Source organism: Mesoplodon mirus (genome assembly GCF_964341445.2).
Source record: "Mesoplodon mirus genome assembly, chromosome: 3".
In the NCBI taxonomy this organism is placed as follows: domain Eukaryota; kingdom Metazoa; phylum Chordata; class Mammalia; order Artiodactyla; family Ziphiidae; genus Mesoplodon; species Mesoplodon mirus.
The window spans coordinates 87,275,751-87,530,902 of NC_138978.1; the positions used below are offsets into that span (position 1 = coordinate 87,275,751).

At 41.0% G+C, this 255,152-nt stretch overlaps 1 protein-coding gene across 7 annotated transcripts; it reads right to left on the bottom strand.

The window, feature by feature from the left end:
- Positions 1–11,240: 11,240 nt before the first annotated feature.
- On the bottom strand, positions 11,241–214,823 carry TGFBR3 (transforming growth factor beta receptor 3). Of its 7 annotated transcripts, none has more exons than XM_082613383.1 (18): positions 214,561–214,823; positions 190,139–190,318; positions 128,364–128,548; positions 91,270–91,407; positions 63,870–64,053; positions 59,296–59,464; positions 56,884–57,031; positions 51,082–51,271; positions 49,017–49,354; positions 48,437–48,589; positions 45,554–45,694; positions 45,226–45,384; positions 40,591–40,890; positions 40,006–40,041; positions 37,567–37,687; positions 28,335–28,370; positions 25,396–25,503; positions 11,241–14,961 (listed from the first exon to the last, which is right to left on the bottom strand). In XM_082613383.1, the coding sequence occupies exons 2-18, from the start codon at positions 190,224–190,226 to the stop codon at positions 14,843–14,845; spliced, it is 2,613 nt and encodes an 870-aa protein (XP_082469509.1). In that variant the 5' UTR covers positions 190,227–190,318; positions 214,561–214,823; the 3' UTR covers positions 11,241–14,842. The 7 variants fall into 7 exon arrangements, with proteins under 7 accessions (XP_082469509.1, XP_082469508.1, XP_082469507.1 ...); XM_082613382.1 differs by having other exon boundaries at positions 28,335–28,376; positions 49,017–49,351; positions 214,561–214,822; XM_082613381.1 differs by having other exon boundaries at positions 28,335–28,376; positions 214,561–214,822.
- Between the last annotated feature and the right edge of the window lie 40,329 nt (positions 214,824–255,152).

Consider the following 255,152-nt stretch of genomic DNA (forward strand, 5'->3'; position numbering starts at 1 on the left):
TAATGTACAACAGCCAATCAAAGATTATTAGACATCTGAAGAAGCAGGAAAACATGAACCATAATGAGAAGAAAAATCAGTCAATAGAAACTGACATTCCCAATATTTTCCTTGCAATATGGTACAATACTTGCTTTTAGGAATGATAATTTTAGTTAGATAAGAAGGTAAATGATGCTCTGTATATTTGTTTAAAAACTGAAAAGTATGATAACCTTTAGGATTCATGCCCATCCCAAATGGAAAAAAAATAGGAAAAGAGTTTGTACTGAGAGGGGTAAACTTCATCTCTTTGAGAATCACTTTTGAATCATATGAATAATTTACAGCTTCATAGAATTATCATACTGTAAGTGGCCACAGAATGTATCTATTTCCTTACTTGAAAGATGAGAAATCCAAAGCCCAGTGACTAGCTATGATGTACCAACTGGGTAATCACTGAGCCAGAATAGCTTCCTAGGCCTATGCTTTTTCCATGCTGCTTCTAGAGCCATCTTGTTAATTTTTAAATTTCACAGTATTTATTATAGTTCTGTTATTCTGGACACTGGACATACAGCCATGAACAAATTGGATAAGGCCCCTTTCTCATGGATCTCACATTCTAGTGTGAAAGGCATACAACAAGCAAGAAAACAAACAACTAAGAGTTCCAGATTGGGAGAAGTACTCAGAAGAATATAAAAGCAGAAAAACATGACAGAGGGTGATTGGGGTGAGAGAGGTGCCTAATTTGGTTTGTGTGATCAGAAAAGTCTTCTCTAAGGAGGTCATGTGCCCTGAGGCCTGAATGATGACAAAAGAGTTAGCCATGTGAAAATCTAGAAGGAAATAATTCCAGACAGAAGGAATAGCAAGTGCAAAGTCCTTGTGGTGGGAATGAGCTTGGCATAACCATGATAACAGGGAGTAGGGAGGAGGTTAGTGATTCAGGGGTTACAGATTTGCATCCTGGACCTACTGCTGATTTACTGTACCACTTAGTTAAGTCTAGGTGACCATTAAGACTCTATCAGGCTCTGACATATTATGATTCTATGATTTATTGAGAAAGTATGGCATGCCAGTAAAAAGTAGATGCCATGCCGAAATTTAAGGAGTAAGATAATGTCCTAGGTATGGTGTAATTAGAAGAGAACGGACTTTGAAACCAGCTCACCTCACGTGGACATGCATGTATATAAACCACATGTTCTTGGGCAACTTCTTTGGGGGCTTATTAGAGTCTCAGCTTTATTGATAAAAGTGAACATAATGCTAACTAGCTCAGAGTGACCAGAAGGATGAAATGACATGTATAATAAAACCTATCCCGGGGGCTTCCCTGGTGGCGCGGTGGTTGAGAGTCCGCCTGCCGATGCAGGGGACGCAGGTTCGTGCCCCGGTCCGGGAGGGTATGCCACGGAGCAGCTGGGCCCGTGAGCCATGGCTGCTGAGACTACGCGTCCGGAGCCTGTGCTCCGCAGCGGGAGAGGCCACAACAGTGAGAGGCCCGCATACCGCAAAAAACAAAACAAAACAAAAAAAACCTAGCCCAGTGTTTGGCACATATTATTGGTATCAAAACAAACAAACAAACAAACAAGAAAAAAAACATGTTATTTTCAATCTTCTTTCTAGGGAATATGTCTGGCAATGCACATTGTAAAGGCATGTGAAGATGCCTGGAGAGAGGATGAAAGGATTCATTCATCACACAATCTGTCTGACGTGCCTACTACGTGCCAGGTCCTATTTTAAGCTCTGGGGATAGTGTGATGGGCAAGACAGACCTGTTTCTCTTGGAGCTTCCATTCTGGATGGGGAGAGACTGACGATAAACAAACTAAAACAAACAAAAAATACTAGGGAGAAATAAGAGCTATGCGAAGAATTAAGCCTGAATGATGTGATGGAGCAGAATTGGGTGTCTACAGTAGACTGTGGTCCAGGAAAGACTTTCCCATCAATACTTCAGCAGAGCTCTGAGTAATAAGGAGAAGCCAACTGTGCAATGATCTGGGGAACAGCATTCCAGGCAGAGGGACGGCAAAATTAAAGGCCTTCAGGCAAGAAAGGGATCACAGAACATCGCAGTAACAGGTGGGAAGGAGATTTATATTAGCTGAGGTCAGAGGTGAGGTCAGATTCCTAGGGCTTTAAATACCAAGATAATCACAGATAAAGATCCAATCTCCCTAATGTATAAAGAATTCTTAGAAATTGAGAAGGTAAAGGACAACAACCCAATAGAAAAACAGGTAAAAAACAGAACAGACAGTTCACAGAAAGAGAAAAATAAATGATCCATGTACATATAAAAAAGTTCACAATTTCATTCATCATAAGAAAAATGCAAATTAAAATTACATTGAGATACCATTTTTTATCCACCAGATTGGCAAAAATACCAAAGTTGGATAATGCGCTCAACTTGTGCAGGTGTAAGAAAATAGGTATTGTTGATAGAAGTGTAAAATGGTGCAACTTCAAAAGAATACAATTTGGTAATATTTATTAGAAATATAAATGCATTTACTCTTTGGCCTGGTAATCCTACTTCTGGGACTTTATCCTTGAGATTTGCCTGCACACAAACCAAAAAACCTGCATATGAGGCTACTCAGTGCAGCTTGTTTGTAACAGCAAGAGATAGAAACAAACCAAGTGTGCACTGAAAGGGGCAGGTTAAATAGATCATGGTATATTCCCATTGTAGAACCCTATACAGCTATTTTTAAAAAAAGAAAAAGAAAGAATGAGGAACTCCCTTATGTTCTGATATGGAAACAAAATATATTAGGTGAGAAAAGCAAAATTCAGAGCATGTGTAGTGTGCTACCATTGTGTAATAAAGAAGAAAATAAGAAGCAATTCCTACTTGCTTTGCATTTCCTTTAAGAAACAGGACAAACTTGTAAAAGTTTGGTTACCTATGGGGAGAATAGAATGGGTAGAAACAGGAGTAGAAGCAAGACTTGCTAACATATACTGTTTTCTTATATCATTTAGATTTTCAAATTATATAAATTGTATTTTTATTCAAAAATGTAAAAATAAAAAAGTTAAAGACAAAAATGAGTAAGTAAGAAAACGTACCGATTGAGCTAAGAAAAAAAATAAAGGAATTTGGAACATTTTCTAAGTGTGATAGGAAAAATTTGGAATTTACTCTAAGTGTGATGGGAAGTCGTAGAGCTTTAAACAGGGGCATATTTTGAAGAGAGTACTCCAGCAGTCAAGTGGGGAACAAACTGTAGTGAGACAAGAAGGATGCAGAAGTCTAAGAGATGTGTTAGTTTATGTTCCAGGACAGGATGACTTAGACCAGGATGAGGTGGTGCAGATGGGGAGAAGCAGAATATGTTTTGGAAGTAAAGTCAACAAGACTTGCTGCTGATAGATAGGCTGTTGGTGGGGGGGAATAAGAGCTTTGTGCCTTGAGCACGGGTAGCATGGTGATGCTACTAGAGCTCGGAAAGTGATAAAATAACTCACAGATGGGGCAGCTCATAAGGTTCCATGGAGAAGGTTGAGTAACAGCAGAACTATGAAGGACGTTAGGATCAGAGGAGATGGTGAGAAGGCCATGCAGATGGATAGGAGGGAATGGAGCAGGCCAGGGGCACAGGACAGGGGGCAAGGGGCACAGGGCAGGGGGCAGGGGGAGGGAGAGGGGGTGGATCGCTCTCCTAACAGTTGCTTCTGGTTTTTCTCCATTGCAGCTCAGCTCAGACTCAAGGGCATTAAATGACTTGAAACCAAATCCTCCATTTCCATTACATGCTTCTTTTAACTGCTTCCTACTCTTCCTGTGACTGTTTCCTTGCAGTAACTGAAGAGTTCCTATCACACACATTGGCATTCTGAGAAATATACTAAAAGGGGAAAATCAGCCAGTCAAAATGAGGACTCTCTGGTTTGGTTAAAGACTTGTTGATTTTTCCTTTGCTGGCACAATAACTGAATTAACTTCTCTTGGAATGTAATTGTAAACTGTTAACTGTAATGAAATGGTGAAGAATGGTGGATTTCCCTGGAGTCCAGGTTAGACACTCCAACAGATGTTTCTACTTTTAAGCCTAATTGATAGGCTAAGAAGCTTTTTGTTTTCACCTCTCTATTCCATTTTAGAAAAAGATTTAATAACTAGATTCCTCAATGGAGAGACTCCTCTGCAGATTCTGTACTTATCTTGAAAGACTAGTGACCCCAGAAGTTTGTGTTTCTGAAGAAGATACTTGAAGCTCTGGTTTCCAATTTTGGGGGTTGATTGTTATTATCTGGGTTGGGTTTTAACACCAACAATCCAGTTTTCTCTCTTCCTACCCTACCCCTCCAACAAACAGAATCCATGTGTTTTTCCCCTTTTAAAGTTCAGTATTATTTCAACACTCTCGTCAAGTGCACTGTGTTCTTTGCAGGAACTATGTCATACGCAGTTTATGAACCGGGAGGAGCAACAGATCGGCAAAAACTGCTCCACCCAAGTTACTTATGAAGACTTTCAGCTCTGGATCTTGGGTTGGTCAAGTGGAAGGAACCCAGTTGGTTTTTAAAGCTGAGAAATTCTTGTTCTCCTTGCCCATCCTTCTTGTACAGATGGTGTGCTATGGTCTGTAAAAGAATGATCAGTTCTGGGGCTTCTGAGCAGAAAAAAATATTGAGAACATGTTAATTTTTTTAAAAATGAGGAAAATGTTTGAGATACAACCGTGTGTGTGTGTGTGTCTGTGTGCACAAGTGCATGCTCACGACACTCATCTCTCTTGAAGTCAAGGTAGAGTTAACTTCAGTCATGTAGTTCTACTTTTGAAAGTTTTTTTTTCTTTTTTAATGAAATCTCAGAGGCAATAAATGGAGAAGGTCATTAAAAATCAATTCAAGCTGTGATCTTCTGCAGAAGGGGAGGTGATGTCATATGACCTTTAAGGGTGAAATAAAATCTACATAAAGTGCAGTGTTCAGTTCCTCCAAAAGAGCTGAGATTGAAATTTAGACATGAAGGCAGAAAATAGGCAAAAACTCAAACTAAATTATTGATGACATCTATAAAGCTTAAAGCAGCCACTTGCCCATTTTCAAACATATTGTGTTAGGGAAGAGCAAGCTATAGGTTTGGCTTGCTTTGACACAAAAAAAGATGTGTGCATTTTCCTTGAAATTGGCATTTGGTAATATTTCTTCACTTTACAGAATTATTGTAACATTCACGGTGGCTGGAAGAAACCAACACTTTATAAATGATGTTTGATTAGCTAATATTAATTTTTCTATAAACATTTATGTGGAAGGACGAAGAGGAGGAGTAGCAGTAAATCATCATGCAAATCAACGATTTCTATCTTAGCTCAGGCTGCTACAACAACTACCATAGAATAAATGGCTTAAACAACACACATTTATTTCTCACAGTTCTGGAAGCTGGAAGCCCAAGATCAAGACACAGGTAGATCTGGTGTCTGGTGAGAGCCTGCTTCCTGGTTGGCAGATGGCTGTCTTCACATAAAATCTGTCCTCACAGGACAGAGAGAGGAAGCAAGCTCTCTCCTGTCTCTTCCTATATAGGCACTAATTCCAACGTGAGGGCTCCACCCTCATGACCTAATTATCTTCAAAGGCCCCTTTTCCAAATAGCATCACACTGGGGATTAGGACTTCAACATATGAATTGTGAGAAGGCACAACCATTCAGTCCCTGGCATTTCACTCAGCACCCCCGCACCCCATCATGTCCTTCTCACATGCCAAATACATTCTACCCATTCCAACAGCCCCCAAAGTCTCAACCTCATTCCAGCATCGCCTTTAACATCCAAAGTCTCATCTAAATATCACCTGATATCAGTAAGAATCGAGGTAGGTACAATTCATCCTCAGGCAACTTCCTCTCCAGCTGTGAACCTGTAAAGCCAAACAAGTTGTGTGCTTCCAAAATACAATAGTGGGACAGGCATAGGATAGACATTCTGAAGGGCAGCAGAACATGCCACCCTATGATATGACTGTAGGAGTTTAGGAGTCATACTACCCCAAAATATGCAGCTTTGGTATATTGACTATTCTGAGCTGTAGGCACTTGAAAAACAGCAAATATGGGAAAAAGCTTACTCTGCACTCCCCCTTATCTGCCTGAAGACAGATCCTCCAAAAGGACCTCAATTGTCATAAATCTTCTCCCCAGGAGTTTTACCAAGCAGGAGAGATTGATTGACTCATCACAGCAGAGGAGAATAGAATATCAAACGTAACCATTGTCACAAACTCATCTGTTCATCTATTTATCTTTCCTAAAACTTATTTAATTATTTTGCTCCCCTAAAAGGCTTACTTCCCCCTCTTCTTTCCCTAAGACGGTATCTAATTCTGAATTCTAAGGCCGCCTGCTTGCACTACTCATTTTTCCCTGGGTGTCTCCCATGTATATATAAGGCATACATGTTAATAAACTTCTGTTTATTTTTCTTTTGTTAATACATCTTTTATTAGAGGTCTCAGCTAAGAACTTAGAAGGGTAGAGGGAACATTTTTTTTCCTCCCCCACAATTCTCATTCCAAAGAGGAAAAATAAGAAAAAAGGAAGGCATGACAGGACCCAAGCAAGTCCAAAACCTAACAAAACAAGTTCCATGTCATCTTAAGGACCAACACAATCCTCTTTGGCTTGATGTTCTGTTCCAGACCCAGCGGGGTGGCGACATCAGGCCCACAGAAAGTTTAGGGTAGACCTAACATTAATTGACTTTTTCCTTTTCAGACAACTTTTTCTCTAAATGTTTTAAAGGATGGGGGAAAAAAAATCAGATCTGTTTTTTTACAATGAAAATGGGACAACCTATAGCTCTTATTTTTGGTCTTGGATTTATAACCATTTGGGGGTCATGGAATCCTTTAAGAATCAAGTGAAAACTGTGACTAGTTATCATATGTTAAGGTCTCAATGAATTAGATCTCTTTGTGAATGCTCTATCTGTTTGAGAAATCTATTTAACTATTCCTGTGCTAATATCATACTATTTTTATTATAAGATTTTGTGCTAAATTCTAGTATCTGCTAAGGCCAAATCACAGTCACCATTCTTTTTCAAAATCTTAATTCAGTGAGAAATAGATGAACTTTTAAATAAATGGTTCTGGTAGAATTGAATAATCATCTGGAAGAAAACAAAAATAGACCCCTAGCCTCATGCCATCACAAAAATATGGAATAAAGATCTAAATTTGAAAAACAAATTAATAAAACTATTAGTATATGCCTAGAGTTAGAGAGACACTAAGCAAGACGGGAAACCCAGAACCCAAGAGGGAAAGGTAGATATATTCAACTACATAAAAATTAAACATTTTATCTTGGCGATATCTGTTATAAACAGAATAAAGAAAAAACCATCGTGGATTAGAAAAAAAATATTTGTCATACATGACATGTGACATATAATGCCACTAATATGGAAAGTATTAAGAAAAATACAACTCAGTAGAAAAGCAGGCAAAGGAAATAGAAATGTACAGAAGAACCTGGAAAAAGCCAATAATTTATAACAACTTAAAACTCACTGGTTATGAGGATAATATGAAGTCAACTAAGGAGATACAATTTTTCATCCATCAGCCTGGTAAAATTTAAAACGTAATGCTGGTAACAATAATAGTAGATGATATTTATTAAGTGATTAGTATATGCTAAACACTTTATGTGGATTATCTCATTTAATGTTCATGACAATACTAAGAAGTAAATTTTTTTAAATTAAGGAAATAGTTCAGCTAGCAAATCACAGAGCCAAGATTCAAACCTAGACAGTCTGGGAGCCCAAGCTCTGTTTCGACATGCCCCGTTCTGATGGGGAGGCCTGTGGCATTGTGATTTGTTACAACCTTTAGAAAAAGTAATGTGGTAATAGATATTAATATTAAAAAACTCATTCCTTTTGACCTGCCACCCCCCCAAAATAAAAGAGGCACTGTGATCCTGGCACTATCCTTTATCAATTCTTTGACTACTTGGTAGAAGTTAGCTGTAAAACCATGGGGGCTTAGCAGCTTTTTTTTTTTTTTTTAAATTTTATGTTCTGTTTCATTGTAAGTAGATTTTAATCCCTGATTTTCTTAATAGTTGAAGATGTATTTTCAATTTCTGTTGCTTCTTGAATTGGTTTTGGAAAATTGTATTTTTCCAGGAAATCATCTGTGCCATTTACTAAGCTTTTGTCTCCCAGATCCCAATCTTCCCTTCTCTACCTGCCTGATGATGCTGGTGCTGGCACTCTGCAAACCACCCCCAATTACACCTGCTGACAATCACCAGTCCCAGGGATGCAATTCTTCCTACATTTATTAACTCTGTGTTACCTCAGTGTCCTCTCTTTACCTTTTCAGCCATCCAACACCTGCTTAACCAATTCCTGATATTGATTTCTCTCTGCTGAAATACCCAGTGTGACTTCTGTTCATCCAATAGGACCCTAACTTGTATATTATCCATGTTGTCTAAGTTTTCAAATTTATTAGAAAATTATTTATGGTGATTCCTTATTTATTAAAATCTCTGTAGTATCTGTTGATTTGTCCTTTTTCATTCCTAATGCATGCATTTATTTTTACTTAATTTTTGTCTATTTCTGGTAGTCTTTTAAAATAATAATTAATTTTTGTCCTAATTTGCTATATTGAATACTCTTTCACTTTCAACCTTTCATTGCTTCCCAATATAAGCATTTTACAGCTATAAATTTCTCATAAATTACTACTTTAGCTGCATGTACGAATTTAGTATTTTAATTCTTCAAGTCTATATATTTTCTGATTTCTATTATAAGTACTCCTTTGAACCAGGAATACGTGTTTTAAAATTTCCAAATATATTGAGTGTTTAAAAATTATTTTATTATTGATCTCTAAATTACTTGCATTATGGATAAAGAACTTGACCAGTCTGATTAAGTTCTATGATATTTGTTGAGAATTCCACTATGGTCTATTAATGGTCAATTTTTATAAATATTCTATATGTACAAAATTCTCAAATTTGGGGTCACAGATTCTATGTGTATGCCCAGTAGATCAAGCTTAATTTCATTGTTCAAATCTTCCATATCCAAATTTTTTTATTTATTCGCTTCTGAGAATGATATATTAGTCTTCTATGGTGATGATGAATTTGTCAGTTTCTCTTTGTGATTCTGTCACTTTTTTTTTTCTTTAAAATACTAGAATGCCAGGACATTCAAGGATGTTACAAGGATGTTAACTGCAGCAGAGTATCTTGGCAAAACCCTGAAAATAACACTTCTAAGTGTTCATCACTAGTGAATTGGCTGAATTCATTACATGAAATACTATATAGCCACTAAAAAGCATGAATTTGTTCTATATGTACTAACTAGAGGCAGGTCCATGTTAAGTGAAAAAGGCAAGTTTCAGAGTATGTATACAGTGTAAACCAAAAGAATTTCCTCTATTTGTGTACATGTATCAATATGTTTGCCTTAGAAAAAAGTCAGTTCCTCCAGGGAAGGGACTAGAGGGGGTAGGAAGAGCATTAACAAATAACTGTTTCATTTCACCTCCTTTAATGGCCACCTTTTACTTTGGCAATTTATGGAAAGTCTAGTGCAAAAGTGATGATCAGCGCTCCTGAAGCTTGATAGGAAGATATGCCACGAGAAAAAAGCAAGTCACAAATGTTGTAATGTGATCTTATTTATTGTAGTGACATTTACATGTTGATATGAACATTAAGGAAATGTCTGGGAACACATTCACTAAATCAGTATTATTATCTCTAAATTTGAGGACTGTGGAGGCTTTTTCATTGTTACGTGTCTATTGTTTGCATTCACTCTATACATATACATTAACTGTTTGCAAAAAAAATAATTTTTTTATTCAGTGTAACTACAAAAGGGCTATGGACACTTTCAACAAAGAAACTCAAAACTAGAAAAGAAGTCCAGACACATCAATGCAAAAATTTACATGCAATTTCAGGTAGTTAATAGACACTCTGAAGCTCATTTATGGATCAGCTAGGTTTCTGCTCCAGTAGATACAAAGAGAGTTTAACAGCAGAAAAATTGGTTGACCTGCCAATTTCTCCCTTTTTCCTCTGAGGGAGGAGCTGGCTCCAGGGCACAATCTGGGTACTGGACATTGGCTGGACTCTTATCTGTAACGAGGACTCCAACCTCGCTGGAGTGAGATGCTGCTTAAGCCCCTCACACTGCTCTTGCTGTGTGGACACCTGCCTGTGTGAGGTGTGAGCATGGCCCACTGGCCTTGATACATTTTTGGGTCTGTTTCTAACCATCTAGATCACTAATTCTCAAAAGGGGAGGAGAGGCAGGGATATGAGAGAGCAGTTTGTAAACACATATTCAATGTTATAATTTCATCTCTGATAGTAAAAGAAAGCTATTCTTTTCATAATATAAATGTGTCTGGTGGGAGATATGCCACATAGAACTTTAGTTCCAGAGAGGTGAGAGAAGTAGCTGGGAAAGTAAGCAGATTATTCTCTTTGAACCATGCTTAGGAGGGCTGAACTTTATTCTGAAGGCAAATGGAGGAATTACTTAAAGGCTTTGAGCTGGGAGGTGACATGACTTGAGGCTGTTCAGGACTCCTTTGGCTGCGTGGTGGAGAGACAGTTGGAGGGGAGCAGGCTGGAAAGTGGGCTTGTGCAGTGATTCAGTTTAAGAGATAACAGGCCTTGGATTCCGGGTAACAGCAGGAGGAGAAGAAATAAGTGCATGGTTTGGAGAAAGAGATATTCGAAAGATAGAATAAACTTGGATTTATTCATCTGGGGGTGTGGGAACCAAAAAGGAGTCGAGAGAGATTCCCAGTTTTCTGGCTTGAGCAGCTGGTAGATGGTGATGGCGTATTGATAGAGAATGCTAGAAGCAGCACTGAGGTGTTTAGAGGGATTGGAAATAGTAGGGCCAAAATACGTATTATTTCTCATTCCGTGCCTCTAGGAGATTGACAGAAAGCCCTTGAGCAGATTCCAGGGCTGACCCCCACTTCCAGGTCTCCTGCCATGTTTTTCTGAGAAGAGTAGCAGCTCCTGCACGCCCCCTCCGGTCTGTCTACCCCACCCCCCACCCCCGACCTCTGCTCTGTGAGCCTTCGCCCTTCCCCTCCCTCCTCCTCATCAGCACAGTCGTAGCGGAGGATAAATTTAGGAGAAAGGCACAATGAACAAGGGTTATATCAGCCTGAGGGTAGAATTTAATGATGACCAAACAAGACACGTATTAATAATTGATATATATCTTTTTATTATGCACAGATAAAGGACTTAAAACTGTGGTTATCAAAACTATACATCTAAGCATGTTCACAAGATTGACGACATACTGAACAGAGAAAAGAGTACAACAGGGGTGCTCAAACTGGCCACAGGGATTTTCAGGGTACTCTTTTTACCCTCATAGATGATGAAAAACAGCAACAAAATCAGGCTCATTCAGGAAAAACCAGAAGAGAGAAGTATTGTATTTGGAAACTGATAATAGTCCTTTTCAGAAAAACATCTGTCAGTTTCATGAACAACCCCCAGCGAAAACAAACAGGAAAAAAAAATCACACGCACGAGTCACCCAACAAAATGTGCTCTGTTAATACAATCAGCAGTACAACCATCACTCAAATCATGAGGTAGTTACAGTACAAAAAGACCTGCACGCAAGTGCACCCCCTCACACACTCACAAGCACGCCCACAACAGAACACACACAGGAAAACGGGTTTACAATCTCATTACAGACAAGGAAAAGACCTTTTGTTTTGTTTAGAAAATGCTATAGAAACAGCTTACTCAGAAGGAATCTGACTTTCCAACTTCAGAGCAACGGCTGGTACACACCACACGGTGAAAAGCTATAGGGTATTACACAATCTGCCTTCGAATTTAGAGCATTTCAACAATAGCTTTAGCATCAAATAAACAAAACAAAATGGCTCTGCAAATGAAGGGTGTAACCTGCAAAGTAACAAAAGACTTTGCAGATAGAGGAATTTAACTGGAATATAAAAACAGTTTTAAAGAAACTTGTAGGACATGTTATAAAGTAGAGCTTATACTTTGTATTAAAACTGTGAAGTATGAAGCAACTGGAAATGCTGTAACAGGAAACTAGGGAGAAAACACAAGTTTTAAAAAATGTTCACTTTTTAGAAACATTTCAGAAATACTTAATGATGTTCACTCTGCAATTAACACAGGATTGGGTTTCATAAAAACATGAATTTCTTGATCTGAATAATACTTCTGGATAGTAAGACCCAAACAAATAAAAGTTGATTTCTTCTTCTCTTTCTTTTAAAATCTTTTGGTTTGCACCCATACATTTGTAAATTAATTTTAAATTATTTATAAAATCATTGGCAATGTAGCATCTCTCTCAAAAACATACATTTAAATATATTACAAAAGGTTTTAACCCTGTCCATCTAAGAATTGGACCTTTTAATACCTCTTAATAGCTAATCATCTTTTTAACAGTATGGATACGGATTTTTAAAAAGCAAAGAACTGATCAAAAGAATTCACAGTAACTGAAATTAAACATTTCATATGGAGTAACTTAAATTTATCTAAAACACTTAAATATATCTTTATACACAGATTTTTGTAGTAAAATATAGCTATAAGTGACTTAAAGACTCTAGTCTTCTTTGAAGACATCTTTAAACTTTTTTATACATAGAATATGCTAAAACAATACATTCTGCTGAAGGTTAGGCAAAGCGCATTATTTTCAAACACAGGTAGCATAATCTAGGCCCTCCACTCTGATACCTTTATGTTAAAAAAAGTTAACTGAAGGCAAAATTTTTTCTAATCTCCTATCTTTATTTGTCTGTGAAAATCTGCAAAATTATCAATATAGATAGCCTGGAAATCTTAGCCCGCAATCTGTTTTGATTAAAATCATCCCGATTGAATGTCTATAACTATCAAATCAATCAGAGCATGACTCCATGATGGGTTAACGATTGTCAATCTCTACCTATTTGCCTTGTAGACACTGCCCTCAGGTCTCCGGTGACATCAACATTTCCTACTTAAGATTCCATTCACAGAGAACCAGGCACAACTTCCTTATTTTAAGAGCAGTTAGATTTGCTTATGAATAGTTTGGGGGTAGAATCTAGACTGTTCTATTTGTAGACTTCTGAGTTGTTTGGGAGAATTCTGGAAAAAGTAATATTTATTTGCAATGAAGTTACCTTCAGTAGTAAATGATTTGGCATGGACATTTTCCTCTGGCATCTTTTTTTTTTAGCATAGAGGTATCAGTTGAGCTTATTTTAGCTGCAAAGTGGCATCATATTATTCCATTTTAATAAAATTCACCTCAAATTCTTTTTGAGTTCTGGGGCTATATATATATATATATTTTTTAATTGTAGGTGATTGTTTTGCCTGTTTATTTTAGCTACGTTCTTCTTTTTTTTTTTTTTTTTTTTTTTCCGTACGCGGGCCTCTCACCGTTGCAGCCTCTCCCGCTGCGGAGCACAGGCTCCGGACGCACAGGCTCAGCGGCCATGGCTCACGGGCCCAGCCGCTCCGCGGCATATGGGATCCTCCCAGACCGGGGCACGAACCCGCATCCCCTGCATCGGCAGGCGGACTCTCAACCACTGCGCCACCAGGGAGGCCCATGGGGGGGCTATATTTAAGGCAAGAGAACTAAAGCAATCCAAATGAGTGTCTTTTTCCGTATCTCATCAGTTTCCTGGCAGAACTGGTGACACTGTTCAGATAACCAACAGGAATCCAAAAGGATCTGCCATACATTTGTATCTTACAAGAGCTTGGTGTTTACAGAAGGGTCTATTGAAAAGGTTGACATGTTTTGCATGGAAACACTAATTCTCTCAAATATATTTAAGAATAAGTTCCAACTCTGAAGGTGTAGGACATTTTTAAAATGGGAATGAATTTTCTCTTCTTAAACTGAAAAAAACGAATGTGCCAAATGACATATTACATACTTGTACTGGTACATATATCACTGTGCAAATTCCTCAACTTTACAACTGAATTTTGCCCCCATTTACACATTAATGTAATAGAACACACTGTCATAAATGGGCACAAATCTTCAGTCCCAGATTTTGGCCATTGTCAATTTCTAGATGCCTATAAAGAAATGCAAAATTTGCATTAAGACATTTTTGCAGTTGGTGTGTGAATGTGGGGAGAAGGAGGAAGCTGATAAGGAAATCAGCACTGGTTTTGGCCCAGGGCACAAGAAAGGAATGTTGCCTTGAGGTGTGTCAGGATGCAGTCCGTGAGGGCAGCACCCATCAAGCCGACACAGCAGTCCCCACAAGTGTGGCAGCAAGGTGAGAAGTGTGCATCCAGAAGGTGCAAATTAGAAATGGAGGAACACACTGAGAAAGCCTTGAAGCATTTCTGTTGTTTTACATCTTGGTTCAGTTATAAAAGAATCTTTGGCCACATCTACTCACTGGTTCTACTATCTGGCTATTATCCTTTTACCAACCCTTTGCGTCTGGGTAAAACGCAGGGCTCCAAATTACGGATGTTCTTACCTGGACAAAGCAGCATTTTAAAAACTGGCATGTGTTTCACATTGAAAACCCCCAAGCCTGTGAGGGGCTGGTGGAGAAGGCCACCACCTTAGCTTTCTCACATGAATCTAGTGTGTTACAGAAGCCCAGGGGTCACATTTATATTAGTCCTGGGTGGGGGGTGAACACAACAGGTGATCGCTATATTGAAATTCACTCTCTTTACCAGGGACCCACAGTCTAGCCTCCCGAGTCTGGAATCTGGACCCAGGCGTGGGCTCCCAGTCCTGCCCTTGGTGGTGGGTGGGGCAGGCTAGGCTGTGCTGCTGCTGGAGCAGGGCGTGCTCTGCGTGCTACCGATGCTGTGCGCGGCGCTGCTGTTTTCCGAGGCTGGTGGGGAGGTGGGGACCTGCTGCCTTCCTGCAGTCTCTCCTGCAGTGAATGAAGAAAAGGGGTGAGGAGAGATGCATGTTACACATGTGCACTTCTGAAAAGTCCTTTTTCTCAGTTTTTGTTTTATCTTATTTAGTTATTTTCTTAATATCTTGTTTGGAGTATAATTGCTTTACAATGGTGTCCTAGTTTCTGCTGTATAACAATGAAAAGCCCATTTCCTCTGATGTTCTTCTCATCCATGGGCAGGAGCAACTAGACCAAAAGGCCTTGTACCATAAGGCTGTTCTGCTTGTGGGTATTTTATTTTGCTTCTAAAGCCTCTTTTATGGGGGAAAGAGAACTGATTTCAAGTGGACTGACAGTTAATAAGGGCAAAGACCCCTGATAGTTGAGGATGAACACCCAGGATTTCAGTGCCTGCAACCTTTGAAGGCCACCATCATCTGTACTGTGTGATCCAACTGACTAGCACCTGTATTCAGGAAACACCTCCTCTCATAAAGGTATCATAGGGTTCGGAGAGTGAGACCTTTAAACTGTAATAAGAGAATCCTGGCAATTTGGAGGCCTTTTTCTGAATACCCCTGTTCGAAATAGGGGTGGTGACGGCTAGGTTTCGCCCTAGCTACAGCGGAGAGAACACTGTGCACAGAGCACGTGACCCGCCTGAGAAATGGAGGTATAGGAGGAGCCTGCTCCCAGAAACACCTTTTGAAGAAGAGGCTTAGCTGTTGCACAAGGGGACTGTGGTTGCCAGGCAACAGCCCCTCCATTCAGAGGTTTACTGCAGGGTGCAGCCTGAGTTATCTCCTCACACATCAAGCACCCCACTTTTCATCACACACCCCACTGCATTTCAGCAAAGCCCATACCTCACGCCAAGTGCGCAGGGCTGTGGGGAGTGGGGGGGAACCTTGGGTCACACAGATGGTCTGCATTTAGCGCTGCAAAAGGCTCTTGAGCTGTCTTTTCTTCAACAAAACTGGCCTCAGGGCAGCCCTCAAACAATGGCTCTAGGTAGGGAAAAGTGATCAGGGCTCTCTGATGACAAATACTGCATTTTCTTCGAAAAGTCAAAGCATCAACTTCGTACACTTCTGGTCAGCGATCTCCCCACTCCAATGTGGGAAGCCCCAGAGGGCCAGGTCTGTTTATGAATGAGCCTCCTCTTTCCTGTCAGGCAGAAATACACAGCACTCCACAGTTGATAAGCAACCCTCTGGCCTCTTCCTTAAAACAAAACACACCAGCAAAGGCTCTGCCCTCCAAGCACAGGAACTTGGTCCGTTACTTCCATTCCCCTTTTGGGGCCCCTCAAAAGCCTCTGCCAAAACAGCAGTTCTACAAAATGTAGAAGCAGCTCATGCCTCTGGGTCTGGTTACAGCTTTCCCTGTCACCCATTTATGAACCACACAGCTACAACACACATTCTGGCCTCAACCTCAGGGCCTGCATATGCTTGCTGCATATTTGGCCCTTGCTGTATTTCCTCTGATTATCTATTCTTCTGGGATTGGTGGGATGGAGAGGGGAGAGCAGGTCAATGTTCCTCAGAGGCAGAGAAACAATGTATTTTCCCTCTTCTTTTTTTGGCAATCTATATTTTGGACCCTTTCCAGCATTACCCTCTACCCTTCATGTGTGCATTTAGTTAAAGGTGGGGAAGGTTGCCTCAATGACAGTGACTTTCTGCCAGAAATCCACTTTCCCCAGAGTGGGAACTTTATTTCTAAAAGGAAATTAAATCTGTTAGCTATTCTGAATTATGTCTACCCTCTCCCACCCCCAAAAACCCCCAAATCCTCCAGAGACTAGAACAACTCATGATATACTTTAAAAATTCAGCCCCCTTACAACCCACATGTTGAAACATACCCAGCTGGATTCTCAGGTTATCAATTAGCAGGACTAAAGTGTCTGTATGTGAAGCACATTTTAAAAATATCTTTTCCCCATTTCAATAAAGGATCCATCAGAAAAGCAGGAGGTAAGTCAATACCCCACCTCCCCGTTTTGGCTCACCTGGGTTTCGTTCGTTCAGCCTGATAGCAGCTAAAGCAAGATGGCTTTGGCTGTTCTATCGACAGTGAACAGGTCTGTCTCATCCCAAATGTGACATGTGCTTGATTACTCACATTCAGGAAAAGTGCCAGTACTACTCCCTGCCCAGGAAGTCTGAATATTTGCTTTCCGATGTCTATTTGCCAAATATAATTTGTTGTCAGGTCAGTTTATTTTAATCATTGCCCATTAAAAAGGTCTTTCAACTTCTAGAGTTTTGGAAACTCTTGCGCTAATACAAAACACCATCCAAAATGAAACCCCAAGCAAAACAAAACAAAGAAGTCCCCTATACTCAAGACTACAGGATACATTTCACCAGGGTGGGCAAGTCAACTTAACCTAATAATCTGCTGGCTTTGAGAAAACAGTGTGCCAAGGAGTACCTTTGTTTGAGAATCTGCTTGGAAATGTTGAAAACAGCTTCTTTAGACTATCCCTTCTAGCTCTGTGTCTATTTTCACATGTAAGATGTGAGATTTCCCAGTATAACCAAGTTGTTAAAAACTTTTACCTTTGGAAAAACTTTCACCTTTGGAGAAATCAAGAAAAGTTTTCTCATTGTCAGACGCAAGTGGCACTACAGAAAAATTCACCATGAGAAAGGAAGTTTAATGTGCAGATGTTTCTGCTTAAAAAGCCAGCAGAGTCCCTTAGGTTTTCTAAGATGGGTTCTTTGGTTTTCTGCTCTCTATCACAGTGACCTCTGATTTCTTGGAGCACTGAGTTTCTCTAAAATATCCCTTGGGTGACAAGTACAACTGGCCTACTTCTGGAGAAGATGGATGGTCAGGGAGGACTGCAGGGCTATGCAGAGCAGGCGCACTTAGAGAATGCAAGTTCGAGGAAGGCTCCCTGCTCATAAATATCAAACTTGGCCATCAGAAGAAATGTGTTCAGTCTTCATGCTTTGCTCCTAAAATCTCAAACCACCGAGGAAGAGATATTTGGGAAGGAGAGTGAGTAGGGGAAAGAGGCATCTGGCACACGGGCTACTCAGGAGGAAGGTGTGTTAGGACAAGGATTCATTCCACCCGGCTCAGTGTGTGTTGGTGGTATAATGGTGAACATGGCTGCCTTCCATTCCACCCGGCTCACATATTAGCCTGTGGCTGAGCTTAGATATTGCCAGAGATGTTTTTAAGAAAAAAAAAACAAAAAAACCCACATCTTTTAAGGGATAACCTATTTCCTTTCTTGAGCTTGGCATGGAGCTGTCCAGATCCGATTTCCTGCCACCTCTTTGGCAGTCTACTTTACAACTGGATTCTTATCTCTTAAATCTTTCACCATGGCAGGTTCTGGGGAAGAAACTTAATCTAAAGATGTGAATAACATGGAGAAGCTCTACGGGGAAACAACAACAGAAGAATTTTAAAGAAAGGTGAGAGGAATCTCAATGATTTAGCCCAAAGCAGACAGTTTGCAAATATTGCCCACAGAGGATTATTACAAAGAGGAGCAGACAGGTGTACTGCTCCCTGGAGAGCAGTACATGAGGAAATGAGTTTAAATGGCAGTGACAGAGATTTAGGTCACATAGCAGGGAACTTGCTGATTATGAGGATTGGTTAGTTATAGTGGGAATTTATGGAATTTCTTTCTTGAGAGATATTTAAGCATTGGATTGAAAACCATATGCCTGGGGGTGACTTAGACCTAATATTACTTGATGCTGCAGAGTAAACAAAGATATTTTCCTCTAGGCCTATGTGTTGGTTGCAATTTTGTACCAATTATTGTCTCTTGATATCCTTATTATAATTATTTCACAAGCTCGCTCCAATAAGGAGAGTGAACTAGACCACCTTTAGTTTAGAGAAGCTTTCAATCACTATTCATCATTTTCAAAAATTGTCCCTCCTCACTTTTCAAGCTAAAGGACTTTCCTGTTGTAGGCAAAACTCTGCAGAAGGGGTGAATTAGATGTTGTTATAAGTTATGGAGAAAGGTTCCAAGGCAGGAAGTAAAATCTTTCAAAATGTTCTACCTCCCACTTTCTTTCTATATTCCCGCAATATGGCCAACCTGTTCGCACCTGCACTTTGGTTTTCTGTAGGCATCTTACTTTAACTTAACCTGAGCGCTTGGGTGAAAAGAGTGGATCCTGCCCTCTCTCCAGGCATACCAGGGTTCCCATCTGTCCCACCTGCATCTTTCTGATCCCTGGGAGTTAGTCTCTTGTCTCCTACTTAGTCCCACTTTAGCTGGTCTTCTTGCTTTTTCTTTCTTCACCTGGACTAACCTGGGGAGCTTGGAGAAATTTCAGATGCCTGAAAGCATTTGAAGCCTCCAGAGATGCTCCTAATTAAAAGGAGCATCCTAATTACCTGACTCAGGTGGACCTCGGTATGTGCTTGACTTCTGCTTTAAGACATACAGTGTGTTCAACTCAGGATTGTTGAACAGAAGCCCGAGGGATTGGGACAGGCACACCTAATTCAACACCTCAGCATTTTACTTTGTTCTGTGAAACACAGTGTTCCTTCCACACTTAGATTTTTTTCTGCCTGCACATATGAGCAACCTTACATTTTTTGGAGGACTTTGGAGTTCAGAAAACTTTTCACTTGCATTTCTTGTTTAAATACTCTCACCTTCATAACCCTGTGAAGTACAGATCATCTCTATGTTTACTAAAGAGAAACATGGTTCATATTCTTGGCTCAGGTAACAAGATTAGCAGTTGAACAAACTAGTGCTTCAAGTCCAATTTCTGACAATAGCCCACATTTAAGGTGGTACAGATACACATAAAAGGTGACCTCCCTCCCACTTTTCCCCTCTTCTTTCTCTTCTTCCTCTTCTTATTATCATCAGACTTTGAGTGCATCCTGTTCAGGGACCACAAAGGCAAGTTAAAGTAAAGATAAATTATAACAATATCTAACCCACCGCCTCCTACAGTTTTGCCCGCAAAAGGTAGGTCTTTTTTCTTGGAGAATGGGGAGGGATAATTTTTTGAAACTGATGAAAAGGGATTGAAAACTTCCCTAAACTAAAGGTAGTCTAGTTTACTCTTCTCACAGGAGGGAGCTTATGAAATTCAAATATCAAGAATCAAAATATTAATTGGTACAAAACTGCAAGTCATAGGCTTAGAGGAAAACCTTACCAAAATGACAATTTACAGATTTTTAAAAGGCATAAACCTATAAGAAGAAAGAAAACCTACAAGAAGAAGAAAGAAAACAGGAGTGGAGACAATAGCAATAAAATAGTGGAAGCTAATGAGGAAATGGGTGAGTAGTAACTGACTTAGCAGATTCAAGTCAAGGCTTAGGTGGAACCTAAGCCACCACTAGGAAAAGCTGAGAAACAGCCAAGTAGTAACACAGAACTCCTCAAAAACTCAGGAAATGGTGGCATCAGGTACCCCTAGACAAGAGGGTGAACATGGGGCTGTAAGAAGTTGGGTTGGCTAAACTTCTGTTTGAGAAGCAGTAACATTTCTCTAAATCCCCTTCTTTACTCCATGGTGCTGGGACCCTGCCCTTCCTCATCTAGGAGGAAGACAGCAAGTTTACTCTCTAAAGAGGATGAAACTAGGGTTCCGGGAATGACCAACACCAGCACAATTGAGGGTAGAGAACCACAGTTACAGAGGAGAATTAAATTAATGTCTACATGTTGAATGTTGTGACCCCCAGAATGCTGACAGCCAGAACTACAACCTCCAGGAAGGAAACAGGAAAACGTGTTTCACTGAAAACCTGATAAGCTCAAGAGGAAAGATCCAAAGATGAGATACAGGAGTTCCTCAGTAAAAGGCCTAGCCAGATCACCCTAAGGGAAGTTCAAAATCAATATGTTCTACCCACAAGCTCAGAACTTCCCTATTCTTAAATAACTCTATATTAATATTCTCAGAGAGATAAGACATTGCACCCATAAGATAAGAGTAGGATATATTTTTTTAATTCATAGGAAATACTTCTTGGAATTAACAAATGTGAAGGCAGTATTAAAAATGCAGTAAGAAACCGAAAGATAAAGATGAAGAAATCTCCTAGAAAATAAAGAAAGGAAAAAGATGGAAAACAGAAAAGGAAAATTAGAGCACGATTCAAGAAGTTCAACTTTCAAATAAAATTATTTCTAGAATGAGAGAACAAAAAAAACAGGGGCAAGAAAAAATAAATAATTCTAAAAAATCTCAACAATGAAGGACATAGTTTCTAGACTGAAAGGGCTCAATTAATGCCCAGCATAATGAATGAAAATATACCTAAATCAAGCACTATTATTGTAAAATTTCTTCCAGAGAAAAAACAGCTCAGGAATCTGAATGGCTTTGCATTTCCCCAAAGCAATCTTCAGAGGTAAAACTCGACGAGGAGCGCTTTCAAAATTCTGAAGAAAAACTAGTTGTAACCTAAAATTCTATACCTTGCCAAACTATCTACCAAGTGTTTGTATAAAATGAGGATATTTGCAGACATGCATGGTGCAAAAAACATTTACCTCTTATGTTCCCTTTAAACCAAGGAGGGGGAAGACAAGATCCATGACACAGGACATCCACAACTCGAAAGTACTGAGGAAAATGAATCAGTAGAATATCTGATGTCTGAATGTGTAAGTGTAAGAGGAAATTGAGACAACTGGCAGAGTCAACTCATGAATCAGTGATAATTAAATACAAAACCAAGGTAATGTGGGGGTGGAGAGAGAGACAATTATTAATTCTAGGGAGAAGTCATGCAGGAGAAGCAACACTATTATACTACATGGCTAAAGTGTGGTTAGTATTTAGGCTGTCATAATAACGCAAACATTAATTCTGACCTAACCAAAATGTCAGTATAATTCTATTTGGAGGATGGTGGGGACAAGGGGGACAAAAAGGGCATGAATATATAATTGGGACACAGGGTTGAAAGAGAACTAAATTTTCATTTTCCATAGTAAGAGGTCGACAGAAAAGACCTAAAATTTTTGTCAAGAAGTGGCAATATATTCATGTTATTTAGAGATATGGATTGATGTCCAAGAGAATCAGCTAAGAGTCAAAAATGGTGCTCTGAAGAGACAGAAAAGGGAGTGGGGCAGTAGGGAACTCATGTTTTTCATAACAAGTCTTACAGAACTACTTCAGCCTTTAAACTATGTGCACGTTGTGATAAAGCTTAAAAGTTTTACTAAAAATTAAAAATAAATGCTTTTGCTCCTCTCCTCAAAAAATTAATAGATATAATATTGCACATGACTTTTGGGACCTTCATGAGTCAGGTTAGGGACAATGACCTAGCTAGGCTCCCAGGATTATGAAGATTCTATGGCTCCATTCCAGCACCATTTCCACCCTGACTGCCCCTCCTCTCTGCACCATCTTAGTGGAGAATGTAAATATTAGAAATGGAGTTTTCCAAACAGAGTGAATATAGCCCTAAGGAAGTATCCCTTATTGTGCCCAAAGTTGTCATATGATAAAGCAGGGACCCAGCTTTTTTGGACTAACACACATTCCAGGTGTATAAGTAGATCAACACAATTGAAACCTGTGACTTGGTTCTGCATTCTGTGCTGCAGATGGAATGGACAGCACAACAGGAAGTTGTCTAAATTAAGGATCATTTTAGCCATAGAGGCAGATGCTGCCTGAACCCCCAAATATACCATATAAGGTCTGAGTTCCACAGCTTAGATTATTGTGGAAACTGAATGGACTGAGTCAGTGTTTATATAGACACCTCTTCCCATTGGCCACTGCATTATGACCTTCTCTTTTTATCTAAACTTGCTGCTAGCTGACCCAGGTAAGAAACCGAGGGGGTTCTGGATAGGAAACTACCATTTGGTCCTAAAGTGAGCCTTTTTCTTGCTTGCATGACACTGGTACTCCTTATGAGCAGTCTTTAAAATGAACCATAGGCTATAGCTTTTAATAAAAAGTCATTTGGGGACTCCCCTGGTGGTCCAGTGGGTAAGACTCCACGCTCCCAATGCAGGGGACCTGGGTTCGATCCCTGATCAGGGAGCTGGATCCCGCATGCGTGCCACAGCTGGGAGTCCACATGCTGCAACTAAAAAGATCCTGCATGCTGCAACTAAGACTTGGCACAGCCTAAATTAATTAATTAATTAATTTTTAAAAAGTCATTTGAAGTTGTATCATATGTGATGCTAACAGGTTTAGAGCCCAAATGACAGTGTCTATAAACATGTCAGCTTCCAAATCAGCATAATTTATTTTGCTGGAAATCATCACAGGAAGGCCTTTGTGTTTGTTTTTGTTTTTTTAATCTACTTACAAATCTACTTCTATATTAACAAAACTTAAAAACTCCTCCTTAAGTCTCTGGTTTGCGGGAAAAGGGAACAGTAACAACACACCTTAGAATTTAACAAGCAGCAATACGTGCCACAGAACCAGGCTTTGCTTTTTCCCGGTTGTAAGCATGGCCATGGACAAGATTCTGGATTACTAGAGGGAGTTCAGTGGGATCTGTTCCCATAGTTAGTGCCATCTGGTTGCCCTCTTCTGCCTTTACCTGGCTTCCTGGCCCTACTGGCCTGAGATTTGCTTTTGGGGTTTGGGGGTGTAGCTCTATGATCAAGGCCAGTCATGGCTCAGCAGGTACGTGGTAAGTGTCTGTGGGTGACTACCCCATAGAAATTCTCAGGGCTACAGAGTCTTCTCGGCGTACTTTCAAGTTCATTCCTAATATATACAGCATAAGCTGCCCAACAGCCCTAGAACCTTACAGCCATGCAGGAGATTAGGGAAAGTTGCAAAGAACTGTGAGTCTGAGATGTGAATGTGTCAGTACTCCTGTGACAAAATTATTAATTCTAAGATGCTCCTCTGCTAAACGCTGTGCCTTCCAGTGCTTGTATATGCTGTTCATGAAGAAGAACATTCCTAAACTGATTCACAGATGTTCATATATCCTCAGAGCCTTACGCTTAAGAGACTTATTTTCTTTCTCTCACGTGAAATATACACTTGACCCTTGAACAACGTGGAGGTTAATCTGTATGTAACTTATAGTCAGCCCTCCGCATCCGCAGTTCCTCTACATCCGTGGATTCAACCAACCGTGGACGGTGTAGTGCTGTAGTATTTATTATTGAAAAATATCCGCGTATAAGTGAACCCTCACAGTTCAAACCTGTGCTGTCTAAGGGTAACTGTCTTCACTCAAAGGTTGCTGATGAGGAATCTGTGGACTCAAAGCCTACTATTAAACTCCTAAACTTTTGTTTTGGACTGGGTGACTTTCCCATGCTAGGCACCATAGGGTTCATTCTTCTCCTTCTGCCATAATTTAAAGTAAGTCAGTCAGAGAATGCAGTATTTGAAGGGAAGATTCTGATGAAGATTAAGATATGACTTCTCAAAACGCCCTTCCATGCTTCTCTTCCCTATAAAGCAGTTTCAGCCTGGCTAGTTGGATGGCCCAAGGTAAGGCCAAAGATCGTGGCATGTGTTGGTTCAATGGAGAATTAATGAAATTCGAAACAGAAAGTCTGTGCCTGTCTTACCTGAATGATCAATCCAGCAGCTTACCTAGCTTCACAGTGTAAACAAGCATCTATAAACAGACAATACCAACTAGCTTCCTAGACACACCTCAAAATGCATGTCTTTCCTTTCCATATTCGCAAGGCACCTAAGAAAGAAGCAATAGAAGGGCAGTCCATTTGTTCCTTCCCCTTGCACGACAGACTCTCCGAGCCTGGCCTGCATTCTGTCTTGGAGTCAGAACAGGTTCTCTATTCAGGCCAGAATATTTCAACCTTGGGACTGGGGGTAAGGGGCAGGAAGAAAGGCACATGAGAATTTTTAGGGGTGGAAGAGCATAACTTGAAAACAAACTGCTTTGTTTCACCATTTTTATCTGTTTACAATTCATGAAAATATATTTTGAAAATTTAAATAATTTTCAAGCAAGACATGAGAATTCTATGTTTATCAAAGAAGACATGATATGGATTTAAAAAAGGTCGAGAAATTCTGGTTTATGCCATTGATTAGGGCCTCTGGTGGACAGTGCTCAGCACCTTGGCTTCCTTTTTTACTTCCTGCCCATTTATATGTTTATTCTGAAGTTTTTAGCTTGGGGGGAATGTTTTATGTTTCCAGTTTGTCTGCATTATCTTTCTTTAATTAAACCCTAACCACAAAATAGCTTTATTAGCAGCTAAGTTCAGCAACATCTCAAATGTAATTAACATAAATAGTTTAAACATTCCTTTTCTAAAAGGAATTTAGAGATTTGCTTAAAGCAAATTATATTTTTGCAAAACCCAATTCATGCCAATATGTAAATGTGAAAATGGTGGGAATGAACTTTCTCTCTCATTCATTATTTCATCCATTCATCCATGCAATGAAACACTGTGTCTATAGTGTGCCAGGCACATGGAATGTGCACCAACTGATATGCAACAGTCACACTAACCTGTGTGAGAATAGATGTACCATAAGGCCCCTGTCAGCAGTGCTCCAATCACAAATGCTGCGAACGCAATGCCCATCACGGTTAGGGTGTCCAGACCATGGAATATCGCTATAATGAAGAGAAACCAATGCATACTTTGAGTGACTGCATCACATGCTGCAATTTTATATTGTTTCACAAGTATTGGCAGAAAGGCTGAGCACCAGCTAATAAAATCTGAGGATAAAAAGCAGATTCCAGGGTTTCCCTGGTGGCGCAGTGGTTGAGATTCCTCCTGCCGATGCAGGAGACACAGGTTCGCGCTCCGGTCCGGGAGGATCCCACATGCCGCGGAGCGGCTGGGCCTGTGAGCCATGGCTGCTGAGCCTGCGCGTCCGGAGTCTGTGCTCCACAACGGAACAGGCCACAACAGTGAGAGGCCCGCGTACCACAAAAAAAAAAAAAAAAAAGCAGATTCCAACAAAATACACTGTATGTGTAACTTGCAAATATTTTCTCAAGAGAATAATGAAATTTTCAGATTTCCAAGATACCCTCAGTTTGCAACTTATTTTGAGCAACAAACTTACTAAAAAAATCAGATTTGTCAACTCTGTAAAACCTTAGGTCTATGGTTCATTGTCTCAATCTGAGGACCTACTATTTGAATGGTAAAGTGGCTTGAAAAGTCAAAGGTTAAGATGCTTGGGAAAATAAGGTGAACTTCTATCAAAATCTGACTCATGGCTTCTTATTCACTGAACACTGAGACACTACAAAAAAACAACAAGACACTACATAAAAAACACACTCCAAACACTTTATAAACATACCTTCATGAACATTTAAAAGTATGAAAGATAACAGGGAGAAAGGTGGTGAGAAGGAGAAAACATACAATAAGGATAAACTATTCCTATGGATTATAAAATTTCACTGACATCCTCACAGTAAACCCTCCATCTCAACAATTACCTATTGTGTCATTTAACACAACCTACTTTTTAACACTTTGCCAACCATGATCTTTCTATGAGGTGAACGGAAATACTCCTCAGTGGGGAGTGATGTCAATTTTATGGTCAGCAAAACATATAAATAGAACCAATTGTTCCTCCATTTGGCAAAGATTTTTATATTTGAAATTAACTCTAGGCCACAGAAATAGAACATTTCCTTTCATTTAAGAGAACTACCTTCTTTGAATCACTTACAAAAAGTAAAAATCAGTTTCCAAGGGAGAGAGGTTTTTGGTGGAATAAAATTTCTAAAGTCTCTCTCTCTTTTTTTTTTTTTTTACTATAAATTGAAGGTACAGGATCTCTCCGTTATTTCAATACTGTTTCTATGCTCCTCTCCAGTCAGAAGTGACTCCAGCTGATCCCTATGTAAATTCAACAACTTCAGTGTAGAAGACACAGGTGTAGACAAAGGTGACCCTTGAGCAGCCCCAGCATTTGAAAGGGCTCAGGAAAAGTATAATGTGGTAGAGAAGATTCTGAAGGATCCAAATTCCCAAGTCCTGGTCGCTACTCTTCTAGCCATGTGCTCTATGGTGTTCATTTAACTTCTAAAAAATGGGACAGCACTACCTCACTTGCTGAAGGCAGGGGGTAAACAAAAGGAGTTTGCAAAGGGGCTGGGGATCCCCTAGGAGGAGTAAGAAGTGGGAAGAACGCTATGGAGGTTAAGACGAACCAAGCCGCCATCAACCTAATTTAGTCCGTAGGACAGATATTAAAAGATGACTTGTCTTGGGCTTCCCTGGTGGCGCAGATGGTTGAGAGTCCGCCTGCCGATGCAGGGGACACGGGTTCGTGCCCCGGTCCGGGAAGACCCCATATGCCGCTGAGCGGCTGGGCCCGTGAGCCATGGCCGCTGAGCCTGTGCGTCCTGAGCCTGTGCTCCGCAACGGGAGAGGCCACAACAGTGAGAGGCCCGCGTACCGCAAAAAAAAAAAAAAAAAAAAAAAAGATGACTTGTCTTTTCATGCCTACAGATGCAAAAGTGGGGCATGAGTAAAAGTTTTTAATGAAAATATTCTAAAATTCTCAAGATGGAGGTGTCATTTATGAGAATCAGACTAGGTGAGTACCAGAGAACGTGTCCATATGCATCTCTTTCTGAGTTCATGATACTGTTCCATGATATTGTTAAAATAATACACTTAATAGAATGGTTTATAAAGTACTTAGCATAAAGGAACTCTCCAGACTTATTTTTACGTGTATGTGACGGGGTCAGCCATGGAGGCTAACCTGGAAAGTCTTAAAGAGGAAAAAAGTATAGACTCTCCTCACAAGGCAACATTATCTAGAAGAGCTCTGGGTGCACACCCAGAAAGCCCAGGCTCTTGTCCTGCCTCAGTGACAATTATAACCATGGGGAAGTCACTTAAATACTTCTGGGTCAGAGTTTTCTTCTGTATAAAGCAATGAAATTGGCCCAGATAATTTCCAATGCACCATTTTGCAGCAGTTGGGTCTCTCTCCCTTTTTGTCTTACAAGCCTTCTCAACACCCCTTGGACTAGTGATTGTCTTAATGGTATAGCAGCTAGTTCCTTTATCACTACTTCTCTGAGCAGGTAGATACTGTTGATGATACATAAAGCAAACCCCTCCAATAGCTGTATGTTAATGCTTTCAGATCACAATTGATATAAGTATGCAGAAGATGAACTTCTCTAAAACTAAGAAAGTTACTACATTCGCATTAAGGTGATACACACCAATGGGTTAACGAATTCTTATTTTAAAATGGCAAAGGTAGAGAGGAAAAAAGGAGAATGAAGGAATGACAGGGGAAGGGAAAAAAGAAAGTACGAGAAAAATGGGGTGAGGGAGAATGAGAGCAGAAGTCTTCTTATCAAAACTCAAAGTTTGGCAAATGTTCCATAACCAACTCATTCTTATAAAAGCCCAGGAGGCTTTATTTCGAAACAGTTGCATAAAGACTTACGTGGAGAAACTGGAATCGGTTTCTTAATGCTTGGACCTGTTTCTGAAACAAAAACATAAATCATGATGCGTTCTACAGAGAAACCAAGTTCTAAGCGAAAGGTCATCGAAATCTCAGCAGAGGCTGACACTTCTATTTGTTAATAGAGACTTCCTTTGTAAAAGCTTTGTCAATTATCCTCTTTAGATATCAAGACTATAACATGGATTACTCAGAAATTTTAAACACTGTACTTTGTTAATGATCAATTGTACAGTTTCTCCAATTTGAAGAAAAATTGAAGGCAAACACCTTCAAGGAATCTGAGTCTGATAATTCGTGTGTGTGTGTGTGTGTGTGTGTACCTTTCTTTTTATTTAAAAAAGGATCCAATATCTTTAAATCCTGTGTTTCCCCAGTGTATTCAGTATTATTCGACTTTCAAAAAAGTCTTTTAGGGTTTCCCTGGTGGCACAGTGGTTGAGAGTCTGCCTGCCGATGTAGGGGACACGGGTTCGTGCCCCGGTCCGGGAAGATCCCACATGCCGTGGAGCGGCTGGGCCGGTGAGCCATGGCCACTGAGCCTGCGCATCCGGAGCCTGTGCTCCACAACAGGAGAGGCCACAACAGTGAGAGGCCCGCGTACCGCAAAAAAAAAAAAAAAAAAAAGTCTTTTAATGTACACAAGGGTTGTAAAGGCATCTTCATTCTTCCATCCTAATACTATCAGTCATCCTATAGTTCAGCTCCTCATCACGCATCTGCATTATTACAGAGCTTTTCTAACTGGTCTCCTTGTCACCACTACTGCTCCCACCCCAAATGTTTCTCCCCCCATATGTGCCCCCAGAGTGACTTTTCCAGAGCTCAGAGCTGATTATGCTATTGCCCTGATTAAAACACTCAATGACTTCCCTTCGTTTATGGGGAAAAAAATCCAAACTCTCTAGCACAGCACAGAGAGGTCTGCCTCCCTCTATCCACCTCTCTCCAGCCTCCTTTCCTCATGAGCTCCTCACCTGTGCTGGGCTCCTTGTAGTGAAGTTCCCCCAATTCTCCATGTGGCTCCATGTCATCACAAGTTGCAAGCCATCCCCTCAAGTACTCCCCCTCTCCCAGACCTGCTTTCTGGCATTTTCACAGGGAGGTCTTCTCTGATTATCTCATAGTCCGTGCCCATCCCAGCATGGCAAGTCTCTCCCACCTTTGCCCATTCCCTCCCTCTTCTGTTATAAATGTGCCACATCACATTGGAATTCTCTCAATTTTTTTTACCCCCAGGGCAGAGTCTAGATCTTATTCATCTGTATATCCTCAGGGCTCAGCCTACCATAGAACGGCCTTACCAGAAATGCTTGGTGGAGGATGGTTAGAATGTTGATGCACTTTTTGAAAATAAAGGCAATAGAGGAAATTTGGAATAAGACTATAAGAAAATGCTTATATGCTTTGACATTTCTATACAATGCCTTTGCGTTCAGAAAGTGCTAGACAGCCTAATCTCATTTGAGGTTTCAACCAGCCCCGTAAGGGAGGCAGAAAAAGAATTCTTATCACTATTTTACCCATGAGCAGCCTGAGACTGTTATCATGTGACCAGCCCAAGGTCAGAGCTGGAAAGCATCAGGGTAGGGGCTGACCAAGGATTCCAGATTCTGCCCTGTAAGCTAAATGACTGGTGAAGGTTGCTCTGTCCTTAGCTGGGGAAGCACTGATTAAGAAGGCACTTGTGGGCTTCCCTGGTGGCACAGTGGTTGAGAGTCCGCCTGCTGATGCAGGGGACACGGGTTCGTGCCCTGGTCCGGGAAGATCCCACATGCTGTGGAGCGGCTGGGCCCATGAGCCATGGCCGCTGAGCCTGCGCATCCGGAGCCTGTGCTCCGCAACGGGAGAGGCCACAGCAGTGAGAGGCCCGCATACAGCAAAAAAAAAAAGAAGGTACTTGTGCATAGTGACATGCCATTCTCAACAGTGAGAATATCATAGACCAGGGGGTAGCATATAACAGCCAACCACTCTATTTTTGTTTAAGTGAACTAAAGATGAATTTTATATTTTTAAGTCATTGAAAAAAATGAAAATAATATTTTATGATGTGAAAATTATATGAAAGTCAAATCTCTTCCATAAATAAAGTTTTATTTGAACATAACGAGGCTCATTCATTTATATATTGTTGAGGCAGGGACTCCATAAGCCATAACCTGAAAATATTCACCCTTTGGCCCTTTATAGAAAAAATGTGTTAAGTCCTCACACAGACTCTGCCCCTGTTCTTGAGAGTTTAAAAGTGATGTGTTTAGTGATTCTCTTTATTTTCATTTTCATTCAATAAAGGAACACACACCTTGTGTTGGAATCCATAGGGAAGCAAAAAAAAAAAAAAAACGTGAAAAATTGACCAAAACAAGCAGCATTTGAGTTGATGTTTATAAAAATAAAAAAAGCTAGATAGGATTGTAAAGTCTCGGGATTAACCATCTTAGCTGGTTGATCACATTCTTGCAGCATGGGGTATCATGGTCCAGCTCTAAGGGAAGTAATGTTATGGGATGAATCAAAGCCACTACAACTGAACGATGCCCCCTGGAGTTGTGCAGCATAGTGGCCCTGGGATCAGGATATATGCGAAAGTTATACTTAAATAAAATTACTAAGAAAATTAAAATAATTGTGTGTTTTTAAGAAAATCTATCTCAGTGTGCAGAACACACACCAACTACACAATGCACATAAAAGACTGTCTCCTGGGAGTTTGGCTCCACCAGCCTTATTGGCAGCAATAAAGTAACAACAGTGATGCCTTACATTTGTACATTTGTACATTTGTATAGTGTTCTACAATTGACAAAAAACCTTCACTTACATTTTCTCATTTTAAACTCTCAAGAGTCCTATGAAGTAGGGGTATCTAACCACAAAATTCTTCAAGAAGTAGTGGTTTGATACGCTGAACTAAGTCCAAAGGCATTTAAAGGTCTCTATAGCGTTCATCATGCGAGAAATATACACACTTCTGGGAAGAGTTCCATTCAATCAACCACCCATAGTTAAACTCTGTCACTCAAAATCCCCAAGAGGTTTCAAATAATGATGCTCCCCTAAGGAAACATCAGATGTGAGAATGTAGGTTTTATAGTAAGGCCTGTGTGAGAGATGACATTGTTTTAAAATTCTTAATGGCTTTACGTTATGACCTAATCCTCTTACCCCACCCCAAATAGGGGCCTCCTCATAGAGCTAAGCAGAAACAGTTGTTGCTCATTTCCCCAGAGGCGAAGTTCCTCCATGCTTTCTGTGCATAAACAATAATAAGCACAAGCTGCAGATACAAGGTTAAAGGATTTGATCCTCTAACAGTCTGTTTCCAAAATTCCCAATAACCCCTGAGATTAACTAAAATAGTTTGATCTCCACCGGAACCCTATGATCGATTTGGCATGCTGAAAGGAAAAGAGTGGACAGGACAATATTTACTTTTGGTTTAAGGGTACGATTGCAAGAAAGGAATCCTAGCTATTACTGTAAAGAGAATTTTAACAGTAAAGATTTCTTTACAGACAGAACAAACTATAATCAACATTCAGAATTAATCTTTTCATATACTCTGAGCAAACTTCGGTCTGCCCCAGAACCAAAATTTCCCTCCTCAGACTGTTAGGCATGGTTTTCATAAAAGGGATATTTCTGGGCTTATGCATGAGTAACTGACCACAGCTTCTGGCCTCAGGCTTTCAATTCAGTTCTCCTAAACATGGCAGGACCAGGCAGGCCCACAGGGAAATGAGGTGTCTAACAGGCACCCACATCTATTAGTATTTGGCACAGAAGGATGGGGAGACAAAGAAGCTTGTGCAGGCCATTGAAGATATACTTTTTACTAACTTTATTGCACTCTTAACAAATTAATCTCTTCTCTGGGTTCTTTCAATATCACTGCAATTGCCTATTCACTTACCTGCATCCTTCTACTAGATCAGTGGTTCTCAACTGGGGGTGATTTTTGCCTACTTGGCTCCTCAGGGGACATTTGGAAATGTATAGACACATTTTGGGTTGTCACAACTGCTGGTGGAAGGGTTTGCTAAGGACATCTAGTAGGTAGAGGCCAGGGATGCTCCTCAACATCCTACAATTCGCAGGATAAACGCCCACAGCAAAGAGTTATCCAGCCCAAAACATCAGTAGTGCATTAGACTGTAAAGCCGTCATTCAAAGATAGGAAAATTTGTTTACTATATGCCAAGCATGTAGTAGGTCCTCAATAAACATTTCCATTATAAATAACCATAAATATCATATATATCTTATTATTGCATACATACCCTAGCAACTCAACTTCCATGCTGCTTTCAGAGTAGTCTTCCTAAATCATCTGACCATCGGTTCTCTACTTGAGATCTTTGATGGGTCTCAACTTTTAAAGGTGCATACTGGAATATTTGTGAATAAAATGAAATGTCTGGGTTTCCTTCAAAACAATCCAGGGACAGGAAGTGATAAAACAAAATTGGCTATGAATTGGTAATTGTTGAAACCAATTGAAGGGTTTTTGGGAGTTCATTCTACTATTACCTCTGTTTCTGTTTATATTTGAACTTTTCTAAAGTAAAAAGTTTTCAAAATGTGAAGCACATTGAATGAAAAAAAACCCTATGATATCTCTTGCTTACGGGATAGAGACTGAATGTCTTGGTCTGTTAATTACACATTCATACCATCTTTCTACTCAGCTTCCCCTCATCTCTACCTCAGCCTGAGGACAAAACCTGGCTGGTGCTTTAGACTATTTTTGTTCTGGAAAAATCAAATGTGTTCCAAAAAGTAACGCCTCTCTTGGATTAATTTCCAACTGACGTTCACAACTTTCCCTTCCACTCCCCTCTAATCCCCCACAAAAACCCTAGTTTGGCTGAGATGTTAAGAGGAAGGAAAGGAAATTAACATTTACTGAGTGCCCATGATATGCCAGGTACTGTCCTGAACACATTTTAATCTTTAAAAAGTTATGTGTAAAATAGATAGCTAGTGGGAAGCAGCCGCACAGCACAGGGAGATCAGCTCGGTGCTTTGTGACCACCTAGAGGGGTGGGATAGGGAGGGTGGGAGGGAGGGAGACGCAAGAGGGAAGAGATATGGGGACATATGTATATGTATAACTGATTCACTTTGTTATAAAGCAGAAACTAACACACCATTGTAAAGCAATTATACTCCAACAAAGATGTTTAAAAAAAAAAGTTATGTGGTAGAAATATGGAGAAAATTCAGTATTTTAAACACTTAACTTGCTAAGAATTACATATGAATTGTATATAAATAATGGCAAATTTGGGGATGTTCTTTTGTGCCCCCCATTTTTTATATATATATATGCCCTAAATTTCAGATGATTACTCTTCCCTTTCACGATTAAAAAATAAAATCATCACTGACGTGGTGTAATCATTTTTATTATGTAAGCCCAAGTGTTCTCAAATGCTGTAAAAGGTGGTCACAGCATCCAAAGCAAACAGCACTAACCTGCCTATACTTCAAAATATTTCAGAAAATACGGTAGGATGGCACCACCTCAACTATTTTAATTGTTTTGCCATAAACCATAATCTGCATAAACTATTCACGTTTCCTGGGCTTTTTTGTGAGTTACAATTCAAAGTCACAGAACTTGTCCTAAACTTTAATACTTTCTTAAACAGTTTACATGTTTCCCAACATCTTAACCCTTTGGGGGAACAGACTTTTTTCCTTAAATTCTTTTTTTTTCTGAAAATGAAAAGATTCTATTTATTTGTATACGGTTATATGAGCATAGAGAAAGGGATGGAAAGATATACACAGGATACAAAAACTGTTAACTTTGATTAACCAGGTGTGGGTTAAGGACTAGTTATTACCTATTTTATTATACATTTAATATTGCATCAACTGTTAGAATGAATAGGTATTAATTTTATAATTAAAAATCAATAAAAATTAAAATGAAAACTTAAAATAAGTAATAAAATATATTGCTGGAAAACAAATTTTCTCAAATTATTGCATTTCTCCTCTTCCTTTAAACCCATTTCTTTTTAAAAAATTTTTATTGAAGTATAGTTGCTTTACAATATTGTGCTAGTCTATACTGTACAGCAAAGTGAATCAGCTATACGTATACATATATCCCCTCTTTTTTGGATTTCCTTCTCATTTAGGTCACCATAGAGCACTGAGTAGAGTTCTCTGTACTATACAGTAGGTTCTCATTAGTTATCCATCTTACACATAGTATAAATAGTGTAAATTCTTCAACTTCTTTTCATTTCATAATTATTAGAGTACTTGGGTGCTAACTTGCATACCAGTGTGATGCGGCATGAACAGGGGAAGGGGCCAGGAAGACGGGTATGAAGAGATAGATGCCTATGTTGCTTGCAGGTTTTTTTTTTTTTTTTTTTGTGGTACGTAGGCCTCTCAGTGTCGTGGCCTCTCCCATTGTGGAGCACAGGTTCCAGACGCGCAGGCCCAGCGGCCATGGCTCACGGGCCTAGACGCTCCGCAGCATGTGGGATCTTCCCGGACCGGGGCACGAACCCGTGTCCCCTGCATCGGCAGGCAGACTCTCAACCACTGCACCACCAGGGAAGCCCTGCTTGCAGTTTTTATTAAAAACTAGAATCAACCTCCCCCTAGGACAAGGCATAGGGTTTAAGAGCACAGGCTCTGCAATCAAAGTTCCTTGATTTGAATCCCAGACCCACCATTTATTTATATGCCTTGGCCATCCTTGCTCTATACTATACTTGCGTCACAGAGGGGCTATGTGGATCATATACTATTATCCACATAAAGCATTTAGCACAGAGCCTTGTACTAAGTAAATGCTCAATAAATGTTAGATCATCATTATCATCATCTCCATCTCCATCATTGCCACTACCATTATCATCTATTATTGAAAATTTAAGAAGCAGAAGAATTCTAATCCAATGTTGGTTCCCAAGGGACTGAGAGATCAAAGGTAGCAAAGATGTGCTGCAAGGTTCAGGAAAGTCCCATTAAAAACAGTGCCCCAGAGGATGGACCCAGAATTATTTATTTAGTCTTGATGGCCTATTCTCCCTGTCCACAGAAGGAAGAAACACCACCTGAAATGTGTCCATGCTACTGGCAGTGGTAGCCACAGAGCAGCCCTGTGGCTGGCTGTGAAGTTGAAAACCTCTATCTGCTGCCCCAGAAAACCCAAGTGTTGAGAAATAAGATGGACCAAATGGCCAGGGAGAGCTAGAACTTTGGCCCAGTCTCCAAAGAGCACCCACATAGTAAAAAGACAGTAAATCGTCCCATTGGTTGGGAAATTTTTACCCCAAAAGTTATTCCCAACAAGAGATCTGCCCACTTCCAGAGATACTATAGTATGTTATCTTACTACAGTAACACATTAGTCTGTCTGGCAGGAAGAACATTCATGATCCTGCTATTTTTCAAAGAGACCAATGTTATCAGGCAAATGGCCACACTCCCCTTATAAATGATTATTCCAATTCACTGAGAGGTAGAAGGAAAGCACAGACCCCAATGGCCTGCACTGAGGAGAAATGCTTCTAGAGTCAAAGGAAAATAAACATAAAAGGTGAGAGGAGTCACTCATAAAGCTAAAAACTGCCAGAAAACCTACCCCATTCAGTGTAAAGTTAGAAACAGCATTTGCATATAGCCTCTGGGAAGCCAGCCTACAGTCTAAACTTCTCAATTTGTTTAACAAACCGAAGCAATAAACTTTCTTCACCGCATGCTTCTCCACTAAAATCTACTCTCAATTAGCATATCTCATGAAATTGCTTTGATATTTGGTAAAACTTTACTCTTGAACTTTTATGTAAAGAAAACATTGACCTTTCAGGATAATTACAAAGTTTAAATAAAAGAGGAATTACTTAGAAAAATACCACCAGACTTAAAAGAATGGATGAATGAATTACTGGAAGTTATACGGCTGCAATATTGATGCCTAATTATTGTCTGGCACAGGAAAAAGCAAGCTGCTGCCTTCAGTTACCAGCAGAATGACCTCTCTCAAAATAGGTAAGAGTAACAGATGGAGTACCAGGTAGCTGTTGCTGTTGTTAAACCACTTTCACAGCACAAAACAGAGCCAGCTGTCGCCCAATTGTCACATATACTTTGCAACACAGTTAATTTATTCTTATTTCTTTCCCTTGGACCCATTAAACAAGGAACTATTTGGGCAATCCACTTAGAAAGACTGAGGCTGTTATAGCTGTTTCAAACGACTCAAAACCAACTAATAACCTAATAACGTAAAACAGACAATAACAACAAAAACATTGATGAGGAACCAATAAACATCTCATATGTACATTTCACACAAACTTTAGGAGGGCTGGGAAATGAATGAAAAATGGTTTTGCTTCTTCAAACAGTACAGCTGAGTGTTACAGCTGAAAGGGCCTCTGGGGGTCATCTGGTCGAAACCACTTTTTTTCCAGATAAAGAAAATGAAACCCCAGAACCTAAGGGGAGAGCTCCAAAGTGCCACAGCCAGCTAGCAGGGAAAGCCAAGAGCTGTGCATAAGATTCTAAAAACTAAATTATAAAAATGCACTTGAACAGTTCTCAGCCTTCTTTCGGCTGTGACACCTAAGATGGATGGTGTTCACATAGACAGTGCCCTCCCCAAAGGCATCTGCGGTCCTGAAAAAGTACTCTAATAGCGTGCAGCCAGCACAACCTTTACCAGTAGGTCATGGAAAAATGGGCTATGGACTACATGCAATTCCAGCAGGAACTCTAACCCTCTCCTATGCTTCCTCAAGGAAGCATATTTGCACGCAAGGGAGAGTGACATCGTGATGTGATGGAGGCAACCTAGACTTTGATCTAATATTTAAAGAGGAAATCATTGGGACTTCCCTGGCAGTACAGTGGTTAAGACCACACTTCCACTGCAGGGGGCACGGGTTCAATCCCTGGTTGGGTAACTAAGATCCCATATGCCGTGCAGCACGGCCAAAAAGGGGAAAATAAATAAATAAATAAGGAAATCATTTGCAAATGTATCACTAACCGCATGCCAGCAGGAGAACCAACTAAATAAAATACTCCTTGGGCAAAGAATTCTATTCTAAAGTTACTAATTGGCTATTAATTTATCTTCTGAATACAAGTGGACTTTGATTTACAGTATTGCAGCTTCTTTATGAGCAGCCCTCAGGCCCCTCTTCTCTGACTGAGCCTCCTTGAAACACACCTTTAAATTGTACTTCATGGTGGATCACAGCGAGGGGCTTGGTGAACGTCTTCTTATTCTGCATCATGGCCCAGATCATCGAGGCATCCAGCGAAGTGCAGGCTTCATCAGGAAGCACACACTGCAGAGAGGCAGAGCAAAGCAGTTGGGAGGTCACGCCAAAGGGCCTGCACAGCTGACCTGTGGCCCCTTATCAGACAGCTCACAGCTGTTTACCCCAGAAAAACAGGACATTGGGATGGTTTCAAAGAACCACAAATAATCTGGGAGATGTGAGAGCAGGCCTAGTGTATTCTCAGCTGCACGTGAAGATGCAAACATGGCTGGACGGCTTCCCACAAAACAACTGGAGCTTTTAGTGTTATTTAGTCTGAAAAATAAAAAAAACTACATGACGAATGTTGGCCCTTCACCAAGCTGGCTTCACATAAATGGTTCATGTTTGTGATTTGTGATTGTGGGAAACTTCATGTATTGCATTATGAGGGTGACAGATTTTACATTTGTTGTCCAAAAAGATAATCATGTTGTCGAGTATGTTTGATTGTTTAACTCTGGTATAGGCTCATACAAAATGAAGCTTTCCAGGGTCATCTGCTTTTAATGTTCCAAAATGAAGTCCTGGGGAGTTGTGCCCAGGTGTGGAGGCCATGAGATCAGCTGTTTCTAGCTATTTTAAGGCTCCAAACTTAGAACCAGCATGCCCAAGCCTAGTGTATCTGTTTCCATTATCTTTTTCTTTAAAATAACTTTGGTTCTTTATCTATGCCCATCAGTGGGTAAAATGCTAATGTCAATGACATCCATTCCCTTTTGTTGGAAGAAGAAACATATCAATTATTTTAGAAGTCTATATACAGCAAGGTACCCAGAAAAGTTAATTAGCTTCCAGTTCTTCCAATCACAAGAAAGCAAAGACTTGTAGCTTTACTGTCATTGCTGCTCTAGGCAACATGAAAGTCAGATACATGTTATAAGACAACTCCCCCCCCACCTCCCCCAAACAAACAAACAAACAAACAAGAAAAACCTTTACAATAGCCCTCTTGTAAAGGGAAACAATGGATTTTCTGTGGAGAGGAATCATTACTGAAAAGATTTGCATTTTAGGAAAAGCCTTCTTACTTTCCTACTAGTTCTTTGGTTAAGCAAGAGTCTATGATTCTACAACGAACTCACTGCAAGACCCTGGGCAAGACACTGAACTCTCTGGCCTCAATTTCATCAGCAATGGGCAGGGTTGGACTCAACGATCTTTGAGAACTCTTCCTAGAAGATTCTTTGGCTCTGTCTATCGTCATAGAAAGCACTCACAGGAATGTGGAAATATTAACCACAGGCAGCAAACAGAGGGACAGTGGTAACACCTCTATAAATGGTCCTCTGCCATCATATCGACCGTCTCATTTGCTCCTCTACCCAGGAGGGAAGCCGGTACTATTACTTCAGTGGTACAGATGAGGACACGCAGGTTCTGAGAGGTCAGGGACTTGCTAATGTCCTGTTGGTAAGCAGCAGGCCTTCCTTCTCGGTCCTCCATGCTCTTTCCATTCTATCTTGCCTTGGATATAAATAGCGACTTCAGGCTTAGGGTCACATCCCATGTCATCCCCTGTGACTTAGAACTCTCCTTTGAATGTTCTGGAAGGAAATATTAGGACTAATTTTCACAGATTAACACACTATGAAGCTGGGCTGCCACAGGCCAGGCTCACTGAAAGGTAACAGCCACAGCCATCAGTAAAGACCCCTGGTAACTGCCAGGCCTCCCCTCCTAGATCCCTAATTCCTAAAAGTTATCCTCTGGGTCCCAGCCATGCACGAAGCTCCACATGGTTTTCTACCATGGTCCATTACACCCCAACCTTGATGGCCACTGGAAAGTGAAGGTCCACACAGCTAAGGCACCAATGTTTCCAAAGGCAACCTAAAGAACACAGCCTAAATCACCTTTTATATATATATATATATATATATATATATATATATATATATATGTACTCCCTGAGGACTATGAAATCAGATTTGCTATATTTTCAAATGTATTATAAAATTTCCTATGGTCTTATGGAGAAATGGATGACCAGGGGAATATAACAGTGCAAAGGATTCACATCAGTGGTAATCCATCCAATAATAATACTTTTTCCTTCTCCCTCTACACCCATCTCTTAAAACCTATGTATCAGGTGAGAAAATTCCATCCATACAATACATTATTAATGATATGACTTGACTATTAGACTTTTAGACATTAATTGATATGTGATTATAAAAGGAATAGAAGTCAGCTTACACTGTGTGAGATATCTAAAAAATAAATGCACATATGATATTATACATAATTATGGCAGATCATAGAAACAAAACTAAGCAGAAGATACCCTTTGTGCACAAGGCCAAAATGATGAGGTAATTACCCTTGCTGATCCCCCCTACCTTGGCCACGCCAGCAAGGTCAAAGGGTTCTGATTTCTGTTGTGGCAATAGAATGTACTGGTTCAATGTGGGGAGTGACATGAGGCGAACATGACGAACCGATGAGAAACCAAGAAAAATTAAAATATTTGTTAGTTTCCCTTAGAAGTCCTCATGAGACAAGTCAACCTTATAACTCACACAGAGAAGGTCAAAAAACAACTGCAATACAAATCTCAGCGGGACCTGGAAAAATTAATCCTCACACTGAACTTGTCCTTCGGCTCTCTGTACTCTTGGCACTGGATACTATCTGAATAGCAAAGATAAAGCCAGACCTCTCCTTCAGTGGAAAACAGTCTTGATTTATCATTCGTAAGATACTACTGAGTAGCACGCATGGAAAAAAAAAAATCATACTGTCAGGATTTATTCTCTAAGACTCCATAAAACTCACAGTTCCCTGCTAACATGAACTTTATGGCTTCAACTGGGCAGTTCCCTAACCCAAAACCTCATGTAACTTGTGATTAAACTTCTCTGGTAGGTCACTGCCTCACCTAAAAATGTCAAAATAACAGTACAAATGGATGAAGGCCCACTAACCTTAGGTAACTTCTGGGGGTCCTTTTCCTTTTTGGTACACAATGTGAGCTCACACTGTAGAAAGAGCAGGGAGGTGTTGAAGATGGGCTTAAAAACAAAGCTGAATCGTTTCTTATCTATCTCGGCTTGCGGGATAGGAAAGTGCACTCTCTTGGGATTGTAGAATTTCACAGATTCATCTTTAGGACAAATGTTCTCAATGATAGTATAATCAGACATCCTATCAGGGTTCGAATATGGAGAGATAAAGCATGTTTGGATGGCAAATCCCAGTTCTTGGTCAGCCTTGGTAACGGACACCTACAACAGAACAGAAAGATCAATTCAGAAATAAGTTAGCATGTCACTTTCACTCTAGGCACAAGGGTAACATACCAAAGCGGCCCTTCTGATGAGAGACATTGCTTTACTTTCTTAACATATCCCTATAGTCTTCCTTCTAATTACAAAAGTAACACACACTACTTGAAGAAACAGATGTTTTCCTTTAAACTTGGTATAGATGATACAGTGAATTATTTAGTTCAAGTCCCAGCCTGGAAGAGTCTATAATACAAGATATATAAGTCTCTTCAACCTCCCATAAGTCCTCTGGGAAATAAAAACAAAAGTACATCATGCACCTAAGTGGATTTTCCCAAATAAACAAAACACCAGTAGGCAAAGCCCCTAATGTCATTAATAGTGTATCACCTGTAAGGCAAGCTCTTTTAAAAAATTACTCAGGGGCTTCCCTGGTGGCGCAGTGGTTGAGAGTCCGCCTGCCGATGCAGGGGACACGGGTTCGTGCCCCGGTCCGGGAAGATCCCACATGCCGTGGAGCGGCTGGGCCCATGAGCCATGGCCGCTGAGCCTGCGCGTCCGGAGCCTGTGCTCCGCAACGGGAGAGGCCACAACAGTGAGAGGCCCGCGTAACGCACAAAAAAAAGAAAAAAAAATTACTCAAAAAATAAAGGACAGAGGTAGAATCTATTTCAACTAGGCACGGAAGACCAAACTTCTAAACTGCAGCAAGTCAGACTGAGCCTAAAACATTGCAGTAAAGCTATAGATTGGCCTGAAGTCCTGCTTCATGGTGAGCAGGCAAAGCTGGCCTCTGGGGCTGGATGTCGGGGAGGGTGCAATCTGGTGGCGATCACAGGCCTGGCGAAGTGTCCCAGCTTCTCAGAGGTCCAAACCAGACCTTGCCAAGTACTCTCCCTTCACTCTTTAAGCCCAAGGGTGTTTTAAGGGAAATCTAATCTGGAAATGTTTCCGACTCATTTACACTTCCCTCTTACAAAACATTTGTATGGGCTATGTCCAAACCTTGTTAAGGTTCTTTTCTTTAGAAACAGGAAGTAGTATTTGGCCAAGAGTAAACAGAATTCAATTCTCATCTCAACTACCAATTCAAATCTCAACTATCCTGAACTCAGCTAAACTCCTCAAACCAGACTGGATCCTCCATTTGGTGACACAGGGATCACTGTGTGAACTGCCTCTCCCCTCTATTGCCTCATTCCTTGACTAAACTCAGGATCAAAATAAACTTAAACACTTTAGAAATAAAGTTGGTCCTCAATCATAGGTCAATAGCCGCAGAATCCTTTCAAAGGCATGAAGATATAAACACACTTTCCATTCTGAAATACCCAGGGGAAATCCCTGACATTGCATGGGGCTTTTAGGCCACGGCACTATTTTGAAAGATCCCTATGTGGTTAACTGCAAGACGCTAAACAAAGAAGATGACTGTGATAATGACATTTTGTTGTACCTTAATCCCTGAGAATAGTCTTATGAGATAAATATTTTCATCTTCATTTTATAAATGGAGAAAAAACTGAACACACAGGATTGCTGACTTGTTCAAAATCATATCTAACAAACACTGGGTGAAACCAAGGCTTGAGCCCAGGTCTTCTGAGCCCGTCTATTTTCTCTTCACTATTTCACTACAGCTACAGGGTCAATTCAAGCCACCCATGATGTGGCCAGGGAGGGTGCTTGGTAAGAAGTCTTTCCAGGAGGTAGTATTTGGTAGTCTGAAAATATTCACACTTCATTATTTTTACAGTATTTCCAAAAATGAGATATTTAACCTTGGGAAAATGGCAAATTACATATAGGCTATTTTAAAAAGTGGCCTTTAACATGAACTCAGAACCCACAATGCAAAAATGTGTGACAGAAGAAATGCAAACCTCTTCTCTAATCTCAAAGAAAGTATGCAATGGCAGAATGTCTAAGGTATTCCAAAAAGATGTTTCGATGAGAGGAAAAAAATCGTCAACAAGTCTTTTTCTCTGAAATGGACGGAAGTGAGTAGTGGCAGGACTCTGCTGCTCACACGCTGTGAGCACTAAACCTTGGTTTCTCCCCCACAGAACGAGGGCACTAACACTGACTAGATACAGTGATTGTGACGACCTGTAAAGTCAAAATTACATGCACACAACACAGTTCCCTTCTAGTTAAGAAATGCCAGCTGTTATTAATAGTATTAGTCTAGATTTAAATTTGGGGGGTTATATATAGAAATATATTCTTTTAATTTCCCAAGACAAATGAACTAAAAGAAAAGCTGCCAACTCTGTGACCACCTATCACCCAAGGATGACCAAAGACCAGGTGGCAAAGCTGATAATGTCCTGGATTAAAGGAAGAGACTAGGATCTAGAGGAAATAGAAGATTCTGGGAGGGGATGTGATAAGGATGACCACGAGAAGAAACATGGAAATAGTTCTTTAGACCAAGCCAATGATTGGGTAAGTTTTATTTACTTTCCCCAAATAAAAATTTTATTATTAGCAGTGGAGTCCAAACTGGGAAACAAGGACTAGGCATGGCTGCTATCCTATTTAGCAAAATACTTACAGATTCTCTCTCATATTTCAGGTGGTTTAAAACAACTTTAAAATAAAGCAGTTTATACCATTTTCCCCCTCCCCAGATTCTCTTCAATGTATTATTATGATGTATAATGATATTTAAAATGGTATAGCAAAAAGATTTGGTTCACTTTTTTCCATCACTTGACCATGTCTTTGATTAAATTTAATTATGAACAATATAGATGATATATAAATGGGAAAATAAGAATGAAAAAGAAAATGAATTTCAAGCAAGCCAACACTGGGGGTGGCAGGGTTGGGGAGAAAACCCAAAACACCCAGGGTAGGATACATGAGGAAGATTTAAGGCAGCAACGCCATAACCTGGCAAAGCCGGGCACACATCTGGAAAAGAGCAAACTGCAATGAAGCAGCACCCCTAAAACCCATAGCATAACAGCGAACCACTGACCAACCACACATGTGGATTGTGCAGCCAGAAAAGCAAGAAGAAAACAACGCATCTTGGATTAGGAGAGAGCTCTGATTAGGGACAGCATGTAGAAAGCAGTATACTTTCCCCAGCAAAGAAAGAAGGTACACCCAACGAAAGACAAGATCTCTTAGAACAGGGAATCAAAAAGGAGACGATCCAGGAAAATGTCTAGGGCCAGTGGGCTCCATCCCAGAATCAGTACAAATGTGAGTTATTTGTCTTTCTTAACTAGAAATATGTGCACTGAAGTCACTTTTAATATATGGAAGTATCCCATTTTGGCCCCTTAAGCTTCTCCCTCCTCCCACAGTGAAGGAGAACACCAGCTTGCAGCTCAGCACCAAAACCAGCTCAACAGAGGACGACTTCCATGTAAGTCCAGCAGACATTCTGGGGCCATGAGGATATTGATCTTCTCTAGAATCCAATCTGTGAACTTGGATATTTGAACTGCTAAGAGGTTACATTTTCTCCCCCTTTCAAATGGTACTTTTAGGATAAACGATAACATCCAGTGGATAACAGTGTGGGCTCTGGAGCCAGATGGTCTGAGCATGAACTCTGACTCTGAACTCTAGTAGGTACTAACTGTGTGACCTTAGACAAGTTTGTGCCTCAATTGCCTCATCTACAAAATGGGGATATTAATAGTCCTGTCTCACAGAATTGCTTTCAAGAGTAAAATACTGCAATACTTATAACTGAGCTTGGCACAAAATAAATCTGCAATAAATGTTAGCTGTTGTTATTTCATTACCATCACTACCTAATATTTTTGTAGTCATTCCAAAGATTTATGTTATGTGTGGTTATTACTGTTATATATAGGAAATAGTTTTAATGAATTTATAGATACATTTAGATGATGACCTAGAAAAAGCAATTTTCACGAGATACAGTAACACATAGTATTTCACTCAAAAGTATCCACAGTTTAAAAGATAGTCTCTGAGGTGGTTTGAAATATTCCTTGGTTAATTCTGATACTGCAGCTACTGAACAGCTGTCCTTAGCAAAAGTGCTAAGGACAAAGTAAGGACAGGGCTTTATTAGAATTCACAGTGCTGATTTTTTTTTAAACATTTATCCATTCATCTACAAATTACTCTCTCCATTTAGAATGAACGTAGTGAATCCTGAAATTTCCTGCTTTGGTCAGAAATCGACGTGGGAGTGTTTTCTAAGCCACGCCCTCACGCAGAGCTGGTCAAAGTGGTGAGGAAGAGCAGGAAGAGGTCTGCCCCAGCTGCTTTCACTCATGCCCAAGAGCTACTACGAATCTGAGCTAACCTAACAGCCCAAGGCTAACATTTGGGTCTCACCTCAACAAAAACATGTCCGTTCTCTGCCACAGAGAAGACCCCTTGGGAGGGCACCAGAAAGAGGTCAGTGTTGTACAGCTCCATGTTGAAGGTGACATTTCTGTTGGGTGGGTCCTGGAAGCTACTGGGATTCCCCACCTGCCGCAGGCTACAATTAAACTGGAAAAAAAAAAAAAACACAGATGGAGATAAATCACAGTCAAATGAAGACTGTAGCTTTATGAGCTTTAGCCTTTAACATCTGATTTTATTTTCCAATAGTCCCTGACTAAAGCTGACCAAAAAGACACCGGTCTCTACAAACTACCTACTACAAATAAACACATACCACCACAATTTCAGGTCGGCTGAAGAAGGAAGTATCTCCTTCATCCGTATCTCCCGGAAATCCATTATCACCCGACTCCAAATCTTCATAACCATCTGGCCAGCCACTACTATCCCCAGGGGGTGGAACCTGTATTACAATCTAAAAGGCAAGGAAAGCACAGTTATAAAAACACCAAATCACATGCCTTTGGTTCTACCTCACACAAACACCCATGTAATAATTCTGAGGCAAACTGAAAATCTGACGTAAAAAAAAAAAACCAACTTCAAGTATTTTTAGGACTTCATCCTCAGTGATATGAAAAAAAGAAGCCCAATGCATGTTCAAATTAAGATTTACAGTAAAATACGTATTTTCCCCTGTGACAAAATATAAATTATTTCAAACAGTGGGAAAACACCAGACACTGAAATGGGATTGGATGGGATTGTCAATAGGCCCCCCTATACTGTGGGGGGTGGGAAGGGGTTCTCCTTAGGAACCTTTATATTGAAAACTCTAAGAAATACTGATTTGGTTAATCCAAGGAGTCCTGTACTTTGTATCTGTCAAGATTTGATCATGTTTGGTTTGAGTTAGAAGCAAAGGACCTGATGTTTACTATTGAGCCATTCTCTCCTTTTACTCCTGCACTCCTCCATCTCCCCAATATATCTTTTTAAAAAAAAATAAATTTATTTATTTATTTTTGGCTGCGTTGGGTCTTCGTTGCTGCATGCGGGCTTTCTCTAGTTGTGGCGAGTGAGGGCTCTATAGGCATGCGGGCTTCAGTAGTTGTGGCGCGTAGGCTCAGTAATTGTGGCTCATGGGCTCTAGAGCACAGGCTCAGTAGTTGTGGCGCACGGGCTTAGTTGTTCCGTGGCATGTGGTCTCTTCCCAGACCAGGGCTCGAACCCATGTCCCCTGCATTGGCAGGCAGATTCTTAACCACTGTGCCACAGGGAAGTCCCCCAATATATCTTTTGTATGGTGTATAGATGCAGGAAAGAACATCATGTCTTATGCCATGACAACCTATCTTAACACTGGTTGAAATGAGTATTCCTAGGTTAGCTCCAGATAAGATGAAAAAATTCACCCAAGGACCAGGACTCCATAAATTAACTCCTAATTTCTTTGCATATATAGGATAGTTATACTTTTTGTTTGATTTTTCACTCCACGTCCTTAGATTTTTAATATGTTGCAAAACAAAAATACATATTAAGTCTGAAAATTACTACAAACAATTATAACTGGAAGAAATAGTTGAAGTAGCCACTGAAGAGGTGGATGGGAAGGGAATGAAGGAAAACTGCCTCTCTATTCTTTACCAGGCCCTCAAAAGAAAGTACTGATGCAACTGAAGCAAGTTAGGTTATGACTTACCCTATCATAATTTAAAAAAAAAAAAAAAAGAAAGAAAGAATGAATATACCTTTCTCTCCTGAGGCAGATGGCACTTTTTTTTTTTTTTTACTTAACAGACTGATTACCATGGCCTCTTATTGGCATTAATTTAGATAAAAGTTTAAAATTCCAAAATCAAGTATACCAGTAATATATGACATTCATTACATCTGGAAAAACTGGATAACTGCAAGAAAATTAGTGTTGGAATTGGCAGAAGAGGGTTCATCATAGAAGTCAAAGGTTAATAAATGATTTCAGTAACAAAGGGAGAGTAACTGCCGCTACCTAGAGTTGGGGGAAGATTAGTGGTCCAGAAGCTGGATTCAGTCCTGGCTCTACTGTTAACTAGTCTCTCAAATCCAAGCAAGTCTCTTAACTCCCTGGAGTTCCATTTCCTCACCTGTGAAATGAGGACGTTGAATGAGATCAGCTTAGGGCTCTTTCCAGCTCAAACATTCTAAGATTGTCTGAGGAACAATATAACCTTGGCTCACAGGACAGTCAGTCTCCACATGAGCCACACTGACCAGAGAGCCAGTCTCTTCTCTGGCTAGGCTGAGCCTATCTGTTGACTGGCAGTGGAATAAATAGAGCAGTCGGGGTCTCCCCATGCCAAGCCAAAGGTGGGGTAGGTGCTGAGTGCAGACACACACACCATGTCAAAGCTGGACACAGGGATCTTTGAGCCCTATTTCTACCATCAAAAGTACAACTCAAGTTGCAAAATTATCATTTTAAAGTCCTTTTGAAATTTCATGTTCAAATTCTTTTAACATTCACTGTTAAGTGTCCATCTCTATCAGAACAGATTTAGATGAATCTGTTCTGACAAGATTCTGACAAGAATCATGTCTGGAAAGTGAAGGGTAGCTATTGCAATGGATTATCATTGGGGGAATCTGTGGAATCTCTCTCTGGGTAACTTCAAAAATAGAAGATTTTCTTCAATTTAGGGTCTTTCTTAGAGATGGAGAGAGATTTAACACTTTCTTGAATGACCTTTTCAGACTTCTCTCTTTTAGTTCTTTTGTTCATGAGGGAGGGAGAAGTTCTCCTACTTCTAGACAAGACTCAGATGAGGTCAGAGAGACCACGGTTCTGGTTAGCTCAGTTGTATAGAGGTGCTCGCTCATAGCCCAAGGGCTTGGATTTTATCCTTATGTAGACCAGGCCATCGGAGCCTGCAGCTTAGCCAGAAAAAGTCATAATCACCTTGCCAGTGAAACTCTGCCAAGAGGAGATGGAAGGAAGGGTGGGAAAGATCACCACAAATGCTCCAGCCGAGAAAACAGGGCCTCCCAACTCCCACAGACTCACCAACAAAACAAATAAAAGAGTTCAGGGTCATACTACATCCCATTTTGTTGAGAACTGACACTTGGCTTTGTTCAGACCCTCCTCACTTTCCTAGAAGCCTTAAGACTAATTTTAAGGTAACACCCAGCAAGGCTCTGGCAAAGGGAAAGCTTTGTCCTACAGAACACTCACGGAGTTGTAGTAAACCACACCATGAGGGGCTGATCGCCGGTGCCGAGTCCCACAGCCATTCAGGGGAGACTCCAGAACGAAGTGGGTGCCATTCATCTTGGCCTTGCATGTGGGATCCAACAGGGTGAGCTCCATCCCAGAGTAGCCTCTGGCCTGAAACAACAACGACTGAAGACATAAAGGGGGGCCCACAGGCCATTCTACAGCATGCAGTTAACACATTTTGCCTGGTCTTCCACGTTGCAAGTCCAGACCTTCCAAGTTGCTGGAGGCCTGCACTTCCCCTCCCCCCTTACCTTCTTTCAGCCTACCATCTCTCAACAGCCCCAGAATTGTGTTTGTTGGCCTTGGAAATTCAATAGCAAAATATTGACACACAAGGATCTGGAACCCCCCTCACTGAGAACAACAGGAACCGGGTGAGAATCACAGCCAAGGGGAAGTGAGCCCATCCAACTGAGAAAACAGTATCAAATCTCTGGAGTTCAAAAGTGAAAGAGCTGGAAATAACTAACACAGACTGAGGCAAGATGGGGAGGGAGGCAGCCTTCCCTTCTCTCCTTTAAGAAACTGCACCCACCTGAAACGAATCTTTTTCTATAGCCACAGTCATCTTTTCATTGTCACATTTGACTGACAGGGCAACATCCATGCTCCCCTGCATCTCTTCGGCCTCTCTGGGACCAGGAAACAGTTGTATGCTGGGAATGACAGGGTCCTTTGGCCGAGGGATCCCATCTTCTCCCCCTTCCTTCCAGCTTCTCCTGGAGATATCGGGGAAGAGAAAGGGGAAACCTCCATTTTGGCCTCCCCTTCCCCGGATGCGTGGGTTGTCCAGGGAAGGCAGGGTGCCAGGGTCCAGCAGGATCCGTAGCTCAGGAGGGATGGTATGGACTTCCTCATCTCTCATCTCCTCTGCTGGTAAGAGAAGAAGGCAAAACATCATCAGTGTTTGATGCCAGGCCACAATCATATCATAAGAGGCAAGAACAGGAGAAATTAGCAAAGAATGGGCATGTGTAAAATTACTCCTAACAAGCAATGTATAAAAGAGATGAGGAGTCTGGAAGCCTGAATTCTAGTGCTGATGTTCTTTCTAACTGGTTGAATGCCTTTGGGTAAGTGGCCTACCTCTCTGTGCCTCAGTTTCCCAATTTTTAAAATTAAGAGGTTGGATTAGATCAGTGGTTCTCAACTTTGGCTGCACATTAAAATCACTGTGGGAGCTTGAAAAAGAAAATCCCTATGCTCAGGCTGCATCCCAGGCCAATTAAAAACTGAACTCTCTTTAAATCATTATGTTTTAAAGCTCCCCATGTGATTCCAATGTGGAGCCAAGATTAAGAACCACTGGATTAGATGATTTCTAAGACCCTTCAAGCTATACAAATCTACTATTGAATAAGTTATGTGGGACAATATTATTCCATTCAAATGCCAATGAAATACTTTCCTTGAATCTAGAGATTCTTTAGAACAGTTTCTCTAAAGATTTCTTGAAACAGTATTGGTATTTTGAAATGATTTTGCTACCTCCTTTTTGAGTGCTAAATTCTAACACGTATCTGGGTACCCTGGCCTTTTAGAACCTAGTCCCAAAGGAAGAAAGAAAAAGCTGCTTACGCACAGTTATTCCTTCAAAGGGAGAGACATATTTCCATACAATCCATACTCATTATTCTGTCATATTTTCAACAATTTAAAGAAAAAAAATTTTTCCCAGTATTCTCTACATCCACTATCCAAAGCCAACTGACGTATGCTTGAGGTCAATCATCTCAGTGGGAGTTGGGAATAAGGATGACAGTGGATGTTGGCTCTCCTTCGATACTATTTTTTTGAAAAGGATGGCACAGTTGTATGGGTCCAAAAGAAGTCAGAGGTTTGGAGGTTTTTAATTTGTACTTTGATTAAAAAAAACCCTTCACAACCACCCTTCGAGGTGAGCCTATTGTTTCCCTCATATGACTGAGAAGGAATCTGAGGCTCAGAGGTTAAGCAACTTCCAAACAGTGAACAAATGGCAGGGCTGGGACTTGAACCTGTACTCCTAACCTTCATTCTACCGGCACTGCACTCAGTAGTGGTACTGTGTGGTGAGCAAGAGGTCTGGGGATCAGAAAACCTGGGTTTCAAGTCTTACTATCGATCAGATTCTGAAGAACCTTAAGAACTTGGTAAGCCTCTGCTTTCTCCTCCATCAAAGTGGGATAATAACTCCTGCATTCCCTCTGGATGAGTATGAGAAAGCACGAGTACTCATGACTATTTTCCTATAAGATCCAGCCTGAACTAAGACTTGTCTCCTGCAGGCCCAACCCCTCTGTATCTCAGCCAAAAGTGATCATTAGGCACCTCTGAGAAAAGAACCCAGGACAAGTTATCCTTAACATAAGCACAGTGAAAGTGATCTATAAGTTTTCCAACACGCAATCAACTCTGTTACAAAAAAATCTATATTAAAGATAATTTCCCCAATAATCTAGCACAATTCTATATAACTTTAAGCTTTATAGTGAAAAGTAGTGAATGAATCATTAAAATTTGCAACAGAAAAACAGCACCATATAAGCTGAAGTGAGAGTTCCTCATTGGAAAACTCATTTGGGGGATATTTTTTATACAAAAAAAAAAATCATACTTACCATTGTTTTCAAGCCGAAGATGAAATCTATTAGCCACAGGAGCCACTGTGTATGATGTTACTGGACTACAGCCATTGTCCAAAGCCCACTTGACCAGACTCTCTTGGGTTGAAGGAATGTCATCTCTTATTGATTTGGTCATTATCATGGATCTTTCACTTTCTTTCCCAAAGCCAATACTGTTAGGAGCCTGAAGATAATAGTAAAATTTCACTCATGAGTGTATGAAATTAAACAGTGCCTTAATATCTGAAACAAATAGATTCTCTATTGTATATGAAAGAACTATTTACCCTTTTGATCCCTACTCTCCTTGGGCTGAGAATACTGATGTGAAAATCTGTAACAGCAGATTAAGAAACTCAGGCTGACTGGTTATACCATTTGGGTTGCTTATGTTGATACAAATGGCATAATCATTTTTGTCATTGGTTGATAAACTAATTATCATAAGCATACCTAGTATGTCACTACAGAGTTAATGTTTAAATTATTAACACACACACCGAATATGATACCAAACTTTTCCTTATTTTTATTTAAAATTATATATAAAGTATACAGGTGTGCATGTTATATTTCCCCCAAATCCTATACCCTAGAGTTAAATGAAAGAAGGCACAACTTAGTTACTTCACTGTGGAGACTATCCCACCTTTGTAAACTACTGAATTCCACACAGTGAAACAGTCAATGTTCATACTTCATTTATAATTTATGATCAATTTAGGAATCCTGTAACTGTATACATTTGCCAATTCTATTAACAGAATATGCTTAGATTTTATGGTTTAAAATATTAATTAATTAACTTACCATCCCTCTAAGTACCAATATATATATACATATATATTTTAAACATCTTTATTGGAGTATAATTGCTTCACAATGGTGTGTTAGTTTCTGCTTTATAACAAAGTGAATCAGCTATACATATACATGTATCCCCATATCTCCTCCCTCTTGCATCTCTCTCCCACCTGCCCTATCCCACCCCTCTAGGTGGTCACAAAACACCAAGCTGATCTCCCTGTGCTATGCGGCTGCTTCCCACTAGCTATTTTACATTTGGTAGTGTATATATGTCCATGCCACTCTCTCACTTCATCCCAGCTTACCCTTCCCCCCACCCCGTGTCCTCAAGTCCATTCTTTACATCTGTGTCTTTATTCCTGTCCTGTCCCTAGGTTCTTCATAACCTTTTTTTTTTTTTTTAGATTCCATATATATGTGTTAGCATACGGTATTTGTTTTTCTCTTTCTGACTTACTTCACTCTGTATGACAGACTCTAGGTCCAACCATCTCATTATAAATAACTCAATTTCATTTCTTTTTATGGCTGAGTAATATTCCATGTATATAGTACCAATATTTTTATCCGGTAGTACAAGTAACTGTTAAAATTAACTTTCACTTGGTAATCAGTTACAAACTTAAAACTGAATGACAGAAATCTTTCCAGGAAAGGATATAAAAGGACTCTGAGTAACAAGGACATGGAAGGTAAATTTCACATCACCTTCTGATCCTACAGCAGTGATCTTCTCAGATGGTGAGGGAGCTGAATGCTGCAGGGGGCACCCCAAAGGGAAGTCACCACATTTTCAACAACTGCTCCAACAGGGCTGGAAGGCCCTTCCAGCAAGCAGATTATGCCATCTCATGCCATATAAAAATCACTTTAATTTCCATGCCCAATTATTTTCTTCTGCATACATGCAGCATTTTTCCTAAATTCCCCATTTGTTTCCCATTCTGTTTGCCCCTAACATGACTAAATATTAATCCTTTCCCACTGTAAAACCATAGAAGATTCACAGCCTCTAAGTTCTCTTGGCCTCTCTGGTTGTGAGATATTGGCTGAGGACACACATTTTCAATTCAAAGCTTAAAGGATCTCACCCAGTATATTTTTCTACTACCCAAAGTGCTTATCTGAGGAAAAACTGCCAGACTGGCCAGTCACAATGATGCATGCAAGTGACCAGAGAGAGAGCTTTAACCAAGTTCTGTAGCCATTTGCAAAAAAAAAACCTCAGTTTCACAGGTTTGGATTATTCTATTCTTACTGGGATTCACAGAAAACTCCTTCAGAGAAAATTCCTTAGGGAAAGGAAAAGAAGAAACGAAGGGAGAGAGGGAGGAAAGAAGGAAAGAAGGAAACTAAAATGAAGTAAAGAAGGATCCAATTTGTTCTTAGAACTTCTTATTCACTGAGTCAATAGGATTTTCTTCAGCACAGCTTCTTCCAGCCTTTCAAGGCAGCCTGTTGTTTTGACTGGCTGGAGTTGCAACACTGGCCTAAACAATACTGCTTGGCCTCATCTGCACTAGTCTTTCATGTTGTTGGACAGCTGAGAAAATACTGTATTTCCAGAATACTATCATCATAACTGCCACCTATCTTTTTTGTAACAATATGGAATGACTTGTTTACACCTTTCCACATTAACTCTAGGAGCTGTCAGTACAACTCATACTGATTACACCTCATGACTTACAAGGCTAGAAATCTATCTACGCATTTGTAAAGCAGCAAGGTTTGGGACAATGGCAGGCAAGTTGGTTCCAGGCAATGAGTGAATTCCTCATCCTGTATTTCTGGGAGTCCCCAGGCTTTTCCAAGGCCTCAGTATAGCTACTTCCTATGGGGGTGTTTAAGGAGGTCTCAAATACCACCGCCATTTCCCACTCGTATCTTCACAAAGGACGATGAGCTAAATAGAGTCTGAGTGGCTTCCCCTCTCCCCCACCACCCAACACACCTGCATCAGAACTGCTGATGTCTGGGAGGGGGCATCTGGGGGAAGGGTTAGGCAGAGAGTTGTGCATATTCCCACTGGGATTAAAAAATGTCTTTTCTAAGAATAAACTCACTATTTCCAAACTTGAAGCCCTGAGGCCATATGAAATAATACAGTGGGAAATTTCTAACAAGTTATCTCCATCTATTCTTTTATGTGTTGGAGGTTCTTCCAAAATGTGATTATGCATGGTCCATAAGGGCCCTGAATTAAAAGCCAGAGCTGGGCATGGCGATGTAATGCAGACACTTCTAGTAGTCCCATCTGGCCCCAGCACACAACCCTTTGTGTCTCTTTGGACCATCCTGTCTTTTGGAGGGTGCATTCTACCCAGGTCCATTCCTGACACACACATACACACACGCGTGCGCCTATGTTTTGTTTTGTTTTGGTTTTTTAATTGGGGTATAGTTGCTTTACGATGTTGTGTTAGCTTCTGCTGTACAACGAAGTGAATCAGCTACATGTATACATATATCCCCTCCCTCTTGGATCTCCCTCCCACCCTCCCATCCCACCCATCTAGGTCATCACAGAGCACCGAGATGAGCTCCCTGTGCTGTACACCAGGTTCCCACTAGCATCTGTTTTACACATGGCAGCGCACATACGTCAATCCCAATCTCCCAATTCACCCCACCCCACCCCCCGCCTGGTGTCCACACATCCGTTCTCTATGTCTGCGTGCTCTTCTTTAAATTTATCCCATCAAGTTCCATACAATTCTTTTAGTAGACATTTGTCTTTGTCTTCACTTTAATTGCTCCTACAGACAAACTTTTAAAGAGTTGCTAATAGAAGGAAGATGAACCCCCCTTTTTATGGCAGGCACTGTGCTAAGAGCTTTACATGTGTTATTTAATTCTCCTCCAAAATATAAGGACTAGGCATTACTATTCCTTTCTAGAGAAGGGGAACCTGAGGCTCACAGAAGTTAAGTAGTACATGTAGCTGAGAACTCACCATGTGCAGGCAGTATGCTGAGTGCTTTAGATGAAATACCCAGGACACACTTAACAAATATTTGTTGAATGAATGAATGGACTCTGCTAAACCTCACAAGAACTCTCAAGGTGAGTATTATCATTGTACCCATTTCACAGGAAAGGAAACAGACCCAGAATTTAATGAGATTGCCCAGTATCAACTGGGAGTAATGGCAATTGGAAATGGGATTTGAATCCAGCCCTTTCTGGCCCCAAAGCCAGGATTCTTTCCACTCCACCCTTTTATTAGCAGGTAACTATTCCTCCCAGCAGAGTCAGAATTCACATCTGAGACAGGAGTTAAGAAATCACAAAGCATGAAACTGATTGGGAGAATAAAAAAGAACATCATGAAACATTACCTAATTGTTTAGCAATGTTGTCATGCATTGTCCAAAATTGGCCTGGAACAGGAGTACGGCCAAGGAGAGCAATATAAACAGATCTTGCACTGGGATGAGCAATCTCATTTCTAGCCTTTCTGATTCATATGAGAAGTGGGGATGTTCAAAGTGAACTCCAGGACTGCCATGGACCAGGCACACATACTCAGGGAGAGAAAGAGCCATTGAAGGGTCAGGGCCAAAAGAACATTTACACAAGAACTCCAGCAGGGAATTAAAATGTACCGTATGTTTTTGCCTTTCAAAGCATGATTCCCTTTCCTGTTTTTGTTATTCTGAAATTAAAAACATTTGGTTGGTGTGCCAGGCAGCAAAGGCTGCAGACACCCCTGGTCACCAATACCCCTCATGCCACGCATGAGGCAATCAAAACAGCTCTGACTTCAGAAAATCACTGCTGGGCTTTGTGCTCAATACGAAATTAATGTATCACCATTACACATGATGGCTCATTGGGATCCTCTCAAAGTTAAAAAAAAAAACCAAAAAAAAAACCCACCACAGGAACCAGAAATGATTACTTTAAAATTACGATGTGTGTGCTCATGGCTTTGCCTGCTGCCCCTGGCAAATGCTTGTACATGACACTGCCCAGGGGACCGTTGGCTCTGTCACTGCATTATCACACAGAAGGTGCCATGAATGAATAATACCAACGCCAAAGGCATCCCTCTCCCAAAATAGTGAAAATGTAAAACCCACTCCAGTTGATTCAATGCAGGTACTGAAAGAGGAATTGGCCACGGTTTTTATAAAAGACAATGCACAAAAATTTGAGCCCACAAAAGAGATGCTAAAGAGGTAATTATCTTCTTAAAAATGAGGAGGGGCAATTCTTCTTTAACTTTCAATATAATTTGCTCCAATATTCTGTCAAATAGTTATCTCCCTAAATACTTGAAAAAGATTTATTTTACCAAATTTCAACATTCATCTTTTCAGGAAACTAGCTACTGTTTGCCTGTCATGCCACCCAGCTAAACTTCTTAAGTATATTTCCTTCATGAAATATAATGCTTAGGGAACAGGCTGAGGGATGCTTTTCCAGCATCATCTCACTAACCTCTCCATGGCTATAATTCTTTCATCAGTGTTTCACCCTTAGAAGCAAGCAAAAAGACATGCCAATACCAAGTATTTATCTCAAAAAGAAAAATGGGCTGGAGTCAGCTGATTTCCCACACCTTCCTTAAATACCCAACCCCAAAGTGAGAGCTGATATTTAGGACCATGACACTGAGGCCCCTACAGGGCTCTCAGCCATGAAAGGCTTGTGTTCATTATTTTATACTTACTAGGTCTGGAAAGCATGCTAATACATTTCAGGAATTTCACAAATGAGGCAACTGGGGTCCAGAGAGGTTAAGGGACTTGCCCAAGGTCAGAGTTTGTAAATGGCAGAGTCTGAACTTAAATCTGGGTCTGTACTGACCCCAAAGACCATGTTGTTAACTACCACCCCGCCCGCCCTTGTCAGGAGATGCCAAGGAGCAGCCTATTTTATATAGTGAAAAATAACAGAGAGAAACTTCACAAAAATAACACATACAAACACAGCTTAAATTATCACCATTCATCAAAACAAAGAAACGCTTAACTAACTTACGATAACTTTCAGGTTTCCCTTAATATCAAAAGATTTGATCACCCAGTTGACAGACTTTTTGCACTTCAAGATGAGGATGAGATCTTTGACCACCTCAGGATCCTTTCGAGAAGGTCTTATGTCAATTATGATATCCACCTGGAAAGCACTGTGAATGGAAAACAAAGGCAGAGTTAGGACCCAAATGCCAGAAAGTTGCAACTATCTTCCCCTCTTCCAAGTCTTCATGTTTCCAGCGTCTGGCCAGTTGATTAAAAAGCTGGAGTCGATCCCAGGCAAATGACATGTGCAAAACAGATTGTTAGTGCACACATAACAAAATGGTTTTACATAACAATAGAAAAATATGCCTGTGGATAATTAGCCACTAAACTTTTTCTCTTTGTTGAAAAAAGAAAAAAAAGGTGATTACTTAATGCAGCCACTTCTTTTGTTTGTTTTTAACATCTTCATTGGAGTATAATTGCTTTACAGTGGTGTGTTAGTTTCTGCTGTATAACAAAGTGAATCAGCTATACGTATACATAGATCCCCATATCTCCTCCCTCTTGCGTCTTCCTCCCACCCTCCCTATCCCACCCCTCCAGGTGGACACAAAGCACAGAGCTGATCTCCCTGTGATCTCCCTGTGTGATGCGGCAGCCACTGTTTGAAATGGACGTGAACAAACCCGGAGAGTTTACTTTTGAAGCAGAACCGCTGCTTTTTCAACCTCCAGCACCTTTGATGTGTAACATTCTAATCTGCTATATGCTCAAAATCCTTCAGAGCAGTAGTGGGCGGCAGTTTGGTGAGTGGGATGACAGGGTGGATGGAAGAGGGAGGCAGTAAAGCAGTGAGGAAGCTTCAGAATAAAATAAGAGGCAAAAGGCTAGAGAATTTCTTGACTTATATAAGGTGTGCTTAAGCCATTAACATTTGTCACAAAATCATATCTGCATTTACTTTCCCAAACTTCTGGATATACAGTTATTAAAATACAAAAACACATGGTCAACCAAGTGATTACTGGAAAATTAATGAACACAATCCAAACTTCTAAGAATCCAGTATAAAAGAGAATTTTTACCAAACAATAACATCTCTGTCATTCTGGATTTAGGGGAAAGTCTTTATTTCCATCTTGGTTTTACACACTTGTAAACCATAAAATGATGATATACAGTACTCAAATGAAGCCTTAGGCTTAATATCTAAGCACATTTGCCAGATTGCTTCTATTCCCATTCCCTTTTAATTTTCCACAAATTCTTCACATGGAACAGAATTCCATTTCCAATCCTACCAAAACCGACTGGTAGTTTAATCACTTTTGAAATCAAAGTTTCATTAGAATTTTAACTGTGAAATCCTTCCATAATATAAATTTACATTTTAACTCACTAGTCCCCATGAAATGCAGGTGAAAGTGGGAGAAAGGCCTACTTTCTCCCTTTTCTTTCTTTCTTAAATTCCATAATCATTCTTGATAGAGTTAAATTTTCAGTCCTGGGGCAGGACGCTGGGGGTGAGAGAGAGAGAGGTAAGTGGTATCTAATGGCTCTTTGGTGTGTCACCATGAAGGGCCACTCCTCTGACACACACACACACATTCACACACAGCTTTAAACAGTTATGAGTGCAAAAGTGCTCTGAGGACACTATAAACAGAAATCTGTTAACAAACATAATATTAAAAAAACACATAATATTGTTAAAATAATAATTATGTTAACAAGGCACATTTTGTAATTTTCTTATCAGGGATAACCTCAGTCAAAGGAGATAATAATGGAGTAAGAGTGACTGTTCTATAACTGGTACAGTCCACCCTCTGTATCTGCAGATTCCACATCTGACGATTCAACCAACCACGGATGGAAAATATTGGGAAAAAAAAAATTCCAGGAAGTTCCAGAAAGTAAAACTTGAATTTGCCACGTGCAGGCAACTATTTACATTGTATTTACAACTATTTACATATTGTATTAGGTATGATAAGTAATCTAGAGACGATTTAAAGTATACAGGAGAATGTGCGTAGGTTATATGCAAACACTATGCCATTTTATATAAAGGACTTGAGCATCTATGGACTTTGGTATCCAAGGGAGATCTGAAACCAACCTCCCACAGACACCAATGGACGACTATACCAAGAAGTTTAAATTAGGCTTCAGAACTCATCTGGGATATATGGGATCTAGAGACAGATGCAGAAAATAAAATATGACACTGGTACCTTTACTCCCTTCTTCAAAGCTTCTGTGAATCTTACCCAAAGCATCAGTGGCTTCTTCCCCTCACATGAGGGAGGGCTAAGCCTCTCCCTGTCTCAAGTCAGAATCATATCAAGTCATATCAGATCTTTGTTTTCATCTCTTAGTTCAGAAAACACACACAACACACACACACACTCACACTCACACTCACCTGTAGGGGTTAGAGTTGGGGGTGATTAACTCAATGATGTGTACTTCCTTATCTCGGGGCTGGCTGGATATCACACACCCTTCTGCAGCTTTGGGCTGAAGGTACCCGGCAAGGTAATTGAGGGAGAGAAAATTCTTCCCTATGTTGCACGTGGGAGGGAACACTTGATCTGAAAGTAAAAAAACACATTGAACTACGTGGTAACCAGACTCAAAGGAGAGAAGATAACAGTGACACTGGGCAAGTGCAGGACACAGGAAATCACAAGCTTGTGTCCCGAAATGCTTCCTCTATGGTCACCAGTGGCCTCCTACTGACCAACTTTAGTGGCCTCTTTTGGTCTAAATTCTCTCCTTTCCTGTTCTCTTTGATTCTGCTTTGTCCTCACCCATTTCCTCTGACCTATCTTTCAGCCTCTCACTAGTTCCTTGTCTGCTCATCCTTTAAACACCAGTGGTCCTCAATCTTTGGTGCATATCAGAATCCACCTGTTTGGACCCCACCCCAGAGAGTCTGATTCAGAAGATCTAGGTGGGACCTTGGAAGCTTTCTTTTTGAAAAGCTCCATAGTTAATCCTGATATAAACCAAGACTAAGAATCTCAGTTCCTTCCTCAACTCTCTTTTTATTTCGTTTTCTTCCTAGATGATCTCAATCACTCCCATGGCTTCAACTTATACCTAGATCATGACTCCTGAGCTGCAGACCTGCATTGTCATCTGCCTACCAAGCACCTTCCACCTAAAAATCCAATAGATATTTTAGTCAGCATACTCAACACTGAATCCAATGACCTATCCTATTCCCAAATATGCTCCTCTTGGGATATTTGCTATTTCAATTAATAGAAGAACCAGCAACCTAACTAATTCTCTGGCGCACGGTGTGGAATTAATCATTCCTTCATATTTATCCGTCAAAGCAATTTATACTCTAAAAGCTGAAGGTAGCAGTTTGAGGGAAACACTGAGGGCAGACCTCTACTCTTTCCCATAATCTTGACACAGACAGCGAATGTTTATATGGCACTTTACAATTTATAAGGTGCTTTCATAAACATTATCTCATTGTGCTGAGGGCTGTTCATCACCTCCACCAGGGAAAGTGATGCAATTACTAACAGTCTGAAGATACTCCCCCAACGGCACATGCTGCTTACACAGCATCATGGCTGATGGGATTTCCATTTAGTGGTTTAAATGTTTAAACAGAACTTGAAACTGCTGGCAGTGTGACAGCTGGGACCAATGTCAAGGAAGTTCTAGGTGTAGCAAGATTTTTTCAGAAGGGGTAATTAATCAGAGCCCTGGCACTTTAATGAAACAGACTTCTGCCTTTTTCATTTAATGGACAGCATGCCAGGGTTCAGATTCATATGCGAGTCTCACTTAGGAGTGAGGAATCAGCCTGGGAGTTCCCAAGATTGGGTTGACAGTGCCCTCCCCTGCCTGCCCAACTGTGCAACCTCCCCTCTACTGAAGCTCACAGCATACATTGTGGCATCCTGGCTCCGTGCACCATGGCACCCCCAGTGACACCCCTAGAACAGAGGGGACCAGAGGAGTTCACCAGGCCCCTGCTTGGAGGCTCGCTTCAAGAAAGTGTTGGTTCTGCATTCTGTATTCTTCCCTAAAGACCCCCTCGGAGAGAAGAGGCCAGGGCTCTGCCGACTCAGGCCGCTGGAGCAGCCTCCCCTCCACATCTGCTGAGGGTTTTGCCAGATGAGCAGATGAGGAACGCACACCCTGCAGCTGCAGCCCTGCGGATGCCTCCCCCAGATCACAGGACAGAAGACGATATTGGGGTGGCAAGGCTGAAACTTAATCAAGAATCAGAGGGTGGATGTATGGGCCAGGGACAGGTCAGTCTGGAACTCAAGAGACTAGGACCCTCCTGGGACTCTGGCCCGTATACCCAGTTCATAGGTGTGCCTGGGGTGCATCTGGCACATATAGAGTAGGCACATGGCACAGGTTTCCTGAATTAACAATGGTGTGAGATTTGAGACAAATAACAAAAAACTCACCCACATTGTGACCCTCCAAAGCCACCAGGAAAGGTTTAATTGTTTAAAAGTTGATGTTGTTAAGGGCTTAAGTCCCAGTTGCCACTGTCACTAAGCTGAATAAGCTGATCACTTTTTGTTGTTCGTGCATGCATGTGTGTGGTTCCCCCCCACCCCAAATGACCTTCCGCATGCCTGGCATCAAAACTTACACCAACTGCCAAGCAGAAAGGAAACCACAAAGGGGAATCCCCGGGTAGAAACCTGGCAAGTTTGGGGGAGGGGGGAAGTCACATGCTTATTTGTATTTTAGGAAAGGATTGACAAACCACTTTGAGAGCTAGAATAGTATACTCTAAGAACTTGGAAGGTAATGTAAACACCTCATGTTGCTGCTATGGAAACTGAGCCTCTGGTGGTAGGTAAATCAGAGTGTTGCTTGAAGCCTCACAGGTAATGAGACCAGATAGGATAAGAACTGAAAGCCCTCAGTTCTTCCACTCTAAGCATATAGGTTAGAGCAGTAGTTCTCAAACATTAGCAAGCAACAGAATCACCTAGAGTGCTTGCTAAAACACAGATGGCTGGACCCCAGGGTTTTCAATTCAGTTGGTCTGGGGTGGGCCCAAGAACCAGCATTTCTGTAAGTTCCCAGGTGATAAGGATGCTGCTGGGGTGGGGACCACACTTTGAGAACCACTGGGGAAAGAACAAGAGGAGGCTCATGGCCTAGGATTCCCGACTCAGTTGGGTAGAGACAGGTGAGGTTCTGGGAAACCAGTGGATGAGGTTTGTTCAGCAGAGTCCAATCCATGGTGATAGACAACATCGCCTGTGGTCCACCAGCCTAACCAAGGACCCTCACTCTCCCAGCTGCTCCTCTCCATGGTATGGGCCAGTGACTTATACCCAACTGGTGGCTGGAGTCAAGTTTCAGGGGCTCCAAAGGTGTTGCCAAGGAGTTAAACAGTTTTTACTGGATGGGACACCAGGTCCTTAAAGTTCTTCCCTGATCCAGTGTGCAGCCTTGGGGAAGTCATGGAACCCCTCACTCCTGTACACAGAAGCTCATGCACCGTCAAGAGAAAGGAGCCCAACATTCTACATGTTACCATAACACATATCCTTATTCTAACAAATTCCAGGGGGGTAATCAATATTCAATCAATATGCACCAGAATTCTGCTTCAGAAATAGAGACGATTGGTCAGGGCTTAGAACCTTTATTAAAAGAGACTTTTTGTTTTGTCCCAATAGGACTTGACCTCTATGCTTAGCTGCCTGAATACCATGAGAGTTTAGTTACAAACTTCAACTTTTTGAATCCAGTTCTCATCTAAAACTCTTCCTCCCTCTACTCAACTAAACAAGTCCTCCCATCCAGGTAGCCTACTTTCACGTTTAGGTTATGCTTATTTGGTTAAGACTTAAAATGCAGCATCAGGAAATAAGCATTAGACTCAAAGGTCAGGAAACCTGAGTTTGAGTTCTAGTTTTGTCACTTGCTAGTAATGTGGATAAGAGCAAGTTAGGTTAACCCTCCACCATCCCCTCAGCAAAATGGTGGAAATAACGGTTTTCTCCTAGGATTACTGGCAGGGTTAAGTGGGGTGCATGTGAAGGCACCTGATATGGCCTCTGCACAGAGCACACACTCAACTTCAGTGTCCACCTCTTCCTGCATCTATATCAAACATCCCAGATCCAAAAAAGGGCTGGGAACTAGCATTCAATAATTCACTTGCGCTGCCACGCTGCCTGTGGAAGAGGTGACAATTGCTGTAGGCTTCAAAAGAAAGCAGATGGACCCTGAGGATCTGAAATGCCATTTTCACACAATCACCTGACTGTAACAAGGACCCATTCACAAGAGTTGTTATTTCCAGTAACTTATTCAGGAGCTCCAAATATACTCGACTAAAAATAATGATAAAAAAGTTATTTAAGAAATAATGTGCTTCCAAAGTTGAGTCACCAGATATTTATATCCCTCTGCAAGGCAAGGAAATTAAAATGGGCAATTTCTTATCAAGGCTAAACAGTTCCTTTCTTCAATAATTTGTCCTTGTAACAGGCATTAGTATTAAAAATATTTTCAAACACTTTTCCTCTGCTATTGTCCAAAACTTAACTGATGTCTCGAGGCCATAAAGCTGACATTGGCTTCAAATGTCTACAGAATTATAAGTGGGAGGAAGCTCTAACTGTTGACCCATCCTGCTAACTCTTCCTGCATTCCATCAGGTATCCCCTCCTTTCCCACACCTCAGCTTCTCGGCCTCCACTCACTTCTTCTGACTTCTGTGCATGGGTGTCTTCTAAATTCAACAACCTTCTCCTCTCTCAACCAGGCTACTCCCCACTTGTCCCCCATTACCACGTCTGTTTCCTCAGAAGGAAAAAGGGAAGGAGGGGATGTGGTGGGGAGTAGGCCCCAGTGATGCCTCAGGTCCCTGCCAGCTCCAACAATCTGTAATTCTATAATTCCCTGCCCTAACCACCTGGTCTCAGAAAAGAAAAAAATTGACTGTCGTAAATCAGTCAGTAATTGACGCCACATAAAATTTACCTTCCCCCACTTTAATATAAATGTTTCTTGCTATCTTGAGTTCAGTGAATGAAGTAACTGCTCCATATTCCTTTCGGGCCCAGTTTAACAGATGCTCATTTCCATGTGGGAAGCTCCTTTCCTCTGTTTCTGCTGACAAGGAGAAGTTTCCTGATGAAAAATGGACCACAGAACCCTCAGACACCTAGAAGAAATAGAATTGCATATTTAATGTGGTGCAGTCACCCAGAGCTGAATCATAATTAGAGAAAGAACTAATCAGACAATTAATGGATATTTGTCAATCCAACCTCTTCCCTTTGTTATATAGGCACATCATCTTTTTTCAGCAGCTGATTCAAGAAACAATCACAAGCCTACCTTCTTCCAGGTAAAGACAAAACTACAAACAGGGGCTTCCCTGGTGGCGCAGTGGTTGAGCGTCCACCTGCCAAGGCAGGGGACACGGGTTCGTGCCCCGGTCCTGGAAGATCCCACATGCCACGGAGAGGCTGGGCCCATGAGCCACGGCCGCTGAGCCTGAGCGTCCGGAGTCTGTGCTCCGCAACGGGAGAGGCCACAACAGTGAGAGGCCCGTGTACTGCAAAAAAAACCAAAACCAAAAAAAAAAAAAAAAACCTACAAACAATGCAGGATGTCCTTTTGAATTTTTAAAGAACTTTGTGATGAGAGAGTGCATTGTGAGGAATCATGAGACTTATCACTATTTTCCAGATACCTAAATTGAAGGCCAACCTTTTAAGTAACGAGTTTCAAGTTAAACAGGAAGCCTTGGTGAGTGTTTTCATGGGCTTGTAATGGACTTCTGGATCAGTGCAAGTGATCCCAAAGGCCTGCTAGCACCTGAACTTGACGTCCGAGTCTTCCACAGTTGCAGCCTCTGCCATCAGAGTCACCACCACAGGAACACAGCAAGAGTCCCTCTGGTTTAATGTCTCCTGAGCACTGAGATAAAAAATGGCCAGAGCTGGCCTGTCTTCTACCACTTTATATACTACTTCCTCGCAGTGAGATGAATGTGTATTACAGTTTATTTTGTAAGACCCCCAAATTCCCATAGATAATGAAGTCAAGAGGCTGTTAGACTGATCCTCATAAAACTTTTGGGATGATTTATGCAAGTCCCACATTTTTGCTGGATGTATTTAGACCACTGCTGACCTAGCATATCATGGTATATATAATTAACACAAACAAAGGGGGAAAATTATCATCTTGTTGCTGTACTATAATTAAATTTAGCTGCTGGTGAAAATATGCATGTCATCTTTATTGGCTAGCATTTATAACTGATTTTATCAGTGTCAGGGTGGAACCTCAAAATGTGAGCAAAAAGGCTCAACAATTCCCAAGCCACAGCACTCTAAATGTTTTGTATTAAATTTCACATTAACAACAGAACCACCATACGATCCAGCAATTCCACTTCTGAGTATTTATCCGAAGAAAATGAAAACACTAACTTGAAAAGATATATGCACCCTGCAGCATTATTTACAACAGCCAAGATATGGAAACAACCTAAGTGCCCGTGGATGAATGAATAAAGATGTGGTATATATACACAATGGAATATTTTCAGCCATAAAAAAGAATAGAATCTTGCCATTTGCAACAACATGGATGGACCTCAAGGGCATTATGCTAAGTGAAGTAAGTCAGACAAAGCCAAATGCCATATGATCTCATTTATATATGGAGTCTAAAAACAAAACACAAAACGAAATTCACAGATACTGTGAACAGATTGGTGGTTGCCAGAGGTGGGAGGTAGGGGGTGAGTGAAATGGGTGAAGGGGTCAAAAGGTACAAACTTCAACTTATAAACTAAATAAGTCATGGGGATGTAATGTACAGCTTAGTGACTATAGTTAGTAACATTGTATCGCATATTTGAAAGTTGCTAAAGACAATAGATCTTAAAAGTTCTCACCACAAGAAAAAAATTCTGTACGTAGGGTGACAGATGTTAACTAGACTTATTGTGGTGATCGTTTTACAATATATACAAATATTGAAGACTACGTTGAACACCTGAAACTAATATAATGCTATATGTCAATTATACCTCAATAAAAAATGTTTTCACATTAACTATCATTAACAAAAAGCAAGCAGTTTCTGAAGTGGTTATAGCCAGACTAACAGCAGGTTGAGGGCAGGGATTTTGCTTAGGGCTCTACCCTTGCCAGCAGTGTTTTCAGCCTCCACACACAAACAAAATAGTACTTACCCTAACTATTACGCTAGGCATTAATATTTTCTCTTGAACTATATATACATACACTTTTTAAATGCTAGCAAAGAAGCACTTCACCAAATTGATTCCATCACCTACTCATGCTGTAGTCGCCCTCTTGGCTGAAAACTAGAAGCACCTGAAGAGTTTCTAAATATCCTGAGGCCCAGGCCATATCCCGGATTAGAACTTGGGGGTGGGAGCCAGGCATCAGGATTTTTTAAAGCTCCCTGGGGGGCTTCCCTAGTGGCGCAGCAGTTGAGAGTCCGCCTGCCGATGCAGGGGACACGGGTTCGTGCCCCGGTCCGGGAGGATCCCACATACGGCAGAGTGGCTGGGCCTGTGGGCCATGGCTGCTGGGCCTGCGCGTCCGGACCCTGTGCTCCGCAACGGGAGAGGCCACAACAGTGAGAGGCCCGCGTACCGCAAAAAAAAAAAAAAAAAAAAAAAAAAACCTCCCTGGGTGATTCCAATGTTCAGCCACAGTTGAGAAGCCTAGCTTTAATGGGTACTGCGTGATCCACAGTTTGAAAAGCCCGACGTGCATCTCACAGTTTCCTCTACACCAGTGGTTCTTAACCAGGGGTGATTCTGCCCCCCAGGAAACATCTGGCAATGCCTGGAAACATTTTTGATTGTCACAACTGGGAGGGAGGAGCTACTGGCATCTAGTGAATAGAGGCCAGGGATGCTGCTAAACATCCTACAGTGCACAGGACAGCCCCCATAACAAATAATTATCTTAAATGTCAATAGCGCCATGACAGAAATCCTGGTTTACGCTTTGGACTGACCAAATGTTCCTGCCACTCGAACATCTACTGGATCCCCAAATTGGATCCCCCAATTGACAGCTCTTTCTATCCTAGAAATTGGGCCGTTTAGTACTTAATAAAGAATAATAGAACCTTTCTGGTTTGCATTGGCTTGGGAAACCCGGAACTAATCATTAATAAGCTGAGCGTAAACTATGACCACTGACAACAGTCACCATTTACTGTACACTTACTATGTATCAGGCACCATGAAGTGCTACCAAGTGTAGTAAAGACACTTGCTACATGTCCCAATGCCAGTTATAAGCAAAACCAGTGGGGACCATTTAGCTTTGACCTTGTTTTGACATCACCTGCATAAGAAAAAGCTCCTGAACCAACTACCTGCCAACGATAACCATGCCAACCTATGCATAAATCCTCTGAAGCTTAGCTACTCATCAACACTGAACTTCAAACAATGTTTATCTGATTTTCTGACTTAAGCACTGTAGTAAAATCTTCTTTTCACTGAAAAGCACTTGTGCTAAAAAGTCGTTTTTATTAAGCCTGTCACCGAAAAAACCCACAACAGTCCAAAGGCCTTTGTCCCACTGCCAGCACCATTCTGAATGTTTAGGCAAGCTTCCCTGGATGTTCTGCTCTTTTTTTCTCTTTCATGTTACAGCCATAAAATAAAACACTTGGGCTTTAAATACGTTATGCAGAGAGTACATTTCTTCAGAGTGGAAGGTGGGATAGATCACCCTGGTGCATTCCAGAGGCAAGAATGTGAACCGTGTAAATAAGAGTAGAAATGGAGAGCAACTCGGGAACGTATCCTGAAGTAATTAAAAGCGACGCCACCGTGCAGCTGACTCCTCGAAAGGGGCAGCTCCCTCCATGCGCCGTCCACTTCGCGCGTCCGACTCCCCCAGGGCCAGCAGCAGCACGGATCATACACTCAGGGCTGAGGAATTTGGAAAAGGAGTCAACTGCCACTCCTCAGGCACATTCCAGTGAGAAGAAAGCAAAGCTGCCAGGGAAGCGCCCCTGACTGCGGGTCAGCGGGAATTTTCTGCCACGGCAAGGGGTTAGTTGGCGCCCCTTCTGACCACCAGTTCTCTCACTCTGACCCCAACCCCCAACGAGTTTTACAAGGTGGTGTTATTTCCACCTGATCCTCAGGATGACCTGTGAGGTAGGCTAGTCTGATTTCCACGGTAGAGAGGAGGAAACCTCCGAGAAGCTAAAGGCCTACCCAAGGTCAGAGGAGCAGCACCCAGGGCAGACCAGAACAGGACACTTCGGACTCCCGCTTACAGCTGGCCACCACCTGAACCCTTCCAGAAAGAAGACCTGGGTAGCTCCCAAGGCAGAAGAGTTCTCTTCCTACTTTCTACCTGTAAGATTTGCCCTCCGTCCACTTGTCTGAGGTAGGCCTTCCAGACCAAAGAATTCCTTCCTCTTTCTTCCATGAGATAAGCCTTCAAATGTTTGAAGTCATCACTCAACCCCAGTCACGACTTCACTTCTTCAGGGCAACAGTCCCAACTCCCCCCAACTCCTCCCCAGACACCAAGGCTGTCAGAGCTTCATCAGCATAGTCTCTGGTATGTGGTGCCTGGAACAAGACCTAGGGTTTTGGGTGTGGGCTGATGAGAGTACTGTGAAGGTTAGTTTTAGGTGTCAATGTGACTGGGCTACAGGGTATCAGATACTTGGTCAAACATTATTGTGAGTATTTCTGTGAGGGTGTTTTTGGATGAGATTAACATTTAGATCAGTTGACTAACTAAAACAGATTGCCCTTCCTAATGGGTATGGGCCTCACCCAATCAGTTGAAGGCCTAAATACAACAAAAGGCTGACCCTTCCCCTGAGTAAGAGAGAATTCTCCTGCTGATGGCCTTTGAACTGGGCATCAGCTCTTCCTGGTTCTACAGCAGCCTGCTGCCCTTCGGACTCAAACTGGGACATTGGCTCTACAGAATTTGAACTTGCTAAACTCCATAATCACGTGAGCCAATTCTTTACAATAAATATCTTTCTATATCTATGTGAACACTGCATGGGGCCCAAGATCATACCAGCTTTTATATCAGCTGGAACCTACTATTATCTCATATCCATTAAGTTATGCTTTAAACATACATCCAACAAATATTTATTGAGTGTCAGGCACCTTTCTAGGTGCTGGGGATATACTGGAGAGGGCAACAGACAAAATTTCCTGTTTTGTGAAGCTTACAGTCTAGTAAGGAAGTCAGAGGAACAAAATATAAACAATGAAAATATATGTTAATAAGTGTGAAGGAATGATATAAATTGAGAGAAGAAGAGGGGGCACTATAAAGTGTTGTGATGGGACAAGTCTAACTGAGAAAGTCACTGAGCAGGCGAAGACCTGAAGGAGATGAAAGAGCCGGGCACGTGGACGTCAGGGGAAGAGTTCTTGGGTGGAGACGGCAGCGAGGGTACAGGTCTGGCATGAGGAAGGGACAGCAAGGAGTCCGGTGTGGCTGGAGCACAGGGGTGAGGAGCAGATGAGGAGGAGGAGAGGTCAGAGATCACAGAGGAGACCAGTAGGTGCAATAGGACCTTACAGACTGTTGCTAAGGACTGTGGTGTTTAGTCTGGGTGAGATGGGCCACCACTGGGAGTTCATGAAAACATCTAACAGATGTTTTAACAGGATCACTCTGGCTAATAGGGCCAATCTAGACTGAAGGGAGACAAGGAACGGGAGACCAGTAGTGAACTTCTGGAATAATCCAGAGGAGAAAGAACAGCAGCTCACAACAGGGAGGTGGAGGTGGAGGTGGGCACGATGATACCTAAAGTCCCAGAACTTTATTTTATCAGCTTGAGACTCCTTCCCTTACACCTTCCCTTACACCTTCCCTTACATCCTTCCCTTGCATCCTTCCCTTGCATCCTTCCCTTACACCTTCCCTTACATCCTTCCCTTACACCTTCCCTTACACCTTCCCTTACATCCTTCCCTTACACCTTCCATTACATCCTTCCCTTACACCTTCCCTTGCATCGTTCCCTTACACCTTCCCTTACATCCTTCCCTTAAACCATCCCTTATATCCTTCCCTTACACCTTCCCTTACACCTTCCCTTACACCTTCCCTTAAATCCTTCCCTAACACCTTCCCTTGCATCCTTCCCTTGCATCCTTCCTTTACACCTTCCCTTACACCTTCCCTTACATCCTTCCCTTACACCTTCCCTTACACCTTCCCTTACACCTTCCCTTACATCCTTCCCTTACACCTTCCCTTGCATCGTTCCCTTACACCTTCCCTTACATCCTTCCCTTAAACCATCCCTTATATCCTTCCCTTACACCTTCCCTTACACCTTCCCTTACATCCTTCCCTTACACCTTCCCTTACACCTTCCCTTACACCTTCCCTTACATCCTTCCCTTACACCTTCCCTTACACCTTCCCTTACATCCTTCCCTTACACCTTCCCTTACATCCTTCCCTTACATCCTTCCCTTACACCTTCCCTTACACCTTCCCTTACACCTTCCCTTACATCCTTGCCTTACACCTTCCCTTACACCTTCCCTTACATCCTTCCCTTACACCTTCCCTTACATCCTTCCCTTACATCCTTCCCTTACACCTTCCCTTATATCCTTCCCTAACATCCTTCCCTTACATCCTTCCCTTACACCTTCCCTTACATCCTTCCCTAACACCTTCCCTTACATCCTTCCGTTACACCTTCCCTTACACCTTCCCTTACATCCTTCCCTTACACCTTCCCTTACATCCTTCCCTTACATCCTTCCCTTAAACCATCCCTTATATCCTTCCCTTACACCTTCCCTTACATCCTTCCCTTACACCTTCCCTTACACCTTCCCTTACATCCTTCCCTAACACCGTCCCTTGCATCCTTCCCTTGCATCCTTCCCTTACACCTTCCCTTACACCTTCCCTTACATCCTTCCCTTACACCTTCCCTTACACCTTCCCTTACATCCTTCCCTTACACCTTCCCTTACATCCTTCCCTTACACCTTCCCTTACATCCTTCCCTTACATCCTTCCCTTAAACCATCCCTTATATCCTTCCCTTACACCTTCCCTTACACCTTCCCTTACACCTTCCCTTACATCCTTCCCTAACACCTTCCCTTGCATCCTTCCCTTGCATCCTTCCCTTACACCTTCCCTTACACCTTCCCTTACATCCTTCCCTTACACCTTCCCTTACACCTTCCCTTACATCCTTCCCTTACACCTTCCCTTACATCCTTCCCTTACACCTTCCCTTGCATCGTTCCCTTACAACTTCCCTTACATCCTTCCCTTACATCCTTCCCTTAAACCATCCCTTATATCCTTCCCTTACACCTTCCCTTACACCTTCTCTTACATCCTTCCCTTACACCTTCCCTTACACCTTCCCTTACACCTTCTCTTACATCCTTCCCTTACATCCTTCCCTTACACCTTCCCTTACACCTTCCCTTACTCCTTCCCTTACACCTTCCCTTACATCCTTCCCTTACACCTTCCCTTACACCTTCCCTTACATCCTTCCCTTACACCTTCCCTTACACCTTCCCTTACATCCTTCCCTTACACCTTCCCTTACACCTTCCCTTACACCTTCCCTTACATCCTTCCCTTACACCTTCCCTTACACCTTCCCTTACACCTTCCCTTACATCCTTCCCTTACACCTTCCCTTACACCTTCCCTTACATCCTTCCCTTACACCTTCCCTTACATCCTTCCCTTACACCTTCCCTTACACCTTCCCTTGCATCCTTCCCTTACACCTTCCCTTGCATCCTTCCCTTACACCTTCCCTTGCATCCTTCCCTTGCATCCTTCCCTTACACCTTCCCTTGCATCCTTCCCTTACACCTTCCCTTGCATCCTTCCCTTACATCCTTCCCTTAAACCTTCCCTTACATCCTTCCCTTAAACCCTCCCTTACATCCTTCCCTTAAACCTTCCCTTGCATCCTTCCCTTACACCTTCCCTTGCATCCTTCCCTTACACCTTCCCTTACATCCTTCCCTTACACCTTCCCTTACATCCTTCCCTTACACCTTCCCTTACACCTTCCCTTGCATCCTTCCCTTACACCTTCCCTTGCATCCTTCCCTTACACCTTCCCTTGCATCCTTCCCTTGCATCCTTCCCTTACACCTTCCCTTGCATCCTTCCCTTACACCTTCCCTTACACCTTCCCTTACATCCTTCCCTTACACCTTCCCTTACATCCTTCCCTTACACCTTCCCTTGCATCGTTCCCTTACACCTTCCCTTACATCCTTCCCTTACATCCTTCCCTTAAACCATCCCTTATATCCTTCCCTTACACCTTCCCTTACACCTTCTCTTACATCCTTCCCTTACACCTTCCCTTACACCTTCCCTTACACCTTCCCTTACATCCTTCCCTTACATCCTTCCCTTACACCTTCCCTTACACCTTCCCTTACTCCTTCCCTTACACCTTCCCTTACATCCTTCCCTTACACCTTCCCTTACACCTTCCCTTACATCCTTCCCTTACACCTTCCCTTACACCTTCCCTTACATCCTTCCCTTACACCTTCCCTTACACCTTCCCTTACACCTTCCCTTACATCCTTCCCTTACATCCTTCCCTTACACCTTCCCTTACACCTTCCCTTACATCCTTCCCTTACACCTTCCCTTACACCTTCCCTTACATCCTTCCCTTACACCTTCCCTTACATCCTTCCCTTACACCTTCCCTTACACCTTCCCTTGCATCCTTCCCTTACACCTTCCCTTGCATCCTTCCCTTACACCTTCCCTTGCATCCTTCCCTTGCATCCTTCCCTTACACCTTCCCTTGCATCCTTCCCTTACACCTTCCCTTGCATCCTTCCCTTACATCCTTCCCTTAAACCTTCCCTTACATCCTTCCCTTAAACCCTCCCTTACATCCTTCCCTTAAACCTTCCCTTGCATCCTTCCCTTACACCTTCCCTTGCATCCTTCCCTTACACCTTCCCTTACATCCTTCCCTTACACCTTCCCTTACATCCTTCCCTTACACTTTCCCTTACACCTTCCCTTGCATCCTTCCCTTACACCTTCCCTTGCATCCTTCCCTTACGCCTTCCCTTGCATCCTTCCCTTGCATCCTTCCCTTACACCTTCCCTTACATCCTTCCCTTACACCTTCCCTTACATCCTTCCCTTACACCTTCCCTTACATCCTTCCCTTACACCTTCCTTTGCATCGTTCTCTTACACCTTCCCTTACATCCTTCCCTTACACCTTCCCTTACATCCTTCCCTTACACCTTCCCTTACACCTTCCCTTGCATCCTTCCCTTACACCTTCCCTTGCATCCTTCCCTTACACCTTCCCTTGCATCCTTCCCTTGCATCCTTCCCTTACACCTTCCCTTACACCTTCCCTTACATCCTTCCCTTAAACCTTCCCTTACATCCTTCCCTTAAACCTTCCCTTACATCCTTCCCTTAAACCTTCCCTTGCATCCTTCCCTTACACCTTCCCTTGCATCCTTCCCTTACACCTTCCCTTACATCCTTCCCTTGCATCCTTCCCTTACACCTTCCCTTACACCAGCGCTTCTGTAATATAAATCAAACTCTTTAGACCCGTATTTCAACTCTGTAGAGACCACATAAAAATCCTCATTCTGTTAGCTGTCAAAAATCTCTAAATTTCATGTGTGCGCCATCTACACATTCATCTAAATCCCTGAGAAGCTGAACCAGACAAGGCTGAGGTCTGTGACTTACAGGCACACTCCCATGCTGACCCAAGCACATTAAACAGCACTTGCCCAGGTTGTTCGCCAACTACAAAGTAACCCAACGGAATTATCCTCATCTTGTCTGTAAGGACGTCATGCTAGAACCTGTTAAGAGCCCTCTGGAAATAAAGACATGACACATCAGTATCACCACTCCTATACCAGTCAGCACTCCAGTCCCTGCCTTATCTTCCTGGTGTGGTGTCTGTCCTTACTGGAGTCCGGCTTGGGTTAAAGTCTGTGGAAGAACAGAGATATAAAGAGAATAACAAAAAACAAGAAATAGAAGGGAAAATAGTATTTTTCTAATAGGAGAAGTGGTTACAATCACTATTGCAAGGATACTAACTACATGACTGAATATGGAATTGTTTTAAAAAAGTGTTAAAGAGCAAGGGATTTTTTTTTTTTAAAACATCTTTATTGGAGTATAATTGCTTTACAGTGGTGTGTTAGTTTCTGCTGTATAACAAAGTGAATCAGCTATGCATATACATATATCCCCATATCCCCTCCCTCTTGCGTCTCCCTCCCACCCTCCCTATCCCACCCCTCTAGGTGGTCACAAAGCACCGAGCTGATCTCCCTGAAGAGCAAGGGTTTTATATTTGGATGAAGTGGCAGACACTTTCCAAGGCAATTCATTCCCTCCCCGCCCCCCATCTTCCTCCTTATTTGTAGGTCCTTGTGCTGCTACCATCACACTTCCGGCCCTTATGTCTCAACCAACCTAGTATCTCAACCATTGCAGTAACCTCCTGCTGTCCAAGCTGCCAATCCTGTCTCTCTCCATCCCTCACCCATACTGTCACCAAGGAGATCTTTCTACAAAGTAAACACATGATGAGGCAGGATAGCATCTAAGAATCTGAACAGTCCCGGGACCAGAGAGGGCCCCTGCCTGCCGCACTTCCCACCACTCCTCTAAGTACTTGCCATATGGAACCACTCACAGTGGCAGAACACATCATGCTGCTTCACATCTCCTGGGTCTTCTTACATCCTGTTCCCCACCTGGCTTGCTCACCTGGTAACTGCTCCTGTCCTCCACAGGTTTTCACTTTCACTGTAAAACCTCCCGACTCCCTTTCTTTCCTGGGGATGGAGCTACCCTCTGTGCCTCGTGCACCCCACTAGCCCAGCCCTTCTCTCGCATGAACTGCTACTATCTACCAGCAAACCTGCCACCCCACGTCACAAGCACATGAAGGCCAAGAGAGTGCCTAGTTCGTTCTGAATCTCCTGGCCTGGCAAGGTGCTGGGCACAAAGCAGGGACTCAGTAATTGCTTGTTGAATGAAAGTTCAATGGTGTTACTTACAGGAAAGGCTATGCCATCATTTCTTCATTCTCACAACACGTACTTCCCTCACTGCCCAGAAATGACCTTTCGGCCATGCTTTAAAGCTAGTATTTGATTTGTCACCTAATAGCTCCACCTAAAAACCAATTATTAAATCATTTAGTAGTTCCATGTCTCCCCGCAGAATCCACTCAACTTTCCTCCTGCTTGCTAATTAAAACCCAGTCCTCTGACATTCCCTGACATGACAAACATCTTCCTGTGGGAACAAACAGAGCCCTGAGCTCGGAGAATCCTGAATCTTACTTAGCAGGCATCCATCGAAGGGGCAAACGTGAAGCACCTGACTGTCCAACAAGCCCCAGGCTTCAAAATGCACACTGAGCCACCCCTTCTCCCGACTGCTCTTCCCTACTGAAACCACGCACAGCATTTGTATTTCACATTCTGGTTATGCTACCAGACTTTTAAAAAAAGCAGAACATTACTCTCTCTGCCAGTGCTGGGAGTTTTATTACAAGAACTTACGGCTAGGCAACAAGAGCCAAGTTTATTATTTTTTCTGGATCAGATTCAACAACCTTGTCCAAAAGAGCAAGAAACAAGCACAAGAGGCAACCAGCCCTTTTGTTTCCACACCTGCGTTTAAGCTTTAACTCTTAAAGTCCTAAGCAGACCCACTGAAGCCTCAAGATTGATCTCCCAAGCCTCAGGGAAGGGAACCAAATGCCGGCTAATGGGTGCAGACACCATTTTCCTGGAACTGAGGCTCTTCATCTTAGCACTTATCTCAGCACATCAGCTGACTCAGAGGCCTGGCGGTTGCCTCACAGTCACTCTGCAGCCTCCCCCAAGCTGGTGTGGTCTTTAGTGAGGAGGGAGAGAGAATCTTTGCTGAGGATAATGCCATATTGTAAGGCCTCACCTAGTCCTACCCACCTCCTCCCGCCTCGTCCACGGTCCCAGATGAAAATGCAGGCCGCACGTAATTGCACAGGTGGCAATTGAGTTTCCTCTGAAGTTTCCCCTCATCTCCTTCATGTCTACTCACATGTTACCTTCTCCATGGAGCCTATTTAAAATTACAATCCAACCACCCGGCAGCCCCCACTCTAGCACTCTGACTCCCTCACACCTGCTTTACATGTTCTTATTTCTAGATTAGAGTGTAATATAGCCAGCTTCTAAACTACCATGTAATTTACTTATATATTGTGCTTATAGCCCATCTCCTCCCACTAGAATGTAAGCTCCTTCAGAGGCTGGGATTTTAGCCTGCTTTGTTTATGGGCATATCCCAAGCGCAGTGTTGGGTATAGAAAAGACACTCAATAAGTATTAAATGAATGAATGAATCCTGAGGTCCCATGAATTGGCCGTGGCTACCTAAAGTTCTGTGCTGGGAAGAATTCTGAGGTCATATTCAGGAGCAGTGGAGAAAGGGGAATGAGTGCCATGGTCACTCATGTGTCTGCCAGGGGCTCAGGGCAGGCCCTCCTGGCTCTACGGCTGTCCAGTACAGTAGCCACTGGCCATTGAGAGCTTGAAATGTTGCTAGTTAAATTGACCTGTGTCGTGACTGTAAAATACATACCAGATTTTGAAGGCGTAGTAAAACCAGTATTAAGAAGAAATCTCACTGCTTCCCCAAGTGTGATCCTCATATCAGTGTATCACAGACAAAAGTATGTTAAAATGCAGGTTCCAGGGTGGGGTGCGAATGTAGGGTCAGGCAACTGCATTATAATCCTCTGCCCACTACCCCATGATTCCCAGGCATACTTGAGGATCACTGCTCTGTGCCATAGATTAAAGTATTATGTAAACTCCAATCTTTGTAAAGCGTGAATAGGATTGCTTGGAGAACAAGCAAGAATTTTCTCCCCTGCACTGGTTTAAAAAAAAGCTAAGAGGGTGAGAGTAAAGCCAAGTCATTTTTGGAGTCATCTTCTTCTATATCTAAAAAGATAGAAATGGGCCCTGTGAAATGAGGAGCCATAGCTCCCCAATGATAAAGAAATACTTGCTGAAATCTCAGAGGAAAATCTGTTCCAGGAATCAAGCTCTTTCTCTCTCTCTCCCTCTCTCTCTCTCTCTCACACACACACACACATACACACACACACACACGCATGCACACATGCACACCCAATAGCTGGGCTGTGGTCCATTTGGAGCCTGAGTTATCGCTTGGGTGAGCGCCTGCTATTCAGGTTACAGCTCCGTGAGGCTGCTTTAACGCACACACGCAATTTCGCACATTTACATGACTTTGGCATTGCTGAAAGTTCAACACTTGCACAATCAGGATCAGCTCCTCTCCCTCTTCTGTCCTGCCCTACCCCCAACCTTTACTATTCCTATTCCTTTTTCTTGACTCTTGCACTGACACACCTCTTTCTGGAGATGCCTGCTTAGGAGAACAGGAAGAGCAAAACAAGGAAAACAAATAAAGCAAAGAAAAACACATGGCCATTTCAGAAACACCTGCCATGCCAAGAATTTGCTAGTTCAATTCTAGGGGAAAAAAAGACTTATGGTAAAGCAGAATAGGCATTTCTCTAGAGTTTAGGTTTATGTATAAGTAGGATCTATGCAGATTGGCCTGAGAACTCGTAACAGTGCCCACACAGAAAGGCATTGAGGAGATTATGCTTTGATGTATTTTGTGCACCAAGTCCATCAAAAACAAACTTACATAAAGTGCTGGAAGAGTCTTGAAATATTTACCTCCCAAATGAGGATGGAACCCTACATTCTGAAAGAGGAGAATCACACGTTCTCCCTACCCCAATTCCTGGGAGGACTGTGCTTGCCTAGCTCCTCCAAAGTCTCGTGATATGAAATGTGATCTGAAACATGTTTTTCTACTAACCATATATCATGACTCAATGTTTTGTCCAAAGTTTGTTTTAAAGAAATAATAACTTCCATGCCCATGAACCTACAGTCATAATTTGCAAAGCTACATATTCATGAGCCATGTGATTGTGGTCTCTGCCAGCAGTGTACTCAAGAAACACAAATCCATGCAACCATTTAAAAATTCTTGGATGAAAAAAAATTTCTTTGATGTTTTAATTTAGTATCCACAACCCTATTACTCTGTCCAATAAAATGAATTAAAATATATTCAACAATTTTTCTCAAAACATTCATGATGATCATCCTCTGCTTTTAATTTTTATTCCTGTTGAAATATAAAGAATAAAGGATTGAAAGTGCCTTCTGTTCTTTTTTTTTTTTTTTTTTGCGGTATGCGGGCCTCTCACTGTTGTGGCCTCTCCCGTTGCGGAGCACAGGCTCCGGATGCGCAGGCCCAGCGGCCATGGCTCACGGGCCCAGCCGCTCCGCGGCATATGGGATCCTCCCAGACCGGGGCACGAACCCGTATCCCCTGCATCGGCAGGCGGACTCTCAACCACTGCGCCACCAGGGAGGCCCTGCCTTCTGTTCTTAATGCCCTACATGTATACACATGTCCAAGAGGAAAAGCTCTGAGATGCTACCCTCCAAATAGAAACACGCACAAACTTGAACGTGAGCCAGTACAAAAGCAATACTCTAATCTCCCATGGAAATGTTACAAAAACGATAGTATATGTGAATACGTATATACACAAAGACAAGCAAAATAACTCACTGCATCTGAAAGATGAACTCAGTCCCCACAGGTTACCAAATTAATGAAGCATAAGCTGCTTTATGATATAGAGTTTTCCAAAGTAGAGCCCCAGGCCACACAGGGATCCTCAATGACCTTACAAAAACATCTCTTGAGACTCTTAAATTTATCCTTTCCCATCTTCCAATGCAGCATGATGTTAGAAGGAGCTTGACCCAAAATTTAAAGTGTATTTATCATCTAAAGGGTGTTTTTTCAGGAAAAAACAATAAAATGTTGGCATCATTACCAGTACTTGCCGTGATCCTCAATCTATTGTGGCCCTCCAAGTGTGCTTCTGGGAAATCCCTCACCAAGAAGGATTCTTTCTTCTATTTTTCTTTTAAGTTACATCCAATCTGCCCACCCAGGTTCAAGGGCACAAACTGAATTTTACAAACAGTTGGCTCCAAATAGGTACCTAGAATTCTCTTTACAGAGTTCCTCTTCATGAAGACTGACAATCTAAGTTCAATTTTGCAGACAAGGAAATTGAGGCTCAAAGAAGCTAAAGAATCTGCCTGAGGCACAGAGTTTGTAAAAAGCAGGATTGACAACAGAACCAAACACCTCGTTTCTCACTCGAGAGCTCTTTCTACTCCACCTCCATGAAGTAGTTGCTACTAAGCTCAAGAAATCAGTAGAGTAGGGCAGACAGGAGCCCCCTGGACCCTGGATTAATAGAACACTGGGAGAGAAAGTCACACAGGTGCTTACTGATTATTTAGTGCATGTTTCATAGATTCTGAATCCTCACATCTGACAACTGAAGAAACTGTTGTCAGAGTTTCTTCTGAGAGGTTAGGTAAAGCCCCAGATTACATAATCTTAGCAAGGAATGAATGCACATTCAAACTGCGTCTGCAGGACTCCAAAAAGTATGCATTACAAACCCAGGCTTTTACAAGAGTGACAGGGGAAAGCAGTAAGGCAGAGCAGGGGGTTGTGCCTTCTCTACCTCTTGCACAGTCTCCCCGTCAGGTTGTTTCCTTCTCTCTCTCCCTGCCACCTTCCCCAGAAGCTGGAGAAGCTATGCTGGTGAAAGTGGAGGAGAAAGGGAATGGAAGGGGCAGACAGAAAATCGTAGTGACTGTTATGGAAGCAAAAAATTGTTTGGCTGGAAGAAGAGAGATCTGCTAAACAACAACAGCAAGAAAAACTGCCAAAGAATCTGAAAATGATCGAATAGAGACTATAGTAGATATAGCATGACGAGAACATCAGGCTGTAAAAATTTTAAATATAAATGCTTCTGTGATGTTCAGTTTTATATGTCAATTTGGCTTGGCTATAGTCTCCAATTATCCAATCAAACACTAATCTAGTTGTTGCTGTGAAAGTATTTTGTAGATATAATTAAAGTCCACAATCAGGTGGCTCTAAGTAAGGGAGATTATCTTAGATAATCTGTGTGGGCCTGATCAATCGGCTGAAAGGCCTTACGAGCAGAGCTGAGGCTTCCCCGAGGAAGAAGAAATCCCACCTGTAGACAGCAGCTTTGGCTCCTGCCGGAGAGTTCTGGCTGCCCTCCCTGACTACTGGCCCTACAGGTTTCTGACTTACCTTGCCTGTCCCAACAGTGTCATAAACTGATTTCCTGCAATAAACCTCTCCCCATATATACCCACAGCTGGTCCCCTTTTTCTGGATAACCCCTGACTGACAGCTTCTGTGAATGGCTGATATAGGCCCCAAGAGAAATGGAGCTGCATATTCTGGCCCAGAAACCACAGATCTAAGAACACTTTGGGGGGAAAGGGTTCTAAAGGACATTTCCTTGGGGGGCAAGATGAAGGTGGGGCCTCCAACCCAAAACAACTGTTTGGAGCCCTCTTGAACTTTCCTAAGCTTAGCTTTCAACCAAAGGCAGGCCGTGTATTTGTGCCCACCCCCATTTTCCAGTCTACATTTCACAGTCTCTGAAGACAACTACGGTGATCTCCTATGCCAAAGCCAGAAGGCTGAACTGAACACGTTTAACAGCAATGAAGAAATGATTCCCAGAGGGCTAAAAACAGATGCAGATATTAAAGCAGGGCATCCTGGTGGAGCTGATCCAGAGACAGGACAACCAGAGGAGCCCAGGGACACAATATTGCTGGGAAAGCAGCCGAGAAGCAGTTTTTAAATCCTTACCCGAATGACGTCCCTCAGAAGGGTCACCCAACTACCTTCCTTGTGCTATCTGTGACTGAGGGATAATGGCAAGGGCTCCAAGCAAAGGGGGAAAAGAAACAGGGAAAGAGGGGCTCAAAACACTTGGGGGGTTTAATCACTTTTAGAATGCTTTGCTACTTTTAAGGCAGCAGCCACTATAGCCCACTTCCGGCTATTGGTAAAGCAACTGTAGCACTATTTCAGAAGCTTCACATGGTGTCTAGGAATATCGTTGTTATGTACAGTCCACCTCCCACATCTAGGTCTTGGGGAAAATCATTTATCCTAGGTATCTTCCTCTGCAAAGGAGAGCCCTGGACCAGATGACAGTGGGCAATTAAAATCTAATATCCTGGACTTCCCTGGTGGCACAGTGGTTAAGAATCCACCTGCCAATGCAGGGGACACGGCTTAGATCCCTGGTCTGGGAAGATCCCACATGACGCAGAGCAACTAAGCCTGTGCGCCACAAGTACTGAGCCTGCGCCCTAGAGCCCGTGAGCCACAACTACTGAGCCCGCATGCTGCAACTGCTGAAGCCCGCACGTCTAGAGCCTGTGCTCTGCAAGAAGAGAAGCCACTGCAATGAGAAGCCAGTGCACCACAACGGAGAGTAGCCCCCACTTGCCGCAACTAGAGAAAGCCCGCACGCAGCAATGAAGACCCAATGTAGCCAAAAATAAATAATAAATCTATTAAAAAATATCTAATATCCCTGCCTCACCTATTACTCCCATTCAAAGTATAACTTCATTCAATCCCAGTGTCAAAATCTGGGATATGTGATGTAAAGGGAGAAAGTAGGGGGAGTCTAGCCCAAACTACTAATCCCCATCATTAAAAAAAAAAAGGATTTTTTATTATTTTTTTTGCTAATATTTATTGAGCACTTACTTTGTGCCAGGCACTATTCTAAGCACTTTACACAGGTTACAGCCACCCCTCACTGTGTGACCATCCACAAGTTAACTCAACCTTTCATTGTGTCAGTTTCCTCATCTTAAAATGAGGATAATAAGAGTACTTACTTCATAGGCTTGTTACGAAAATTAGAGATCAAATGGGCAGTGCCCACTGTGGGCTTTTGCCAGAGATGGCAGATGAATAAGCCTCTGACTTCCAGATACAACCTGCTTCCTAGTATCGCAGCTATGTCATTCACCACCCAAAAAGGACAAGGCAGAAGGAGGCAAACCAGTGATGACTCCTTGGCCCAGGGGCATTAAAAGTTTGCAACAAAGATCCTAGGCCATCTGGGGACAGGGTATAAGGATCAAGGGCAAAGGCAGAACCTGAGATATAAATTCCACTCTGGACAAAGAAATAAGGAAGACTAAAGGGGCTTCTTCCTCCCCTGAAGAAATCTGCTTCCAAGCCAGAGAGCTGGATGACGGAGGCCTGAAATGCCAGAACTGGATTGCCTCAAATAAACCCAACGACTCTCCCTAGGAAGGAGTCAGGTCATCCTGCAGTCCTTTCCAGAGACAGGGAATGTCAACTACCTGTGGGGGATGCTTACCAAGGGCCTCACTGTCTTCAATTTATGAGAAAACCAAGGCAACACCAATAAGCTTGCAAGTCAGCCTCACTAGAATTTTCCAGGAGACAGATTTCCCCCATCCCATGACATGAAAAAAATATTCTGCAATTTCCCTTAACAAAACATTTGCTTTTTCTACCAAACAGCTCTCTGGAGGCTGTCCACCACATTAATCAAGGGCACTAGAGACGTAACATTTGATACAATTGCCCAACGCTTGGGAAGGGCAGATTCATCAGATTACCAGATCAGCCTTTAACAGTAAAGCCTTAAAGGGCAGCATGGGACTCTACACAAAAAAACATCAACCTTCCGCCACAGAGCCATGACAAAGCGAGTCCAGCAGAGGCAGGAAAAGTCCATGCTTGCGTGAAACCTTCAGGACAGGATGTCTTGATCAGGAAGAATACACCCAGGCAAACCTCCTAAGGCCAAGGGGACACTCACTGACAACATTCATCAGCTTTAATATAACGAGTTAGGATAAATCCTAGGAAGTCTTTCAAAAACTCTTTCTGGACCAGGATTACCAGCCCAAACTGGACTCTTTCCAACGCTCTAATTACCTCAGTGACATTTAGGAAGAGCTCTCTCACCACAAAAGGGCCAGAAAATCACTCCTAGGAAATATGGTAGTTGACCGACCCTAGTTCATGAGAGGATCAAGCCCCTTATAATTAAGGCTCTTATGGACAAGCCACAAAACCAAGAGATAAGCAGCCTCTGGGACAAAAATGCCTGGTACACAACCACTTGGAATATCCCACAGGACACAGTGAGTCATTCCACAAGAGATATTTTTAAAAAAGAAAAAGGAAGAACCAATCTTGAAACATTTAGTTATTTAATCTGCCTTTAAGAGAGAATTTGTTTGGGGAAAGACCTCACTGGAAAATCCAAAATGGTATATTCAGACTCCTATATATAGGGGTGACACTTCTGGTTGAGCAAAAGGCCGTGCTTGGGTCTGCAACCCCGAGCCCTCTACCACATGTTGCTCCCCGGTCAGCCTCACAGAAGGAGCTGCCTTAATTGCACTTGGAATAAGAGGATTCTTGTTTGCTCCAGTTTTCAGGATCCAATGGTGGTACTTCCCAGTCTCCTAACCATCCCTCCCACACCACAGGAAGCTCCTTGAGGGCAGGGCAATCCACCCCATTTCCCTCTGGAGCCTCCACACTTAGCACAGTTCCCAGCAGGCACTGAAAACTGGGTGTTGGATGAATGAACAAGCAGATACAGAAACCGTCATACCAGGTATACTGATGTCATGTTTTTCTAAACATGGGGAGAACTGCCAAACAAGAGAAAGGAGGAAGTTCGAAAAGAAAAAAAAAAAATCATTTCCAGGTTTTTAAATGCAACACAGTAGAAAATACAGAAATTTTTCAAAAGTTCCCTCCTCCACAAGCAAACTTGAATGTCTGAGTTATTCAGAGGGCATTTTTGGATGCTCAGTGTCCAGTTACACATCACTTGGATTCAGAAAAGGAATTTCTGGACATGCGCTGTGGTACAGGCTGTGCATGTCCCTTCCTAGAGCAGCGCTAAGCACACATCTGGGGCTATTTAACAACTGATTGGAAATTTCGCCTTCTGATTTCCAGTTAAATACTGGGCACAGGAAAACAAATAGCACTTGTTTTTCACTGAGCCTTGTTAGTCATCCAAACTGCAGTGCAGACCAGAGAACTGCCTGTGGTTTGGTGGCAGAGCCCCAACATATTTGGACCTTTCCCCCCCAAGTTTAAGTGAAAGGAATAAACCGATTTTGGCAACCTCAGCTTCTTCACCCACCCACCCCACTCAAAAACACAAAATAAGGTTTTAAATATTAAGCATGTTCCTGGTATTAATTTACATTTTTCATTAGGGTTAAATTTTTATTTGTTTTTAATCCAAAGCCAAGAGCATAGAGTTTGGTTTCTCTCATTTATTTCAATTGCCCTGCTCTGATATTTACTTGGATTTGCTGAAGAGGCAATGTTCAGATTACCATTTTCTGTTTCCAGTTAAACTGGGATGTAATATGTAGCAGTTGTACTATCAAAGAATGAGAGTTTGAAAGCTGGGAGGAACTTCAGAGACTGACTAGTACCACCTCCTCACTTTAGAGATGAGGAAACTGAGGCTTGGGTAGTTAAGTGATTTTGTCCGGTGATTGATGTATATAACTGGTTAGTGGCAGAACCAAAGACTAATAATTGGGCCTCCTGACACCCAGGCCAGAGTGTTAACTAGAAACAAAAATCTGAGTTACCTCTAGGTAGAACTGCCAGATAAAATCAGGACACCCAGTTAAATCTGAGTTTCAGATAAACAATGAATAACTTTTTAGTATAAATATGCCTCAAATATTGGAAACTCTACCTCGAAGACCAATATCCCCTTCAACTCCCCACCTTCATTCAAACACACACACATTTACATGCATTTCTTTCCTGATTTTACTGATAAATGGCTGGGAAAAATAAATCATAGTACTGTAATCCTAACAGTGAATGAGATTGGAAAAATTTGCTGCTTATTTCTTGAGACTTTCCTTACCTTAAAATACATTTTTCCCCTCACGAGCATGCAAAGCAACAAGCCTGATGTCAAAGGGCTGCAAAGGCCCCTGGATTAGACATTTCATGTTATTAGAAGCCAGGCATTAGGGTCTCATCTAGAGAATTTCTGCTTGTCCCAGGGTTCTAAGTCTGTAGACCTTTTAGGAGAGAGTGCTTAGGTTTGTAATACAAATAAAGCAAGATTTTTTTTAAATAAAAATCAAGGAATAAAGTAAAATGATTTGTTTTGTTTTGTTTTGTTTTGTTTGCGATACGCGGGCCTCTCACTGTTGTGGCCTCTCCCGTTGTGCAGCACAGGCTCCAGACGCGCAGGCCCAGTGGCCATGGCTCACGGGCCCAGCCACTCTGCGGCTTGTGGGATCCTCCCGGACCGGGGCACGAACCCGTGTCCCCTGCATCGGCAGGCGGACTCTCAACCACTGCGCCACCAGGGAAGCCCAAGTAAAATAATTTTAAAGTTTGGTTCACTGATTTTACAACATCACTTTTGAAAAGAATGCTGCAGCAAGTTTTTTTTCTAACAGCTTTATTGAGATATAATTCAACCTTATTATAATTCTATTATATAAACTACATAAACATGATTATATGTTATAATTCATCCTTATAATTCACTTTATTGAGACATCATAATATTCCTCCTTTTAAACTGTACAATTCAGTGTTTTTAGTGTATTCACAATTGTGGCAATAATCACCACTACCTAATTTCACAAAATTTTTATCACGCCCCCCGCCCCGACCCAAAGAAAATTCATACCGTTAGTAGTCATTCCCCATCTTCCCCTCCCACTATCCTTTGCCAACCACTGATCTACTTTCCATCTCTATGGATTTGCCTGTTTTGGATATTTCATACAAATGGAATCATACACTATGTAGCCTTTTGCATCTGGCTTCTTTTATTTATGTTTTCAAGGTCCGTCCATGTTCAGTATGTATCAGTACTTCATTCCTTTTAATGGCCAAATAATACTCTATTGTATGGATATACCACTTTTTTATCCATTCATCAGTTGATGGACATTTAGGTTGTTTGCACGTTTTTATTATTATGAATAATGCTGTTATGAACATTTGTGGATGAGTTTTTCTATGGACATATGTTTTCCAAAGCACCATTTTACCTTCCCACCAGCAATGTATGAGAGTTCCAATTCCCCCATATCCCCAACACCACTTGTTCTTATCTGCCTTTTTTTTTTTTTTTTTTCCTTTTTGCGGTATGCGGGCCTCTCACTGTTGTGGCCTCTCCCGTTGCGGAGCACAGGCTCCGGACGCGCAGGCCCAGCGGCCATGGCTCACGGGCCCAGCCGCTCCGCGGCATATGGGATCCTCCCAGACCGGGGCACGAACCCGTATCCCCTGCACCGGCAGGCGGACTCTCAACCACTGCGCCACCAGGGAGGCCCTGCCTTTTTTATTATAGCCATCTAATGGGTGTGAAGTGGATTCTCACTGTGGTTTTAAATTTGCATTTTCCTAATGACTAATGATTTTGAGCATCTTTTCATGTGTTTATTGGCCATTTGTGTTTTCTCTTTGGAGAAATGTCTATTCAAATTGTAGCATGTTTTTAAAGACAATCTGGTACTGTGGCTCTTCCCAATCTTTTTTTAGCAACCTCAAGTTAAAAGTTCAGACATCTATTACACAGTTGAGCTACCATACTTCTTCTTTGATGCAGAAATAATTGCATAAATAAAAATAAGCTTAGATGATCCTTCTAAGAGAGTTTTACTTGTAGTTTCAACATGACAGACTGAGAGAGTAGGATTATTTTTATTTCTGATTGCTCTGAAGCATAACTCTAACCTACCCAGTTTTCTCTGGGCTATCCCTACACCCTGCAAAAGAAAACCTATGAGGCTGTGAGAACTCCATTGCGCATGCATGCGCCTGTGTATATGTGTGTGTGTGTGACATACTCAAAGATCTACTACTTCACACTCAGCCTGAGATAACCACTCTCATCCATTCCCATTTCCTGGGTAACCAGAACAACCAGATAAAGAACTGCACTTGCAGAGGAAGCTCAATCCCACTTTCTCCCTACATGACACACTCCCTCTTGCCTGCACTGTGGAATCAAGAGAAGGACTAAAAAGATTTGACAGTAGAAAACAGATACCTTTTTTAGACGGTATTAAAATATGTTTTCAGTCACCCTCATGAGTGGCTGAGACATTTTGAGTAACATAAGGTCCTGCTAACTAATTATGAAAGGTTTCCTTTTTTAAATTGGGCAGTTATAATAATGCAGACATGACAACTTAAAAGGTTCACCATGATAGATGAGTAGATGCCATTACTTGAACTTTTCTCACAACCCTACTTAAAAATAATTATAATAACTGATGGGAATTCCCTGGCGGTCCAGTGGTTAAGACTCCGTGCTTTCACTGCTGAGGGTGTGGGTTCAATCCCTGGTTGGGGAACTAAGATCCCATAAGCTGCGTGGCACAGCCAAAAATTTTTTTTTAATTTTTTAAATAACTGTTAAAGTATTGTAACTCTACACAGAAAGTAAAGACAGCTTTACGACAGTAATGCAAATCCTTCAGCGATATATAAAGGAGTAAGCAAGGACATACACATCTTCGACTGAGAGTCAAGGGACCCACCCTCTCTCCTCAGCTCCCTTAAGCTCTCCAGGTAACGTTGGAAAAGACACTGATGGAAATGGCTAAGCCTCAGTTTCCAAAGATTCCATGGGCCTTCCAAAGTGTTTGGATGAAACACTTTATGTAAAATAATTTAGTTATCTTATCCCTAACCTTCAACTCTTAACTACAATAAATGGATAAATGAAATACACCACTGATTTTCTATCCAGATCCCTCTGCTGCGATGGCTGTCAAGTCATTAATTTCAGGTTACAGAGAGCAAGGGAAGAGCTTGCCTTGCCTTCTTTCTTTCAGCACAGTCTCTGTTAGGGAGAGCTGCCCAGCTTCTGAGAGAACTTGTATCACTCGTCGTCTAACTATCTGAGAACCTGAATGAACAACAGATGCTCCACCATCTCTTCCAGGCCATGAGGAAATGCGCAGATAGAGAAAACCATGTTTCCTAAAGAAGGCCTGCTGGACAGCAAGGCAGAGTTCATATGTCCCACAATTTAAATCCTTGACTTCTCCCAGTGCTGCCTCCCTTGTGTTGGTAATTTGGGATTTATCACTTGATCTACAATCTCCTTACATGGGATAAACTCCAAGTAGGGTCGATGTTCAACTGTTTACTAAAACCGTCTCCTGTGGTTCATTATTAGTACATCTTAAGCTGATGGCCAAGAAGCAGTTCTTACAGATATTAAACAAAATTAAAGCAAATAAATAATAACTAGGAGTAAGATACTTTCCCTTAAAAGTCACAGAGAGGCAGTTTGAAGAAAGAATCCAGAAAGTGATCAGTACAACTATGATATATGCGGTCCACACTTTTCCTCTGGACCTACAGCCCAGAGAAATGGGAACTCCTTTCAATCTGGGGCCGGCCAAGCTAGACATTTCATAATTAGAAATGTAAATTCAACATCCTTCCCAAGTGTTCTTTACTATGACTAATAATAAATAGCAACAAAAACTGGTAGGTAATGTTTATGAAATTATCAGTGCCAGGTTCCATACTAAACGTTTTACATGTAATCTCACTTAATCAAGAAAACAACCTCATGATGTAGAGACTATTATCATTCCCATATTACAACTGAGGAAAGTCAGGCTTAGAGAAATTAAATACTTTTCCCACGTTCTGCCTGGATTCAAACCAGGGTAGGCAAAGCCTTTGCTCATAACCTCTCTATAACCTGCCCAATGTGGTAGCCACTAGCCTCTCATAGCTATCGAGCTCCTGAAATGGCTAGTGTGCTTAAGAAATTGTATTTCTGATTTTAGTTAATTAAAAAAATTTTTTAATATTTATTTATTTAGGCTGCGCTGGGTCTCAGTTGCGGCACACGAGATCTTCGTTGCAGCATGTTTAGTGGCAGCACGCAGGATCTTTAGTTGCAGCATGGGGACTCTTAGTTGTGGCATGCATGTGGGATCTAGTACCCCGACCAGGAATGTAACCCGGGCCCCCTGTATTGGGAGTGTGGAGTCTTACCCACTGGACCACCAGGGAAGTCCTCTGATTTTAGTTAATTTAAATTTAAATAGCTACACACAGGTAGTGCCTACAGTATTGGACGGTGCAGCTCTGCACAATAAGGGCTAAATGAGCATATGACTTTATAATCATAGCCCTTAGTCTTACTATCACAAATACCTTTAATTACAGGAGACTGACAATGCTTATAAGTATGAAGGGAGCCAGTTTAGCATAAGAGCTTGTAGAGTTAAGTCCTATATGGGTTTGAGTCTCAACTCTGCCAGTAATTAGCCAAGTGATTTGGGTCACTACTTAACCTCTCTAAATCTTAGTTCCTCATCTGTGAATGCATCTGTAAAATGTAGTAAATCATCACAGAGTTATTATGAGAATTAAATAAGATAAAGTATTAGAGCAATTATGCAAAACCTGGAATGTACTAAGTGCTAAATAAATGTGCTGATAATAGTAATAACTAATTCTGACTTTTAGACTTTCAAATTTAGAAGTAATGAGAGTTTCAATTCTCAGAAAAGGCTATAATTTAAGTTATTAGTAACTCTTATCTTGTAAATGTACTTTTGAGTTTAAAAAAGTTTTATTTTGAAAATAATTCACATTTACAAAGTTGCAAATATAGTACAAAGATTCATGTACACTCTTTAACTAGATTCCCCAGTTTTCAACACCTTGTCATATTTGCTTTATTATTCTATCTACACATTAATCTTTTTTCTGAATTATTTGGCCCTTTAACCCTTAATGCTTAAGTGTATTATGTTTCCTAAGAAGGATATTCTCTTATACAAGAAAAGTACAATTATTAAATCTATGAAATATAACATTGATATAATACTTTAATCTATAGGCTCAATTCCAATTTCTCCTATTGTCCCTATAATGTCCTTTATAGCAAGGGTGCCACTCCCTACCCAGGGATCACATGTGTCTTTTTAGCCTCCTTCAATCTGGAATGGCTCCCCAGTCTTTCTTTGTCTTTCATGACTAACATTTTTGCAGAGTACGGGCCAAGTTATTTTATTGAATGTCACCCAATTTAGTTTTCTCCAGTGTTTCCTTATGATTAGACTCAGATTATATGCATTTTTGGCTAGAATAATAACTAATTTAAGACCATGTAAATATACTGTTCCTCAAACTCCCTCCACCACCACTAGATCTAGTATCTGTTGATGACTCTTGCCTAATCAACTTTTACTGTGATGGTTACCAATTGATGATTTTCTAACTCCATCATTCCTTCTGTATCAATTGATTGGTATTCTTCTATAAAGAGGAGCTTTCCCTTCTCTCCTTTTTACTCATTTATTTATCTACTTTTTAACTGTATTGACTATGGATTCTTACCTTATTCAATGGGGACCTCTGAGGTAAAAGTACTCTTCAAATACAAGTGACAAGAAACTACAGAACTGAATTAAGAATCATTAATTAGGCAAAATGTATTCATTGTGCAAGATGAAGACTATTAACTGAGGCCTCTTCTTGTTTTGATTGCTTGTAGGCAAGAGAGGTTTAAGAGTCCAAGGCTCTGCAGTTTAGGACATCAGCACATAGCTCTAGCAATAGACAATGTGAGTTATCACTGTGAAGTGCAGTGTTGCTCATCATCAGACATGATATCATACCCCAAATATTCTATCCAAACAACCCATCAATTTCTCCACAACTAGCAAACTTGAATGTTCTGGCAAACTCAAAAGGACATGATTTACAAATAGTAGGTAATATTTGGATCCTTCCACAAGAGCTGGGTTCCAGCTCTTTTATAAAATACAAATGTTTTCATTTTGGAGCTCACTGTGTTACTTTCTCAACAAACAGATCCTCATATCAGAAATTAGGCCTGTGTTACACACAAATAAAATGGGTTTGTGCATATTTATTTTGCGGTCAGAGACCACACACCTAATGGCTACTTACGATATTTACATTGCTCCTGGTACTATGGGGAGGTGGGGGAGGCTGTCTCAGAGCTGAGACCAAAGCTCAGGCCACACAAAATATGACTGCAGATCCTGCTCTATCGTGCAAGAGAGACTGGACTCTCCATCCACAGAAGAGGGCATGTGAATGGTATTTGTTTACTGTGAATGCTTATCGATGCCATCCAAATATCACTAACAGCAAAATCCAAATTTAATACACTGTGGACTCTGGTATTATTTCGATGAAATAAGCCTTTTAAAAAGCCTTGCAAAATCTTAGGGTCATTATATCCTTATGCTAAGGATCACTTTGGGAGGGTTTCAAACACTTACCAAGAAAAGTCTGGAGACGCCAACTGCAAGTCTCTCTGTCTTCAGATGCCAAACCAGGGGCTGTGGGGAGTTGAGCAGGAACACGACAGGCTTGTGGTGAATGTAGACTGAGGAGATGGGATTCAGGTGCAGAGTGACCTAGGAAGAAACAAAGAGAAGTCTTAGCACTGGCTTTCCATTAAAATCACTTAGCACAGAATCTGGAATTCTTTTTCACAGCTCACCATTAACAGAAACAAGCTATAAGCTAGTTCATATTCTGTGGATTAGATATATTAGGTTGAACTAGATGATACTGCCAATATTTGATCATTTTTTAACTACAAAAAATAGCTATATCGTGTGGTTCAACCCACACTAATCTCAACCAAAACATGAATCAGCTCCTAGTAATGGCAGAATACAAATAAACAGAACACTTTTTTTTTTCAAAGTTGGCAAAGGCAAAATAAAGGTTACCTTCCCTCAGGACTACCTTATCCTTCAAGTCAAATGACCAAGTTCAAAATTGGAGTACAGAATCAATCACCTGGGGGCATGTCATCCCTCTGGATCACCAAAGAAATGACTTTGTTCTCTTCCAGGTAAACTCCAACCTCTCTCTATAAAGTTAAGTGAGTTCTGCCAAAGAAAAGTGCCGAAAGCTAAGGGAAAGGGGCTGCCAAGGGGAGCTGCCAGTGCTTTCATCATCCCAGCTATTAGCTCGAAGGGATTTTCCAAAGAAATGAAGCATAGAGAACACACAGAATAAAAACTGATTGTACACAGTCCCAATCCAAAAAAAGAAAAAACAGGGAAGAAAACCATGAGTCTGGATAGGAAAACTGTGGCCAGTTTTGATAGCAGATCAAGGACTACTGTAGGTTACACTGTCATCATTAGCATCATCCAAAAGCACCTGTGAGGATATCTGGAAACAGTGGGTTCAGCAACATCCTCCCAGAGCACATCACCCAAGGTCAGTCAACACAAACATATAAAAGCAATAGGATGAATAAAGAAATACTGAACAGATGCTTTCATATAAGCATGTCTCACACTGGCTTTCTGTACAGAGGGGTGAGGCAACCCAAGAATCACGTATTTAAACAAACTGAACTCACCAAAGAGCACCATAGAGTGATAAGAGAGGGAAAGAACAAAAAAGGACTTTAGCTAAAAAGACACAGACTGAGTGATACACTGGGAATAATCGTACATCTCAGCCATAATCCTTATGAGGATTAAATGGTCTAGATCTATGATCTGAATCTATACAATCATCAGGGGTAGAGCATTCAAAGCTGGATTACTTTACTTGATATCTTCCCAGTGGCTGTTGACTCACTCTGATCACAATGTATCTCTGCCTTTCATTGTAGAGACTGCTTATGACACCAGTGTCACTTACTACAGTGTACTCTCAAGTCACTGATAATAAGGCACTAAACTTAACTTTTTATATCCATGCCTTAGCACACGATAGGCACTCAGTAAATGCCAACTGGATGTTTGTCTCTACTTTTCAAGGCCACAAAAGTACTTTATTCTATGAATAATTAGCACTATGGTATATCATACTATCTCATTCACTTGCTACTGAGTGTATGTGTCTTAATTTTCAAAATAGACTGCAAATACTCAGTAGGCAAAGATATGTCTTACGTTTAATACTCTGCTTGATATAGAGTAGATAATTTTTTAATGATGGATTTATCACAACAAATTCATAAATTTATGTTACCTAAAAAGTTTTTTTAAGATCTGATTAATAGGCTCAAAGGAATTTAGTTAGCTAATTTACCAAAAAGTGAAAAAACACATGAGCAGGACTCCAACTGTCGTGAGCTAGGAGCCATTTTAATACTGGCATAAGCATAGGATCATTTTAATACTGGCATAAGCATAGTACTAAAAGCAGAGTACTAATGAACAATGATGTCAAGTACAGCTACAGCAAATTAACATGTTCTTTTATTGTACAGAATCTACAGCATTTTGGAGACGCTGTCCACATCTAGAAATAATCAGACTGATCACCACTATAAACAGGAGAGGCTGTAGAAACAGAGTAGGGGCAGAGATCCATACTGCAGCATTAACTAAACAGAGAGAGGCACACTTCAGAAAGCACAAACTATGGAGAGTGAAGAAAGGAGAGATGAAATCATTACTTGTCCAAGAGTACTTGAAAATTGCAAAGAAACACTCTGTCACTTATAGTATGTGAAAAGTTTCCAGATTTATTCATTCCAAAACTGTTTATTGAGCACAAAGAAGAGCAATGTATACCCACAGAGGGCACATCAACTCTTTTTTGGATGATTTTCTTTGCAGCCCTCAGGCATATGATTCTTCTTGGAGCTCACAGATAAAATAGTAATAAATATATATCTCAAATGAACAAGAATTTTTAAAAAACCTTAAGAAATGAAAAGAAAAATATGTATGAGACACATATCGGTGCTCAAGTCCAAAATTTTCCAGATGGTCAAAAGTGTTGAGGCCTGGCTCATACCATCAAGGAAAGATTTCTAGGAGCCATGGCTCTCTGAGCTTTCCTGGAATCGGCTCCCTCTTCAATATGTGGCAGTGTCTGGCCAAGATGAATCCCCGACTCTGGCACATGGGGCCCAGGCAAAGCCCCAAAAACCATTTGGCAAAGAAGAATTGACACGACGATTGGGAAATTAAAAGAAAAATACTCAATACTTTTTTAAAAAGATCATTTGGCAGGAACAGAGAGTCCTCCAAGCACCTGCTCACCTAATCCCTCAGCAACCTTCCTCCACTTGAATAAATCTTGCTGAAGGGAAACTAGAGGACAACCAAAAACAACCAACAAAAGAACGAAGGTAGAAAAGCTCCGGGAAATGTGGGGAGAACATACCCGTAATAGCTCTTAAAGAATTCCTGGCTAAGGTGCCTAATTTCCCTCAGGCTGAAAAAAAGAAGAAGGTGGGGGGGGAAAGAAGGGAAGAAGAAGAAAAAAAAGAAGGAAAAAATACAGAAAATCCTCTTTAGAGCCAATTACAGATCAGGATAGACTATAGTTACAAAGGTAAGAGCGTTCTGCTAATGCTTTTTTCCCCTGGGTAAACTGTCCAGTGATCGTGGTCTGAAGACCAGAGGTGAGACAGACTGTAGCAAAGAAATAGTCCGTGGAGAAGTGATACAAATAGTATTCAGTAATTTCCAACTTGGAAATCCAAACAACAGTTTAAAGAGTTGACTCTCAACCCTATGTCAAATTTACACATAAAAATAAGGGTCATCATTTAGTCCACGGACAAAAATGAACCCACATAGCTGTGAAGCTAATGGAGCGAAAGGGATTGCATCTCAAATGAGGGAACAGTGACTAGTCTCTAAATTAGTGGCTTCTTTCTTAAACTTTGGGAGTCACAGAGCACTTGAGAATTTGAGGCAAGTTATGAACGCCACACCCCAAACACACCAAAAAACCCCATATGCACATAAAACTTTCTGACCATGTCAGGGAAATACATCCATTGCAGGGGCCATAAACCCCAGGTTAAGTAACCATTAACCCAGGTTAAAGAATCCATTATAGAAGAGTAGGCAAATTCTAATGACAGAATCAGAAACAAAATTACTCCCTGTAATTAAACTAGAAATTACACCTCTAGTCTTAAGATATCATCCCCTCAGGGAAAGAACGTAATAGATGATAACTCAGAACTAAAAAATTTTCACATGCAGTTTCTGGGGTTTCAGTGACTTCTTGAAACCATACTTTGACCATATAGTGGTCCATAAAGTCCTGTCCAAGAATTCCAGCTTTGATCATGTTTGTCTCAAACAGTGCTGAATGTTCAGTCTTCCTAATGTCGTGAGAAAATACAAGTAAATGTGATCTGTCACATCCCAGATGTGGACACTGTTCCTCATGCACTGCTGACCCCTCCCCCAAATAAAGAAAAGCTAATTGGTCTAATCTGTTCCATGACATCTATTTATATTAGGTCTTCTGAGGCTATCTGTGCACTTCAATAAAGTACTAGATCCAATTAATGTAGTTCTCCTATTTTACAAAGAAATTCAAAGTAACTCTTTTTTGAGTACTCTTCTGGGGAATCTGAACACAGTTGTAACGAAAGTCAAGGCCAACTCTCAGGTGCATAAAGCCTCTGAGTGGAAAGACAACCTTCCTATCTTCCATTTAGGAAGCATGTCCCTGCCCACATTATCACCAGAAAACAACAGGGAGAGTTTTCTCTGGACCCTTGTTTGGGTGAAGACTCTCAGCTCTCCAAAGATTATCTTTGATAAGCAGAAACTATACATTGTAGCAAACTCGGTAAATCACCTTATCTAAATGAATTATGTACTTTCTTACAGAAAAGAAAAGAAAAAAAAACACCCTACTCTCTTGATGGAAAGATGCCATATGAAAATTGTTTTGAATTTCCCAGGATTCATGGTAGAGATGCAAGATATTTCTACCACAGTGACTTCAAAATTTTCTTATTAGTTAGATCCCCTACTCCTGGGGTTTGTTAAAACAAGCAAAATAAAAGCGAGCGAAACAACTGATACGAGAGCCTAACAGTTGTCTAATTTTGCTAACATGTCAGTGAAGTTCCAGCTCAACATTTCTGATTCTTGTAAGAGCCCCTATGGACCCATGAAACGGTGAAGTCATCCAAAACACTACCAGAGGGACTCCTGTTCTCTAAAACCAGACCAAATATTGCTCTGAAATGGATGATCCAATAATCAGTTTACATGAAGACAGATAAGAGAAGCACTCTAGCACTGTGTCTATAAACAAGACCCATAAACTCCCACCCTGGTGTGTGTATAGTCATATCTATGCCCTCTTCAGAGGTAAGCAGACATCCATTTAGCAACAGTAACTGAAAACATCCTAAATCTGGGTCCCGTAGCACTCATAATTTACACAGCCGAACAGTGAGACATGAACCTACTTCAGGACACTAGGGTAACCACAGCAGAACTCAAATTTCACTTACATTTGGGCAAAAGGACTTTTAGGAACTCAAATCTGGCCCAGATGCATCTGAAATACACAACCAATTGCTGGGAGTGGGGAACAGTAGTTAGTTGCTTTGCAGTGTTTTAAAGTGTATTCCAGTCTGAGGAACCCCTACAGCTGACATTTTATTTACCACTGCTTGTCTTTTGCCATCTGGGAATTGGTATAAAAAGATTCCCTTAAAATATTCTTAGAGGGGTGGATTCGGAACTTTAAAAAATTTCCTTATGATTTTATTTTTACATTTCTCTGAATTTCTAGAACATCAGTTAGCATCAAATTCAAGGAATCTCAGCCCCCCTAAGTGTCTCTATGCTAACCGGGAAGTCAGCTGACCATTCACCCTGGTCTCAGCAGCATTAAGGTCAAAGACTTCACTGCTATGACAAATGATATCAAGTTCCTGCCCAACGGTTTTTTCTTGAAACACTTAACATGATGAGAGCGACGAAGCCGGTCAATTCCAAAACTAATTCCTCCTCCCCTCAACAAGGACAGGATTCAGGATTCCCTGGGAACCTCTGAAAATAATCTAATAAAACCATAAAATAGGGGGGGAAAGCCCTAAAATGAAAGACTGAAATATAATGCAGAAATAAGTCTGCCCTCTCTGCTCTATATTTTGAATGCCCTGGAAAAATACTCGGAACTAAATTTGGGTTGGGGGTTGAGGGACAAGAGCTCATGTAAACAGAAGAGTATTTCTGAAACTACAGGTCATGACCCTCTAAAGGAGTCCTGGGAGAGTTGCAAGGGGATTCCAGGGACCCTGGCCCTGCCTTCCAGAGTAGCCCACTGCTCAGTCACTATGGGGAAGGGAGGCTGAGGAAGGGGAGACCCCAGGTGTGGGTATGTTCTGAGATGCTGCTAATGGCAAGTCTGGGAACACCGACAAGCACTTTCCCATTGTCCTGGAGCATTAAGCATCTGCCATCTGAAAACGGGACTGTCTGTGTCAGTAACACACCACAGCCCTTCAGGACGGTAGCCTGCAGCACCCTCCCGCCAGCCGCTGGACTGACATGTGTGTCCAGCTCCAAATGCAGCCTCCAGGGAAATCTTTCCTGTCCTGCAGGCAGACTTGGGTCCAGCGCCGCTCCCACAGACCACACTCCTGTTTCTACCTTCACATGGCACGGCAATGATCTGATCAGATGTTTGCCATTGACTCCCCACCTTACATTGTGAAATCCTCAGGGCATTCTTCAAGGGCAGAAACTAAGTCACACTCATTTCTGCATCCTTGGGCCTAGCACAGGGCTAGACATCTAGTAAGCAGGCAACAAGTTTTCTGAAAGATGAATAAAAGGAAGCACCAATAACAGTTATTCATGAAATGTGACTCAAGTAATGGTTACAGAGTCATATGGTTGCACTTTCCTGGCCATAAAGTGATGGGGGGATGCATCTAGTAAAGAGAACATTAACTTCACTATCCAGTTCTACTTGAACTTTAAAACACAGTTAAGAAAAGCCAACAGATTCCAACTCGTGCTTCCAAAACAAATGGTAGGGGCTGCCTGGAACGTGTGTCGGACAGAATTCTGAGGCCACGCCCAGGCTTTGTGAGAATAACCGCCTTGATTATCATCCTCTGTTGTGTGTATAGGCCAGGGCAGGGCGCCACCTATGCCATTTAGGGGAATCACACTAGGCAAACAAAGAAAACAGAATGTTTTTATTTATTATCTTTTACAGTTATGCAAATACAAATATGTGAAACGTGAAGAAAACTTTGGAGCATGTTTACCTTCTCAGGGGTAGATACCAAAGATAAAATTTTGACCAAATATTCTACTACCTTTTACAGGCAAAGAATTTTAAATGCTTTTCATTCAGGCAATGAAGTGTGTTAGAAACTGAACTTCTAGACAAATTGAAGGAACTCAATAATGGCAAATTGACCAATGTGAAAGAAAAGTTTGCTTTTATTTTTTCATATTCCTTTGTCACACTTAATAAACAGATCGATTCCAAACACTTTATTATTGTTTCAAACACTAACAGATAATCAAAGCTCCATATAATATGTACCGTGTCAATTTATTTCCTCTCAATGTCTACTTTTTACAATGGGCTTGAAATTATTTTTGCTACCTGTTTAGTGAGCCAGTCCTTTGACATGTATACGTCTATAATAATAGGATGTCAGGATGGCCTGCTTGTCAGTACTACGGTAAACAGAACTGTGTAATAAAGAGAATCATGGGGTGACCAGTAGAAGCTAATTTAAAAGGTAGGCATAGTAAGAACCCAATTCCCACATGATCTGAGTACTGGATTAATCATTTCCATCTGCCAGTTGTAGTTACGGATCTCAATAAAGATTGCTGCCTATGCACCATCTTAAAGTTAGCAAATGCACCAGTGTTCAGGTAGTGATTAAATTTAATTTGATGCTCTAAGCGTCAAAAGATGGCATTTGGATTCCCCTGGGCTAGTACCTTAACCTTTAGCTGGTAAGGAATTCTGAATGGGCACACAGTGTTAGCTTTCTAGAACAAAAGAGAAATCTAGAGAGGAGTAATTACTGAGATATGGATGTTCAAAAACACTACACTTGGAATTGTTGTTCTTAGTAGGAATAGTGGTGCTAACAGTAGTGACAGCCATCATCTCCCAAAGAAAGACAATAAGCAGACCCATGGGTCCATCTACTGGATTAAGACTCGATACTCTCATCGAGACGCTTTGCATAATTATCTAGTTATTCCCATTTTAAAGATGAAGAAATTGGTGCTTAGAGGTAAATAATTTATCCAAAGGTATATGGCTAGAAAGTGGCAATGCTAAGAATAGAATGAACATCTCTCATTCATAAGAATATTCATATTCTATTCATAAGAACAGAATGAATGTCTGACTCTTCCTTTCTCCCTACCTTCCCACCCCACTCTTAATCTTGGGTGTTGGCCATAGGGCATAGGGGTTGATGGGGAGCTGCTCTACAGAAGTAAGAGGCAGGAACTATTTTGCTTGTGGAAAAGAGGGAAAGACAAAGAAGAACGGAAGGGGACTGAGTTGTAAGCAAGACGACAGGAGGCCAGCACAAGCCGAGAGGTCAGTGAAACTCCACAGGGATGGGTCAACAAGTATTTTTATGAATAGTGATGTCTACAGGGCAGCTAAAGTTGTCTGAATTGCTTTGATGTGAGTTCCCCTCTATCTCCTCTACAAAAGCTCTAATAATGCTTACTGTTCTCATGAACGAAGGCACTATGGAACTCAAGATAGTGTTGGTTGCATTTCAAATCCAAGTGAATCAAGTGTATCTCAGCCATGTAACATCTAGAGTTATAAACCCAGGAAGTGGAGAGGGCCACAAGAATGCTAAGGCTCTGGCAATCTGCAGAAATATACCCTCCTCTGGATTTCTTCATGCCACAGAATTAGCAGAGGTGTGAGCCAATCGTTCCTTGAGCTCCAGGGCCTCCCAGTTGACATGTGGATTAGACCAAATCACTCTCTAAGGAAACTAAATTCTGATCACAGTAGAATTGGGAATAATGTGAAGTCTGGTTTCCTTTGAAAGCTCTAACAAAAACAACTCCTGAAATTCACAGTACCAGTCCCCTAAGAGTATTCTGGTCTCATCCAGCCAGGTTATAATTTTAAGTGGAAATGTTTTTAGAGGAACTATAGTTTCAACATTACATGGCCTATCTGGAGAAAGGGAGAACAAATAAGCCAGAGGTCAAAGGTGGGAGAACATGTTACCTGTCTGTGTTTTGGGAACATTTTTCCTGAAAAAGCATTATTTTCTTCGATCAAATGTTCTATTATCTCTTAGAGGCATAGAATTTTAAATGCTTTTAATTCAGGCAATGAACTGTGTCAGAACAGCCTAATGCACAATAGAGCAAATGCATTTTGCAGTGTTTACATTAGAGTTCAGTACTGTTGCCTGTTTTCCTCCTCAGAATCAGTTCTCCCTAAGCCCTGCAATGAGTTTTCAGGGTAAGAGCTATGATCACAGAAAGCAGAGGGAAAGTTGCCAAAATATGCATACAGAACTTGGCATGCTGTAGCTGATAAGTGTCTAAGATGGGATCATATCTTCCTAAAGCCAGTACTGAAGGGTTTAAATTTCCTATTTTCTTCAGGCAGCATTAAAAGTAGTTCAATACATTTGTTCCAACTGGAAAGGGACAAAGCTACAGTAAAGAGGTGGACACCTGGTAACAAATTCATTATAGTTACATTATACCCTTAAAAACCTTTCAGCACTTAATTAATAACCTGAAGGAAAAAGGAAAATAAAAAGTAAAGAAAAAGAAAGAAGCAAAAGACTAAGTTGTAAGAAGTCTGAACAACGTTCCTATTTAGATCAAGAATGAACCTCTTGACATTTATTTACAAGTAAATCAGAATTGAGTGTCATAGCAGGGACGAGGAATAGATTTCACCTCAGAATGAAACAAGTGCAAATTCTAACACAAACCAGGACTTCCCTGGTGGTACAGTGGTTAAGAATCCGCCTGCCAACGCAGGGGACATGTGTTTGAGCCCTGGTCCGGGAAGATCCCACATGCCGTGGAGCAACTAAGCCTGTGCACCACAACTCCTGAGCCTGTGCTCTAGAGCCCACAAGCCACAACTACTGAGCCCACGTGCCACAACTACTGAAGCCCGCGCACCTAGAGCCCGTGCTCTGCAACAAGAGAAGCCACCGCAATGAGAAGCTTGCACACCACAACGAAGAGTAGCCCCCACTCGCCACAACTAGAGAAAGCCCGCGCACAGCAACGAAGACCCAATGCAGGCAATCAATCAATCAATCAATCAATAAAATTCAAACACAAACCATTTGATTTTCAAGTCATATAACTTATACACAGTCATTCGTTTCCCAATAATGAAGATACTGTAATTCTGTCAACACCATACACATGGTCAGCAAATTTAAACCCTGGTGAATCAAGTCATAATACTGGGAATTAGTGAATGTGCAGAGCAACGGAAAGGGGAACGATATCAGTCCATTTCTAAGTGAATAATTAAAACTGCTTTCCCTATTTGACATTAGGAAATATGAGGTTCTGCCTTAATATTAGTAAATATTAATTGTCTTAACTTTTTATACAGTCTCATTTTTTTATACGTAAAATGACTTATAAAAAAGCTTATAATCTCCGAATTTTACTCAGTATGTTAAACATGCAAGGCAGAGCTGGAGTGCTTGTACTTAAACAGTTTGAAAGTACTACAAAGGCTTAGTTTCCCATGCAAATAGAGAAAAGTACAAGCTACTCTTCCATAATACATCTCTAAAGAAATGTTCTAATCCTGACCAAAGTCTGGAAGGTCCTAAAAGATATCAAAATCAGAAAGCTTAAGCTCTATTTCATAATTCAGGGAAGACCCAAATGCCTATTAAGTTAACAGCTACTAGTCTTCTACTTCTCAACTGCAGCAAAACTACTATAGTCTACCATTCTGTCTTTGACTCGTCCTTTGAAAATACCATTAATAAGCAGTAAATTGAGCCAAAATGGGAAAAGCAGAAGGGGTGGGGGTGTTGCATTACAAAATTCAGGCTTAGATTATAAATTTAAATATTCCAAAATTACCAGAATCTTGTAGATAATAATGAAGATTCTCTGCCATTCATGATATTTGGCCAGAAGTAAGAAATCTGACTCACAATGACAAATCTCTCTATAAAAATATGATCTGAAATAAGCAAAATGTGGTATATCCATACAATGGAATATTATTCAACAATAAAAAGAGTACAGCACTGACACATACTACAACATAGGTGAACCTTGAAAACGTTATGTGAAGTGAAAAAAGCCAGACACAAAATGCCACATGTTGTATGATTACATGTATATGAAATGTCCAGAGCAGGCAAATCCACAGAGACAGAAAGTAGTTTCCAGGGCTGGGACTGACTGCTATTTGGTATGGAGTTTGTTTTTGGAGTGACGAAAATGTTCTGGAACAAAACAGTGGTGATGGTTGCACTACATTGTGAATCTACAAATGTCACTGAACTGTACGCTTTAAAATGGCTAAAATGGTAAATATTATGTTTTTTACCACACACCAAAAAAATGTGATTTGAACTTTTATACAGGATGAACCTGACCAAGTCTTGAGTTTCAAATCTTATCTAGAAAGAGCTTCATGTGACAGTACAAGGAACTCAGAGTATCTTAGAAGTCTGAAGGGTCACATCAATCCTCAGGCTTTCAGATCTAAGGTGATCAAAGCTAAGGCACACATTAAGCTAGCTTAGGACAGTAACTATGTTTCCTGTGCATGTTTTTCATTTATTCAAACAACATAAATTAAGCCCTATGATGCGCCAGGCACCATGCCAATTACTGGCAACAGAAACATGAGTAAGATGCAGCCTATCTTTCCCCAGTGTGCTCACCACAGTCCAGAGGAAGACAGACAGGTGAAGAGATCGTGAGAATACAACACCAAGACTGAGATATATCCAGGGTATGTGGGGAGAGAAGATGTCAAGGATCGGGAGAGGCAATAGCAGCTTGGCTGGGCAGGGCTCCCAAGCAGGGCAAATCAGACCTAAACTTCTCTGAAAGAAACAGGCAAAATCTGTCAACGTGATCAATTTTCTTGTTTCTTCCAATCCTTCCCAATTTTCTGAATGGCTTGGATTGGCTGGATGAGCACTTGCCAGAGATATTTTAGAAGCAAAATTCAAAAACAAGGAATAAATAAAATAAATAAATAAACTGAACTGGATGACCACAAAGACCCCTTCTGATCCTAGAATCTAGGGATTCCATGACTTCATTACTGAATACTCTTCTTAAGACTTTCAGGGCTTCCCTGGTGGTGCAGTGGTTGAGTCTGCCTGCCGATGCAGGGGACACGGATTCGTGCCCCGGTCCGAGAAGATCCCACATGCTGCGGAGCAGCTAGGCCCGTGAGCCATGGCCGCTGAGCCTGCGCATCCGGAGCCTGTGCTCCGCAACGGGAGAGGCCACAACAGTGAGAGGCCCGCGTACCGCAAAAAAAAAAAAAAAAAAAAAAAAAAGACTTTCAGAATCACTTTACCCACTTCCTATTTCATTTACTCTCTATAGAAGTTTGCTAAATTTGTTTTTTAAAGTCCATATATTTAGTAAGCTATACAGTAAAATACTTGAGAGTACTTCTCAACAGTAATTATTTCAAAAGAAAATGATACTAGGATAAAGCAAACCTATTAGGGAAGTGATGACAGTTCTTTAGTATCTCATAAAGAGTTCAGAATACTTTCCTGGTAGGTTCAGGTCACATCTGTCCATGTCTTGGTATATTTGAGTCTGTGGGAGCTTGTTCTCTCTTGCTTTTAAGCCCAGATTCTAAAATTAGAACTAGCTTTGAACAAGTCATTATTCTTCATAAGATATTAAATTAAATCTCCTCTAACCTTAAAAGAGATTAAGAGCAATCACATAGGATAGCTGAGAAGGTTAAATAATTTACATTATGACAAATATAATTCTTTGTGAACTCTAACGTGCGAAGGAAATGTTATTCTCTGAAAGATGATGAAAAGTTAAATTTTTCAGACCCATTTTTGAGGGATAATATTCTAAAATAACTGTTTTTAAAATAGAGAAACCTGATAAAGTCACCATCAGATTCCACATTCTTAAACAAACAAACTTTTCAACCGAGTTAACGAGTAGCTAAACTCTACGATTTTTGTTTCTTTTTTCTATTAATTATCCACTTACTATGGAAGGTTCCCAGTCAGCCCTGAGAAATAAAGCATGATGTGCAAAGTAGGTTATCGTCCCTTTTAGAACAGTGGATGACCAGAAGTTTCATGGGGAGGGGGTGTCTGACATTAGCCTCAAGCTAAACTTAAGAATGCCCTTGCATCTAACAGACTACCTTTATGGCTTAAAATGAGACCCATAAAGTAAAATATGACTAATCAGCAATGCATAATGATTGAGAGCATTGACACTTGCACCAAACTCCCTGTGTTCAATTCCAGCTCCATTAATTCCTTAGCTGTATGACCTTGGGCAAATTGTTTGACCTCTCCGTGCTATTTCTTCACCTAAAAAACAGAATAGTACCTACTTTAGAGTTATTACGAGGAATAAATAAGTTAATACTTGTAAAGCACTAGCAACATGCTTGCCCCATAGTTAAAAATCATGTATTAGTTACAGACAGGCCCTCAACATATCTCAGGAACTTCGCACAGTCATCACCTGAGGCATCATGGGAACTTCTTCCTATAAAGATGGATCTCCCAGGCTTTCTCAAACCCTTTCCTTCTTGTAAAGTGCTCTCCATTGTTACCCTGGAACCCACTCCTGCCAGTGCTCTTTACAAATTGGACATCCTGCTCTTCTGTGGTTTGGAAATCTTCAAGAGCAAACTATATGCAACTATATGTAAACTCATCAAATGAGACCTCTCAATTCTGTTTAGAAAGAGGGAGAGGTATGTACTAACATACTGAATTTAACTACAGTTTCATATTTTCACCTGGGATCAATTTTATTCGCCTCACAGAAAAATACCACACTCTTTAAGAAGGCTTCGAGTCATCAGTGCCCTAGAAGGCAGAAGGAAGCTCTTCCCAGTGGATGCTCCTGACCTATGTCCAGTTGACCTTCTTATAGCATCTAGCAACTGCTGCCTTGTATTAAATTAACATGAACATTATCTGAGGGGAGGGAGTGGGACTTGTCTTCTTACCATCTGAGAGCCTAGTCTAACACCTGGCACTTAGAAGGCACTACATAATATTTAATGATAAATGAATGAACGAATGAATCAATAAACACATTTTAGAGCATAATTTAATTTCTTCCAAGATCTACATTTTCTTCCAAGCTGGCCAGTGTCTCCTGTAATCCAATCCTTTGGGTCATTCTGCCTTCTTTCCTAAATTACAGACAGTTTGACCTACTGGTTAAGAGCTCTGACCTACTGGTCAGAGCCAGTTGGACTCTCAGCTCTCCACTTACCAGCCTTAGGGCCTTGAGCACGTTAAGACTCTACGGGCATCAGTTTCATCCATTGTAACATGGGGATAATACTTGTGCTTATTCCATCAAATGTCAAAGGATTAAACATGCCATATGCGTAAAACACTTAGAACAGTGACTGGCACATACAGTAAGTGCTCTTTCTTTTTTTTTAATCTATTATTTATTTACTTATTTTTGGCTGCGTTGGGTCATTATTGCTGTGGGCTTTCTCTAGTTGCGGCGCACAGGCTTCTCATTGTGGTGGCTTCTCTTGCTGCGGAGCACGGGCTCTAGGTGCGCGGGCTCAGTAGTTGTGGCTTGTGGGCTCCAGAACACAGGCTCAGTAGTTGGGGCGCACAGACTTAGTTGCTCCGCGGGATGTGGGATCTTCCTGGACCAGGGCTCGAACCCGTGTCCCCTGCATTGGCAGGCGGATTCTTAACCACGCCGCCACCAGGGAAGTGCCAGTAAGTGCTCTTTAAGTGTTCACTATTATTACTTCTACCCTCTAAAACCATGGCAATTTTTCTCCATTCCCTTGGTTCCTATGGAGGGAAGGTTTTGTCTTTATTGCTCTCCACTGAAGTTTAAAGTCAAAACATTTTTTCTCACTGTTGCCTAACCATCAAACTGCTGGCATCCTTAGACTCAGCCCACCTCTCTTCCTAAACCAGATTCTCCTGTCTGGGCACACACAAGCCCCATTGAGCTTCTCCTTTGCCACCACTTTCTTCCCCACCTGGCAACTCTACAAACTTCATCAGTCATTCTCCCAAAGCTCTTACTCGTATCATTATCGTGACCAACAACATCTCGATGGCTCACTAAACTCTGGCTTCAGCCGGACTTGGAGATACTTCAAAGTCCCCATATGATTTGGGAGAAGGATAGGGGAGCTATTTGTTTTGAAATACAACATGTACTGAATGAGATGTCCTGTTTCCACATATTTGTTTACGCTGACACAAATCAACCACTCTCAGGCTTGCTACGGAGCTTGGTGAAGACCTCCACCGGATACAATACCAAAAAGGTTGAGACAGCTGCAAAGGTTTCTGTTTCCCTGGAGATGGAGTTTCATGGAAGACTAAGAATCACCACAGCAACCAGACTACAAAAACAGTCCGTGGGCTTCAGCCCCATAACTCTGGTAAAGCAATTAGTACTCCGTGAAAGGCTGGGGCACAGAAGTTGAAAAATGATCAAAGTAAACACTGCTCTTCGAGCACCATTTTGTTGTGCTGATTTCAAGGCATCAAGTCACAGCATCAAAGGTCTGTTATGAAAGATGCACATCAAGTGCCAAGGTTTTGCTAGGCTGAACTAACTGCTCTGGTGCGAAGGTCTAGAGATAAATTCATAGCACATTTTCCAAAACAACCATTTCAAATTTGCTCTAAGAGCAGACCAGGGTAAAAATGTATGCCATTATATCAAGTTACCCTGCCCATGCTAGAACAGCTGTTGATCTCAACCCTGGATTTAAAAAGAGAGAGAGAGAGAGAGAGAGAGAGAGAGAAAGAGAGAAGGTGATTTTTCTGATAAAATCTTAAACAGACTTTATTCCATACTGACCTTACCTGGACTAATTCCTATAAATTTAAGGAAAAATTATCTAAACCTTATTTAACACTAAGGGAGAAAATGACCTGTTCTAGGGTCTCTGATCTACTACCATCAATCTATGCTGTAATTTAAATAGCAAATAAGAAACTATATAAGAATAAGAATATAGTATATTATATCTGTACCACATAGAAGCAGCAACTACAGAGTATTTCTTCATGGATTTATAAAAGCCTTCAATTTTTATTAACATGATTAAAGTTAATTATTAACTATGTTTATGATAGCTTTAATATACAGAACACTTTTATATTAAGGAACTCAAAGTGATACACCTGTGTAGCCTTACAGCATCCTCAAAAGTTAGGTAAGAAAAATATACCATTATTCCCATTAGCAATAATTTATGGAAGAAATTCTCAGAACCTCAAATATATTGGTAGTACACAATGCATTAATAAAAAAAAATTTATTGGTAGGGAGAAATCTGTAACTCGAATTACCCTGAATAGAACATTTAGAAATTTGATTAGAACAATGTGATGTGTACACACACATCACATTCCTCTTCTCTAGATGCATCCTACGTATAGTGCTGCTTCCCGAATCTATCGTGAAGAGGAGGTCCACTTGCACAAGTTCTGGGGTTTGAGCAAGATGCTCAGATGGGGAGCAGAAAGGGGGCGCTGTTGCTAGGCCCTGAGAGTGAACAGGGCAGAACAGGCAGAACTAAGGGGAGAGGGCAGGAAGGAGGGCAGGGAGAGCCTCAAGAGAAATGTCAAGACAGGCAAGGCAGTGTGGGTAGGTCTGGGGAACATTTCATTCAGATAGAGCTGAGGAAATATACAAAAGAATATAGAGAAATAAGGTTGGAAAGGTAGACTGGGTCCAGATCTCAGTGGGCCGTGAAACCCAAGCTTAACTAATCAGTGAAGGCAATTGAAAGAATAGCATGTAATATATATAATTCACTGAGATGTGACCATGGCTTGCCTCCTGATAAATAATGGGTACGTCAACTTCTGGCATATCAAGTATGACTTAGATAATCACATTAGTACATTAATTTATTAAATCCCCTTCAATCACTTCACTTTTTTGCCCAACAGAATATATGTCAGTAATAGAAATTTTTTTAAATCCCATTTTGTATAGGATCCCATTCCAAGTCTTATACAGTATCATTATTAAGGAATTACCAAGGAGTATCTCGCAAGAGGAGAAAATTAAATCTTAATCCTCAACCCCAAGTCTCCCAGACCTGAGGAGTTTGTTCCCTGGCTTTGTCCCCAGCTCACAGGCCCTCAATAAACACTTGTTGAGTTTGGGATATGTTTTAACCACAAAAAATGAATAAACCAGGCAACTACTATGAGTTACTAGCCTTGAGCATTTTTACAAGGAATAACTCACGGGCCTGGTAATTCAGTCCTGATTATAATATTCTATGCAAAAACCTTTAAATCTCACCCTTAGTTCTCTACTGTCTAAGAAATGAACCAGCTCATTTGCTCCCTCTACTTTACTACCCCTAAAGTGAAAACAAGTCTCCATTCTCCACCCTTGGAATGTCTTCCTGAGATGCCCTCCTAAATCCTGGCAAGACGTAACAATAAATTTCCAATATTTCCAGTACACACCTGAAACAAATTTGGGTCATAATCTCTCATACAGTATTCTTTTCACAAGAGAAAGCAAGTAAACGGTTGGTAAGCAATTTTGGAATGAAGATGAGATTGTCTGATTTACAGAAGACGATTTATCGTCTGCCCTTGGGGGGAAGTTAATTACCCTTGCCTGAGAAACAGAGAAAAGTAACTTTCATTATAAACCACAAACACTGGTGCTTCCCAAATTTGTCTTCTTCCTAGTGTAAGATTCTGGACATATCACTCATTTAAGGAAAAAAAGTTCTGCCTAAGAACTTTTGGAATCCTACTTTGGGATTCAGTTTCCCCATAAATGAAGGGGCTAAACCAAAGCCTAACGTTCTTTGAGCAACTGGTGGAGTCAGTAACAGTCTTCAAGGCAGATCCCTAGGAATAGACGTAGCTGATGAAAAAGAATGGGCTGATGTGACTGAGTCATCAACTCACAAATGCCAGGTCACACTAAATGATTTGTGTACTCAATTAAAAGGAAAGATTGACAAAAGTTTAGTTGAACCTGCCAAAGTGAATGCAAGAGATTAAAATAGAAGGTTTTTCTTCTTTTAAGAACTGAAAATATTCCAAAATGAATTTATCAAACTTTTCAGACCAATGTGAGCATTTTTAGAGAATTTCGTTCTTTTTTTTTTTTTTTTTCACTTTAACTCTGGGTCAGTGTATGCCCTATAGTCTTTTATCCTTGGCAGAAGCAAAATAAATCATAAAATAATCAAGGCTAATCCTAAAGGTAGATCAAGATTTACAGGGTCTTTTAAAATAGGTAGCGTTGACAAGATTATAGTCCTAAAACACGTTAATTTATTTGGTTTTGCTGATTTCTTTTAGATATACTTTTGAATAAGAGACCTGCATGATGTATACTGAATTTCAGGAAGACTGCAGATTTTTCTATTTTCTATCTTTCCAATAAATCAAAATATGATTTAAAAATAAAGGAGTCAACACAAACATTATTACATTGTCAGGTTCTAAAAACACTATTTTGATGGGATAATCCCCCTTAATAAGGACAATGGTTGCTCTTGGTTAACCATAAATCAATAGGCTGAGATCAAGCCTTAGTCACTATAATTGACTCATTCAATGACTGTGGCCAGCTCTGAATCCAAGATGTGAAGTTATGAAGTTCTCTCATTTTCCCCCCACTCTTTACTTCTTCCTGCCACTTTTTGAACCAACAAGAGTTGGTTACTGTAAGCAGCGCTGATAAAAAATCTGAAAGAAGAGGATAAAACACAAAATGAAATTTGTGTATAATAAAATCATTGACTTTCAGTGATACAGGAGATTTTAGATATAGTCTATTCCAAATATTTATTGTAAAGGAAATTGAAGCCCAAAGACGTAATGGCATGCCCAAATTCCACAGCTGGTTATGGCATCATTGGGACTAGAACCCAAATATCCATTCCAGTGTTCCAGCTTCTACTTATCCTGCTAGTGGAACTTTCCATGTCTCTCCTTACAGAACCAATTCTCTGATACTGGAGAAGAAGGTCTCCCTGAACCTTTAGAGTTCAGGGCCAGCCTTTTTAACCACTGGATAAGAACACAGAAACATAAGGAACGCCAAGAAACAACTTCTCCCCCTGCAAAGTACCATATGATCTGACCCTTGACTAACTAATCCAATCTCCCATGCTTTCCTCCTTGCTCACTAGATTGGCCTTCTGATTCACCTCCAACAAGTCACTTCCAAGCTTTGGGCCTTGACATAAGCAGATCTTTTATCTGCCCTATTCTTCCCTTGGATCTGTGCATGGTTCACTCCTTTTCAACATTAATGTCTCTGCTCAAGTGTACCTCCTCAAGGAAGCCTTTCCTAACCACCCGAATGACCACACCTTCGTGTCACTTAAATACCTGGGTACCTCATGTTCAAATCAATGCAAGCATTACAAACGCTGAAACTCTGCCTGCTTTACCACTGTATCTCCAGTCCTAGAACAATGCCCATACATGGTAAACACTCACGCATTTTTAGAATGAATAAATGAATGAATGTATGAAAGACAAAGGAAAGATGAACCAACATATGGGGTGACTCCATGACATGGTGCTGGGCAATCCTTCCATTTATGTTTTTATAAAATGAAGGGAAAAGAAGGTGGATGTAGATATAGAAAGTTACCAGAAACCCTGTTGGCATCTATCTAAACCATATCTCACAGGCATTTCTTACAAAAGGTCATTGCCAAGAAAACAAAAATAACCAACTTTCAGCCTACTCCAGATATGAAAGAATTCAAGATCAAGCCATAATATATCTCAAAGTTCACCTTATTCTGCCAGCAGGAGCCCTGCAGTGCTGAATTTTTGGGCATGTGAATGATACATTGTTTTACTGAAATATTTTCCAAGATTCCTTTCCAAATTCAACTCCATGGTCTTTTTTTTTTTTTTTCCCTAAAGGGTAAAACACCAACCTGTTTCCAAGCTATTTGGTAATATTTTGGCACAGATAATCTAGTAAAGAAAGTTGTTTGTATAGAACAGAGCTATCGGGAGTAACAGGACACCCCAACCTGCCCCTCTTTCTAAGCGCTTAACCTATAGATAACAACCCAGCTAGTCACATGTAATTCTTACCAGATGCCTATTTTATTGCAGCTCAAAGACCTCCAATATGATTAAAGTTAACAAACAACACTGGGAGCAATACTTAAGCCCACTGTCAAGAAGAGCAAGGAGGCTGAGATCATCTAAACGGGAGCAGGAACAGGGGAGAACTTGCTACCCACTCTATCTTTGCTACCTTTGGCAAATTCTCAAGGCGTGTCAGGACTGCCTAGTAACAAGTGCTTAATAAACACTGATTTAATGATCAAACAAACGTCTAAACCTCGGGAGAGCCCACCTTGCCCACAGCCACTCACTGCACATCGACCCCATCTATAGGAGATGTATGCTGCACATCCAAGCTTGGGCTCTACCAACTACTTCCTAGCTCATGACCTTGGGGAGAATATTTAACTTCTCTCAGCCTCAATTCCTATCTCTGTAAACTAGTGTGAATGACTCCCTTGCAAGGGTGTTGATGAGATTGAGCAGAATGCCAGTTTTCTTAGTCCTCGGAGGAAGCAGTTTACCAATGTTTGTGGCTCCGATCAACGTGGTACTGTTACCTCCTGCCTACAGGTCCCTGGATTTTGAAGCTGGATGACAAACTGATTACAGCCGCACACACGACCCTTAGATTCCCAATAAATAACTAGCGGCTCTTCTGCCATTCCCCAGCTTTCCCCTCAACCTTTGGGATTCGGGTCTCATCGAAGACCAGGTCCGAATGACAGCGCCCAAGCAGCACAAATGCGATCGATCATCTTCAGTTATTCCTGTTCGGGTAAGGCTAAGCTGGGCAGGCTCAAGTCTTGCTCTCCAAATTTCATTGCAATTTGGGGGAATTATGTTCAGAATCTAACAAGAAACAGTCCTGAGAATACCACATTCATTCCACGCTTGACCCCAACACCACATCTTCTCTAAGGAGACCCCAAATTTCTGAACAGAAACTCAATCGCCTGCCTTTCCATCCTGGAGTATGCCTTCCAGAGAAACAAGAACACAGGAAGTGCTAAAGCCATGAACTCCTTCCAAGGCAGCTGAAGTCACTGGATGAGGTAAAGCTAGAGGTTTCTCTCAATCTGTGGCTGGGAAGTTTTATCTTTAGAGGTCTACCTAAATTGCCCCTTCCAGCGTTAAAGATTGAACCAATTCATCTGGCTTTGAAGACCTGCATCAGTACAGCTGGGCACCCATTCTCCCACCATAAACACCAACCCGCAAGGCCATCAGACACAAGCTTTCACAGCTGCCAAGGTACTTGCTGTCCTAAGTTGGTTCCTACTCCTCAATTCGGCTGTTTTATTTACCAGCCTCCTCCCCTAGTCTTGGAAAACATTGCCTCTAGCCCTCAGCCAAACCACATCCCTATTTCAAACCTCTCCAAATTCTCACCTCCAAGTAGCACACCCGGCTCCAATTACTCCAGCAACGCGCCTCCCCAGTCCCAGCCCCTTCCAACACGCCTGATTCCTTAGCACTTGTGTTTATCTCCACCCAGCTGCAGTTGATTAAATCTACTTGGTTCCGTTTCTGTCATGTATGTTTAGGGCAATAATATGTTTCTATGTCTCTGTCCTCTCTGTTCACAGGTGGTGCTCTTTGCCGGGGTCCACACTGCGGAGCCCGAGCTCCGCGGGCTGCGGCCTTCCTCCCTCCCACCATGCTTCGCGCTGGGGGACAGTGCGCGGAGTCGGCGGCCCACGGCTGTGCAGCTGCCTGGTTCTAATTACGCGGGGAGGGGCCTTCGCTGGAGCAAACTGAAATGATTCGTTCCTCTAATCTTCTGTATTTCAATAAATGAAAGAGAGAGGGAGAAAGATTCTTTGCGTGTACTCTGTCCTGATGAAACAGTGAGCTGTTTAGGAAATCATGAAATTTCTACTGTGCAAGGCCGTAAAATCTAAGCAGTGAAACTGAAGAGCATTTTCCCAAGTATTTGGAGGCCAGATTGGCCCCCGGATCTGGAAATCCTACTTAATACAGGTTTTTTTAAAAACACGTAAGAAAACATATCATTCGTTTTTAGGTGGTTCCTAACCCACTGTATGCTGAGGGTTTCTCTGAGGATATTTTCTAGTTTAACAATTCCAGAAACACTTTCAATTCTACTTTTCAATGGGTATTTTTCACTAAATGCAAGTTATGCTGTTTTTTATTTGGAGGCCTGGACTAATGTATTAAAAAAAAATATGCCTTAAACTCTCAATGTAGACTCAAAACAACAATAATACTGAAAGAAATATTAGATCTCAATCTTCCCAACCTCTTCATATCAACAAATAAAGAAACTGACTCACATAGGTCTACAGATTTGCTCAGGTTTAAATAGAATCTTGATAAATGAAGAACCAATCATTTATTAAGATGCACAATCCAGTGATCTATTTTCTACTCCTTGAAACCTGTATTAAGAAACATTACTTTAGGGAGTTCCCTCGTGGCCCAGTGGTTAGGACTCAGTGCTTTCACTGAGGTGGCCCAGGTTCAATCCCTGGTTGGGGAAGTAAGATCCCACAAGCCGAGCAGTGATCCCCCAAAACACAAAAAACATTATGACTGAACCATACATACCAATATCAATAACCAAACATTCCAGAAAATATAAGGAATTTAAAAAAAAAAATTCTAACTCAGTCCATTGAATAAAGCTAAACTGCTACAATCAACATATTCACTTGTTCATTCAAGTATTTATTTCACATATATTTATTGAATGCTTACTATGTGCTGGGTATGTTCTAATTACTGGAGATAGTGCACAAAGTAAAACATCTCATGGATATTCTAATGCAAGGGAGAGACAATAAACACATCTAAATATAAATATCAGGTGGTGATATGAGTTATTTTTAAAAAGTAAAACGGTTTGGAGACAGTGGGAGCAAGGGGATATGGTTATTTTAAATGGGGTGGTCTGTGAAGGCCTCTCTGTAGAGGTAATGGCTGGGCAGGGACCAGAGGAAGGGAAGGAACAGGGCCTGTGAATAAATGGGGGAAGTGCTCCAGGCAAAGGATGAGAGGCAGGAACGTGCTCTGCAAAGCACGTTTGAAAGACATCTGGGCCAACAACTGCAGTACTGTGAAAACGGTGAGTGATGGGAGAGGGGGTGAGAGTTACACTGGGGATTGGGGATTTTACTCTAAATGTAGTGGGAAGCCACCACAGGATGTTTGAGCTGGTGAATTTTGTGATTAGACTTAAGTTTTTAAAGGATTATTCAAGTTGCTATGTGGAGAATAGATTTTTACTAGCTAATAATGATAGTAGCTGACATTTATTTATTCCAAGCACTGTTCTAAGCACTTGTCCCATTTTAACTATTTAATTGTCAGAATAACTTCTGAAGTAGATACTATTCTTATCCCCACAGAGGGAAAATGAGGCATAGAGAAGTTAAATAACTTGCCCAAATTCAGCTCATAAACAGTGGAACCAGGCTTCCAACACAGGCAGTCTACCTCCAGACCCTGCCCTCTTCAGGGACCTGGGTTAGGGGTCCACTGCGCCTCAAGTAAAGATGTGATGGTGGCTCAGACCAAAGATGGTGGGGGGGGGTGTAGCAAGGGTGGGAGAGTGGGGGGCCAAAGGTGGGCAGATTCAGAATATATTTCTATGGTAAAATAGATAGGATTGGGCGTGACATCTGAGAAAACATAGGAAGTCATGGATGATGCCAAGGATTCTGGCCTTGGCAACCAGGTAGTAGAGTCCTTTACAGAGATGGAGAACACAAGTTGTGAACAAAATGGGGACAGGAGGGCTGCATGGAACTCAAGATAATCCCCCAAACTAAGGTGAGATGGGGAGTGAGTGTATTCATTTCCTGTGGCTGCTGTAACACATTACTAAAAACCTGGTGGCTTAAAACGACAGGAAATTATTCTCCTATAGTTTTGAAGGCCAGACGTCCAAAATCAGTGTTACTGAGCCAAAATCAAGGTGTCAGCAGAGACGTCAGAGTCTCCAGAGGCTCTAAGAGAGAATCCGTTCCTTGCTTCTTCCAGTTTCTCGAGGCTGTTGGCACTCCTTGGCTTGTGGCCCCATCACTCCAATCTCCGCCTCCATGGTCACGTGGCCTTCTCCTCTTCTGTCTACATCAAATCTCTGTCTTATAAGGACACATGATTGCATTCAGAGGCCACCCAGATAATCCAGGAGAATCTTCTCACCTCAAAATCCTTCAATTAATCACATCTATAAAGACTTTTTCCACTGAATATTCATATAGTAACATTCACAGGTTTCAGGGATTAGGATGTGAGCATATCTTTGGGAGCCATTATTTAGCCTACCAGAGTCAGGAATACATATAATAAGAAAACTAATAAAATCCACAATGGACAAAGAGTTGGCAAAGTTTATCCCTTTTTCACGTGAGAATTTGATCTTCTGTTAACTCTCTTATCTCTATAACCCTGTTAATCTAAAACAATATGTCAACTATAATAAAAGGCCACTTGCTTATAATAAAAATTACCCCTGGGATTGGTAAATTGTATGGGGATTGGAAAAATTTTAAATATCTGATAAGAAGAGATATTTGGAGGCTTCCCTGAGAGCAGAGACTCTTGTAAACCGGCATGTCTTTCATGGACATCATGGAAACTATTCCTATAAGCATAGTTGCCTATTCCTGGGAAGTATGAGTCTTTTAAACCAGAACACACACACACACACACACACACACACACACCCATGTAGATCTAGCATTTGAGCCATCAGTTGGAGCACTCCAGATGGCTGTATGAACTCATGTGTATATAGCCGCAAGCATCAAAAAAAAAGAGGAAGGCCATGATGCCCTGCTCCAAGCTGCAGCCCCTACCCTATATCCTTTAATAGTCTGAAGCCACCTGTGGCCTGTGCTAACCTCTTGGGTCTAAGTGTTTATCTGAACCCAAGAAGGCCCCCCCGGATGTTTGTTGCCACATGTAATACAGATATCATTTCAGTTTAATGATTTCCATTTCTTCCACCACCAAACTCTTTAACATAGTTACCAGCAGGGAAAAGGAGTAGCACATTTGTTCCATCTAGTCACCCTCCGGTGGTCTCGCTCATAAGCAGTAAAATGGCTAAGAGGTGCAAAGGGAAAAGAAAACGTGGAAAACACAAATTAATAAATTCACAAAAACTGAGTTGACTGTTTCCTCAGGCAGGAGAAATGAGTAGAACCTTAGATGAATATGTCATGCTTCCTGCACTATGCCTTCAAGAGGCCTATCCTACAGGATTAAATGCAAAAGTCCCAACTCACATTTCTGCTGGAAATGTGCAAGTGTGCTCATTACTCAGAGCCAAGATAAAGGATAAATCTTTATGAGTACCGTAAGTATGAGTCATCAAAAATAGGAAACACATGTAGGACATATACACAGTAATAGTACCAAGCCAGGGAAAGTGTTTAGGAAATGCGTACAAGAACACATGGCAAAAAGAGGACTAAAAATTACCCTTGTACACTGCTCCAAAAACATCAAAAAAACTCACAGCAAATCAGGGGTCCATATCATTCTGGTCTCTAATAAACATAAGTCATTTCCCTACTTGGAAATAGGTTTTTTTTTTAATGCAAAAAGGGGGAGAACTGAATCAAGAAAAAGTAACTTGGAGTAGGCTTTGAAAGATTTTATGAATTGGGAAATTTGAACAGCTTCCAACTAAAACACTGGGAATTAGATATTAACGGCATTAAAACTGAACCAAAAAGATCTTTTCAGAGAAATACTTGTGCACAATGGTAAGATTACCATTTCACTGAGATTCTCACTATCTTAACAACCAGGGGTGATAAGGGAAAAGAGGGTGGAATCTTCAACCCATATGAAAGTAGGAAACCAAAGAAACAGCAGCACATGCACTAACAACATACACAGAGCAATGAAGCGCCAGCGGCAAAGCCTCTAAAGGCCGCTGGCTCAGCAGAAAGAGTTCACACTGGGGAACAGGCACCCTCTGGTCAGCTGCACCAGATGACAATCTGGGCGGTGTTCAGAGTAGAAGGCAGGGTAACGGGTCCCCAAAAGTCCTCTGGGGCAGATGACGGGGGCAAAATGCCCACCCATGACTCCACTGGAAATTAAGCTCTTCAGTCGCCTTGGATTTTGGAAGACCTCCAAATCTGAGACTCAGCATGGCAAGCAAAGGAGACATATGTCTCACACCAAAGCATGCATGTCCGTGTCCAGATGGACCCTGGGCTCCCTTAGACTTCAGCTTTCTCCTTTATCTTCAGAAACTCCTCTCTCCCAAGGAGAGCCTTACCTACATGTCTATCTACTTGAGGCTGAGAGGAGTAAGAGAGAAATGTGTAAAGTATTGTTTTTAACTTCATTAAGGTTTAAATTTACCAGAGACTTCAAGAAAAGTTAAGGTTCTTTAGGAGCTATTCTGAGGTAGGAATCTCATATAACTTCCACCTCACAAAACGTCCAACCGTAGACCAGAAAAGACAACAGGAGCATGACTAGAGCTGAGAAGTGCGACACCTCATTTTCCTCTGCCTCTCATTTCTCAGTCCTCTCAGCAGCTGCCATATCTCTTTATTCCTTTCTCCCAAGGCACCTGCATATGAGGCCTTGTGGGGGGGGTCACCTCTTAAGATATGAACGCAGCTTTCCTTTAAATCAGTGCATAGGTGCTAGGCACATGAAACCTACAGCCACATCACCAACTCGCTGTGCAAATTCAAAAAGAATCAGATGCGTGTACACTTGTATCAACAAATAAAAATTAAACTTTAATGTGCACAGTGTGGTATTTGGGCTCTAGGCAAGAATTAGGCTATTACAGTGATCCTGAATCCTATAGCTGGCTCTCCTTGGCTTACTGTTAGACCCAGTAACACCTAATCTAGTCTCTCTATCTTCAAAAGAAGCCAAATCTTACCTGCAATTTGCCTCTCTTCCACCAAGGGATGTAAAAATTCTAGATCTAGTCAAAGGACTCTGTAGTTCAGGTGGAAAATGCCATAAATATAAAGTACTATTGTATATCCAGTGATAAACCATAATGGAAAAGAATATGAAAAAGAATGTATGTATAGGGCTTCCCTGGTGGCACAGTGGTTAAGAATCTGCCTGCCAATGCAAGGGACACAGGTTCGAGCCCTGGCCGGGGAAGATCCCACATGCCGTGGAGCAACTAAGCTCGCGCTCCACAACTACTGAGCCTGAGCTCTAGAGCCCGCAAGCCACAACTACTGAGCCCACGTGCCACAACTACTGAGCCCATGTGCCACAGCTACTGAAGCCCACACGCCTAGAGCCTGTGTTCCTCAACAAGAGAAGCCACCACAATGAGAAGCCTGCGCACTGCAACGAAGAGTAGCCCCCACTCACTGCAACTAGAGAAAGCCTGCGCACAGCAACAAAGACCCAACACAGCCAAAAATAAATAAATAAATAAATAAATTTTAAAAAATGTATGTATATGTATAAACTGAATCACTTTACTGTACAGTAGAAATTATCACAACATTGTAAGTCAACTATACTTCAATAAAATAAATCTTAAAAAAGATAAATAAATAAAGCACTATTGTAGGGTGTCTTGGACTAGAACCCAGATAATACCTGACGATTGTGGGCAAAGAACAGTACCCAGAAGTCAAAAGTATAGCCATTTCACCTTATTTTTAGCATTCTAACTCAGGAGTGCACTCAGAGCAAAATCCCATCAGAATACTAGCAAATAGCACTAAACTAATAAAAGACAATTTATTTTTAAAAAATTAACCTCATTCTTATGAGTTTAAAAGGGCTATCTAGTACCTGGGTGTTGATGTTTTAGTATTTCAGACAAGGCCAAGGAGATTCAGGGAAAGGGCTATTTCAATTAACCACCCGTCTAGCTGAGGTGCCTGGGCAGCCTGGAAAGGAAAGCACAGAGCACACAACTGCAATGGAAGCCAAAGCAGCAGGTCTTCCAAACAGATTCAGATTCCTGTATCTTTAAGACCAGACCTTCATAAATGGATTGCTTCTGCTGGACACCATGCTTTAAATAAACAGACTCTTCTGGCCGACACACAACTTCCTGTAGGGTTCTGGTGGGTAAAGCTTGAAAAGGCTGCCAAATCCAATGACCAGCAACTTTAGAGCTGACTTAGAAAACAAGCTACAAAGACTTGAGTCCAGAGTAAACAAAGGAAAAAGCCACATTAAACAGGGAACAAATTACTATACAGGCAGGGATATTTTAAGTGCTCACTGAGCAAAAAATCAAAATAAAAAATCAAGTTATTAAGTATTTAATGATACAGGGTAGAGTAAAATGTCCTCTTTCAATTGGAGGAATCAGTTTAATTAATTCCAGCAACATTAAGAATTGGCCAGAATCACCGCCTACATCATGAGGACAGATTGTTCTCAATGGCCCAACTTCAAACCAGGCTGAGCTCAAATGAGCTACCCAAGGGAGTAGCATGGAGTCAAAAGCCATTTATAGCTTTTACCCATCTGAGGGAAAGGACTAACTAGTGTACTAGCAGAGGACTAAAATCCATAAGAGTAAAGAAAAATGTGGGACTTCCCTGGTGGGCCAGTGGCTAAGACTCCACGCTCCCAATGCAGGGGGCCCGGGTTCAATCTCTGGGCAGGGAACTAGTTTCCACATGCTGCAACTAAGTGTTCGCATGTCGCAACTAAAGTTCCCACGTGCGGCAACTAAGACCCTACACAGACAAATAAATAAATAAATATTTAAAATAAAGAAAAATGTAACAAAAACTCAGGAACAGGCTGATACAGAGATCTGGAGAATATACAGTAAATTGCAGTAGCATGAGATTTAATTAGAAAAAATAAATCAAAGTCATAATGCAAAGTGGAGGACACCTGCTCAGCTATAGCAGTCAAGGGGGACTGGGGACAAAACACCAAGTCCACTGGTATAATGAAATCAAATAAAAGTACACTGTGGAAAAGGGGAGGAGCTTAAGAAGATTTACAGTGATACTTTAACGTCCTCGGCACTATGCAAAAACCCAATATCACAATGCAAAAGAGTCCAACTTGGCTCCTGGCCTTAAGAAGTCCACTCACCAGCTGACTGTGCAAGATTAACACAGGTGATTCAGCAGCGAATAATACAAGAAAACATATAATCCCATACTCTGCGGAAGTTCACACTGGAAGGGGCCGGGTGAGGAATTCAGAGCAACATTTAGAAAAGAGGGAAATGGAGGCGGATAAAGGAATCAGGAATGGGTTTGCTGAAGAGTTAAGACTTAACGCATGGGCTTCAAACATGGCCAGGATTGAGAGAGTTAAGGAAGAAGTTCAGGTGGAATTAAGAAAAAGCTGTGGGGCAGTAGATTCAGCTGAAAGGTCAGGGGTGAGGCTCAGGAATCTGCACTTAAGCATTTCCAAGGGATTCAGATGCAGGGGGTTCACATCCCACACACACTTGGGGAAACACTGATCCACAGGATTAAGTCCAAATTCTTACCTGTTCGGCCTTACCAGCCTCATCTTCCACTCCCAGGCCCCAGCTCGCCCCCATCACTGTTCCCATCACTGCCCCATCCTCTATTCCGGGGGTTGGCAAGCTTTATCTGCAAGTAGCCAGACTGTAAATATTTTGGGCTTTGTTAGTCTTGTTACCCTACTCAAGTCTTCTACTGTCATGAGGAAGGGGCCGCAGACAATACATAAACAAATGGGCATGGCTATGTGCCAATGAAACTTTATTTACCGCCACCCCCCAAAAAAAACCCTTTATTTACAAAAACAGGCATCAAATTGATGAATGGATAAGCAAGATGTGGTATAGCCATACAACAGAATACTGTTCAGGAATAAAAAGGAATGAAATAACTAATACACGCTACAGCATGGATGAATCTCAAATGCATTACGTTAAGTGAGAAAGCCAGTCATAAAAGTCACCCATATTGTGTGGTTCCATTTATTAAAAAAATCTCCAGAATTTCAGATCTATGAAGAAAGTAGATTAATGGTTGCCTAGGGCAGAGGTGGGAGCATGGGGAATGCGGAATGACTGCTAATGGGCACCAAGTTTGGGAGTGCTAAAAGTGTTCTAAGTTAGATTGTGGTGGTGGTTGCACAACTCTATAAAATACACTGAAAACCACTGACTTGTACGCTTTAAACAGGTGAACTTTATGGTATGTAAATTACATAGATACAAAAACGGGCAACAGGCAGGATTTGGCCCAAAGGCCATAGTTTGCCACTCCCTGATCTGTACATCAGCCACACCATGTACAAGGAATAACTTTCCTCCACACATGGTTTTGCTCTTCCCTCTGCGCATGTTGAAGCCTCCCTTCCCTTCTGCCCAGTAACTCCTACTTGACTGTCAAGCCCTTCATCAAATGCTCTCTTCTGGATCCTTCCCTCCCCTGCAGATAGAGTTACCACTCCCTCTGTTGGGCTCCTGCAAACTTCTGTTAATTTTATAACAAATAATGGTCATATTATTTGTCACACTGTATTAAATTTATTCTCCCTCAACCCCCAGTAAGTGCTGAAGACATAAAGATGAGTAGAAAGTCACATTTTCAAATGTGGAGGGTGCTCCTAGAAAATGTTAGAAACATTTTCTAAGGACAGTTTTGGGAAATTATACAATCTTTTAAAAGTCAAGAGAAGTTACCATGGCAACAACAGTATGGATCAGGGTTGTAACCCTAACCTCCATAAAGACAAACACCACACTGGTTGGAAAATGCTGCTGCTGGACAAATTTTAGAAGGGGTCAAGGCAGCCTCTCCTCCAGACTGGGGAAGAGGCAATAACGAGAGAGGCTCTTTCAGTCTGTCAGCTCCCAGCCAGCAAAGAACATAACTGGCATTACCTCATGCTAAAATGGCAGAGTCCAACCAGGCTCAGTCCTTCTGTGGGGCAGGGGGCATGCTTTCCCAGGGCAATGTTACTGTGATACATGGCAAAGTTTAAGCCACATGGCTAACCAGAGTGTTGGTAGGAACGTTATAACTTCTTCACTTCTTCTTGTGTCCTAATTTGTTTGCTATATCTCGATGTTTATTATTATTGCTCTGATTTCTGCTTTCACTTTTTTCTAAGATTCCAAGACTGGGTTTTTGGAGAGTTCTCACTGAAAGTTAGCTGTAGTTTCAGATTGAACATCTTGCCCCAATGTGTTAGAAACCATCAATGACTAGCGTGGCCAGTTCTACCTGGCCTGCATTGCCTTCTGTGGAAACAGCAGCCGGAGGTCTAGCGGCCTGGCTAGCCCCACCCCACGGCCTGACTGCTCCTCTGTCCAGTCCAGGCCTGGCACCTTCACACTGTGCAGCAGGGTGTCATCATTTAACCTGCAAGGAGTATCTTCAAGTGAAGTGGCAACTCGTTTTAAATCATGTGACTGTCCTATTCATTTAGGGCCTCCAATCCTATGTAAGAGCCAGGTTCAGTGGCCTTTCAAGTTAATGAAATAATTTCCAGAACAACAGTCAAATGAATGGGGGAAGGGAGGAGGAGGGGAGAGAGGGAAAGAGGAAGGGAGAGAGGAGAGAAGAAAGGGAGAGGGAGAGGGAGAGGGAAGAGGAGAGAAAGAAAAAGGGAAAGAGAGAGAAAGAGAGATGAATGCCTTTAGAGAAATGTGACCCTCGTTGTCAGTGTAACTTTCTCATAAATCTCCTGTAGGTCTGTGACAAAATGGCCAGTTCAAAGATAACCTTACCTGTCAGCCTGGGGTGATTTCCAAAACAACTTCCATTTAAACAAACACCAGGCAGTGTTTACACATGGAAGGTGTTTGTTTAATAACTGAATTTCATCAGTATATAGTGTCTGTGTGTGAGGAGTTTACTGTGACGCTTGCTTATTAGCACACACTACACACAAGATCTCTGAAATATAAATAGCCTTGAGTTTGTTTGAGGTTTTTTCCCCAGCATATACACAGGACTAGCACTGGGAAGTCATTCATGAATAACAGCAGAGGGGAAAATGTCCCAGATAAGAGAAGGAAGGTAACTAGCGTGCTAGTGTTCATTTGATATTTCTCTTCTCATGTGTATACTCTCCAAAAAACAAGTCTTGAAATTTTTTATCAGTTCTTTTAGTTGTGATGGGTAAAGGTAAGACACACACCCATTCCCCCTACCCCTGCACCATTCCATTATATTTTTAATAACTGAGGGGGAGGTGAACAAAAAGAGAGAAGTTGTCAACCTACTAATATTGTGGAAACGGGAAAGACGACAGATAAGATAGATAGGTAAGTAGGTAGGTAGTAGGGCTCTCCAAAATGCTTAATCCCTGAACTGTAAGATTCCTCAAAGTAAGCAAAAAAGATGTCAAATCAGATGGCGAAGTCCACACACTGAAGGTCCTGCGTTTCACGCATAGCAGGAAGAGTCCCTTAATGTGTTTGTTCTCCCTTGTCACACAGTTCAAGCAAGTTTGGTTACAAGTCATGGATTACTAGCAGAAGACAGGTGAGTTACTTTTTGTGGAGGCAGTTGAAAGCTTTATTTGGGGTGGCGGTCGGGGGAGGAAAATGATCACCTGTGAAAAACAGATGGGAGGTGACATTTAATGTAGGATTAACAGCCACATAGAATGCAAGGGCTCCTGAGCTTAGTCCTGCATTTTATAATTACTGACACTTGACGTGATAATCTTCTAAGTCAGAAAGGAAAAAAGAGACAATGCCATACAAAAAACCACCCTCACTACTGCCCCAAAGCCACAGGGAAGGGAACGAAAAGGAACTCTGAGCATCAGAAAGAGCTACCACAAGCCTGTGCAGGAAACCCAAACCTTCGGTGAGAGATCTGCTGCCTCGTGGAACAGGTAGAGCCAAGTGAGACAGGGTGGCAGGTTTCATAGCTGGGAGCAAGGTCAGAGCTAAAGGTGAAAGGGAAGTGGACTGACGTGTGGGAAAACCTTGGACTGTAGAGTCACACACGGGCTCAGAGGTGGGCTGCATGCCCCAGGGTCTGCCGTGAACCTCCCGAGGCCTCCCTCCCTTTCCAGCCCACAGTGAGGATGAGCGGAGACGGCACAGGTGCCGGGCAGGTGGCTGGCCCACAGCTGGCACTTCACCACCACTGTGGTCACCATTACTGTTATTTGGGGCCTATGGGACCTGTTAAGAGGCAAGCAGAACTGTTAGCATTTAGATGTGTTTTCTTCCTTCTCTTTCTCCCAACTGTGGTCTCTCCCACCCTCAAACAGAACCAGGAAAGGAACAATTGTATGCCACAGTCCTCAGAGAAGGCACCAAGGAAAAGTAACTTGGAGCCACATGTGTGATTAACCACATATCCCATTTGGCCCTGCCTGCCAAGAAGCCTGGAGCCAAATTTCAAACTCAGTCGTACCCACCACATAACCCATATGGCTAACAAACTGCACTTCTCTTTTGTCCTCATTTTGGTTTTCTGCTTACACTCTTGGTATGTCTATTGTTGTAAGCCCATCCCAAATCCCTTTTTGGAATGAAGCAGAGAATAAGTAAATACATACAAGAATGGAGGGTTCTGAGCTTTCTGAAGGGTGAGGATAAAGTTATTAAACCTGGCCCCTTTCCCATGACAATGGATCCTCCCAGATCCTCACTCCACCCCTACAGCCAGTCGCTGGCTTGGCATGCCCATTAACAGTCGCTTCTTCAATGTCAAAACAAACACATAAATTTAAACGTCCATATCTGTTATACACATATGTACTGCTAACTAAGGGCTTTTCATAATAAGTGAGCAGTTAGATAGATGGGAAATAGAAAAGAAGCATGGCCCAGAAAAAGCAGGTCACAATAAAAATTAAGAGGATCGGAAACAAAATTGTTGCCCTTCCAGCAACTAATGAACGTATGTTACTGTAAACAAGCCTCTAGTGGTGATACCACCCTTCTCAGGAATCAGGAAACACCCAGAGGGACGGAACTCAGGGGTAGGGGCAGGGGATGGAGCGGTGGTCAGAAAAGAGTAGGGGCAGGAAGTGAGGGAGGGGCGGGACATTTTACCTTGAAGTTAAAGGGCACGGCAGCTGGTTTTCATAGGGTGAAACCGATGACATCTCCCCACTTATTCTAAAAGACAAAGTTGGTCTCTCAGGGCTGTTTACCCTCTTCTGCCCTCCTCTGTCGCCAAAGAGTCTTTTTCCAGTTTCTGGTTCACTTCCAGGACTGTTGCTCCCAAAACCAGTGATTACAAATGAGAGGTGTGGTCTCAGATGAAAAATACAACTACAGGTCTGTGCTGTCCTCATGAGAATCCAGCAGGGAAGTCAGTGGCAAAACCATGCTTTACCAGAGGGGGCTTTGTATACATTATTGTAGCAAGTATGTTTCTGATACAAATTCTCTGCCGGCCTATAAAATTGTTTGTCTAATTAAGTATAATTGTTTCCCCAAATCTTGTCAACCTGCTGCGGTTATTACTTCCAGGTGTAGGCTCTGTCACCTCCTCCACACAGGAAAAGCAGCAGCCTCTCCTCAGCTGAGGAAGCTTAAGGCGCCCGGGAGGTAGGAATTTAGTAAAATGTTAGAGAAGGGATGATTTATAATAGATCTTAATGCTAATCCTGCACCAAAACAAGCCGGTTGGGGCGGGGAGTGGGGATAGGGTTGCTTTAGTAATTCCCTCACATTTAAGGAGGACATCATGAAAAACAACGACTTCGGTCATAAGAGTCAAAGTGAGTATGGCTTGGAGCCAGTAGGGCATTCTTTTCTAATTTATAAGCAACAACATTCATCATTTCATCTTGAAAAATATTTGCCCTTAATATTTCGTAGAGACATGCACAAAGGCTGCCTCTGGTCCTCCCACTATTACCTCCAGAACTGACTGGCTGTGATTTTTAGCACAGACCATATCTAGTAGCATATCTATAAAAATCAAGTTATCCATTGAGAATATCAGAAAGAGCTGAATGGGTTTAGGTTGGAAGAGGAAGCAATCCTAGTTAAAAAAAAAAAAGTGGATATAGTTAAGGTAAATTTTATGGGTCATTAATATACTGACAGGTTGAATTAGTTTTTTAACAGCTTTACTGAGATAAAATCCACATGCCATAAAATTCACCTATTGAAAGTACAACTCAATGGTTTTTGGTTAGTCACATTTATTGACATTTATCAATGGTATTTACTATATTCACATTCAATTGTGGAACCATCATTATAATTTAATTTTAGAACATTTCTGTCCCCCCAAAAGAAACTCTGTACTCATAAAGTCAGCCCCCATGTCTCTCTTTTGCTCTTTAGCCCTGAACAACCACCAGTTTACTTTCTATCTCTATAAATTTGTCTACTCCGGACAGCACGTGTCTTTTGTGTCTGACTTCTTTCACTCAGTGTAACGTTTTCAAGGTTCATCCACGTTGCAGCATGTATCGGTATTTCATTCCTTTTTATTGCTGAATAACATTCCATCGTATGGATATATGTACCACATTTCATTTATCCATCATCAGCTGATGGGCATTCAGGTTGTTCCCACTTTTTAGCTATTATGAATAATGTTGCTGTGAACAATCGTGGACAAGTTTTTATGTGGACTATGTTTTCCTTTCTCTTGCGTATACACTTAGGTGTGGAACTGCTGGGTCATATAGTTCAAATGATTTTAAAAAGCTGTTGGCACGGCTGCAGTCCTGTATCTCCGGAGTCACACATGAGGAACATGAGGGATACTTAATTGTTCAGGGTTTTAAACAAGGTTTAGAGACTATCCCCCGTAGGCCCACTTTCTTTACTTCTTCACTGAACGTACGACGTCCCTTGATGCCAGCTAATTTTCCGTATCTTCAGTACAGCCACGTCTATTTTGACCTAACACAGTCAGTATAAGTGTGGGAGAGCTCTGCTGTCATTCCTTGAGGTATTCTTCTTTTGCTTCAGTAGTCTTATGTGAATCTATTTTCAGAATCAACAACAGTACCGCACAATTTAGCACGCAGAATTTCTGCCGCTTCTGTAATCGCTCGGACTTGCTTTTCTTTCTTGGTTCTTCTGAGAGAGCATATATAATATGAGTAATTATTGCTGCTAAAGAATTGCTGGAGTCAGCAAGGCTTCATAGGAACTGCACTTCCTCCTCCCTTCCTTTCCCTCCCACCCAAATTCTCTCCCATAAGTTAAGAATTAAAGACGCATTACTGGGATAAAGAAATCCGACCTGAAATATGTGTTGCAGCAACAATGGCAAGCAACCAAGAGTATTAACGATAATTTCCAATGTAGCTGGAAAGGTTAGATGATATGTCTTTGAAATGAGCCAACTCTGCACACTTTCACAAGATTAAAATCAGTTTGCTTTTCCTTCTGGACACCTCGCCTCTCCTATTCCTACCCGCCCCCCCTACCCACAAAAAGAAGAGTGGTTGAGGCACATAAACAAACAGTTATGGAAATTAACTTTCCTGACCAGAAGAAAGCTCAAAGATAAATTCTGCTCTGTATTAGTTTTTCTGCACTTCACTGTGATCATGGTTTATTGTGGTTTCTCTCTTCCTGAAGAGATAATACCTGAGTGATAACATTTCTGACACAGAAGCTTAGAAATAGAAAGAATGACAACTGTGTGTTATCTTAAAAGAAGCAGGGGGACCATTATCCACAACCCAGGTCATTTCTGAGTCACAAGAAAGAGGAGGCCATTTCTCTCTTATGGCAATGACCTTGGGCAAGTGAGTTACCATTGCACCTGTCACCTGTAAATTGAGGGCAGTAATAGGACTTCATGGAATAAGTGTATGAGTGCTTCAAACAGGGCTGAGGATAGAGGAAATACTGAGTCACTATGAGCTTGGGTCATCATCACCACCACCAAGACCACCACAGTCTTCAAGAAGCTGCCTGGATAACATAAGGAGCTACCCACCCCCAGCGCTTTCATGCACATACAAGGTACTGCCATCCTTATTCCAGAGTGTTTCTGTTTCCTCTGACTCATCCTGCAGGAGCAATAGGTCCACAAGACAAAACAAAGAAAGATGAAAGACAGGGCACAGGAGAAGATGAGAAAGACATTTTACAGTAACAGAGAAATGGCACCTTATTTTGTTTTTTCACAACCATGTTTTAAAAATGAAATTCTTAAGAACATTCTTTCCACTATGAGGCAGGGAAGGGGACCAGGAAAGTTGAAAAGCTGAAAAATCTCTCTAGAGAGAAGTCTTAGAGTTGCCCAGTCCAGAGAGCAATCCTTCTGGATTAACTGAAATCCTCCTCTGTCTCTTGAGTGTACTTTGTGTCCTCCTCCCCACTTATGTTCATACATGAGCATCCTCGTTAAACCAAGAAAGGAAGAAAAGGACTCTTCATCCAGAAAAATGTCTTTACAAATTCCTAGGGGCAGTGGGTAGAAAGCTGGCACCTGCGCCTACCTCTCTCTGTGGCTGGCCGGGCCCCTGGTCGGCAGTGCGGAGGTTCAGGACGTGCACCTCCTGGGGCAGCCCCACCGTCCCCCTGCTGGCACATCCCGACAAGACGGTGAAGCTCTCCATCAAGGCCTGGACTGGATGGGAGGCATTGACAGGCGACAGTTCACACTGGGCGCTGGGCTCTGGACCTGCAGAGGGAATCACAAACATGAACCCCTCAGAATCCACAATTAATTGTGCCATGATTAAATTAATTGTTCTGAATATACAAGCCATTGCCAACCCACCAGAGGTGCCTTTCCAGGTAAGTTGTTTCCAGAACTAAATGGCAAAAAAGTTAGTCTATTCTTGTAAAATCCCAATCTCTTAAATTCCTTTTGGATGCTTTTGATGTGTATTTGATGAAATTCCCTTTTAGACAAACAAGCCACAAATGTATTCCTCTGGATGGAGGAAAGTTCCCATTTGACATCTGTGTTCAATTCTTCCTTCCCCTCTTAGAAGAAAACCAGAGATAAATAGAATAAGTTGTGGAAAGCCCCAATGATATTATGCATAAATATTAGACACCTAAAATTGCACCCAAAAAGGTATAAGATGAAGATTCTACCTTTCTAAGTGCTTCCCCTTCTTAGGGAAAGCAAAACAATCTTAAGAACATACAAAAGCAAGATGCAATGAGCAGAGGCAACTGGGGCCAGAGTTGTACAGCAAAGTTTGAGAGAGGTCAGAAAGATCCTCCCGAGAGAGGTAGGATATGAGCAGAGCCTCAGATAGAAAAAGTAGAACCCTGGGCATGCTTGGTTCCTGCTTCCTCATTCTCCCTTCCTCTAAGCAATCAGAACTTAAATCTGAAATCCATCCTTTCCTCCCCATCTCTACTTCCTGCAGCCCTCACTGTCTCCGTCCCTAGACAACTGCAGATCTTCCTGAAAGGAGCCTCTGGTCTCAAGCTCTCCAAGCTGCCTTCCATACAGACATGGTTCACCTAACCCAGGGTGGTCCTCAACTGAATGGTTATTCCAGATGCAAAGATCTGCCCCGCCCAGCCCTGCAGTTATGTCCCGTCCCTTGAGAACTGCTGGTCTGTGCTCCTTCACCTGGCACACGAAGGCCTTTCTTGATCTAGCCCCTTCCTAGCTCTCCAGCCTAAGCCCTCCGCCTCCAGGAACCCCACGTGGCTTAAATGTCTCGAAACATACCATGATGTCTCTCACTCTATGTCTTTATTCAAGCTTGTTTCCTTTTCCCAAATTCCTCGTCCACTCTACCTCCACCCCCAAAACGAACATCCCAAGCTGAGGAAGGTGCACTTCCTCTGTGCTCCCATAATTCCTCTGCCTGTCTCAGCTGTTTCATTTTCTACAGTGTAACCACCAGTGTATATGTCCGTCTTTGCCAGTCCAGTGGGACCTCCCTGACAGCTGTGGGTTACTCTCTTTGTATCCTCAGCACCCATCACAGTGCCTCACATGTAGGAAATGCCCAAAAAATATTTATTAAATGAATCATTGAGCTTAAAGAAAACACTGTACCCTCTCTGATCAGTGATTAGGGCCCCATTCTGGGGACTTGGATTTGGTTGTATGCAGCTAATACGGGAAACAGATTGCTACAGTGGTGTGACATACATCAGCTGAACTGATAGGGAAGGACATCCAGAAATCAAAAGGACTCAGCGATACTTAAACCTCACATACCTCTGTAAGCTTGGTGTTGTCCTCAATTAGCTGAGGAGACTGGGACTTGGAACATACAGCATCCTAAACCCCGACCTTCCAAATGGAACCCAATAAAAGACCTGAATGCACTCCAACTAGTCTTCCTGACTTCTACATAATAAAAATACTCTTCAGGATTAGCCCCGGTCTAAAATGCAAATACAGTTCAAACCAGACAATCCTGTATCCCCACTGCTGTGCTATATGCAGATACCCCACCTGGTGTGCAAGTCTATTTCAGAACTCATGGAAATTATCTAGGTTGATAACAGTTATCAACCGTTATCTGATATGAAGTATGTACCTTCTCAAATAATCACTGCCACCCTCTGTATTGCTCTCCTGTGCCCAGCTGCTTTCTGAGAAACAGAGGTGGTAAAGGAAGATGTCACGGCAGCAAAGTCAGGAGGTACTGGACGCATGATTCCCTGAATTCCCCAAGCACGGCAAACAGTATGAGCAGGTGCCCCCACCCCCTCCTCCTGCCCGCACCAGTCACAGTGAGATATTTCACAGCCCAGAGCTCCAGAAGAAGTCTCCTACTCCTAATCGACCCTGGCGACTTGCTGCGGCTATTGCTACCAACACTGGGAAACCCTTCTGAATTGGTTTCACAGCCTCCTGCCATGAATTTCCCATTATCACAAATTAAGCATAAATAAAAATACTTTTCAGTTCCATTTTTGTATGTATGTACAAAGCTCTGACTAGACTATAGTTCCACCTAAAACACATCTGCAAAAGGCTTGCAATCTGCTTGACTTGCCCACCTCCTTACATACCGCCATCACCCATTAGGGTCTTAAGTCACCACACTGCTCATCTCCACACTGGGCAAGAGCAAAACTCACTGGCAACAAACCAGAGGATAAGGTCTTACCCAAAGGTGGAGGGAATCAGAGAGGGGATGCCCCCAGCACTGAAAATGGGCACTCTTCGCCTTAAGAGTGTCTGTTCTCTGTCCTACCAGAGCCTAAGACAGGGCAAACCCCCACTTTATGGGCTCCAGCTCCAGCCATGTGTTATACAAGTCAGTCCAAGGTCAAATAAAAAAGAGAAAGCAATGTACAAGGCTCACTCTGATCAAGTGACGGAAGAGCTGCACTTTACAGAGACCCACTGGGGTCAATGTTTAAATATGCTCGGTATAGAGTGTCCCTGACCATCAGACACACTAGAGTAGTGTTGGTTGTTGAGGTGCCTTGATGAATTTTTTGTCCTCCAAGTTTAAAAAAGAAAAAAGTTCAACATATGATTAATACATCCTGAAGCCAAAAAGACCCAGAAAGGAAGGAAGGAAGGAAGGAAGGAAGGGAGGACGGGAGAGAGGGAGGGAAGGAGGGAGGGAGGGAAGAAAGAAAGAGAGAGAGAGAGAGAGAGAGAGAGATAAAGAGAAAGAGAGAAAGAAAGAAAGAAAGAAAGAAAGAAAGAAAGAAAGAAGGAAAGAAAGAAAGAAAGAAAGAAAGAAAGAAAGAAAGAAAGAAAGAAAGAAAGAAAAAGAAAGAAAGAAAGAAAATGGAAAGAAGGAAGGAAGGAAGGGAGGAAGGGAGGGAGGGAGGGGAAAGGAAGGAAAGGAATGAAAGGAAAAGGAAAAAAACAGGAACTATCTACCCCATCTTCCAAGGGTATATAAGACATGGTGCCTTCAACAGTTCAACACACAATGTCAGTCTGGTCTAGTAAGTAAGTAAAGAAAGTAAGCAAGTAAGTAATAAGTAAGTAAGTAAATAAATAGCTCCCATTAAGTGCTCACTAGAGGCTGGGCAGTGGTAGGTGCTATATATCTTTTCAATACCACCATAAGGAGGTCGTATTATCCTCATTGTAAAGAACAGGAAAGTGAGTTCAATGAACTTAAGTAACCCTTCTAAGCTTGCCCCAGTCACTCAAGGCCTCAAACTCAGACCTGCCTCCAGGGCTAGTATCTCTGTAAAGTGAAAGTTTTCATTAAAAAATGTTGGGCCCAGAACAAAATAATGCCATTTGCAGCAACATGGATGGACCCAGAGATTGTCATACTGAGTGAAGTAAGTCAGACAGAGAAAGACAAATATCATATGATATCACTTATATATGGAATCTAAAAAAAAAAAAAGGCACAAATAAACTTATTTGCAAAACAGAAATAAAGTCACAGATGTAGAAAACAAAATTATGGTTACCGGGGGGAAGGGGGGATAAATTGGGAAATTAGGATTGACATATACACACTACTATATATAAAATAGATAACTAATAAGGACCTACTATAAAGCACAGAGAACTCTACTCAATATTCTGTAATGACTTATATGGGGAAAGAATCTAAAAAAGAGTGGATATATGTATATGTATATGAATAAATGATTCACTTTGCTGTATAGCAGAAACTAACACAACACTGTAAAGCAACTATACTCCAATAAAAAAAAAAAAAAATGTTAGTCCCAGATGGGCTCACTGGTGAATTCTACTGAACATTTCAGGAAGAAATTATACCAGTTCTCTACAATCTCTTTCAGAAGATAACAGCGGAACAAATACTTCCTAACTCATTCTAACTCATGACCCTAATACCAGAGCTAGACATTGCAAGAAAACTACAGACCAATATCTCTTGTGAACATAGGTGCAAAAATTCTCAACAAAATATTAGCAAATCGAATCCAACAATGTATACAAGGAATTATACAACACAATCAAGTGGGGTTTATCCTAGGTATGCAACATTTGAAAATCAATATAATCTATCTCACTAACGGGCTAAAGAAGAAAAATCACATGATCGTATCAATAGAAGCAGAAAAAGCGTTTTACAAAATCTAACAGTCATTCATGATTTAAAAAACTCAGCAAATCAGAAACAGATGGGAACTTGTAAAGAACGTGTACAAAAAATCTCACAGCTAATGTTGTACTTAATGGTGAGAAACTAAAAGCTTTCTCACTAAGATCAACAAGACAAGGACATCCCCTCTCATAACTCCTTTTCAACATTGTACTGGAAGTTCTAGCTAATGCTTGCAGCTAGGTATGGCCATATGATGAAATTCTGGCTAATAAGATGTAACCAGAGGTGATACATGCAATTTCTAAGAAGTTTCTTAAGAAAGGAAGGAGTTGTGTTCTTTTGCCCTTTCCTCCTTCCTGCTGGTTAGAATACAGATGTGATGAACAGAGCTAAAGCAGCCATTTTAGGCCATAAGATGGAAGCAACATGCTGAGTCAGGCAAAGCAATAAGACAGAAGTTGCCTGGGTCATGATGAACATGGAGCTGTTGAATTAGCTCCAGACTGTTTTTTGTTTTTCTTTTTTTTAATATGAAACACATGTAACTTTTCTCTTATTCAAGCCAATATTATTTTGAGTTTTCTGACACTTACAGCTTGACCTGCCTTAATTAATATACAGGCTTTATTTTACTTCAACCTTCTTCCCACCAGGACCTGCACATACAAGGTTTCTTTCAGCAACACTTTCCCTACCATTCCTATCCCTTTCCTCTGCCTTGGTGTGATGAACTCCTACTCAGATCTCTCAAGGAAGCTTCTCTTACCTCTTTTACAACATTAGATATACATTTTTCATACTCTCTATTTCTCTTCACTGCACTTCATGTGGTTATACTTATATAATTATTTGTGCAATTATTTGTTTAACGTCTGCATACACCCAAAGACTACAAATACCACAAAAGAAAGGAACCCAATCATTCTGTCTTTTGCTGTATCCCTTAGCCCAGCATAATGTCTGGCACACAGTATGCACTCAAATATTAATGACGGAAGGGAGTAAGAGAGGAAAAGGGAAAGAACAATGAGGTGATCCATGTGCAAAGGATTTCAAACCAATAGGAGACTCGATCTTAGAGTTCTTCCTTCGACTCTTTACCTAGTAGCCAAAGCTTCGATCTTATGGTAAAGCGAAAAAAATCGATCATGAGCTGAAGGAGGTGACGTTTTTGGTTGCTAAGAATCAAGTCTTCATCAGGGCTTCCCCACCCTCAAATGTCACAGAAGGCAGGAAATGCAAACCTGTTTTTGTCCTCTCATGCCAAACATGGTCTGGCAATATCCTTCTCTCCAGGTGGCATAACAATCCTCCCTCTCCCATAGCACAGCACACCCCCGGCCTCATCCTGCCACCCCCTGGGTCAGCCCCCAGGCCCTCCTGCCCCTCTCCTGCAGCCACGGCCTGCCTCCAGAAACTGGTCTCCCATCCTTCCCTACTGGCCTCACAGTGGTGTCCACAATGGGCTGCCCACACAATGCCAGATCCAACTCCAGTTAGAAGAGCTTCCACCTGGGAAGAGTTGATCCCCTCCCCAGGCTCTACCACACAAGCCTGAAGTAGGCAGGTGGCCGTGATTCTCACATGACCACCACAGGCCCCAAGTACAGTACCTCACAGTCACAAAGGCTCAGAAACCAGGAAAACATGCTCCGAAACCCTAACTGATTCATGTCCTCCTCACTTCTGTGACATGTGAGCTCTGCTAGTGTAGGCTCTCACTGACAGCCTCAGAGGGCTGGGAGTTTCTCTTGTGGCCACTGTTAGAAACCCACAGCCCTTCCTCCCCTAAGCAATCTCTCCCCCACACTCCAGAGGCAAGTGAGCACATGCTCTGGTGATGATGCTGAGTGGCACAGCAAAAGCTACTTTACCACAGTAAGAATCAACAGGGCACAGATGATGGCGGAAAGAAATGTCGGTTGAGGGACTTCCCTGGTGGCGCAGTGGTTAAGAATCCGCCTGCCAATACATGGGACACGGGTGTGAGCCCTGGTCCGGGAAGATCTCACGTGCCGCAGAGCAACTAAGCCCGTGTGTCACAACTACTGAGCCTGCGCTCTAGAGCCCGTGCTCCGCAACAAGAGAAGCCACCGCAGTGAGAAGCCCGCGCACCGCAATGAAGAGTGGCCCCCGCTCGCCGCAACTAGAGAAAAGCCCACGCGCAGCAACGAAGACCCAACGCAGCCAAAAAAAAAAGAAAGCTGGCTGAAAGCAACAATATTCATAAGCAACACTCCTGTTAACATCGCACTGTACTTTATAATTAAAAAGCATTTTATAGAAATTCTGTAAAGTGGGTAGAACAGATATTATTCCCACTATAAGTAAATTGCTGCAAGCCACAGAGCTGGGTGAATATTTCAGTAAAGTGCTTCCTGACAGTAACACACCTCCAGAGATGTTCCTCACTGTTGCCTCCCAATCTGGATATTTCTGTTTATTCCTGACATATTCTGTTTATTTCTGACATCTAGTACATGGCCTGTCCAGAATTCTTTGGGGGTAATTCCCAAAAGAACCCAACTTAAGTCAGACTCTGTTTTTCCTGCTCAGTACACCCTCCTTGGCCACCAGGACAGACACACAGCCCCTATTCATCTATAAGATGCTACTTCTATTGAGTTAAAACATTTACTGCCCTGAAGGCAGCACAAATTTAAGTAAACCCTGTGGTAAGAAACTCACAAGGTGGCCCTGACCAAGTGGCCTCCTTCACCAAGCAGGGCCCTCTGTTCAGCAGCTGGGCCACCTGGAGGCACACTGTGAAGCATATGGTGGGACCCCTGTGACAAGCGAGGGTTTAATTCTTCATGAAGACAGTAATCGTGCACCTTCTCTGAGCCACATGCTGTGTACATATTGTTTCTAATCCTCATAACACCACTGTAAAGATTGTGCTAAAACTCCGACTTTACAGTGGTGGAAACTGGGCCTCAGAGAGGTTAAGCAACTTACCAAAGGTCACATACCATCAGTAAGTGGCAGGGTGGGATTCGAATCTGGGGTCTCTCAGACTCCAGATCCAAGTTCTTCCCATGACAAGGCACTGCCTGCTTCTACCCTGCATTCTCCAGTCCTTCACCTCAGGACTTGATGAACAGGCCAATGCCTTAGCCAAACACAGACATTAATTCATGTCTAATAAAATAAAATATAATAAAATAAACTGCTTGGTTCACACTTGCAACCTTTTGGTTGACTTAAAAGACTTCATAAATTTAATGAGAAAGCACAAGCTCATTTCTCATTTTACCAACTGTCTTCCTCTTTCTCACTAATGCTTGCTTATCTGCACACATGGGAAATGTTCCTAAGGTCTGGCTATAACATGAATGTCTAACTTCCCAGTTCCACTTAAAGAAAAAAATGTAAACGGACTCACCCTTTCATTATATCCTTTAGCTGCAACACAGCATTCCAGTCTCAGTTACAGAACCCCACATCCCCACTGGCTGCAGGCCAGCCCTCAGACTTGACAAAATGCAGACAAAGCATTTGGGAACAGATGCATTTGCTGCACACACATTGAATTTAATCTGTCCCCAAAGAAATTAATATCACACCTCATGCAACACAGAGAAAAATATTGTGGGTTGGGGAGGGGGAGAGTTATTGTTTACGGGAAGGTATAGTAAGTAATTTTCACATTTAATAAATAGGATCCTTAAGCATTCTAAACACCAATGCATACCAAGTTGACACAAACATCTGGTACCTATTCCACATAATTTCCAGCACACTGATTCCCCATATCACCCAGAGTACTAATGAGGAGCGTGTGTTCAGCTGTAATAAAAGTGGTAAAGATGCAGAGGGAATCAAGGGGTAACATTATAGCCTGGGACCAAGACACTTCAGTGGGGAGATTTTATTCCAACAACACGATTGGCTAATAAGGGTTTCTGTTATTATCCCACAGGGACTTCCGCAATGCTGTCAGCTGCGAAGAGGGACGAACTCCCACAGACTGTGGGACTGGCACCGCAGGATCTACTCCGCCCCTGAGCTGAAAATCCCTTCTACCTCCACAGGATGCAAGAATCTGTAAGAAAGGACACCCAAGGTGATTTCTCGGCCAATAGCACAGCCTGGCTCTAATTGAGATTTATGAGAGGGAATGTGACAAGAATCAGGATATGATGCAAAAACAAAGCTCCAGGAAAAAGCACCTGGAAGGCCCCAAGCTCATGCAGTGTACACAACATATGTTCGTGTTTATACCATCTTACATTACAACTCACTGGAGCTACAGCTCCTTGGGGATGGAGTTGTGGAATGCACCATCACTAAAATCCAAAGGGGGACCTTCTACCACAGCTCCCACCTGGGTTTTTCAACAATAAAACCTGGCTTCCGGCTGAAGCTTATCCTTGATAAGAAAAAGATAGGCAGAAGAGCGTATAACGTTCTAAAACCTGTACTGTGGATTTCTCAGGAAAAACAGCCAGATTTTTTTTTAAACAGAACAATTCTTTAAGCATATCTTATCATAGTATCATTCATTCTCCAAATGAATATCTAAATTCAAACCTTTCTCTTGACAAACCAACCCTCTTCCAAGAAGTCAACTGCCAACTTCTTGGGCCAAAAGCCAGTGCATAGCTGCATATTGTGTTGAAATCATGGTGCAACCATGTTGAAGAACTTCCTGTGTTCAAGTTGTGTCTTTAAATGTTCAAAGGGAAACAGTGGGCAGAGCTTCTTTAAGAATCTAAATTCGGGGCTTCCCTGGTGGCGCAGTGGTTGAGAGTCTGCCTGCTGATGCAGGGGACACGGGTTCGTGCCCTGGTCCAGGAGGATCCCACATGCCGCGGAGCGGCTGGGCCCGTGAGCCATGGCCGCTGCGCCTGTGCATCCAGAGCCTGTGCTCCGCAACGGGAGAGGCCACAACAGTGAGAGGCCCACGTACCGCAAAAAAAAAAAAAAAAAAAAAAGAATCTAAATTCTCCAAGTGTTGGGAAGTACCAAGCTATAAAGGCACTCTACTCTTTCATCTAAGCAAGATACCACTATACAACGGAGAAGTATTAGAGGGGATTTATGCAACTCTGTGAGGATGTGAGGTTGTTTTGTTTCATATTTTTTTATAACCTGAAGAGAAAAGGTAGCAGAAGGAGCACGTCCCAGAAGTCACCACTGGGCATTGCAAGAGAAGAGTCCTTGTATTAGAGACATAGTGGTACAGGAGGAGCACTGGACCAGGAGATCCAAGAACTGCATTCTAAATCCAGGTCTGCCAACTATTAGTTGTTTGACCTTGTCTTTAAGATTCCCATAATCTCTCTTTCTCTTACTTTATGACAGGCTCGACTCATAGATCAAATGAAACCCTATACATGCAAATACTTTCCAAATTTCACTTACTATTAGAGACATAAAGCCCCCTGGGGGGGGGAGAAATAAATGAATGAAAATATTTTCTCCAATTGAAAAAATGTTTTCTTTATGAGCTTTTAGAATGATTAATAAAATATCTAAGATAAGATGTTCTCATACTACTCCCTAGCCATTACTCCCCAAAAATTATTTCTAAGAATTGCTCTGGGAAGGATTAAAATAAAACTATGTTCAGTATTAGGGTAAAAATTCCTATTCTCTGAGCACAATCTGGAAGTACAACTCCCAAAGGTGAGAACAGGCCATGTTTCTGCCTCCAGGGAATTCCCACAATCCAGAAAGACAGTAATCTGGCACCATCTTGGCCAACTTTCTCATCATTTACTTTCCATCGATAAGATGGTGCACTTGTTCCTGTTTTTTTGACAAGTCTAAAGGAAGCTGGGAATGAAGGGAAAACAGGCTACAGGATTCATTTATGAGGAGATTAGAACTTATGGAATGTTATTGCCTAAATGGTTCAGCACAGGGACCAAGAACAAATCTGAAGATTTGGAGGATGGAAGAAAATGAAATCTGTTTTCTCCTACTGTGTTTTTGAGATACACAAAATAGGTTTTTTTAAGTATACTTCTTTATTAAAAGGAAAATAATTGATCTGGAGTCAAAATATTAAATTCAGTTTAGGTACATAACCAATAAAAATTATAATTTAATTCCTACTAATGCAACATTTTATGGTAAAGTGAAACTTGCAGGGCTGGAAAGCCACTCCTCATTAATCCTGAGGGATAACGTCACCAAATTTGTTTGTCTCTCAGACCTCGACTTGTACTTAAGATAGATAGTCGCTAAACTAATTTTCTTTCCTTTTCTTTTCTTTTTTCTTTTTTACCTCTAGTAAACTGGTGTCTGATAAGAAAGAAAAAAATGGGAGAAAACAGAGGTAAGGACATGCACAGAAACACAGAGGTATAACACGCTGCAACAAGCATTCTCGGGACTGGTGAGCCCTCGGTTAGGGCTGGGGTGCAGTGTCTGGGTAAGTGGCAAGACAAGAAGCTGTTAAGTGGGGGAGTGGTCAGAAAAGATGGAAGGGGGAAACCTCAACTGTTCGGGAGTTGAATCAAAGGCTGTAACCACTGGTCCTGATTATAAATAGGAGGCAAGAGATTAAAAAAGGAAAATCTACCAACTTTTGGTTTGGCCATGCAAAATATTACTAATTACAGCCATATGTACAAACTGGACCATGAACTAAAATACATTTACTTTAAGGATTTTATATATAGTCAGGGCACTCAACAACTGGTTGTTAAAGAAATGCAGGAATGCTTAACAGGAATGCCAAATCACCAAGCATCAGTGATACGTCAAATCCAATTACAATACAAAACCATAGTCCTTCCTCAAGCAAGCTAGCTCGCTGCTCAGGTGCTTCTGTTAAGAAAGAAACAGCTGATAGTTTGTAGAGAAATCTATGAAGAACTAATGTGCTCTTGCTCCTTTCACAGTGAAGCTAAAAGGCTCAGGAGTATTGATGGAGCTGAGATTTCCAAGGTTCACAGTAGTTATGGGCCAATCAAACAGCACCATTGATAGGACTTCTCAGTGTAGACTGAGGGACAACAGACCTTCGAACGACAGAAGGATTGTGCCCAGCTAACCAGCCCTGGCCCAGAACCACATTTTCATACCTGATTAAATTTAGCGACTCCATGAGCCTGTCATACCTATTACACTTTTCCTTTACACCCAATATCAGCTTTTAGTTATAAACATATTGTTTCATTTATTCTGGCATATGTTTGTGTGTCTTCTACTTAGCTGGGAACCCCATGAAGGCAGGGACCATGTTCCTTTTGCTAACTCTCTATCCACCCAGGTGCTTGGCATAAGGCAGGTGTTCACAAGGACTTGTTGAGTAATGAATTCTTCAATCAAACAAAACCTGTTCTTAGGATTAACTCATTTTTATTATCATATAACTATAATTATTACTACCATCTCTCCAACTATGGAATATGTTCTGAAAAAAATACTTCTTAACTTATCTCAACCTCCTTTTGCATTAGGAAGCATAGAATATTAGAGTTTAAAGGAACTTTGGTACCATGTAGTTCGATGCCCTCACTGTCACCCTGAGAGTTTGAGGCCTCTATAAAATCTTTGGTAAAAAGACCTTTGCTTCCAATTCCTCCTAATTTTTAGGTAAGTTCTGCCCCAGCTTCTGGTCCCAGAGATGCAAAATTAATGTACCAAGACAGGTCTGACCAGAGTCCCCAGTTTTAATGGGCTCTATTCCAAGAAAATTACTGATCCAACCAAAATGTCATGCTATATATTCCTTTATTATTTATATACTCAACTACTTCTAGAAAGGAAATTGAGGGGCTGGTAATAAAAAATTTAAAAAAGAAAAAAAAAAAAAAAAGCAGGCCCAGAAAACTTCAGCTGCCAATCAATTAAAAAGTGGATATGAAAAAACCCAAAACAAAACAAAACCTTATTGAAGAACTTAGGAAACAACCTCATTTGAGCACCAGACCTAGCTCTGAGTTTCCTAGCAGTCAAGATAGAAAAGAAAATGCAATGTTCCCAAGATCTCATAAAAAGGAAACAAATCAGTTCTTTGGATAAAAAGGTATTCTTCCTAAGTCTGAATTTAAGAGGCCTATTATAAAGCAAGGGTCAGTGATTTCAAGAGTTATTTTACAAAAAGCATAGGTGCATAACTTTTCTTATACAGCCTCATTAAAAATGGAGGAAACACACTCTATAGTGAATTTCAATCAGGGATCTAGGCAATTATCTCCAGTATGCACAAAAACTCCTTTCTAGAACTGGAAGATTTTTTTTTTTTTTTTTTACTTTTTAAACCAATAATTTACATTACTGTAGGTACGAAGGCAAAAAAACAAAGTGGCATTGGTTTGCTAAAGGTATTTAGGGAAATCTGTGATCTCAATTTTTTAAAACATGCCGTGCAATAAATCAAAAGCTTTGGATATTCCTGGGTCAACAAGCAACTTCTGAAAGGATAAAATCTAAACAGAGCTATCAGTTTAATAAAAGGCTAAAAGAGAGGGGTTTGATTCAATCACACTGCATTTAACCTAAAGATAAATATAAAATAATGTACTGTTGTTTAATAAACTCTGGAATAAATGAGATACCTGTTCAGAAAGATATCTACTGAGCATGCTCATGATAAAACTTCACACACAATAAAGTACTGTAAAACACACAGCTGTATCTGACAAAGCAACCTTTCAAAACAGATGTGTCATATGATGTTTCAAAGCTCAACTTTTTTTTTTTTAGTTTGTCACATTCAATCAAAGCAATTTTTGTTTTCCTGAAATCTGTGTGTTATTTTGGGGAAAACTTTTCTTCGGTGTTTTTCCACTCTGGATCAACTAGCTCCTCTCTTTTCCTCTCAAGTGAACCTTCGGAAACCACTCTGCCAGAAGGAATTCACCTTTTCTCATGTGGAGACAAGTTCTAATACTTTCAAATGGTCAGTTTGAAAATAAAATCCTTTGCATGCCAGTTCCTAAAACAAAAAGGGCTTTGTTTCAAGATCTGCACAGAAAAATATATCAAAACTACACTAATCCATTATTTACAGTAATAATTAATTCCTTCTCTCAGTATTTTATATCATTCTCCCTCCCTTCTTCCCACCTACTGCAACTGGCCCAAAAAGCCATCTGACCGCCACACAATCAATGCCTCATTGATTAGCACTGACTAGCAATGAGATAGCCCACATAAGCAAATCTTCCAAACAACTAAGGCTTCACTCCTTTTCAAGAAAGTGACTTCTGGGCTTCCCTGGTGGCGCAGTGGTTGAGAGTCCACCTGCTGATGCAGGGGACACAGGTTCATGCCCCTGTCCGGGAGGATCCCACATGCCGCGGAGTGGCTGGGCCCGTGAGCCATGGCTGCTGAGCCTGCACGTCTGGAGCCTGTGCTCCGCAACGGGAGAGGCCACAACAGTGAGAAGCCCGCGTACCGCAAAAAAGAGAAAAAAACCAAAAAAAAAGAAAGTGACTTCTGTCATTTCTAAGGTAAGTCTACCTAAAACATACTACATACATATATAATTACTTCATAGCCATCGTATATATTTTGAGCATCCTAAATATCACTTATTCTTTTTTTTTGAGGACATAGGGTCATCATTATGAATACTAATTACAGTTTATTAAACTTGGTATGGTATTTTAGTTTTTACCTCTACATCAAATGGTCCCATATTTCTCTGTTTTATAGTTCTGCTTATACTTTCTATAATTCTATTTTTCTCAACTCTGGCTGCAAGCCTGTGTCTCTGCCTCAAGCCCATGACATGCCATCTTTTATACTCAACTGTAAGTCAACAAGCTCTGGATGAGGGCCATCCCACCTCCAGAGTAACTTATATGGGCTTTTGACATCTATCTTCCTTGTAACTCACCAAACATTCTGGCTTCCTTCATGTGCTCCAGATACACAAACCTGGTGTAAAATTGACCATGTATAATAACGTGAGTGACAATATTAGCAACAATATTAGAGACACTGTCCACACTAATCTAATTTGAATGGCAAGCATCAAAGAAAGCGAAGCTTACACACTAAGGGTGAACTGTTGGGAATTTAGTTCACACAACCACTCTGCTAAAAGCCCTATTCTCCTAGTGCTCTAGGGCTTCAAGCATTTTTGAAATTTTATCTTTTCAAGAAGAGGCGAAAGCAAATATATGATTAGGTCTCGTGTATATATGTAAAGTTTTCATGATATCTCCTCCTCTTTTTAGTTTTCAGGATGAAGAGATATTTAACCTGCACATCCCCAGTTAATTACAATTTTAGCATCATTTTCACATTCACCGTTCTCAATGGAACGTGTAACTACCATTCCTTCCATCTACACTCTCCCCTCAATGCTAGCAGACACCATCAGGGAGATCAGACACTCCCACCAGTGGTCCCTATTCCCAGTCAGTACAAATGATCCACGGTATAAATACAGCGCAGGGCAGGCTATGTGCTGGACTGTGCCATTTCACAAAGAAAACACACAACAAAGCCACTCAAAAAGCCCTTGTACAGGACAGTGATACCATCCTGCGGCTTTCTAAAATCAAGTCATGACATGACTCTTCCCTGTCTTCTCATGTTAGTTTGCGTTACGGATCAGAATGAACTCCTTGAAAACCATGATTATGTATGGAAAGGCATATAAAGAGGACTACTGCAGTTTCAGACTCAGGGAGGCTCACTTTTTTAAGCTTTTTCCTGAAATGAAATAGAGTTTCTTTGCTCCCAGAGATAACTCATAATTTATCCTCAATTTCAACCTTTTTTACTGTGAAAAGTATAGGAAGTTGCAGGGAAACAATGAATGGAAGTGGCCTTTTTATCAAACAAGAACAGGAAACTTTCAGTAGTTTATGGTAAAACCACATATTTGAGCCAAAGAGAAAAATTAAGCTAAGCTCTTTTAGCATAACTTTTCATCCTCTCCCATCCAAAACATATAGGAACATGCAAAACTGATACCCATGACACAAATCTCGACACCAAGCAAAAATTAACATTTACAGACTTCAAAAACATATTTCCCCAAAATTACTTAATGAGCCTCTTCAAACAGGCCTACACCTACTTCTTCTATTATTGGATGGCCAAAATGAGTCATAGTAAAACTTTGGAATATTAAAGACAATAAGTGAGGAAATTCCAGAAAATATAAAAACTATTCCAGGGAGCCAAAACAGAACTGTATTTATTTTTCTAACCTAATGCATAGAAATGAATAAACCAGCAAATAAAACGGGCACTCACAAAAGTAAACATATATCTGGCTGCAGTTCTATAACATAATGTCTTCCAAATTTACCCCCTCCTCCATACTAGAGAAATGATTTCCTTAAACAAAAGTAATCCCCATCACTACCCCACAAACTCTAAAAACCTCTGACATACTGTGACAAATTTTAAAACAGTTTTTTTTTTTAATTTTTTTAAGTTGAAGTATAGTTGATTTACAATGTTGTATTAGTTTCAGGTGTATAGCAAAGTTATTCAGTTATATGTATATTCATTCATTCTTTTTCAGATTCTTTTCCCCTTATAGGTTATTACAAAATACTGAGGTTAGTTCCCTGTGCTATACAGTAGGTCCTTGTTGGTTATCTGTTTTATATATAGTGGTGTGTATATTGTTACTCCCAAACTCCTAAAAACAGGTATTTTTAAATCCACGACATCTAACATGGCAACTGACACACTATAGAGGCTCCATGTATGTTACAGAAAGGAAAGGTTCACATTTAATTCTCATTCACTTTAGTCTTAGTCCAAACCGGTCTGGGCTATGGCTCCAATTCAACTAATAACATTTCACTTCACTGAGCCTCAGTGTTCTCATCTTTAAAATAAGGATAGGGGACTTCTCTGGTGGTCCAGTGGTTAAGACTTCGCCTTCCAATGCAGGGGTTGTGGGCTCGATCCCTGATCAGGGAGCTAAGATCCCACATGCCTCGTGGCCAAAAGACCAAAACATAAAAAAAAAAAAAAAAAAAAAGCAATATTGTAACAAATTCAATAAAGATTTAAAAAAAAAACCTTAAAAAAAATAAGATAAAATAAGGATAACACTTGTCCTAGCTAATCCCGAGGGTTGTTAGGGAAACAACGAAAAGGTTTTGCGGGGGTTTTTTTGTTTTTTTTTTTTGGCGGTACACGGGCCTTTCACTGCTGTGGCCTCTCCCGTTGCGGAGCACAGGCTCCGGACGTGCAGGCTCAGCGGCCATGGCTCACGGGCCCAGCCACTCCGCGGCATGTAGGATCCTCCCGGACAGGGGCACGAACCCGTGTCCTCTGCAATGGCAGGCGGACTCGCAACCACTGCGCCACCACGGAAGCCCCTTTTTTTGTTTTTTTTAATTAAATCAGGAAATGCTATACAAATATAAAAAAATTACTAATAAACATAAGAAAAATTAATAGGAATGAACCACTTTTCTCCCTACCATCCTACCTTCTCCCATCAAAAAAGAAGCTCATAACATACCACATGGACCATAGAAACACAGAAGAAGGTCCAACTTGGATTTAGAAGACTTGGGTTCTACACTAAGCTCTGCCATTAACGAATTTCTTGACCTGGGCCACCTCACTTAGTTTCCTCCCCGTAAACTGGGGCTAATACTACCTGTCTTTCCAAAATGAACTAACATAATGTGTAGCAAAGAATTCTATAATCTTATAATTCTTTAAGAATTCTATAATTCTTATAAAGTGAGATATCTATATAATAGATTAATGAATTGAATTTGCTTAACAAAGAGTTTGGACTTTCATAGCTTTGTTATAAAATCCATTGACAAGCAAAGAAGCTGGCTGTGATACGACCCCTCCTAAACACCTGAAGACAGAAGGCTAAGCAAAGACAGAGGAGTGGAGAAGCCTAAACAGTGGTAACTCATGTACTTATTACATAAAGAAATGGGGGCTTTAGAAATTGGAGCTTAGACCAAAGAACTGGATTAGTACCCCGTTGAGTCACTTCAACTTGTGAATTAAAGTATTGGGTCAGATTTTCTCCATTCCTGGTTAAGACAGATGCAGGCAAACCCTAATTCTACATATGGATGCCCAGCATTCCAGAATAAACAGCAGTGCCTGCAGAAAGCAATAGAAAGAGAGTAAGAGGAGAAAATAGATCAACAAACTACAAAAGGTTGGTCGCTTGGTAATTAAAAAGAAAAGAAAAGAACGTATCTCAAAGTTCAACTCAAGGCTGAATTCCTATCAAAAAACTACTGGAGGGGCTTCCCTGGTGGCGCAGTGGTTGAGAATCTTCCTGCCAATGCAGGGGACACAGGTTTGAGCCCTGGTCCGGGAAGATGCCATATGTCACGGAGCAACTAGGCCCGTGTGCCACAACTACTGAGCCTGCTGAGCCTGCACTCTAGAGCCCGCGAGCCACAACTACTGAGCCCACGTGCCTAGAGCCCGTGCTCTGCCACAAGAGAAGCCACCATGATGAGAAGCCCGCGCACTGCAATGAGGAGTAGCCCCCGCTCACCACAACTAGAGAAAGCCCGTGCGCTGCAAGGAAGACCCAACACAGCCAAAAATAAAATAAATAAATAAATACATTTATTTAAACAAACAAAAATAACTACTGGAGGCCAAAGTCTACATGTACATAATACTTTAAATCTGAGGCTGGTCTTTGAGAACATATTTAACAAAGATTATCAAACATCAATTTTTCTTTCCTTCTACTCATTTTTCTCAATTATTTTTCATACCTAACCCTTGAGCTTCACTTACCAATCCTGCTTTCTCAACTGCAAGAAGAAAATACATATATATGTGCACTTAACCGTGTATGACATATTCTTTTATATCCTTTTTTGGGGGGGCGCTATTTTGCTTTTGTCATTGAGTGAACAGCAAACATCCATACAACTAACGGCCAACAACATGGGCTGGTGCACAGCGGTGGTGTTGGAATCACTTCTGACAGTGATGAGACAGTGTCGGATTCTTTCTGGACTCCCAAATGTTCACTTAAACTGAGCACACCACCTGTTTCAGTTGTGGGGTCTCTTCATCTTTATGGGATTGTATTTTGAAAATCACTAGAAACCATGGTTCCCATCTATTGGCTGCAACTGAAACTTTAGACTCACGCTATGAGTGTTAACATTCAAGTACAACTTCACCTGGTGCAAGCACATCAAAAGCAAAATGAAGCATTAAGAAATTTAATTACATGCATTCTTTTATATCCCTTTATATGAGCAGAAAAAAAGTAATTATTTTACTTTTTTCCCCTAAATTTATACAGGATTTCAACTAAATTATGATTATTTTCAATTATGCCCATACAATGGCTATTCTTATTAAAGATAATATCTTCATGTTGCCACATATGAATCCATCTAAACCTTGATTACCTTATCATTTATCATCTTTGCAACAACACATCTGACAATCAAACTGGCCCTAAGTAGTAGGCATTACTGACCTAAGTACTCAAAAACCCAGTATACAACAATAACTCTAGTTATGTATTTGCTTTAAAATAAGAATAATAAGAGGGGTGGTAGGAGGGGAAACTGGATTAAGACAAAAGGTACAAACTTCCAGTTATAAGATAAATAAGAACTAGGATGTAACGTATAACGATTAATATATTGGGTTGGCCAAAATTTCGTTCAGTTCTAAGTAAAAATAAAACATATATTTTTCATTTTCACCAAGAACTTTATTGAACATATTCATTAACTGAATGAACTTTTTTTTTTTTTTTTTTTTTTCAGTACATGGGCCTCTCACTGTTGTGGTCTCTCCCGTTGCGGAGCACAGGCTCCGGATGCACAGGTTCAGTGGCCATGGCTCACGGGCCCAGCCGCTCCATGGCATGTGGGATCTTCCCAGACCAGGGAACGAACCCACGTCCCCTGCATCGGCAGGCAGACTCTCAACCATTGCGCCACCAGGGAAGCCCCTGAATGAACTTTTTGACCAACCAACCCAATAATTAACACTGTTGTATGTTATATGTGAAAGTTGTTAAGAGGGTATACACTAAGAGTTCTCAACTCAAGGAGAAAAATTCTTTTTCTTTTTCTTTTATTTTGTATCTTAGATGATGGATGTTCACTAAACTTATTGTGGTAATCATTTCATGATATATGTAAGTCAAATTATTATGCTGTACACCTTATACTTACACAGTGCCGTATGTCAATTATATCTCAATAAAATTGGACGGGAAGAAAAAGTACCATCTATTAAAGTGAAAAAGTAAACAGAACAATAACTTTTAACTCTTAGGCTTTGGACTCTGCCTCTGGCCTAAGCAAAAAAAGCTACCATGAGGCCTAATTCCAGTTAATATTAGTATGCTCAGGCAAATCCTAACCATCTGACAATATTTTTACAAACAAAGCATCACGAAGAACACATTATTCAAAAGGCATGGAAATTGTGCTCTTTCCATGGTCCATATTTGACAGTCAGAAGAGGATTGCAGATACTAATTAGCACAGTGTAATAAATGAGATACAATCCCCTCTTCATGACAAGGTCATTTGCAAAAGAACACTCTGACCTTGAGAGAGTTCTCAGAGGTTTAGACAAATAGGAACTGCAAGAAGTTTTTTGTTTGTTTGTTTTCAAATACTGCCTGTTTTAAATCACCCCCTTGATTTTTTAGTCGGAAAGGATGCAAATGTCTGAGTTACTATCGTCACCTTCCTCCCACTGCTTTTAATGGCCTATAAAGCAATCCCTGAAGACACCAAACTTAAACTGCCCTGGCCTTGCCAGGACAAATGTTGGCCCATATATTCCAGCAAGGCTATGAGTATTCTGAAGGTCAAACAAAATATGGATTATTTCCAACCATAAAGGAAGTCTGTGCTTTCTGGAAGGTGGCCCCCAGCTTAGCCTTGACTTAGTGTGCTATGAAGCAAGTAAACCAAGAATTGGAAACGGCCTTCACTTTTAATCAGTACTTTCTGAAGGATGCTACTGATAATAGGGAAAAAATGTGAATGTACTTGATGTTCACATCTTCTTCTGTCTTGGCTTTTCTCCTTTTACAGATGCATACACAGATGTTTGAAATAATACTTCACTAACAAATCTTTCAACTTAAACTACAGTATGGGGCTTCCCTGATGGCGCAGCGGTTGAGAGTCCTCCTGCCGATGCAGGGAACACAGGTTCGTGCCCTGGTCCGGGAAGATCCCACATGCCGCAGAGCAGCTGGGCCCGTGAGCCATGGCCGCTGAGCCTGCACGTCCGGAGCCTGTGCTCCACAACGGGAGAGGCCACAACAGTGAGAGGCCCGTGTATCGCAAAAAAAACACAAAAAACAAAAAAAACACTACAGTATGTAAATTTGGATTTCTGCGCCATTCGTGAAAAGGGCTTGACACATCACTTAGGTTTTTTCCCCTCTTTACCAAATAAGTTTCCACAAGACCGTCCTATAGTAAATAGTATCCTAGTGATAAAGATGCTAAAATAAGAAAATAATAAAAAGGGGGTGAAAATAATTTTTAAAAAAAGAAAGAAAGAGGTGGGGTGGGGAGAAAGTCTTTTGACGTCTACTTTTTATAAAGGGCTAAAATCCTATTTATTTTCAAGCACTAAGGCCTAAGACCAGTGGCAGTTGGCATGCCTGGGCACAAACATAATCCTCTCTTTCTTTCTTTGGCACACTGAAACAAAAAGAAATTTCAACCGTCTTTTTTGCAGAGAAGGAAACTGAGGACTAGAGAAATTAAGACACAGTTTAACTTGATGGTCAGCACATACCAAAACAGAGCCCCACTTTCTTATGCAGCCTGGTCATCCAAAAGGCCTCATGGCTTCCCCAGCTCTGGCAATTAATCTTCACTCCCCATCTCTAAAAGCCCACCCAGCCTTTAAAGCCCACCTCAATGGTATTCACTGCCTCTAAGAAGCCTCTTTCAGCTAGACATAACCATGCCATTTCCTCTGGATTCCTGCAGCAGGCTGGTTCTTCCCTCATGGGCACGCACCATAGCAGCAAGCTGCAACGCTGAGCGTTTCTTCATGATTCCCCCAGCATCTAAGCATATTAAAGTCACACAACATGTTTTCTGACTGATCTAACCCTCCACAGCACCTAGATAGGGCCTTGAACATAATCAGCATTCAATAAATATTTGTTAAATGGAATTATTTGGGGCTTCCCTGGTGGCGCAGTGGTTGAGAATCCGCCTGCCAATGTAGGGGACACGGGTTCGAGCCCTGGTCCGGGAAGATCCCACGTGCCGTGGAGCAACTAAGCCCGTGCACCACAACTACTGAGCCTGCGCTCTAGAGCCTGTGGGCCACAACTACTGAGCCCGCATGCCACAACTACTGAAGCTCATGCACCTAGAGCCTGTGCTCCACAACAAGAGAAGCCACCAAAATGAGAAGCCCGCATACCACAACAAAGAGTAGCCCCGCTCGCTGCAACTAGAGAAAGCCCATGTGCAGCAACGAAGACTGAACACGGCCAAAAATAAAATAAATAAATAAATAAATAAAAATTTTTAATGGAATTATTTGATTAATGAATAAAAGTGACATTTACAAGATTCCACAGCAAGTGGTCAGCAGAAATAAAACTAGTACTTCATGATAATCAAATACAGCTTGTACCACACCACCATGAAAATCCATGACTGCGTGTGTACTTACGTGTGCAGTGAGGTGTTTACTATGTGGTGTGCACACATACATGAGTCTTGACAACCAAGCAAAGAACAGTGAGATTTTTCACCATTGGTTCAGTTTTGATTTTTTTTTGTAAGTGTCCCCACAGTCCTGGCTGCTACCTGATATTTTCACTCTTCACTATTAGGATTTTTAAAACCAGATCATTTCCTCTTTTTCCTTGGTTTTTTTTTTTTTTTTTTAAGGAAAGTTTAGGACAGCGGGAAAACTGCTGAGCTGAGACACAAAGTAAAGCTGACTCTGCACATGCCTCATTGTTTTCTATTTTCATTCCAGCAGAGTTGTGGCTGGAAACCAGCGTTCAGGATTCCCGGTGGACCCACGTCCTTGGTGTTTCAAAACATTACACTTTATACACTACTCAGAGAGGTGTTTCCTCATATATATCATGTCTCTTTAGGGAAGTAACCAAAATATGTGTTTGAGGAAAGGAGGGGGAGAAGTGGACCAAGGGAGTATTCAGAGATGTAATTCCACATACACAAGGGGGAGCTTTTGTGAGTGTGTTTTGGAGGTGGGAGGCTAAATGTAAACATTGACTACATTTGTGCTTTTGACTTGTATACACATACTGCATCACCACACGCTTGAGTACACTTCTGTTAAAAATGCTGACACATTCATTATAAGAATGTTATTTATATTTACTCTGTTATGAGTTTGTGTTCTGTTGTGTTGTGTTTTGTTTTCAGATTTTCTAAGCTTTCTTCCTCAAACACATTTGACGACTTATTCTCAAATTTTTTTTTACTGCCAACAGGATCGATGGATGCAAATCATTTTGCCAGAGAGCAGAACTGATTCCCCTTATCCAAACTGCTCAAATTCTGCCTCTAGGAGAAAAGGCTGCTCACATGTACTTCAGGGGACTTAACAGCGTCCAGGAAGAGCCTGAAACAACCCTTAAATCCCGACCATCACCCCACTCCACGGCGCCTGTAAAAGGGGCCACTTCTCAAAGGGCCAAGCCATCCCACGGGTTGAAAATAACCCTTTGATCTATATAGAAATTAAAACTCAAAGGAAGCTGAGACAATTCATCCACTGAGGGCCGTTCTCCTGTTGGGAGAGGGCCTCCAGGAGCCAGATGCATCTAAGCACGCAGCCTTTCCTGGTGGTGATTTATTTTTCTCAGCATGATATTAAATCCACAGCTTACAATAGCAGGACATTGCTGTCAGGGCACCAAGGCCTCTCACTGTCGCCACCACCACAACCTCCTGAAGTCATGAATCTCACTTCCAAGCCTGAGGACAGGAGCAGAGGCTTCCAGACCACCCTGACCCCCAACCTAGAGGATACCCTCTCTTCCTTTCTCTCCTCATGCTACAACTCCATTATTTCAAAGACGTTTTACCTTCTACAGTTTTTCTTTTTAAAGGCTCGTAAAAGGAAATGGACCAGCTTCAGAACAATGGGGAAAGAGACACTGAATTGGTAATCAGAAGATGAGGTTCAAATCTTGAACCAGCTTCTTAGAAGCATGTCACATTACACAAGTCACAATCTTTCCAAGTCTTAGTTTCAGAAAATGGTAAATAGTAGCACATTTTTCTTGGGATTATTAAAAGATTTAAATGAGATAATACATAAGAAAGTACCTACCACATATTACGTACTTACTAACCTTTTACCTATAAAACAATGATAATGCTCAATTAACACTTTTCAAAGGGTGTGATCATTCAATAATAAAGGCCAATAGGAACATTTTGAACCTGTTATAATCTTCTCAGATAGGATTGGTTAGTGCCCAACATCCCTGTAAAGCTATTACACCATAACTGTAATTACACCTTACCAATTACAATTGGTATCACTGTAAATACACCAACTGTATTATTACACCATAACTTTACAGCGTTAACCGTAAAGGTACTACAGTGTTACATGCATAGGTGTTAACTGCCATAGTATTTACAATAGAGAAATACTAGAAATGATGTAAACGTTCACGCGGGTACATCTGTACCATGAAATACACTTGCTGCAGTTAAAATAGTCTATTAGTACTGACAAAAATATCTTAATGGCATGTTGTTAAGCTTCTATAAAAATTGTAAAAAAATATGTAAAGAATGATACAACTTATTAACTTCCTAAAACAATGTATATGTCTACTTGTGTACAGAAAAAAGATTAAGCACATAATTCCAACTAAAATAGTTCTTACCTAAGGTGGGGATGGTGCTAGAGTGGGGTCGGGGAGATGAATGGGAACTGTGACTTTGCTCTCTGTCTTTCCACATTATTTAACCCCTTTACCACGCAAATGTATTTTAAGCATTACTTGTATAATGGAGATAAACAATTGTATTTGTATAATTAAAAACTAAGAACATATACCATACTTTATCATAAAAATAACTCTGATTAAAGCCAATGCCGGTTGTTTACTTTTCTGCTCTTGAGGTCTCTATTTTGTGACAGCATCGTAAGTGGCTCAAAAAAACCACCACCCAATGTCCAAGCAGCAGAGAACCCTGGTCTCCTCCACCTGTGTGACAACAGCCTCTCCTCTACTTGAGGACTTTGGCCCAATTTTCTCCTTCTCTGCGGTCAGTGACCCTGCAGACCTAGGGTCTTGCCTGGGCTCAGAAGGATGCTATACTGAAAAGGTCTGGCTTTGACTCCTAGCTCTGCTGTGTACCATCTGAGACTTTGCCTGAGTTTTCTCATGTGTAAAATGGGGACATATCTACACTTTGTAGGGCTGTCACAGGGATTATATGACACACGCTAAGTGCTCAACGAATGGCAGCTTTTATCATGACTATTATTAACCAGGTAACTCTATGGGTCTCAAGATCAATCCTCATCTGTTAAAGAGCCTGATATCTGATTATTTTGAAAGTTCTAATATTATATGAACATGTGCTAAAAAAGAAAAGTGGACAAGTACATGCTAAAAAGTGCAGCCAGGTGGCTGGGACCAAAGAGATCAGACAACCTCCCAGGCAGAGCCTTGGCAGTGGTGGGACTTGTGTGACCATTACCGCACAGGGTAAGAGGAAAAGAGGATACAAGAAGCCTTTTTTCTCCAGTCTAGAAGACTTAGAATTTGGAAAGGTAATAGACAGACAGACACATTCATATTCTTCTATTGCCAAATGAAAAATATCCCCTAGTGTCTGCGGTAGACTGGGAATAGCAAAGCATTACAAAATAGAGGATCTTAGTGTGACCTTCCCAAACACAGCCTTCATTTTCCAGCCTCTCAATCTTTTGAACAGAAGTTCAAGTCAAATCACTTTAGAACCAATGTATAATAATACCTCTGTACATCTAAACCTATCTTTTGATTCTTAGCGGAAATTCCACCTCCCTTATTAACCTTCCCAAATTCTCCCCATTAAAAGCCATCTCTCAAAAAAAAAAAAGTCATCTGTCTCTTTGAATTCACATAGACTTTGTTCTATCTCTATCAGTTTCCACTATACATTGCAGTTCTTTGCATGCCTGTTTCGACTCCTATACAGGGCTGTAAACTCCCTTATAAGCCAAATAATGTTTAATTCAGTCACCCATTCACAAACATTTACTGAGCACCTAGCTAGATGATAAGTATCCCCCATCTTGGGGATACAGAAATAATAACACATTCTCCATTTTCAAGGAGCTCACAGTCTAATGAGAAAGATGGACAAGTGAACAATTTCAATAACCAAGGTGCAAGAGGAGCACAAAGGAGCAGCCTCCCCAATCCATCTCAAGGAAGGGGAAATGAAAGGGTCAAAAAAAGACTTCCTAGCAGGTGATGTCTCAGTTAATTCTTGGGCTCTTTTTTTTTTTTTTTTTTTTTTTTTTAATGCAGGATCTTAGTTCCCTGACCAGGGATCAAACCTGTGCCCCCTGCAATGGAAGCATGAAGTCTTAACCACTGGACCGCCAGGGAGGTCCCTCAGTTAATTCTTAAGAATTAGTTGAAGTTACCTAAACAAAAAGGATAGGAAAGGAACAATCTGTATTAAAATCAATATAAGTACATCTACTTGGAGAACTAGGTGGTAGTTTCTTATAAAGTTAAGCATACAGTTACCATGCGACCAAGCAATTGCACTCATAGGTATATATCCAAGAAAAATGAGAACATATGTGCACCAAAAAGACATGTTTGCAAATGTCCATAACCACTTTTTTCATAATATTCAAAGGGACCAACACAAATGTCCGTCAACAGGTGAATGAATAAACAAATTGGGGTATACCCATTCAATGGATATGCTCAGCATCAAAAAAGAACAAACGACTGATATACACAATAACCTGGTTGTTAACTCTCAAAAACATTCTGCTGAGCAGAAGGAGCCAGACTCTTAAAAGAGTACATGAAATTCTGGAACAGGCAAAAGTAATCCATAATGACAGAATGCAGATCAGTCAGAGCCTGGGACTGGGGATACTGACTACAAAGGGGCATAAGAGAATTGGGATGGTGGGGGACAGGGGATAGGACAATATCTACATCTTTTATATCTTGATTGCAGTGGTAGTTACAAAGATACACATTATCAAAATTCATCAAACTGTACCCTTAAAATGTGTGCCTTTTAATTTATGTAAATATACTTCCATAACACTGATTTTAAATATATATTTATATATTTAAGAATACAAACTCTAAAAAAATAAAATCAAATTAAAAAGAACACAGACTTGGAGCCAGACTGCTAGCTCTATGACTTACTGGCTGTGTAAGAATTACCCAGTATCATTACTAGTATTAGCATTAGCATTAGTATTCCTATTCCAGGCTCAAGGAAGAGACAAGCAAAGGCCTAAAGGTAAGAAACAACACAGTAGTGTGGGGACTACAAAATAATTTAGTGTGCTTGGAATATGAATTAAGAGAAAAATACATGGACCACCTAGAGGGGTAGGATAGGGAGGGGGGGAGGGAGGGAGACGCAAGAGGGAAGAGATATGGGAACATATGTATAACTGATTCACTTTGTTATAAAGCAGAAACTAACGCACCATTGTAAAGCAATTATACTCCAATAAAAATGTTAAAAAAAAAAAGAGAAAAATACATGAAAGAGATGAGGCCAGAAAGATGGAAAGGGTCAAGAGTTACTCAATGTCTTTTTACCTAACAGAGAGCTTCTGCCACATCCAATTGTTTATTTTTTTTTTAATCCATGAACATGTAATGAGATACCATTTGACACCCACTGGGATGGTTATAATCAAAAAGCAGATAATAACAACGGTTGGCAAGGATGTGGAGAAACTGGAACCCTCAAATGTTGCTGCTGGGAATGTAAAATAGCACAACACTTTGGAAAACAGTTCGGCAGTTCCTCAAAAGCTTAAACATAGAGTTACAATATGATCCAGCTATTCCTAAGTATATATATACCCAAGAGAAATAAAAACATATGTCCACACAACTTGTACACGAATGTCCACAGCAGCATTATTCATAATAGCCAAAAGCTAGAAACAACACAAATGTCCATCATCTGAAAATGGATTAATAAAATGTGGTATATACATACAACAGATTATTTGGCCATAAAAAGGAAAAGCTCTGATGGAAGGTGAGAATGGGGAGTGACTGTCAGTGAGTATGGAGTTTCTTTTTGGGGTGATGAAAACGTTCTAAAATTGACTGTGTTGGTGATTGCACAACTCTGTCAACATACTAAAAACCACTGAAATGTACACTTTAAATGAATGAATTGTATGGTATGTGAATTATATCTTAATAAAACTGTTATAAAATAAATTAATGAACAACAGGATATCAGTGGTCCACTTATTTCAACTTTGATAAAAGTTAAACACAAAGGAATTCAAAGCATCCCTTTTCAATCAATTTGTTTAAACCCCATGTTAAGTCCCTATGATGTGCCAGGTATGCCCACAAATACCGAATTAAGACAGAGTGCCTTAGTCTTAAGAAGCTATACTCTAAGAGTGGCGAGACAGGTAGGTCCACAGTGCAGTGCCACATTAGAGGGCTCCATAGAAGGATGTCTAGGGAACAGAGGGAACACAAACAAGGGCCAGGACCTTCCCTCCATTACTTCTTGACCTCTTATCCCTACGTCAGGGTCCTACTGGATTCACATTTCTTCTATTGTAAGGTACACCCGCATTTACTTTGGTAGGAGACCCCTGTGGCCAGCAATGCAATTGAGTCTCCAGCTGATCAGTCTAAGCCAATCACAGCAACTCCATTACTCTTCACCAGTGACTGTTCCTGGATGGGCGGGGCTAAGTCAATTGCCAGTGAATGCAAAGAGAGGCATGCTTGGAGTTTGGGGGAAAAAGCTGTCACATTCTTAAGAAAGCCAAAGGCAGCATCACACTTTCTTGAACTATAAACAAGCCCACAGCCCAGATACCTACTGCCAGCCATTCCTACAATCACCAGCAGATCCGTCTCCAGTTACAATAATGTTACGGCCAGGAAAGTGGAGACAAAACAACCTAAGAACTGAATGAAATTAGTCAAGTTTCCATTTTCTCCTGTCCACCTTAAGTTTAAGAAGCTCCTGACAACGCCATCTGATGTTTTTTCTTCCCTCACTGGTCAGGAAGCACCTACAGAGCAGAGACTAGCGGTTACATCTCTTGTTTCATTTCCTCCCTCAGAGTTTAGCACGTAGTCAACCATTGCAAGTCACATATTCTGAAAGAACAGAAAACAGTGAACAGAGGTGTTATTCTGTTCTTGTTACACCCAACCCTAGACTTTTTAAAAAGCAGAATTTAACAGAAAAAAATTTTACCTCAGGAAAAGCCTTCCCTATTAAAACAGACGAACACAGTTCCCTTTATTGACTCAAGCAAGGACCACATTTCACCAAGGGAAGGTTCCTGTCCCTTCCCCTCAATCACTTCCTGTGGTGCCAATGTGGAAAAAGCCCTGGGCTTCTAGGGAAGGTAAACTGCCTGGAATAGGGACCATGCAGGTGTGATGTAAAGCGAGCTAAGGGCTGGCACTTGATGTGAAGCATCATAGCGACAATGGCAACAACGGAACCAGTGGGGCATGAATGGACTAGCGATTACAACATGGAATGGCACGAAGTGTCTATTCTCAGCATGTGTCACTGACTTACTGACAAGACAGTTAAACACAAAAAAGGTCCATTATCACTGCTAACTGGGACAGAGTTCCTGGGCTGGGCTAGAAGGAATAAGAGCACTCCAGCAGTAATCCCCAAACCTCCTGTTTCTCAACAGTTTCAATTTCCTTCTCCAAACCTTTGCTAAAACTGCTATTACCAAAGTAAACTAATTTAAGTCAACTTCCACTTCCTTTCCCTCGTGTGAAGGCACCAAAGGATGGGCAGGAAGAGACACACAAGATCCCAATTATCCTCCTCTTCTTAAGGCTTCTTTGTATGCTTGCTGCATGAGATCATTCATTAACTAATAATAAGTTACTCGTTGTGATAACACAGCCCCTGGCTCACAGTAGGCATTTGATAAATGTTTACTGACTAACTAGGAAACCAGGAGGACACATCTGAGTGTTGGAAAAAGAGGAACAAAGCTTTGACTCTTCCAGGTTCTTTTTAGCCAACCTGTTAACAACAATAATAATACATGTCATCAAAAAGCTGAAAAGAGCTGGTTCTGCAGCTAAGGCCACTGTTACTCACTGCTCACTGAATGAATAAATCTATTCAGTTTCTCTGACCCCCATCCAGAATACAGGTGAGTTATGACCAGTGCAGGCGTTGACTGCCAGCTAACTTGTTATTAACCTCACCGGCTAACTGTGAATAGATAATAGAGAAACTTGTTCAGCTTCAGACTGTCCAGAACATCATTTTAGTTCATGGCTTCGTCCAGTCCAGGGTACTGGCTTTTCAGCTCACCCTGAGGTCTGCTTTTCAAAGCCTGACAGCACCAGCACAGGACATCCTCTAATAAACCCCCTCCTTATCCTTTCCCCAAGGAACAGGAATGTCATGATAGTTACAGAACAAACCTGGAAAAGTTTCCTTCTTCCCCGGATTACAATTACTCAGAGTGAAACACAGGATTGACCTGTACCAATATTCACGCCCATGAAAACCTCTCAAAAATAACCAATCAACCCGTCTATTTTAGCTTCACTGACCAGCCAGAGGAAACTCACATTTCACACAGGTATCTCAGCCGAGACAGCTCAGAAACATCAACTCCACAGCCCAGTGTACAAATGTTTAGCACTGACACGCATGAAAACTAACAGGATACTTGTGGTTATACTTTAACTTAAATCCTCAGTTAAAGGAAAACTACCACTGACTTGGTTTGATTTATCAACAGGAGAGTCCATAAGGAATTACCATCTGCAAACAGCGGCAGCCATTCAGTAACTGCACGGGCCTGACTGGTGAAGGAGCAAGGGCTTAGCTTTATTCCCTTCCCTGCAGGCAAGGGTCCCTCTCGATGGGTCGCCTTCATGAGGGGTAGGAGCTGTTCAAACCCCAGGACATGCGGCCGAAGTTAGGGGTAAAGGGCTGCTGGGGCAGAGGCGGACCTGAATTCTTCTGGGAAGGAGCTCTGGTTCAAGCTCATGTTCTTCTCACTGCAGTCAAAACCTGTAGCACCCCCTCTGCGGGTCCCTCTCCCCCTTTATCCCCAACTCCTTGACATCTGATCAGATCAAGAAGAGCAGGTATGTCCGACCTCAAGGCCTCCTCAATGCAGCAAACAGGTGTTTCAAAATTTAAAGCTAAAACTGACTTATATGGATGTGGAGGAATCCCTCTTTCTTTGAACATACATCATGTTTCTAAGCATCTCTGCTCTGATGGCGAACCATCAGTGCCAGCCCTCTCAAGCTCCCCAACTCTCCCTCCTCCACCTCGGCCACGGCCCAAGCAGACCCTCACGGTGACGAAGCACGGTGTGGGGAAGGGAGCTCTGCCACGGCATCAGAAGACCCACGCACTGGCTCTGGCTTTGCCAAACTAGCCATGTGAACTTTAGCCTTGGCTTACATATCTTTAAAATAAGGGAGTGTGGTTGGATGATTTCTACGGGCCCTCTAGCTCCATATCTATCTATACTTCAGTGAAGTACCCCAGTGAACACCTAAGTGAGGCCAAAGGACACATATGCTGGACAGGTCCAGCCATGGAATCATAAAACCTAAGAATGCTAGAAGCACCCAGAACATAGCAGTCCTCTCAAAAGAAGCTCCAGTTTCAGAGTTCTCAAAGACATCCATGGTTCACCATTTCCCAAGGAGAGTTATAACTACTAAGGGTGCTTTGGACACTGTGAAAGCAAGGACTCAAAGATGACAAACTCCAACCTCAGTTGATCCAGACAAGGGTCCATTCCAAAGGTGCAGACCCAAAAATAGCTTTACAGTTTACGTAAAGGCAGGATCTAAAATAAGCTTTTCGAAAAGTCAGATCCTTGGTACTAAGCACTGCTTCCTTCTAAACCCACAGCTAGAGGCCTGGCCAGTGCAATGCGAGGATGAACTCAGAAAACTGCCCAGACCAGTTCCAGGGTCTTAGCCTCAGTCTTCCTCTAGCATAACTGAGATAAGCTCACTCTGGCATGGTTCTGCTTCGTAAGGGAGGATAATTAGGCAGTTAAGCTATGGCTCAAGTCTCTCCAGGGCAGAACACTTCCCTGGCTACTTTTGTTTGGTTCATCTTTGTTTTGGTTTAGCCCTGGCAATCTGGCAGGCAATGTATTTCCAGGGGGAGCTCTGTCCATGGTGTGGATGCCCCGGGCTTGAGGTCCTCATTCATTTTCATAAACAGAGCCCAGTTGCCACAGTGACTGGTGCTAGGAGCAGCTGCTAAATAAGAGAGGTCACCCAGAGCTTTCTTTGGGTTCTACAGTCTGGGGCTATCTGTTCCTATGCCTCTGTGAACAGAGGGTCAACGGGAGCTGCAGTCACACCAGCCAGTATTTCAGACAGGAGTCCAGGCCCTGAGCTGGAACGGCCAAGCAGGCTGCTAAATACAAATGTGATTTTGGGTGAGGCCCAGACCCACCTGACAGATCTCAGTGCGGAGGCACACACAGAGTAAAGGGCATGACGAATGGCGACTTCCTCCCTGCTGCTCCCACAGTCCCCAGAGCTGTGAAAGGGGGCAGGGCAGACCTCAGGGCAAAGGGAAGGATCTTGGAAAAGTGAATGTGGAGTTGCGAAGTGATGCTTCTGAATCACACATGCCAATCAGATGCTTTCTCCCTTCCCCACGAGGGTGGGACACCGCTCCCCCCACCCCCGACCCTCACAGCAGGACACACACCCTACTTCCTACCTGGCACACACAGGTCAAAAAACTTGTGGACTGGAGTCCCAGAGGTCTTTCTAAGTTGGAAACCAACACTATTGTGTTTCCACCTTCCCAAGGCAACCCTGTCCAAAGGCCAGAAGATCTGCTTGACCAGTAACACAAGCAGAGCAGGTGTGAGGCACACCTGTGTCTAGAAACACGTGTGCCCTTGCCCACCTCTCTGGTGGTTGTCCATTTGCTAAGATCAGTCAATAGTTGTCTTTTACTCTGCAAAGTAGAGCTCTGTCCTCGAGGTAGGTATTTTCAGATTAAAAACAGATATAAAAAAAGAGTCTACTCTTTAAGCAAGGCCTTCTTGGCCCTTACAAAACCAAGTCACCTTGGCTGGGGCCCAAGGAAGCTATAGAATAGAAATGGACATAAACCTCACTTAACATCTTTCAGATCCATTCCCATGTTAACAACATGGAAGTAATAAACATTCTTTGGTCCCTGTGCCAGTTCCAGAGGCAAGAGATCATTTTAAAACTTAAACAAATGAAGGCTTACCTTTCCCAGAAACACATGCTTCTGTCTTTAACAACCATGAGCCAATTAGACCACTACAAGGAGAGGAAAATGGAATGAAAGTTCCCTAATTCGTCAGTGTAACTCAAAGGGAAACCTGAAAATTTGGATCAAACATTCTTTGCAAACAGACCCCAAATGTTTTACGCATAGAATATTTTTGTGTTATTCCCACCCCTGTAGTTTACTACAGGTCAGAGGAAACCTAAACAGTTAAGAAGTTTGTCCTTAGGCAAACAGTTCAATAATTTAGACTTCAAAGACTCTATATTAACCTCTGTTTACACAAAGTAATGTGTTTCCTTTGCCTGCTGAACATCAAAATACTTCACAACTAATTACCTCTATTTTTTTAAAAACCTAGATCCTGTTAAATATAATGCCAATATATTTTAAGGAAAAAAAAAGGCATGTTCAAAATCTGCTCCATTCTCTGCATAAACAATGTAATAATTAAGATACAAGATCTATGGAATTTGATTAATGTAGACAATTATTTTTTAAAACTTTTCCCTTCAAAACTTTTTTCCTTCGGGACTTCCCTGGCAGTCCAGTGGTTAGGACTCCACACTTTCACTGCCGAGGGTGCAGGTTCAATCCCTGGTTGGGGAACTAAGATCCCACAGGCTGTGTGACGTGGCCAAAAAAAACCTTTCTCCTTGAATCGTCTATTTTTTTTTCCATTTTGCCTATGAACACTGTGACTCTAAGAATGGAATAGAGTCTTTTTTTTATTCCCTTACTTAGAAATTCTACAAAGTTAAAATTCCAAGTAAAGGTATAGCTTAGAAAATTCAAAGTTATTTCATTTTCTAACTAGTCAGTACTTAAACTTCTTTTCCTCAGAGCATTCCTGGCTCATGATTAACGAAGCACCCTAGGAACTAACTCCACACCCCGCAGAGAAACGTGTAAATGGAAGCACAGTGAGTGGCCCTAAGTGCAAAGTAACTTTGCAAATACTAAGGTCACCATGGAAACAAATAATCAATACTCCTTTGAATTTGTATAGAGATTTTAAATCTCCAAAGCTCTTTTATCTATTTTCCACTGAATTACCTTCAAAATATCCACCTTTGACAACAATGATATTACTATCTATGGGTTGTTTACAATGTCCCACGCTCTCTTCTAAGCACTTTATATGTGTTTATGTATTTATTCCTTACAACAACCTTGAGATACAGTTCTATTATCTCCATTTTACAGATGAAAAATCTGAGGTAGAATGATGTTAAGTAACTCACTCAAAGTCACAAAAGTTACTGACTTCATAAGTTATAGACTTAGTCAAATAACTAAGCCAAGACCAGCATACGGGGGAGGGTGGGACCTGGGCTAGAACACAGGAACCAGCCAGAGGGGTTGTTTCTTCCCAGAGAAGATGCCAAATCAAGATATCCCAAGGAATATGCCAATGAGTTTTGACCTAAATATATACCTTCAAGCTACAGAAAACTCAGCTACTAGCACGTTAAAGAGAGATACACCAAAAAAAAAGAGGCTCAGATTTCAACTGTCATTTTAATTTTACATATATTTTCTACAACCTCAGATAGTCTTTGCAAATTACCTAAGAAAAATCTTTAAAGCCTTCAGAAAAAAGGAACCATTTAGACATTATATGTTGGAATTTTCACTACATTTTTCTTCTACATTGTAATGTTTTGATGGCTTTTTACCATTCATATGTCTGGCAAACTTGTTTCATTAGCACTCAGAGTAGAGCTAAGTTCATATGACATTGCCCAGGCTACAGTCTGAAGCTGCTATCCAGCTGGGCTGATTTAAAAACCCAGTTCTCATAGCATGGTATACCTCTGGCTTTGATAATATCAGAAACCTCTATTTTCTTTCTAGAAAATCCTCACATATCAAAACAGAAAAGATACTTTTTTCTGAACATATTTGAAAGTTGCAAATAATAATAACAGATACTTTTCTCAATCTTATCCTCTGACAGGTTCTCCTTCAGCTCAAGACCCAAAGAATGGGCCATGACATAAAAGTGAACGTGACATTTATTTATTTAAATTGAAAATATATTCACATTTAAGTGTTCAATCTTTGCTTCCATCATTTGAATATTGAGCACCTACTATATTCCAAGTTCTTGTAGCTGCTAGAGATACAGCAGTGAACAAAGTAAGCAGTTTCTCTTCTGCTTTTGTGAAGCTTCCATTCTACGTAAAAGAAATAGACAGAAAAATTTTAAATATGGAAGATCAGGTTTTTAAAACACAAAGAAGCTCCACCTCCAGGAAAGGACATGCACAACAATGCATGGGGGTGTTTTGTACAAGGGGGGCCCAGAGATCCAGGCACTGCCTTTCCCCTCTCTGGTTTATAGCCCCACCACAGGCTCAATGATACAAATTTCTATGCCAAATGTGTTCCCAACTAGCTCAGGGCAACTCCATCTACAAATAGGAGCCTTACTTCTTTTACCAACAGGGAGCAAAGTCCATTGAGCCCTCAACTTTGAATTATACTATCTGGTCACTTCTAGACAACCCTGAATTATCCAGAATCCATTTGTGTCACGGTCACTATTCAGATAGGTTATTTGTTAGCCAAATTCTATGCAGCTCTACCGCACAAAACTTGATGCTGAGAGTGGAGGTTACAGCCAGGTGGATTGCACAACACAAGGAAGAATTTCCCAAGAGTCAGAGATATTTTAAATTCAAGCAAAGGCTGGGGGCTCAGTCAACAGGATATTAGAAAGGTGATTTATGTATCAAGCTGAGCTGGACCAGGTAATCTCTAAGGATCCTTAAAATACCAGCAACATACCACAAATCTAGAGCTGTACTGTGCCCTATGAATGTAAAATCTTTCCAGATGTAACTTTTCCTAAAACATTACTTGAGGATAATGTCACTAATGAGTTAAAAAATCAGATGTCATGAAGAAATAAGGAACCAAAAATATACCATGTATTAACTAAGCAATAATTTTAAAAGCACACAAATACTAAAAGCTACAGCCAGCCTTCTTATCGGTGCTTAATAAATGCCAGCCAGTGTTTTGAGCACTTGAAGCGTATTATCTCATTAAATCTTCAAAACAACCCAGTGAGATGGATACATTATTAGCTCCATTTTACAGATGAACACTGAAGCAAACAAGGCTACACAGCTGCTTAATGGCAGACCTGGGATTTGCACCCAGGCAGCTGGTTCTCAAGTCTGTGCTGTGAAGCACCGTGCTCTGCTAAACTGTCTTGTTGGGAGCTGGGGAGCATTTTTCTCTTAGACTGAGTGACGAGACTATCCTAAAATAGATAACTACTTAAAGGAACCTTTCAAATTTGATAAGTGAAACTTTTTTGATATAAGATAACCAAAAATTTCGGTTCTACATATAATATATACTAAATTTACCTTATCATAATAAGGTAAATTATTATTATTATTACTACTAAATTGTAGAAGTGCTCAGAAAGTTAGTTCAGGTTCCAAGTCTTATTTCCAAGTAGTAGCTTAAACACTAGAAAAATCTGGCTCAAAATCAGTTACAAAATTTTCCTATGACAGTGTAACAAACACACTCTGCATTGAATATTTATATTTCTGTTAAACATCAGAGATGCCCAAATTGGTGATTATGACAGAGCTGGCCCTCAATTGTGGCAGTTTCCATTACAAAATTCACTTTACAGGAATGCAGGATCCTGTTTAAAAACTGATTTAGACTTATTCTTAATATGACAATTTACTATTGGCTTTTCTTTCCCATTTGTTTCCTTGTCTTAAAAAACTATGTCATCAAGTCTCCTTCCATTTAAAATAAAAAAGGAAAAGTGTTAGCTCCAAAGCTTGGGATTCTTTTTTTTTTTTTTTTTTGGCTGCATTGGGTCCTTGTTGCTGAACGGGGTCTCTCTCCAGCTGCAGCAAGCGAAGGCCACTACCAGCTGCGGTGCACGGGCCTCTCACTGTGGCTGCCTCCCCCGCTGGAGAACACGGGCTCTAGGTGAGCGCGCTTCAGGAGTTGTGGCATGCGGGCTCAGCAGCCGAGGCTCACGGGCTCCAGGACGCAGGCTCAGCAGTGGGACGCACGGGCCTGGTTGCTCCTCGGCATGTGGGATCCTCTTGGACCAGGGCTCGAACCTGTGTCCTTTGCATTGGCAGACAGATTCCTAACCACTGTGCCACCAGGGAAGCCCAACTTGGGATTATTAATACATTCCACCTGGATTTTTCTAAGTCTATATTTGTAAATATCAATGATGTCCAAAGAGTCTTAATCATATTTTTTAAAAACCAAAGTACCAAAGTAACTAATTAATTTCATGAAGATGATCAGTAAGTATAAAAGGGATACACAACTTGAGCCTGCTTCAATATAGATATCAGTGGTAAATTAAGAACCCTAAACAAATAAAAATGATTTATGCAAATACTTATAAATATTCACACAAAATAAGCTTACACATACATGGAGAAAGAATATTATAGCAAAAATATTCTAGGAAATCATGCACTTCTTAATTTGTGATATACATAAACTGACAAAAATATTCAGCAATAACTTAAATCTTTCCTCATTATAGTAAAATTTAGTATAATTAAAACTATAATTTTTTGAAGGTGACGATGAAAAAAATAATTTTACAGGCCTAAAAAGTCAGAACAAGGTCCTCACAAATATTACTGTGTCACATCCTCCACGAGATCTTCATCTCTAACCTTGTGAATATCTAGAAATTACCTGTGTAGCTGCATAATGTCCATGCTGCCAGAATGGCTTCTTTGACAGCCACAGTGATTTGGAGTCATAGTTTGGGAGTTGAAAGAAACCTGGAGATCCCTAGGCCAATCTCCCTCATCTGACAGGTGAGGGAACTGATTACAGAGATGCTAAGTAAGTGACTTCCCTCAGGGTCATGTCTCCTTTGAATCTTCATTTGGGCCAGAAGACAAGATCCGCTAGGGACTCTCCACCCCTACCCCAAGATAGCTCCTCTTTAGTATTCAGTAAATAGCAATTTTGAAACTTTTTGGTCTTAGGATTCATTTATGCTTTATAATTACTGAGCACTCCAAAGAGACTTTATTGATATGAGTTCTATCTATCAAGATTTACCAAAACAGAAATTTTAAAAATATTTATTAATTCATTTAAAACCAATAATAATAAACCCATTGCATGTGAACATAAATAGTATACTTATGAAAAAACAACTACTTTCCAAAATAAAACATAATTTAGAGCAGAAGCAAGAAGAACTACAATCCTGCAGCCTGTGGAACAAAACCCACATTCAGAGAAAGATAGACAAGATGAAAAGGCAGAGGGCTATGTACCAGATGAAGGAACAAGATAAAACCCCAGAAAAACAACTAAATGAAGTGGAGATAGGAAAACTTCCACAAAGAGAATTCAGAATAATGATAGTGAAGATGATCGAGGACCTCAAAAAAAAATGGAGGCAAGGATCGAGAAGATGCAAGAAATGTTTAAAAAAGATCTAGAAGAATTAAAGAACAAACAACAGAGATGAGCAACACAATAATTGAAATGAAAAATACACTAGAAGGAATCAATAGCAGAATAACTGAGGCAGAAGAACAGATAAGTGACGTGGAAGACAGAATGGTGGAATTCACTGCTGCGGAACAGAATAAAGAAAAAAGAATGAAAAGAAATGGAGACAGCCTAAGAGACCTCTGGGACAACATTAAACGCAACAACATTTGCATTATAGGGGTCCCAGAAGGATAAGAGAGAGAGAAAGGACCCAAGAAAATATTTGAAGAGATTAGAGTCGAAAACTTCCCTAACGGGGGAAAAGGAAATAGCCACCCAAGTCCAGGAAGTGCAGAGAGCCCCATACAGGATAAACCCAAGGAGAAACACGCCAAGACACAGTAATCTAACTGGCAAAAATTAAAGACAAAGAAAAATTATTGAAAGCAGCAAGGGAAAAATGACAAATAACATACAAGGGAACTCCCATAAGGTTAACAGCTGATTTCTCAGCAGAAACTCTACAAGCCAGAAGGGAGAGGCATGATATACTTAAAGTGATGAAAGGGAAGAACTTACAACCAAGATTACTCTACCAAGCAAAGATCACAACCAAGATTACTCTACCAAGCAAAGATCTCATTCAGATTTTATGGAGAAATCAAAAGCTTTACAGACAAGCAAAAGCTAAGAGAACTTAGCACCACCAAACCAGTTCCACAACAAATGCTAAAGGAACTTCTTTAAGTGGGAAACACAAGACAAGAAAAGGACCTACAAAAACAACCCCAAAACAATTAAGAAAATGGTAATAAGAACATACATATCAATAATTACCTTAAACGTGAATGGATTAAATGCTCCAACCAAAACACACAGGCTTGCTGAATGGATACAAAAACAAGACCCATATATATGCTATCTACAAGAGACCCACTTCAGACCTAGGGACACATTCAGACTGAAAGTGAGGGGATGGAAAAAGACATTCCATGCAAATGGAAATCAAAAGAAAGCTGGAGTAGCAATACTCATATCAGATAAAATAGACTTTAAAATAAAGAATGTTACAAGAGACAAGGAAGAACACTACATAATGATCAAGGGATCAATCCAAGAAGAAGATATAACAATTATAAATATATATGCACCCAACATAGGAGCACCTCAATACATAAGGCAACTGCTATCAGTTATAAAAGAGGAAATTGACAGTAACACAATAATAGTGGGGGACTTTAACACCTCACTTCCACCAATGGACAGATCTTCCAAACAGCAAATTAATAAGGAAACAGAAGCTTTAAATGACACAATAGACCAGATAGATTTAATTGATATTTATAGGACATTCCATCCAAAAACAGCAGATAACACTTTCTTCTCAAGTGCGTATGGAACATTCTCCAGGATAGACTACATCTTGCATCACAAATCAAGCCTCAGTAAATTTAAGAAAATTGAAATCATATCAAGCATCTTTTCTGACCACAATGCTATGAGATTAGAAATCATTTACAGGGAAAAAAACGTAAAAAACACAAACACATGGAGGCTAAACAGTACATTACTAAATAACCAAGAGAACACTGAAGAAATCAAACAGGAAATCAAAAAATACCTAGAGACAAATGGCAATGAAAACACGATGATCCAAAACTATGGGATGAAGGAAAAGCAGTTCTAAGAGGGAGGTTTATAGCTATACAAGCCTACCTCAAGAAAGAAAAAAAATCTCAAATAAACAATCTAACTTACACCTAAAGGAACTAGAGAAAGAAGAACAAACAAAACCCAAAGTTAGCAGAAGGAAAGAAATCAAATATCAGAGCAGAAATAAATGAAGTAGAAACAAAGAAAACAATAGCAAAGATCAATAAAACTAAATGCTGGTTCTTTGAGAAGATAAACAAAATTGACAAACCATTAGCCAGACTCAACAAGAAAAAGAGGGAGAGGACTCAAATCAATGAAATTAGAAATGAAAAAGGAGAAGTTGCAACAGACACTGCAGAAATACAAAGCATCCTAAGAGACTACTAAGCAACTCTATGCCAATAAAATGGACAACCTGGAAGAAATGGACAAATTCACAGAAAGGTATAACCTTCCAAGATTGAACCAGGAAGAAATAGAAAATATGAACAGACCAATCACAAGTAATGAAATTGAAACTGTGATTAAAAATCTTCCAACAAACAAAAGTCCAGGACCAGATGGCTTCACAGGTGAATTCTATCAAACATTTAGAGAAGAGCTAACACCCATCCTTCTCAAACTCTTCCAAAAAATTGTGGAGGAAGGAACGCTCGCAAACTCATTCTATGAGGCCACCATCACCCTGATACCAAAACCAGACAAAGATACTACAAACAAAGAAAATGACAGACCAATATCACTTATGAATATAGATGCAAAAATCCTCAACAAAATACTAGCAAACAGAATCCAGCAACACATTAAAGGATCATACACCATGATCAAGTGGGATTTATCCCACGGATGCAAGGATTCTTCAATATATGCAAATCAACCATTGTGATACACCATATTGATAAATCGAAGAATAAAAACCATATGATCATCTCAACAGAAGCAGAAAAAGCTTTTGACAAAATTCAACACCCATTTATGATAAAAACTCTCCAGAAAATAGGCATAGAGGGAAACTACCTCAACATAATAAAGGCCATATACGACAAACCCACAGCAAACATCATTCTCAATGGAGAAAAACTGAAAGCATTTCCTCTAAGATCAGGAATAAGACAAGGATGTCCACTCTCGCCACTATTATTCAACATAGTTTTGGAAGCCCTAGCCACAGCAATCAGAGAAGTAAAAGAAATAAAAGGAATACAAATTGGAAAAGAAGAAGTAAAACTGTCTCTGTTTGCAGATGACATGATACTATACATAGAGAATCCAAAAGATGCCACCAGAAAACTACTAGAGCTAATCAATGAATTTGGTAAAGTTGCAGGATACAAAATTAATGCACAAAAATCTCTTGCATTCTTATACACTAATGATGAAAAATCTGAAAAAGAAATTAAGGAAACACTCCCATTTACCACTGCAACAAAAAGAATAAAATACCTAGGAATAAACCTACCTAGGGAGATGAAAGACCTGTATGCAGAAAACTATAAGACACTGTTGAAAGAAATTAAAGATGAAACCAACAGATGGAGAGATATACCATGTTCTTGGATTGGAAGAATCAATATTGTGAAAATGACTATACTACCCAAAGCAATCTACTGACTCAATGCAATCCCTATCAAATTACCAATGGCATTTTTTACAGAACTAGAACAAAAAATCTTAAAATTTGTATGGAGACACAGAAGATGCTGAATAATCAAAGCAGTTCTGAGGGAAAAAGATGGAGCTGAAGGAATCAAACTCCCTGACTTCAGACTATATTACAAAGCTACAGTAATCAAGACAATATGGTACTGGCACAGAAACAGAAATACAGATCAATGGAACAGGATAGAAAGCCCAGAGATAAACCCACGCACCTATGGTCAACTAATCTATGAAAAAGGACACAAGGATATACAATGGAGAAAAGACAGTCTCTTCAATAAGTGGTGCTGGGAAATCTGGACAGCTACATGTAAAAGAATGAAATTAGAACACTCCCTAACACCATACACAAAAATAAACTCAAAATGGATTAGAGACCTAAATGTAAGACCAGACACTATAAAACTCTTATAGGAAAACATAGGAAGAACACCCTTTGACATAAATCACAGCAAGATCTTTTTTGATCCACCTCCTAGAGTAATGGAAATAAAAATGAAAATAAACAAATGGGACCTAATGAAACTTCAAAGCTTTTGCAAAGCAAAGGAAACCACAAACAAGACCAAATGACAACCCTTAGAATGGGAAAAAATATTTGCAAATGAATCAACAGACAAAGGATTAATCTCCAAAATATATAAACAGCTCATGCAGCTCAATATTAAAAAAACAAACAACCCAATCCAAAAATGGGCAGAAGACCTAAATAGACATTTCTCCAAAGAGGACATACAGGTGGCCAAGAAGCACATGAAAAGCTGCTCAACATCACTAATTATTAGAGAAATGCAAATCAAAACTACAGTGAGGTATCAGCTCACACCAGTTAGAATGGGCATCATCAGAAAATCTACAAACAACAAATGCTGGAGAGGGTGTGGAGAAAAGGGAACCCTCTTGCACTGTTGGTGGGAACGTAAATTGATACAGCCACTATGGAGAACAGTATGGAGGTTCCTTAAAAAACTAAAAATAGAATTACCATATGACCCAGCAATCCCACTACTGGGCATATACCCAGAGAAAACCATAATTCAAAAAGACACATGCACCCCAATGTTCACTGCAGCACTATTTACAACAGCCAGGTCATGGAAACAACCTAAATGCCCATCAACAGATGAATGGATAAAGAAGATCTGGTATATATATACACAATGGAATACTACTCAGCCATAAAAAGGAACGAAATTGGGTCATTTGTAGAGACGTGGATGAATCTAGAGACTATCATACGGAGTGAAGTCAGTCAAAAAGAGAAAAACAAATATTGCATATTAATGCATATATGTGGAACCTAGAAAAATGGTACAGATGAACCAGTTTGCAGGGCAGAAATTGAGACACAGATGTAGGGAACAAATGTAAGGACACCAAGGGGGGAAAGCAGCGGTCGGTGGGGGTGGGGGTGTGATGAATTGGGAGATTGGGATTGACATGTATACACTGATGTGTATAAAACGGATGACTATTAAGAACTTGCTGTATAAGAAAATAAAAGTAAAATTTAAAAATTAAAAAAAAGCATAATTTAGTGAGAATAGCAGCATTGTTTTATATTTTTGCAAATCTCTTTAATGTCTGCTTAATAGAAGACAGCTGGGTTTTCAGATCTACTTCTGCATTCAATTTGTTGTGATACATTGCTCTGGTTGAAGGATATGAAGACACCTGGCCTCACACAGATATGTAGTTGGAAAGGAGAGGCAAATCTTGTCAGTGTTTTCATATACTTGTGGCCTCCTCATCTTGTATATTATACCTAAACTCAACAAATAAACAGTCATTTCTTAAAGATTTGTTGCAAAGTGTAATCTGAATCACATAATGAGCTTTTCATAACTTGTTACATTAAATTCCATTGTTCTCCCCAAAATACTGAGTAATTACAAAGGGAAAAATAGTAACTTTATAGCAGAGAATTCTGACAGTCACCACTTTAGCCAAGTGGTCAAGATTAATATCACCAGTAATAAGACACACTAACATAATGTAACCCTGATTTGACACCCTGAGAGGGGACCATTACCTCTGTGGCATCCTTGTCAAGAAAACATAACCTCAATGCAATCATGATCAGATAAACCCCAATTGAGGGACATTTTCCAAAACTGACCGGTACTCTTGAAAAAGTGTCAAGGTCACTGAAAGACAGAGAACTGTCACAGATTGGAGGGGACTAAGAAGACATGACAGGGACTTCTCTGGTGGCACAGTGGTTAGAAAGCCACCTGCCAAAGCAGGGCACACGAGTTCGATCCCTGGTCTGGGAGGATCCCACATGCTGTGGAGCAACTGGGCCTGTACGCCACAACTACTGAAGCCTGTGCACCCTAGAGCCTGCGCACCACGACTACTGAGCCCACGCGCCTCAACTACTGAAGCCCACATGCCTAGAGCCCGTGCTCTGCAACAAGAGAAGCCACTGTAATGAGAAGCCCGCTCACCACAACGAAGAGTAGCCCCTGCTCGCCACAACTAGAGAAAGCCCGCTCACAGCAACAAGGACCCAACGCAGCCAAAAATAAAATAAAATTTAAAAAAAGAAGAAGACCTGACAATTAAATGAAATGTGAGATTTTGACTTGGGTCCTGAAACAGAAAAAGAACATTAGTGGGAAAATTGGTGAAATTCAAATAAATTCTATACTTCAGTTAATAATATTATATCAAATTAATTTCTTAGTTTTGATAATAGCTCTATGGGTATATAAGATGTTATAAGGTGAAGCTGGGTGAAGGGATTATGGGAACTCTCTGTAGTATATATGCAACTTTACTGTAAGTTTAAAATTATCTTGGGAATTCCCTGGCAGTCCAGCGGTTAGGACTCTGTGCTTTCACTGCCGAGGGCCCGGGTTCAATCCCTGGTTGGGGAACTAAGATCCCACAAGCTGCACAGCATGGCCAAAATAATAAATAAAATAATCTCAAAATATGAAGTTTTTAAAAAAATCAATTGCTCTATCTTGTACTATCAAGATGTGGGATCTTTTATCCACACATGATTTTATAACATCAGGTATTGGTCATCTGGAAAATAATGGTTCACTGAGTTATACAAATATGCCAAAAGTCGAGGTATTTCTTATATGATATCAAAAAATCACATTTGTTAATATCTCCATTGACCTCATCAGAAAAGCATTTAACTACTGAGAAACTGCCATGGTCATGGTGATGGATATAAATTTTCCAAAATTTTAATTTTTACTTGAAAAATAAAATTGTATCATTAGCAACAAATACAGTCAGTTGTTTTCCTTGAAATAATATGCTCCCTCTGTTTATTTTTGAATAATACCTGCCAAATAGCAAAGTCTAGATAACCATCATTTGCCTGTCACTCGTTTTTTCAAGCAAAATGGTATTCGATGATAAACAGACTAGTTCAGCTCACAATTCAAGCAACTGCACAAGTGCTTTTCCTCAAGACAACCATTGTACTTGGAAGTATCAAAGTGCTACCTGCATACTTCCCATTTCATCATACAGAATATGAACAAGACATGTATTTGAGGGGTTTTACTGCTTCGACAAGAATATTCTTAAATGAAGCTGGTGTGTGGCAGTGAAGCACTGCCTCAATTCCGGATAAAGCACCAGCAGTATTATCCAGTATTGCTTTTATATATCATCATTGCAATACTAACCCAGGGAAAAAGACATCTTAGAACTATTATAAAAATAGTTCTGACTTCACAGACATCCTGAAAAGGTCTCACATCCACAGTTCACACTTTGAGAACCAATGGTTTAAAGAGTTAACCTTCAGCTCCTGAATGAAATATAGCACCACTACGTTAGCCAACATGTAGAGTACTGTCTTATGCTGGGTTTTTTTTAAGTCTTTATTGAATTTGTTGCAATATTCCTTCTGTTTTATGTTTTGGTTTTTTGGCCACGAGGCATGTGGGATTTTAGCTCCCCGACCAGGGATTGAACCCATACCCCCTGCACTGGAAGGCGAAGTCTTAACCACTGGACTGCCAGGGAAGTCCCTATGCTAAGTTTCATAGAATGTTTACCAAGAAACAACAGCATCTTGGGGCTTCCCTGGTGGTGCAGTGGTTAAGAATACTTCTGCCAATGCAGGGGACACAGGCTCGAGCCCTTTTCCGGGAAGATCCCACATGACGCAGAGCAACTAAGCCCACGTGCCACAACTACTGAGCCTGTGCTCTAGAGCCCACGAGCCACAACTACTGAAGCCTGCATGCCTAGAGCCCATGCTCTGCAACAAGAGAAGCCACCGCAATGAGAAGCCTGCGCACTGCAACTAAGAGTAGCCCCAGCTCGCCGCAACTAGAGAAAGCCCACGCACAGCAATGATGACCCAACGCGGCCAAAAATAAATATGTAAAACAAATAAATTTATATAAGAAAAAAGAAACAACAGCTTCTTGCCGCCAAAGACTCATAACAATCTAGTGACAGATCGAGTATCTGTCTTTAAATAGATGCCCACACGTCACTCAGACACTGTTTTATCTGAAAAGACAGTGACCCCTCACCCCAGTCTTCATGGAGTAGCCTTGAGATTTATTATTTTAGCAAAGTTGTTTCTCTTTATTGTACTTTATGAACAAGAGTTATAATTATTGATTTATTCAATAAATATTAAGCACCCACTATGTGCTGGGGACCAGGGATTTATCAGTGAACTGTCCCCATGCTCTACCTCGATGGTCACATTCAAGCAGGGTCAAACAAAAACATAGAAACTCCTCTACTTGTGAATTTTCATATAGATGGAAGAGCTATACCAGAGCAAAAGCAAACCAACCTGACTTTCGTGGAGCTTACACTTTTGTGGAGGAAGACAAGTAATAAACAAAATAAATCATAAACTTGTTTTAAGGTGATAAGTGCTATGAGGGAAAAAATAAAACAAGATTATAAGAATGGGAATACCAGGGGTTGAGAAGGATTACAATTTTAAATAAGGTAGTTAGGGTGGGACTGAGCCCAGGGGTACCACCACAGATGAGGAAAATTGCTGATAGGTGGTCTCACTCCATTGTTTCCAAGTTCTCCTGTCCTCAGCCAGGCATAATCCTCAGTGCCACTACTACCTTTCTTGAAGTTTCAGGCTTACCCTCCAACTTCCAGCTAAAGGCCAAGCTACTTCCTCAAGAGGAATAATGTCTTTTCCATCCAGGCCCCAGATTTAGTTCTTCTCATTTCAAAGCCATTTCAGCCAACAGCAAATCAGCCATCTCCCAGAAAAATACCCTGACCTGCCTTTTCTCTGCTGGGAGCACAGAGCTAAACAGCAAACTCATTCTGCCCTTGCTACGTTTGTTCTAGCTCTCTTTCTTTTTCTAAACACACAGATTCTCTAAATAAGGAATAACTTTTTGAAGACCTTCTATGTGCCATAAACTGCTGGCCACTTTACATGTTATTTAATTCTCATAAAAATCAACAGAATAAGTATAATTAGCAGTAATCTATAGATAAGGCAACAGAAGCTCTGAAAGTCATAAATTTGGGACTCAAATTCAAATCTTCAATACAGAAAAAAAAAGAAGAAAGCTTTTTATTCACAACTTCCTCCCAACTTCATCAGTCCCACTGTACTACTTTGAGCAGAACATATGGAAAATAAAGAAACTGGGCATTGATAGAGTCTGTCTTATCTGCAACACTGGATTTCAGGATCAGGTCTGCTTTTCGCACTAAAAATATGCCTAAGCAATAGACTTCCAACTTAAAAGACTGGGTAAATATGCTCAACATGCTCATATTTTTCAAAGAACACCATTTTCAATAGTTTTGTTCAAATAAACATGACCCTCTGATTTACATGCATTATCTCATTTATAATCCTCACAAGAACACAGTGCAGTGGATATAATCAATATCTCTATTTTATATATGAGGATACTGAGGCTATGGTCATGCAGCCTGCAAATAGCAAAGCCTGGGCCTGAACCTGTGTCTGAATCCAAAGCCCATGGTCACAACTACAGTAAGATCCTGACGCTCTGACTTTAATACATCTCTGTTAAGACTAGACACTGTGGTAGAGAATTACTTTTCCTACATAAAAGTGTAACAGGAATCCTTAGGCATTGCTCATATTTGGAGGGTAAAATCTCTACAAAATCCTTTAGTTACAAGTCCCAAATAAAGCTTCACTGGTGACTATGCTCCAGCAAAAATCTACTGGGAAAACCCAAGGGCCTGGCAAAATGGCACAATTTTCAATCTTTGGGTTCTGAGACATTCCAAAGGAATAAGAGTGCTCACTTTACCATACTGAAGAGATGTGATGGCTTCCCCTGCTCAGCAACACCAGTTTAAGCCTCAGCTAAAGGACATATTTCTTATAGTACACACTGAGCTCTGAGTTCCTACAACTTAGAGCAAAGCCACCAGGCCAATAACTCACTTTAGCAGACAGCCTTAGTTATCTGTGACTCAGCTCACTCTCCAGATGGCCAGAGGGAGTGTTTATTTTTATCACTGTTAATCAAGGGTAGTTTAAAGAAGATAGAATTATTATCTCTAAAACAGAGGTTCTCAAATCTAATTCTAATGAAACAGACATGCATAATGAACACTGTTCACATTTGGACACACTACAGTCTTGAAAATAAATTCCTGAAAACTCCAAGGAGTACTGAAAGAAATTAAAGAAAACTTAAATTGAGGGGTGTACCATGTTCATGGATGGCAAAACAGATATGACATGCTACAGATTCTGTGTTCTTTTCATTCTTTTTTTTGAATTTTTGAATTTTATTTATTTTTTATACAGCAGGTTCTTATTAGTTACCTATTTTATACATACTAGTGTATATATGTCAATCCCAATCTCCCAATTCATCCCACTACCACCACCACCCCTGCCACTTTCCCCTCTTGGTGTCCATACGTTTGTTCTCTACATCTGTGTCTCTGCCCTGCAAACTGGTTCATCTGCACCATTTTTCTAGGTTCCACATATATGCGTTAATATGCAATATTTGTTTTTCTCCTTCTGACTTACTTCACTCTGTATGACAGTCTCTAGATCCATCCATGTCTCTACAAATGACCCAATTTCGTTCCTTTTTATGGCTGAGTACTATTCCATTGTATATATGTACCACTCTTTTCATTCTATCAACGGCAATCCTAACCCCTCTCTCTCTCACTCAGATATATTTAAATGCAAATAACCATGGTTAGGGTAAACCTGAATCTTGTCTTTTTGAAGAAAAATCACTCTTTAAAGTCAGCACTTTAACTATTAGTAGTAACATTACTCATGGTATCTTACAACTTAACTGGGATATACCAGCAAGTCTTGACATTGTGGCACAGAATTACTTTCTAAAATAAAAGTGTAATGAAATGGAAAAACATAATGCAGCAAAGAAAAATCACAGTCATGTATTCATTCAAAGGCTTTATTCCCAACTTTAAAAATATCTTTCATGATTCCTCACAGCTCTGAGATCAACTCCATCAGGTTGCCTGGGGACCACCTGCAGAAAGGGTTAAAAGTCAAGTTGCTACTCCATGCTTGCTGGCTGAGGAGGAAGCAGGTTTCCTGGAACCTCAGGATGGCCAGCCTCACACAGAGTAAACAGAGCCGCTGTGCACTCAGGAATAAATTCCTCAACCAACACATACTCTCCTGAGGTTTGCATGTAAGTTTTTTCCAATAGATTCCAAGTTGAGGAATAAACAGAAATAATAGATTTTCTTGGGCCTTCTTGAGTTCAGGAAGATCTGACATTATCATGAAATAGCTCAGCACAGTCCTCTGAAATTTTTCATTAGAATTCTTTTCTCCTGAATCATGTTAATAAAGTACAATTTGGCCTCGGATTCATACGTAACTACTTACTCACAAGCAGCTCAAGCCCAGAAGGATGGGAAAAGACACTGAGGCCTGTCAGTAGGAGGCAGGGCCAGGCCCAGGCCCAGGAATTGTCAGATTGCTGGATAAATGTTTTCCAACGAAGCTATATATTGCTTAGAAAAGAGATCCCTTACAGAACACTTGACTGGCTCGGAGATAAGTCTGAAATACTCTTCTCTGCTTTCATTTTCAACTGCCTACACTGCTCTCAGAGTCACCAGAACTGGCACTTGGCTCAACAAGCCTCAAATATCTCTCATCTTTAAGGGGCAGGGACTTCCATTATTTTTCTATAATTCATCAGGTTGAACTAATTCTAGGTATTATTATTGTATAACATATGTCAAATGTAACAAATTAATGTAAGTCTATTTTTCTCCTCCATACGTACAGTATACTCTGAACTTACATTGTGTGCACTTGATTTCAAACTGAGATTTCTGAGCACCATTTTCCAAATGCAGTAGCAGTTTGCTGCCCTGGGCCGGCCAAACAGAGGAAATGAGGAATCTGATTTGTTTTATTTTAAGAGGAAAAAAAAAAAAACCTACTTAAGGCCTGATCCTGGTACCTTTTGAACAGTTAACATTTGGAACCTAAACTGTTTCATAATAAACTAGAGCTCCCTTTCCTCCCTCCAAGAAGAGACCCTTGGGAAGTATTTATTTAGTTAATGAATGTTAAGTAATTGTGTTTTACTCACAAAACAAACCAAAAAAAAACTTCTAGAAGATGCTCTTTGGGCTCCCTAGCTCTGCAAGGTCCATATGAGCTCCATCAGCCACGAGCCTGGAGCAGTAAACTGGGAATTTAGGGAACAATGTGACCACAAGCACTTCTCCAAAAAGAAAAACAACTCCCCTCTTGGCCCAACTCCAAAAGGCAATTGAGCAGGGTAAGGTCCAGGCTAATCTCTGAACAGCCTCTCTGCCAACTTTCTCCTACAGTCATTAGGTTTTTCAGCATGGGCTTTGCAAATGATCTAAAACAATTAATTAGTGCTTTTGAATTCACCCCATACCATTAATGAAACATTGCCAGACAGCCTTTGATAACATATTTCCAGAGCTCATTAAACGTGGCAAACCAGAGGACACAGACTCCCCAGGCACCCAAGAGGGCCAGGCTGAGACCTGGTTGTTGACAGTGAAGCCATACTGGAAACGATCCTGGGGTGACAAAGTGAGGGGCTGCTGGGGTCAGGCCCTTAGGGTCCTCCACAATATGCCAGACCCTGCTCTCAAATTATATCATTATCAGGCTCTTAAAGTTCAAATTATTCTTTCACCCTAAAGACATTTTTTTCTTCTAATGAGTGGAAATTCTTAATTTGATACTTAAAAGTTTTATACTGCTTCTAATCCACACCTCCACACCTCCATACCTCCATCCCCCAAAAGACTGGTTTTAATTTTTCAAAAGAGGGGGGGATGAATAATAGTTTTGAAAACTAAATATTAGAATAAATCTTGTCCCAAAATTCCCTTCTTTCAATCAAAGAGTCCTGCATAATCCAAGATTTCCCACTCCCATAACCTCAGTCATGTGAGAAATCTTTCGATTTTTTTTACTATCTAATGCCACACAGAATTCCAGGCTGCTCTACATGCATGGCCAGCAAGATAAACACATTTTTGGGAGGCCTAGAAAAAAGCTAGCAGGGGGGCAAGAAGTAAAAATGTTGCTGCATTCCTCTGGGCTTTTCTGTTCCAGTTTCAAAAACAGAACGACCACCACCTGGGGCTTGTGGCAAGCTCCAGAGCCAGACTTAAGCTGCTTATCGCTGCCCACCCACCCCAAAACCCACCCCCTACCACCCCGCCGATGACAGTGATGAGATCTGAGAAAGCAAATCAGAAAATTTTACAAACTACGCAGTGGCAAAATAAATAAACAAGTTATTTTAAAAGACAACTTTTCAGGCACAGAGGTTAAATCTTCGCAGTGTCTTATCCCAATTTTTAATAAATACAATGTTGATGCTTAATAAATATCAAGAACAACTTTGGGGAGTTTTTTCCCTTCTGTAAATGGTTAATTTTTTTAAAGTTCTAGCCTAGAATCTGATTACAGGAATAAAATAGGAATCAGTGAGGAAGCCAGAGCTAAAACCTAGAACAGCGGGGCTTCCCTGGTGGCGCAGTGGTTGAGAATCTGCCTGCCAATGCAGCGAAAACGGGTTCGAGCCCTGGTCTGGGAGTATCCCACATGCCACAGAGCAACTGGGCCCGTGAGCCACAATTACTGAGCCTGCGCATTTGGAGCCTGTGCTCCGCAACAAGAGAGGGCGCAATAGTGAGAGGCCCGCGCACCACGACGAAGAGTGGCCCCCACTTGCCACAACTAGAGAAAGCCCTCGCAGAGAAACGGAGACCCAACACAGCCATAAATAAATAAATAAATAAATAAATAAATAAATAAATAAATAACTAGAACGGCTCCAGCAGAAACGGGGTGTGCCCCACCTAACATTCCGGGGTTTTTTTTGTTGTTGTTGTTGTTTTTGCGGTACGCGGGCCTCTCACTGTTGTGGCCTCTCCCGTTGCGGAGCACAGGCTCCGGACGTGCAGGCTCAGCGGCCATGGCTCACGGGCCTAGCCGCTCCGCAGCATGTGGTATCTTCCCGGACCGGGGCACGAACCCGTGTCCCCTGCATCGGCAGGCGGACTCTCAACCACTGCGCCACCAGGGAAGCCCCCCGGGTTTTTCTTAACACCCTTGTTAACCTACCTCAACTCCCCCTGTTATCCAGTCAGCTGGTACCATCCCGCATTACCTAGAGTCTCCTCAGCCACAGCTGCCTGCACCAGTGTCCCCATGCTCTACTAAGTCACGAGGCAAGAAATGGGAAAAGGCAAAAGAGGCACATGAAAGGAAGAACTGAGGGAAAATTCCTTCTTCTTATAGCTACAGCCATTATTTCAAGGTGTGGCCCCAGCCAATAAAGATGCACCTGGTGTTTGCAGGTGCACCACACCTACAGCTGGAGAGCTAAATGTGTCTGTGGAACTCACTCCCTCAAACCAATCTCCCTTCCAGCACATGGATCCCTCTGACCTAAATGAGTTCACTGAAAGGTTTTCAAGGTAGCTGTTTCAAAGGCATGCTAAAACCAAGCTCCCTTTATGACAGTAAGACTTTTTCTAGAAGGTGTTTGCAGCTTCTGTGTTATAATTTGTGCATAGAAAAAACAGATGATCTATGCTGTCAGATGTGGTCCTCAGACCAGCAGCATCAACATCGTATGGGTCTGTTAAAAAAAATATGCATTGAGTAATTAAGTTAAAAAAATAACACATACAATTCAATGGTAAAAAATATATATATGCAGTTTGTTACCCTATGAGAACTGAATCTGCATGTTAACAAGACCCCCAGGTGATTCGTACACACATTAAAGTTTAGAAAGCACTGGTCTAATGTCTGTCTGTTTATAACTTCCAACTCCAAAAGCGAAATGGGTATACCACTCTCAGGCAAAGTAATATGAATACCCATACTATAAAACATATTTTAAAGTAATTATTTGCTCTACAGAATAAAGTTTACTGTAAGTATCCAGCTCCTTGCTCACACCTAATATGTAATTTAATTTATAAAAATGAGTTTACACACAACACGCTTATTTACTATGTAAAGCTGGATGCAACTGTATTTCTCTGAAACACTAGTTTTGCTGTAAGAAGCAATTCTGCAAAAGGTGGTAAAACCCTCAAAATCCATAATCCTGAAAAACAGACCACATGTGGAATGAAAAGGATGAGACTTGGAAATCAGGACAGTAGGTAAATTAGGAAGAGAGGGTCCAGGCTTTTAAGACAGTGATTTTTCGAGGACAGTCATTCACAGTGCAAAGAGATTTTCTTTAGACAGTTTGGGGGGTTGTTCTGTGTTTTAAGATACAGTTTTTACTGTTACATAGAAGTAATTATCTTTACTATTAAGTTATGGCATAGTATTCCACTGATAAATCAGTCTTATAATCTCCTCCTCAAAAGGAACAAATTGAAAGAAAACCATAAAATCATTCTTAATTTCATAAGCATTTCACTCCCAAGGGTCTTGCCTTCTAAAATCTGATTCTGGCCACCATCATCTCTTGCCTCAATTATTACAATAGCCACCAGCCAGTATCCCCAAATGCACCATTACCCAACAGTCTATTCTCAACACTGCAGCCAGAGTAATCTTGTTACAATATCCTTCAGATCACACCATTCTGCTGCTCAAACTCTCCAACGGCTCTTTCTCACTCAGAGTAAAAATTTAACAATGGCCTACAAGGCTATATGCAGCCCTACACCTGTCCCCCAGGTAACCCTCTGACTCTTCACTCCAGCAGCCACCTGGCCTGTTTACTTGGACTTGGGTACTTCAGACAAGCTCCCACCTCAGGACCTTTGCACATGCTTTTCCTTCTGCCTGGAGTCCTCGTTTCCCCAGATATCCACTTAGCTCACCTCCTTCAAATCTTTGTTCAAATGTCATCTTCCCAGTGAGGCCCTCCCTGATCACCTTACTTTAAATTGTACTTCCCCAGGAGTAATTCCTAGCCCTGTTGCTTTTTCTCCACTGAACCTGCTAAAATATGCATAATTTTTTGTTTCTGGTCTCTCTCTCTCTCTTCACTAGAATGTAAGCTTCAGGTGCACAAGAATTTTTGTCTGTTTTGTTGATTGCTGTATCTCCAACACCTGGAAGAGTGTCTAGAGTGCTCAGTAGATGCTTGCTGAATAAATCAATCAACACTTTAGGAAACAACCATGTTAGAAGGTGGGAAAAACTCATTATTTGCACTAACTCCAAAGTATCCCCTTTCTGTGCCACAGAAGCTACTAGCAAAGTATCTGAGACCTGGTATGCACTCAAAGCTAATTCACCAGACTACAACCTCCCACCTAAACATAGCAGTTTAAAAATTGAAAGAAACGGTGAAATGATAAATGGTTCCTTCGTCTAAAAAAAGAAAGGGGCAGGTGGGAGCTATGTGGCATTTTGTTTCACCAAGCAGCAACGAAATGCCAAAGTGGGCCACACAGATGCGTCCCGCTGGAACAGCTCATCGCAGGAGCCGCTCTAGCACCACTGGAAGCAACAGAGCAGGAACTGACTCCAGAAGCAGCTGCTCTGCTCTCTCCTGAGGCCTTTGCCACCTGAGCATCTTTCCGGATGGGGCAGGAGGGTAGGGAGGTGTTACTACTAATGGCTCATCTATCGTCCAGACCAGGACTAAGTTATTCAGGCACGTGAGGACAAAGGGAAGCAACACAAAGAACTCAGAGCAGTCTTACTGGAACTTTTTCCTTTTGCCATAACTATACCACTTATCACTATATGGTTCCCTTCATTGCCCACAGAGAGAATAACTTTTTTTTTAATCAGTATTTTCCTTTGAAGGCAGTAAGATTTTCCACATTCTACTCTAGAATAGAGTAGAATGTTTTTGTTTGTTTTTTTTTTCCTTAGGATTTCTCAGAGTTGGCAGGATAGGACAGGAGAATAGCTGGGCCTCAGTCCCCAGAGCACCTGCTGCCTAGTCCTTGGAAGAAACATTCTGAGAGCAAGTGCATTTTTAAGCCTTCTAGAATTCTGCCTGATTTACAGTGTCCTCTCAGAGAACAAAAATATGATTATATGGGACTTGAGGATAAATCTATTTTAGGCCACTCTGGCAGAGAATGTTTTAAAGAGAATGAAAGTCAGCGGTTCACGTGGATGCAGTGCCGGCCAGGCCAATCTTCCAAGACAGGCAAACTGTTCCATGCCTTGAGGCCCCCATGTGCAGGGCAGGTCCTGAGGGAAGGCACCACAGTGAAACACTTCCTGGAACCCGCCTTGTTCCTACAACACTTCCAAAACCAGCACTTGGAGCTCAGAGCTCTAGCAATGATTCAAGGTGGTCCCAGAGTAGGAAGGTTTAGTTATCAAAGCAAACAAGCTGAGAAAGCCTAATTTCCCAAATCCACAGTGTGTGAGAGTATAAACCCTGAGCAATTAAACAGCTATGTGGTCACATACAGATAGCTCTGTCCTGATGGAAAAGTTGATCAGTGTTTACAAAAATACCCCATCATTGGTACCCTAAAATAACCCAGATAAATCAACAATTCAGAAAGCTGGGTGGCAATTATACAGTCTAGGATAAGGATGCAAAGGAGAGAGAAACCTGGGTTCTGTGGACCTGTCTGACATCAAATCTATGTATAATCTTACACTCTTGATAAATATCTTTCTCATACTATATGAACATCTGCTTACCCAACTATCTATTTTCCTTGCAAATGAAAAAGAAAAATGCCTTTTATTTGATATCATATCATATTCCACTTCTGTGGGTGGAATATGCAGGGGAAGGTAATCTTTGAGAAATGAACTCATATTTTTCTTGACTACAGCTAACGGCCCCAACTCTGTGTGTGTGTGTGTGCGTGTGTGTGTGTGTGTGTGTGTGTGTGTGTTGTTTCTGTGCAAAACTAAAGAAAGGGAGGCAGGGGCCTCATCGTGCTAGGTGTGCATGGTCCCCCCAAAGAGATCACTACCTAAAATGCAGGCCACGGTACTCACTCTGGGACATTTAATAACATTTCTTTGCCTTTAAAATAAATAGAAAGTTGGCACCCTGGTGAAAGCTGGCATCACAACTGACAATATCTTTTGCCTATGAATCCAAAAGTGGAATTAAACACAAAAGTGGTTATAATAACCACCTATAAACAATAATAATCACAGACCAAATCAACTAGCTGTGTCCAAAGACTTAGGGGTTAGCAAGAGAAGATCCTTTTGAATTTGCCTTGAACCTTCAAGTCTATTCCTCCTCTACCCTTTACATTCCCTGGTGGCAGCTCCCACCGGCACCCTCCCTCCCCTTCTGCCATTATGACTTACAGCCTCTGACCCCTCAGTTGGCAGAGCAGGGAAACTATGGCAGAACCACCTCTGTGGTCCTCAGGCCATTGATCTCAAGTCCAAGAGAGAGAGTGCCAGCTCCCTTTGGGCAGCACAACGGAAAGAACATGAACTCTGGGTCTGCGGCCATGCTGCCACTTACTCATCGTATGACTATTATTACCTAAAGGACCGTTTTAACTTTTGTAAAAATTTGTCTCTCACTATATATGACATTTTTCTTCTCTAAGCCTCAGTTTCATCATTTGTAACATTAGTATAATAATAATGGTAGGGGTGGTGGTAGTAGTAATAATTACAAAAACGGTGATAATGATGAATACCTACCTTACTGGGTTTCTGTAAGGATTAAATGAACTGATTGGTGCAAAGTACCCAGCAGAGCACATGGCTGCATTGTTTCAAGAGGTGCTGAGGGGCGCACCAAGACTCAACAGTGCAGTTCATCTGCAGAAGTGTGCTGGGTTCGGGTTCGATCAAGAGGCAGACCAGCTTTCTAAATTGCTTACTTTCTCTAAAGCCCCTTAGTGCCATTCCATACATGAAGAAAACAACCCTGCCCACACAGGGACTGCTAGGAGAATCAAATGAAACACTAGACATGAAAGCATTTTGGAAACAATAAAAATAAAATGATATTATTATGTTTAGCCTCCCCTCAAGGCTGCCAGCTTGTTCCATTCCAAACCAAGTATTAACCAGCTAGTGTCTCTGCTTGCTGTCCTACGGACCCAAAGAGTTCAGAGCTTTCTTAGCAGGAAAATAGCTCCAACTAAAAATATCTCTATTTTCCTGTGGACTGTACCTGGAATTCCAGGTACATCCTGGAATAAAGATAAAAAGAAATGAGTTTTTTCAATAGAAATAAATGTGTGTGCGGGTCATAGGCAAGCATCCAAAAGGATGCACCTAGGCACCAAACGGAAACCACGGAATGAGGGAAAGAGCCAGGCCATCAACACTGGCCAGCACAGAGGCCAGCAGCGTTTCTGCAGAGTTCCCCTCAGCAGCACCCCTTTGGCCTGACACAAGGGACCAGTAGGGCACAGACAAGTCCATCCCCTCCTACCAAATTGTTTTCCCTGAATTCTCCACATGCGCCTCTTTTTCTCATTATTAAGGCTCCTGGGAACACAGCCCTACCTAACACTGGCAAGCCTCAGAGGCAGCAGTTAATATGTTTTAAAGATGTGTAGCAGAACAGTTTTTAAAGTGAAAACTTAGTGCGCCTTAAGCCCACAGGAGCAAGCATTTACCTTTATAACTTCCCACTTTTCTTAGGTACATTACAGGACCTAAGATAAGGCACCAAAAACCTAAGGTAATTTCTAATCAGAAGGCATTATGGTGCTTACACAGTTCTTGTTCACCAAGAGCATGGCCCTCTCTCCCCACGTGCTGTACAATAACCAAGGAACAAGGGAGGGAAGGAAAAGTATGAGTTTTGTCAAAGCAACCACTAACCCTGGGCTGTGGCTTCTGCCTCCGCCTCCTTCACCCTCAGCCACAAGCAGGGAAGGAAGGCTTTCACTGAAGGCGCACACACGGGCACCTACTGTTCCAGCTCAGGCTCATTTTAGGTGCTGTGCTGTGTTCTTCTCCTCCCTGGCCGCATGTCTAAAGGAGGCCTTCACCCCTTCTGCTGCCAAGAACTCTACAGTAGAGCTCCACAGCCCCGTCAGTGAAAGAAGAACGTGAATAAAGAAGGCCCATTACTTGAGGGTCTTTCCATTCTGATGACTTACATACGTCTCTTCTGAGGCCAAAGGGGTTTCATCCAGAATGTCTCACTGGTGGCTACTCATCTGGTATTGAATCAATCAAGGGAAGAGGCTCAATCATTCCCCACAGAGTGTCTCCTACGTAGAGGCTCTACTGGAGTGGTGGATGGGCTGGAGTCTAGAGCCACATTGCCTGGGTTCAAGTCCCTGCTCTGCCACTTATTAGATATTTTTTTTATAAAATGTATTTTTTAAAGATTTATTATTTATTTATTTATTATTGCCTGTGTCGGACCTTAGTTGGGCACGCGGGATCTTCATTGAGGCATGCGGGATCTTTCGTTGCAGGGCGCAGCCTCTTCGTTGTGGTGTGCAGGCTTCTCTCTAGTTGTGGCATTCGGGTTTTCTCTTCTCTAGTTGCAGTGCACAGGCTCCAGGGCACGTGGGCTCAGTAGTTGTGGCACGCAGGCCTAGTTGCCCCACGGCATGTGGGATCTTAGTTCCCTGACCAGGGATCAAACCCGCACCCACTGCATTGTAAGACGGATTCTTTACCACTGGACCACCAGGGAAGGCCCACTTATTAGTTACTGAGTCCCAGTTTCCTTGTGAGTAAAATGCAGATGATGATAGTAATACTAATACCACCTCACAGGGTTTTCTTATAAAAACAAAATAAATTAGCTGGCAGAGAGCAAGTCCTAGCTGAATGTCAGCCTATGTGCCAGGCACTGTTGCCTTTGTAGCCAAGAAGGCCATATTCTCAGTCTAACTTTGTGAGGCTGCAGTTTGAATTCTAAGATTAAACAGTGCATGCTTTTGGCTACAGAGGGATGGAAGAAGAGAGAATCCAAACCTCAGAATGAAATCCACAGCCTTGTTCTCACATTTAAGGTCCTCCACAATCTACCCCCATCCTTCCTTCCAAACAGACCCCCTCTACATTCCCAAGCAGTTCTCTGGGTCATCCGTTCTTTAAAACAACATCAAGCACCTAACTGCCATGTCCTGTGCTAAGCACTGTTCTCCCCTCTGCTCACCCCAATGGCTTTCCCTTTCTAGATTCTGCCTGGTCTTCAAAACAGAGCTCAACACCTAGGCTTCCACAAAGCCCTCCCCAGCTGCTCTAATCCACTCTCCTGACCCCTCTGAGGTCTTCTGGCTTTTCCTCACCATGCATTGATTATTTTGTTATATGGTTATATTTTATATGCCAAACTAAAGTATAAGCAACTCAAAAGAAGGATGAATCTTACATTTCTTTCTATATCCCTAAGTGACTAGTACTGTGCTTTGCACTCAGCGGAGACTCAGTGAATAAGTGATTTACTTGACGCTTCAAGAGGGCACAGACGACACACAGCAAACCCATTATCATTTTTTTAAAACACCTTTCTGATCAAGACTCCCTCATAGTGTAGAGATTAAAGGCTCAATCTGTAGACCTAGACTCAGTAGGTTTATGGTTAAATCTGCCACTTAGTAGTTGTATGACCTTGAGGAAGTTACTTAACCTGTCTATGCTTCAGTTTCCCTATCTATAAACTGAGAATAAACAAAGAACCTACATTTATTAGGGAAGTTATGAGGATAGAATGAGATAATACATTTAAAGCACTTTGAACAGGGCCTGATACACAATAATTAATTAATTATTATAAATATTCATTATTATATTATCTTCTACTATCTTCTTGAAATTCAGCTCATGCAGAATGCCCCAAAAAAGTATTTGGCAAAGTATGCTGAGCCTATACAGAAAGCTACTGGATGTCAGTATTATATACAAAACATTTCTCCCTTCTTCTTCATTCATTTGGCCCATCAGTTTGTTCAAAAAAGCATCTCTACCTCTGTACTATTGATAAGTTGCCTCAGTTTGTTATAAAATCTGTAATTCTACTGTACCTTCAATCTTACTGTACACTTCAGCAAAGCTTTCAGTGTGTACACAACTCAAAAAAAAGATTTTACCAGTGGCTTGAAAGAGGAAGGAAGGTCTCAAGCAAAACTGATTCACTATCAAATACATCAAGGCTATACGGAACCACCAAACTCACCACATTCCCATGAAGTACCTTCTTAAGTTATGTTTTTCATCAATGAAAGCAGAAAATTCTGCCTCAAACCCACCAGGTATAATTATACATCTTGTCATCAAAACAGCACATTTTTCCATCAAGCCATTTCTCTCTCTCTTTTTTTTCTACTACTTTTCAGTGAGATTTTAATTAAGATCAGTTTTAATACACAGGCTAAAAGGCAAATAACTTTTCAATCATGAGACAAAATGAAACTGCTGACAGAGAGAATGGGCAGTTCAAATTCACACACCAGCCTTCAAAAAAAACAAAAACAAAAACAAAACTAGCAACTTTCTCTCAAGGTATTTGCAACAAGGGGGACATTCTGCTTTCCAGTCTCATAAACCAGTTTCTGCAAACTGGCTTCCACTCAGTCTGTGCCTGCATATGACTCCTGGTCTGAGTCAACTGGAGCATTAATGGTGATCCTGCTTCTTCAGTATAACGCAGAGGTGAAGAGCAGAGTTGTGACTAAGTGAGCTCATGAACTAAGAATATCCTTGCTCATTGTTAGAGGCTATAATTGTTTAGCACAGTACCTGGCTGCAGTGCACACTCAATACATGGTTATTATTATCACTCTCATGTCATCTGTATGTGCAATTCAACAGCTAAAACCAAGAGGCTAATCATTTTTTAAGTCAATGTATTTCTTCTTGAGGCCAGCCAGTTTCCAGAACTGGCCCAACAAATTAGTTCTATGTAGCTCATTATAGAAGAGACACAGAGCAAATTATAACAAAATAGAGCAAATTAAGTTTCCAAATTTGTTAAGTAACCCTGACTGCCACACTAAGACCTTGCCTAGGGGATCTGACACTCTTATTTAAGTTACAATGTTCCAACCAAATCATTTGCTTCTTCTTATCTCTGACCTCCTATTCTGATGGCCTCTAGGAAGCACAGTGTATTTCTTTACATTTTTAATTTTTTTATTTTGTTTTGTTTTGTTTTGTTTTTGGTCACACCACATGGCTTGTGGGATCCCAGTCCCCCAACCCGGGCCCTCGGCAATGAAAGCAGAGTCCTAACCACTGGAACTCCAGAGAATTCCCTCTGTACTTTTTAAAAAATTACTTTTTAAAAAATTACCTGAAATAGGCAAAATTAAATATTTCCTAAGTAGCCTATGCTAGGAGTGTCACCTCTATGTAAAAGATCTATTTATTTTGTAATAAAGAAAAGGCTTTCTTGAAATTCTTATTTATGACAAGAAAGTAAATGTAATCTATGCATGTAACAAAATTAAGTGGTATTAAACCACATATTCTCTAGTCACCTCAACACTGAAGGTGAGTTAGGTATCTGTGTTACTGACATTAGAATGTCTAGCACTTGTCTAGTAAAATATAACATGGGCAAACGTACTATGTATCTGTAGAGTAGTCAAATATTTTATTTCCTTGAAGAACATAAATACTCAAGTTTTGTATAAATATCCCATGTCCTAAATGTTTCTAAACTGAAGAGACTGAAGAAAAATATATCCAAAAGAATATAATGAACATGCAATTTATATTATGCAACTTACCTGCAGTTGCTAAATAGGAACTCATCAGGGCAAACATGGCAATCACACAATGAGAAGCCATTTTTATTTCTCCAAAAGTGTGTCCCATTCAGTCACCTCAGCCTGCAGTTCTTCAGATTATAAATAATCTTTGCAGATTGGAAGTGGCCTTAAAATCTTTCTTTCCAATTTTCAAATTGCCTATAAAAATAAACATTTTAAGAAGAAAACTTAATGCAGGTATTTCTTTCGATAAATACACATCAAAGTGAAATGAAGAATTTCTAAAAAGTATAAGATAAATTTATCTTGTGTGCCTAGACAGCACTCAAGCAAATGTTGGGGGTGCAGGGGAGGTAATTACCTAATAAAGAATTTTATAGCAAATACTTCTGCAAATACATGCTCTTTTGACATTTTAAATCTTTGGTTTTATATAAAATTTTCAAGAATACAGAAGAAAATCAAGGTACACTATAATATAACATCATCAGTTATAAAATAATCAGTGACACTTGATACATGAACTCCCTAGTGCCAGCAAAAAAAACATAAACAACTCTGATTAGAACTCAATCTAAGATGCAAACTATCATATATAGGATGGATAAACAACAAGGTTCTACTGTATAGCGCAAGGAGCTATATTCAATATCCTGTGATAAACCATGATGGAAAAGAATGTGAGAAAGAATATATATGTGTATAACCAAACCACTTTGCTGTATAGCAGAAATTAACACATCATTGTAAATCAGCTATATTTCAATAAATTTTTTTTAAAAAAGAACTCAATCTAATGTTATAGTGACAGAGTTACCACAGGGATCAAATTGAAACACATTTAGAGTCAACCTGAAAAAATAAAGAACCATTCAAAGGCAAGATTCTTATTTCAACTGTTTGCCAACATTTTAATAAGCAAAAATGTCTCTCCCTGTCTCTCAACCCCATCTGAGACTATCTGGTTGCATGACTAGAGGATCCAGAAGGTCTTTTCTAAACTTTTCCTATCCAGAGCCTTGAATGGTGAGTTTTGTGAAGGTGTGCTGAATTGGAATATCCTCCTATGGCCCTAAAGATCACCTCATTTAGACACTCCAAAGTATTTCCAGCCTTATCTCGTTGAGCCTGGCACAACCCATAGAAGTTGCAATTCAACAAATGTTTACTGAGCACCTACTATGTTCCAGGTATTGTGTGAGGACATGATTCCTGTTAACAGGAAAAAAAATTATCCAACAACTGAAAAAAGTATAAAGACCCTGCCTGATCTAAGCCCTGGGCAAGGCAAGATCACAGAGTTTCTAGGACCCACCTCAAACAGCTAGAGATTGCAGCCTTGTTACTCTCATCCAGAAAATTGCATCCCCAGAACCAGTTTGCTACCTTTAGAGACAAAGCCAGTTTGGGCACTTGTAGATACAGTAGAAAAATATAAAAACAATGGAAAAATGAGTTTCTAAGCAAATGGTCTTAGTTCACTGCATCAATTGTTAAGAGAAAGATATTTAAAATGGTTCCCTGCAGCAGTAACACTAATGGCCCCTGAGAAGGAGAAAAACAGGGTGATTGCGGAACAGTGGTGGGAGGGGGCAGGAACCTTTTCACTGAACTCGCATTTGGGTTTTACAAGTATTACCTACCCAGAAATAACAATAAAATCCTAATTTCAAAAATAATTTTTAGATATGCTTTAAAACTAAACTATTACATATGCAGGAGGCACTGCAGTTCAATCTTGGTATGACAGTGATTTTAAAAGCCTAGTATGAGTAAATATAGATTATGATGGCAGTTAAAAGGTCTGCCTAAGTGTGGATCCACTCTGCCACGTACCAAATGGGTGATGCTGACCAGAATACTCTTCATGCATGAAACTATCCTATGGACTGTTGTGAGGATTAAAGGAGTTAATATATATACATTGCTTACAACAGTGCCTAGCACATAATAGACAATGAATAAATGTTAGCTATTATTATCATGCTTGTCCATTCCCTTTGAGGTATATTTATACCAAGAAAGTGGAGAAATTAGGGTGTGATTATTGACATAATTCTTAGCTACTGGAAAACCAGTTTAGTCTTTTGTTTGCTGCTAAATAAATACTATAATGGACACAAAAAGGAGATAAGCTAAAGAGTGGAAATTGCCAGTCAAATTGAGGCACAATCCATTGGTGGCACAATGGTCTTATCTCAAAAACTGACTAAATTATAGACACAATTTTGGACACCATAAAATTGACTTCAATCATCCCTTTAAGTCCAACATTTCTGTCACCATAATTCCATATCACCTCAGATGTAATGGAAGTCTCCTCTGTTAACCTAAAAGTCAATGACAGCAAAGAGAATTTGTCCCTGTTTTTTTCCCTTCAAAGAATTAGATTTCCTGGGCTTCCCTGGTGGCGCAGTGGTTAAGAATCTGCCTGCCAATGCAGGGGACACGGTTTCGAATCTTGGTCCGGGAAGATCCCACATGCGCGGAGCAACGAAGCCCGTGCGCCACAACTACTGAGCCTGCGCGCCTAGAGCCCATGCTCCGCACCAAGAGAAGCCACCACAATGAGAAGCCCGCACACCGCAACGAAGAGTAGCCCCCGCTTGCCGCAACTAGAGAAAGCCCGCGCACAGTAATGAAGACCCAACACAGCCAAAAATAAATTAATTAATTTAATTAAATTTTTTTTAAAAATTGGATTTCCTGAATGGATCAATAAGAAAAACTCTAAAAGAATATGCTATTTCAACAAATGCTAAGGGCAACTTTTTTTTTTTTTTTTTGCGGTATGCGGGCCTCTCACTGTTGTGGCCTCCCCCGTTGCGGAGCACAGGCTCCGGATGCGCAGGCCCAGCGGCCATGGCTCACGGGCCCAGCCGCTCCGCGGCATATGGGATCCTCCCAGACCGGGGCACGAACCCGTATCCCCTGCATCGGCAGGCGGACTCTCAACCACTGCGCCACCAGGGAGGCCCTAAGGGCAACTTTTATAAAGCAAAAAACCCTGTAAGGAGATTTCAGAAGAAGATGACTTCCCAGAGGATTTTTATGGTGCATACAAACTATATAACCAGCACGAGGCTTGTGGGAATATTTAGTGAGCTTGTGTCACCCCCTGCCCGCAGCTGCAGAGGCTCTGTGGAGCTGTGCACGTTAATCTGGGGCTTAAACCAGGTCTGAATGAACCTGTGGAAAAGAAAGGCAAACGGTTCTATTAAAAATATAGACTGCAAATTGCTGACAAGAATATTGGGTAATTATTAAAATGCAGCAATTACAGATACAATAAAGCCAAGCTAAACAGTTTGATGCCCAAAGGCAAACCACAGCAAGTTTACACCGGATCTTAAAACATCTCCAAGGAAGTCCAAGACAAGTTGAAACTTACACACTCCTGCTTCAAACAAAGAGGGAGCTTTTCTTCTTTTAGCTTAAAAGTCCCTCCATAATGTAACTTGTTCAAAAAGAAAATAAACTGCGCAGAATTTTTGTCTAATCTTCCCAATGTGGTGACAGGACCCTAAGGCGGAGGAGAATAAAAAAAGGAAGCATGTCTTTCCATTCAGTGGAACTCCAGTTTGGGCCAAGACTTGCATACATCAGCGCCTTAACACATGACTTAGGGATCAGTTCCCCAACTAGAAGAATGCAGGATGATCAAAGGCTTTGGAAAAGTCACAGATCTTGAATAAAACTAGGGAAATACAAACTCTTCTCCTTCTCTGAGGTTATATCACACTCAGTCTGCAAAGACCAGGGACTCGCCACTCTGGTTTTCTGACCTCACTGTATCTCTTTGGACTTTAAGAACTAAACGCTTCCTTTAGAATATAGGGTACTCAAATCCTGAAAGAATAATTTGGGGTCTACTGTGTAGTAGTCATTTCGCCCACATTTCAAAGTAATGTATTCCATTCAAAGTGTACCAGAACTTATAGTATCTGCAAATGAACAGAATACAATTCTGAGTGGGACTTTAACGGATTTTTTTTAAAAAAAGAATGTGATACTAATTCTTCTAATTTCCTCTGTATCTATTTCTAAGGCCATTAAACTGTGTGCTGCCCCACATTCTCTAGTGATCCAACAGAATTCACAGGGAAAGACCATGATAAGCTGAAAACCCCTACCCAAACAAGTCCCCCAAACCATCCCGGGGTTAAACTAATGTTCAAGAGGAATTGATTGGGAACAGTATTCCCTGGGTTGACCAGGATGTCTTTTAAAGAGAAAATCTTGCTCTATCTTAGTGGAAAAATGTGGTGAAATGATGTCTGGCAATAGGCTAAAAGCCAGCAAGAAAAATTGCTAACTTCCCCTTAGATGGCTAACACAGTGGCTATGAACATGAGATTATTCAAAATCAGAACTTAAATTAGCTTCCAGCCAATCAATTTCTCAATTAAAAGAATTAGCATGCTAAAGATAACATGAACAGCTTTTAAAGTTAGAAGAAGTCAACAGGATTCATGGATGAAGAGGAGCCCAATCTCCAAGCCCAGCACTTGCCCCAAATAATAAGGCAGAGTCAAGACTAGAAACCAGGTCTTTCCATGACCAGCACCCTACCTTGCAGTTCCAGGTCTGTTGCCACAAACTAGGAACCATTTTCTCTCCCTCCATACTCAATCTCTGGAAACAGAATTTTTTTTCGAAGAGAGGGGGAAGCCTACCATGGCTGCCACCAGACATTGGTACTTCCATGTTGACATATGTACTCTGCACAAATCATTACTGATCACAAACTGTGACTTGACTTCAGGACTGTGGGTGGCGGCTATAATAAATAAACAATCCTTGGTGATGTTGTATGACTCAAGTTCTGTGAAGATGAAGCACAAATCTTTGCATAATCATATCTTAACACTAAGACTGTTTAGCCCCCAACAAGGAAAATATTCAACAAATGTGAAGATCTTAAAGACAGAGATATATTGAGTGGAATAAAAAATGGCCATTCCCTAAACTCAAATAGTAAATAACACCTGATTTTCTGGTACCTTCAATATGAAAAGGTTTTCTATCAGATCATTAAATTGTTTCTAGTCTGGTCATTTAAGTGAATTTTTTTGAGAAAGGCATACTGTTAAGTCTGCAAATGGTTAAATAAAAGCTGGTAGAAGAATTGTTCTGATGGATATTCAACATGTAATTCAGGGGATTTAGAAAAGAGGCAGGATGGAGGACATCAATATCTAGCTTGGCAGCCTGTACAAAGGGGTGTGCAACATGTAGAACAGATACTGTTGTTTGTCCGATGACATTTGGATGCCCTTTAAGACTTGTACATGGAGAGAGCAAAGCCACCTTACTGAGTTGCAACTCTCAGATTTCTCTACTACACAGAGAAACTAGCTACTTCCAAATCCCCATTTTCAGACAGATTTGGCACAAAGAGGAGAAAAATCCTGGATTTGGATAGGAAATCTTTGGAATTGCATCTAAGTACAATCAATATTCAATAAATATTTACTACTAGGAGCCAAGCACTGTTGAAGATACCAAGGAGATAGCAGTAAAAAAAAAAAAAAAAGGAGCCAAAAATCCTGCCCTCATGGTGCTTATATTCTAGTAAAAGTAACACCATTTAGTACATTAGGCAAGATATTTAATTTCCTGAGCTTCATTCCTCCCTTCAGTAAATCTTTATTTATTGCTCACTCCATGCCAGGCAATGGGAATATAATGGCCATGAAAAGAGATATGTTCTTTTACCCTCATGGGCTTAAAGTGTGGTGGGATAAACACAAATATGTAATTATACACTATGATAAGGGCCCTAAAGAAAAGGTATCCACAACCTGAAGGATAAGTAGAGATTTAAAAGCTCTGGTGAAGGATGACATTACAGTAGAGGAAACATTACAGGTCACTGATGCTGAAGGGAGCAGCATGGCTGCAAAGTCAAAGGGAAAAGAGAGGAACAGGTTCAAGAAAGAGTTTAACCAGAAAAGTGGAATGATCCGATTACGTTTTTAAAGTTTCCCTGGTATAGGCACTATGGAAAACAGTATGGAGGTTCCTCAAAAAATTAAAAGTAGAACTACCATATCATCCAGCAATTCCACGTCTGTGTATATATCTAAAGGAAGTTAAATCACTGTGCTAAAGAGATATCTGCAAACCCATGTTCACTGCAGCATTGTTTACCATAGCCAAGACATGGAAACAACCTAAATGTCCACTGATGAATGAATGGATAAAGTAAATGTGGTATGTACACAATGGAATATTACTCAGCCATAAAAAAGAAGGAAATCCTGCCATTTGCGACAACATAGATGGACCTTGTGGGCATTATACTAAGAGAAATAAGTCAGTCAGAGAAAGGCAAATACTGTAGGACACATATGTAGAATCTAAAAAACTGAACTCTTAGAAACAGAGAACAGATTGGTGTTGCCAGAGGTGGGGGTGAGGGGTGGGAAAAATAGGTGAAGGTGGTCAAAAGGTACAAACTTCCAGTTATAAGATAAATAAGTTCTGGGGATGTAATGTACAACATGATGACTATAGTTAACAATACTGTATTGTATATTCTAAAGTCGCTAAGAGAATGAATCTTAAAAGTTAACACAAGTAGGGAATTCCCTGGTGGTCCAGTGGTTAGGACTCCATACTTCCACTGCAGTGGGCACGGGTTCAATCTCTGGTCAGGGAACTAAGATCCCACATGCCACATGATGCAGCCAAAAAAAAAAAAAAAAAAAAAAAAAAAAAAAAATGTTCAGGGCCTCCCTGGTGGCGCAGTGGTTGAGAGTCCGCCTGCCGATGCAGGGGATACGGGTTCGTGCCCCGGTCTGGGAGGATCCCATATGCCGCGGAGCGGCTGGGCCCGTGAGCCATGGCCGCTGGGCCTGCGCATCCGGAGCCTGTGCTCCGCAACGGGGGAGGCCGCAACAGTGAGAGGCCCGCATACCGCAAAAAAAAAAAAAAAAAAAAAAAAATGTTTACATGAGTAAAAAAAAATTAACTATGTGAGGTAATGGATGTTAACTAAACTTACTGTGGTGATCATTTTTCAATATATACATACATCAAATCACTATGTTGTATTTTATGCAATGTTATGTGTGAATTATATCTCAATAAAACTGAAAAAAAATTAATTAAAAATAAATAACAATTTCCCTGGGTACCATGTGGAGAAGAGACTGAAGAGAGCCCAGAGTGCTTGGATGTTCAGTTAACACTCTGACAGCAGGTCAGATAAGAAAGATGGTTTGGATCAGAATGCAGCCTCAGTTTCTTCATTTGTAAGAAAATAAACTAACCTTACCTACATCACAGGGCCGTTACAAGAATCAAATGAAATTGTACACATAACAGCATAAAAGCTATCATTACTTATCCTTAGCAGGTCATCTCTACCAAAGAGAATTATTATCCTGAAGCCTAAGAAAGTCCCAATATTCTATGGCTGCCAGTGGAAGGAATAAAAAAAGGAGGATTACTCTTGAACTACCTATACTTGTGGATAGGAATTCCACATGAAGATCCAGTAAAGGAAGACAGGAAGCACAGACGGTACAAGATGTGCAGAGAAGCTGGGCTCTGCTCTCCCCTGCCCTTCTAGGGCCTGGCCCACCCTCACTGCTGTTGGTTACAGAGAGTATAACCAACACATCTCTGGCCCCAGCATCCTTAGTTTTCTTGGGGCTGACCTTCAGTCAGTCCTTAAAAGCCCTCTGTCTATCCCAAGCACAGCAGACCTCACTGCCCAAGGAAAATACAGCAAAGAGGGGAGGGTGGGCATGTACACATCTCACAAGGTTGTGAAGACCAGGTTTTGTTCAAGTTCACAAACTAGGACAGATTTTACGTATGTATGTATGTATGTATGTATGTATGTATGTATGTATGTATGTATTTGTGAGTTAGGTCTTCACTGCTGCGCCCAGGCTTTCTCTAGTTGCGGCGAGTGGGGGCTACTCTTCTTTGCAGTGCAAGGGCTTCTCATTGCAGTAGCTTCTCTTGTTGCAGAGCATGGGCTCTAGGCGTGTGGGCTTCAGTAGCTGTAGCACACGGGCTCAGTAGTTGCAGCTCGTGGGCTCTAGAGTGCTGGATCAGTAGTTGTGGCACACGGGCTTAGTTGCTCCGCGGCATGTGGGATCTTCCCGTACCAGGGCTCGAACCCGTGTCCCCTGCGTTGGCAGGTGGATTCTTAACCACTGCGCCACCAGGGAAGTAGGACAGATTTTTTTACCCACCCATGCAGTATTCCAGGAACTACCTTTCACATTTAATATTTCTGCATCCAAAGATTTCTGTTGCTTATAATTTTAAGCTAGAATTAATAGAGAACTATTCTTGGGGTTCCAAACCTGGCTTACCCAGATGTCTTACACTGGACAAGTCATTTAGCCTCCATCACCCCCTCATCTGTAAAACAGTAATGATATTTTGATTGTAATATATGAGACAGAATATGGGCATGATACCTAAAACAACACCTGGCCCACACAGTACATTTTTTTTAAATAACAGTCATTGCAGTTATTATGATTAAAATACATCTAGTCTTTGAAAAAAAACCAAGCAAACTACCAGTAACAAGATAATATAAATAACAGTTTACATCAAAGTTTGTATTAATTTTAGGATTAGACTTTGTCATCTAGAATTTCAAAAATTCCCTTCATCACCAAAAGATAATGATTCCAAACCTAATATATTAGTCCTAAAGACAGTCCTAATATTGCAGTGCTGTTCCCAAAGGGTAGTAAAGCCGCTGCCTCAACAGCTCTGGCGTTAAGTTACAGGGATCTGGCTACATGGCCCTCCTCAGTTCTACCTTATGATTCCCAAATTAGCTTCAGGGGTTTAGCCTGGGGGCTGCGGAGCTCAGCCTGGCACTGCCACCAAACTAACCCAGCTGCCTAGAGAAAGGAATCAGCTATCACCAGAAGGGCTTATTAAATCACAAAGCTGCAATTATTCCAGCAAAGTCAGCACAGCTGAATATTCTCAGGCCCTAGCAAGCACCAAGCCATTAAAAAAAGCTTTGGGGAAAAAAAATTAAAAATAAAAATAAAATAAAACAACAAAAAAAAAGCCTTTGGAGAAGCTACACCTTCTAGACCTCCAATAGACTATTTTGTACAATATGTACTAATTTACTAAACTATTTGATTCACATCTTTATTTATATTTGCAGGGATTCTGCAAATATATGAATTCAGAATAAACACTCCAGCAACAGACTATTTTGCTAATCACAATTAAGCACATTTTTTTATTCCTCTCACTGACTTCCAATATAAAATTCTTTCTCTTGGGTGGGGCTAATCCCTCAACAGATACGTTTCAATCACTTAACATATTATTTGGTAAGGAAAGGGCTCAGCAGCCCAGGCATTGTGAAACATTAAGAATTAAAACCCTTAGATGGTTGCCCACTGCGGTCAGGATAAAGACCAGAACACTTTGCATGGTTGCTGGGTGTTGCCAACTTAGTCCCACCTCATCTTCTGCATCTTCTCCAGCTATGCTCCCCTTAATTCAGTTTTACCAAAGGGCCAAGCCCTTGCTTCCAGAAGTGATGTTCACGTTTTGCAACTCAGTGACCCTCCATGGTCCCCCTAATATGGTCAATTTCAAACATCTTCAAGGCCTCAGGTCTTTGTATAAGTATTACTTCTTTACGGAGGCCTCCTCTGATTCTCTCGAAGTAGAACGTAGTGCAATTCAACCCTGTTGGTAAATCTCCATGTAATTATTTCCTTCCAGGTATGGTTTTCGCACTCATCTGTTCACTCCAGAAAGAGGGATGACAGTCTCCCTGGCTCACTTGGCATACAGTAGGCATCCAATGAATGTACCATATGGATCGCAAGTATAAAATACTATCTTGTACATTACAATGAGAAACAGTATGAAAAGATGGTGAATTATCAGAACATTTCTCAATAATAAATGATAAGCCAACAGGTAAGAGTTGTATATAAGACAGAACCTACACCTCAGGCAGCTTCAAAGGGACAAGAGAGGCAAGAATTCTGGCATCAACATGTGCTACAAGTTCAGGCAAGTCACTTCATTTGGGGCTTTAATTGCTTCACCTCTAATATGAAGAGATTAAACAAGAAAACCTTTTATTCTCTACCTTACTTATGATTGCCATTATAAGGACTAACAACTAATCCTGAATCTCTCCTATAAAATGAAACTTCAAACACACTTGTGGAAATTTGAAATGCATGATCATGTAATGGCTAGCAGGAATGACAACAAAACTAGAAAGTATTATCCCAGGAATACATTCAACTTGACAATGTAAGTGTAAATAAAATACTAATACTACATTAGCTATTTTTAACACACAACTTATAGAAACAAAAAAACTTTTAATGAATTATCTTACAAGCAAGGCAAGCAACCACAAAACCTGAATTTTGTCAGATCTGCCCATTTCATCAAAACTGCCATTTTTATTCCACTCCTCCAACTCCACGAAATCTATTTGTTCCCCTCACCTCATTCCAAAAGCCACTTCTGAACAATCCCAGCCCACTGTAAACACTGTCTCCTTAAGATCTTGTGTATGATTTGTTCCATGTTATCTTCTGCTCAGAGCCAAGTCAGAATGTTAGAAATAGATAACATGTACTCCAAGCCTTTAATTTTGCAGATTAGCAAACCAAGAATTAGAAAGGCTCGATGATTGGTCCACTGATACACAACTTGTAAGTAGCACAGCCAAGACTTATCCACAGGCTGCTCTGTAATTATTCTGTGGTCATTCCCGTGTTTCTACAACATTCGCCTTCTGATTAGAGGCTAACACCCTGCTTTCTTCTTCTGACCTCACAAAACATCTCAGTTAACATCTACTGAACACCTGCACTGTTTTTCACAATTTCTCATTTCAACCTCTCAACAACCCAAGGAGACAGATGCCCTTAACTCCACTTTATAGTGAGAAAAGTGAGGCTTAAGATGCTAAACCACCCCCAAGGTCACCACCTAATAAATCCTGGCACCAGGATTTGAGCCCAGGTCTGTCTGATTCCACAGCCTATGCTCTTAACCACGACAAACAGGAGCTCCTCCCCTATGGACACCAACCAGGCCCTGCACAGACATTCACTTTCTGATAGGGGCAGTCTGATTAGATCTGACATAAGGGATAAGTTATTTTGTTTTGAAACCACGGAGGCAAGGCTCAATCAGCAGTTTTATTTTACTTCATTCATTCATTATTTATGAGCACCTACCATGTGCCAGGCACTGTTCAGGGAGCTGGGGACACAGCAGTGAACTAAACATGACACTGTTTTCATGGAGTTTACCTTCTAATGAGAGACAGACAATACATAATGTGTCAAATGGTGGTAAATCCTGTGAAGGAAAAATAAAGCAGGTTACAGAGAAAGAATGATGAGAGGAGAAATATTATTTTAGATAGGGTGGTCAGGGAACGTGTGATATTGTGATTTATAAGAAATATGTAATTGGTCTTCATCCTGTTTCTGGCACAAAGCTCTTAAAACCTTTGGAATTTCCTAAGTGACAAGAGAGAGAAAGGTGTCTTTTGTTATGTTAATGAGGTCAGTTTTAGACCCCACCTAAAGATGGGGGGGTGGCTGTCAGGAGAACTAACCACGTGATTAGAGGATCAGAAATTTCAGTCCCACCCCCTCCCCCTCCCCATCCTCAGGAGATTACCAGTGGCCAATGATTTGATCAGTTGTGCCTATGTGAAGAAGCTTCCATAAGAACCCAAAAGGACAAGGTCCAGAGAGCTTCTGGTTGGTGAACACATGGAGGTGCTGGGAGAGTGGGGCACCTGGAGAGGGCATGGAACCTCTGCGCCCCTTTCCCACATACTTTGCCCTATGCCTCTCTTTCATCTGGCTGTTCCTGACTTATATCCTTTTATAATAAAGTGGTGATCTAATAAGTAAAATGTTCTCTGAGTTCTGTAAGCTGCTCTTAGCAAGCTAATCAAGTCCAAGGTGGGGTTATGGGAATCTCTGATTTATAGCCAGCCTGGTCAGAAGTACAGGTAACAATGTGGACCTGCAACTGGGACTGGTGTCTGAAGTCCAAGGAGGAGGTCCTGGGAACCTCCAATCTGCAGCCAGTGGGTCAAAATCCCAGGTAATAACCTGGGCTTTTGACTGGTGAATTAAGTGGACAGTGGTCTTTGAGTCCTTAACCTGTGGAAGATGATGCTATCTCTGGGTGGATAGCAGATAGTGTCAGAGCTGAGCTGAATTCTTAGACACCCTGCCAGTGTCTGAGAATTGCTTGGTGGTGTGGAGGGAACACACTCCCCCAAAGTGGGATCAGTGACCAGAACCCTTTTTAGAAGGACTCTCAGATGAGGTGACATTTGAGCACAGTAACGAGAGGCAGAGCTATGAATATCCGAAGGAAAAGCATGCGAGACAGTGGGGATAGCAAGTGCAAAGGCCCTGCACTGACAGCATGCTTGGTGTGTTCTGGGAGCAGACTACAGTATAGTATAGTGGAAAGGGTGGGGACCCAGCCTACCTGGGTTCAAACCTCTGCCCTGCCTCTTTCCATTGGTATAACTGTGGGCAACTCAATAAACACCTCCATGCCTCGTCTATAAAGTAGAGATAATGATTCTATTTCCCTAATGGGGTTGTTATGAGGATTAAGTAAGTTAATAACATATAAAGCACTTAATACCTCATATGTTCTCAGGGTTCAGGAAATGGTAGCTTTGATTTTTAACTAGGTCATTGACAACAGCTCCATTCAAGACAATTTACTTTCAATTTGATGGTTTTGAATCCCAGGGTTAAATTATGCTGTAGCTTTATACATGGCCAATAACATCCTACTAAGCCTCTGACTTCCTTGGCTGGGCTTCCTGTCCTGATGAGGAGGGCTCTGTAGGAACCATACTGATGTTATCACAAAAAGAGAGGGGGGCAAATGCCTCTACCATCACTGTTACACTAACATAAATGAGTTCTACACCCAACCTAACCCCCACCCGCAAGAACTGGATGCTTCTTCGGAAGTATAATTTACCACCCCTTGGATTTAAGTCATTGGTTTCAAGGGACCAGATCCCCACCAGCACCACTGAGAGAAGCAAGTGGTAGTTTCTTTTTTTTTTCTTTCTTTTTGGCCGCACCTCACAGCATGTGGAACTTCCCCAACCAAGGATGGAACCCGTGCCCCCTGCAGTGGAAGCGCAGAGGTCTTAGCCACTGGACCGCCAGGGAAGTCCACAAGTGGTCATTTCAACTGCTGTCTTGAAAAGGGTTAAAACCTCTCTGCAAAATTAAGACAGTAATTTAATTTTTAAAAAATCCTTTCTCCAATGTCCTTTTTGTCTAACTAAACATTTCTTTTCAAAGAAATAAGAACATCAAAGCAAAACTTAAAGAGTCTGGCCTGGCAGTCTCCAGACTGTTCCTTAGAGCACAGCCCCAAAGCAACTCTAGAAGGTCCAGTGAACAGCCCTGTAGATGGGCCCAGAGCCAAGGGAAGATGTCAGGGCCACAAGGAAACTCCGCTCCTCCGCCCCATACCCTCTCCCCCAGCTCTTTTCTTTAATGCTGTGTTTACTTTTCATCTTTGCAGTCCGATGGGTTAAAGGGCAAACCACAGGCAGAGAGAAACCACAGCAAGCCCTAGCCTTTTAGAGGTAAACTGGGAGTCTTCCCAAACCACTTTTAAGGCTGAGGAGAATCCATGGTTGCTGCTTCAAGTCAGACAATTAAAGATCAAGTCAGACAATTAAAGAGGTCAGTGTTCTAGTCTGACAGGTCTAGAATGAGGCTTTTTAAAAATCAGATTCTCCTTCTAGACATATCTGATGGTTTTCCCTTTTTAATGCCATAAATGTACATTTAACTGGATTTATAAGAAATCCACAAATCTTGCTTATTCTCATTTATTTATTCATCCAACAAATATTTATCTAGTGCCTGCTCAGTCAGTGCAGGACTCTTCTAGGTGTGAGGATTCAACAGGGAATAAAACATATAAAAATCCCTGCCCTTGTGGAGCTTACATTCTAGTCAGGGGAGACCGACGATAAACAAGATATGTAATTATACACGAGGTAGAGATAAATGCTAAGAAAACAAATAAAGCAGAGAAGAGAGAAAGGAAGTATTTGGGAGTCTTTGTGGGTTTTTTTGTTTATTTTGTGTTGAGTAAGGACCTACAAGAAATGAGCTCTGTAGAAAACCATAATTCAAAAAGACACATGCACCCCAATGTTCACTGCAGCACTATTTACAATAGCCAGGACATGGAATTAACCTACATGCCCATCGACAGACGAATGGATAAAGAAGATGTGGTACATACATACAATGGAATATTACTCAGCCATAAAAAGGAATGAAATTGGGTCATTTCTAGAAACGCGGATGGATCTAGAGACTGTCATACAGAGTGAAGTAAGTCAGAAAGAGAAAAACAAATATCGTATATTAACGCATATATGTGGAACCTAGAAAAATGGTACAGATGAACCAGTTTTCAGGACAGAAATTGAGACACAGATGTAGAGAACAAACGTATGGACACCAAGGGGGGAAAGCGGCGGGCGGTGGGAGTGGTGGTGGTGTGATGAATTGGGAAATTGGGAATGACATGTATACACTGATGTGTATAAAGTGGATGACTAATAAGAACCTGCTGTTCTTATTTTAAAAATAAATAAAATTAAATTAAAAAAAAAAGAAGTGAGCTCTGTAGATATTTGGGAGAAAAACATTCCAAGCAAAGAAAACAGCACATGCAAAGACCCTGAGACAGAGTGTGTCTAGTATGAGGAAGGTAAAGCAGGTCAAGCAGCTGGAGCAGAGTAAACAAGCCAGAAAGCAGAGGAGTGAGGTCAAAGAGGTAACAGGCAAGGGAGTCACCGGCTGGTTGTATAGGGCTTTATGGATCATTATAAGGATTGGGGTTTTTACTCTGAGAAAGGCAGGAACAAGAGAGTGTTTTAATCAGAGGAATAACAGCATCTGACTTAGGTTTTATCAGGGCCATTCTGGCTACTGGGTGGAGAATACTGCAGAGGGGCAGAGGGAAGCACTACTCCCAGCTGTGCAGTCTTGGGCAGACCACCTAACCTCTCTGTACCTGGTTGTCCTCCTCTTTAGAGGGACCTGGAGAGAATTATTTCTAAGCCCCAATCTAATGCTAAACTCTATGATTCTGAGTTGATTATTTCCTTTGTCTTTTCCACAAAAGTTATAATTTATATCAGCTGTAAACTTGATCTTTCCCCCAAGCTTTAACAGAAATGGAACCAAGTTGAAGAATTTGACAACATGTATGTCATGCCCATGCCACACACCTAGGATACAAAGAGAGTAAGACTCAATCCCGCTCTAGAAGTATACAATCTGGCAGAAGAAGAAAGTAAGTTCTCACGAGGCAGCAGGAGAAACGCTGCAAGAGAAATACAGAGAGGAAGCAACCAACCACCTGCCAGGGAAGAGCCATGTGAAGCTTCACCACAAAAGCTGACCATGGAAATAGCCTGGATGAGTAAGCAGGGGGCCACAAGGAAGGAGGGAAAGGAGGGGATGCTAGAGAAGAGACCAGTACTAAAGAAACAGGGCATGAGAGCCCAGAGCATGCTCTGGAAACCATAAGGAGTCTGGCATGAGCACAGTGAGGTTCCCAGAAGAAGTGAAGGAATGATGGCTGAAAAAGTAGGCTGAGCTACATTGTAAATAACCAGATATCCCATGCCAAGGATAATGGAACAGCAGACACTTTTAAAATGTAAGAAAGGAAAACACAGATCTGTATTTTAGAAGGTACCAATCATAATGGATGAACAATTTGAGATAGAGATGCTGAAGCCTGGAAAACCAACTGGAATACGTCTGCAATAGTCCAGGTGAGATGATGATTTGGAAATGGAGAAGAAAATGTCAGTTGCAGGGTTTGACCTACAGGCCTATTTTGCCAATTCCTACTCTAGAGCTAAGATTGGTGTTTACATGATGGAGAAAAGTCAAAGGAATAATAATACGTCATGATAAGTTGAAAATTATATGAAATTCTAATTTCTGTGTCCACAAATAAAGTTTCCTGGAACTCGGGGAAAAAGAGAAAATGTCAGTTGAGATCTGCTAAAGGTAAGACACCATGAGATTTGCGGGATTCAGCTGGGGCAAGTAAGCAAAAGGAAACTGAGTATGCCTGAGGCTCCTAGCTTGATAACTGGTGCCACTTACTGACATGGGAAATAAAGGAGTTGAGACTGGGGACCACAGAGAAATTGTATGTCGGGTCTGGGACTTAGTTCTAACAATAAAACCTACAGAATAGCCAGGGAGCTGCTGGAAATAGGGTATAGCATATAAAACTGGGAGTTACTGGCATAGACGTGGCCACTGAAGCATGGACACATGAGCCACTGAACAACGGAGGAGAGGAGGGGAAGGGCAGATACAAGCTGGAGAACGCCGACCCGCACGGAGCGAGGACTGCGAAGGAAAACTGAAGACAGGTCGGGCAGGAAATGGGGAAAACCAGGACAAGTAGTTCCCGGAAACCAAGGTAATAAAACGTGGGGGAGAGTAAAGCAGCAGATGCACCAAAGAGAGGACAATGAAGATGCTGACTGAAAACAAGCACGGAATTTTGCACTTCGCACCTTTTCTGGCGCCCGCCCATCACGGTCACGGTGCAGTGGGCGTGGGAGCCCGCCTGCCGCAGACCGAGTTGTTAACCTGAGGTGAGAAGAAAAGAGCCAACAGCTGCACACCACTGGCCCCGACGGACTACGTTGTTATCAAAGATTCTGTACCATCAGGAAAGTTTTATTCAGCACTCTGGAGGTGTAAGGTGTGAGAAACAGGAACTAGGATCTGTTGGTGGTGATCTTCTGGCGGTAGAAAGGAGATTTCTTAGTTAACACCTGGGTCTCATGGGACCACTAATCCTGAAACTAGCAGCAGGCTTTATTTAAGAAAGGCTAGTTGCTTCCGACAAGTGCTGAGGACAATATCTTCACCCACACATCATCCAACTCCCAGTTAGGCTTCTCACCTCTGATTCTTCTCACACTAGCATCGCTAGTCTTTCTCCCTGAGCAGAGTGATGCTAATCCACAGGGACTACAACTCCGTTCAAAGCACAGTATAAAGTATAACAAAAAACCATAGCATCAACTATCTGGTATGATGCTGGAAGCCCATAACCTGGCACCATTCCGACAGAAAAAGGCTTTACCAGTAATACCAGCTGGGTCCCAAAACACTGAGACCAAGACCCTCAGTCTCAGCAGAAGCTGCCTAACTGCTCTTCTGTTTGCTCTCTGAGAAACAAAAAGGAGCTGAAGGAGGAAGAGTCTTTAATCCTAAAATTATTCTTAATTTCCAATATAGAATGCTTGAAAAACATTTGAAAACCAACAGAATAACTAGCAGATTTTTTTAAAATGTGCATCTATGGTCCTTTCTCCTTTACCCTCTGAAAAAAAGCAACCCAACCCCCAAATGATCATTTTTCTTGGCCTAATTTCCCTATTTTTGTGATTTATAATTGGAAACAGGCTGTTTTTTCCTGGCTTCAGAGAACAGGATCTTCAGAGCTAAAAGAGTTGCCAACTACAGAACCTCAACCTTAGCAAAATTTCTTTTGCAAATCTCTTACCTGTATAACTACTTGAAATATATATGAATTCCAAAGAAAACATTTAAATGCTCATTATTATGCAAAAGTGAATTTTCTCCTAATAAATTAGACACTCCCCTCTCTCTCCTAGCCTCCCTACTCAGTTAAGCTAAGTGGGACCCTGCTGTGTGTTCAGTTATCTCCCATTTGAACATTACCAAATCCTCACCCAACAACGTATCTATATACGATACTTTCTGGAAGTGGGGTTTTTTTTCTTTTGGTTTTTTGTTTGTTTTTATTTAGTAGAACTGCCTCTACATGAAACCTCCCTGTTTGCCCACACTGAATGAAATTAAAACCTTGAATATCATAGACAGCAGCCACTCTAATAATGAAATAAAGATGCCTCGAACTGAAAAAGGCATAAGTACCAAAAAAAAAAAAAAAATGAAATGTATCAAGTAGGTCATCCTTCCCCTGGCTCCTGTGTCAAAAACATGATGCATCCAATGGCTGCACAGCATTGTAATGGATAAGTATGATGGACTCAAAACAAAAAGGCAGGTGTTACATATTTTTCGTGATTCACATGGTATATCATGAATACACAAGTAACTATCTCTATAAAGACACAAAAATAAGAAAACCAAGAGGAATGTCTGCTCAGAAAGGCTTTGACAAAAAGAGATAGAACAGCAATAGTAAACATGCCCATTTAGAAGATCAGAAACTTCTCCCACACACATAGGGAAGACCTTACACTGCACTGATGCAAAATGTATGTAATGAGTCAATGGTGCTTTCCCTCGAAGTTGATTTTGTGCCAGCCAATTGCACAAAGTAGAATATAACAAAATGCGACGTTTATTCTTTATGGACACTTAGAAGGAGAGTTTTGTGTTTGAGTATGTTTTGTTTTAAAGAAAAAAAAACAGAAAAGAGATAAAACAACACAGGGAGTATCACACAAAAGTACTTAGGGTACCACATGAACACAGGGTTTTGAGACTGGAATCTAAGTATTTCACCCCAAATAACCTTCCAAGTATTAAAAAAAAAAAAGCAACATTCTGCTCCAGCAATCATCATACAGTTAATTATGAAATGAAATTTGCAAATAGCCACCAGTGTATTTTTGCATCCAATGACCAATTTCATATGTCAAAACACATAAATTACTAAAAATGCTAACTGAATTATACTCCCAAAAGGAAATCTTTTCACACACCAACTGAAATTAAGTATTCATCAAGTTTCCATTAATAAAATAGTATAATAAGAATTTAAAAAAAGAACTCCAAAGTTCTGCTAGACCCTCCACCTGGTCCACTTGGTGTTCTTACCCATCACTGGTGGTTAGTCATCATGCCTGTAAACTCCAGAGCTTCTCCCAGGGCAATCTGATCACAAGGAAAACTCAAGGACTAGGATCTGTAAAGACTATTTTCTAAAGATCATTTTTTTTTCAGGGACTAATCAACTTGAATATGTTTTTACAAATGGTCCATCTGCAAATTCAAACAAAAACCTGACCTTCAGCATGTACCAGAAAAATGAATTATGTGCTTGGAAGGACATAACAAACAGCACCCAATTCTTCCTTCTTCTGCAAAGAGCACGGAATTCTTAAGTCCCCTTTCTCCCAGAGCCCAGTGTCCTAGAGGCAGGGAAAGTATATGCTTCTGGATTACCATCCTTTTCCTTAAAGTGAAAACAGAGCTAATACTTCAGACTTGATTCTAAATTATTACTGTGGCAACAATTTAACATTAAATCCTAAAAATGAACTTTTATATCACTCTGAGTCCTCTTCCCAGACTTGAAGCTTTCGGCATTAAAGGAATTACCAGCACTAACAATAGACTTTAATCTTTTTTTTCTTATAATTATCTTGAACAGGAGATATCAGGATAGCCTAAGGGTGTGCTTCTGGAGCCCATGTTTCAGACCTTCAGGGATAATCTCAATTTTAAATATGGTCTCCATCTCTTATACCCCTACTTGTCAGCCTATTAAGTCTTACTGTTTGGGCTGGAAAACTGAAGAATAAAACAAGTAAAATAAGGTCCAAATAAGAGGGGCCTCAACGCAGAAATTTTATGAATGTTGCTTCAAACATTAAATACTGCACACATCTTGGTTGAGAAATAAAAATTTCTCCCTAAGAGAAGGAAGAATGCTCAGAAATCTGTGCTAAATCTTAAAACTTTGCAGAGAAAATAAATCTCAATGTCAGTTAACAAACAAATGTGCTATTTCAAAAGATATAAAAGAAATCTAGAAGTGGACAGAGCCCAGGAAATGGACCCAAATCCTTTTTTGTAAGGCACTTCCAAGCTGTGTTGATTTATTTCTGCTTTACTAGAAACCAAACAAATTAGCAAAAGCTTGTGTTTTATGAAATGCTACAAAAAGACAATGCTATCATTCCAAGTGTTACTCTGAAGATGTGGAACCAGAGAAATTACTGCCATGAATCTTGGTGCAGTAATTTTCTTCCAAAGCCACAAATGCCTTAGATTCACTCGTTTATATTCCAAACTATCCATGTTCCTAAAGGCAATATAAGATTGCTTTAAAGTTAAAGACCCTTAAAAACATTATCTAACTTGAGTCATGCAAAGTTCAAAAAGTAGTTAACATTTTTTAAGTTTCAAAATTTCAAAAGAAGTTGAAAAACATAAGAAAAACACTCCTGTGGACAGACTGATACAGTGATAAAATCATTTTCAAAATAACTGTTGAGTAAAAAAAAAAGAAAGAAAGAAAAAAACGAAGACTGTCCTCATTAACTAATGAACCTGACGATTATAATTAGTTTTTGTCCAATAGCAATGAAAGAAGAAAAAAAAAACATTTTCAAAATGGATTATCAAGAAGAGGGGTAATTTTAAATGACCACAGAGCAAATTCATCCAGGAAAAATATTACAGCAATGTTAACAGTTAGCAGTCATCCTCTAAATTTTAACGGTTCTGTCTGTTAAGCTTAAGATGTAAAGTCAGGAATTTCCACAAATTTATGATCCCAAGAAATTGGTCATCACTTAGGTACTAAAGAAGTCAGCAGAGATCACCTTAGTACTCAAAGGACATTTGAGTCCCCTAGGCACTTAGGCCCAGAGCAGGCCCTCAGAAAAGCAAGAGTCACCTGACTTTTACAAGATACAATCAAGTTTGCATGCAAAAAAGAAAGATTAATTCCTTTGAGTCTTCAAAAGAATGGGACAACAGTTCTCTTTAAGCAAAAAATTTTGTCAATGTGCATAGGCCTAAACCCTAGGAAGCCTTAAGGCCTCCTGCTATCAGGACTGAAAGAGGATGGTTAATTTGTCAAACTCCAACACCAGGAACCTTAAGCCTATTAGGGAGTTGGGGCCTGATAAATGTTTGCTGAATAAGTAAACTAGATGAGACCCTGGAAGACTAAATTAGACTCTAAACAAAATGCTACTCTGAAATGTAACTGCAATGCTGAGATTTAGAAAGAAAGAACTAAATTTGAAAGGTATTTTAAAATAGGATCCACGGGCTTCCCTGGTGGCGCAGTGGTTGAGAGTCCGCCTGCCGATGCAGGGGACACGGGTTCGTGCCCCGATCCCGGAAGATCCCACATGCCGCGGAGCGGCTGGGCCCGCGAGCCATGGCCGCGGAGCCTGTGTGTCCGGAGCCTGTGCTCCGCAACGGGAGAGGCCACAGCAGTGAGAGGCCCGCGTACAGCAAAAAAAAAAAAAATAAAATAAAATAAAATAAAATAGGATCCACATGCTTCCCTCGTGGCGCAATGGTTAGGAATCCACCTGCCAGTGCAGGGGACACGGGTTCGAGCCCTGGTCTGGGAGGATCCCACATGCTGCGGAGCAACTAAGCCCATGAGCCACAACTACTGAGGCTGCGCTCTAGAGCCCGTGCTCCTCAACAGGAGAAGCCACCGCAGTGAGAAGCCCGCACACCGCAACAAAGACCCAACGCAGCCATAAACAAACAAATAAATAAATAAATAAAAGGGAACGAATTCTAAAAAATAAAATAAAGTAGGATCCACCTGACCCCTAACTTGGTAAATAAAGTTAAGTCCCTACTACCTCATACTCAAGAAACAAGAAAGGAAACTGGCCTACAAAATTCAGACAAAGATTGAAAACCTTTTTTAAAAGTCAGTTTAACTGTTTTTGCAAGCATGTTAATTCCTAAATATGGTTTATATATTTATCTATAGACACACCGCATCTATACTAAACAAATATGATACTTCTGAACTATTGCCATACTAAAATACAAGCCTCTGAAAAATGCACTGGAATAGAAATGCTGTTACTCAGCATAACAATCCCTTATCGTCTTGCACTCAGATGTTAATGAAAAATGATAATGACAGGATTGTGAGTACACCAACCTCCCTGAGAACAAATTCACTATATCCAGTTTTCTACAAAAGACAAATGAGCATCATTACAAAAAGATTCACAATGGATCTCTCCAGACTCCCAGTTCTCCTAGATAATCTGAAATATCATTCAAAGTACACAAAATTATTTTACATATGCCTCTTAAGGAAAACAAATGGCAATAAACCGTGTGTGTACTTAATATCTGTCTGGACACCAGAGAGTTCTTGACATATATCCAACATGTAGGCCCTGTCCTCAAAGTCATTCTTAACAGTAATCAGTTGAAATTAAACCCAGTTCTCCATAGTCGACTCGGAAGGCAACTTGGTTATTTTGCTAGATAAAGCCACAACATTTCCATTCCTGAAATGTATGTTTAATACTCTAAAAACTGGTTTAGGTGCCTAACGGACATCAATACATAGTGTGTTATGCTCCCCCTATTGGTTAATATTCAACATAACAATGAATTCCCCAGGGGTTGCCTTTGAAGTGCTGGGGTTCAAAAGTAAGTTGGTGATTTTTATGTTTAAAAACATGAGCTGGATCAACAGTTGTTAAGCAAAGCTGCCATATAATGGTCAGATTCCATCAAAACAGGAAAAATTAAAGTTGACAAATGACAAAGACAAACTGAAGAGCTGAAAACATGCTAAAGCCTTGAAACACTAAACAATGCAGAATTAAAGCCAAAAGCAGAGAACATCAAGAAACAGAGCAACATCCTTTAGCTGACACAATGGCATGAAATCAATTTCATTTTAATAGCCCTTAAGGGGGTAAGAATTATTTCCCTGCCTCCTGTGCCAACCCCAAGCTGTTTCCTAAGGAAGCCATGTAACACTGACCAACGATGTCCAGAGAATTAATAAAAGAAATGAAGATTAAAGATCCGAATTAATTAATACAAATCAGAGTTCTATGTATAATTACTTGGAGTCAGTTTCAGAGGAGTTGTAATTTGGCGCCCCCCTAGGCAGATCGCCTAAATTAATCACAGATACCTGATTTGTGTTTCAGGAGATTTGTGTTCAACTCAAATGGGAAGCTGAAGGATGGGAGAAGATGCCTGGACTCACTGCACACAAATCTGACTGCACTTGCTGCTCTCTGCTGAGTGACTAAGCTAGCCCTGGAGTCAGACAGAACTAACAGTTGTGTAATAGCTTGGGCAAGTAACTAACCTCTAGTGTCTTACCTGTAAAATAGGGCTATTAATAGTGTTTTTTCCAGAGGGTTGGTGTAACGATTAACTGCCCTAAGTATTAGGAGAGTGTCTGGCACAGAGTTTGAGCCCAATAAACGTGAGCTATTATTATTACCGGAAATTAATAGCTAATTTCACACTGAAGTACCTGTTTGCAATCTAAAGTACCATTTCAGAAAAATTAAAAGGTCTTGACATGTGCTTTGCTACTTGTAGAGACTTCTCTCCTCCCAAACCGCTCGCTTACTTCTCTTGGAAGGGATGCGGAGTTCAGAAAAGGCCTGGTTCCCTATCTCAGTCTGTCATTCCTACCATCCCGTACCCTCCCTGCTCTTCTCGTCCCCACTGGGCTCAAGACAAGCACCTCTAAGAGCCATGCAGCGCTTGCCTGGCGCCGGGCACTGCTCTAGTACTTTATATATTTTAAATCATTCAATCCTCACAGTAACCTTATGAGGCCAATACTGTTATTATTCCCATTTCACAGCTAAGAGAAATTCCCATTTCTCTCAGCTCCTTTTGTAGGCACATTAAGTTCTACTCTGTCAAGGTAATTCAAGCTTGACAAGCCGGTTCCCTACACTAAATGATTCTGGAAAGTGGGGCAAACGCCCTAATAAGAACAAGACTGCAAGAAGATTCTCCTAGCAACAGTCCAAGTTTCCAGCGTATTCTAACCAAATAAACTGGCTAAGGTGGCTAGTAAGTTAACGCGGGAAGGAGGATTTTCTGCGGGGCTCCGAGCTGCAGCGCTCGGCGCCTCCAGCACCGCACCCCGAGGGCGCGGCCCGCAGGGAGCGTAGCTCACGTCGGTGCTCGAGTCCCGGGGCCGCAGCCTCTGCAACGGCAACTGCGTGCAAACCCACAACAAATCTCTCCCACCGACGCTGTCACGAGCGCAGTGGGAAGTGGCCAGCGCGCCCCGCGGAGGTAAGAAACCGCGGAAAGGAAGAGTGAGGGCAGGCGCGGAGTAGATGTCTTCGCCAGCACAGTGCAGCGCCCCGAGCGCTGCCCACCCCGGGGCGGCCGCTGCCCACGCACCTCGGAGTGTAAACACTAACAGACCAACGCCGCCCCCACAAGCCCGGGGGTCCGGGCGGCCGGAGCGACCCCCGGCCGGGAAACAGGCGCGGACCCCAGCGCAACGCCGACAGGCACCGCGCAGCCTGCAGAGCCCTCGGCCGGAACGGGTGCTGGGCTAGCGGTGCGGCCAAGGGCGTCCCGGCGCCGGCGGCAGTGCCGCGGGGCCGAGCCGGCGCGTACCTTGGAGGCGATGTGTCAAGCGGAGATCCACCCGCCACAAGCTGGAGGAAAGCAGAGCGAAGTTTCCCCGCCCCGCGCCCGGCGGCGGCGAGCTCCGGCAGCTGCTGCGCCGCGGCGCAACTACGCCATCCGGACCCGCCGGGGACTTTCTCCTCCTGCAGGGAGCTCAGGGAATCGCGCAGGGAAAGTGGCCGGGCACGAGAGCCGCCGACTTCCCTCCCTCACTCACTGGGAAGAGGAAAGCGCCGCTCGGCGTCCCCGAAACCCTCGATTACCCCCATCGGGCCGACCCAGCGCACTCGCTCCCCCTCACACACGCGGGCGGGGACGGGCAGGACGCCACAGCAATCAGCGTGCGGGGGGAAGGGCGCTCCTCCTCCGCGGTCCCCCCGGGAGCTCCGGGCCGCCGAGAAACTCCTCCTCCCGCCGCCCGCCTCCTCTCTCTCTCCTCCCCCTTTTCCTCTCAGGCTGAAGGATGAACCCCGAGCGCTGCCACAGCTTGCCTTTCCCTTCGGACTGCGGAGGGAGGGAGAGGAGAGGAGTACCGGGAACTGCTGGGCTGCTGTGCGCCCGGGCTGGGGCGCCGGGTGGGGGTCCCAGTCTTCGGGGAAGAGCCGGATTGGGGCGGGAGGGGGGTGGAACTTGGGCGCGAGCTGCAGGGATTCCCTCCCTTAAACTAGGTCCTTCCAACTTTTCAGGGCTCTCTGGAAGAGTTAGTTGGGTTATTTGGTTCCCTCCGTCTTGATATATAAATTCTAAAACCTCCAGTAATCTGATCACGCCCTCTTGCCCACTCGCTAGCAAAAGTCCCCACGCACACATTCATTCTGCCCCTGGTTGTTTTCCCACCTCCAATGCTGTTTGCTCTCTCAAGATGCGCTCTGATGGTGGGTCTTGCCTCCTCATCTTTAACAGCTGAGAGTGCATTACCCAGCCATTGCCCCCGCTCGCTAAATAAATGAATACAAATAAAGGAGTCAGGTCAGCGTTACTGGCATTACCCTAAGGTTGGCGCGATATAAGCGAAGCTGTTGGCGGCGTGCAACTCCCTGCATACATGCGCGGGTGAACTGGTCGCTGCAAGAGTTGACGAATGCTGTCATCAGTACGCCACTTTGATACTCCTTTTTTACACCCGGTTTGTCTATTAAAAGATATGCTTAAATCAAAGGGCACTGTTTTACCAAGAGGCTGGTGAAATGACTCTGGGCTGACAGGTTTCAGAGACCAGACTTCCAGTCCTGACTCTGCCCTTCGACGAACTGTGGAACCTTGGACGATCGGCTTAAACTCTCCAAGTCTGTTTTCTCCTCTGTAAAATCAGGAGCTTGGCCTAGGAGACCTCTTCCAGTCCTAAAATGTTATGGTCCGAGGCCTTCAAAACGTTGGAGAGTACAATGGGGAGGTTTCTGATATTATTACTTACGCAGTATTATTATTTGGAAAGTTACTGGGTTTCCCTACTTGTAGAGAAGAGGAAGTGTTTCTCCTCCTTTTTCGCTTGTACCTATACATACAGAACTCACCCAATTGGAGATAGTTTGACAAAAGTCAAATCATTATTCATCAACTGGATTCCTGCAAAAATCTCTGAAATGAACAATTCATTCCTTACCAATATTTATTGAACACCGACTGTGTGAGAGGCTTGAGTTAGGCCTTGGAGAAACCCATAGGCATAATGCCCTGTTGGAGCAATAGTCTAGGTAGAGTTAGCCTCAGCTGTGATACAGTCTCTCTAGATTCAAGGCCTTAGATTTCTCATAGACTCAAATGACATAGTATTCGTGCCTCAAATTGTCAAGTTTTAGTTTCAAGAGCAGACATGAACACGTGAGCTGTGTTTGGATATTTAATCCTACATTTAAACATATCAGTCACGTTAAGGATTTTTAATTTCTAAATAAGATGGCATAGAAGAAGAGAGAGAAAAACCAAGTCCTAGATAACTTAACAGTGTCTTGTCTTTAAAGAGTGATGAAGTAACTGTTCACAGTAGTCAGATTCTCAATAGTATAACCTGTTATGTGTAACTCAACAGTGAACACTTACTCTGTGCCAGGCAGAGTTCTAAACATTCTATACATATGAACACATTTACTTCTCACAGCCCTATAAGGCTGTATACAAACTGAGACCTATGTAGAAACCTACCTATATACTGAAGGCCTTACAACTTGCTAAGATAGTACAGCTAATAAGTGGGAAAGTCAGGATTCAAACCCACATCCATCTAGCTCTGAGCCCAAGTCTTCAACCAACAGGACATACCACCTGTCATCAAAAGCTTTACATTAGTGGCAAAATGAAAGGTTTGGGGGTTTGTTTGGTTGGCTGGGATTTTTTTTTTTCTCAAAACATCTTTAAAATTCTGGGCTATTTAATTATTTTCTGTAGATGATACGGAAAAACACAAGAAATTATATCAGTATTTGCAAAACCAACAATGTCTACATAGGCGTTTTCTCTAAATCTTTACACTAATAATGTGATATTATTTGCAGAAATACCGACTCCTGAAGCATAGAGAAAAGGTTTAAAACAAACTAAAAATTCTGGTTCCCCAGCAAAGCTCTAGAAAAGGGGTTTCCCCTACATTTTAATAATGCAATATTAACTGATTTCTAGGGGGAATGAATCCTCTCCTTTCATTGGTCTCTTACAAATTAGGACTTTGTTCAAGTTACAGTATTTGTTACCATAAGATACAAAATTTCTTTGGTTCAAGGTGGTATCTTGGTCATTCGTTCCAAATTTTTTCAAAAAGAATTGCAAGCAGAGGTTGAGATAAAGAGGTGCACTCTATCTCACTTGCATAAAAACGTTTGACAGCAGAGTGTCAAATTTACTGAGGCTGTATTTCTCGCAAGGAACCACTCTTCCTATAGGTGTGGACCCACTTATTTATGACAGTGGCATGTCCCCAGATTCTGTTGATTAGCAGACAGCTGAAGAAATTCATAATAACCTGTTTGTGTTCCTTACAGAAGCAAACACCTCAAAGTTCTAAAAGACTTTATCAGTAGAAAATCATCTGGTTGTTTTTCTTTTTTAACAAGTCCTCATATAGTACTGTATATGCTTTGCACTTTACAAATCCTAACTCATTAAACCCTATGACAGCTCTATCATCCTCATTCTACAGATTAGAATGAGGATGTGACTTAGCTGTGACTCCAGAGTCCACCCTGAACCTCCGCTTTGTGCTCCACAGGTGAAAATGAACCCCTTTTCCCTCAGAGCAAGAGTCTTATATTTTTAAAGCTCGATTCTTTTAAAGTTTCAAAAGATAAAGTTGTTGAGGAGAAATATGACCCTCGACCACCACATAAAAATTGATTCCTTTCACCCAAGAAAGAGAGGCGAAGGGACGCTAACTTCAAAGTTTGTCTGAAACAGCCAACATCTTGGAGGCAGTTGCGTAACTACCCTTAAGAATGTGTGACAGAACAAGAACCAAATGTTCCAAAATTGTTGTGACAGGATACTGGTCTACAAACTACAGCCTGTGCTCCTATTTTCTGCTCAGTTGACCTATTATTACAGACAGATTTAGTACCTTATTTCTAAAATTTGCCCATAAAGATTCCAATTCATACCTGTAGGTGTCTTATATATCACCATAACCTAAGGCCATAATCTAAAACCACATTTTCTATATCTATATCCAAGATTAGAATATGGTTTTCACTGATAATATTTGCAGCCAGCAAATTTCAAATTAATGAGGAAAAGATACTGTCAGGTGAACCCGTTTGCAGAGCAGAGCCCAAAACAGACACCTGATTCAGGCTGGTGGATTCCTCAGAGAATTTGGATATAAAAATCCAAAGCAAATTCCCTTACAGTAAGCCCGAGTTCCTGCACACTTGTCATTTCCTGTGCCTGTGCAGAGCCTCCAATGGCAGTTTCCACAATGCCCCTTTAATTTCCCCCTCAGCGGGTCTACTGACAATGCAGGAAACCTCACACCATTTCAAAGGAACAGCAACCTCCCCTGAGATCCCTGTGGTCTTAGCTCCGTAGGGGATGTGGCAGAGCCTCTGCTCTCCCTGCCTCAGGAGCAGGGGTTCCAGAGGGAAGCCTTTGTCCTGGCCCCCACCTCCATAGCTGCCCCGCAGAGAACTTTTGTTTTGGCCTGGAAAAGAGAAAAAATCAAAAACGTTGTTTTGTGACAGGGGGACCAAAAAAAGACCAGGAGGACCCAGGACGTATATTAGCATCTGTGAATGCTACAAATCTTATTACCTTCATTTAACAAATATAAGAAATGCTGAAACTCCACTTGTAAAAACACCAAAATTTTAAAATTATTATTGTTATTGTTATTGATCTTCTGTTATTACTGTTATTATTACCTTTTATTGAGCCCTCTCTCTGGGCAAGCCCTTGTTATAAGTTTGGCCCTATAAAATTTATTTCCTAACATATTTTGCAAATGGATAGTTCCACGTATTTGTTAAAATTACCTGCTATAACATTTCTTTAGGTTACTCACCCAATGTTTTTTACTATGTAATCTAAGGAGGAGAGTGCCTCAACTGGGTCCCGCAGACATAGTCTTTAGAATTCGGTAATAATTTCAATAAGAAATTTGTTTTAATTTTGTATTTTTGTTTTAATGGTAATATTAAAAAGCAGCATTTACCCTCTTTTGGGAGGGAGGAGGACAGGGATAATTAAAAACCAATAGACTGGACTTCCCTGGTGGCGCAGTGGTTAAGAATCCACCTGCCAACGCAGGGGACATGGGTTTGAGCCCTGGTCTGGGAAGATCTCACATGCTGCAGAGCAACTAAGCCCGTGTACCACAACTACTGAGTCTGCACTCTAGAGCCCATGAGCCACAACTACTGAGCCCGCGTGCCACAACTACTGAAGCCCGCCTGCCTAGAGCTCGTGCTCCACAACAAAGAGTAGCCCCCACTCACTGAAACTAGAGAAAGCCCGTGCGCAGCAACGAAGACCCAATGCGGCCAACATAAATAAATAAGTTAAAAAAAAAAAAACCAATAGACTTTCCCATAATAAAAGACTTTTTTCTTAAGTTGATGTTTTTCGAAGTGGGAAATTCATTTCCAGAGATGCTTAAGAATTTTTTTTTCTTTTAAACTGTCCTTACATTGTTAACATTTGAAAAATTTGCTGCAAAAATTTAAATTAAATTTTCCTTTACCATTTCCCCAGCTTACCCATATAATTTCTGGAAGATGTTAGCCTCTTTCATGAAAAATCAACCAATATTCATTGACATTTGCTAAGCCATATTAAGAGGTAAAAGATACATATAGAGATGACAGGAAACATGATAAAAAGATAACTAAGGGGGCCTCCCTGGTGGCGCAGTGGTTGAGAGTCCGCCTGCCGATGCAGGGGATGCGGGTTCGTGCCCCGGTCTGGGAGGATCCCATATGCCGCGGAGCGGCTGGGCCCGTGGGCCATGGCCGTTGAGCCTGCGCATCCGGAGCCTGTGCTCCGCAACGGGAGAGGCCACAACAGTGAGAGGCCCGCGTACGGAAAAAAAAAAAAAAAAAAAAAAAGATAACTAAGGAACAGAAAAGTATTTTTTAAATTTTATTATATTTACTTTTTTATACAGCAGGTTGTTATTAGTTATCCATTTTATACATATTAGTGTATACATGTCAATCCCAATCTCCCAATTCATCACACCACCATACCCCACCGCCACTTTCCTTCGTTGGTGTCCATACGTTTGTTCTCTACATCTGTGTCTCTATTTCTGCCCTGCAAACCGTTTCATCTGTACCACTTTTCCAGGAGGAACAGAACAGTATTATATGTTAAGTATCAAATGTGACTGTAAGTGCTAGAAGAACTGAGATGATCCTTGGTCTGGGATGATAGGAGCAAGATAAGAAGGGAGCTGAGGATTCAGCAGATGCAGAAGATGGAAAGAACATTCTGAACAATGGCAAAGGCTATAATGCAAGAGTACCTGAGAGACTGGTCCCAAGAAAGAAGCTAGAATAATAGAATGAGAACAGCCTATTCATCTTCCCTGAAGAGACTATGAGGACCTCTCAATCCTGTTTCCTTCAGTCTCCATAAGAAATCCAAGCCTTCTTAGTCATTGCTCATCACCTGGATTCTTATCACCATATGGCTCTGAATGTTCCCTAACCTGTTCAATCCTTCTCCCTTTCTCAACCTTCCAAACCCTTCCAGTTGCCCTCTAGAACTTATGACAAATTACCAGTAAGATCCCTTGTATATTCCACCTCTGGAAAGCTCTGGCCTCTCAGTTCCTTGACTTTCTCCCCTCCAGCAACCTGTTCTTCCATCCCACTTCAGTCGCCTAGAAACATGATCATGTCCAGGTCGTTTTCATCAGAAATAAATGCTCCGCCTCCCAGATCTCAATTTCAAGCATCCCTCTCTGACCACCGATCTCTATTGTTCCAATTCATTGCCTCCAGTATCTTGATTCCAACAATGATTTGACCCCACCAGGATCTCTAATCTATTTTCCCTACTACTTTTTTTTACCATCTGCAACCACGATTGGTCTCACTTAAATTTATGACCACAAGCCTCAATGGGTTCTTAGCACTGCTCAGCAATCCTACTCTATTTTCCTTATCAGCTCACTCTCTTATTCTCCAAAAGGTTTATTTTATTTCTCCTCCTCTTTCCTCAAATCTTCAATACCTTCAACCCTTTACCTGAATTCAACTGCTGACCCTGTTTCTTATTTCCTGTTTTATTGATGCTAAGAATATCAAAGCCCTCTGAAGAAATATCCTCAGCTTCCCACCACCACATCTGCAAATTTACCTGTGTCTATTCTTCTCTGCTCTGGTTTCTCTCTTGTTGGCCCTTCTCCCTCCACCTGTGCACTGGATTCCATTTCTTCAGCTACTCAAGGACTTTCATACTGTAGTAATTCCTTTTTCACCTGCATCCTCAGATATCTCTCTATATATATATCTCTCTCTCTGATCATTCCCATCAACTTACAAACACACTGTAATGTTTCCCATTTTAGAACATTTTACTTGACCCCACATACCCATCTCACTCCCAGTTCTCTACTCCCTTTGTAGTAAAACTCCAAAAGGGATATTTACATTTGGGGCCCATGCTTCTTCACCCATCATTTTCTCCTCAACCAGATCCAATCAGACCACACTTGTCAAGGTCACCTTGTGGCCAAACCAGTAGCCAATTCTCAGTTTTCATCTTACTTAACCACTCAATAGCTTATGACCCAGGTATTCACTCTCTCCTCCTTGAGACATTTTCTTTGCCTACAGGGATACAGAGCACTAGTGGTTTCTCTCCTACCTCCTGGCTGGACCTTCTAAGTTACCAATGCTGGCTCTTCTTCCTTCTCCCAGGATCTAAATGTTGGACTGTCCCAGGGCAGTACCTTTGATCCTCTTCTCTATTAAGACTCTCTCTCTCAAGGTGTTATTATCCAGACCCATCTCTTTAAGTGTATCCACACACTGATAATTCTCAGAATTTTATCTCCAGACTGGACCTCTCCCCTGAATTCCAAACTCGTGTATTTAGTTGATATCTCAACATCTTTACTCAATGTGTTCAGTAGGAAAATCAAATGTTACATGACAAAAACTAAACTCCTGATTCCCATGAGCACATCTTCCATCTCCTCATCTCAGTAAACAGCTCAACCATTCATTCAGTGGCTCAGGTCAAAAACAAATGGGTCTTCACTGCTTCCTCTATGTCTCTCACACCCCATAACAAACCCATTAGCCAGGCCTGTTTGCTCTACCTTCAAATTATCACTTCTCACTATTTCCATTGCAGTCAAAATACTATCTAACCTATACAATTTTTTCACCTATACAATTGTGATAGCTCTAGCCTCCCTACTTCTAATCTTGCTTCCCACCCACTAACATACACACATGTACTTATTCAGTATTTTCTGTGTACAGTTCATGTTAGTGAATAAAAGCTGGCCCCTCCTTGGAGCAGGCTGTCTGTGTTAAGTTCACATTAAACTATAAGAACCATGAGGGCAGAAACCATGGCTATCTTAACCAACATTGTATTCCCAACTCCCAGCAGAGCACAATGCTCCTTGCCTCTAACAAGTATCCAATAAAAAATATTGAATTTATGGACGGCTTCATTCCACAGATAGATACCCACAGTTAGAGACTGAGAATAGTGAAGTTTTGCAACAACCATTGAGACAGATGCCCCTCTAGAGGCTCAACAAGACACTAACACAAGGGCTTTGGGTGTTAACGCAAGCCAGGACTCAGGAGACAGCAGAATACATCTGACCTGGAAGAACTGGAACCAATTTGCCCAGGCAGGAAGCAAGTATGTGGTATAAACAGCATGAATGAAGCTTGACCTGGAAGCCACAGGTTTAGCATGAGGAAGGGGCTTCCTGATCTCAGCCAGACCCGTTAACAAAGAGTAGATAAACCAAGTCCCTGGGCTGGAGCAAATAAGGCTGCTGACTCAAGTTAGCTTGAGAGAAAGCAGAGAAAGAGCCAGGAGCCACTAAGAGTAGAAATAATGTGTAATGTAATGCCTTTGCAGATCACTCTTATTTTATACTATGTTGATAGAAAAAATCATATCCACACTACTATTAACATTGCTGGAAAATGCTAGTCATTTTAAATGCTAAAGGCACAGATACTAAAGGAGAAGGAAGCAGGTATTTGGTCTCTGGCTACTCCTGAAGTGAGAGAGAAAGGAAGGAAGCATTCATTAACTTAAACAGTCTCCTCCCTTCCCACTCACTTTTCCCTTTGAGAAAGGACAACGTACTTCCTTCTTTGCCTCTGGTCTCTGACACTACACAGTCCCACTAGGATCCCCTTCAGTTTTCTCTATAGAACATTAAAACAACTTCAACTCTGTTTTAAAAATCAAGCAAACCAATTGTTCAGGCCCTGTTTAAAAATCCAAAGCGTCACAGGGTTTTGTGCATTCTATATGGCTTTTTGTTCCTTACTCATTTCTTCTCTTTTCGCCAAATTTTCTCCTGCTTTTCCTTAAATGTAATTTTACTAAATTTAAATGCATAAGCAAAGCATATACATTTGTAGAGTTTGTGCACATTTGTAAAAATAAACATAGGAATTAGTAAATTTTATAGATTTTTTCCTCATGTAAATTATTTTCCAGTCTTTCATTGTGCCAGATACCTTCAGAATTTCACTGAGTATTCTTTCAACTTTTCTCAAGGCCTGAAATTTTTCAAAATACAAAGTTTAGAAGGAAGAAACCTTTACTGGGAATGCTGAGTTTTAACTTTGCATGTGACCTGAGATTTCAGTCTCAGATTTCATTCTGTTGGTTAGAAACCCCTTTCAACTTTTTTTTTTTTTTCCAGAGAGCTAAGTGGTATGTACCTAAAAAAAAAAAAAGACACACTGAGGCTCCCAAACTAGTTCTTCAGATATTTGACTTTTCTTAAATAACTCTAAGTTCAACTCAGCTGGAATTTTGAGTATCGCTTGAGTGCACTTGTATCCTTGCCTTGTTAGTTTTCTCTGTCCTGTATTTTTTATTAACTGGTATTTCAGCTTATGAGATTCTCTTTCAGAGGAGGATATAATGGTCTTTTCTATAGAATTCTGCAGCCCCACTGCTTTTAAGGGTATTGTACTGCCCAACTGTAACCTGCTAGGGTATGGTGTGACATTTGGGTATTTATGTGATGGACATGCAGCATCAGCATATTTTGGGGAATATACAACTCAGCTTGGAGAAGAGGCATATTCTTTGGAAAGGGTGATATGCCTGAAAAGCAAGTTATTTTTAAAGGCCTTGTTACCTTTAGGAAAACCTCACGTAGAAACACCAGAAAATCATCGTGTCCCAAGGGCTTTGACGTGGCACAGTTCTGGTTACAGCGTATTTTCCTTGTATATATTGGTTCATCAAGCTCAAACCAACCTCATAATTATGTGATTGTGACAAGATTAACTGATGGACAAACCAAAAGTCCTGAAGGTCAGCTGAGGGGGCCTCTATCTAATCATACTTTTACTTTTCAGTTATTTTTAGGCTGGCTTGGTGAAAATGTGCCAGGCAGCTATGGAGAGGATTACACGTTTTGTTCCAAGACCCCTTCATTACTATTGTGTGAAATGTGCACAACTTATCAAACCTAGGCACAAAGTAGAAGATTGATTTCCAGAAAAAAAAGGATCTTGTTTATAAGAAAATTTCAAAATATAGAAAAACAAAAAGAATTTCATAAACACCCATGTGTCAACTCCCAGAACTGAGCATTGTTAACATTTTGACAAATTCTTTGTCTTTCTATACAAGAAGTAAAACATTACAGATAAAATTCAAGTCCCCTTGACCATTCCCCTCACCTCCAGTCCAAACCGAATACCCTGCTAGTGTCTTCAGAGGAAACCACTTTTATGAATTTAGGTGTATCCTTCCAGTGTGTTTTGTTATACTACTACATATACATACATGTGTATGTGTTTGTATTTGTACTGTATATTCATATACACATATATGCATACATATAGAAATAAAGCAATTCTTTATAATATGAATGTATTTGTCCATTTAAAAATGTTACATAAGTAGCACATAATCTACAACTTGCCTTTTTTATTAAACTTTATGATTTTTATTTATTTATTTTTCTTTTTTAAAATTTATTTATTTATTTTTGTCTGCATTGGGTCTTTGTTGCTACGTGCGGGCTTTCTCCAGTTGTGGTGAGCGGGGGCTACTCTTTGTTGCGGTGCATGGGCTTCTCACTGCAGTGGCTTCTCTTGTTGCAGAGCACGGGCTCTAGGTGCACGGGCTTCAGTAGTTGCAGCACATGAGCTCAGTAGTTGCGGCTCATGGGCTCTAGAGCACAGGCTCAGTAGTTGTGGTGCACGGGCTTAGTTGCTCCGCGGCACGTGGGATCTTCCCAGACCAGGGCTCGAACCCGTGTCCCATTATATAGGTCTCTGGTTTCTTCCTTCATTTTCAGGATCTCCAGGAGGAGGGCCCAGACTTCCCCTCTGAGCTGGAGTGGGATTCCTTTGTAAATTCTCCTATGAAACTTTTCAGTGTTCTTGTATTTTTCCCATCCTTTTAGCATTTTCAACCATTTAGTAGTTCTTTCAATTTCCAGGTGCTTTTGCCGTTCCATAGCTGCGTTATGATATGGGAGCTCCTCTTCGTGTAAGAAGCCAAATCTATCCGTGACTTTGTAAACAAGGTAATCAGCATCTTCCCAAGGTTCAATCTCTGCACCTTCTCATCCTCTGTCATATTTAGCAACTATTTCAGCTCGCTCCTGGGCAAGTTTGACTGCTACATCCTGGTTTGAATCCATGACTGGAGATGTCTTTGTACGTGGTCCCGATCAGGCACTACACCCAAATCTGCTGTCCAACGTTTCTCAGAGGAATACATGTCCTCCGGACGGTCCCGTCGGCAGAGGCAGCGTGGGGAGTCCCGGGGGCCCAGGAGGTCCCAGCGCGGCGGCGGCTACTGCAGTGCCCTCCGCCCCATTGTTTCCCTTCCAAGAGGATCCCCACTTTATGATTTTTAAATCCATCTTTGTGGTATTTCTCTTAGCTGATATATAATATTCCACAGTGTTACTATACCAGTTTAAATTTGTTTCAAGTTTCCTTGAGGATGGTCATTGGAAATGTTTCTACTTTCTATTATTACAATGTTTCAACAAACAAGAGATTCTTATACCTGTCTCCCACTTCGCGCATGAGACAACTTCTCTAGTCTATGATGTATATCTAGAAGTGTAATTGCTGGGTTGAAGGGTATAAACAATTAAAATTTTATAAGTATTATCAGTGTGTACTACATAGGGAGTATATTAATTTAGATTTCCACTGAGGGAATGAGCCATGCTACTTGTCCACATCTTTGCCAATGGTTGATACTTTCCAATTTTTTTAACCTGAAGAGTGATTTGTTTCGCTCTGACTTCTGGTAAAATTGAACATGGTTTCATATGTTTAACCACTCAGTTTTCCTCCGCTGTGATACATGTTCATTTCCTAGACAAAGCAAATCTTAATAGGAATTTGAAAACCAGTTTCTCAAAAAGCAGTCATACCAAAATTTTGATATATAAGTTGTTAATGTTTAAACTGGTATCTTAATATATTTATTTTCATTTTTGTGCATCATGGGGACTAACCTGTTTTAATTTTTCTTAGTGCAAATAAAAAATATGCTTCTTAGGGCTTCCCTGGTGGCACAGTGGTTAAGAACCCGCCTGCCAATGCAGGGGACACAGGTTTGAGCCCTGGTCCGGGAAGATCCCACATGCCATGGAGCAACTAAGCCCGTGCGCCACAACTACTGAGCCTGCGCTCTAGAGCCCGTGAGCGACAACTAGTGAGCCCGAGTGCCACAACTGCTGAAGTTTGCGCTCCTAGAGCCCATGCTCCACAACAAGAGAAGCCACCACATTGAGAAGCCTGCGCACTGCAATGAAGAGTAGCCCCTGCTCGCCGCAACTAGAGAAAGCTCACGCACAGCAACAAAGACCCAATGCAACCAAAAATTAAAAATAATAAATAAAACAAATTAATTTTTTAAAAATATACTTCTTAAATATGGTAGCAAAACAAATATCTTCGGTGCACCACCCAATGTTTGGCAAATAGTAGGTGCTCAATAAATACCTGCTAAATTAAAAAATAAAAGGAGTAGGGCAAGAGGTAATTTCAGAAGGAGCATTTCAGAACAAGTGCTCTGGTAAAGATAAAACTATACACTTAAAAAAAATACACAGCCAATACTTCTTTCTACTAATCACACTGTCTCTTGTAATGACTTAGATTCATGGTTCCACTTTTCAGGTTCAAAATCAAATGCTTCTAATGCTAATGACTTAACCTAGATGATGTATCAGGGACTCACCATCAAAGTTCTACACACAAGGCTTCCCTGCCCACCCTCTGATGGTGTGTCCTGGCTTTGACTACAAATAAAACAAAGAATATTAATTGAGTGTAGTCGTAGCAACCCTGAGTTTTCAGCTGAAAAAGGAACACATATAAGGACTCTCAAAATATCAAGAAACTGCTTTGACTCTCTTCTTGCTCAATTGATTTGGATTTTGTGGGCAGATACTTGTAGTAGTTGTTTGTTTTTTTAATATTCTAAAATATACTCCCTCTAGAGATTACTCCATTCATATCAAGCTTAATTTTAACTAATCAGTTAGCTGTTAAATGGGCCATTTCTGAGCTATCATCATTTTAGTAACAGCAACATTTAAAATCTCTGGAATGAGAATTCAAAATAAGCCAACTATAATTTCCTAGTGCAGTAGCTAGCTTTTTCTCATAAAACAAAAAAGTTATCCCACTGAAGAAACTACACACTTTGACCATTTTCACCTTGCAATATGTATTCTTCTTGACTCACTCTTTTCTATTGACACCCTTGCAAGTTTGTCCAATATTAATGCTCTGTTTGGAAAATAGCTGGAATTACAGAAAAGCTGAATCATCATATAGCTTTACAGTATCTCATAACAACGAATACTAAAACTGCAACTGCCCTACTCTCTGGATATTTCCCCAGTGGTGCTCATGGTGAAGGAGATGGGCTTCACAGCAAACCCAGGAGAAGTGAAAGAAAGCTACTATCTTAAAGGAAAGCAGGTGACAAAAATATCATGACTTTTATGATATAGGGCAGCATTCTCACACTGGTGTGCTGAGGACTGCTTCCTTGGTTATATGAGATAAGGAAAAACATGTTAATATATTAACATGGATATTAATGAATACATTAACATTAATGTCAACCTATTAAATGTTAAATATTAACATCTAATAGTTAATATTGGTATAGTAACATTAATGTTAACATAGGAAAGCCTTTGAGAAATTATGGGGTAAAAAAATCACATTTTAAACTCTTTTTATCCCTATATCTTCCAAACTTTTTGACCCCAAAACCCTTTTTTTAAATGTAATACCCACAGAACTAATGTTTTACGGAACACAGTTAGGGAAACTCTGATATGCAATAACAAACATGATTTATTTGATTTAAACAGTGCATTTCATCGGAGTATTTCATCAACAAATATTTCCTTTATCGATGACGGATATCTGCTAACATGAGGTTCTGGAACGCTTTCCCCAGCTCACATGCTTCGGAGAAAGAGTTCTGGACCAAAATTCAGTTCCCCACCCCTACAAATGGCCTTGGATTTAGTCCTTACAAACTGATAAGAAACTCTCTGAGCTGCGGCACTACCACCATCCCCTTGAGTCAAACACTGGGTTTGAGGATGCCTGCACCTCTGTGCCTTGTAATCTGAAGCAAATATCTGAGCTGCTTATCCTGAGGCCCCATGTGAAGATGAATTATCATCAGGCCTGAAAAGATAATAAAGAAGTATTCTGGATCATTCCCCAAATTAAACTGCATTTGTATATAGTTTTTTTATCGTGGTAAAAAACAGTATAAAATGTACCATCTTAACCATGCTTAAGTTTACAGTTCAATAGTGTGAAATACATTCACATTATTGTGCGACAGCTCTCCAGACCTTTTTCATCTTGCAAAACTGAAATTCTCTACCCACTGAATAACAATTCCCCAGTTCTCCCTCCCCCCAGCCTCTGACAATCACCATCTTACTTTCTGTTTCTATGAATTTGACTACTCTATAGTCTTCATAAAGATGGAATCGTACAATATTTGTCTTTTTGTGACTGGCTTATTTCACTTAGCATAATGTCCTCTGGTCCATACATGGTGCAGTACGTGACAGGATTTCCTTCTGTTTTAAGACTAAATAATATCCCATTGTATGTACTACATTTTTTTATTCATTCATTCATTGATGTACATTTGAGTTACTTCCACCTTTTGGCTATTGTGAGTAATACTGCAATGAACATGAGTGTGCAACTATTTTTTTTTTTTTTTTTTTTTTTCTTTCTGCGGTATGCGGGCCTCTCACTGCCGTGGCCTCTCCCGCTGCGGAGCACAGGCTCCGGACGCGCAGGCCCAGCGGCCGTGGCTCACGGGCCCAGCCGCTCCGCGGCATATGGGATCCTCCCAGACCGGGGCACGAACCCGTATCCCCTGCATCGGCAGGCGGACTCTCAACCACTGCGCCACCAGGGAGGCCCGAGTGTGCAACTATTTCTTTGAGATCCTGCTTTCAATTCTTTTGGATATATACCCAGAAGTGGAATTGTTGGATCATATGGTAATCCTATTTTTTATTTTTTGAGAAACCTCTATACTGTTTTCCATAGCAGCTGCACCATTTTACATTTCCACCAACAGTGCAAAAGGTTTCCAATTTCTCCACATAATCACAACACTTATTTTCTGTTTTCCTGATAGTCATATATAGTTTCATTAGGTGTATTTTTATTGGTTCTAATTCTGAGAAAAATATCTAATAGTTCTTTGTTAATCTAAATATTTAATTACCTGGAACACATACAAGTGGTGTCTAAAGAGAAATAAGTCTTTTCTCCAGCATGAAAGGAAAGCACAGTAAGAACCAGTATCTAAAAATATGCAATTAAGGGAAACTACACCCAAAAATCAGAACAAAACAAGCTAATCTTTTTTTGCAATTGCTTGATCTTTCATATGATTAAGATGACAAGGATTTAAATTTGTTTTTATTTAGCTATTTGTTTAAATAATAGCATTGAACATTGAACATTGCAAACAGTATTGTATTCTGCATTGTAATGTGTTTAAAGATATTAAACTGACTTTTTTAACTGTTCATGAAATTCTATGGAAATAAACATATCAAAATGAATGAATGGTGTGTGTTCCCTGAGACTCAAGGGATTTCTAGGAAGTTTTCCTATCAGTATTAACTTAATCTTCCCAGCATCTTTATGGGCTGAAAAACTGAGATACAACAATCTGCCCAAAGATGTATATTTAATAAGTGGTTAACTGAAACTCAAAGCTAGGTGTTCCCTCTCCAAATCCCTACTTCTTTTCACTCCTCCATTAGAAAACATAGTTCTATTTGAATTAGTTCAGTTTTGCAAATATTATTTTTACCTCTTTTTGGGGTCTCTAAATACACCAAACACATCTTTTCTTCAAATAAGGGCTCAACTAATTACATTTTGGACTCTGTGTGGGAAGTTAAAACAAACCTGCGGTGCCAATATAGCTCCCAGCTGTGAAAAGTCAACATGAAAACAAGGCGTTGTCACACATCCAGATGCAGGTCAGGAGCACACATCCACACACGGGACTTGGCTTATGACAGAAGGTTGTGGACAGGGCCAGGGCCAGGCTCTCCACTCCCTCCTTCCTGCCTGCTATGCCTCAGATCACCCTTGGATCTCATTAGATCAGCAGAGAGGCCCTCCAAGTCTTCCAAAACCACCAAAGGTTTGTGCAATTTTGGAAGAAGCTGCAATACCACATTCTGCTAGCAGTCTGATGGATTGGTTGCCTCACTTTTTTTTTTTTTTTTTTTTTTAATGGCTGCCTGGGCCTCTTTCTCCTGTAAGAGAAAGAATTAAAAATTCAGATACTGAATTGTTGCTGACAAATGATGGTTTATCCATAAGAGTTTTGGAATAAGCCATGTGAATTAAAGATTCTTATACCTGGCTCCTTGTAGATTTTATATATATATACACACATACATATACATATAAACTTATAGATATCTACTACATATTATCTATTATATCTATATAGATATAGATATACCTACCATGAGCCAGGTGTATCTCCAAAATGTGTTGAAAAAATCAGTAATTGAGCGAATTCTTATGAACTTTGGAAACTTAGAAAACAGTGGTTAAAAGCCTGGGCTTTAAAGTTAGACATACCTGGGCTTGAGAACATTGCTGAACTTCACTAAGATTTCTTATCTGTAACAGGAGAACAGTAACACCCACCTTTTAGGATTTCTGTGAGAATTAAATATAAAATAACGCACAGGCTTTGCACACTTCCTGGCACATAGAATGTGCCAATATGTTGTAGCCATTATTAGCACTGAGCCTTGGGATCATTTCTCTTGGCATCAATTCCTGTAGAACAATCCTATTAATGTGGAAAATGTAGGTGATTAAGTTGAATCTATAATGACACTCTGACATACCCTGGAATTACATCTTTGAATAATCCTTGGGATCAGTTAGTTTATTCAACACTTGTCTCTAGGGTACAAGAAAATGTTAGTTATTTGAGCTTTCTAAATTTAGGATCCCAAACCAACAAACACTTACTACTTATCCAAAAGAGATTTCGATAGTATTTTCTATTACTCAGAACTGTTGGCAAGTTACTTTTGCTTGTACCAAGTTGATCATTCTCACCTCCAGATGAAAAACAATATCCAAAGATCTTTTGGTTGAAAATAATAGAAATACAACTCAAATTAGCTTAAGTAAAAGGGAATGTATTGCCTCCAGTAACTGAGGACTTTAAGGGTTGATCTAGCTTCAAATGGTGCTAAATGCTGCCAAAGCTCTAGTTCTCTCCATCTGTTGGCATCATTCTGCAGAGAGCTTCTTCCATGAAGCCTGAGGCTAGGACCATAAGCTTCAGGCAAATATGGTTCTTTCAGCTTGAGAACCCAGAGAAAAGGAACTCCTCTCTCTCCTAGCAGCTATACATCTTACAGAAACAAATCTTAGAGAAGATTCTTCTTGTTTCAGAGTAGGTGGGACACTGTAGTCATTTCACTAGGACCACAAGGCCTAGGGAGAGGTGATTCCCAAAAGAAAATCAAGACCTGATTCCTGACAAATTAAGATGGTAGAATGAACAATTAAAAACAACAGATGCCCAGAGCAGAGAGTATGAGTTGGATTGTCTGAGACCAAAGACCTCAGCATGGCCATCATGGCAACTATTAAAATACACACTATTTCATGGAACCACATAAAAATGTTTCAAAAGAGCATTGGGGTGGGACATTCTTGATTCATGTTTATTCTTCATGCTAAGCTCCACATCTGGTAAACATCTGCAAAAAAAAAAAAATAGTTATCCTCATATGTTCTGCATCCTAAGCAGCATAGTATGTGTAATTACATGAAAAAGGGGGAAATATATCTTTCCATATTGAAAAAGCAAATAAGGCCAGTAATAAATAATAATGTACAATTACATGAAAAAGAAACAAAGGAGAAAATTTCTCCGTATGAAAAAGCAAATCAGACAATTAATAAAAAATAGTCTAAAATTTGCCAGTTTCAAAATAAGAACAAAAGAGTTAACGTTCTCTAACCAATTTACATAATACTAAAAAATAAAGTAAAAGGAAGACATTAGCATTACTTGCATAAGCAAACGACTATTGAGTAAATTTTTCTAAGTGAAACAGAAATACATTTGCAACAGAAAATGTTATTTTGAATATTAAAAAATACAAAAAAGGAAAATCCTATCTCCTTTGTTTAGTCCCGATGTTGAAAATAACTTTTAAACTCCTGATTTCATTTTTCAGCATTTCAGCACATGAATGCATAAAATACTGATGCCTCTCAAATTAGAAGATTCTTGCTGAGACCTCAGTGTGCACTGCAAACATGATCTCATCTTTTAGCTTGGTTATGTTCCAAATCCAGGAGTGAGGGCAAGTTTATGATCAGGGAGGAGAAAAAGGAAAATATTTACATAAGCTCCATAATACAACTTTTTTTTTAAGCCCAAAAGAAATCCTCTCTCTCTCTCTCTCTCTCTCTCTCTCTCTCTCTCTCTCTCTCTCTATATATATATATATATATATATATATATATAAGCTCTCTGAACTTCACATATGCGGGTACAGAACCCAAATAGGGAATAGTCACAAAATATGGGGAAAGAGCTAGAAAAAAGCAAAGTCATCCTCTGCAATGGAAACACAAAAAAGAATGAGATGAGCCATCTGAAGATATCTTCCCAAGAGTGACACACCCAAAATTTGAAACCTTATTACTGATAACATTAGAATATCTTCCTAAATCATCAGAATATTGCATTAAAAAATCTCATCTGATGCCAATCTCTTAACTTGAAGTTGTGTGGAAAACTGTTTTGTACTGAAGGATCTTCACTGGGGAATTGAGCAGGATTTAATAAGTCTGTGTTTGCATTTTGCCATAACAACCACAACAAAATCTCATCTGGAAGGCATCAAATTCAAACATTAACTAATTAATTAATATGTAATAAACTGGCATCCGAGAAATGAAATATTGTCAAGACTTTTTTGGTTTATATCCAGAGCCATTTTGAAGGAGAATGGACATAGTATGCCCTATTATACCTGGTAGTTAACTAGAATCACTTTATTAAAATCTAATTTTTCCTCTAATATTCTTAAAATATTTACTAAGTTCTATCATGAGAGTTTCAGTAACTCACCTGTGCCATCCTAATTTACCTAAATAGGGTATAAATGTAATATCCTTCGGTGATGATATTCATACAACCAAATGTGAAAAGTTGACTGTGCAATCTATTCAGTCAATATAATTAAGATAGATATTTATTCTATTCTGGATAATTCTATGTTAGATCTCTGTTTGAATTATCAAGTTTCTTCTCTAAAATTCTAATTTCATTGTAAACTCCCTCTTTCATTTTTGATTTAGATTGTTGAATTCATTTAGATTTGGCTTAAGATTCAATCTGACTTTTTTCACTTCCAACCTCCTGCAAAGTATGCCTTCGTGTCCCCCACTTTGCCTAGCACACAGCCACTCATACACAAAGTGTTCAGAAAGTTTGCCTTAAATGAATGACTAAAAGCTCTGAAAAGTTACCAAAAGGAGATACTGTCCCCAACACATATTTTCAGCCAGCATTTACACTGCTGCCAACTCCCATTTTGCTGTGCAAATGTGAGGAAACCATTTTTTGTTCTTTCACTGGAGCATTTAGGAAATGCTCATGACTCACGCAGAGAACTACTCCTTTCTGTTACCTTCCAGGTATACTCATTATAGATTCTCACTTCACCCACCCAATCTACTACAGCCAGTCTCCAGCTGCAGAATCCTTTCTTTAAGTCTCCTTGAGTCAGATCAACGAATTTAAGGGTTGGAAAGAAGGGGACAGCCCACCTCACTGTGCATCCTACTGGGGATTTTCCTACTAGGGAAGAGGTTGTCCCAGCAGGTGTGATGTTGTCCCAGAGGTAGCAGTGCTCCCTCAGTTGTCCCCTCTTTCCATTTCCTTTGGGTGACATTTACTGAAGAAATCAGTTGAAGTCTGGGCTCTAGCGTGCAACAATCTCAAGTTTGAATCCTGACTCTACTAACTGTGTGACCAAAGGTCACTTAACTTCTCTAAACCTCACTTTCCGCATCCATAAAAGTGGGATAATAATTGTTGCTGTGAAGATTAAATGATACATTGCATTTCATTTAAAGCACCTAGCACAGCACTTATTAAATGTTAGTTATCATTAGAATCCGTTGTTAGACATTAATTTAAAAGTTGATTATTATTCCTATTTTGGATTCAAAAGGCAATCTAAATTTAAACAGATGTACGGTTTTCATTTAGCCGTAGCTTGGCACAGTAGAAAGCTAAAGACCAAGGTCCAAACTTCAGCCTTGTTACCTATTATCAATTTGTATTCAGAGAGGTCTCCTCCTTATGAGGAATTATGAATTATGTCTGATCATACTTGCTTCTTCACATATGTCAAGTACCTGGCTCATAGTAGATACTAAATAAATGTCAGTTCCCACCCTCCAGTTCAGAACAGATCACTCTAACAAGGTTCTAAATTTAAAGTAAAGTGACTAATAAGATCAAAGGGTAGCAGATAAAACATCAAAATCTATTACCAGCTCTGCCACTAACTAGTTAGGTAACAAACATTTTGGTTTTCCTTTGTAAAATACAGAGAAAAGCATAATTTTCTAAGATGTAGACAAATTCAATCATAGAGAAAGTTACCACTTATATGGTAAACTTTAAGTGAGCTAACAGGATGAATTTCATATTCCTTTTTAAATCAAGAAAAGTAATATATTGTAGTATAATATTTATTCCATAGGTGTTCTTGAACTTAATCCATAATGAAATCTAGGGATATTTTAATAACATGTGATTGATTATTGGATTAAGAAAAGATGTGGTTAAATGTTAAACATTTCACTTCCACTTAGCAGGATAGAAGATCCCTGAGGCTGGATTTTAAACTCTTTAGTTCACTTCTGTATCCTCAACACCTTGAACAGTTGCTGATATGTAGGAAGCACTTAAGTACTTGCTCAGTTAGTGAATAAAAGAGGGATGAAAAATGGTTCTTTATGACATGCTGTCAGAAATCCTATCTCAGATCAGATTGCCTGATGTTTAGAAGTTGTTACCTTTCCACTTCTAAGCATTCTCTTCAATCTCTAAATGGTCTGTTAGGCTAGAGTGTCTACGTCTCCGTAAACCTAGTAACACAGGTGAGATCTGTTGAAGTAGTTTTTTTTTAAATAAACTTTTGTAGGTACAAATTATAGTGTGATTTTAACAAGAAACAAAGATTTGAGGCTTTGACTCTGCAAAGTCAAAATAACTAATTAAAAAATATACTTTTAGGGACTTCCCTGGCAGTCCAGTGGTTAAGACTCCACGCTTCCAATGCAGGGGGCACAGGTTCGATCCCAATCCCTGGTCCGGGAACTAAGATTCCGCATGACCCATGGCACAGCCAAAAAAAAAAAAAAAAAGACAAAACTTTTAGTTTTAAAAAGATGGCATTACCTTATCTCAATCAAATGCTTTGACTTGTAGTTCTACTAAATTCCTTCTTGTTTGAGCAGTGCATTAAAACTACCTTAGTTATGCCTATTTTGAGACTGTTAACCCAAGAATTCTATTTTGTTTGAGATAAACAAGATGTCTTGTCATCCAGAAGACAAGACATCTTGTTTTTCTGTTCAAGCAACTATGGATAGGTAGCCTGCTATTTATCCTCCAAATACTTTAAATATGCCCCAAACAATGAGAACTATGAAACTGGAATGAACCTTTAAAAAATATGAATAATAAAGACAATTATGATAATAGATTCTGTTGAGTAAGTATTCAATATTTTCTCATGCACACTTTTATTTTTTAAAGTACTCTACCAAAATCACATGTTTGAAGTATCAAAAAATATCAACTGAGACAAAAAATAAGCACTTTCCTTTATTTGCCTTTTTACATCCACAAATACATAGAAAATACAGCATCCATATACAGAATTTGTTTTGTTTTGTTTTGTTTTGCCGTACGAGGGCCTCTCACTGTTGTGGCCTCTCCCGTTGCGGAGCACAGGCTCCGGACGCGCAGGCTCAGCGGCCATGGCTCACGGGCCTAGCCACTCCGCGGCATGGGGGATCTTCCCGGACCGGGGCACGAACCCATGTCCCCTGCATCATCGGCAGGTGGACTCTCAACCACTGCGCCACCAGGGAAGCCCCATATACAGAATTTTTTAGAGGAACGAAATATGTTCGCAGCGGAATGTCTCTGATGTTTACGTTAAAATGAATGCAGATACCAATCTCTCAAATGTTCTCAAGACTTCCTTTATGTCCTAGACAAAGAAGAATCCTCTGATTTAATATTTAGTTTGTCATTAATCATCATAGTTCTGCATTTTAAAAAAAAAGCCCAGTATATTTTACAAGATAAGAACTGCTCGTTCCTTGTTTACTTAAAATACGGTAGAAACAAGCATGCACAAATCATAGAAAATACATTTTAGTGATCAAAATATGAAAGATTAAAAGCATACTCTGGCTACATTAATAAAACTTTCAAAGGGATTGCAACCAATTCTGTGAAAGCCTCAGAAGTTCCTGTTTTGGCAGTTAAAAGAGAACATGAAACATTTTGTGAATCTTTTTTCTTTGTGGATAATTAAACACAAGCCATGAGAAAACAAATGTACAGATGTACACCATATTTTCATCACTCTGCGGACTAGAGCCATGTATTGGAGAATTAGTATTCAAAAGAAACAGCATTTGAACTACATTTGAGATGTCACTGGCTTTTTTTCCCCTAAATTAATGTTTTTTGGTAGTTTTATCACGCTTAGCCCCTGTGTTCTTTTTATTTAAAGTGATTGAGTTTGGTTATCATCTTCTTTCAGGGAGGCCAAACGCATTCTCAAATAACCACTGCACATTGTTAAGGTGTGAGGGCGGGGGGGAGGGCCTCCAGAGGCTAGGAGGGAAAGCAAGCCCTTCACTGGGCTTTCTTTTCATTCAAAAGTGACTGTCACAGAGAAATTCGTCCTGCTGGTTGCTATCAAAAAGCAACTCCATTTCTCCTGGGACCAGCAAGAATTTCTCTCCTTTCATTCGGGGGTGTGATTTGATGATCGTAAGTGAAAACTGATAGATAACATTATTCTCCTTCCTGCTCTCCGGGAATGAGCATTCTCCCTGAGCGGAGAATCAGACTCAATATCATTACGAATCACTTTTCAAACCCTAAAAAGCCACATAGAAGAGACCCATCCTGACAATTCTTAGAATTCATCTAGCAGCTCAATAATTAGTGGCAATATATGTCCATTCATTTCATCTCTTCAGCCAACGTACAATGTGACCCTGTCACGGGCCAAGGGTGGCTGGATGCTAGGGATGCCACTATGAGCAAGACACCTGCCCTGGTGAAGACTTAAGTGTAGTAGGGAGAGACATTAATCAAATAATCCCACCAAGGGACTTCTCTGGTGGTCCAGTGGTTAAGAATCCGCCTTCCAATGCAGAGGAGTCCGGAAACTAAGATCCCACATGCCTCAGGGCAACTAGGCCTACGCGCCACAACTAGAGAGAAGACCGAGAGCCGCAATGAAGATCCCGAGTGCCACAACTAAGACTCAAGGCAGCTAAAAAATAAATAAATAAATAAATAAGCCCACTAACAAAAATACAAATATATTTTAAAACAATTATTATATATACAATTACAACTATCAAAAGGACTAGGCAGAAAAGGTATACAGAGCTATAAGGCTGAAAATAGGGGGATTTGATATGGTGGGTAGAGGGAGCAGTTAGGACAGCTTCCCTAATGAAGTGTGTGATTCTCTGTTGGGGCAGGGGGTAGGGGAGGGAAGGCCAGTAAGGGAGTGGGAGGTGGAGGCAGGGAGAACATTCCAGACCCAGGGAGCAAGGAGAGAGCTATGGAGCTGGAAAAACTGAATGAAAGTCCTGCAGCTGGGCCTCAGAGAGCAGAGTGTGTAGGGGCGGGAGATGGTATGAAGCCGGAAGTACAGAAGTTAGATCAAGCTTTATAGTTTTTTTATCCAAGGATTAGTGGGAAGACACTGAAGGGTGAGAAGTATGCTTCATGTTGAAACCCTCCCTCCAACAACAGAGCCAGCAAGAAGGTCCAGGGCAGGTGGAGGGGCTGCAGGGAATCTGGCCATGTGTGGGTATCTGATGCAGTACCTCAGGAGTCCCAGTGGGCTGGTGCTGGACTGATGATGGTAGCCTTAGAGACAAGAGGAGATAATATCAACAGGCCAGCGAAAGTAGCCCTTGCCTTGGAAAGAGGAGAAACTTCAGAACAGCCCTTACCAGAAGGCTGCAAAGTCCATGCCATAGATTTCCTCTTGTAATTGTGGAAAACCATCTGCTATGCACCACTGATGTTTCTCTGACTTCTCTTCTCATTCTGGAGAAGGGCATGTCAGCTCCGATTCCATCAGGGGTACTCCAGGGGGTGAGGGAAAGAAGTTTGAGCATGAGTTTTAGGTAGAGAAGGGGAGAATCTTTCTCTCGCTGCTTTCCCCCTCACTGGCAAAACAGTGGAACAGTCATGGCCGGGCTTCAGGGTCCCTGCGTTCTCTGATTGCCTGTTTGTACTCAGCTGGCCCAGCTTAAGCCCCAGGCTTTATGCCTTTGTTCTCTCATACTCCTGTCACCACCAGGTCATAACCTGCTCTGAGGAAAGCATCTGATTGATAAACAAATTCTCACTGAGGTAGATGTAAAGGAAAAGGTGGTACATGACTTCTCCAAAAGAATATTTACATTTTAATACCTAAAAAATCTCTAATCGTGGAAGGCCAGCCATCAGTCAACAGATAAATTATTTGGGAAGGCATAATGGCATTGTTTTGCCCTGAAGTTACACTACCATCCCAGTCAGCCATGCTCTTCCTATAATTTTCCTCTCTTGCAGCATGTGGGCAGTAGAAGTGAGAAAAGAAAAAACATGAGGCAAAGGATTGAGGAGTTTCCCACAGATGGACCGAACTATTGCATGCAGCTGTTCACAAATCTTTCGAGGTTCTACAATATGCTCTCTTTCTAAAATAATGCATCAGTTTCTGTGGTTTAAATGTAATCTGTATGCTGAGGAGTTTATACCTTCCCTCCCAATCCTTCCTCTGAGCTCCGGACTCCTCCATCCAGCTACGTACCGACCTATCTCTGCTTGGACATCTCGCAAGCATTTCAAATTTAACACATCCAAATTAGAACTTTTTTTTTTTTGGATCATATGATAATTTTATTTTTAATTGTTTCAGGAGGTACCATACCATTTTCCATAGTGGCTGCACCATTTTACATACCCAGCAACCGTGCACAAGAGTTCCAATTTTCTACATCCTTGCCAGTACTTGTTATTTTTTGGTCTTTTTTAAAAAATTGAAGTCTAGTTGATTTACAAAGTTGTGTTATTTTCAGGTATACAGCAAGGTGACTCAGTTATACAAATATATATATTCTTTTCCATTATAGGTTATTACAAGGTATTGAATATAGTTCCCTGTGCTATACAGTAGGCCTTTGTTGCTTATCTATTTCACCTAACTAGAACTTTTGATGCCCCCTGGACCCCCTCCAAGTCCATACTTCCCCAACTCAGTATATATCAACACCAAACACCCAGAAACCTGAGGGTCATCCTGGACACCTCCCTTTCTGTGTTAGTTTCCTGTGTCTGCCTTAACAAATTACCACAAACTTGGTAGCTGAAAAACAACAGAAATGTATTTTCCCACTACCCTGGAGGCCAGAAATCCGAAAACAATGTGTCAGTAGAGCTGTGCTCCCTCTGGAGGATATAGGGGAGAATCCTTCCTTGCCTAATCCAGGATCTGGTGGCTCCAGACATTCCTTGTGGCCACATCACTACAATCTCTGTGACTGTCTTCACATTGCCTTCTCCACATTTGTCTGTGTCTCTTATAAAATCTCTTGCCATTGGATTTATGGTCCGTGTGGATAATCTAAGATGATTGCATTTGGAGGTCCTTAATTACATATGCAAAGACTGTTTTTTTCCAAATAAAGTCACAATCTGAGGCTCCAAGGATTAAAACATGGATGTATCTTTTTGAGGGCCATCATTCAACCCACTACACTCTCCATTATCTCTCACAGCCAGTTCATCAACAAGTTCTGAAGAACCTACCTTCAAATCTTCTCACTCAGCCAAGCCCATCTATCTTCATTGCTTTGAAGATGCGATGCTTCATTGCTTCATTGCTTCATTGCTATGACCCCAATTCGAGGTACCTTTGTCTTTCTTGAGAATTTCTGCCATGGCCCCCTAGCAGCACTGGTCCCCCTGTTTCCACTCTGGTCTCCTCCCCCCTCCATGGTTCATTCCCTATAGAGCAGCCAAGAATGGCTTTTACAGTTTTTACGTCAGACTGTATCACTAACCTATAAGTAAACTTCCAGCACACTTAGAACTCCCTTTGCACTAAGAACAAAATCTCGCATTACCCAACCCAACTCCCTTCCCCAGCCTGTCCTCCAGCCCCACACCAACAGTGTTCTAGCCACATGGGCCTCTTTACTTGCTCAGAGAGGCTGCCCCTGGCTTCCCTGTGTAACGAGGCATTCTCCCCTGCTCTCTAAGGCAGCACCCTGTCCAGGACTTCCATTAGCATTTCTCAGTTTGTATTGACGTACCAGTTTATCGTCCATCTCTCCAAACTAGATTGAACGCCCCCCGAAGGTGTGGACAGAGCCCCTTTTGTTCAGCACTATATATCCAGTGCCCAAGTGAACACAGCACACGTGTTCACACATTTATTAGATGCCCAATAAACCTTTGTCAAACACCTGAATGAACTGCTTAACTAACGGTTCTCATTGATTATAGGATTAAGAACAAATCTTGCCTGGTATCCCAGGTCCCTGGCCTCTAGTCCTCACCTACCACCCATCCTCCCTCATTTGCAACTTCTCCTTAAGGGGAAGCTTTGGTGCCTGCAATTTCCCTATTCTTATCTTCCTCCCCTCTTTGATTTACGCCATTTTCTTCTGCAATATCTATTCCCTCCTTTTGTTTACCACATCCTAGTTGTTTTTCTACACCCAGTTCAAATCTCTTCTCCTGCAGGAAGCCCTCCACCTCTGTTATTCTCTCTTAGCACTCTGCTCTCTCCCACAATTTCATCACTACTCATCCCACCAACCCGACTAAAAGGTACAAGAGTAACTCTCCGTTTTGCATTTCTTTGAATTGACATGATAGGAATTGAGACAATGAAATGCTCTGGAAACCAGCCACTGGCTATTTTCTAGTCTCAGCTGCCCTCACAGCTAGCCATGTGACCTCAAGCACTTTACCTCATCTCCTGAGTGTATTTTCTTCATGAATAAAACAAAAGGGTACAGCACATTAGCTAAAGACTTCGCTAGCTCTAATATGTCAAGATTTTAATAATCAATCAATTTTACCAAATCCACTTCAGAAGTAGGTGTAGAGATTAAGTCAGTCATTATGTTAGGAACTTAGACAAGTGTCGGGCACTTAGGAAGTCCTCAATAAATGAGTTGCTGATTATTTCACCACCCACCCCTACACACACACACACATGAAAATGGAGGCTCAGCAATTTGAATAAAGTAACCCAAGGTCAACAGCTAGTAATGACAAAGCCCAAGACCTCCAGTTTTATTAAAAAAGAAAGAAAGAAAGAAAAAAATCCCAAAAACAATGAAACAAAATGAACAAATAAAAAAACATTCTTTCTCCCTGCCTCTCTGATAAAAACAATAATTTTGTATACAAGGATTTTAGTTTTTAAACCTTTTTCATAATTACTATCTCATTTCATCTTCATACTGCCTCTGTGAAGCAGTTATTATTATACTCATTTTACACAGGAGGAGTGAGGTTTAGAGGGGCTGAATCACTTGCTGAAGATCACACAACCACTACGTAGCTAAACTAGAATTGCACCCCAGAATTTAGCCTCAAAGTCTAAGTTATTTCTAATATGCCACATGGCACTGTAGCAAGGTGCAATTAGTAAAGGAGACTTTGTTACATCCCATCTCTGTCAATAGAAATCTGTGCTAAGAATACACCAGTAGGTTGCTTATGGTAAAGCTAAGAGCAATATTTAATGAATTTAAGTGATACTTTTTATGTGCAGGTGATTTTTTTGCTATTCCACGAGTGTTCTTCCAGGTCCATCCAGGGCTCAACACATGTGCAGTTCCCATTGATGCTAATGGGGATCGCACACCCCAGCTCTTCACAGAAAACACCCCCCAAACCACTCAACCATTTAGGAGGCAGAAACTTCCAAGAATCAGGCACATGTTGTCATGTGCCTAGGCGCCCTGCTACCCACCAAGACTGTCTGCTGACACAATGTGGAAGCTTCATAACTTAAACTATTTTTTCCCCTAAACGCATTTTGAAGTCTGGGGAGTTCCAAAAAGAGAAGCATTTCAGGATCTATCCCAAGTCAAAAGGGAAGGTTGGGGAATTCCCTGGAGGTCCAGTGGTTAGGACTCAGCGCTCTCACTGCTGGAGCCCCGGATACGATCCCTGGTCAGAGAACTAAAATCCCATAAGCCGTGCGGCGTGGCCAAAAAAGAAAAAGGGGGGAGCGGGGAAGGTTGGAAAGCTTTTATGGTTCATTTACTTAAAAGCTGGAAATTATTTGTACTTTCAGGCTCTTTCATCACAGCAAGTTTAGACCCAACAGCAAATTTCCAGGACTCAAATTTCCCCTCTTTGAGTGGAACTGTGAAAAGATCCCTGGACTAGGAAGCCCAGGATATGGGTTCTAGGCCTAGCCCTGCTCTTTACTCCCTTGGGCAAATCCCTTAAATTCTGAGCCTCAGTTTTCCTATTTAAAAAAAGGAAACGGATTAAAAGTAAACAAACAAACAAATACCTGTCTTCCCTATTTCACAGGGGCTTCGTGAGATAGTTTTTGTGAAAGTGTGTTGTCTACTATAAAGTACTCTTCAAATAGAGGGGATTAGTATCACTGCTCCCAAAAGGTGAACCCGAAGACAAACTTCCATTTTCAAAGTATGTGTGTATATTCTGTCACCTAGTGGCCACACAAAGAATTCATTCTTAACTATGCTAATATTAAGAAAATTAATGAAACAAATCTTGTTACTATTTTTAGGGACTTTGAATCAGTCTTCTCAATTTATCAACTTTTTATCAACTTTTACTGACTTGATCAATGCTGTATCACACAGCCAGCAGAAAAAAACAGCACCAGCAACATAATTACATAATTGTAATGTACTTGAACTAAAATTTGTGATCTAACACCACATTTTTTCAAGTCAGATCTGGGTTTTTTTTTTGTTTTTTTTCCAGCACATAGTCATTTAACATGCGAGTAATTATTGGGTGTTACTTTGTGCCAGAGTTACAGCAGAGAAACAAGCAAAGTTCCTGCTTTCAGTGGAGCTTACGGTTGTAGTGGGGGAGAAAATCAGTAGATGAATATGAAATATATTAGTTGAGCACCATGATGAAGAGTGGCCCCCGCTCGCCACAGCTAGAGAAAGCCCTCGCACAGAAATGAAGACCCAACACAGCCAAAAATAAATAAATAAATAAATTTAAAAAAAAAAAAGAAAAAGAAATATATTAGTTGATGATGAGTTCCATAAAGAGAAACAAAATAGAGTTGAGGGACTTGAGAGTGAACAGAAGGGCGATGTGTGTTCCACTTCAGGTAGGGTTATCAGGGAAGGCCACTCAATAAAGAAAATCCTGAAGGAAGTGAAGAGGCAAAGCATACTGATATTTGGGGGTCAAAAGTATTTCAGGCCAAGAGGACAGGAAGTACAAAACCCTGGAGGTGGAATATGTTTGATGTGATTGAAGAACAGCAAGGAGGCCCACGGAGCAGAGAGTAAGGAGGCGGTAGGTATCAGGATCAGAGAGGTGGTAAGGATGCCAGCTCGGTATAGGCCATGGTCAGGAATTCACATTTGGCATTGGGATCTCTGAGTGAGACGGGAAGGCACTGGAGGGTTTTAAGTAGTGGAATGACCTAATAATTCTGAGTAACTCTCTGACAAAACAACATAAAATACCAAATAACCTGACAGACAAGTTTAATGGAATGCCTGGGGAGAAATGTTTCCCATAAGAACATAAATTTTTCAAAACGTTTATAAAGACAGCTCTTTTAGGGGAACTCACAAGGAGGGTTATAGAGGAAGAAAGCATAGTATCTTTACACTGAAACAAGTTAACTCAGGCAAGCCAGAGCTATGCTATTTTTACTAGCTTGTCTCAAAAAAAAAAAAAAAAGCTTTCATAACAATGGTACATAAATTCTCAAGACACTCTTCAATGAAGAAACATTTACTGAATGTCCACTATAGGCAGGTGACCTGGAAAAGTCGGTTTGGGTTACAAGTCAGGGCTCTAACCTTAAAAGCACTTAAGATACACCTGAGGAGATAAAAATGCATGCACCTAAAAAGGTAACACAAGGCAACATATAAATGCAGGAGAGTTGGAGCCAAGCCCATAGCATTTGGGAGAAGAGGCTGTGTTCATGAATGAGCCGCAGAGGGACACATGTCAAGCAGGAACTGAGGCAGGGGAAACAGGGCAGGGGCAGGGTCCAGGAGCTGTGGCCTGGCTCTAGGACAACACCCAAGAAAGTCAAGAGGTTATGCCTGGGATTGCAGACTCAGAATTTTAGGTCAGAAAGGAACTCATCATAAGAAAAAAATTTTTGTAACTATGTATGGTGACGGATGTTAACTATATATCTTGGGGTGAACGTTTTGCAATATTTACAAACATTGAATCATTATGTCGTACAGCTGAAACTAATATAATGTTTCACGTCAGTTAAAAAAAGAAGGAAACAAAAGAACTGGAAGGAAATTTGGAGCTGATTGAATCCAGTGCTCCTGTTTTACAAGAGGAAAATCAGATCAATTAAGGTCCCACTGGTTAGTGAAGCTGGACCTAGAACAGAGGCCCCTGTCCATTGCTTTTGCACATCACCATCAGGAAAATGACAGTGAGCCTATGGGATTCCTAAAATTACTAACCAAATTGGGATGGAGCCTTACGGAACCATGGGACCACGGAGAACACGGCCAGTGCTGTGGTTAGAAGGATGCAGACCTAGAAGCTAGGTGGTCAGCAAGGTGAAAAGAAGTAACTAGGTGTGAGATCATGGAAAATATATATCGGTCCTTGTCCCCAGTTCCTGACACAGGGCTCCTGAAACCCTTGTAATTTCCTAAGTGATAGGAGTGCCTTCGTTCTAATGAAGCAACTCTGGTGGGCTCCTGGACAGCCTTGTGGATGGGGGCTGGTCACCAGAAAGAACAAGCCATGATTAGAAGCTTGAAATTTTCAATTCCACCCCCCATTCTCTTGAGGAGGGAAAAGGGCTGAAGATGGAATTAATGATCAATCATGCCTATGTGATGAAGCTTTCATAAAAATCCTGAAAGTGTGGGGTTCAGAGAGCTTCCAGGTTGGTCATGGAGGTGCTGGGAGAGTGGCACGCCTGGAGAGGGCATGGAAACTCCACACCCTTTCCCACACACCTTGGGCATCTTTTCCATCAGGATGATCATCTGTAGTCTTTATCCTAATACTTTTACTAAAAAACAGGTAAACGTAAAGGACTTCCCTGGTGGGCCAGTGGTTAAGAATCCACCTTCTAATGCAGGGGATGCAGGTTCGATCCATGGTCAGGAAACTAAGATCCCACATGCTGTGGGGCAACTAAGCCTGAACTCCACAACTACTGAGCCCGCGTGCTCTGGAGCCCACGCTCTGCAACAAGGAGCCCGCATGCCACAACTAAGACCCGAATAAAATAAAATTAATTAATTTTTTAAAAAAACAGGTAGGCTTCCTTGGTGGCGCAGTGGTTGAGAGTCCGCCTGCCGATGCAGGGGACGTGGGTTCGTGCCCCGGTCCGGGAAAATGCCACATGCCACAGAGCAGCTGGGCCTGTGAGCCATGGCCGCTGAGCCTGTGCATCCGGAACCTGTGCTCCACAACGGGAGAGGCCACAACAGTGAGAGGCCCATGTACCACAAAAAAAACCAAACCAAAACAAAACAAAAAACAGGTAAACGTAAGTAGTAAACTGTTTCCCTGAGTTCTGTGAGTCATTGTAGCAAATTAATCAAACCCAAGGAGGGGATCATGGGAACCTCTGATTTACAGTCAGTCTATCAGAAGTACAGGTGACAACCTGGACTTGCTACTGGCATCTGAAGTTGGGGCCGGTGGGTCGGGGTTGGTGGTGAAGGGGTGAGTCTTGTAGGACTGAGCCCTCAACCTGTGGAATCTGATGCTATCTCCAGGTAGATAGAGTCAGAATCGAGTCAAATTCTCAGACTCCTAGCTTTTCATTGTGGGGAACAGAAAGCCCTGTCCCTCACTGTGGAATTGGGTGCAGAAGCCCTTCACTAGGCCTCCGGAGAGTAACTGACCAGTAGTTTGAGGCATCAATAAAGCAGTTCCAACACGGACAAAGATGAGAAATCCTGACCCTGCAAACCTGAGCAGGAGGCTCACAGGGACTGAGATGGAGAATTCAGACTATTATGAGAGGCAGGAGGAGCCCAGGAAGAGACATCCAATGAGAAATCACAGGGGAGGGTGTGATGCGAAGGTCTTTTGCAGGGAAAGGGAGGGAGTAAATTGATATGCTTTGATGTTTTGAGGTTTGTTTTCTCTCTCTCTCTCTCTCTCTCTCTCTCTCTCTCTCTCTCTCTCTCTCTCTCTCCAGCTACAATTCCTACATGGATAGTGCTGGAAAAATAAAAGATACAGGGCTTCCCTGGTGACTCAGTGGTTGAGAGTCTGCCTGCCGATGCAGGGGACACAGGTTCGTGCCCTGGTCCGGGAAGATCCCACATGCCGTGGAGCGGCTAGGCCCGTGAGCCATGGCCACTGAGCCTGTGCTCCGCAATGGGAGAGGCCACAACAGTGAGAGGCCCGCATACCGCAAAAAATAAAAAAGATTTAAAAACAGTTAAAAAAATAAAAGATACAAACTGGGGATATCGAGCTGTATCATCTTTATAAAGTAATGCCTAATACCTTCTAATAAAGTATACCTGTCACTTTTGTTCTAGAAAGAAATTGTTTTTGTTTTTTCCAGTTTTATTGAGATATAACTGACATATAACATTGTATAAGTTTAAGGTGTGGAACATAATAATTTGACATATGTATGTACTGCAAAATAATTACCACAATAAATTTAGTGAACATCTATCATCTCACATAGTTGCAATTTTTTTCTTGTGATGAGAACTTTTAAAATCTACTCTCTTGACAACTTTCAAATAGAAAGAAATTGTTAATGTGAGTTTTTTTCCATTCTAGACTTTACCATTTTTTCCACTAATGTTCTTTTTCTGTTCCAAGATCCAACACAGGGTAATACATTGCATTTAGTAAAGAATCTTTTGTCAAAGTTCTTAATTTTAATATAGTCTAATTTATCTATATTCTCTTTTTATAGATAGTGGTTTTTATGTCTTAAGACATTTTTCCCTCAGATGACCTATATTTTCTATTAAAAGTTTTGAAGTATTGTTTTTGAGATTTAACTTCTTAATCCATCTAGAGTTTTGTTTTTTTTTTTTTTTTTTGCCACAGTGCATGACATGTGGGATTTTAGTTCCCCAACCAAGGATTGAACCTGTGCCCTCTGCAATGGAAGCTTGGAGTCTTAACCACTGGACTGCCAGGGAAGTCCGTAGAGTTGGTGCAAATTAGAGATCCAATTTCATCTTTTTCAAAATGGACAACCACTTTTCCTCAGTTCTATTTACTAATACACTTTAAAATCTTCTTATCAAGTTCCACAAAAAATTTTTTGAGATGCTGATTGGAATTGCATTGAAACTTCAGAGCAATTCGGGAAAAAACGACACCATTACTATACTGATCCTTCTTCCTTTCTGTGGGCATGTTTTATCTCTACACTTATTTGAGTCTTCCTTCCTTAATGTCTCTTAGAAAGTTTTATAATTTTCCTTTTAGAAGTCCTGTATGTCTTCCCTAAGTATTTAATATTCTCTGACACTATTGAAAACAATGTCTTCTTTCCAAAACATTTTCTAGTTGTTTATTGCTGTTGTATAGAATCTTGTATTCAGCCACTTTGCTAAAATCTATTATTAATGACAGTTTTATTTCCTCCTTCCCAATCCTATGCCTCTAATTTCTTTCTTTTAGCATATTTCACTGACTATGCCCTACAATGGAAGTGATAGTGAGGACATTATTATCTTGATGGGGTCCAGGACATGCTACCACAAAATATGGCACCTTGGCACATTGAAGATCTTAAGCTGAAGAAGTTCGAGAAAAAGGCAGAAGAAACAGGAAAGTCACGCTAACTTCACCCTCTTGCCCTTCTTCCCTGAAACAGGTCTTAAAACTCCCAAGTGAAATGTACCCTCCCTCTACCAGGAGAAAGGGAGAAATTCTTATCACCAGAATCAGGGAATTGGGGGCCAAGAAATCTATATAAACAAACTTCTCATTAAATTAACCCTTGTCCTCCTAGTTACTTCTTCACCACTTACTACCCCTAGCTCAAACCCCTTTGTCTTGTCAATTCTACACAAATTTCTGGTTTGTCTAAAGGTACAAAAGCTTCCTGCTTTGGTCACTTCTTTGGGTTTTCACTCTCATGTGAAGGCTCCCATGTACATGTAAAAATTCAGTAAAAATTGTGTGCTTTTCTCCCATTATCCTTTGTTATTTTAATTTCCAGAACAGCCAGGGACCCTAAATCGTGGATTGAATTGCATCTCCCAAAAAGATATGTGTAAGTCTTAAGCACACACAACCCCCCATATCTGCAAATGTGACTTTATTTGGAAACAGGGTCTTTGTAGACATAATTAAGATGTAACATAGAATGTCCATAAGACAAGGAATGCCAAAGATTGCCGGAAACACTAGAAGCTGAGAGAAGAGCATAGGGCAGTTTCTCCCCTGGAGTATGTCCCTGTGGACACCTTGATCTCAGACTTCAACCCTCTAGAACTGACAGAACACATTTCTGTTCTTTTAAGTTACCCAGATTGTGGTACTTTGCTATAGCAGCCCTAACAGACTAATGCAATATCTCTTAAAAATAACTATCTTAAAAAAAAGTAATGACTGCACAAGCCAGAAAAATTCCCAATTTACTTTGAAATCACCATTCCTAGCTTGCTATATAAAACATTTCATTTTGTCAAATAAATGTCACATAAATATCCTTAAAGATCAACCAGACAAGAAGAAAACATCACCTTTATTTATGGACTCACAACTTAAATTTACTCTTTCTGAGGAGTGTTTTAACCTACTTATAATGGCTTTTATAAGGTCTGCCTTCTTAGAAAGTACTATTGCTTAGTCTTTTATTCCTGAGTTAGTGTTTTATATCCTTCTCCACTTTAAGAAAATTGTTATGTTATGGACATTTGCTAGCCAAGTACCAATCATGGTAAATCAGTTAAAATTAAAGCACTTCTTTTGATTATGGTTCATATAAAACACTCATTCTGCTTTTTTTTCTTTTCCTTTTTTTTTTTTTAAATTGAAGTATAGTTGATTTACAATGCTGTGTTAGTTTCAGGTATACAGCAAAGTGATTCAGTTATATATATATATATATATATAAATATATATATATATATATATATATATATATATATATATATATAAAATTCTGCTTTTAAAATGAACTTTGCTTGGACAAAAATTTCTGGATCAGTGAAAGGTGGACAAATCACTACAGCTGCAGTTTCATGTTACATAGCCACTTGTTAACTTTCACACCCAACAAGACAGATAAAATTTAGAGGAGGAGGGCCTTTCATTCACAAAACCATGGCAAATTTTGTATTTTTAAAATGAAATTATGGTACAATAAAAATTAAATACTTGGTCTTTGTTCCAGTTCCTGGCACAGAGGTCCTAAAACCCTTGGAATCTCTGGATAAGAGTGTCTTTTGTATGATAATGAAATATTTCGGATGGGTGCCCCTAGATAGCTCCAAGATGGGGTGTTGATTGACAGAAAAACCAACCAGGTGGCGAGAGGGTTAGAAATTTCAGCCCTACTTCCCTGACTCCTGGGAAGGTGAGAGGGACCTGGAGTTTGAGTTCAATCATCGATGGCCAGTTATTTAATCAGTTATGCCTGTGAAATGAAACCTAGTTAAAAGCCCCTAAATGATGGGATTAGGGAGCTTCTACATTGGTGAACATGTTGATATGCTGGGAGGGTGGTGTGCTCCCCACCACCACACTTTGCCCTATGCACCTCTTCATTTGGCTGTTCCTGGGTTGTATCCTTTATAATAAACTGGTAAACATAAGCAATGTTTTTCTGAGCTCTGTCGTTTAATAAACACTCTTCCTATTTATTAGCTAGGGTGGATTCTGTTCTTTGCAATTAGAAACCCTAACTGGTGCAGTGAGGTTTCCTGGGCATAAGTGGGAGCTAAGAGTGGTACCCTTACCCAATTGTTCACTTTCTGTACATCACAGTTGCAATTTACGTGGGCCTGGTTAAGAGTCATATAGAGTATTACGTGGTATAATATACATATTTATATAATATATATATATATATATATATATATATATATATATATATATATATATTTGGTCTTTTTCTCCCATTCCTAACACAGAGCACCTAAAACCCTTGGAATTTCTTCAGTGACAGAAGTGCCTTTTGTTATTCACAAGAGGCCCCTGGGACCACACCTGAGTTTATGCTAATAAGGTGGCTCAGAGTGAGGCCCCTTAGATGGCTAGGAGCTGGTCACTGGAAAGACCAAACACTTGAGGAGAGGGTTGGAACTTTCAACCCATCCCTGACCTCCAAGGAGGGGAAGAAGGACTAAAGATTGTATTCCTTAAAGACTCTTAAACAAGGAGATACAGAGAGCTTCTCTGTTAGTCAACAGGTGCTGGGAGCATGGTCACTGGGAGAGGGCATGAAATCTTTGCGCACCCCCTGCAATACCACAACTCCCCATATCTCACCCTCTGCATCTCTTCCTTCTGACTGATCCTGAGTTGTATCCTTTACAATAAACCTTTAAACTTAAGTGTTTTTCTGATTTCTGTGAATAGTTCTAGTGAATTACAAATCTGAGGAGGGGGTCATGGGAACCCCCAAATTTGTAGTTGGCTGGGCAGAATTGTGGGTAGCCTTGGTACCCTATTTGTGGATGGCATCTGATATAGAGGCAGTCTTGTGGGACAGAGCCCTTAACCTGTAGGGTCTGTGCTAACTCCAGACAGTGTCAGAATTGAATTAAATTATTGGAAACCCAGTTGGTGTTGGAAAATTGGAGGACTGTTTGTGTCAGGAAACCCACACAGTATATTATCTAGTGTGACTTTAAAGTTTCCTGCAAAGTAGACACATATTGAAAATAATAATAATGCAAACAGAAGCTAACAAGAAAATGACAAAACTGACATATTATGAGCTTTCCATCAGGCAGGCAAAAGAGTGTGTCAGTCTAATTAGATATTATAAGCAGTTATCCAATGAATAAGAAAACATCTGCTTTTTAAAAGAAACTCATGCTATTGAAAGAACATTTGAAAATTGATGTGTGAAATTATTTCCACTGTTTGGTAATTTTTTTCCCCAAAACAATGTAACTATCTAAAGCTCACCTGCATGGTAAAAAGACTTGGAGACATAATTTATCATTTGTTTAGAAATTTCAATGGGTTTTGTTAAAAATATTAAAAGCTATTTGTTAAAAATATTAAAAATGGGGCTTCCCTGGTGGCGCAGTGATTGAGAGTCCGCCTGCCGATGCAGGGGACACGGGTTCGTGCCCCGGTCCAGGAAGATCCCACATGCCACGGAGAGGCTAGGCCCGTGAGCTATGGCCGCTGAGCCTGTGTGTCCGGAGCCTGTGATCTGCAACGGGAGAGGCCACAACAGTGAGAGGCCCACGTACTGCAAAAAAAAAAAAAAAAGAAAGAAATTTACTAGCCAGATTTTAACAAAATCTGAAAAATTGGTGAACTGAACTGAAGAATGAGTATCAAGATTCAGTAAGTATAGACAACTGTGTATTTCCATTTGACTCTTTGTATCTTGGTGAGATAGCTTTATCAGCTAGGGCTGTCATTAAAACTAAATACCAAAGCAGACTGAACTAGATCTTTATCACAAAGCATTAACCAAAAAAATATTTTTTAACTAGCAAATATGTGTAAATGCTGCATTGCTTTCACTATATCACTCATTACATTAAATATTGTGGGTTTTGCTAAACTTATTTTTCTAATGGGATATTTGATCATGCAAAAAAATTTTGTATTTGTCTAGGCCAAGGTTTTCCAAAGTGCAGTCTATAGACCTCTACACCAGAATCCCCCCACAGTACTCCTTAAATGCTGTTGCCTGAGCCTTGTGTTCAAGACAAACAGCTTTCAACAAACAGAGGTATTCTCCTGGAGGTATAATCAGAGTGACTGAAAGAGAAACGTGGAATAATTTTATGACCATGTGATTCCCTGTAATTTAATGCTTTGCCTGTGACGCATTTCAAGTCAATGGTGAAATGCTTCCCATAATTTAATCCAGATTTGCAGCATTTCAACATAGACTTCATGATAAATTAAAACCAGCATTAGTGAAAAACCTGGATTTCATACCACTGGCTACTTTATTTAAGGGGTTTTGTCTACTTAGTGAACTGGAGGAAGAAACTAGAGACAGAGAAGACATGGATGGAAGGAAATGAATGAATATGGCCAGAAGGAGAGCAGCAGAGATGGCCCTTCTACAGGAGACTCTTGCATCCCAGTTTCTGAATCCCCTAAAAAGAGACTTTCATTTCCACTGCTTTTTATCTACCCACCTTGTGTTACTGAACCAAACTTGGGTCCGCTCGCCCAATGCACAGCAAAGCCAATCTACTGACACTGGGTTGTGGTGAAGGAAAGTATAGCACTTACTGCAAGGCACCCCACATGGGACCAAGCGTGGAGAATGAGCAGCTACTGTTCAAAAGACCCAAACTCCCCAATAGGTTTCAGGGAAGGATTTCTAAAGACAGTGTGAGGTAGAGGGTCACAGGGTGTATGATCAGCTTGTGCACAATTCTCTGATTGGTTGATGGTGAGGTAACAGGGTGAAGTTTCTGGAATCTCAGTCATCAACTTTCTGATTCCACCTGGTCTGTGGTCTACTCGGTGGTGGTCAGCAAGCAGTTAACTTTTTCCACCTAGTAGGGGTTTTAGCATCTCCAAAACAATTCAAGGATATTGTTCAGGATATTATTTACAGCCCTTGAGGAGGAAATAAAGGTCCTTGACTTTGTTTTATGGCTAAACTATTATTATTTTGTCTTGTTTGACTATTTTCCTTTGTTTCTGCATTTTCTCACTTCTCTGATTAAATTTGTTCTTTAGAAATCAGGGTGGGCCTAGGAGGCTAAAGCTTTTCTACAAACAAGAGGGAGGGGACACAGTGGGTAAGTGGGGAGGTTGTCCCCAGGAAGGCCCTACAGGGTCCTGCTAGCTGTTTCAGTTGGACTGGTCCTCACTTAGAACTGCACGACCGCCAGGACCTCAAAGGGAGCTTTCTTCCTCTGTTCACATCCCTCTCCTTTCCCCACTCCCTCAAGCATTTTTTTTTTTTTTTTGGTGGAGTCCTAACCACTGGACTGCCAGGGAATTCCCCCCTCAAGCTTCTTGAACAGTTCTTTCCTCTCATAACTTCTGGTCCCTTGCCCTTGTCTTTTTATCCTCCCAGCAGGGCAATCTCATTTCCGGTTTCCCTTTCCCTGACCCTTAGCCTGGAAGGGATCTAATATTGGGAAAGGTTATAGAACCCTGTTCCAACTGCTTCAGAGCCCAGAGCCCTTCATGCTAGTGACCTCATTATTTTGTGCAGAGTGCCCTGCAGGTCCTGGTTAGAGGTTTCCAACGTTCCCAGGACAGACACTTTGGCATGGGCACAACCCAGGGACATGACCCAAAGCTCTAAAAACTGAAACCTCCCATCTGGAATTCTAAGATGTTTTTTGAAATTGACCTTAGTAAGTTACTCAAATGCCATCCAAAAGCATAAAAAGGTAGATACACCAATTAGATTCTATACTCAAGTATTCGTTAAATAAATTATGGTGGAAAAAAAACCCCAAATTATTCATTCTTCAACAATTGTATTGAAGACTTACTTTTATAAAAGAGACAGCAACAGCATTAAGTAAAATAAATGGAAAGGCACATGTTTTCCAGATTAGTAGCATTGGTAATTGTATCTCTGAATATTACATTACCTTACTGTGCTTTTTTTTTTTTTTTTTTTTTTTTTGCGGTATGCGGGCCTCTCACTGTTGTGGCCTCTCCCATTGCGGAGCACAGGCTCCGGACACACA

What these genes read in the sequence shown, in the direction of transcription:
- TGFBR3 (XM_082613381.1), bottom strand. Translation starts at nt 190,226, where the DNA reads ATGGGACACACTTTTGGAGAAATAAAAATGGCTTCTCATTGTGTGATT. An exon ending in CCGGCCAGCCACAGAGAGAG is followed by an intron (nt 91,408 to 128,363) that starts GTAGGCGCAGGT and finishes GTTTCTTCCTAG; the next exon opens with GTCACTCTGCACCTGAATCC. An exon ending in CCCAACTCTAACCCCTACAG is followed by an intron (nt 57,032 to 59,295) that starts GTGAGTGTGAGT and finishes TTCCATTCACAG; the next exon opens with TGCTTTCCAGGTGGATATCA.